Here is a 248740-nt window from a genome sequence, read left to right as displayed (position 1 = left end):
CTGTTTGAACCTCAGCTTCTGGCTCTGTAATTTGACCATCAGAACAGCACCTACCCCACATAGTAAGGATTAAATAAAATGATGCACATTAAATGCATAACACAGTGCCTACCCCATACTGATCGTTTAATGCATGCCACCCAGTTGTATTTGACGAGCTTGTCTAGCTAGTTGACAGTTAAAAAGGAAGAACAAATATAGAATGTCATTATGACAGACCCATTTGTTAATGTGACACCATGAATACTTTTTTCTCTGCTAAACTGCAGACTTCCTAGTGGGGCTGGCGTTAGACATTGCTACCACTGATTGAACTTTTGTTAAATGCCATGCACTAAGTAAACCCTTATATATAATTACTTCATTTAATCTCCACAATAACCCAGTGAAGTAGATTTAATTGTCCTCCATTTATAAACAAGGAAACCAAGGCTCAGAGAAATGAAGGGACCTGTCTCACTTCTAATGAGTGGCTCAGCTGTTTTTCCATTTTCTGGTGTATTAAGTAGGGAAAAACATTGCAGGCCGATTTCATAAATAGCATGAGTATACCAGGCTGTCAGATGTTTGTACTAGAAAACTGGAAATCTGGATACTTTACTACTGCCTCCATCTGCTTCGAATTATTGCCTATTATCCAGTCTTCCTAAAATATTCTCCATCTAAATCAAGTCCTGAGCATTGAACTTGTGAACCTGGCACATGCAGAGACAATATGCCTGTCTCAGTCAACACCAAAATATCAAGTATCTCTCATTGCTGTTGTATCTGATGCAGCAGTCACCCTAGGTCTTCTGAACTTGAAACCTTTGCAGAGTATTTCAGAGGTGGCCCAAAAACCAGGATTAGGGCCAAGAAGAGTCACTGTCCTATGAGAAAATTAGTGCCCAAGACCAGAGGCCCTGGTGAAGCAGGTGGGAGTTACATAGCAGAATCAAGCTAGGACAATGGAAGAATGGAGGTTCATTTGTCCATTCAAAAAATACTTGTTAGGGAATGTGCTACCTAGTACACAGATCATAAATTCTATTGATCCACACCCCAGCTAGTTAGGAACAGTCACTATGTGCTGGGTTTTGCTCTTGTAAGCTGGGCATACAGCTCTGAACAAGGTCCCTCAGAGGAGGGACCTCAGTCTAAACAGTCCAATAGAAACATAACGCAACCTATACATGCAATTTAAAATTTTCCTGGTAGACACATTAAAGAAATAAAAAGCAGATGAAATATATTTTAGTAAAATATTTAATCTACTACATCAAAAAATTGTCATTTTATCATATGATCAATATAAAAATCATGAATGAGAGAGTTTACATTTTTTTCTCCCAAACCAAGTCTTTGAAATCTGGTGTACATTTTGTGCTTATAGCTCATCGCAGTTTAGACTAACCGTGTTTTGAATGCTCAGTAGCCACGTGTGGCCGGTGGCTACCTTGTTGGGTATCAGAGATCTAGATGATATCCTAGGGGCTCGAGGCTAATTCCATGGAATAAGAGTGTTGCAGAGATGCATCCTTTACAGGAAGGCTGCTTCACCTTGTAAGGGCTTAAAGAAGCTGCTCCAGGTTGAATCCCCACTCTCTGGTATCCCTCTTCCCCATCTTGGCAGAGTGGGGCCAGGCAGATATCAGATGTGCCTGATGGAGTCCTGTATCGTGTTCCAGAGCCTTCTGGAGGCAGGAAGCCAGGTTCCTATTGCTTCTCCACTGGAGTTAAGCCCCCACCTACTGGAGTTAACCTTAGTGTGCCCATTTTTTTTTTTCATTCAGTCAGTCGGTACTTGTTTACTGAGCACCAACTAAGTGCCAGCATCTGTGCTGAGCACCGGGAATACACACCAGTGAACGTAGTTATCTCACAGTCTTGTTTTGATAACCAAGTAACCCACAAATGAATAAATCATGAAAATGGACAAATGAAAGGGCACAGACACTGCACAGGGACACTTCACTTTTTGGAGGTCAGAGACGGTCTCCCTAAGGAAGTAGAATTCACTGAGCCAAGGAGGAGTGGTCCACGTGCAAAAGCAGCATGAGGGGTGCAGGGAAGAGCTCGACGAGGGCCAGTGTGGATGGTGTACAACACGGCGTTAGGGCAGCAGCCTGGAGTTGGGTGTAAGACCGCTGGCTTCAGAGTCATACAGACCTGGTCCAACCCAGCTGGGTGTGGTAAAGGAGGCCTGTGTCCTCCTTTAGAGGGATGTGGTAAAGACGAAAGAGAATGACATACGAAAACTCTTGGTGCAGCAGATACTCCAATTCATTATTAAATCATTGACTTCTGTTACTATTTATTGAAAGTTCGTCTGCACCATATCAAGAAGGTGGCCAAGTTTTGTTTGTTTCCTTGTCTTGGGGACTTTGGAGTTGAAGACAGGGCGAATGCCTGGGATTGTGGGCTCGATCCCCAGTAGGGGGTGTGCAGGAGGGGGCTGATTGATGTTTCTCATCAATGTTTGTGCATATCTCTCTCCATCTTCCTTCTTCTCTCTCTTGAGAGAGAGAGAGAGAGAAGGAAAGAAAGAAAAAGATTTGACTTTTAAAAATAAATCTTTTATTTTGGAATAATTTTAGATTTACAGAAAAGTTAAAAACCTAATACAGAGCAGCCCTGGCCAGTTTGGCTCAGCAGTTAGAGTGTCGGCCTGTGGGCCAGAGAGACCTGGGTTTGGTTCCCGCTAAGGGCATGTACCTTGGTTGCAGTTTGTCCCCGGCCCTGGTTGGGTCATGTGAGTGGCAGCCACTCGATGTGTCCCTTTCACATCGATGTTTCTCTCTCTCTCTCTTCCTCTCTCTCTCTCCCACTCTATCTGAACAACAACAAAAAAACCTAGTACAGAGAGTTCCTTCTCCCAGCTTCTCCTAATAAGCACTTTATATAGCCATGATACTTTTGTCAAAATTAAGAAATTACTATCCATACATTATAATTCATGAACATACACACCCTTTAGATGTCACCAGTTTTCCCACCAGTGTCCATTTTTCTGTGCCAGGATCCAATCCAGAATACCACATTGCATTTGGTCATCATGTCTCCTTAATCTTCTCCAATCTGAACAGTTTTCCAGGCTTTCCTTTTTCATGACCTCCATTCACTAGGGAAGCTATTTCCTGAAGCACAAGGGCATTTTGCTTATCCAAAGTGACTTTCCCATCTATGACACTGGCCCACCTAATTGGCCACAGAGATTCCAGCAAATAGGGCAACTTGTTGAGCTCTCAAAATAAACATGATGTAAGAGCCTTTGTTCATGGCATCCAGACAACAGTTCATTCTCAGTGGCTTGCCTTTACCTCTTGGTCACTAAGTTTATTTTCTGGTATTAAAAAAAGAGAGAGAGAGAGACATCAGTGTGAGACATTGATTGGTTGATTGGTTGCCTCCCACACTCACCTTGACCAGGGCTGGGATGGAACCTGCAAGCCAGGTATGTGCCCTTGACTGGGAATCAAACCTGAGACCCTTCAGTATGCGGGCTGACACTCTAACCACTGAGCAACACTGGCCAGGGCAATATCTTGAACTCATTAGGTCATAATCACTGCATTTCTAAAATGGGATTGCTGTGACTTCTGGTCAAGATGGTGGCGTAGGTAAACACAGTATCGCGTCCTCCCACAACCACATCAAAGTTACAACTAAACTACAGAACAACCATCCTTCAGAACCACCTGAAATCATGCTGAATGGAAGGCCTACAACTACGGAATTAAAGCAGCAGCCACACCGAGACTGGTAGGAGGGCGGAGGCAGACGGGGGCTGGTCCCACACCCACGTGTGGCGGATAAAAATCAGGAGGACACCTCGGCTGGGGGGTCCTTCCTGAGGACTGAGGGGTCCCCCTCCCACACCAGGCACCCCGCTCAGGGTTCCAGTGCCAGGAAGAGAATCCCCATAACTTCTGGCTGTAAAACCAGCGGGAACTGAGGCTCAGGGAAGCTGAGGCGGCTGGAGCCCCAGGCAGCTCCTTAAAGGGCCCACACTCGGACTCATTGGACTCTCTCCCTCTGGGCTTGGAGGGGAGGCAGCTCGAGGGGCGCCAGAGACATACAGGGAAGAACTGAGCTGTTTGGCATTGGAGCGAGGGCTGGAGAGGGGACTTTCTCCGGGACAAATGTACTGTCAGAGGCCTTTGTTCCTTTGGTGAGCCCTTCCCTGGGGCGGCAGACAGCCACCATATCTGGGACTCCAGCAACCTGGCTCACACTGGTAGCCCCGCCCTGGTGATTCCCTGAGGCCCCGCCCCACCCAACTTTCAGGCCCACCCAAGCTGTTGCTAGTTGGTTAACCATAGGATTGGCCTGTCTTAGATCCTGCTTCAGGTTTTCCTAAATTCTTTCAAACAAGCAGCATCTGGTCTCAGATAGCCCCATACCTCTCATTAAGTAATACACAGAAACAAACACAGAGAGGCAGCCAAAATGAGGAGACAAAGAAACAGGTCCCAAATGAAAGAACAGAACAAAACTCCAGGAAAAGAACTAAACGAAATGAAGATAAGCAACCTAACAGATGCTGAGTTCAAAATACTGCTTATAAGGAAGCTCAATGAACTTAGTGAGGGGCTCAAGAACATTAAAAAGGACCAGTCAGAAATGATGGCTGCACAGTCAGAAATGAAGGAGGCACTAACTGAAATAAAGAATAATTTACACAGATTCAATAGTAGAGCAGGTAAAGCCAAAAAGCAAACCATCGATTTGGAATATAAGGAAGCAAAAAACACTCAATCAGAACAGCAAAAAGAAAAAAGAATCCAAAAAAATGAGGACAGTGTAAGGAGCCTCTGGGACAACTTCAAGCGTGCCAACATTCGCATCTTGGGGGTGCCAGAAGGAGAAGAGAGAGAACAAGAAGTTGAAAACCTATTTGAAACAATAATGGCAGAAAACTTCCCTAACTTGGTGAAGGAAACAGACATACAGGTCCAGGAAGCACAGAGAGTCCCAAACAAGATGAACCTCAAGAGGCCCACACCAAGACACATCATCAAAATGCAAAAGATTCAAGACAAAGAGAGAATCTTAAAAGCAGCAAGAGAAAAGCAGTTAGTTATCTACAAGGGAATTCCCATAAGGCTGTCAGCTGATTTCTCAAAAGAAACTTTGCAGGCCAGAAGGGAGTGGCAAGAAATATTCAGAATGATAAAAAGCAAGAACCTACAACCAAGATTATTCTATCCTGCAAAGCTGTCATTTAGAATCGATGACCATATAAAGAGTTTCCCAGACAAGAAAAAGTTAAAGGAGTCCATCACCACCAAACCGTTATTATATGAAATGTTGAAGGGTGTTTTTGAAGAAAAAGATAAAATATATGAACAAACAAAATGGCAATGAATACATATCTATCGACAATGGAATCTACAAACAAAGTGAACAGGCAGAACAGAAACATTTTCATAGATACAGAGAACATTTTGTTGGTTGCCAGATGGGAGGGGGGTTGGGGGAATGGGTGAAAAAGGTGAAGGGATTAAGAAGAACAAGTTGGTTGCTAGACTGCCAAACCTCAAAGAGAAGGGGTTTGGGGGGTGGGAAGAGATAAACCAAAGAACTTATATGCATAACCAATGGACACAGACAATAGTGTGGGAAAAGGTAGGAGGGGGGTGGGAGTGGGGAGGAGGGAGTCAATGGGGAAAAAATGAGGAACATCTGTAGTGCATTCAACAATAAAGATAAAAAATAAATCAATAAATAAAATGGGATTGCTTTCCAGGTTGACCACACTCCTGCCTTCCACCCAGCACCAGCAGTGGGGAGCGCAGGAAAGGAGTGTGAGCAGAGTGAGAGTGAGACCAGTCCTATTCGTACAAGATACATCCTTCCCTGTTCTCTGTGGCTTAGGCAGATGAGAACGCCCTGTTATCACATTGACTGCAGATAAGAAAGTACATCAGTGGGAAGAGGACATTGGCATTGCTGAGCAATGTCCCAGAAGTCATTGGGGAAGACAGACATGGCCACTGCTGCCTAATGGGGTGAGGTGACTGCCCTGGTGGCCAGCTGGGGAAAGGAGTGCAGAGGACATAAAGGATGTCTGCTGCCCTCTCGCACATCACCCTGGCCAGAGTGGCACTGTGCAGCTCAAGTCCAAGTGTCTGCACTGGACTGTTGGTAGCTCAGAGTCTTAAACTCACCCTGCTTTCATTGTGAATGAGAGGCACTAAAATCAGCATGCCAACACCATTTTGGCAGTCCAATTTCATACAAATAGGTGAAAGAAATACCACACCACCTAGTTAGAGTGAGTTGCTTGCCAGGCTGTTTCCCCAGAACCAGAGCTAGCCTCAAGGCATCAGGATAATTCCATAGATGTGAGTCCTTGAGCTTCTCAGGGCATCTGGTCCACCCCACATAAGTGAGAGAGGGATGGAGGTAAGGTAGAGAGTTGAAGAACTTTCCAAAGAAAAGAAATAGAGAATGAGGCCCACAGGGAATGGACTTGATCTGGGACTGGGTCACTCTGCCTAGATGGCACTTCTAACTCTAGCCAGTAGCAACAACTGGAGTGAGATTTATATAATTTCAAGGTAGAAATTTCTGGCTAACAGGATCCACATAGGGCCTTGTCTGGGCTTGGGGCACCCAACTAAGATGGCATTGTTGGCTTTGGAGGGGCACTTGGAACATTCCGGGCTATACCAATTCAAAGAGCAGTACTCTTTAAAGCACAGGGTCTGGGCAGGGGACCGCTTACCTAGGTCAAATGACAGTACTACCACTAGCCACTGGATATAATTCACTAAGACTTAACAGTAGCAGCAAGAAAGTGGGTTCAATGCTGAACCAACAAACCTTCTATCCATCCATTCATTCATTCACCCAGCCACCAAAAAAATGTCTAGTGAGCACCCACACTGTGCCAGTATTGTGTTAGGTTCAGGAGAAACAGAAGTGGGCCTTCTCAACCATTATCTACCCCACGCTAGTTCTGCAGAATAAAAAAAAGAGGGGGAAAAAGAAAAAGGAAAACAATTAGATACAGATGACAAACCTCTCATACAGCTGTTCAGTTAACAACTTTTCTCAATTATGGCTGTTGAAAGTCTAGTCACTATGATTATATACAATTTACCCCAAAACTTTGTAGCTTAAAACAATGACAATATTTCCTTTGCTCATGAGTCTATTTGGGCGGGGTTCAAAAGGTTTAGCTTGTCTCTGTCCTGCTTGGTGCCAGGTGGGGTGGCTTGAAGCCTGGGGACTGGAATCATCTGAAGCTTTCCTCATTGACGTGTCTGGCTATTGGTAGTGTCAGCTGAGACCTTAGCTCAGGCTGTCAGCTGGTGTACTCCACATGGTCTCTTCATGCGTCCTGGGTTTCCTCCCAACATGGTGGCTGAGTTCCAAGGGTAAGCATTGCAAAGGAGGGTGAGCTAAGTGGAAGCTGTATCCTCTTCATGGCCTAGCCCTGGAAGTCACGTAGCATTACTTCTGTCCAATTGGCCAGAACAGTCACAGTTCCCAGCCAGACTCAAGGGGAGGGAACATGGGTCCCAACTCTCAGTGAGAAGTATGTTGGTTACATTGTTTTGTTTTATTTATTTTTGGTTAATCCTCACTTGAGAATATTTTTCCATTGGTTTTTAGAGTGGAAGGGAGGGAGGGAGAGAGAGACACACACATTAATGTGAGAGAGACACATTAATTGGTTGCCTTCTGCAGGACCCCAACCATGGTGGGGGATCGAACATGCAACCCAGGTACATGCCCTTGACCGGCAATTGAACGTGAGACCCTTCGGTCCACAGGCTGACACGAACCACTGAGCCAAACCAGCGAGGGCTATTGTATTTTTTTAAAATTGATTTTAGAGAGAGAGAGAGAGACAGACAGAGACAGAGATACATCAATTGGGTTGCCTCCTGTATGGGCCCTGACCCCTGACTAGGGATTGGACCCAAAACCCTTTGATATACAGAAAGATGCTTTAACCACGGAGCACATCGGCCAGGGTGAGTGTTGGTTACATGTAAGAAGAACTGTGGGATGGGTTATATAGATTGGTGTGATCAACTTTGTTAAAACAAATCTGCCACAAAGGATTAACTGCTCAATTTTTTCCTTTTTTTGAGTGCAATGCCTTTCGATATATAGTAAAAATATATTAAGTGATATTTTGATATTACAGTTTCAGATGAAGACACTCCCCCAATTTACTCTGTGTTTCTAGTTATAAATTATGATGTGGAACAAATTTGAATTGTGTACTGTGTTTGGAGAATCCATGTTTTTACTCTGTATAGCATTTCACATCTCTTCAGTCCATTGTGCATGCACTCTTTTCCAACATTTCAAAGTGTTCTGATTAAAGTTTAGTCTTTAATTTTCCTTCAAGGTGTGTGTGTGTGTGTGTGTGTGTGTGTGTGAGTGTAACTTTATTTTTATGTTGGTTTAAGTGAAGCTATAAAAACATTTTAAAAACTAGTAAAGAGCCCTGGTTTGGTTTTGCTCAGCGGTTAGCGCGTCAGCCCACAGACCAGAGAGTCCCGGGTTCGGTTCCTGCTAAGGGCATGTGCCTTGGTTTGTCCCCAGCCCCAGTTGGGGTCGTATGGGTGGCAGCCATTTGATGTGTCTCTCTCACATTGATGTTTCTCTCTCTCTTCCTCCCTCTCTCCCTCCTGCTCTATCTGAAGATAAATGCAAAAATGTCCTCCGGTGAGGATTAAAAAAAAAAACTGGTAAAGAAAAAGGTGCAGGAATATAACATTACCGTTTTAAAAAAATTTTTTTCTGTATTAATTTTTTTAGAGATAGAGTAACAGAGAGGGAGAGATAGAAACATCAATGAAGGAGAACATTGATTGGCTGCCTCCCGCATGCCCCCCACTGGGGATCAGGCCCACAGCCTGGGCATGTGCTCTGACCGGGAATTGAACCAGTGACCTCTTGGTGCATGGTTCAATGCTCAGCCACTGAGTCACACCAGCCGAGCATAACATCACCTTTAAAGCATGACTAGCTAGCATCTTTCCTCCACCAACCCCCACCTAATAATATTAAATCTTGTCTTCCTGGCCAGTAAAATAAGTCCTTATACCTTATTTTATGTAAAAGCCATATTCTCAAGTTAAAAGTATTTATTACTTATATAATTTTTTGTTTGCATTATTCCATTGATATATTTTTCTGTTAAAAGTGTTTAGGTGTCTTGGGTTGGAATTGAACACATATTTTTTTCCCCATTAAAATGAGGCAGAATTTTCAGGAATGAATTAAAGTCACCAGCTGGGAGATAGATGTATTTTCATCATCTCCCCAAGTGCTTGTAGATTGCATCCTAGTCCTCTGTGTCTGTCACTTTTTCAATTTGCATCACCCATTGGTCTTCCAATTTGTCAACTCCATTATCAGCCCCTTACCTGTCTGATATATTATAGATGTGTTAGTATGGGAAGACTCAGGGAAGTCCTGAGGATGAAAATCTACCTCTGTAAACAGAGGGCAGGGAAAGACTGAAGAAAGAAGCAGGCCACTTCAGTCTGATAATTAATAGAGCTTATTTATTTATTTATGATTTTTAAATGTTTTTTATATTGATTATTTAGAGAGATTCAGAAGGGAGAGATAGAAACCTTGATGTGAGAGAAACATTGATCAGCTACCTCCTGTATGCCCCCCACTGGGGATCGAGCCCTTAAATGGGGCACATGCCCTGACCAGGAATCAAACTGGGGCCTCTCAGTCTGTAGGACGATGCTCAATCCACTGAGCCACACCAGCGGGGCTTGAGTGAGCTTCTTAAGATATTTGTGACATGGTGTTTAATAGAAATGTTTTGCTTTGATCCACAAAATGTTCTGGATATAGCCCTGCTTCTGTCCTGGAACATTCTTCCTCCTTGTTCTTTCCTCCTTTACTATCTTTCTGTTGATGGTGGTGGTGGTGGTGTGTGTGTGTGTGTGTGTGTGCGGGGGGGGGGGGGGTGTAGGGGGTACAAAGTCTGGAAGAAACACTTCTATTCGTTTTACAAGTATAGCAGTTCCCTTGTCACTCCTCCCTCCTGGTCTCTTCTAACTGAAGATAAGGAGGGGGAGTCAGTATCTTTGCTTCCTTCTGCTCTTTTCTGACAACTGTACCTTCAATACTACTCAGCACTCTGGTCCCTTCTCCCTGAATATCAAGGGCAGTCTCAAGGCCAGGTCCTCCTTTGTCTTCTCTCTTGGCCCAAGTTTCCTCCTTTACACTTCCAAGCACTTGGACTGTACTTCTCTAATGGTATTTATTATTTTCTTCGTTGAAGCTAAAACCAAATTATTGAAACTGGTACTGTTTACAAAATGTGTTGTACATAGGTGCTCAAACTGGTATCTCCTCCTATAATTATTAATAATGTCTTATCGCCTATATAAGATTCAGCTCCTTAATGAGAGGCTCTGAATCTGATGTCTCTGATTCATCTCTGTAACCCACTCGGCCTGGAATTGAGCACTGCACAAAACTAACGCTACACCTGCGGGTAACGAGCAACATTTCAAAGGGTACTGCAATGGGATGTGAGAAATTTCAGAACCTGGGTGAGAACCAGAATCTTGCAGAGAAGGCCCTAAATCCATCCGCACCTAAAACAGGCCAAGTCCGGATTGATTCACAGGGACGCAGGTGGAGCGCTGGCCCGCATGTGCTGCGATGAGGTCTGCGCACTCGTCATTACACTCCTCCCCCTCCCCTTGATCCGGAAAGGCAGGAGGGAATGTGCCTCGCGCGGCGATCTGGGATAGCTGCGCACGCGCAGCTTCCGGCTCCGTGTCTCGGGAATTATTTGACGCCGCCACTTAGGACTCGCAGAAGTCACTGATCAGGCGTGCCGCGCACGCGCGGTGGTCCACTCGGCTCGGGGAGTTATTTGACGCTGCCGCCTCTGGCAGTCGGAAGTTGCCTGAGCAAAGCCCAGCCGGCCGGCCTGACCGGCCTTCCTCGTCCCCAGGCGCCCTCGGAGAGTCGCTGACTGGTGGACAGACCGACAGTCGGGGCAGCAAAAACGCCGGCCCTATGGCGCAGGTGGCGTGAGGCGGGAGGCCAAGTGCGGCCGGCGGTGGCGGCGCCCGCCCTAGCGATGCCGGCCCCGCCCGTCGCCTCAGGTAACCGAGTGGCCCTCCCCGTCGCTACCGGACCCTCCCCTTTCCTCCCCTCCGGGCGGTCCCAGGACGCCCCCCCCCCCCTTTTTCTCGGTCCTGGGTGCTTCAAGGGCCCGGCCTTCGGAAGCACATCGCCGCATGTTTTCCGGGGACCGACGGGGTCCGGGAGAACTTGGCGCTGGCGTCGGCGGCGTCTGACGGATCTGTTCAAACCCGGTCCGGTCCTCGGGAGCTGCCCGCCGCGCGGAGCTCTCTCCGGCCACCTGGGGAGGGGGCGGGTCTGGAGCGGAGCTGGCAACTCCCGCGAAGAACCTGGTCCTGCGAGGTTGGTCGAGTTGCTTCCTCCCGGTGGGGACGGTGCTGCCCATTGCACAGTGACACCCGGAGGGGGAAGAGTTAACACGGAGACTAAACAACTAACCCTTGTTAAGCGCTTCCTTACGCCAGGCGTGGTGCCCGGCCTTGACGTTCACTGCACCCAACTTCACGACAACCCTGTAAGGTAGAGTTCTGACCCCCGTTTTACCGAGGAGGGAACTAGGGCCCTGAAGGGTTGGGTGACTGACTTGCTCAAGGTCACTTAGCTGGTAATTTGAACCCCAGCAGTCTGACTCCAGATTCAAGTTCTTAAAATGAGGTCAGCGTCTCTCCAACTTTGCTGCAGGTGAAAGTCACCTGGGGGAGCTTTTCAAGATTCCTGATGCCCAGGTAGCACACCCAGAGCAATTAAACCAGAATTTGGGGGGGGGTGAAGCCGGACATCAGTTTTTTGTTTTTGTTTTTAAGATCTCCATATGATTTCAGTGTGCAGCGAAGTTTGGAAACTGCTAGGTTAACTTTGCATCTGGACGTTTCCGTGTTTCTCTCTTGAAGTGTCTAGGAGAATCATCCGGGAGTTTGTTAAAAATGCAGTTCCACCTGCAGAGGTCTTTTCATTAGGCCCATTGACTACTACTTTTTAAAAGTTTTTTTGGGGGATGGGAATTAACTTTTTCTGCAGGATTTCTGAGTTAGGTGGACTTTTTAAAGTGTATACATGTCATGCAAAGCTGTTAGTTTGCAGTTTTTCTGAATGTACAGTACTCATAGGTATAGTGTCTCTAACCTTTGGGTCCTCTTTGCATATGCTGTTCCTCTGCCTAAACTGCCCTCCACGCTTTCTCCCCACTCAACCCAAATGCACACATTTCTGCTCTTATACACGTGCATGTATCTTTTTCTTCTGGTCTCTGGCTGTATAACTCCTGACATTCCCAATATTCAAGATGCCTCTGTGACCCCAGCCATCTTGGGTCTTTCCTGTCTGCTCCTTAGCATCATCATAATGGAATTTACCAGCTATTTTTCTGTGTTGTTTCTATCTCTTCTAGATTATGAGCAGCTTGAACTATGTATTTTTCATCTTTGAATTCTTCCCAGTGTTTTGATGTAGAGACTCACGTAGGTTTTACTGAATAGAATGCTTGAGTCCCTTTTATGTTTGTAAACTTCATGCTTCAAATAGCTTCTTTTCTATTTCCATTTTTGCAAAAGGTATTTGATCGTTCTTAGCTTATATAGTTTTGTTCTTTTTGTTTGGAAATACTCTAGGTTATTAATTTATCCATCTAGAAACGAATAAACATATTGAGTTCTTACCACTGGCAAGGCATTATGCAGGACTAACTCCGTGCAATCAACATTGGTTGACTTTGTTTGATTTTTTTCAGAGAGAGAGGAAGACATCGATCCATATTCCACCCTTTTATGCATGTATTGGTTGACTCTGTGTGTACCCTGACCAGGGATCAAACCCCAGATCTTGTCACACCGAGACGACGCTCCAACCAGCTGAGCTACCTGGCCAGGGCAGCACTGGTTGATTTTTTATATCTGACTTTATTCCAATCAGATACAATCACTTCTTAATGGAAACCTGTTATTATCAAAATCCTTAAGCTTTTATATATGTTCCACACCTCATTGTCTGAAATAATGTTTAATTGTCATCCATTAAATATTATTGCCTTGTTCATACTTGGTAAATATTAGTAGATGGAATTGCTATAGTTCATCATATTCACCAGGAAAGATGATATAAGAAATACTTGATGAAGAGTAAAATTTTGATGTCAGAGGAATTGACAAACTTAGTATATATTTAGTGCATACTGCCTGAAGTGCTATTGTCCAATATATTTAAAAGTTTTAAAGGAAGGCAGGGCAATAATTCAGATTGTATGTGTTCTCGACTGGTCTTAAAACCATGTAAGTTTTATAAAAGTGAGTGAATATGTGCGTGAAGGTCATTATGAAGAGGTTTTTAGGCAAAGTTTTTTTTTTTTTTTTTTTATCCTCACCTGAGGACATTTTTCCACTTTTTGTTCAGATAGAGTGGGAGGGAGAGAAAGGAAGAGAAAGAGAGAGAGAAACATTGACGTGAAAGGGACACATCAAGTGGCTGCCACTTGCACGACCAACCAGGGCCGGGGATAAACCGCAGCTGAGGTATGCGCCCTTAGCGGGAACCGAACCCGGGTCTCTCCAGACCGCAGGCCAGTGCTCTAACTGCTGAGCCAAACTGACCAGGGTGGCAAAGATTTTTTTTTTTGTAGCAGTTAAATATGGCAGAGTATGTGACAGAATAAATATAGGCATTTCATATAATGGCATTCTTTGCAGCATAAGGATTGTTACAAAAAAAATTTTTTTTGGTTCAGTTTTGTACTGTCTCTCGATTTTTAGGCTAAGGCTAATGTAGAAACTGATGGGACAATTCATGTTAAATTCAAATACTCAAGAAACCTGCCCTTGTTTCTCTGATCAGATATGGACAGAGTATCCAGTTTTGGCCTCAGCACATGGAAGAAACTCAATCTTTAAGCCTGAGGTTTAAGTCTCTAGTTAATCTCCATAGTAAAGGTAAAATTTTCACATGCTCAGTCAAAGACCAAAAATGACTCTAATCATGATAGCCTGAGACCTAGAAAGGCATTCTGTTTAACTTGAGATTCTTGTCAATGTTAGCAGGTGTGTTCCCTGGATTGTGAAAAGACCTTTCAGGTAGAACACATGATTTCCTTTGGTGTAAGATAATTCAAGTTGTAGAATTAAGGTACATGGAATTTAATTGTAAGTTTTTATAGGTAAAGAAAGTAGGTAACTTCCCCAAGACTTACATGGTTGGCTTCTAGCACATCTGGGACTAGAAATCAGGCCACTTTTTTCTGGGCGCATTGTCCCCTTCCACATCCATTCCTCCCATGTAAGAAGATGTCTTGGTTGTTGTTTTGTATGTGTGTGTTGGGGATGGGGAAAGTGTACAGAGTAGTCTACTATGTTTGAGATATTCAATTACATGTAAAGCAAGTGCTTGGTGTGTGCCATGTGTACTTTGCTATATAAACTTGGATACCAAGGTAAATAAGACACAGCCCCTGCCTTCAAAGTGTCTATGGTCAAGGTTGTAATGAAAGTAAAAGTATAGTATCTGTCAGCCCTAAAATAGAACTTTCTACAGGAACTGTTCTATGTTTGTGTTGTCCAATATGGTAACCACTAGCCACTAGCTACATGTGACTATTGAGCACTTGAAATGTGACTAGTGTAACTAAGGAACTGAATTTCTAATTTAATTTAAATTTAAGTAGTTACATGTGGATATGGCTACTGTATTGGACAGAGTAGGTCTGAGGCATAAAAGATGAGAACTGTGGTGGTGCTATTGAGGGGAAGGCAGGGTATTCATATATATATATGAAAATTTTTTTTTTTGATAGACTAGCAAAAACTACCTGTTCCCACAATAGGGAGGAATATACACAGAACCTGTCTGTCTATCTTGTAATTCAGGTGTTTGGTAGGATCCCTAACAATTAGAATCTGGTGTGTAGGTGAATACATTCCTTTTTACTAAACTTGATTGATATTTGCCTTGTAAGGTCAATAGGACTACAACAGAAATATGAACTATGGTCTTTTTGTCTTTATAGTCATAAAGTTATATGGATGACCTTGAGTGTACTTGTGTGCCTTAATGTCCAGCAAGGTTCATTTATTTACTCAGTGTTTTAGAACTCTGTACTCTATATTTCTTTCTTTTTTTGGTTAATTCTCACCTGGGGATATTTTTCCATTGATTTTTTTAGAGAGAGTGGGGAGGAGGGAGGGAGTGGGAGAGAGAAAGAAACAGCTACCAGTTGCCTCCCACATGCACCCTGGATGGGGCCAGAGAATCAAACCCGAGACCTTTCTGTCTGCAGGCCAGCACTCTAACCACGGAGCCACACTGGCCAGGCTGTACCCTGTGTTCTAAGAGAAATGAGTCATGCCTGATAATATGTACCTTGTATTTGTACATCTTAAAGTATGTTGAGTTATGTTGCTTTATTTTATCCTTCTCCCAAGTCATTTTAGCTAGGTACTACAGGTATTCTCCGTTTTACAGATGAGAAAACTGACAAAGGAATACCAAATAACTTTCGTCCAGGGTCATATGGTGAGGTATGGAGACAGAAAAAAGAAAAGAGCATTGGGTTCTGAGGCAAGTTTCTTGTCCCAGCTCTGCTGTTATTTGATGTGACCTGAGTAAGTCATTAAACTTACTTTGTTTCCTCACCTAGTGGCTAGTTATAATCTGTTTTACTTAGCTTTCTAGGCTTGTTTTGGAATAACATGAAGTAACATATGAAAACTCTTTGGAAATGATCAATTATACAAAGCTACATTGTTATTAAGCAAGATTTTTAGTAGTTTTTCTGTTATATGTTGCTACCTTCATACCTTGTTACATCAGTTACCATGTTGAAGACTACTGTAGTATGGTGTCATCATGGATTTTGGTTGCCTTCCTCACTATGAAACCTTCTAGTTGTTGTATCTACAGGACACAGTGGTACCTACTTTCTAAGACAGTACCTGACATGTAGCAGGTGTTTAATAAGTTTGTTTAATGAAATAATTGATGTCTAGATTTACTTTACAAAGTTTTAAAAAATTGTTTTCTGTAATTAGACTTGAAGCTCCTTGGGAACAAGGATGATATTTCTTCATTGTAACATTCCCTGTGCTTGGTGTATAGAAGGCATATAATAAATATTGGTTGAGTCAATTGATCTAATTAATGTCAGGCTGTGGTCTTAGTGTGTCTACCACTGTATTGATCATTTTGGTAATTTGTCAATTAGGCCAAACCTTCATGTTACTCTGTGGATGTACCTACAAGCCAAAGACTGTTACCCAGCACACAGTCACCTTATAATAGAAACCTCCAGAGAGATTACCTAGAAAATGGGTGCATGTAGAGTTGGGAAGGAAATTAAGTGATCTGTAACGGAATACTGCCATCTTCCCCTTCCTCCTGTCATACTTACTTTGGAGCACTGAAGATAGTGACTTCTCTGCTAGCAACTCAGGTCGTCAGCTGACAGCCTATCTGGGGAGGAGCCTCACAGGATCTTTAACATAGCAGTCAAAGCCCTTAATCATCTGACTTCAGTTATGTCTTCATATCTCACTGCAGTGTCCAACCCTCCCCATCTTTGTCCCCATCCTTCCTGCCCTCCCCCTCCTCGTTATATTAGCCACACTGGAGTTTGCTTTTCTGCTTGTCATTCAGCCTTTCTTGGATACTTCCATCAAATTTTTTTAATAGGAATTCAGTTCTTGTTTTATAATTTCTGTGATAAAGTTAAATGTCCTCTCATTCTCTGCTCCCAGTTTTTACTAAATTAATTACAAGTCTAGTATCCACCTTCTATATATAGCTTTCTTTTCTGTCACTCTGGTTTTTAGTTTCTGGTACTGTTTCTTGCTACTTGAAGTAATTTATTTTTATTTATTTTTCTTTTTTCATCTACCTGTCTCTTCTTACTCTCACTCTTATCCAGTCAATTTTATTTCTCTATTAAAATTGTAATATTCATTCAGTACCCAATTTATTTGCCCCATAAGCTATAGTCTTCCCTGATCTTATCTTGTTTTCCACCTCAGCCCTTCTGTCAGTCAAAAGTAATCATTTGTCTTCTGAATTTCCACAATATCTTGTCTATAGCTTTTTTTTTTTTCTTTTTTATCCTCACCCGAGGATATTTTTCCATTTTTTGTACAGATAGAGTGGGAGGGAGAGAGAGGAAGGGAGAGAGAGAGAGAAACATCGACGTGAAGGGACACATCGAGTGGCTGCCACCGCATGACCAACCAGGGCCGGGGACAAACTGCAACCGAAGTATGTGCCCTTAGCGGGAACCGAACCCAGGTCTCTCCGGACCGCAGGCCGACGCTCTAACCGCTGAGCCAAACTGGCCAGGGCTTGTCTATAGCTTTTTAAAAAAGGTGTCATTTAGCACTTATACTGTTAACTCATTTGAAACAGGAACCAAGTCCTACTAATCTCCTTCCTGATCTTGACAAATGCATTGTATATAGTAGATGGTTAATAACTATTTATCAAAATCAACTTAGTGGTTCCTGCTAGTGTTCATATGTATAGTAGGATTCTGACATGATGATCTATTAATAAAAACTTACTACATCACCCTGGCCAGTTTGGCTCAGCAGTTAGTTGGCCTGTGGACCGAAGGGTTTTGAGTTTGATTCCCAGTCAAGGGCACATACTTGGGTTGCAGGTTCAATCCCCAGCCCCAGTTGGGGTTGTGTGGAAGGCAACCAATCAATGTTTCTCTTTTTCTTTCTCCCTCTCCCTCCCTTCCACGCTTTCTAAAAATCAACGAAAAAATATCCTGAGTGATGATTAAATAAAACACACACACACACATAAACTTACTACATCAAATTGTACCAATGTCAACATTCAGAATTACTTGCATTTTTCTGTGCTCTTTCTAATCATTAGTCATGTGTATATGTTTATCTAGTTTTAATTATGATACATGTTTTTATCCCTTCATGGACTAGTTACCACTTATTGATTGCTTACTATGAACTAGGACATATTCCAAACATCTTATTACATGTATTGATTTTCTGATCACCACAACAACATGGAAATAGACTATTATCCCCATTTTATAGATGAGGATGCTTAGACACAGAGTTAGAATGATGTTTGCAAGGTTTCCCAGCTTGTAGGCGGTAGAACTGAGATTTGAATTTAAGAAGTCTAGTTCTAGAGCCGTGGCTCTTAACCAGTCCTCTTACCTGTTTTCATGCTTCTTGTCTCTGTGTTTAATGGCTACATTATAATATATATAGTTTTTATGCTCTAATTATGAAGTTATTCCATTTTTGGTGGACAGTTAATTATACCAACTTCCCCATTTTGTGTATATAATACTACAGTGAATGTCTTGTGTATTTTTCTATTGAGTTGTTTTATGAGGAGAAATTAAGTGGTACTACTGGGTGAAGACGTCTGATGTGCTATGTCTCCTGCTATGTACTGGTAAAACATCCATGCTATCCTTGGGTGAGTGGTTAGTAGAAAAATGGCATGAGCCTGAGGTGCCTTACATTTGTGCCAGTTTATTGATAGGATAGAGATATATACCCCATGCAAGTGGATTGGGCAATCAAAGTCCCAGCATTGTTCTGCTATGGTGCTATCCTGAGAGGTTGATGTGGATATGAATATCCTTGCCCAGGAGGACCTAGGCCAGTGGTTCTCAACCTTTCTAATGCCGCGACCCTTTAATACAGTTCCTCATGTTGTATGTGGGCGTATCTGCATGTGGGCAGACTTGCCTGAAGATGGATAGAGGAGCGGTGTCTCGGTTCCTAAGACCATCGGAAATATGTGTTTTCCGATGGTCTTAGGCGACCCCTGTGAAAGGATTGTTGGACCCCCAAAGGGGTCGTGACCCCCAGGTTGAGAATCGCTGACCTAGGCTGTGCAGTAGTTCTGATTCCTGAAAGTAATGATGTTCTTTGAGATCTCTGGGTTTGTTGCTTTGGACAATTATGGAATAACTTCATAATCATTTATGTGTTTAAGAGTAGGCTGGTCACTGATAAAACTGAGCCTAAGAGAATTTCACCTTACCAAATCTGTCACCCTACATTGTGCCCTTATCTTTTTTTCCCCCCTAACATGAACAAAAAATAAAAGTTATAGGATCTCCTTAGTTGGGTTATAAAGCCCAGCCCTGGAGCAGAGGTGGGTTGGAGTGACTTCCGGGGTAGCAATAGTTCATCCATAGTGTACCTCACAAGAATTGTGCTAATTCAGTTACCAAAAGTAGCATGCGATTTTATCTTTGATCAAAGGTATAAATTGATCTACAGATGAATTCTTTTTAGCCCACATTGTTGTTGTTTTTTAACTTGAATTATTTGCCAACATTTAAATAGGAGACTTCACAGAAATGTCCAAATTGTCTGTGTCTCTGGAAAATTGGATTATCTGCCAACACATTCCTTCAAGGTAATAGTTGGCTGTAGCTGAATAGTGGCTGTGCCCTTTAAAGAGAGACTGTATTCTGCCCTGGCCAGTTTGGCTCAGCGGTTAGAGTGTCGGCCTGCGGTCCGGAGAGATCCGGGTTCGGTTCCCGCTAAGGGCACGTACTTTGGTTGCAGTTTGTCCCCGGCCCTGGTTGGTCGGGCGGGTGGCAGCCACTCAATGTGTCCCTTTCACGTCGATGTTTCTCACTCTCTCTCCCTTCCTCCCTCTCCCTCCCACTCTATCTGTACAAAAAATGGAAAAATATCCTCGGGTGAGGATAAAAAAAAAAAGAGAGAGAGACTGTATTCTCTAATTTGCCACCCTACACAATTACGTGTTTGGTTCCTGGATGAGGGGAGGGGGGTCAACCTCAGATCTAATGTTTAGCAGTGACCACTTTATTATCTTGAAATTAATAGATAACATATAACCCACTAACACATAGCATTAAAAAAAAAAAATCAATGAAAATCTTTAACAAATGAAAAATACAAATTACTATCCTTTCAATAAAATTAGTATTTCAACAAAAATGCTCAGGTACAAGAGGACATAATGAAATAGATGCTTATATCTACTAATAAGTTGAGAATAATAATATGGCACTTTTTCTTTATATTTAACATTTTGAAATAAGGGCTAAATAAGTATGTATGTAGTTCTTGTGGTTGTGTTCCTGACAGCAGTGTGTGGTATTAGCAACTCAGATGCTATAAGTGACATAGCCTTCATTGATGTGATTTTTCTGAAATGGTGAACAGTTCTTGGTGATAAAGTTCTAAACATAATATTCAGTCTCTTTTCAGTTTATATGATTGATTACAGTAAACTCTTGATTTTGCGAATTTTGATTTAATGGACTTCGGATTTAACAGACAAAATTTCCAGTCCATATATCATATGTGAGAATTAATAGCCTGTTAATTTTTAAATGCTTTTAACCAAGATTTGCTTATAATTAAATTAACAGGTTATGTATTTGTTATTTATTCACCGTTATTTTTAACAAATTTTAGAGAATAGGTCATATGTTGGAAAAAACACTAGTAATTTCGCCGACATAAATATTACATATCTACAACTATAGTCTACACATCTAAATCCAAGAGTCACTGCTCATAAACAGTATTCCACGAATGATTAGTACATTGTGTGTGGTAATTGGTTCTGTTGTTTCGTGGCTTGACTTTCTACATTTTTTGTTTGTTGTTAATCCTCACCAGAGGATATTTTTCCCATTGATTTTTAGAGTAGAAGGGAGGGAGGAAGGGAAGGAGAAAGAGAGAGAAACATTGATGTGAGAGAGAGACATGGATTTGTTGCCTCCCTAACACACCCTGACTATAGCCTGGGATCAAACCTGCAACCCAGGTACATGCCCTTGACCAGGAATCAAACCTGTGACCCTTCAGTTCAAGGGCAGATGCTCTAACCACTGAGCCAAACCAGCCAGGGCTCTGTAGCAGTTTTAACACCTGTGGTGGATATTCTGAGGTGCACTAAGGCACATCACAGACACATGCATTTGTTTACTCTCAGTGACTGGTAAATGCGTGCATTTATTAGTATATATTTAAAATTACTGTAATACGTATAGAAAACTTTACTGTGAAATTAAACTTTTCATTCATAATTACACAAACGTGTCTACAGCAGTAAAAACAGGTAAACTAGTCATTTTTTTAAACATATGCATTTGGGAAACCTACTTTATTTTATAACACTTGCAGCTTTAATGGACCACTTTGACCATATTAGTCCATTATATCGAGGTTTTACTATACTGCATTACTGGAAAATTCAGTGGATATTTAAAAAGCACAAGACATTTTGTATTTATGTGAAACTGGAATTAGATTTTTAGGCTTAGACAAGAACAGAATGATTTTCTGACAGACATATAAAAGTCATGAAATATAGTGTTATTGTTGATTGTTGCAGGACTGTCTCCCTGCATTGCAGGATGTCTAGATTTCCTGACTCTGCCCATACACACCAATAACACGTCCTAGTTGTTGTGTTAACCAACAGTGCAAACCAAAAGTGCGATTACTGTTTCCAAAATACCCCCTCGGGCAGTTTTTGTTATTGTTGTTGAAACCCATTGCCTTAAGCTCTTGAATGTGTCTTGTTGGCAGTACCTCCTGATTAGAATTGAGTTTTTATCACTTGTTTTGCTAGTTTAATAGGCACAAATGATAACCTTAGTTGCTTTACTTTATGTTTCTTTGCTTTCCTCATTTGTTTCCAGTGTTTATTTTCTCTTCATTGTTTTAATTTGCCTGTAATTCTCGTGCATATCTTTGTCTTAGTTTTTTTGTCTTGTGTACATTTTGTGAAAATTTAGCATCTGTTTTTTTCTATTCATTTTAATATTTTAGTTCAACTTTTTAATTGTATCCTTAACTATACCTTTCTACTTTACAAGTTTTTTGAAAACATTTATTTAAATTTCTTATATTTAAAGACTTTAAAAAGCTTTAAAGAAAAATTTAAAAGCTATTAAACTTGTTTTGATTGTTTTTTTCCTTGGCGTTTTAAAAAAAAATGATACTCCTGTCTTTACTTCAGAATTGGGAAAGGTAATAGATTTTTCTTAAAAGGCAGATTCCCAGGCTCCAACCCAGATCTACAGAATTGAGGTTTCCAGGTTGGGGGCCTTGGAATATGCATTTTATACTAGAACTTTCTGCGTGGAGTTTAAGAACTAGGTTGTCTTTTCTTTTTCCTCCTTAAAACATTTTTTTCTTTCAATAATGTATTATTTGGAATGGATGCTAAATATTAATTAGTCATTCCTTAAATATTTGACCTTTTCTTTTTTACTAATAGCTTAAAGCAAATGGACATTTTTTTCAATTTTTATTTGTATATAGCAAAATTTTGGACATACTTCAGTGGAATAAAGGGAACACCGTCTAACATGTTCCCTTTTCCCATGGGTAAACCTTGACATTCTGAAACATTTATTCAGTACCCACTGTGTGCCAGAGACTATTCAGAGATTCAGAAAGTGAGGTTTCCACTCAAAAAGGGTTGAAACACTTGTGAAGATATCTTTACACAGCTAACAAATAAGCTAATGTGAAGCTTGATGTGGACAGGTTCTTATAGGCACTCAGAGCTGGGGAGGAGAAGTTGTATGAGGAGTCAAGAAAAGTTTTACCAAGAGAGGACATTTGAGCTGTGCTTTAAAGGATGAGTACTTAAGGTGGCTCAAAGTGGGGAATGGCAGTTCACTCAGTGGGAGTAGTGTGAGCAGTGATACAGAGTATGAAAAAGCTTGTTAGGTTTGAAGAATTACCTGTAATTCTGTGTGTCCATAGCTTGGGGTGGGGAGTGGTAGTAGATGAGTCTGGGAAAGTAGACTAAGCAGTTTTAACTAGAATTCCAGCAATGTTTTGTTTTACTTTTTAATTGGGTAAAATCATCTTAAATTTTATATAGAAGAATAAATGCCTGAGAACAGCCAATAAAGTTTAAAAAAAAAGAATAATGAAGGTGCAGAGGGCTTCCTTTACAGATATTAAGAAATTTTCTATCCCTGGCTGGTTTTGCTCAGTGGTTAGAGTTTCGGCCCACAGACCCTTGGGTCTAAGGCTCAATTGCTGGTCAAGGGATGTTTGTTTGTTTCTCTCTCCCCCTCCCCTCCGTCCCTTCTACTCTCTTTCCCTTCCCTCCCACTCTCTCTCTAAAAATCAATGGAAAAAATATCCTTGGGAGAGGATTAACAACAAAAAATTTTTCTAAAGCCACTGAATTTAAATCATTATGGTATTGGCATAGGAATAGTCAAATGGTTGAACAGAGCAGAGTCAGAAACAGATTACTGTATAAATGAGAATTTAATATGACACAACTGGTATTTCAGTTAATTGGGAAAGGATATATTTTTAATAGATGATGCTGGCACAGCTATCTAGAAGAAAATAAAATTGGATCCTTTCTACATTTCTTATAGAAGTAAATTCCAGATGAATATAAAACTTAAATATGAAGATTTAAACAATTATCTTGCATGGAAATCTAGTAGGTTACATATACACTTCAGGATTATGTTTTCAAACTTTTGGACCTTGACCCATATAGAAAGTATATTTTACATTGTGACCCAGAATATATGCATATATAAAAAAATGAAGCAAGTTTCACAGAACATTACTCACTTTTACTGTGTGTGATATCTTTATTGTATATCTGGCTCCATATAATTAAAAACTAAAGTATTACCCATTACATTTATTTCATGACCCACAATTTGAAAAATGCTCATAAAGGAAATGGGAGGGAGAAATCAACTAAGTCAGACTCAAAACTAAAAGCTATAAAATAAAGGTAAACATTTGGCTAAACAATAAAATTTCACTTCATGCCTATCAAATTGGCAAATCAGTCAGTCTGATTCCTGGCAGGAGGTTGGTGGTGAGAGGAGGAAAGGGCTCCCATTCATTTGTGATGTAAATGAGAAGCAGTTGGCAAGATTTGTTAACTTTAAAAATACATATATACTTTGATCCAACAGTTTCACTCTTGGGAACTTGTTCCATAGAAATTAAAAGGGCACTGCTTAAGATATATTAAGAAGCATGTTTATTACATCAGTATTGCCTGGTGATAAAAAAGGGGGGCAGGGGTAGCGGAAATGAAGTAAATGTACATTATTAGGAATCTGGTTGAATAAATTATGCCATGTCCGTGTCAGGAATGTTACACAGCCATTAAAAATAATCTTATTAATTGGAAGGATATTCGTGAAGTACTGTTGAATGGAAAAAAGCAATATATAGAAAAGTACACAATCCCTAGAGATGCATAGATATAAATTATTTTAGTAAGATTGAGTTAGGGTGGAGCAAAATACAAGAGGATATACTAGTTTATTAAGATGGATTATCTGTCCAGGAAAGTGAATTAAGCCAAACAAAAATGAAAAGGTTAAAAACTGCCTATATAGAATGTGTGTGTGTGTGTGTGTGTGTAAATTTTAAAAAGGCAAGGGAAAAAATGTGTGGTGTGGAAATAAGTTATTATCTGATGAGGATGGCTCCCTGTCATAATCAGAGCTTCCATTTTTGAGAGTGCTTATTTTAGGAAGTAGGGAGAGGCACCAGGATATTTTGGGGGGAATCCTTTATAAATTCTGAAGAAACAGTCAATGTTAATAGTTGCACCCATCCTTCCTCAAATTGTAGATACTTTGTTCAGTGCTGGTGCATCCCTCCTGCCTTCCCATTTCAGGGCCTCTTAGTCCAGAGGAAGACGACATTAGACCTCATAGGGTCACTGAATGGTGCCTGGGCCCAAAGTCCATCAGACTCCAAAAGAAGTTGAGAAGATTGAATAAAATTGTAGGAGGAGACACAGGGTGGGGAAGGGAAGGTGGTGGGTTCCTCTGTATGTATGGAAAGGAGAAAGAAAGGTAGTTTGGGACCAGTTTGTGAATGACTGACTTTCATGCTAAGGAGTTTGATCTTCCTTCTTTAGGCCCATGATTCTCAAAAACCATATCCTCTTGAAAAACACTGATACTTGTTGAGCTGGAATGAAGTTTTCTAAGGTAAAATTAAACAATGCTAGTCTCTTCCAGTTTGAAGAAAAAATAGCTTAAGTGATAGAACTTATTTTCTTTTTTGTTTTTAAGCGATAGAACTTTTTAAAGATTAAGAGTACCCATGTATTTGTTTACACTGCTGGCTGGTCAAACATTTCAGAGAAAGTAGAAAGTGGAAGTTAGCAGAAATGAATTGGAAAGGGCTAACTATCCTTGATTCTCTTCATGAATTTCAGGCATATATGATTGCAATATTTACATTGTATTTATACAAATATGTTTTCTGTGGCTAAAATTTCTCATTTGTATGATAGACTTCATTTTATGGAGAATATATAGCCTCGGGATAAGGGAGGAGCAGTACATATGATGGAGAATGTATACAGTAGAGAGGGACAGTACATGCTATGGTTACGAGTATGGTCCCTGGAACCCAACACATGTGGTTCAAAACCCAGCTCTACCACATTATAGCTCTGAAGCTTCAGGTAAGAAGCAAACCTCTCCAGGTCTCTGTTTTTTCATCTGTGAAGTAGAGGTAATATTACTTAATATTCATAGAGTTGTTTTGATGATTATATGAGTAGCATGTAGTAAATGCTCAGTAAATGGGAGCTCTTTTCTGAAGGACACTGTGACTTCTAGGTGTTCCATTACTGGAAGTTGTGTGTCACTGCTGCAGGGTAAGACATTGGTGGGAAATTGCAGGAGTATTTTTCCATTGAAAGAGCTGGGTCTTTCAAGTAAACTCTTTCTTTTGTCTCCCTTTTTGACTTGAGGTACTCCATTCTTCCATCTTTTTCTATCCTGAACATAGAGTGAGGGGGATCCCCTAAATGCTATAAGTGTACCCGATTTGATTATTTTATCCCCTTGCATAATTAGCCGTTTGGTCTCAGGGCTCTTTTGGGGAGGTGCTCAGACAGCTAGCTGCTGCTCAGGGTTTGCCCTTCTACCTGATCTCACCATGAGGCTTGTTTTAGGACATTTCTCAAAACATTTAGATGTGGTTTTTTTTTCTCAGTCTTCTTGAGGCAGTGTTTGCGGCTTCTTTATCTTGCCACATAGGGTAAATTCATTTGCAACAGTATAATTTGACATGTGATTCTGTTTTGTCTTTTCAGGTGCCATTTGGATAGTCCTTTAGCGGCACGATGTACTCTGAGTGGAGGTCCCTGCATTTGGTGATTCAGAATGATCAGGGTCACACCAGCGTTCTGCACAGCTATCCAGAGAGCGTTGGGCGAGAGGTGGCAAATGCAGTGGTCCATCCTCTTGGGCAGGCCTTAGTTACTCCTTCAGTGGCTGGTAGTGAGAGTTTGTTAAAAACTGACAAAGAAGTAAGTTTCTTTATTATTCTATGTGAAAATATAAGTTTATTAATGAAGTATTTATTTAACATCTTTTTAATGAATTTCTGCCCAGTGCCATGTGAATTCTTGATTTTGACCTTATTTGGGTTGCCGGATGGAGGCTCAGAGTTTGTGGCATTATAAGGAATAGGTTGCATCATTGTGCTGCTGGGACTTCCTACTAGCCAGACTCAATTCTCCACTTAAGCTGTGTGCCCAAGACAGAGACTTGAGTGTCAGGCCTTTTCTTTAAACTCCAGGGTCAGTCTTCAGATTTACATTCAGAGGTATGTTTAGAAGGTCTTCGTGACTGGCTGAGAAGCATTTTTCTCTCTTCAGAGTACCCTAGCAGAGACTTACCCTGAGGACCAGCACTTGTCACGGTGCATTCTCCTTTTGGCATATTTGTAATTCCTTGTTGCTTTGACCTGGGAAGAGACGGCACATGAGTAGATAGAAGTCCTCTGGTACATCCCTTGTTTGTTCTCCTTTCCCACCCTCAAAAGGATATGAAAGAATAGTCCTTGAATCTAGTGTCCTCTAGAACTATACAGGTAAACTATATACAGTTAAACTATCATGTGAAGATATCATCAAAGATATCTTCTTTGTCTTTCATCTGTTAAATAGGGACTTGCAACCTCTTTTAAACGTTTTTCTCTTACCCTGGCTGGTGTGCAAAGTGGTTAGAGCATCGGCCTGCGCATCGAAGGGTCACGGGTTTACTTCCTGGTCGAGGGCATGTACCTGAGTTGTGGGTTTGCTCCCCGGTCCAGATAGGGAGTATGAGGGAGGTGACCAATCAATTTGTCTAACATTGATGTTTCTCTCCCTTCCACTTTCTCTCAGTGGAAAAAAATATCCTTGGGTGAGGATTAACAACAACAACAAAAAACACACAAAACAAACAAAAATTCTTTCTCTTATGCAACTGAATCCTACCGCTGCCCCATTTGTCACACCTTCATTGTGCTAACGTATTTAATATTAATTGCCATTTTTTTTTATCTTTACCCGAGGATATGTTTATTGATTTTAGAGAGGGAGGGGCGAGAGAGATGTGAGAGAGAAACATTGATCAGTTGCCTCTCATATGTGCCCCTGTGGGGGACCAAACCCGTAGTCTAGGTGTGTGCCTTGACTGGAAATCCAACCCACAACCTTTTGGTGTACAGGATGATGCTCCAGTGAACTGAGCTACCCAGCCGGAGCTATTGCTCTTTTATGTATTACATTACATTATATTGTTATATTGCTGTTGTGTATTTTCTACACTTAGACTTTGTAGTTTTATTTATTTATTTATTTGCCTTTATAGGTTTTGAGCGTAAAAATTTTAATACACATATTTATCTTGGTTCAACTTTAGTTTTACACTGCAGAGGTCTTTTTGAATCTAGAATTTCTGTCTAACAACTTAGCTGCACTTTTTAGCTTTGTGATGTTTAATTATAGTCAGCATGTAATGTTTTTCTCTTTTTTCCTATGTTAAAATCTTGGCATGCCAGCCCTGGCCAGTTTGGCTCAGCGGTTAGAGCGTTGGCCTGCGGTCCGGAGAGACCGGGGTTCGGTTCCCGCTAAGGGCACGTACCTCGGTTGCAGTTTGTCCCCGGCCCTGGTTGGTCATGTGGGTGGTAGCCACTTGATGTGTCCCTTTCACATCGATGTTTCTCTCTCTCTCTCTCTCTCTTTCTCTCTCTCCCTCCCACTCTATCTGTACAAAAAAAAAAAAAAAAAGAATCTTGGCATGCCATTGGACACCTTTTTCCAAAATGATCTTGGTACATTAATCTAGTGTTAGCCTGTCATCTAGTGTTTCTACCAGTTATATATCCAGCCATTCTAACTTCCTCTTGGCCATAGGTCTACATCTGGTTCACAGGACATCCTGCACCCTCACCAAATTTCTTGCTAAAGCCTAGATTTCCCTTTGTCAAAGAAGGCTGTTAATGGCTTGGTGAGAATAGCTACAGATTTCTAGTTGGAAGACCAGGGTTCAAGTTCTCCAACATTTCTAAACCAGTGACTTGGGCCATATTGCTTGATCTTGCTAACTAAGCTTCAGTTTTCTTATCTCTACAATGAGGATAGTTTATACCCTTTCACACAGTTATTTTGATGGTTAGACGATATTTATGACAATGCTTCATAAACTGCCAGGATTATGCATTTATCAGCTAGCTGCCTTCATAGTAACCCTGTTTATGAAGGAATGAAACTTGTCTGGCATGACTTGTTCTTTTTGAGCAGGTTGGTTCCCAGTGATCATGCGTCCCTTTTATAAGTGCTTACTGATCACCTGCTTAGTAATTTGTCCCAGTTTTGCCTGGAATTCACTTAAACTTTCCATTCTACAGTATCTGGATTATAGTTTCATCCTCTTTTTGCAAATTGGACTGTTTTCTCTTTCTCATCATACCTTTTTCTTTATGGCTGCAAACAATGGTTCAGCAGTCTCTTAGGCAAGTTCTTTAGTCTCTAGGATGTGATTCAGATGGGCCAGGAGGCTGGAATTCATTTAGTGCAGCTAAGTGCCTTGTTAAAATCTTACCCAGCTTCAGTCCCTTCTCACTTGTGTTTGTTCTTACCTTTTCATTTTGAGAATTATTTTCTTTGGCGGAGAAAATAGTCACAAGATAAGAGTTGATTGAAGAGTTCATTTTCCTTCCTGTTGTTAACATTGCATAATCTGGAAATGAAATATGATTGAATTTGTGTACATGATTTTCTATGACACATGTACCCTTATGTAATTAAGTGGAGAACAGTATCAAAAATTTTCTAGTTGTCTGCCTCCGATCTTTGTGGAAAATCAAGATGTCCTGTATTTACTTTTTATTTCACAGAGCAAACAATAATAATGTTTAAAAGGTAAATGCCAATATAGGCTTAATATTTAGAAATAAGTAATTTACTTCTTAAATCTTTTGCTTAGGAAATGTCTAAGTATGTCTTATACATGGGAAGTGCATTCTCTAGAATAAATCTGATATATATGTTGAGATGAATATATTGTCAATTGAGAAGTTTATTTGGCGATAAAAGAGGTTAACATTTAAATCAGTCTACTGAGACATAGATAGGGATGTGTGATAATTCTATATGTATATTTTCTTTTGTTTAGGTAAAATGGACCATGGAAGTAATTTGCTATGGACTGACCCTTCCATTGGATGGAGAAACTGTAAAATATTGTGTTGATGTATATACAGACTGGATTATGGCTTTAGTGTTGCCGAAAGATTCTATTCCATTGCCAGTTATTAAAGAGCCTAATCTGTATGTTCAAAGTATACTAAAACACCTGCAAAATCTTTTTGTACCAAGGTAAGCTTATCTATCTGACCTGTTTTCAAGGTCATAGTAAAATATTTATAAATGCTACTTTTTATATTATAGGAGCTGATTTTATTGTTAGTTCTTTGAACAGTTAACTTTTATTACTTGTTCAATTAAAGAGTACAGTGGAAATTCAGTTCTCGAACTTAAATTGTTCCAGAAAGCTGTTAGTAAACCAAAGCATTTTTTTTCTGTTAGAAATAAGTAAATTGAAATAATTCGTTCCAGACCCCCAAATGATTTCCTTTTAACCTTTCTTATATACAGTACATGTCTAATGTACTGTTTAATCTATAAATAAACACTTTAAAAACAAAAAGGAGGTTGCAGTTTGTCCCCGGCCCTGGTTGGTCGTGCGGGTGGCAGCCACTCGATGTGTCCCTTCACATCGATGTTTCTCTCTCTCTCTCCCTTCCTCTCCCTCCCACTCTATCTGTACAAAAAATGGAAAAATATCCTCGGGTGAGGATTAAAAAAAAACAAAACAAAAAGGACATGAAATGTAAATGTAACAAAAAGAAAATGAAATGTACAGTAATAAGTGGAATTTTAATGATAATAGTGTTTCTAATAATAATAAACAAAAACAAAAAACACAAAAATGTTCACAGCACAAGTTCCTGAGGTGTTAACCGTAGTAAACTGACTCATACTCAAGCATTCTCTCCTTTGCTTGTTGCCTGAGAGATGCATGACTGATCATACAGGTATCAGCATGAAAGGGCTGTCTAGTTGAGAAGCAAATTGTTCGAAATGGGAGATGTTCCAAAACTGAGGTTTGGCTATATTAATATGAATGTTAGGAGAGATGGGCTTATATAATGTTTAAGTGTGTGCCCATTTTAAAGACTTTTGGCTTTTCTTCTAAATCTAATACCTATTAGATATTAAAATATTATGACCTCTTTCTCTTCCACTCAAAAAGACATACTTTAGCCTTTCATAATTTTTGTTTCCACTTAAGCTAAAAGCAACTAAGCCTTCTACCTTAAAATGAATCTTTCCTAAGAGAGAATGAAGACATCAAAGTAAGCAGACTTGGCATTATTATGGGCAAATTTATAGTAGGTAGGCCAAAAGATTATCTTGACAGTTAATGATTTTTCCCCCCATTTCTGAGGTAAGACCTTAAATACTGTAATGTAGGATATGTGCCTTGTACTTAAATTTTTTATTCCGATTTTAAAAAATTATGTCATTGTAAAGAATTTGGGGAATTTATAAATTAATGGAGAAGAAGGCATTAGTTCTTTAAGGATTTGTGGGGATTTCTGTAAGAAAAATATATTTTTTAGCTTTTTTTTTTTTTCTCTGAAAGAAGCAAAGGGGCCTTGGCTCTTTTTGGAAAAGTTATGGTTAGAGCTTTTGGTCTATCAGTTGGTGAGGGACTTTGAACCATTGAAAAACCAGCTCTGTATATGTTAACTTTTTAAATTTAGAAGGAACATTACTTTGGAAAATCTGAATTAAGGAGGAAAAATCTCCATTAAGAACTCTGTTGTCTAGGATTAGGTGTAAACTCCTTACCTTGTGTGATAGCCTGTTGTAATCTGGCCCTTAGCCAGATTAGCTTTTACCAAATTAGTATGAGCCCTGCTCTTTGATCTGACTCATAAATTAAACATTCCTTAAAGATCTTCCCCATCCTCACCTACTCTTTTATCTTTCTATTCCTCTTCTCCCTCTCCTAGCTGTCCTCATCTCACTTTTGTTGGTTTATCTTAAATCCTGCCTTGTAAAGAGAAACCTTACCTGACTATCAAGGCCCCCAGTGACCAAACCTTCTGTGAACCTGTATGGTACTTCCTGTGTCACTCTTATATCTCCCCACTGTTTTACTGCTTATGTTTTAAAATGTGTATGTTTCATTTCCCCATCTAACCAATTTGAAGGCAGGAATTGGGTTGTATATATTTTAGGCTTCCACAGTGTCTGCTGCAATATTGGTATAACCTTAAGTGTGAATTAAATGCTGGTTACTTGTATTTATTGATTTTAAGTGGAAATAATAATAGGAAATGGTTGGGAATAATTTGCATATTTTTTTGTGGCAAAACAAGTTCTTCTCAAAAGGTATAATCATTTTAATGCTTTCTTGTCATCCGATTTAGGAGACCAATTTGCTGACCTTTTCCATTGTGCATTGGACAGTCTCACAAGTTGTATTGTTACTGTTTCTTTCCTCTTTGTACCCTTACCACCTCTCAGTGCTCAATCTGTATTGATAAAAAAGTCAGTGTCATTTGAGTTAATTAGGCTTTTGCTTTTCTCTCTTGAGAATCATTACTACCTTACAAATGGTTCATTTTACAATTTGTAATTAGCTTGTTTTCTAAAAAGTATGTGAATGCATACTTCTGAAAGGGTACTGAACTGAGGCTTAGAGTTCTTTTGGCCAATAATGTTTTAGGGAACTGAATAGTTTCAGTACTAAGTATTATAGGTTACAATCTCATCTCCCATTACTGGAAATTAAAATTTTTTGATTCAGATAGTTCAGAAAATTATCAAATTTACTGAATTAATTGTTTATTTTAAAAGTAACACTCAGGCCCTGGCCAGTTTGGCTCAGCGGTTAGAGCGTCGGCCTGCGGTCCGGAGAGACCCGGGTTCGGTTCCCGCTAAGGGCACGTACTTCAGTTGCAGTTTGTCCCCGGCCCTGGTTGGTCGCGCGGGTGGCAGCCACTCGATGTGTCCCTTCACATCGATGTTTCTCTCTCTCTCTCCCGTCCTCTCTCTCCTTCCCACTCTATTTGTACAAAAAATGGAAAAATATCCTCGGGTGAGGATAAAAAAAAAAAAAAAGATAAAAAGTAACACTCAGCCCTAGCCAGTTTGGCTCAGTGGTTTGAGCATTGGGCCATGGACCAGAGAGACCCGGGTTCAGTTCCCGCTAAGGGCACGTACCTCAGTTGCACTTTGTCCCCAGCCCCGATTGGGGTTGTGTGGATAGCAACCAGTCGATGTGTGTCTCTCACATTGATGTTTCTCTCTCTTCCTCCCTCTCTCCCTCCTGCTCTATCTGAAGATAAATGCAAAAAATTTTTGTCCTCGGGTGAGGATAAAAAAAAAAGTGACACTCAAAATAGAGGAAACTGTCTTTACCTCTTTGTAAGAGATTAAGTCAGAATAGATGTAACCTTTCTTACTCTTTGATTTTTCTCCTCTTTTTTTTGCATAATCGGGAAAAAAGTGAACCATCTTTTAAAAATGATTAGGGTTTTGCTATATTGCTTAATATACTGGACTTTAAAAAGCATGATATTTTTTTTTTAAAATAAGAATGCTTTTTTAAAAAATATATATTTTTTAGAGTGAGAGGAAGGGAGAGAGAGATAGAAACATCGATGTGAGAGAGAAACGTCACTCGACTGCCTCCTACATGCTACTGGGGATCAAGCCCGCAACCCAGGCATGTGCCCCAGCCTGGAATTGAATCGGTACCTCTCAGTCCATGGGATGATGCTCAGTCCACTGAGCCACACCAGCAAGGCAAAACATGATATTTTTATAAAACAGTGATTGGCAAAGTTATTTGTAAAGCTCCAGATAGTAAATATTTTAGGCTTTGTGGGTCATATGGTATCTGTTGCAGTTACTCAACTCTGCTGGTGTAGAGAAAGCAGCCACAGACAATATATAAATGAATGAGCATTGCTGTGTTCCAGTAAAACTTTATTTGCAAAATCTGTTGTCAGGCTAGGTTTGATCCATGGGCCATAGTTCACTAGTCCCCATTCTAGAATAGTTTTTCTGAAGAGCACAAGCTACTGTTGAAAATATCTGGGGGAAAGGAAAAATCTCTGATGTTTAGACTTTTTATTTATTATTTATTATTATTTTTCTTATCCTCACCCAAGGACATTTTTCCATTTTTGTTCAGGCAGAGTGGGAGGGAGAGAGAGGAAGAGAGAGAGAATCATCGATGTGAAAGGGACACATCGAGTGGCTGCCTCCCACATGACCCCAACCAGGGCTGGGGATGAACCGCAACCAAGGTACTTGGCCGAAATCGAACCCACGACTCATTGTTCTGCGGGCTGATGCTCTAACTACTGAGCAAAACCGGCCAGGGCAGGACTTTTTATTTTTTTAGTAAAGATTACTTTGTTTCTCTTAGCTTTTGAAACTGGGACACTACTCCTGAATTTACACTTGAGTGAGGCTACCGTACCTAAGTCAGATGTTTCCTTTCCTGCCACTGGGCACATACCTGGAAATAGTGTAGGCCTAGGCTACCATTTGAGAGGCATATAGTGTTACTGCTAGCTTGGAAGAGGGTCAGCTCCAGCACCACTAGTGGTGTTTTTATTTCTTATTTTGGGTTTTCTCTTAAATGGCTAGATAAGGTTTTGGGCTGTTATATGATTTCTTATTCTTCTTCAAGTAGCCAGAGCCACAGACACGAACTTGAGCCCTCATGGCTTCACATGGATTGGATTCACCTCCAAGTGAACATGGGACATCTCCCAGCTCTTGAGGGCTCTTGACTTTTCCTAGGTGAATGTCTCATCATTTTGCTTTATGTCTGACTTCTTTTGGGAAAACTTAGTGGTGTCATTTGTTTCCAACTTGAGGGTAAGTGTCTGGTTTTCTGGGTCATGGCTTAGAATCTGAGAATGTCTATTCTAAGGTTGGGGTAAGAATTCCAGGGGTACTTGCTTAAATTTCTGGATTTCTTGAGGAGGTTCTGAGATTCCCTACTCTGATTCAGACATGTTTTTGTTCTTTCTGACATGTCATAATATATAGAAACTTGACTTCAAGATTTATTTTAATAATATTAGTTACTTGTCTTGGGTTTCATGTAGGAGGTTTGGAGGCCAACTCACCATTTGCTCAAGCAGGGATTTCCTACTATTCTTGAAATTCTCAGATGGTCTACTTTGGAGAGTGGGGATATGGCTTGGGACTTGGACTTCCATCTTCTTTCCTATTCATCCTCAGTCCTAATACTTTGACTTATTTTATTCCCTTGGAAAAAAATGGACCTGTGCATTAAAGAGAGTTATAAAACTGTTCTTCCAGGATATTTGAGAAACTTCGGAGCCCCCATTTGGGTTAAGGTGCCTTTTTTATTAGAATAGCAGTAGCAGGTGCTCATCTCTAAGGCAATTGCCTGCATACCTCATGAGTTCTAGGGACCTGTTAGGATAGTCCATTGGGTCTGTAGGCTCTCTGCTAGCAGACATTAGTTTCAAAGAGACTGCGAGCACTATGAAATCCCATGCAGAATTCTTGTGAATGTGCATTTAAAAATTTTAAAAAAGAATGTGAAGGCCTTTCTGCTTCAGCGTGTGCAGCAGGAGTGGATGTGGGTAGTCACTCACTCATTTAACAGGAACCTATCCACATACCTTTTGTTATGTGCCGGGCATATTGTAGACAGAAAATCCAGAGGTGAAGCTTACATTTCTAGTATTCCCCTCTCACACCAGGAGCTTTCAAGCTCTCATAGGAGTGGTAGATTGAGATCCCAGTGTTCTGAACTATATGACAGGGAAGAAGTAACTTTGAACTGAAGAGGTTATGCCTAGTCCTTAGGTCTGCTGATGCTCTTAAGGGAGTGTTATTGGACCACTGCTTGCTGCGTCCGTAAGTTGCCTGTCCTTAAGCTGTTGCTTAAGTCTTATCAGTGATATCTGTCTATCTTCTTCAGACAGGAACAGGGCTCCAGTCAAATCCGACTATGCTTACAGGTCCTGAGAGCCATTCAGAAACTGGCCCGGGAGTCATCCATCATGGCCCGAGAAACCTGGGAAGTCTTATTGTTGTTTCTTCTGCAGATTAATGACATACTTCTAGCCCCTCCAACTGTTCAAGGTTTGTTTATTTTATTTTTCCTAATTTATTTCTGGGATTCAAAAAGTTTACTTTTAAATTCAATGAGTAGTAGACTCAGTGGGGATTTAAATTTTGGCATGATAATTGACAAACTGAGGTTAATAGTTCTTAGAATGGAAACCCTAAAAGGCATGATAAGAAGTTATTTTACCTTCAGTGATGGTAGGAAAATTAATGCATTTTTGATAATGATAGGAACAGTAGCTTGTTTAGTATATTAGGATAGAGCCTGTATAAGAACAAAAAACTAATTAAATTAGAGTGTATATGTAATGTACCTAGTTATAAAGTAGTTATCAAAGTAGATTCTGAAAACTTGATAGCTACAGAAGATATTTTCTTCAGCAGATGAAACCTACACAGTCATAAAGTATTATATTTGGAAGTATGACAGTATTCTATTTGTTACCTAGCCATTAAAAAGCCTCCAATTTTATAAGACTTTAGCATGTATCTTAGAAGTCCTGCTTTGTATGTTATAGCAAGGTATATGCACATTGTAATTGACATTCTAGATCCAAGTTCCCTGTTACTTATTCATCTGTGGGGTCTCTTTACTAATATACATGTGAGTGTGCTTGTGCTCTCACACAGATGCAGTGTCTAGGAAAATACCTAAAAGGCATAATGGAATGTTTGTGTTGAAAGGGACCCAGTAGTAGGGATACCTTGTCTAGTATTGTCGATAGCTGACCAGTCATTGATTCATTGTCTCTTGGCTATACGTTCCCTAGGCCTGGGATTTCAGCAACACAATGCAGTCAGTGTATCCCCTTCTGGGGCTTGTTATTGTTGAAACGTTGTTTTTGCTCATTTGAAATACACATCTTTATAACTTTTGCTTCCAGTCTCAAATTTGCCTTCTGGAACTCTGCAGAGTCCAGACTACTACTCTTTTCCCTAGTTCCAGGACTCAGCAGAGTAATAGCTCTGTTTTCATGGTTGAGGCTTTTCCTGCCCAACAGTAGTCCTTTTGCTTCCTACTTTGTCTCCCTGGCCCTGGAAGGGTGGCTTTCAAATACCTGAAGCAATTTATAACTAAGTTTGGAGGTAGAAAGACATGATTCCTTTACTTACTGGCTGTGTGAATTTGGGCAGGTTATTTAAATTTCCTGAGCCTACAGTTTCTCATCTTCAAATTGGATTAATTGATAATTGCCTATCGTGTAGAATTAAGGTGAGGATTATGGGAGGTCATGTGTATCAACTAGTTGGCACAGAAACTGACTCCAGAAGTCACTCATCATAGGCACTCATCCTTTCTTCTCTCCCTTCTGTGCTCCTGTCCCACTTGTTAGAAGATTAAGATCTTTGATTAAGAACTGAGCAGAGTGACTTGAAAACTTTCAAAGTGATGATTGGTTGATGTATTCAAGATTTTCTTCATAGAAGTTCCTCTTATTCTTAGTATTAAATGATTGTTTGAAAGTCAAAACTTAACATTGCAATTATTTTAATTTTTTGACTAGTCTTCCCAAATCAGTGAATTGAATATTCTGTTTTAAAAATAAGTATACAAAAGATACTTTTTCTTTTTATTTGTAAGGTGGCATTGCTGAGAATCTAGCAGAGAAGTTGATTGGTGTTCTCTTTGAGGTTTGGTTACTAGCTTGTACTCGGTGCTTCCCAACACCTCCTTATTGGAAAACAGCCAAGGAGATGGTGGCTAACTGGAGGCACCACCCGGCAGTGGTGGAGCAGTGGAGCAAGGTCATCTGTGCACTCACTTCAAGGTAGTTATTGTCATTGACTTGCCTTCCTTCATCCATCTTGCCTAATTCTGTCTTTTTGGGATTTGTGAAATACATTGTAAAAAGCCTATATCTTGTGTCTGTTATTATGTTACCTAAGATACAAAATTGAGCCATTTAAAAAAAATAGATGTAGTATTTTGGCTAATGCCTTTCTAAAACTTTTCAGATTAAGCAAGTAACTTAGAGAAGCAGATAAACTCTGTACCCCAACTCCCCCCACAAAAAATCCCTCTTTGGTCCATGGGCCAGTGCTCTAACTGCTGAGCCAAACCGGCCAGGGCAAGGTAGTTTTTTTGGTTAATCCTCACCTGAGGATATTTTTTCCAGTGATTTTTAGAGAGAGTGAAAGGGAGAGAGGGAGGGGGGAGGAAGAAAGGGAGGGGGGGAGAGAGAGAGAAAGACAGACAGACAGCGATGTGAGAGAGACACGTGGATTGGTTGCCTCCCACATGCACCCCAATTGGGGCTGGGGATCTAGTCTGCAATCCAGGTATGTGCCCTTGACCAGGAATCTAACCTGCGAACCTTTGGTGCATGGGCTGACAGTTTCTTATAGTAATAATTTTACCTTTTTACCATTTATATATAATGTCATCTTTCAACCCTACATTTAAAAAATTTTTAGTATTTTTCACTTAAAAAAAAATTTTTTTTTTATCCTCACCCGAGGACACTTTTGCATTTATCTTCAGATAGAGCAGGAGAGCGAGAGGGAGGAAGAGAGAGAAACATGGATGTGAGAGAGACACATCGACTGGTTGCCACCCACACGACCCCAAGTGGGGTTGGGGACAGACTACAACCGAGGTACGTGCCCTTAGCAGGAACTGAACCCAGATCTCTGGTTCGTGGGCTGATGCTCTAACCGTTGAGCCAAACTGGCCAGGGCTAAAAAATTCTTTTAAATTACAGTTGACATTGACTATCATATTAGCTTCTGGTATACCGCATAGCGGTTAGACATTTATGTAACTTATGAAGTGATTCCCTGATAATTATAGTACCCACCTGGTAGCATACATAGTTGTTAAAATATTATTGACCATATTTCCTGTGCTGTATTTTACATTCCCATATTCAGCCCTGCATGTTTTATTTTTATTTATTTATTTTAATTGACTTTTAGAGAGAGAAAAAGGGAGAGGGAGAGAGAGAGAGATAGAAACAGCAGTGAGAGAACATGGATTGGCCGCCTCCTGCATGCCCCCCACTGGGGATTTAGTCCACAATCTGGGCATGTGCCCTGATCAGAAATTGAACCAGCAACCTTTGGGTGTATGCTCAACCACTGAACCACACCAGCCAGGTAGCCCTACGTGTTTTTGTTTATTTTGGTATGTGCCCCTAGCGGGAACCAGCCAACCCTACCAGTGTAAAACTGGCCTGTGTTTTAATGTATAACTCTAGAAGATGAGGATTCTTTTTTTAAAACTGAGTCACAGTTCCATTGCATCTAAAAAAAGTCTTTAAAATTCTTTAATACTAGTTAGCCATTAGTTCAAATGTCCCTTAATGTTTCAGTATCTTTTTTTTTTTTTTTTACAGTCGATTCCATTGAATCAGAAAACAAACAAGGTTTAGATGTTGCATTTAGTTGACATGTTTCTTAAGCCTCTTTTAAATTATAGTTTCTGCTCTCTAATTTTTATTTCTTTGCAGTTTTTTTGTTTTTTGGTTGAAGAAACTGGGCTGTTTGTTTTATAGTGTTTCACATTCTGGATTTTTCTGATTATGTTCCACCTGTGTTAAATGTTCCTTTGTCCCCTATATTTCCTGTCAGCTGGTAGTTAGGTCTAGACATTCAGATTTGATTGGAGGAGTGGAAGGTAGAGGGGGGAACAAATAATTTGTGGGTAGTACTATGTATCAGAAGGTAGACTGGTCTTTTTCTGAATTAATAAAATGTTTCTATCTGTATCATTGTTTAAACTAAACAATGAAGGTTTGGAATATTCTGTTGATTCTGGTATATTTTGGTGAATGTCAGTATTATGAATATTTTTAAATACTTTTATCTTGATTGTAAAAGTAATATGCTTATAATAAAAAATTTGGAAGGTGTATGGGGAAATATTCATCACTTACAGGCAACCAGTGTTAATATTTGAATATATTTTTTCCCATTTAGTTCTCTTTTTATTTTATTTTTTTTATAAAAATGCATTTTTATTGGTTTTTTTAGAGAGAGGGGAAGGAAGAGAAAGATAGAAACATCAATGTGAGAGAGAAGCATTGATCTCCTGCATGCCCCCTACTGGGGATCGAGCCTGCAACCTGGGCATGTGTCCTGACCAGGAATCAAATGAACCTGTCAGTCCATGGGACGATGCTCAATCCACTGAGCCATACTGGCTGTTTTTTTTTTAAGTTCATGTTGTTTCTAGTGTTTTTACTTAAAAAATATTGTTGATCTGAATACTTTATTCATTGTCTCTATATGTGTATTCTGGTTATTTTATTAATATCTAATCTCTAGATGTGTAATAATTGAGTCAAAGTGCTTTGAAAAGTTTTTAATGCATTTGGAATATTACTATTAAATTAAATAATTGGCCCTGGGCAGTTTGGCCTCAGCGGTTAGAGTGTCGGCCCGTGGACCAGTGAATCACGGGTTCAGTTCTAGTCAATTGCATATAACTTGGTAGTGTTTCGATGTGTTTCTCTCACATCAGTGTTTCTCTCTCTCTCCCTTTCTCTCTCTCCCTTCCTCCCACTGTATCTGAACAAAAATGTAAAAATATCCTTGGGTGAGGATTTAAAAAAAAAAAAAAAGTAATTGAATTGTTGAATTATTTTTAATGTATACTATGAATTCTAAACTTTGTGTAAAGCTATGTAGCAGTTACTATGAATAAATTATGGCTTTGTTGTGTTGAAGGAGTTTGCATTGAGATAAATCTTATAAATAATTTAAATAAATTATTACTTATATGAGTAATTAGATAATTATATAAATATAATTGCATTGTGTGATTATAATTTTATTATTTATCATTTATAATTATTTTTAGATAAATTTAAAAATAATTCATAATTTTATAAGTTAGTAATATAGTTTAAAATATATATTATACATTATATAGTTTTTATATAGTTATAAATATATAAAGCTATTTGTAAGATAAAATATGAAATTTATATGTAATATTTAATTTATATTATAATGTTATAAACTTTAATAATTAAAGATTATATAACATAAAATATAAGTAAAATAATATAACTATTATAAATAATTTATAAAAAACAAATATTTTTAATATTTTATAAAACTAGAAATCTTCCAATTTGTTTCATAAACAAGGTTTTTTATTTTATTCATTTCAGTGAGATATAATACTTTTCATCTATTTTCTCTTGTATTTCTCTTGTATATTAATGCTTGAATGTTTTGTTCATTCTGTTAAGAAATGAACTTACTGGTGTGCATTTTTTATTTTCTAGATTGCTACGTTTTACATATGGTCCTTCATTTCCTCCATTTAAAGTTCCCGATGAAGATGCCAATCTGATTCCTCCTGAAATGGATAACGAGTGTGTTGCACAGACATGGTTTCGCTTTTTACATATGTTAAGGTACTGTTATTTTAGTTTTTCATGCTCTTTACCCGGTGTCTTAGGACAGGAACCATACTGTAACTCTTTAATGGATTTCAGTGTGGCAGGTGGAGCTAAAGTGGACAGCACACACATCTGCATCATGTGCCTTTTGCTCTCCCTATTCCCGCAGGGTCAGGCTCTCAGCTGCTCTTTTTGTATACGCTCTAGGAGCTTATCCGCTGTGGTAGATAAGCATTTTGTTCTTTTGCCTGTTGCTGCAGCCTGGATGATATCTCTCCCAGCACTTAGTCACATTCTGTGGGGATTGGAGACTACCTTGTTCTCCTCAGTGACCAGCACTGACTGGTCAGTCTGGGTCAATCTGGCTCTCAGGACCTCTCCTCTGGTAGCTTTGTTGTTTAAAATTTTGTTGAGAAATACTGTAAACTTTCACAGAGGGGCAAATTGCTGCTTCCTGCTATTTCTTTAGTAATTCTATTCAATTCAGCTTCATTGCTTTCTACCTTTCTCTCTACTGGCCCTATCCTTCTGCTCTGTGGAACTTTTGTTCTGTTGTGTACTGTCTTGATTCTCAAACGTGTTCTTTTCATATCTTCTCTTTCTGGTTTGACTAGCCTCATTTTTGTATTTGTGGACTAGTGATTCTAAATTACTCTGTATGACCTTTGTGTAAATTAAGGATGTTAGCCATTTCTATCTTTTTTTCCCCAATTTGTGTTTTTTATCTCTCTGATTTCAGTTTATATTTTAATCTATTTTTTCTGTAAATTTGTGTTTCTTTTAAGATTAGAAAGTTTTTTTGTGTTCTGATTTTCATTGGAATGCCTCTAGTACATGAAATATTAAGTTGGATGTTGGTTGATATTAAGTAGTTATTTTTTATGTTCTTGGTTTCCTAAGCAATAAAAAAAATAAACTTTAAAAAAATGTTAAATTTAAAACTATAAATAAAATCAGGAATTGAACTGAATTTTATTCAAATCATATTTTGGGATTTATTTTAAGCAATTAAAATTTTTTTCTTTTTTACCTGTTGATGTGATATATTAATTTATTTCAATAGAAAATCATCCTTTAATCTTGAGGGAAAAGTTATGGTTGGTTATGGAATGCTAATCTTTTAATGTTTTTTTTTTCCAAGTCGTCTTTAGTTCTATTTTTTGACGAATTTATGTTTTGGTAACTTAAAAAAAAAAAAATAGGAAACTTTATATTTTTTTATATGCTCTGTTATGTGGAACTTTTTAAGAATTTGAAATGAATCACCAGTAAAACTCTAATTTTGGAATCTTTTTTTATAGGTAGTTCTTGGATCATCTTTTCCCATTTCTTCACTATTTTTTTTTTTGTATATGCCCCTATCGGGAACCGAACCCGGGACTCTGGTCCTCAGGCCGACGCTCCAACTCCTGAGCCAAACCGGCCAGGGCCCATTTCTTCACTATTAATTTTTTCAGGCTTTATTTTCAGCTGAAAGATTTTATTATTTTAGTCAGGATTCTTTCATATTTAAAGAATAGGAACCTACTTATATAAATGCAGGTGAAAAAGAGGGGTATTGTCTGATGATAGAAAGGTTTCATTGGGCTCTAAGAAGTAGTGAATGTTCAGTACTCAAGATGGGGACAGATCAAGGCAACCTTGAGACAAGGTGCTCTATCATCTGTATCTTTTTGCTTTTGTGCATATATACACTGTTCTTTTTCTCTGGCAGGCTTCCCGAGTCCCTGCATCTTCCTGCCTTTGAGGTACATGCAGCCCCATGATAACTGCCCAGTGGTATAAATACTGTGTGACCTTCCGGATCTAGCCATTTCAGTTCACTGGGGCTTTTCCTTTGCTCAGATTCTCAAAGGGATAGATTGGATTAAATTATTGTTTTTTTAAGTTAGGCTACCTCAGGTGTAGGTCTCTAGCAGACATCTGGATAGATACCTTTTGGACAGTTTTACTCTGTTGGTTAAATGATCTGTGGCTGAGTGGGAGGCAGGCCCATGAGGGGTTATTCAGAAAAGGCTACCATGGTCATTGACAAATTTCCTGGGAAGAGGGCTGAATATGATGGGGAGATAGGCACCAACATTTGTCTAGTGTGGTAATGCTTTATCTTTTTCCAGGGGAAAAATGTTTCCCTTGATTAGAACACTACTGTTCTGAAATGCTTGTCCTTGGACTTGTTTGTGCATGGCCACCTACCTGCCCTTTAGGCCCTACCTGGAGGTTCTGTTTCAGTAAATCTAGGTCAAATCCGGATTTTTAACAGGCTCTCCACATGTGTCAGATATACAGGGCATTGGGAGCTGTAGGAATTCAGTTTCTGTGTTCTGATCTATAGCCTTTCTTACCCATTCTCATTTCAAATTTTATTTTTGAAAAAACCTGTTCTCTAATATTTGTGTGCCAGTAAAATGTAGAGAAGCTAGTATAAGCTTTCTAGCACTGCTACTAGATTTGTCTCCTCTACCCCATATGATGAATTACAGTTCTGTGGATACAATCTATGAACACTAGAAACCCATATATATGCTCCCTTGTTCCCACTAGCATTCAAGAGTCTGAGTGGATGGAAAAGAGATTGCAAAGGGCAGAGCTACTAAAAACCACTGATTTGTATTTCTCAGCCTAGTTTTTTTGGCCTGGTAGCTAGTGGAAATTCGTTCCAGCTGCTGTCTGTAGGTTTATTAACAGTGTCACTGAGTTGGAGAGGCCATTTAATGGATAGCTAAGCAGACCATTTTGAGTAGAAATCTAAATCTATTTTTTAGTGGAAATACTTAAAATTATTTATACATAAAATATAACTCAAGCCCAAATATATTGTTTTGAAATGTATGGCTTTAGTACATACAAATGAACACAAACACTAATCTCAATTTTAAAATAGTTTTTAAAAAACTGAATATGTTAATATTAAAGTAAATTTTTTTCTTGGCGTTCTTGTTGATTTATTTACAATTTTCTATTGCTTAATCCAAAACATATTAGAAAAATATCCATGTGTACTCATAAAATATTAAAAATTCCTAGTCTTATTTTGATTCTCATTCTTTGTATAAGCAGAGTAAGTTTATGTAAACATACTGCAGATCTTCTGTAAAAAAAGTGCTGATGTTTGAGTCCCTAGCCTATTAAATGCAGATTAGTCTCCTCTCTGAATTAAATAGGCACACAAACAGCCTTGTTCTTAAAATAGATTGCATGCAGTTTATTGCTAAAGAAACTTTTAGATGTATAATTAATTCTTCTCTCTCTTTTGATAGTAATCCCGTGGATTTGAGTAACCCAGCCATTATAAGCTCTACTCCCAAATTTCAGGAACAGTTTTTGAACGTGAGCGGAATGCCACAAGAATTGAATCAGTATCCCTGCCTTAAACATCTGCCTCAGATATTTTTTCGTGCCATGCGTGGAATCAGCTGTCTGGTGGATGCATTCTTAGGTGAATTTTGTGTATGTTGCTGAATGTTGAAAGAGATACATGTGGATAACTCTAGAGTTCTAGTTTTAGAAACTGTTATGAAAGCCCAAAGAAAAAGAGGAACAAATTTGATTACAAATAAAAAACTAGGAAAAATTATTTACAACAAATGTAATAGCTAGAGGGTTTTGGTCTTTATATAAATAGACCAAACAATGCTAAGAAAAAAAATAAGACCTGGTAGATAAATAGGCAGAAGATATGAATAAAAGATTTGCAAGAAAAGGGCAGTGTTTATTCTCACTAGGAATTCAAGAAAATAGATTCAAATGCATTGTTTCATTCTTATGTCTATCATTAGAAGACAAATTACACCTTTTGTGAACTATTTTAAACTGTTTTTCACATTTAAAAATAGGAAAAGTCTTTTTTTTTTAACCTGTTGAAAGGCAGTGATATGTAATACATATAATTTCTAAAGCATTTATTATGTGTATTTGTTAATATATTACATAGATAACAGATACAGGGTGGGCTAAAGTGGGTTTACAGTTGTAATACAAATAAATAATACAATAACTGATAAACAGTAATACAAGAATAAACTTCATGTTCTGTGTGCTCAGAGCTGTAAACCTAATTTTTGCTCACCCTTGTATTAGTTCAAATTAAGCTTGCCACATAACAACCAAATATACCAGTGGTTGAAACAAGATAGTTTAGTTACGTGTGTTAAGCCCAGGACAAAACAGTACAGGGCTGCTAGAACAGTTCCACCATTGTCAGGGATTCAAAGCTCTTGTATCTTGTGGCTCTCCGTCCTTTGTGCATGTTCTTATGTGCCATGATGGTTGCATGAGTTCCAGCTATCCTGTTCAGGAATTACGAAGGAAAGAGAGTCCACACTTGATTGGCACTTTTAAGGAGATTCCCTGGAATGTCCGCTCAACATCACCCACTTTTCTCTGGTCAGAACATGGCCACATCTAGCTGTAAGGGAGGCATGAAAATGTAGTTCTTTATTCTGGATAGCCATGTCCAGCTAAAATTTGTGTTCTGTAGCTCAGGAAGAGAGGGTGAATGGATATTGGGAGGCTGCTAGCTGTCTGCCATAGTCTGTACCAAGCATTCACTGGTGTTGCTTAAAGAAGATTTTCTGACCACATGTTTTGAACTATGAAGAATAACTCCATTTGTCTTTTTTTAAAGGCATAGCTAGACCCCGATCAGACAGTGCTCCTCCAACACCCGTGAATAGACTAAGTATGCCTCAAAGCACTGCTGTCAGTACCACCCCACCACATAACCGAAGGCATCGGGCTGTTACTGTGAATAAGGCGACCATGAAGACAAGCACAGTACGTTTTCATCACCATTATTATGCTGCATAATGTTGACTTTTTAATCTGCCATCTTTTTAAAAAAGTTCTATTTTCTCAAACTTTTCATGAGTGTGGATGTATTCTTGTGTCCTAATAGGTTAATACTGCTCATGCCTCGAAAGTTCAGCACCAGACATCTTCCACTTCTCCTCTGTCAAGCCCAAATCAGACTAGTTCAGAACCCCGGCCACTGCCTGCCCCGCAGAGACCAAAGGTTAACAGCATCTTGAATCTCTTTGGATCGTGGTTATTTGATGCAGCATTTGTTCACTGTAAACTTCATAATGGGATAAACAGAGACAGCAGCATGACTGGTAAATATTGCTCAAGAAATATGTTATCATTTTTTTCTTTCCTTTTTTTTCCTTTTTAATCTTTCCTACCTGCAAGATTAATATGTATCTTTAAAAGCTCTCTGTCTCTGATGAAGCAATGTCTTGTTTTTAACCCCTTCCAGCTGAAGTAGCAGAATTTTGGAAGTTTTGCTACCTGTCTTTTATATGTTTGTTTTATGAGGTTTGGCTTTTGTCTGGTTTTATTAGACACACTTCAGGTTAGCATTTTTGTTGTTGTTGAATCAAATTCCTTTCAGTAGGTGACCTGGAAGTTCCCTTCATGTCAGCCAGGATAATAATATTGATATCAAGATAAAAGAATTTGATTAGAAATTTATTCACAAGAAGTATTTTCTTAGATTATGACAGCCATTTACTCATTAGTACATATAAATATCAGAAAACTTCTGCTTCACAAAAGACTAACCTCTCAGGTTTTATTGTAGAGAACTTTATTTCAAGGGTACACTTTCAAAAATACCATTTGTTCTGAAACTAAATAAGATGTGGACAATTAAGAACTCAACTTTAATATCTATTTAGATTTTATTATAGAAATGAAACTCCATATAAATAAAATCTGATTTGTTTTTTCATCTTACCATTTTATTTGGAAGTAATTGCATAGGGTGCAGGATGGGAATGTAGGGTAGTGCAGAATGTACTGAGGGAGGACTATTTATGACATCTTATAGAGTTAAATAATAATAATGGCTATCATTTATTGAGCTGAATTACTCTGTGCCAGGCGCTGTGCTATATGCATTAATGAGTGTATTGGTTGTTTGGTAAGAAAATACTTTTCCACTGGGGTTGGAAATAGCTTGATGTAAAAGCAGACCTAATTGCATTGGTTTATGCATCTCTAGGGAGAATGTTAATTCCAAAGATAAAACTAATGGCCACAAGGGTCTCTGCTTTCTTTCAGAAATGCATTCTTATCTATTATGTATCATCTTAGCACTAAGGTCTATGTCTGGTTAGCATTATACACATATAATTATTTTGGGTATTCTTACAGATCTTTTACATAATTTAGAAAAGTTGTGACTATAAAGACATTTTCAGGAATATAATTTGAGATTGCATGGTTGAGTTTAGAGATTACTTTATTTTGTTCAAATTCAGACACTTTATATTCTACCATACTCATATTATCTTTTATTTACAAGTTTGAAAGTAGTGCTTACTTATGAATAAGTAAATGTACTTCTGATGACTAAAGGAAAACTTAAAAACCATTTCTGTCTTATATTTTCTTATGTTCATGTGCTTTATATTTTTTGTTTTCTGAATCATGTTTATTTGTATTTTCTAGAATGAGTCAGTCATATTTTTGTTTTTATTAAGATGCAGTTCTTACAGTGTAATTTTTGGGTATCAAGCTGTTGACACTAAAATCCTTGAATCCAGAGTGGTTCAACCTGCTGCCTCCTTGGTGGGTTTGCTTAAAGGAACTTACAGATCTTCCTTCTCTCTAGAGATTTTGTAACAGCTTTGCTCACCCTCTTGTGCCAAAAAATAGAAGTCAGAATTCAAATCATATGTGGGCAACAAATTCTTACTTTCCACTCTTAATATTTTCTTTGGTGGGGAAAGGATAGAAACTTCTCTTCCCTGCTTTGTGTTCAGAGATGAGAAAGGCTGTTACATTACCCAGGAGATATAGGAGGTACCCAGATAATTATGGGCTAGAGTGCTGTTGGGTGCCACTCTTGAGGTCTTGGGGATGGTGGGAGGTTTGGGAATACTAACACTGTTAGTCTGTTTTCTAAGTACTGGCTGTCATCAAGGAATTCTGCCATGCAGTTCACCTTAAAAATGTTTGCTTCTATGAACTGGTTAGCTTTAGATTTACTTGACAGTACACTGTGCTTTGTAAAAGTAACATTGAGCTGGGAAGGGTTAATGAACTAAAATTTTAATGCACGTTATGGGCAGTTCAAAACCTCAATTCTTTTGTAGTTATGTAATTTCCTTTGTTCATTTCTTTTGCATGATACAAAAATTATATTTTTGGATCTGAATGCACAATTTCCTGTTTTTGAACTATCTTGTGGTATCATAAAGCTTTTAATCTAACTTTTAAAAAGCTGAAAAGCTTCTTAACTTACTGTAAAATTTCACCATCTTTAAAGTATTTTATAATTACTACTGTCCTTTGATTTGTTTCCATTTATTTCTATTATCTTGCAGCATCTTTTATCCAAATTCTTCTTTCTTATAAATCTTGTAAGTAGGAACCAGAAGCTTCTCCTTAATTGCAGTCATGTTTTTATTTTTTTCATAATTCCATTAAAAATTGATTGTCATTGTCTCTTGTAGTTTTTGCACTTGGGAAGAAAATTACTTTTCTGTGTTTTGAATGGGGAAGATTGTTGGCAAAAGCAAATTAATCTGCCTGAATCAGTCCCATTATTTCTGTACACTAGTCTGGTCATGTCATGAATTCCAGGATTTTGCACTAACTGTGTTTTGGCTTTTTTTTTTTTTTTTTTAAGCTTTAAGCTTACTTTTATACAGATTTAATGTTTGATTTGTATGCATTCTGCATGTAGTGTTTTTTAAATGTAGTATTGCTGGATAGCTTATTCAGGACTAAAAATGGCTCATGGGAAGTTGCATAAAGATTTATACTTGACTCTGCATTCTATTAAATCTATTACAAAATAATTTAAACATTTCATGTAGAGTGATAAAAGATTTCAGAGTGATTTTCAATACACTGTGGAATCTTTGTTAAAAATGAAAGCAACTTTCGAAGGGCTTCTGTTTCAGTGACAACAAATGACCGTGATAATCTTTTCTTAGCAATCCAATTTTCTGATTTATCAACCTCAAGTTAGCTGCTGTCTGTGGTTGTTAAAATTCATTATCATTTTGCTTGGTTGGGAGATTCTTTGGTGTGTGTTTTGGAGTTGGGTGGGTGGTGGGGAATGCTCTCTCTTCATCCCTACCCATTACTTATCCTTACTTTGCCCTCTCCCTAAAGTATACAAACTGGCATGGGATTACCCATTGAATAATGATGTTTGTCTGGGGTAATGTGGAAATTGCAGTAGCTATTTTTCTTAATGTTTAAGCATCATTCTGTAGGGGAAGTTAAAAACAGAATAAATAATAGAAAAGTCAAATTCTGTGTTATATATCTGTATATGACTACAGATATATGCAAATATACTCTGCTGATCGAAAATTCAGTTGGAAAATACTTCTTGTAGATTTGTTAAACTGACCATACCACTGTAAATTACTTGTTATCCATTTTCCAAGAAGATTTCAGAGAGCCCTTAAAAAAAAAAAAATTAAGACATAGTTGCTAAATGAAAGAATTACTGGATTCTATTCAAGTAGCCATTTAATGACACCAACATTTGATCTTTGTGTCCAGGGTCCCATGAGCCTATTTGCATATTGACAAATAAAATAACACCCTCCTTTTCTCTCCCCAGCCATTACAACACAAGCTAACATGGAATTTCGACGGAAAGGGTCACAAATGTCCACAGACACCATGGTTTCCAATCCTATGTTTGATGCAAGTGAATTTCCTGATAACTATGAAGCAGGAAGAGCTGAGGCTTGTGGGACACTGTGTAGGATTTTTTGTAGCAAGAAGACTGGAGAAGAGATTCTACCAGCTTATTTATCCAGGTCTTAGATTTTTTTTTTTGTTTATTTTTCCATTTATATAGTTTGGGTAGTGCAACTATTGTAGCATGGCTTGGTAGGCTAAATTGATAAGTAAATGTTGGTTTGAAATATTTGTAAATGTCAGTAAGTAATTGATTTTTGCTAGAATTCTTCCATTTTACTTGTCTTACTAGATTTGATAAAGATCCTTAAGACACTTTTTATTTCAGAACTATGATTTATTCTATTTTATTTGACTTCTTAATTATGGAGCGATCTGGAAAGACTAGATTAACTTTTAAATTAATTTTTAGCACAGTATTAAATGTTAACTGTAAATCCTACCTCTAAAGAGCTTATTTTCTTGGGTGAGCAAAGCTATGTACAAAAGTTACAATGATCGCCCTGGCCGGTTTGGCTCAGCGGTTGGAGCGTTGGCCTGTGGACCAAAGAGTCCTGGATTCGGTTCCCGCTAGGGGCACGTACCAAAAATAAGAAGTTACAATGATCTAGTAGTAATAGGAAGTTGGTAGAGAAGCACAGATAATGTGTTATGGGCATTCAGAGGAAGAAACAGCATACACTTACCCTCGGGGTTCAGGAAAGAGTTACAGAGAATTAAATGATTGTGCTGGACTTAGAAAGGAAGGGTGGTATTAGTAAGCTGGGTAGGGTCATCTTATCCAAATTTATGACTTCAACCAATCTTTGTGAATGGCTCTGCCATCCATTCAGTTAATTGCTTATGCCAGAAACTAGGAGTCATTTTAGACTCCACTTCTTTTTGTATTTATCTTTAATTGGTCAACCAGCTCCTACCTTTCTGCTACTTAACCCTCTTTCTAATCTCTCCACTTTGTCCCTACCATGGCACTTAAAGGGCTTTCACTTTTTTTCCAAAATTAACTTGTAATGGCCTCCTATTTTGTTGCCCTGCTCAACTAATCATGTACACAGCTGCTGAACTCATGTTAATTTCAACAAGCACATTCAAGTGTCTGTGTACCTGCCACATTCTCAGGAGAAAGGATTAAACTGACTATCAGAGGAACAAAGTACAGAAGCATACAGATATGAAACGAGTACATTTAGGGAACCAATCAGGAGTATCTTAATAGGCTATTGGTTTTAAGTAACAGAAAACCCTCTTAATATGACTTAAGCAAAAGGGAAATCAATTATGAGAAACTAGTGCTATTTAATAAATTCTAAGGTCAGGATTTGCAGCAGGGCTTCATGAAAAGCAGGTACCAGCATCTAGAAAGTGTTCAAGAACCAGACAGGTTTTCCTCCTTTCTGGTTTTTCTGTCTTCATGGCCTTCAAGAACTGCTTTACTGCTCTTTGCAGATCATTTTCTTACATTGTAGTATTCTCTGAGTTATGGCCTACTTCTACATGGCTAGCAGGGCCAATTAGCATCTCTGAGTCCTAATTTCTTGAGAAAGATAATCTGATTAATTAGATTCTGGTCTAGTCAGCTATAAGGGTGGTTCACATGAAATGCTGGCACCCCTTGTGTGTAGAGGGGTTCATTTCTTAGGAGAGAGAATATTGGTTGGAGAGATACCACAAATGGTATCAATAGCAGTAAGGAAGAAAGCTATGACCATGAGCTTTCTGTCTGATGGATGGTAGTATGACCAACCAAAAAAGCAAATTTGTGAGAGGGCAATGATGAGCTTACTTTTGAACCTGCTGACTTGAGGTGCCTTTGCGATATTTATCAACAAATATTTATGCCAGTCACTGCACAGGGAGTACTGGAGTATATCAATAGACATGTCTTGCCCTCAGGTATCCAATATGCTTTTGGCTAATAGATCTGGAGCTCAGGTGAGAGGTATGGGGTAGAGACTAATTTGATTATATTCGGTGGTTTAAGTAGTGTTTAAAACCAGGCTAGTGGAAGATACAGCTTAGAGAACTGAGGAACACCATTATGAGGAGGGGCAGGTGGAGTAAGAGGATTTATTAAAGGAAATGGCCACAGAGATCAGAAGAATTAAGGAGAGAAGAAGGGAGTAATCAGGTTTGAGTGCTTTAAAACAGCAGAGTAAGTTAAGACTTAGACATGTCTTCTGGTTTTAGCAGTGTGAGAAGCCTTTGGTTATTTGCTAACATGGTTTTAGTTTAGTTTTAGGGAGAAAAGATGGATTGGAATGTGTTGAGCAGTGACCAGGAGGTAGGGAAGTTGTTTCAGAAGAGTTTTGCAAAGCAGAAAAAAGTACCTTATAGTAGTAAAAGAGTGTATCACTATAGTTGCTCTTGAATGAATGATGGAAGATTGAATGCTTAGTTAATTGCAGGTTAGAGGAGCGGGTTAAAAGTAAGGTATGCTCAAGGGGTATTATGCAGAATGACCTTCATACCATGATGAATGCAGGTTTGAATGAGTTTATTTCTTTCTTTGTCTTCTCAAAAATTATGGGTCACAGGAAAAAACACATTTTTTTTTTTAGGATTTGTGCAGTGCTGCAAAATTTTACTGACATGGAGTTCAATACAGTAATTCCTCCAGTTTATTGATCATTACTGCAGCCATTTGCTTTGTTTTGATTGCTTCATTTGTAGGCACCTATAAATTTGAGTCACAAGGCTTAAAACTTCAAGAAGGTATAATAAATATGAATCTTTTTTTTTTTATTAGGAAAGATAATTTAGTTCTTAGTGTATTGGATTCTGAATTGTTCTAACTTTAGGAATACCTTTTAAAGGTTAGAAGTAATGAAGAGTGGAAATAGACTTTCAGATGAGTATGTAGAAAATATTAATAATTATGGAAACAATTGACCAGCAGTTTATTTAAAATTTTTTTCTTGCTTTCCTAGATTTTACATGCTTTTAATTCAAGGTTTGCAGATAAATGATTATGTGTGCCATCCTGTCTTGGCCAGCGTTATTCTAAACTCCCCTCCTTTGTTCTGCTGTGACTTGAAAGGGATTGATGTTGTGGTTCCTTACTTTATTTCAGCTCTTGAAACCATTTTGCCTGACAGGTAAGTTGTCATTCTATATTAGCACATCATTTGTTGGGTTTGGCCTAGTCTGTTTTGGTGGCTTCTTCCCAGTTTCCTAGTTTATCCTGTCCTGTTGTCTTCATAGACCAAGGGGACTTAGGCCACATTAAATGAGTGGATTATCCAGACCCACCGCATCCCTGAGCTCCTTCAGTTCTGATTTGTCCATGGTGTGTTAAATCTTTTTTGGCCTGGTTTGGAGGGGTAAGAGCAACCCAGCCTAGAGGTCTTATATTTTGTAGAATAGGCCTTACATGTAAAATCAGTCAGTCAATCAGATTCTAGTTTAATTCCATGACAGCAGTTTAACACACACACACTCACACTCACACACACACACACATACACACTCTCTTTCTCTCTCTCTTTCTCCAGAATATAAACTCAGTGGAAAGTGGTTACTGCATTCTTTATGAAACCAAACCTAGTGCTTGTATTGTGAGAAATTGGTATAATGTATATTTGGCAATAGCTAAAAATACACTTTAGTTTGTAAATACTACTAATAGCTATTTTTTTTGGCAGAGAACTCTCCAAATTCAAAAGCTATGTAAATCCAACAGAATTAAGAAGATCTTCCATTAATATCCTGCTTTCTTTGTTGCCCCTCCCTCACCACTTTGGCACAGTCAAATCTGAGGTAATGTTTTATTTTTATTAAAGTTTTTTATATTATATGTTTGGTGTGCCAATTCAAATCCAACTGCCTTTTTAAAATGGAACAGGAGCTTTTAAAAACATTTTTTAAAGTATTTCAAGTGAAATATCAAAGTTGATTTGTTGTGGAAATTTCTTGTTGGTCAGCCATCATGCCTCACCTGCCATTTCAAGTGGTGACAGGCTAGTGACATCTGATAGCATACTGTATGTTGTTGGGTTAGTGACAGACTTAGCACAGTGGCTAATATTGAAAGCCTTGCTTGTTAGACTAATCCACTTGTTCTTTGTCCACTGTATCAGTTCCTACATGGGCATAGTATGCCACGGCAATCAATGTTAAATATTATTTGTTTCTTCCATAGGTGGTTCTGGAAGGAAAGTTTAGTAATGATGACAGCTCTTATGATAAACCAATAACTTTTTTGTCCCTGAAGTTGAGACTTGTGAATATACTAATAGGTGCCTTGCAAACGGAAACGGACCCCAACAACACTCAAATGATATTAGGTTTGTGTTCATACATTTTGTTGTAAGTAGAAAACCAGGTATTTTTGACCCCACGCATGCTGAGGAGGCAGGGTTGGAAGGCTAATTCTAATATAGCTCTACTTATTCTGAATCAAAAGCAGAGTTTGTTTGCTTTTATATGTGAAAAAATTTAAAGGAGTGAGATGAGGTGAGGAGAGCATTACAGTTGTTTTGGTCATTTTTGCTTAGTTTTATCTGTGTTCTTTGCTTTTCTTTCCCTCTTGTTCTTCCTCTCTCCTTTTCTCTCTACACTCTTCTTTTCCCTTCCCCTTTCTTGTCTTTCCTTTCCTTATTTTTGCCTCTTCCTCTTGCCCATTATCTACATATGAAAATCTTTTGAGGTGGGGTAATTCTGAAAGTCATATCAGAACTCTTCCTAGAGGAAACTGAGGAGTAGCTGTTGCTGTGCTTTCTCCCTTTCTCCTTACTGTTTCCTACTGGTCTCCTAATCATACTGATTATCTCTTAAATGGCTCCTCATCATTATGACCTCTGCCATATTTTCAGCCCTCATTACTCTCAAATTGATTACTGCAGTTCTCTCTTACTGTACTTTCTGGCATTCATATATACAAAGCCAAGGGCATAGTCCTAGGTACAGGTACTCTTGGGGGGTGTGGAATAATAAAGAAAGTGAATAGTGTGGATTTTATCCTTGAGCAAGTCTCATTGCAGAGATTGGACTACCCTCACAAAGTAGTCAAACAACAGTACAAGGCTGTGCTGATCGCATGTCATGTTGAGTGTCTTTAGTGTTGAGAGAAGAAACCAAGAGAGTAAGGAAGACCTCATAGCAGGAAGTAGAGGTTAAATTGGATCTTGTACGGCAGAATTTGAATAGGCAGAAATGAGGTTAGAATTTCATTCCAAGGGAGGAAACGACAGCAAAAGAATTGATGATGGGAGTAGTTGTTGCGGTGGCTGCTCAGGAAGGGTAGTACGTTATGCAGTGAGAAGGTGGAATAAATAGGGAAGAGTAAGTTCTTTCATTTTGGAAAGGAGCTGAGGGAACAGAGGTTAAATCCTGATGTTAAAGAGCTTCCAGATTGTAGTGTTTTAAGTTATTCAAATAACATAGTACTTGAAATCAGATAAGTTCTGTGGTTGATAAGAGTATTTAGTTTTGCTTTACCCTTGTTCTAAAGCAGTTCCTTATGTATTCCAAGGAAGAATCAGTTGGCACTCTTTCCATAGACTGGCAAAGTTGTGTCTGTCCTGTTTTTATCCCTTGTGGACAAGAGTACTCTCCCACTGGCATGAGAAAGCATTGTGCTAGGCTCACCATCTTGTTTCTGTCCTAGCCTTTCTAGAGCTGGGTGTTTCTTGATAATAAATACATTATATTTTGAAGGCAGCTTGCCTTCAGCATATGCAGCCATGGGCAAGTCCTGAAACTGGTATGTTAACGGTTGGTCTTTCATACCAATTGAAAGGTATCTGATAATGGTCATGTTTTTATATAGAGAAAAGTTTGACCTTCAAATTTACTCTAGAAAAATGTGGTTTTAAAACTTTAGGGGCAAATCTGAATTTAAAGAGTATCTTTTTTCTGACCAATCAGCAGATTTATTGGTAATTTTATAGAAATTTCAGGAATACTCTGCTAAAATTATATCTCTGCTAGTAATTGAGTTATTTTGGCCATTTTAGTATTTTTGTCATGTATTTACATAAAATGCATTTTCTTGCGTTTTCAGGAGCAATGTTAAATATTGTTCAAGATTCAGCACTTTTAGAAGCCATTGGTTGCCAAATGGAGATGGTAAGAAATATACCGCATGTAATCTGTCAGAGAATAATACCTTCTGGTTTTATGTAAATTTTACTCCAAAATGTCTGTCCTTGTGATTTTTAAAGGCATTTGTAAATTCAGCTTATTTTTTTTTTTTTTTTTTTTTTTATCCTCATCCTCACCTGAGGATATTTTTCCATTTTTTGTACAGATAGAATGGGAGGGAGAGAGAGGAAGGGAGAGAGAGAGAGAAACATCGACGTGAAGGGACACATCGAGTGGCTGCCACCCACACAACCAACCAGGGCCGGGGACAAACTGCAACCGAAGTACGTGCCCTTAGCGGAACCAAACCCGGGTCTCTCCGGACCGCAGGCTGACGCTCTAACCACTGAGCCAAATTGGCCAGGGCTAAATTCAGCTTATTGATGCAGAAAATTCTATTTTGAAATATCAGACATTTTGAGTCTTCTTACCTTTCAAAGTACCTATACATCAGGTTTCTGAGAGATACTGCATGAGAGAAATTCTAGCATAATAGTCTTTATTCCTGGACAGTGTCTACCTAAAGCTCTTATTTTTATTTATTTATTTATTTATTTTTTGCTGTGCTGGTGAACTGGCTTGAATAATCTAGGGGGAAAAAACCCTACTCCATAATTTCTTCCATCCCTAGTAGATATAGTGCTGGCTGTTAGCAAGCATCTGGTTGACTCTTTTTCATCTCATCAACTCTTCTGGGGCTCTCTAGATCAAGGTTTGAAGGTCCCCCAGAGCACTAATGCTTCTAACTCAAAAAAGCTTCCCAGAGACTCCCAGTGCCCCCCACCCCCTGCTTCTGTGTCCAGGATATGTGATCTCTGTACCTGGAGTAGCGACAGGGGAGTGGATAAATTAATGGAGTGTACTGGTGGATGTAGGATGGGTAATCATATTATTAAGGAAATTATATTTATGTCCCAGTAGGTGGCTAATAATTATCAGCTGATCTGGATATAATGAATTGTGTTTATATGGGGAAAAAAATGGGGGACATCTTTAAAAGATATCTTTGTTAGCTCCTATACATATAGGAGTTCATCTTTGTACTAACCATAGTATATTTGTTTGTGTTTTATGATATAACTACATTTGAGAGTTCCTGTTTGTGTTTTTTTTTTTTTTTAAGATTGTATTCCTGTTCTGAAGTTTTGCTTGGGAGGCATTAGGGTATATCTTTAAGGACCCAGAGTTGTTAGCTAGTGAAGATGGAAAAGGTCCTTGGCTAGCTTTTTGTAAACAGCAGCAAAGAAGACCCCAGAATGGGCACCTGTAATCATCAGGCCCTTCATAACCTTTCAGTAGATACTGTCTATGCAAAGACACTACAGCAATTTTAATCCCTTGTCAGATTTTATCTGTGTATCAGTTTGTGCTATTTAGTTGGCACATTTCATTTTATCATCATGGCTTTTAATGATTGACCTCTGTTTATGCTAGTAAACTATGGATGTAGCCCTCAAATATTTGATTCATTTTTATTTGACTAGGGTGGTGGAGAAAATAACATGAAGAGTCATAGTCGCACTAATAGTGGTATTAGTTCAGCAAGTGGTGGAAGCACAGAGCCCACAACTCCCGATAGCGAAAGACCTGCTCAAGCTCTTCTAAGAGATTATGGTAAGCCATGTTTGGTGTGGTTTTTTTTGAAATCCAAAATTTATAAAATAACTTTTAATGCCTGGATATACAAAACAAATTAGCAAAGCATTTTTTAACACAATTTTAATGATCACGATTTTTTAAATGTATTTATAGTAGAGAGGCTATTAGTGTAAAAGATTTAAGAAAATGAAAATAAACCTTAATAAATTTAACTCTGACTTTTAGTAGTTAGATTCTGGGTAATTTTAGATTTTAGAAATTATTATAATGAGTGGTCAGAAAACATTTCTGGATTCTGTACTAGGTGTTAGTAATACAGAGTCAAATAGGATGTGGGCTCTGCCTCACAGTCTAATGGCAGAGTTGGCCAGTAGTACATCAATTATTGCAGTATGGTAAGGATGAGTGGTGGAAAATTCATGAGATGGAAACCCAGAGGAGAATCTCTGTCTTTGTGCTTAAAACCTATATACCTTACTACATATCTGGTTAGATTTTTCTAACCAGTCACAAATTTTAAGTAGGACTAAACATTTGCCAGAACATTCTATTCAATGATGTCCTTTACCCTGGACAATTACTTTATGGTTCTCTGAATTTGGGGGTGCCTTTGTTTTTTTATACACAAATAACAGTGTATTTAATCTGTAAGTGTTAATCTAACTAGATTGGAATGAAATTTAGATCCTTAAATTTTTTAATCATAAGTATCCTTGAGCGTGTCAGGACATAAAGTCATTGTGTAGATAGTCAACACATTTAAATATTACATTTATAAAGAAGTTATTTAAATTGTTGTCTTATTCATTATCTTCATGAGTTTAAGTATACTATAGGTGAAACTTTTTTTTTTTTCATGCTCTCTAAAACACTTATAAAAAGAAATGTTGTATTGTATGTGTTCTAATATAAGTGTTTGAAGTGGTTATTGTTTGCTTCAGCATTTGAACTGGTGTTAGTGAGGTCTGCTTGTAATGTCATAAAATATTTTTTACTAAAAAACCCAAATTTGTGTTAGTGTCGCATGAATGTCTCTCTTTAATGATCATTCCTTTTTCTGTTGTCACTGCCCTCTTTCTGATAGGATCGACAGGTATAATGTCTCTAAAGCTTCCTTTATAAATTTAATTTAATTTGTCCTTATTTATTATCAGCTAAGTAGTTGTTACTTTTAAATATTGAATTGGAGGCCAAATAAAAACACAATGACTTGGTTATTTAATTTTTTTAGAAGTATTAAAATAGTCTTGAAGAGTTCAATTTTAAAATGTGTTTTTAAAAGCAATGCATGTGACTTGATGGTTTAACCTCTGAAAATAATTTCAACAGATGCTTTAGGATAATTCTCAGCATCTGAGGAGATTCTGAGATTTGAATTCTTCCCTTCCAAGGGGATAATTGATAGCCTTTCATTGTTTTTGTTTTTTCAATGTAACTACTAGTTAATTTAGAAATTTAAATTTTTACATTGTTATAAGAATGATACTGAAATTGCCAAGTCTCAGTGGATGTCTGTATGAAACTACCGAGCTGGGAGCTAGAAGCTGCTCTGGTCCTGTGTTTGTGCCCTGTGCACTGTTGTTCAGTCAGGCTTGATGCTCAGGCCAATGGGGCGGGGAGCATAGCGCTGTGTGGGTGCCCATCGTGCTCACTGTGGCTGCTGTGGTCTGTGCCTGGTGGAATGCTGTGCTTCTCGTTACTAATGCTTAGTTGTTTTCCCTCCCTGTGGGATGTGGCATTGGGGTTATATCCTAGCTCTTAATACAGATTCAGCTGCTGGGCTACTGATTCGCAGCATTCATCTCGTCACCCAAAGACTCAACTCCCAGTGGCGACCAGACATGAGCATATCACTGGCAGCTCTAGAGCTCCTCTCTGGCCTGGCAAAGGTGAGAAGGACAGTCTTTTAATTTTAGCCCAGCAGCTTTGGACCATGGCTCTGTTTTCTGTATCTCCTGACCTCTTGGTGTGGGCATCGCAAGTTGGTTTATGCTCAAACATAGTTTATATTCAAAGTGTGCAAAAATGAGTATCCAAGTTAGATAGTACAAAATGCACTTCACTTTTTTTGACTTTGTATTTTTTAATAATGTTTTAAATTTTTCGGCATGGCATTTTGTGCCATTATAGGATCATCTAATTTTAATAAATACTGTTTTGGTAATGGAAGAGTGATTATTCTAAAATATGCCATTTGGGACTGATTCTTCCATCTTCCATTATCAGAGATAGGTGAAAATTGGCTATACTTTTAAAATACTTTCACCGCTGTTATTCAGTTTCGTGGAACCTTAAAGCTGGGTGGCTATTTGCACTTCTTTTAAGTATTTTCTTTTTTTATTGAAGGAAATGTACATAACACAAAATTAACCATTTTAAAGTGAAGAATTCAGTGACTGCTAGTACATTTTTAATGTTGTGCAACCACCACCTCTATCTAGTCCCCAAACATTTCCATCACTCCAAAAAGAAAATCCATACCCAGTAAGCAGTTGCTTTTTGGTCTCCCCTCCCTGCAGTCCCTGACGACCACCAGTCTGCATTCTCTCTCTGTGGATATACCTATTCTGGATACTTCGTATAAATTAAATCATATGATGGGATCTTTTGTGCCTGGCTTTTTTTACTTAACATGATTTTGAGGTTCATTTATGTGATAGAATATGTCAGAATTTTATTTTCTTTATGGCTGAATAATATTCCATTGTATTTATATACACCAGTGTGTCTGCACATTCATCTGTTGGCGCACATTTGAGCTATTATGAATAGTGTTGCTATGAAAATGCGTGTTTATTCATTTGTTTGAATACCAATTTTCAGTTCTGTTGGGTATATACCTAGTAGTTGAATTTCTGGGTTATATGGTATTTCTATATTTAACTTTTTGAGGCGCTGCCAAACTTTTTTCCACAGTGACTGAATTACTTTACATTCCCACCAGTGATGTACAGGGGTTTCAGTTTCTCCTCACTAATCATCTAAGTGTTTTCTTATATGTGAAATGGGCAAGGTTATCTTGCATATAATAATACCTGGTGTTGTGAGGATCAAATGAAATAAAAGAAAATATGTAAAACACTTTGTGAACAAAAAGATGACATACATACATAAGGTTATATTGTCTGAGATGATAAAGTTCAAGCCCTCGTTTTATAGATGTGGGGACAGGTGAGCAGAGGCTGTGATTTACTTAAGTCCTGAGAGACAAAATGGGTTAGAAAACCTAAGATGTTCTTATCACCATTTAGAACTTACCTCAAAGATTCTCAGGGATAGATGTAATGGCCATAGTGTTGTAAGGAGCACTTACTGATGCAGAAAGTAAGAATAGCCATTCATGATACTCACAAGACTGCACTGTCTTGAGGGCAAGGTTCAGACACTCTCAGTAGTAAGGAATAATTAGCCCTAGGTGGAGTGCTGCCCCGGACCTCTCTAACAAATCATAAAGGGCAACACTACCTGACTTGAACACTTATTATAAAGCTGTAGTAATCAAAACAGTCTGGTATTGGAATAGGGTTGGACAAATTGGTCACTGAAATAGTATAGGGAGTCTAGAAATAGAAGTACATATACATGAACATCTGATTTTTAACAAAGGTTCGATGGTAGTTCAAAGAATGGTGTTGGAACAATCAGACATTCATCTATAAAAAAGAACTTTGGTTCATACCTTTCACTATACACAAAAATTAACTCAAAATGGATTGTAGTTCTAAATGTAAAACCTAAACTGTAAAACTTCTAGAATGTGAGGAAAATCTTTGTTGTTTATAGGAAAATTTGGGTTATACAAAGATTTTTTACACTTTTCCCCATGGAAGAACAAACTATTAAATTTGACTTCACCAAAATTATAAAGTACAGTTTCTTAAAAAAAATAACACTGTTAGGAGAATGAGATAACAAGACACAGATTGGGAGAAGATCTTTACAAAATATATCCAATGAAGGACTTATACTCAGATTATATAAAGAACTCTCAAAACTCAGTAGTAGCCTTTGCTTTTGGTGGTGCACAGTAGCAATATGGTGGTGCAACCTTCCAAGAAGAGTTTGTCATTGATGGCATTTTCAGTTAAACTGAATGAGTTCTCACTCAGGCTTGCTGAAGATGGTTACCCTGGAGTTGAGATCTAACTTATATCAATCAGGACAGAAATCATTACTTTGGCCTCCAGGATACAGAATGTTCTTGGTGAGAAGGACCAGATCTAGGGATTGACTGATGTAGTTTAAAAGTTTGACTTTCTTGAGGGCTTTGTTGTAGAACTCTATGCTGAAAAAGTGGCCACAAGGGGTCTGTGTGACAGTGCCCCGACAGTCTGCATTACAAAGGAGGGCTTTCTGTGTGGAGAGCCTGTTGTGGGGTGCTGCAGTTCATCATGGAGAGTGGGGTCAAAGGCTACAAGGTCATGGTGTCAGGAAAACTCCAAAGACAGTGGCTGGATCCATGAAATTTGTGGATGGTCTGATTACAGAGGAGACCCTGTATCAATACCACCATGTGCCATGTGCTGCTCAGATAGTGTGTGCTGGGCATCAAAGTGAAGATCATATTGTCCTGGGACCCAAGTGATAAAATTGATCCTAAGAAGCCCCTGTCTGACCACATGAGCACTGTGGACCCTAAAGATGAGTTACTATCCACTATCTATCTCAGGACATAAGGTTAGGAAGCCAGAGCTGCCTGCCATGCTCTGGCCAGTCCCCACTACATAACAAGTTCTTGGCAGCTAGATCTGGAGAGTCTGGTTGTTGCTTTGTAAAGACCTTTAATAAAAATTTTTTAAAAAGACAAAACTGTAATAACAACAAAACCCTCATTAATACAACAAACAGCCCAATTAGAAAATGGGAGAAAGATTTGAGCAGACACTTTACCAAAGAAAATACAAAGATGACAAATAAGCACATGAGAAGATGCTTGATATCACTAGTTACTAGGGAAATGCAGTTAAAACACTATAAGTTACCACTCCATACCTATTAGGATGGCTAAAATGGAAAAGACTAACCATACCAAATGTTGGTGAGAATGTGAAGGAACTGGAACTCCCATACACTGTTGAAGGAATATTAAATGTAGCAACCATTCTAGAAACAGCTTAGCAATTTCTTAAAAAGTTAAACATAATGTCTGTCATGACCCAGTCACTCCACTACTAGGAGATAAGAGAACATATATCCATACGAAGACTTGCACATGAATGTTCATAGCAGCTTTGTTGGTAATACTCAGAATCTGGAAACAACCCAAATGTCAATTAGTGGTGACTGGATAAATTGTGTTATAGCCATACAGTGGAATACTGAGTAGCAACCTAGGGAGGAGGGGAAGGGAGTGGGGACAAACTACATGAGATTTTGGGGGGATATATTTGCCGTCTTTATTGTAGTGATAGTTCACAGGTGTCTATGCTAAAATTGATCAAATTGTAAACTTGATCAAATATGTATAGTTTACTATATGTTAATTATACTGCTGGGCAGCTGCACAGAACTTTGTAGCCTATAGAGCATCACTGTGGGGTTGGGTTAGAGGGCTTAAAAAATGTGCACACGTTCCATTGCCAACTATTTTGATCTCTGGCAATGAGATTTTCTATATAATATTTTACAAGCAAGATTTCCTTTGGTGTGTCACATTCTCAGAAAGACCAGGCCTCAGTGCAGATGCTTTGAAATTGGTATAATGGTTCCTGGCTAACTGTGTTCCCCATACAAATATGCTCAGGTGAAGGTGATGGTTGATTCAGGAGACCGGAAGCGAGCCATCAGTTCTGTGTGCAGCTACATTGTGTACCAGTGTAGTCGACCAGCTCCTCATCACTCCCGCGATCTGCACTCCATGATAGTGGCAGCTTTTCAGTGTCTCTGTGTTTGGCTGACAGAGCATCCTGATATGCTTGATGAAAAGGTTAGTTTATTATTATCTTCAAACAGTAAATAGCAACAAAATATATATTTGGAAAATGTCTTTTAAAAGAGGATATCTGAATTTAAGTACTATATTGCATACTTTAAACTTAATGTACTTTTTATATTTAAATAGAACATTTGTCCTTTTGAGCACAACTCAGAAACTTTCATGCTTATATTTGGTTGCAGATTAACCCATAGAGAAGTTCTATTGAAAGATGAGGGCTTATCCTGGCCGGTTTGGCTCAGCGGTTAGAGCGTTGGTCCACAGACCAGAGAGTTCTGGGTTCAGTTTCCACTAAGGGCACATACCTTGGTTGCAGTTTGTCCTCGGCCCTGGTTGGGGTCGTGTGGATGGCAGCCACTTGATGTGTCTCTCTCACATCGATGTTTTCTCTCTCTTCCTTCCTCTCTCCCTCCTGCTCTATCTGAAGATGAATGCAAAAGAAAAAGGAAAAAAAAAAGGGGGCTTGACTTACTTATCTGAACTGTCAAGAATCTTCTTCTTTCTTGAAAGGTTGATAGCTTTTACATTGTCAGAAGGCACTTTGGTAATCCATTACCAAACCAAGAAGGGCAGTTGATAGCCAGACTGCCAACCTAGAGCAAGGCTGGTCCATAAAGGTTACTTGTATCTAAAAATTTTACTTCACACATTTCCCTGCTTTTATGGAGGCACAGATATCTAGGCTGCTTTCTCTGCCATTGTTCCATGTAATACTTTTCTTATGGGGAGGCAGACATTTATAGTGACTTCACAGTGTAAATAAAAGAAGAGATACCAAGCTTATTGGATATTTATTTAGGGCTTTATACAGTTTTAAAAATAATTCTGTTGATTAAATCTTATTCATTTTCATTATGGCTTCTAAAGTTATGATACCAGAAATTGCTTAAAACTTGATAAGCTTCCCTTTGGATAATCTAACATATTTTAAACCATTCAGGTTTAATAGATTACTGTTACATCTCTCTCATTTGGACTTTCATGATGTATACTCTGGTAATTTTATAAGAACTATGATTAGTCGAATTGAATTTATCATTATTTATTATCTAACTCTCTGAATACTCAAATTTCTTTTTTTTTTCTTTAAATATATTTTTATTGATTTTTTATTTTTTTTATTTTTAGAGAGGAAGGGAGAGAGAGAGAGAAAAACATCGATGTGAGAGAGAAACATCAATCGGCTACCTCCCGCATGTCCCCTACTGGGGTTCGAGCCTGAAACCAGGATATGTGCCCTGACTTGGAATCTAAGTGGGACTTCTAAGTCCATGGGACAGCGCTCAATCCATTGAGCCACACTGGTTAGGCTCAAATTTATTTCTTTAAAGAGAAATTGGAGGGAAGTTTATTATATTATTATGAAGTTAATAAATACCTATTAAAGAAAATGAGAAACTAAAGCCCCATCATCAGAACACAACCACTGTTAACATTTGATGTGCTTCCTTGTCTTATAAAATAGGTTTATTATAGAAACTGATTTGCCTTTCCTGCTTCTAGGACTGTCTTAAGGAAGTACTGGAGATTGTGGAACTGGGTATTTCAGGAAGTAAGTCCAAGAGCAGTGAGCAAGAGGTCAAGTACAAAGGAGATAAGGAGCCAAACCCTGCGTCTATGAGGGTAAAGGATGCTGCTGAAGCCACCCTAACATGGTATGAAAGTGATTGCATAGGGAATGTGTCTAGAAATTAGTTGAGGTTGGCTTTGATCCTTGTTTATCTCCTCCCCAGTTTTTCAGCATTAAGTGATGCAACCCCTTTAGGATACTTTTTCTACAGGAATAAACTGGAAAAGAAAATGTATTGTGTTTTTGGATGAAGAGAAACCAGGAACTTCGGCCTGAGAGATTGGGTCCTTGTTTTTCTGTTGGTTGACGTTAACTCAAGTCATACGATGTTAGAGTTGGAAAGGGTTTTGGAGAGCCTTATTCCACCTCCTGACTTGATGGCTGTGTCCAGAGATGGGATCTGTCTGGGTCACACTATCAGGTTTCTTGCTTTATAGCTCAGTGGTCTGTATTCTCTGCTACACCATTTATATTATATATTAAAGGTTCATTCAGCCAGGATTTAGGAATTCCCTCTTATAAACTGGTAATAGGATCACAAAGATAAATCAGATTCACCATCCTCAAAGAGCTTCTTGTCCACTATGGAAGATAAGATATAAACACAAGTAGCTGTGATATTAGATGGAAAAATAAATGCTCCAAGATAAGGAGGTACAATTAAAATGCTGGGGAGTTGGAAGAAGGAAATAAATACTTCTAGATAAGGGGAAATCGAAGTAAGATTTGTAGGGAAAATGACATTGGACCTGACTTTTAGAGGATGAGTGAAGTTTGAGCTGTAAGCCAGACTCGAGGTTGGTTAAGCCAGCAAGAGAAGATTCCTGTTCAAGTATTTTGCTACTGAGGGAATGGAGGCAGGTTGTTAAAAAGTAGCAGAAAGAATTGAGAGAGTTTGTGTTTGGCTGGTAAGTGATAAGATTAGAAGGAGGTAAAGAAGGCAGTTTAGGCACATTTATGGACTGCAAGGAAGTGGAGAAGATTAGGTAGAATCAGTACTGATGGAAAGGTGGTGCTTATCACAGGATAAATGTGGATGAAGACCCAGAAAAGTATAAACGCAGGAAGGAAGAATGTCAAGTCAGCCTGGGTTGGATCATCTTGGTCTTAGTAAAGTGGTGGATAAGACTGCTTGCCCTGGCCAGTTTGGCTCAGTGGTTAGTCAAACAGTGGACCAGAGTGTCCTGGGTTCAATTTCCACTAAGGGTATGTACCTTGGTTGCAGTTTGTCCCTGGCCTCGGTTGGGGTTGTGTGGTGGCAACCAATTGATGTCTCTCTCACATCAATGTTTCTCTCTCTCTCTTCCTCCTTCTCTCCCTCCTGCTCTATCTGAAGATAAATGCAAAAAAAAAAAAAAAAAAAGACTGCTTGATCAGCCATTACCAAAATCTCAGAATCTTTTATGAGTTCAGTAGTCTGTTGATAACTTTGGATATATGCAATAAAGTTGGCTTTATTTCTGTTCCTCATGGCCTTAGGTCATTTAGTGGTTTTAGAAGTGTGTTGGCTTTAGGTTAGTCCTGCTCACTATGCTAATGCTGGCTCTCAGTGACTTTGTGGAGGTTTGGCTAATAGCTAGAAAATAAGAAAAAAATGTGAATGAGTACTAGACATAATAAAAGCTCAGAGAGAAGACCACAGTTCAGATTGCCAGCTTGGATTTTTTCCCTTTGATGTACTAATATAAATAGATTTAAAAGCATTATAAAAGAAGAGAACCTTGGGATGCTTCCCCCCGCAATCTAGCTAGTAATATAGGCAACTCATCTGTCTTGTCTCTGCTGGCAACTTTACCAACAGTATCTCCAGTTTACAGTCTTGAAGGGTGCCTTAAATAGTACTATCATCATGAAATGTGTGTAAAACCAATTTCTCTGTTCCTTTACAATCACAGCTTTATGTCAGTATCACTGCTGTTTTCCAGTTATGCAGACACAGAACTTTAGCTTTTTTTTTCTTATTTATCTGTCACTTCCCATATTAAACTAGTGACTGAGTCCAATAGACTTTACTTTTGAAAGTATTTCCTCCATCTCCTCTGACCTCAGATAGCATCCTGGTCAAGACCCTTCTTCCTTCTTGCCTGATTTTCTTATTTTCGGTCTCTTACCTTTCCCATTCATCTGGCATTCTATTTCTGAACTTACTATCCTTAGGCACTATTTTTATTCTGCTGCTTGAGTGATTGAAAACTGAATAGATCTGTGTTTCTTGCCATGTTCTGTAAACTCTGGTCTGGTTTTCAAGGACCTCCTTATTCTCTTCCCACTTGAACTGCATGATCTTTCCCAGCCCATCTGTTCTTCCATAGCTGGGCCTGCCAAGCTACTTGTGGCTGTGAACTGCCCACACTCATGCCTGTCTGTATACCACCCCTGGGTTTCAGGACTTCCCTCTTTAAGCCACATCTTCCATTGTTCATTGTTCATTGTTCACATCAAATCTAGCTACCTCCATGGGACCTTTTTGGGTTGTTTTGCTTCTGCATAATGACTCTTTTCTGTACCTGTATGCTCATTCAGTCTGACCCTACCATATAGCATGGAATTCTGTATTCTCATGATCATATCTGGTTATGTTTGATACATGCCAATGGTCTTCCCAACCTGGTTAGAGACCATGTTTTTACACCCCTCATATTTCTGAGCACACAGAAGACAGTTATGGAATGCAGATTGCCTGGTTGGGTTTTTCCCCTTGGTGTACTAATATAAATAGGAATTAAGACTCTTGGAAGTCATCTCAGCAGCCCCTCTGCATAAGTCACTGTAAGACATTCTTAAGTTATTTAGCCTTTAATTTTGGGTTATCTGATTCCCAAGTTTACCTATTTCATTTTAATTTTTAAAAACCTGATGTTTACATTGAGCTGAAATCTTTCACTTTAACTCCTACTCATTGGTTCTGATTCAAACTTTTCCCCAAACAATAGTGATGTCTAAAGACAATGCTCATTCTCTGATTCATTTCTGCCAGTACTTTCAGCTATTTTTCATGTGACAGAGAACCAATACCTTTATCATCCAGGTAATTTCTCCTCTCAGTGGTGTAGGTTTGACTGTGTACCTCTTAAAATCATTTACTGAGTATAATATGCTAGATGTGGATTGATGACCTTTAGACTCCATAAAATATATTTTCAATTAAATGTACTTGGAGACTGCATTAGATTTTTGATAACCTACTGATTTGCATTGATTCAACAAAATCTTTGAGTCTTTTTTCACACATTAACCTTTAATCTATTTTTCTGTACTTATTTGTTTTGGGTATTTTGATGTGATGTACAGAACTTTACATTTAAACCTGAAATTTTTTTTCATGGAAGGTTTACTTTACTATTATTATTTAGTCTTCTAAGATTCTTTTGGATCCCAACTTTTACTCTGATATATCAACTCTGCAGTTCAACTTTTGGTTAACTACAGATTTAATGAGCCTACCCTGTGTGTCCTAATTAAAGACTGATAAAAATGAACTGAGGTAAACTCACAAAGCACATCATAGGAGATTTCCCTTTAGATTCACAGAGATTTTAAAATCTTGTCTGCAGGTTTATCATGTGATACACTATCAAATACTCACATGTCTTGATTTTAAGATATTTCTCTGCCTTTCCAATCTAGTCACCATCAAGAAAGGAAAATGTTGTTAGGCTGGTGAGATTTGATCTTAGTGACCTAGACCCTAGTGAGCAATCTATTTGATAATGTCTTAGAATCTTGCAAGCTCACACAGTTCATAGTTTTGTGACAGCCATCTTTGTCCCATTTTAGAAAACCAAAGCCACATGTTCCCATTACTGGCATGTCACCTGTTTTTCACAGATCCTTAGGCTTGATCCATCATGAAATTCTCCTAGTCCTTGAAATTTTTAGATTGTCCTACTCTTAGGAGGAGGAAAAATATCTATTGAGCAGTGTTGCCTCTCATTATCAGAGATGTTTGAGTTCAAGCATTAGAATTAAACAGAAAGAGAGAGGCCATTCAAGCTGAGGATTGAGATGATAAAAGTGGTGTTGGAGAATACTAGTTTTCCAAATGAGTTGCATGTGAAAGGTCAGATGATATTAGGACCACAAGATAAAATCTTAAGTTTTCATTACAAAATACATTCTCTATGCTTCAGTTTCTTCATTATAAAATGGGAATGATAGTGGTATCTGGCTCATAAGGTTGCTATGGTAACTAAATAAAATAATATGTATGAAGTGCTTAAATCAGTACCTGGCACATGGTAAGTGCTTTAAATGTTATTATTTGTTGCATGTATGCAGAAATCTCTATGAATATAAAACATTTCTGAATGTTCAGGCTTGATCAGTTGAATTTCATTTTCCATATCAGTTTTTTATGTATTCTCATTTGAAAATTACAGCAGTTTTGCAAAGTGCAACTATTAATGCATCAAGTTCCTCATCTGAAAAATGAGGACAGTATTTACTCTGGTATTTTAATGATCTCTTATCTCTTCTGAGCCTGGGTTTCCTCATCTGAAAAATTGAAGGGGTTTGATTTATCCTTTTCTAGCTCTAGAATGCTTTAGTTGGCATAATTTTGAAAGCTGGAACACAAAAAAAGTTGAATGTATCTTTAAGAGCTTCATGATTTGGAAGTATGGTTAATTAGGTTCCCTAGGTAGCAAACTATAAGAGAAAAATTTGCTTGCAAGAAGTTTACTGGAAAGTGCTCCCAACCCCTATGAGGGAGTGAAGGAAGCAAGATTGAGTAGAGGGAAGAACTAAACTGTGATGCAGTTGCAACAGAGATCTAGAGCTGAGTTGGCCCTTCAGAGTTCTCTGAAGTTGGGGCAAGGGGGCTGGAACTTTATACCCCTGCATCAGCCATTCATTGGGTGATCTTAGGTGAGGTGGTTCTCGTTGGCCAAGGTCACCTCTTGGAGAGGGACTCGGCTGAAAGCTGTGGCCATCATCTCCCTGAATGTGGGGGAATGAATCTTTCAGTCTTGGAGGGGGAAATCTGGACAGGACACCAAGGCATCCACCACAGGGAGTAAATCTGACCTGCAAAGTGGAAACATGGTTGAATCACTTAAAATCAAAAGTGTAGAGGTAAACTTAAGATTTTGCTTTGGGAATTAACTGTTATCTTTTGTATTCTCCATAGTATCATGCAGTTGCTTGGCGCATTTCCTTCACCCAGTGGTCCTGCCTCTCCTTGTAGTCTGGTGAATGAGACCACTTTGATTAAATACTCCAGGCTGCCAACCATAAACAAGCATAGCTTCCGGTACTTTGTCTTGGATAACAGTGTCATCCTGGCAATGCTGGAGCAGCCTCTTGGAAATGAACAGAGTAAGTTTCAGCACTTTGGGCTTTCTCCACTGCTCAGTCATCATATTCATCAGTACTAGCAAGCTGTTTCCTTCAGGGGAGGAAAGACTGCAAATTCTAAGTAATTGTGCATTTGTCAAAAAGGTGTCTAGCTGTGGGATAATAGCAAATAAAACCAAGGTTCAGAAAACGGAATATACATATTATATAGAATCTTTCAGAAGCTTTTAATGTGTATCTGAAATATCAGTAAAGAGCTTTATAGTTTTATAAAATGTTTTGGACTATTTTCTGTTGTTGAGTATGGCTAAAAATCATTATTACTTTTCCTTTCTTCTTGAACTTTGGATCCTGCCCCTCACTCCACAGTGTTCTGTTTCAGTTACTGGTGTCATCCAAACAGGTGGAAATTTGAGGAGTCATCTTTGCTTGCCTATTTCTTTCTGTTATTCCCTTATTTAATTGATTTCCAAGTTTCCACCTCCCCAGATACTCTTTTCTTTTTTCTGTACCTCTCCCAATACAGTCAAATGCAGGGCCTTATTATTTCTAACCTAGATTATTGCTGTGGTTTCCTACCTGGTCTGTACTTCCTCCTTCCAATTCCAAAATTTGTTACCCTTATCTCCACCCTGCTTTCTCCTACCGTTGTATTTATCCTCAGATACAGATCCAACCATGCCAGTACCCTTCTGAAAACCTTTCAATGACTTTCTGTTGACACAGCATTCACTGTTTTCTTCTTTTTCCTCCCCCAAATATAAACCATCTCAAAGTGCATGATTACCACTGTAACCGAGACCACTGAAAATACATTTTTTTTCTGATAATTGGAATCAGCTGGTATATAAAGGAAGCCTGTTCTCAGAGAGACTCTTGTTGCTGGAAAGGTGAAGGAAAGTGAAGGTTACAGAATTTTGTGGGTGTACTGGGACCCAGGGAATCACCTAGTGTACCTGGGTCCAATTCCCTTAACTAGGGCTCTAAGAAGTCATGTGACTTGTCTAGGGTTACTTCAGAAGTCTGTGGTATGACTAAGAGTAGGATCCAATGTTTCTGAACCTCATCCTGTCCCTTTCTGTTACCATAGCCTCACAGTAATAGGGTTTTCTCAGTAATTAAAGACTTGTCTTCTTACCTTAGCAAAGGTTGAACACGGTCTTAAGAGTTCTATGAAAATTTTGTTGAGAATATATAAGTAGGATCTCATAAATCCATAAAAATGAAAGTGAAACATTCCCTGAAGTTCAGGGATAAATGAATATCATCACAGGTTTCCATTGTGTTGTGGTAAGATACAATAACTTTAGTATGAAATAGATGGAGCCTTTAATCATTACCCAACTCCAGAAGTACTGGTCCCAAGTCTTCCTGCAGGCACCTTTTCCTTTTCTATCCCAGACCTAGTGCTTGCTTGACTCTTTTCTCTGTCTTGTGCCCATTGTTATGATGCCTCTTGCCTCCTACTCCCAAGTGACTTGCTGAGGAGTCTGTAAAATCCCAGTATTACATCTGGGTTTCCTGGCCTTTTCCAGACTTTTTAGGACTCCTACTCTCATTCCAAGCATTTATATTTCATCAGAAGTCTACCAAAAATATAAAACAATTAGGATTTACAGATTTACAAGGATACTTTAATAGTTCATTATAATTGTTAATAGAGGAAATAAGAGAGAATTTTGAACAACTTTGACTCCCACACTGGAGACTAAGAAAGGAAATAAGAAGGATCTGGGTCACTTAGAAAGTCCATCCTGAGTTCTTTACCCTGTTTTCCTGCCCCTGAACTTCCACTGGGATGGAGTAGTACCTGTGTTTGGTAGACAGTGGTACACAAAGGCATGGGTAAATGTACAACGCTGCAGACGACCAGTCTGTCGTCCTGCACTTGGGTCATTTCCAACATTAGAAGTTAAAAGTACTGGCCAGGACTGTTTCCCAAAAATGTATATGTGTACCATTGGAGGAATGTAAGATGAAGTGTGTTGTTGACAGACATTTTATGTATTTTTAAATGTGTTAAAAAATACATAATTAGCACACCAAAATTATGGTTTTCCATTTAAAGTAGAGATGTACAATTTCCTTTTAAAATAAATTTAAGTTAAGAAAAGAAAGAAAATGGTTCATATAAAATAAGATTGCCTAGATGTGGCAGAAACCACCAGAGGTTGTACACAAAGGGTGTAAGTTTGGGAAACACTGTGCGAGGGCTTTATTAGAAGCTCTGCAGTTGATAACAGGTCTATTTTAAATGGATGTCTGAAATAAAAACTTTTACACCATTTTATTCTAGATGATTTTTTCCCTTCTGTCACTGTGCTGGTCCGGGGAATGTCTGGAAGACTTGCTTGGGCACAACAGCTTTGCCTTTTACCCAGAGGAGCAAAAGCAAATCAGAAGGTATCCATCAGAAGTTACAGGGAAGTGACTAGGACTGAGTGTGTGGATATGTGTGTATACACATGTGCGTGCGATCATTTAAATGTTTAAAAAGTTCCAACAAAAGCCACAGAAAATAATACATATTTTTTACCCTAACCCAGGGTCACAGTCAGGGACTTCACATCAGAATCATCTTAGGCCTAGAATTCTAGATTCACTAATTACTCTTTAAAGACATCTTCAAGGCAGGTGTATTTTCAAAAATCTTTCCAGGTGATTCTGACATCCACTTATGATTAAGAACTGTTCTAAACAACTGCCCCATTTTGTGGGGGGCAATGTTAAATAAATAGAATAAAACTCAGATGCACACCATATATGAAAAGAGTTTGGCTAGACCTTTGATCTCTCTGGCAACAGGACTTATTTCAAATGATTTATTTCTATATAATTGGTTATATGCTCTGTAATTTTCTTAATGTGCTCTATAAGGAAATCTTATTTTGGCGTGGCACAGTTTATTTTCTTTATAACATTTGTAAATAAAATTTGCTCATGGAAAAAGTTGGAAAATTCAGATAATGAAGAAATTTTAAATCACCTGTGGCCCCACTCTTTTAGAAGTATATAGCCACTGTTACTATTTTAGTGGATGTTCTTCCCGTTGTTTTTTCCTTTCTGTACACAGTAACTCTTAAATAGAATTTGAGTCATATTTTTGTTGTTGTTCAGAGAGAGTGGGAGGGAGAGAGAGGAAGAGAGAGAGAGAGAAACATTGACGTGAAAGGTACACATCCAGTGGCCGCCACCCGCACGACCCATCCAGGGCAGGGGACAAACTGCAACCAAGGTACATGCCCTTAGCGGGAACCAAACCCGGGTCTCCCTGGACCGCAGGCCGACGCTCTAACCTCTGATCCAAACCGACCAGGGCTTGAGTCATTTTTTATACTGTTCTTTTTACTTATCATATTGTAAGTTTTTACTTATGTTACTAAAAATTCTTTAAAACATGACAATAAAATTTCACCAGCATTTAAGAGAGACACAATTAGAATATGTATCTAAAACCATTTACTATCTTAGATGTCTCTCTGTTGGGTGAGATGCGTTTATCTCTCTGGGAGGAGCACGTGCTGCATCATGAGGATCACATTCTGTCAGTGCTATAAGCCACTGAGCATTCAAGACTGTGAAGGAAGGAGATTAGGAAAAGAACTGAAATTTGTTGATGGTTTAGTATGTGCCATATACATTTTTATTTAATTTTTACAGCATCCTTTTTAGATGTGGAAACAGAAGTCTCACAACTTATATATATGTTAAAGCAGGAATTTAAAGCCATGAAGACTACATTTGGTGCCCATACTCTCCATATTAAGCCATATTAAGATTCTAATTGAGCTTCCTGTCTAGAGATGCCCATTTATGGAATGATTTTAGAGTCTTTAGGGAAGAAGAAAGTTTAAACCTTAAGCACTGAAATGCCTTACCCATTGGCTTTCCACTGAATATGAGAGATGCAGGCCTGGGGAGTAGAGGTCCACAACCCACTTATCAGTCACAAAATCTATAATAATTTGATGAACAATCTTACAAATATATAATAGAGTGTACTGGTACACAGGCTGTTTACTGTTAACATTAGTACTTGCAGTCTGGCCGGTGTGGCTCAGTGGTTGAGCGTCAACCCATGCACCAAGAGGTCACTGGTTTGATTCCTGGTCAGGACACATGCCCAGGCTGTGGGCCTGATCCCCAGTGGGGGGCATGCAGGAGGCAGCCAATTAATATTCTCTCTCATCAATGTTTCTCTCTCTCTCTCCCTTTCATTCACTTCCTCTCTCTCTAAAATCAATAAAGAAAAAGAAATTTTAAAAAAATTAGTATTTGCAGATTCTTACTGAGTTCCTAGAGTAACAACTTAGGTATCTAAGAGACCAGGGAAATATGTCATTACTGATGGCACAAAATGTAATAAACATAATGTTATTTGTTTTATTTTAACAGCTTTTTGTACCCGAACCTCGTCCAGTTCCTAAAAATGATGTTGGATTTAAATATACTGTGAAACATCGACCATTTCCTGAAGAGGTGGATAAGATTCCTTTTGTGAAAGCAGATTTGAGCATTCCAGATTTGCATGAAATAGTCACTGAAGAAGTAAGATAAATTGTTGTCAGCTGTTGTTAAGGGAATGACTATAAACATTCTTAAACAACTTCCACAATTAAGACACCGCCTTTTTTCAATGTTATTGGAGGTGATTCATAAGATGACTTGGATCTCTGTCATCCAGTAGGTTAAATAGTAAGACAAGATTATGGTTGATTGAAGGGAACTGGATGTCTCTTAGAGGTCACTGGGTTGCCCGGTCTATGGTAGGTTTCAATAGTGTGGTGACAAGATCAGATTCCAGGGGAGGACATTTGGAGAAAGACCAATTCAGAGACTGTTGTGACAATCCGGGCAAGAGAAAGGAAGGACTACCTCACTGATAATAGATGTTAAGATATTGGAATGTATTGTAGAGGTAGATTCAAGCTGTCTTGGATTGAAGAGGGAAGGAAAAGAACCAGAGAACTTTAGATTTTGAGCTGGAGTTATAATTGAAGATATTGGTGCCATTTATAGAAATCTGGACATTAGGAAGAAGACAGGTTTGGGAAGATGGGAAAAATTATTTTGTTTTATTTTATTTCTTTATAATTTTGTATTAATTTATTTTTGTTGGTTTTAGATTAATTTAGATAATTAATTGGTGCCTTAGGTCAAAGGAGAAGAATTTTAAAAAGTGGAGAATAGAGGTATGTCAGGGCATGAGAGAATAAAGGGCAGAGATGGAAGCTGCCTACCTTACCGAGTGCTGGGGAGATAAGGGAGAAGGAGCACTAAGAAGAGGCCCCAGGATTTTGGCATTAAATTGTAGCTGCCCTTTGAAAATATGTTGAAATGAGTGGTAAAGTAAGGTACAGAGTATAAGAAGCTGGGGAGTGAATGTTTAATGACAGGTAATGATTATAAACTATCCCGTTAGCAGTAAAGGGAAGGGTACAGAGTGGATAAAGCATGAAGAAATAGCCTAGCTCAGGAAATGCAAGGCTAGTATTTTTCTTTTTAATTCAAGGATGAGAGGAATATGAACATGTTTAGAAGTTGAAAGGCAGGAATCAGTGGAGAAGGTCTGTGTTGCTAACACTGTAAGATGGGCCAGGGAAATGATGAATAGAATAAGGCCCTGGCGGCAGTAGGAACAAGAGTGTATGTGATTGTGTCTAGAAAAAGGATACTTCTGGTAAGACAGGAAAAAAGGGGAGAGTACATAAAGTTTCAGAGACATTTAGAAGTGGAAAGGAGGAAAATTTAAGGAGCTTATATAAATTTTAATCTTAGTTCTTAGCAGTGTAATAGGGAATCAGAGATGGCTCTTAAAATTTCCAGGCTTTCCAGCTAAGGTTAAGTAGCATTGTTTGTAATGAAGTTACTTCTGTGCTTTCTTCAAAAGTCCTTGGGATCTGGAGGCATAAGTAAAAAATTTGGTATGAAGATTAACAGGTGAGAATATGGAAAAATAAGGAACAACACAGCCATTTATATGCTTAGGAAAGGATATTAATATGCTGTATTTGGGGGTTTAGGTTTGGGAAGTAAAAGTCAGAATAATGCTAATGGCTTGGAAAAATAGGGGGATGCCTCATAGTGATAAAAAGTGAAGGTGTGGGAGAACTACAGGAAGGGGGCTTATGATTGGAGAAGGGAATTTCAGAATTGCAGCTCTTCAAAGTACAGCACACCTGAGATACAGAAGTATGCTTATGGATGTTCAAAAGTTACAAGGGTTGAGCAGATTGTAGAAATCCAGGTTGGGGCAAAAGTTTACAGTTGTGAGTATGTGAAAGCAGTTTATTCTTGTATTATTATTTATTTATTGTATTATTTTCCATACAAACAACTATAAACCTACTTTTGTCTCACCCTATATAAACCAGGTTGTTAGAAGGATCGTTGCTCACCAAAGAGGATGGAATTTTAGATTAGGATTGATTGAAGGGAAGCAGAGGGATCAGGAGGAGGCTCAGAATAATTAATGGAGTAATCTGTATGGATAAAGACTTCAAAACATGAGGGGTTCACTGCAAGATGGACAGTGGTCTGGAAGAGGGATGAGAGCAACAACTCTGCCCCCTTTCTTGAAGGAAAGCAGAAACAGAATGGTTTTATTTACAAGGTGGAGATGGAGGAGCAATTCTTGAGGCTATATGGGAGTTTCTTTGGAATTTGGTTTAACCTTGAAACATGTTTGCTTGGTTGCATACACTGTATTGAATTGAAACTCAGTGTTGATCCCTGAAAATGATCTTCATGTACTTTGTTGCTTTTGCTTTATTTTCATTTTAAAATTAAGAATGATCCTATTTCTTTTATAATAGTTAAAAAAGATTAAATATTTGACTTATTTCAGTTAGAGGAGAAACATGAAAAATTAAGGAATGGCATGGCCCAGCAGATTGCTTATGAAATACACCTTGAACAACAAAGTGAGGAAGAATTGAAAAAGAGAAGTTTTCCTGATCCAATTACGGAATGCAAGCCCCCGCCTCCTGCCCAGGAATTCCAAACAGCCCGTCTTTTCCTTTCACACTTCGGATTTTTGTCCTTAGAAGCTTTGAAGGTAACTTTCCTAAACTCTTATGAGTAAATATATTAATAAATTAACATTCAGCTGATGATAGCTAAAATATTTTTATGAGAATAGAAGGAATTTTTAAAAGATTCTGGTTAAATCTTACATTGCATGCAAGTAAGTGCAATTCTGTGATGCTGTAGATTACTATATGAGTTCAAGGCAGTTTGTCCCATGAGTGCTTTCAGAGTTCTGTATGAGGGGACTGCTTTGATATTACATCCAGCTCTGAATTTTCCAGGGTAATGTAGGGTTCATGTCACACATATAAATGACATCCACAGATAATTAAAAGAAGAATCTTAAACATCTTTCCCTAGTAAAATTTATTACTGAAAGGATAGATTACAATTGATGCTGCTTTTTCATACCACGTTTTAAAAGGAACAAGTATTTGTGAGCCAAGCACTTCTTATGTTGTGCATTTTCTAAGATCAGACTGTCTAGGTTTATGTCCTGGCAGCACTACTTGTCACCTGTGTGGTCTTGGGAAAATTCCCGACTTTTCTGAGTCTTAGTTCCTCATCTGCCAAATGGGGATGACAGAAGTGTCCATCTCGTTGTGGTCATGTTAAGATGCTTCATGTAGTACTTAGCACAAAGTAAGCCAGCCTGTAAGGTAAGTATCGCCATTATTCTTAACTCTGGTGTCCTTAAAACAATTGTATAAAGGAACTGATGCTGTCCTGTTTCACAGATGTGGAAACAGAGGCTTATAATGTGAAATAGTTTGCCTGTGGTGGATTTGGGGTTTGTACCAAGGCCTGTTTGTTTTGAAAAGTACTCTTTGTACCAAGAAGTTGCTTATTGCACAACTTGTCCCCTGCCCTTACTCCCTATCAGCTACTTGGTTAAAGGCCATTTAACTTTTTTGGAAAGCAGAAGGGAACTTGGTGTGATTTTGGATTTCAGCATAAAGGTGGAAAATATTTTATGTTGGTGGTGGGGAGTATGCACATAAAAACTTTTAAAATGCAGAAGGAAAGAGAAGAGAGGAAATGATGAGAAATACAGTGGCAAATACGGAAGGCAAAGAAGAAAGATACAACCTACAAATGAATAGCGATACTCCTAATGAAGGAAATTGAACAGTCGAAGCAGTAATACAAATATATTAGGAGAAAATTATTACATCCTCTGGTCTGAAGGGAGACAAGAAGAGTCCCATGCACCAAAAGGTTGCTGGTTCAATTCTTGGTTGGGGCATATGTCCACCTTGCAGCTTGATCCCCCAGTAGGGGGTATGCAAGAAGCAGCCGATAGATGTTTCTCCTTCCCGCTTCCTTCCTCTCTCTAAAAAATCAATAGAAACACTTTGAAAAAGTAAAAAAGAATAATTTGATTGTATTAGATTAGTCATTAAAACAGTAAGTTAATATTTATTAAAACAATATTCATTCTGATTTAAAAATACAAACAAAAAAATTAAACAGAACTAGTAATGTAGATCTCTGTCAGTGGTAGCCCATGAGAAACTGGAAGTACCCTTTGTTAAAATCAGAGGCAAAGGGATCAACCTGGACCGCTCTTTAACACTGAGAATTTTAGTGAAATTTTAAAATAATAGGAAGTTATAAAAAAAAAATGTGCAGAAAAGTTCCCCCAATAGTGACATCTTACATAACAGTAGTTACAATATCAAAACCAGGAAAGCCAATGAAATGCTAAACTAATAAGGGGTAAAAATTATTGAAAGAAGACAGTTCATAGGTAACATGACTTTTAATTAGACAACCATAAGATGATAAAATGTTTAAATGAGAGTTAAATCACCACATTAAAAAAGTATAAAAATTAATAACTATAGCTATAGTATTCAGTTAAAAAATACAGTGCAGAAACACTCCATTTGCCCTGGCTGGTTTGGCTAGAGCGTTGGCCCGCAGACCAGAGAGTACCTGGTTCAGTTCCTGCTAAGGGCTTGTACCTTGGTTGCAGTTTCTCCCCAGCCTTAGTTGGGGTCGTGTGGGTGGCAACCACTTGATGTATCTCTCTCATTTTCATGTTTCTTTCTCTCTCGCTCTATCTCAAGATAAATGCAAAAATGTCCTCGGGTGAAGATAAAAAAAACAACATTCCATTTATAGCTGTTGATATTGACAAAAGTTACCTTAACAAACTGTACAGGATCTAGAGGAAAAACTTTAAAAAGTGGAAAGATATAAAATACAGTGATATCTCGGTTCTCGAACATAATTCGTTCCAGGAGGACGGTCGAGAACCAAATTGTTCGAGAACCGAAGCAATGAAACCCAATAGGAAATAATGGAAACTGGATTAATTCGTTCCAAGCCCCAGAAAATGCCTATTTACTGGCCTAATTTGTATATAATATGTAGAAAAACATAAGTCTCAACAAGAAATAAAAGTGTACAGTATGTCTAAGGGTTAAATTCAGTGTAAAGCGTGACTCTCTCCACAAAGCGTGACTCTCTCCACAAAGCGTGACTCTCTCCACAAAGCGTGACTCTCTCTCTGCACTCACACTGATGACGCAAGCAAGGCGCGCTGGGCCGAATGAACGCCATTCGGCTCAACTCGGCTCATCTCGGAAGTTCGAGTTCCAAATATTTGTTCGGATTCCAAGACAAAAGTTTCTCGAATCTCCTGGTCGAATACCGATTTGGTCGAAAGTCAAGGCGTTCGAGAACCGAGGTATCACTGTATATGCATGTTATGTTCCTGGATTAGAAGATCATCCGGGAGAACAAACTAATGGAATAATTTACTTAAAATGAATTTGGAGGTTTTCTCCTACAAGGTGTATTACAGTATGCTACAACTCTACAATTTCTTATTTATGAACTCAAAGTAAAAACAGAGCCTTGGCTGGTTGCTCAGTGGTTAGAGCATTGACCTGCAGACCAGAGAGTCCTGGGTTTGGTTCCTGCTAAGGGCACATACCTCGGTTGCAGTTTGTCCCCACCCCAGCTGGGATCGTGTGGGTGGCAACCGGTCAATGTGTCTCTCTCTCGCATCGATGTTTCTCTCTCTCTCTTACCCCCTCTCTCCCTCATGCTCTATCTGAAGATAAATACAAAGAAAAAAAAATGTCCTCAGATGAGGATTAAAAAAAAGTAAAAACAGAGAACCAGAAGGTTTTTTTGTACATTTGTAGCAAATTCATTTAGTGGCAAAATCTGACCTGAATTGACACAAGCCTGTTTGTAGTCTTTACTTATTTCACTTAGTGTGAATACTTTTCTGTCTGGTTGCAGAAATATTAATGTCTTTGGTTATAGGGTGCTACCCCAACCCTTGCTAGAAATGTTATGTAATAGACTAGATGACAACCAGGCTCATAATTCTTGCTAATGTGGAATAGAGTAATACTCATCATCTCTGGGGGATGCTTTCCTGAAAAATACCATGGATGGCGAAATACCATGCCTACCATTATTGGGCAAGATCAAGATTCAAAGAAGACAAGAAATTAGGGGGGAAAACAAAGCAAAACATACATTTAAAATTTTATAGACTTTATTTTTTTAAATGCTTTTAGGTTTGCCAAACAATTGAACAGAAAGTAGAGAACTCCCACATTATAATTGCCTCCCCCCCCCCCAATCCCCCCAGTTTCTTTTAACATCTTGTATTGGTTTGGTACATTTGTTTCAATTGATGAACAAATATTCATGGGTTATTAACTGAAGTTCATAGTTTACATTAGAGTTCACTCTGTGTTGTACATTCTGTGGGTTTTGACAAATGTATGTTAATGTGTGTCTACCACTACTGTATTATACAGAATAGGTTCACTGCCCTAAAAATCTGTAGTCTGCCTATTCATTCCTCCCTTCTTGCCTCCCTCAACCCCTGGCAACCATTGATCTTACTGCCACCACAGTTTTGCCTTTTCCAAAATGTCATGTACTTAAAATCATACAGTATGTGGCATTTTCAGATTGGCTTTTTTCTTTAATGTTTTTTGTTGTTGTTGTTTGTTGTTTTTTTTTAGAGAGGAAGGGAGAGAGATACAGAAACATCTGTGTGAGAGAGGAAATATCATTTGGCTGCCTCCTGCATGCCTCCTACTGGGGATTGAGCCCACAACCTCGGCATGTGCCCTGACCAGGAATCAAACCAGGACCTCTTAGGCCGTGGCACGACGCTCAATCCACTGAGCCACACTGGCTGAGCAAGATTGGCTTTTTTTATTCAGCAATATGCATTTAAGATTTCTCCAGCACTGGCAGGGTAGCTCAGTCAGTTAGTTAGAGCATCGTCCTGATAGGCCAAGGTTGCATGTTCAATCTCCAGCCAGGGCATATACAAGAATGAACCAGTGAATGCATAAATAAGTGGAACAACAAATCGATGCCTCTCTTTCTCTAAAAAATTAATCAGTAAGTAAAAGCTAAAAAAAAAAAGATTTCTTCATGTCTTTCTATGACTTGATAGCTCTTTTTTTAAATCACTGAATAATATTCCATTGTATGGATATATTACAGTATATTCATTCACTTACAGCTTTGATTTTCAGTGTATTTTTAATCTCATGGTACATATAAACTAATTACTAAAATTCTGCAGCATACCAAAAAATATATTTTTTGCCTTTCTGACAAAAAAAATAGGTATAATTTTGATTAATTTACACTGGACATTTATTGTTGTGTGGGTTGTTGTCATTTTTTTATTTGACAATCTAAGGGAAAAGAGGGCAGTACCCCTGACTGAGTATTGCATATTTCAAATTTTTTTGTGGCACACCAGTTGAAAATTTCTGACAGAAAGACATCTTGGTTGCTTCCAAGTTTGGGCAATTATAAGTAAAGCTGCTATAAACATTTGTGTTTGTTAGACATAAGTTTTTAGTTCATTTGGATAAATAAATACCAAGGTGTGCAATTGCTGTTGTAAGACTGTGTTTAGCTTTATAAGAAACTGCCAACTATCTTTCAAAGTGGCTGTACCATTTTGCATTTCCACTAGCATTGAATGAGAAAAAAGTGTATTAAAATTTTTTTCTAGAAAGCATGATATAGACAAAATAGAGTCAGAAATTAAATCTCAATAGTCTTTAACAAAAAAAGGCAAATAATAAAACTAGAAGTTTTATTCTTTTCTTTCCTGGTAGGAACCTGCAAATAGTCGTCTACCTCCTCACCTTATTGCACTTGATTCCGCAATACCTGGATTTTTTGATGACATTGGGTATCTGGATCTCTTGCCATGTCGTCCTTTTGACACAGTTTTTATTTTCTATATGAAACCAGGTCAGAAAACAAACCAGGAGGTAAGATTTCTGCATTTGGGGGTAATTTTTATGCTTATAAATATAAAAGGTTTTACATGGCTTATATTTATCCATAGTAGGAGATGAGTTATAGTTAATGCTTAGAGACTTGTGAACCATTTCAGAAACTCAATTAATGAAAACTATGATGCTTGGAGTCCTGAGCCTTGACTCTCAATGAATTTAGAGTGGAGCTATAACATGTCTTTCTTTCTCTTAAGGAATTTATAAGAGTAAAGAAACTAAAATACAGGTTAGTCACAAAAAACTAAAGCTAGGCCTGATTGCTTAAGAAAAGTAAAACAACACAACAGATATTTACTGAACATCTTCCCTGTGGCTCAGCGTACCAGGGTAGAGATGTGACTAACAGTCTTTCCTCTTAAAGAGCTCATCTTCCAGGTAATTTCACAAGCAAATAATTTCAGTTGAGGTTTACATAATATGCGGTGGGGAAAATAACACTTGAAATAGAGGATATAAACAGAAGACTAAGTAAAATACAGGTGTATACGTGTGACAAAGTGACTAAGAGGATGAAAAAAACTGTAAGATAGATGAGAGTGGAAAACAGCAAATGGCAGGGGATTTGAGGTGTCTGTCTATTGGAAATGAATAGTAGAAACATGGAATAGGTAGGTGGTAGGAAAGGGTCAGAAGAAGATTTATAACATACAGTATGCAGATGTGTAGGACACTGACTATATGATCTTGGAATTTTACTGTAATCATTGTAAGACCATTAACTAATCAAGTTGAGCACACCTTAAGAAATCTACCAAAGCCACAAAGTGTTTATGCTAGAAGGCACTAATTTCAAATTATTGGTGACCTACTAGAAAAGGAGATTGATTTATGAGAAAGTTATTCTCATTTTATGTAATTGAGTCTATAGGTATTAAGTGTCTGCTATCAGTTAGTTGTCAGGGTTATAGGCATGAACAAGTTTTACAAGGTTTCTGTTCTCCTAGAACTACTGTTTAGAGGGAAAGACATATGATTAAATAAACAGTCATAGCAAAGTATGCTATTAGGAGCATGTTTTAGGCACCATAACAGGAAAACCTAGCCTGGTTTTAAGAAGCTATGCCCAGCTGGTGTGGTTCAGTGGTTGAGCATCAACCCATGCACCAAGAGGTTCGATTCCTGGTCAGGGCACATGTCCAGGTCTTAGGCGGTCCCCAGTGGGGGTGTGCAGGAGGCAGCCAATAGATGTTCTCTCTCATCGATGTTTCTATCTCTCTCTCCTTCTCCCTTCCTCTCTCTCTCAAATTAATAAAGAAAAATAAATTTTTTTAAAAAAGAAGCTATCCTTGGAGGAAAAGACAGTTAAGCTGGTGTTTGATGTATGCATTGACAGTAGATAAAAAGTAGAAGCAGGTTGTCACTAATAAATAACTAATAATAACATGTGTAAAGGCTCTGAAGGTAAGACGGAATTCTGTCTTCATAAAATTCATTAAAAGTTCAATATGCTTGGCTATTGGGAGAATGTAGACTGGTAGTAGCCAGGGATGAGACTGGCAGACTCAAGTTTTTTGGAGAAACTTCAGTAGAATTGGATTAATTGCAGTGGTTGGGGTTATTTCTGTTTTGAAGGAAGTGTAATGCATGGCTTGTATGAGAATAATAGGGCCATTTTTCTCCTACTTGTAAAAGAAGACACAAACCCTTAAGGTAATTCTTAAACCATTTTAGTTTGCTTAGCTGTCTAGGTACTGAGAGTGACTGGGAAACAATGAAGATTCTCTGAGGCCTCTCTAATAGTGGTGAGACCTGTCTTCCTAGCCATAGGGTAGGTTTAGATTAATTTCCAGCTGCCAGCCAGTGCCCTTTAAGTTGAATTTGACTCACTTACTGCATCTTGAGTATACTTTTAGAAATTGTTTATTTAATAGTTTTACTTATGAATACACATTTTAATTGGGAGAAAGCTTTAACTGATGTCAAATCAGTTTCCTGGCACTTATGAAAATATATGAAGGGATGGGGTAAACTAAATAGGTACACTTCTGAAGAGAAGTGTTTAAGAGATGACATGTTTGACAGATGAGGGCCTGGCAGTGGAGCCCAGTTGAGAAGTAATAGATGTAATACTCCATCTTTTGATTTTATCAGGCCTTCTGATGATCTTGACCATAGTTTAGCATTGTATGAACTACATCAGTGATATGTAGACTGACCGCATCAGTTTTTGGGTGGAAGACCTATTAAAATAGTGATTTCAGTATCCTACCCATCTGATTCTGATGTAGATGGTCTGGAATGGGCTAAGAGAATCTTAGGTTTAAGAAATTCCCCAGATGATGTTGGTACATCACTCCCCTCCCCCATTCAATTTGTAGAGGATGTCATATTTTCCTTCCTTTAGCATAGGGTTTTCAGCAGCATCACTGTTGCTATTTTGGGCCAGATAATTCTTTGTTAAGGGAGGTATCTTGTAAATCGGACATTTAGCAGCATCTTTGGCCTCTACTCACTAGATACCGATAGCTCCCCACCAGTTGAAATAACAAATAAATGTCTCCAGACATTGCCAAGTGGCCCCTGGAGGGCAAACTCATCCCCATGAGTACTACTGTTTTAGAACAAGGGGCTTTTGTTTGGGGACCAGTAGAAAGGCCAGGTATTAAATTTGGTACTTGGTAAAGAGGACAGAACCTTCTGGTTCTTCATTTTATTCTGGAATGACCGCGTTCTCTCCTTTGGACTAAGAGAAGGATGTTTTTATGCTCATTTATTATACTTAGTCTTTATTGAATTGTTAACAAATTTAATAGCATTTGTCAAGATTTGTAATTAACTAATCACATACTTAGGTAATGTTTCTCACTATCCAAACAGTAACCTCTGTGAAGGCAGGGACATATTTTTTTATTTACTTCTAGTAAACATGTCTAGTTCAATAATTGTTTTGCTAGGGAGGGAACTAAGGGCTTTACTTGCAATATATCCCTTAATCTTCACAATCATCATTATTTTCCCCACTGTATAGATGAAGAAACTGAAACAGTGAGGGTAAGAAAGTTGCCCAAGGCCCAGCAAGGATTTGAACTCAAATCTGACTCGAAGCATGCATTTGTAACTACAGCGACATATTACCAGGTTTATTCTGAGCTAAGACTTGATATGTCAGACACTTAAAAACTAACCAATTTTTATTAAGGTTTATTTTGATATGCTCTTATTTCCTTTATTATAGCTGATGATTGGTATGTATTTCAGATTTTAAAGAATGTGGAGTCTTCCAGAAATGTTCAGCCACATTTCCTAGAATTTTTGCTGTCCCTTGGCTGGTCAGTAGATGTGGGCAGACATCCTGGTTGGACTGGGCATGTTTCTACCAGTTGGTCTATTAACAGTTGTAATGATGGTGAAGGACCTGAACAAGGTAAAACTCATGGTCATTTGGTTTTTTTTTTTGTTCTGTTTTGTTACTTATGAATCCTTCCCACTCCCTTTACTATGAGTTTGTAGTCTAATTTTTTAATTTTATTTATTCTTTATCCTCACCCAAGGACATTTTTGCATTTATCTTCAGATAGAGCAGGAGGGAGAGAGGGAGGAAGAGAGAGAGAAATATTGATGTGAGAGAGACACATTGACTGGTTGCCACCCACACAACCCCAACGGGGCCAGGGACAAACTGCAACCGAGGTACGTGCCCTTGGCGGGAACCAAACCCGGGTCTCTCTGGTTCGCGGGCCAATACTCTAACCGCTGAGCAAAACCAGACAGGGCTGTAGTCTAATTATTTTTTATTTATATATATATATGCACACACATATATGTGTGTGTGTGTGTGTGTGTGTGTGTGTGTGTATATATATATATAAATGTATTTTGAGAGAGGGAGGAAGGGAGAGAGAGAGAGAGAGAGAGAAACATCAATGTGAGAGAGAGGTATCGATCAGCTGCCTTCTACACACCCTCTACTGGGGATTGAGCTTGCATTCCAGGCACATGCCCTGACCAGGAATTGAGCCAGGACCTCTCAGTCCATGGGATGATGCTCAATCCACTGAGCCACAGCAGGGCTGTAGTCTTATTTTTAAAAATTAACAAACAGAGCTATATAAAGAAAAGTCTCCTTCCCCTAATCTTCACAGGAGGTCACTTAATAATAGTTTGTATATTTTCCAGACCTTTTTTGTGTATATGGGGGAAAAATAATTTTAATTAAATATATAAATGTTATATATAAATATAAAGTTTATTAATATAAAATTGATGGCTTAATTATCACAAGGGTAATAATTCCCTTTACAGTGTGAATAAACACATTCCACTTTATATAACAGTAGTATAATACATTTAGGTTACCAATAGCAAACAGTACAGCTTCCTAACAACTGTATTTTGTCTAATAAATGCAGTTTTCTATTAACAAGTGTGTTTTGTAGACTTTGTGGCTATCATCAAAGATTACATTCTTGGGGTATTATATAAAAACCTTTGTAGTAGACAACTGAGTGTCTCAGAGATTCAGGCCTATCTCTACAAATCCTCCTGAGGAACTGTAATAAGGATAACAAGTACCAGAGCAAGTTTAAATTTAAACTTAAGACCTTTGCCCCACCTGGCTAATGCTCTTTGTTCTAAGGGCTCCTGCAGTCACTGGAAAGTTAATGTTATCTCTTTGCAGTGGGTAATGTTTGTTGTCCAATGCCTTGTATTATTAAGAGTTCTTCAACACGATTATACTTTCTCAGAGTTTCCCATTAAATACCACTGTGAGCCCAGCCAGTGTGGCTCAGTGGTTGAGCATTGACCCATGCACCAAGAGATCACTGGTTCAATTCTCGGTCAGTGTACATGCCTAGGTTGTGGGCCCAGTCCCCAGTGGGGGCATGCAGAAGGCAGCCAGTTGATGTTTCTGTCCCTCCTTCTCCCTTCCTCTCTCTCTAAAATCAATAAAGAAAAAATATTTAAAAAATAATAATAATAAACACCCTGACTTGTGACCTGCAATTTTTTTCTAATTTCAACCAAATTTGAATCAAATTAGTATAATTTTAATGTCCACATATCTATCTATCTATCTATCTGTCTATCTATCATCTATATTGAGTATATATATATATTTATTTAAATATATTTTTATTGATTTTTTTAGAGAGAGAGGAAGGGAAAGAAAGATAGAAACATCGATGTGAGGGAGAGAGAGAGACATCGATTGGCTGCCTCCTACACACTCCCTACTGGGGTTCGAGCCTGAAACCTGGGCATGTGCCATGACCAGGAATCGAACTGGGACCTCTCATTCCATGGGATGATGCTTAGTCCATGGGACAGTCCTCAGTCCACTGAGCCATACCTACCGGGCGACTTGAGTATATTTATAGAATTCAGTTCCCATAAGTAGAATTGATAAAGAGTATGCACATTTTTCAATTTGATAAATATATCAGTTGGATGCTTATGGTTACAAGTAACAGAAAACCTGACCCACACTGACCTGGATTTTAATCGTTATCTGTTGTTGTCTCATGTAACTGAAAGCTGCAGAGATTAATGTACATTTTTTGTTGTCACTTGATCAGCACTCTTTTTCTATTTCTCTTCAATTTTCTTTTAGCTCAGCCCTCCAAGTGTTGGCTTTGTCCCCAGTCTGGTTTATTTCATAGTACAAAAAGGCAGTTCAAGACTTTACATTCACATACCACACTAGCCTGAAGAGGAGAGATTAGCTGGGTCTCAGAACTTCTTACTCCCAAATCCTGAGATACTCAGTGATTGGACCACTTCAATCTGTTGCTATGGCAGGAGAGATGAAATGACCCTGATAAAGAGCTATAGACAAGGTAGATCTGGTGTGAAGAGACAATCTTACCCACAGTTCACACCTGCTACACACAGAGTAGGAGAGGGTGGAGTGGGCATTGGGTTATAACCGTAGGATCTACTACAATAGGTATAAAATGCCTTCCCAGCACCTAAACCAGGAGTCAGCAAACTATAGTCCATGCCTGTTTTTGTAGATAAAGTTTTATAGGAATTTTAAATAACTTAACAAAACACTTAATTATGTATTGTTTGTGATATAGTAGCAGACTTAAGTAGTCATGGGAGAGAATACATGGTCTACAATTACTCTCTGATCCTTTACAGAAATAGTTTACCAACTTCTGATCTAAATTTCCTATTTGTCACAGCCTCCCCAATGTTAGGTACCTTTCAATTGGTTGGGTGATAACTTTTCTATTTTAAATATGATTGAGTTCTAGTATCTTTTAACATGTTTTTATTTCTTTTCTGAGAACTACTTGTTCGTTTTTTCTTTCCAACTTTTGTCAGGTTGTAGGTCTTTTATGTATTACTACTGGTAGGACATTGTGTTCATTTTAATTGAGAACTATACTAACTCTGAGGAATGTTGCTTTTGTTAATTCAGTCTTGCTGGCTTAGAGCAGATACTATTACTAAAACTGCCTATACATTTTGTATAATATCACTGACCACTGGGGAAATGGGAACAGAAACAGAGTTGAGGAGTGGCAGAGAGAGACCAGGGACAGAAATGCCTTGAAAGCAAAAGTATACACATGCAGACACTTGCCCCAACTCCCTCCAGAGGGACTCTGGTGGTCTTGTTTCTTTTGATCATTACCTCTTCCAAAAAGACTGTGCTTTAATCTGCCTCATACAGGTGTACCAAAAGCCCTGCTAATCAGAAGTGGTCTGATTTAGAGAAGTTTCAGAGGCTGTGAAATTAAGATTTTATGATTTAAAGTTAGCATAAAGACATTTAATGAATATAATTTATTCTCCTTATACACTAACTGGTTCTTGTTGGAAATGTACCTTCTATTTATTGTCACTTTATTAATCAGTTAAAATTTCACAAAGCAGGATAATATTGGTTATTTCCACCTTTTGGAGCAGTAACATAGTATTTCTTCTTCCTAGATGAAGTGATTTCCTCCGAAGATGTTGGGGCTAGTATTTTCAATGGACAGAAGAAGGTGCTATATTATGCTGATGCCCTTACAGAAATAGCTTTTGTGGTTCCTTCTCCTGTGGAGTCCTTAAGTAAGAGCATTTTTTGTATGGTGCTGTTTTAAAATCTATTTTTGTATTCACTGGTTTGTACAGTATTACTGCATTGGGAGAGATTCTGAAGTCATCTAAGGCATTCTGCTTCAAAGGCATAGCTTTTAGATTATGCAAAGATATAGGATGTTAGCTTCTCTTAAATTTCTTAAGAAAAGTAGTTAAAGACAAGAAGACTGCTGACCAGAGGGATAATTATACTCTTTAATAAGTCAAGGAGACACACTTCAACTCATATTTTGTCTTTCTTTAATCTAATTGTAATCAATACATAGAAACCTTGTTTTTCAGTTTATTCATTTCACTAATTATGAGTGAGCTCCCCCACCTACTTCCCTATTTCCTGTGTGAGGCTTTATGTGGGACCCCAGAGAATTGGAATTGGAAGGCTCTCCTGACAGCCTCTGGCTGATCTAACACCGAGCAGGAGAAACTTCAGCAGCCTAGAAAAGATGGTGATCAAGTCTATTCTTCGTAAGAATCAAGAGTGATTATTACTTCTCAGTCAGAACTCAGTCTTTTTTTTCCTAAAACCTTTGCTTCTTGCAAATTAAGCCCATTTCTTTGTGTCTGACTACACAGTAGGTGGAAAACTTGACCACCTTCTTCATTGAGACCATCTGTAGAATGGGATGCCACACACCATATTTTCACTGTCTCGTCTCCAGGCTAATGACTTATTGTGTCCTACCTTGGCAGTCTCCTAACCTTTGTACTTGGGCCCTTGATTTCCCACTCTAGACCCCTTTCTGTCTCATACTGTGGGGCCAGTTGTGTCCCTGGCAGTAGTGGCCTTCCATGGTCTAGGTCAGTGTCTTAGCAGCTATTTGCCTTTGTGTCAAGGCTGTGATCTATTACTTAATTCCAGAAGCCGGGCCATCCCATCTTTCCTCTGTGGACTGAGTCCCTGCCTGGTATCTCTGGCTCTGCCTATTTGCACCAACCCAGTTCTCCCACAGCTAGATCCATGTCTTTGTAGTTCCCACAGTTGAGTCTTCACCTCCTGTCATGAAATATCCCCTGTGCTAACTGTGCCCCTGCTCCAAATCAGCCTCCTCCTGTTTCTTGAGAGTTGTCTTTCTTGGTTTTTATTTTTTATAGTTCTCTGTGTGTTTGTCTCCAACCAGATCACTCCTTAATCACAGATACTAGGTCCTCTGTAGCTTTAGGATGCCCCAGTGCTACTTGGCACCATGCTACATGATTGACTATAAAATCAGAATTATTCAGAGAATAATAGACTTTTATTATATTCTACATTTGAAAAGTCAAATATTTTTTAGTCTTACTTTGGTTATCCTGTAGGGCAGGAGCCAGCAAACTGCATACAGTACACAGGCCAAATTCAGAATGCTAAGAGTAGTTTTTACATTTTTAAAGGGTTGTAATTAAAATACAAAGAATATGTGATAGAGGTCTATATAGCCAGCAAAGCCTAAAATATTTATTACTTGATCCTTTACAGAAAGTTTGCCAACCCATGCTGGAGAAGTATTGCTTTGCCGAAGTGACTTAGGTTAAACTATTAGCCTAATTAGTTTATATACTTTTGCTTCAAACAAGTAGTAGGTATTATAATTATTTTTTCCCCCTTTATCTCATAGCTGATTCATTGGAAAGTAACATCTCAGACCAAGATAGTGATTCAAACATGGATCTTATGCCAGGAATTCTGAAACAGCCATCCCTGACACTTGAGCTTTTCCCTAACCACACAGACAATCTTAATTCCTCACAGAGGGTAAGTCACTTTGCCGTTAGATCTCCAAAAAGTTGTAGTGGGGGTAATTATAGAATCATGCCTGAAAAGCTTTACCTTTAACCCAGAGAGTAATTCTAGCTTACTGATTCTTTATTGTCAGTTTTTTAAAGCAAATTTTCACGATTTTCTTTTTTTCAGCTTACAACAAATAGTTCATTCTAAGATGGCCTTTATTGTTTTCCTTGATTTACCATTCTAGTACTGTGCTTGGTTCTCTCGCCCATTTCTTCTCAAGCCTAGGTTTTTATTTGGTCCCAGAAATATCCCCTAAAGCTACAGCAGTGGTTCTATATTTCATATCTTTAATCATGCAACATTCAACTTAAACAGGTCTGGCTATATACAGATGATGGCAATTTAGAGAACAGCCTAGTGCAGGAATGAATACACTGAGTGAGGCACACAGCAGCTACTACAGGAAAAGAACATTTTGCTTTTATACTTTTTTCTGACCATAGCAGTGGATGTATGTCTTTATTTTTATTTTCTCCTCATGTTACCTCTTAAACCTTCTTGGAAAGTTACTAAATAAGTGATAGCAAGAGTACAGAATGAGTTCAGAAGTATAAGAAGGTTGATTTAAAACGATACAAAAGACAAAAGAAGTGTAAACTTGACTGAAGCCATTCTTCCATTTTAAGGATTTTAATTTGACTCCTTCTACAGTGAAAGTTATTTTTAACATAAGTATATGGAAGAGGTTTTCACTCTTAAAATTTATTTAGGCCAAGAAAAGTTAAGTTATATAGGGCTCTCTGAAAAAGACTGATTTTGAAAGTCAGGAGTTGCTATATTTAAAAAGGTTTCACAGAACACAGTTGGGAGATGAACACGTCTGTGTTGGATGGTAATGCAGGATTTTAGACAGATCTAATAGTGATTGGCTGCTCTTGTACTCATTTTCTGAATGTCAGCATAGTTATTCCTTAAAATCCAAAAAATGACAACTTAAAGCACATTGTTTTTATTTATCACATACTTTGCAGATAACTAACAAACTAAAAAAAAGAAAAATCACTATCTCAAAAGATACACAAAAGGCCATTTAGCAAAGTTGCAGGAAAAAAGATGACCCCCAATGATTCTTGTCCTTCTATAATGTCATCCCCTTGCATGTGGGTGGAACTTGTGAATATAATGAGTGAGATAGGCTGTGATTATGTTATGTTTTATGGCAAAGGGGTTTTATGGATGTGATTCAAGTTACTTTGAGTTAATTAAAGGGGGGATAATCCAGGTAGGCCTGACCTAATCACAGGAGCTTTTTAAACCTAGGGCTGGAAGTCCTAGGAATGTAGGAAGTCAGAGATAAAGCTGATTAGGAGCCATGATGCTAAGAAAATAGTGTCTGACTGTGGCTGGATATCTGTCACTAGTTTGGGGGAAATCTCTTAGTCAGTCATGTTCTATGACTCAGAAGCCAGAATTTTGGGAAATTGCCATGGTCTCTGGTTATCTGGTAAAGACATGTATATTGTTTGTGTTTGCAAGCATTGTTGTTTTTATTTTTAAATTATTTTGTTTATTAATTACTATTTTTTTATCCTTACTGGAGGATACTTTTATTGATTTTTTTTGGAGGGAGAGGAAGAGAGAAAGAAACATCAATGTGAGAGAGAAACATTGTACACATCCCAGCTGGGGATGGAACCCACAACCTTTTGATGTACGGGATGATGCTCTCACCAACTGAGCCAGCCTGCCAGGGCAAGCATTCTTTTTAAAATTCAACTTTAGTGTGGGATTTTCCCTTCTGTACACATAACTTTGTTTAGGGCTTTAGCACAAACTTAGATCTGATGCATGTTCTGAAAGTGATGGGGCTCAGAGTGCCATTTGCTAAAGGGAGTCCTGCTAGCCTTTCAAAGGAACTTAGAGCTGATTGGGTGGGCAGGGAAGCCAGAGCAAACTGTGCATGATAGTGAAGACCTAAGCAACATTATTTCCTTTCTACTGACAAGAAAAAGGAATTTTGGAGGGCTTCCATTGAAGTTGGTCTGAGAACTAGGAATAGCTTACTGATGGGATATTGAAGAGAGAAGGATCTCTAGACAAATCAGTGATGTTACCATGATGAGGAAGGCATACCGTTTTCTGGCCATGTAGATGAGCTCGAATCCTTCTAATTGCTCATTAAGACATTGCCTGCAAAGTTTAATTTTAGTAATGATAGTTATTATTGTTCAATTATGAGTTGTCAATTATAATATACCCTTTTTTTCTTTGAAGGTGTTAGGACTTCATTTCCTTGTTCTAGGTTGAGATTTGATAAAAAGAAGAGCCAACGAAGAGCTTGTTTGCAAATGTCTTCTACATTTTCCCTGAACTTATTTCCCATGACCTGAGATGTATGTCAGTGGGCAGCTTGACTGTATGGTTATAGTTTTATTAAGCCAGTTCTCTTCCTTCTCTTCTTGTGCTTTCTCTGCCTCCTATAGCTCAGTCCCAGTTCCAGAATGAAGAAACTGCCTCAGGGCCGCCCTGTGCCTCCCCTTGGACCTGAGACAAGAGTTTCTGTAGTCTGGGTGGAACGCTATGATGATATAGGTACTATATTATAAGGACTTTGTCTATAAATAAAATTATAATAGAATGACAGTGACTTTCTAAATGTCTAAAGGGAATGGCAGTAAAAGTGTGATATGTCAACGAAGAGCTGGAACTGTAGTTCAGCAGGCCTGGGATGGCATCCCAGCTCCACCACTCATTTCCTTAAGCCTTAGATCATTCATCTGTTCACTGGAGACACTCATGGCATTTAGTTCACATTTGTGAAGATTTGATGAGATATAAAGACTTTAGCTGTGTTTGGTATGGTATGACAGTTAATAGTTGGTCCTACTCACCCCAGGACTTGGGGAAAGGGGAGCACTTCCCAGGAACCCTACTGTCTAGTTTTAGTGTAAAGATTAATTTTTTCTTAAGAATTCTGCTATGGATAAGTTCTTTATAACTTTTATATAAGCAATATAAGAACTTGAGAAGTGCATATTTAGCTTAGAATCTCATCCGGCTCAGAATTTGAAAACCCTTTCCAAGCACTCTAAGACTAAGATCATGTTCTCTAAAAACTCTGCTTTAGATGAACTTTGCAAAAATATGTCTTCAGGGAGAATTTATTTATTTGTAAGGAATAATTAGGATTATATATTGTAGGATAGAATAGTCCAAATATTTATTGCCTGCTTGTATAAAGGGATTCAGAAATCAGATTTCCTATTATTTGTTTGGGAAATAGGAGGGAGATATTAACTGTAATGCTATTATTTTCTTCCAGAAAACTTTCCCCTCTCAGACCTGATGACAGAAATCAGTACTGGTGTGGAAACTACTGCAAATAGTAGCACTTCTCTGAGGTACACTCTTATTTGCTTGAAATTTATCAGCATATCTTTAAGCATAGAGAATGTTTTTCTAGAATATGTTGATTTCACTTTAATCAAGAAAAACTTATGAAACAAAAGGGATGAAAGCAATAATAACCAATTGGGGAAATCAAAGAAGTTTGTAGATAAATGCAAAAGATGATCAAATTAGCAGGATTTATTTATTTATTTATTTATATTTTTAAACACTAGTGTTAGCATTTTATTTTATTTTTTCTTTTTTTCTTTTTTGATTATTTAGAGAGAAAGGTAGAGAGAGAGAGAGAGAGAACATCAGTTGGCCGCCTTCTGCATGCTCTCCACTGGGGATCAGGCCCACAACTTGGGCATATGCCCTGACCAGGAATAAACTGGCGACCTCTTGGTGCATGGGTCAATGCTCAGCCAGTGAGCCATACCGGCTGGGCAGCAGGATATTTTTTTTAATGTTTTTATTGATTTTTTTATATATATATAGAGAGAGAAACATTGATGTGAGAGAGAAACATCCATCGGCTGCCTCCTATACACTCCCTACTGGGGATTGAGCCCCCAATCCGGGTATATACCCTGACTAGGAATTGAACCAGAACCTATCAATCCATGGGATGGTGCTCAATCCATTGAGCCTCACTGGCCGGGCAGGATTTTTAAATGGATAAGTAATTGCTTTTTTACATTTATCTACAGGTAAAAGGCAAATGGAGATGTGAAGGCAATTAAGTATTAATGAAGACTGTGATAGGGTAGCAGTATTAAATAAAATAATGGAGTTAAATTGGTCAAAACATTCTGGATAGATAGCAGTTAAAATACACTTATCGCATGAGGTATTTAATGGAAAAATATTTCAAACTTTATTAAAATGTTATTATTTCTATTTTAGCTGCCCATGCCCAAAAGGGATAAGAAGAAAATATGATTGCAAGAATATTCAGTGTATCTGTATAGGCGTTATAGTTTCAAGGCTTTTTGCTTACCTGTTTTTGTTTTAAACAAATACTTTAAAATAATTCCAAGGGTACGGTTACCATCTTCTCATAGGGTTATTTCTCATCATCACACATTCAGTAAATGAAGGAGCTAAAAATCTAAATACAAATGCTAACCGCATTTCCTACATCTCACAGAGCTACCCTAGATATCAGGCTAAACTTGATATTTTACCTTTGAGTAAATTCCTTCTGTGTACATGATCTGGTTTGTATTGCATGTAAGATGGATTTATCTAACGTTGTTAGATTATTGTTGTAGAAATGAAGTCAATAAAGGTAATTTATTTTAACATTATCATATCTTTAAATTTCTAGAAGAGGGTAAGTCATTATTGAAACTGTTTTTTATGCCAAAGTATTTTAAAACAATTTAGATGTATACTAATGTTCTGAGTACATCAGTATGCATCTGTAAAAATTAAGAACACTTTTTAAGTAGATAAAGATAACATTTTCATAATAATAAAGTTAGTAACAATTCCTTAATTTCATCTAGTAATCAGTTTATACTCAATTTTCTCTATTTTCCCTAAAACATCCTTTAAAGCTAGTTTGTTTAAACCAGAATCTACTCTAGGACCTTGCATCTGATATTGATTCCTTCATTCTCTTTTAATTCAAAACAGTCCTGTGTTGTTGTTTTTTCTTCATGACACCCGACTTGCTGAAGAGACTTGGAATAGTTTTCACGAGATGGACTTTTTGAGAACTAGTTTGAAAGAGAACATTTAAGTGTTTTATACTGTTTTGTTGTTGTTGTTATTTTAATCTTTTTATGTCAAAAGTTCTAAAATGATTAGACAGTTTATATTTAATTAGTAGATTAGCAAAGTTTAGAATTTGTCTTGAGTCTAGAATTACTAGTATTGGATTGATTTTTATTTAATGTCTTGAAAAGTTGACTCAGCTGTTGCTTTGGCCTAACTTACTTTACCTGTATAGAAAGAAAGCTCATTGTGTTGCAAAGCAAACAAACAAAAAAACAACCCTGACATGTAACATGACAGAGTCACACAGGTACCTCTATGCATTGGCATGTCCCTGACACATGATGTGTATGTAACTCAGTCTGCCAAAGGTATGATTGCTGACCTTAGCATGCTATCTGTTCAGAGGCTTTAATGGCTTTGGCTCTGCCAAGATGAGCCATTTATCACTTCTGCTGAGGAGGCCTTCCCAACCTCCTCCCCCAACCCCTGAAAAAGCCCATATCAGGGGTTCCCAAAGAAGTTCCACTTTTGCTTTGAGATGCCAGTACTGACTGTAGTGGAATTTCCTGTGCTTGGATCAGCTCCACTTTTGTAGCCTACAAGAAGGAGGAACTAAATGAAAATCCCATAGTTGGTTGCTAGATTTGTAGCTCCCCCATAGATTTCTCTGGCGTTTTCTTCTACCCCATATCCCCAGTGGTTTTCTAAGCACATTTTAGTGTCTTTTTTGTCAGCTTAAAAAACCCAACCCCAGTGATGAGTATTTAGGGTCAGTTATTGGTGGGAGGCTTCATCAGGGGCTCCCAGGAAGAGACCTCAGCAGACTGACCCCTTGGCTCTTGTGAAACACTGCCTGGCAATAAGCCCACTGGGTATTCTTATATCCTACATGAGGGATAGTCAGCCCTTGACTATCTGGGATAAAAAGAGTTTTCTTTTCTTAAGATCTACCACTCTTGAAAAAGAAGTTCCTGTCATCTTTATTCACCCTTTAAACACTGGATTATTCCGGATAAAAATTCAAGGAGCCACTGGGAAATTTAACATGGTTATCCCTCTTGTGGATGGGATGATCGTCAGCAGGCGAGCACTCGGTAAGCTCTTCATGTGTGGCTAAGGGTTATCATTTCTTTCTCTTTTATTCTTTAACATTTTTATGAGCCAAAAAGAAGTAGAAATAAGGAAATGGTGATATTACTAAATAGGGCTCACATGTAGAAAAATACTGTGGTCTTGTTCAAAAGGAAGCATGTTTTGTTCTGTTTTGAACTGTGCTTAATCTAGTAAGTATGAGTAGAACTATTAATTCACAAACTTCCAGTATTAGAAAATGAAGATAGCTGTTTGTAATCCAGGGCAGGAACTGGGTCATCAGACAAGGTTTTGATTCTGTTTTTCCTTGTCATTATGTGTTTCTTCTGACAGTTACTATCTTAGTGGAGCTCTGTTCATCTCTCTGGAGACGGGTAGAGTTTTGTAAATGGAATGATACAGTTTGAGTTTGTAGAGGATAGTTCACTTCAGTACTGAGAGCTCACCCAGCTGATTGGTTATTCACATTGTTTTAAAACCCTCTGTTTTCAAGGTTTTCTGGTGAGGCAGACTGTAATTAATATTTGTAGAAGAAAGAGGCTGGAGAGTGACTCCTACAGTCCACCACATGTACGCCGGAAACAGAAAATCACCGACATTGTCAACAAGTACCGGAACAAGCAGTTGGAGCCAGAGTTTTATACTTCACTTTTCCAGGAGGTTGGACTCAAGAACATTAGTTCTTAGACTCTTGGGCTGTCTAGGACTCTTCAACTCGTTGGGGGCTAGAATATCAAAGCAAAACAATTTGATAGGCGATCACTGTAAAAATAAAAACAAATCACTCCCCAAGAGCTTACTGTTCAATCACCAGAATAGAAGAAACACATTTAAACCCATTTGATAGAAGACTTCCAGCTTTCTAGTGAAATGGGCTCCCAGACACAATCATATTCCTGCTGGTAAAGATGATATATACATTTTAGCCATAAACTTTCTTTTAAAAGTGACAGTTTTACTTATATCTGAGCCTTTTGAGGAGAAAGGCTTTTATGCATCTTAGTTAAACACATGCATTGGTAGTATCAAATTTGCAAATTAGAAGTTGAAGATAGTTTTATATTTCATTTTTTAGGAGGTTGGTTCAAAATTAAAATCTGTCTCAATCTTCAGGACCTTTAAAGACTCAAGTTGATAGTGTGGAGGAGAAGGAAAGAAATCTCAGCTTCCTGCTCACTCGTGGGTCCATTTGTTATCCAACTGTCATCCAGCTGTCCAGCTGACAGAAAAGGACATGTTTTTTGCTCAGATATGAAATCTGACATTAAAATCGTTCATATTTTCTCTCCACATTTCATAAAGTTACTATTCTCTTCACTGCACAGACCTGTCTGAAGGCCTGTTTCTGGACGGTCCAGGAACAGATCTAAAACGGAGGCATGGCCCTGTCCTTTAATGGGGGTACAGATGGAATTTGTGGAGTTAAAAGTTGTAAGACAGTGATACCTCTGCTCTCTCCAGTATTGTCTAGCTTGGTGACAACGACAGGCTAAATATTTGTAATTCCTTGGTTAAATAGTAAGAAATGTAAATTCACAAGGGTTGAAAATTACTTGGTTTCATCCGTTGTCTCTCATTTCAGGACCAAGCAGGAGACTGCAGTAGTTTATGAAGGATTCTAATTTGGGGTTCAGGAAATAGCCTCTCACTGCTACTAATTCAGGTCTGTTCTAAAGAAATACTGGATTTCATCACTATTGATAAACATTAGTGACCACCTCTTTGGGTGGCTGCTGTTAAAAATGGCCGTCGTCATATTTTCTGGACTTTGCCAGCTGAAGGCACAACAAATCCCAGCCCGGGTTTTGGAAATACTTCTGTTACCTCGCTGCTACTTTTCTGCCAGGGATAAATGTTTTGAGGTGGCCAGACCCAGAACATCGTTACAAGGATTCCTGTTACAGAACTAGAGTAGACATTGCTCATTTCTCCTTATGTGCTTTCTTCTTTATTAAGATCATTTTATGCTAAGAAAATAAGTGACATTTAAAGTCCAAAGAGGAGTGATCACAATTGTATAAGGGGTAATTTCATACTTGAACTCTGATGTCAGTAGATTCTGTAGGTCAGGGCTACAGTGGTCTGTTTGGTTTGATGTTTTGGTAGTTTAATTAGAGGTAGGGGATAGTGTGTAGGGCCTAATTCCCTGTGCAGATATTTCTGTTCCAAAAGTATGTATTTTGTCATGCAAGAAATATGGGCATAGTGGCTCTTGATTTTAAGTTTGCCGTACCTTTTTCTTCATGTTTGTTTTAAGCTCAGGTAAATGTAACCTCCACTTTCTATGACTCCAGTTTCCATTCTGGGTATAATGTTATTCAATAATTGCTTTTCTTTGTAATCTGGGCAATAAATTAATGTTTCCAGATGGTAGTATCGAGGAGGAGTATGAATCATAAAGTTCAGGAAGTTCTACCCTAAAAATGTTTTAGTAGCTGAGCATATATAAGGTGAGGTTTAACAACTTTCATGGAAGTTTCATATTGGCAGTTCAAGGGGAAAATAGGCCCTTGTAACATTCCAGAGGTTAAAAATAGCTGATGTGGGTGTACTTCCTCAGTGTGACTTTTCAGATAAAACTTTTACCTTTTGGTTTAGTTTTGCTGTCAGCAGAATGTACTGTAGTGTGCATGTTGAGAGAAGGCTTCCTGATCCTTCAGTTTGCTCTCATTTCTGGCAGCTCCTTGTAATTCATATGGCTTTGGTAAGTGAACAACTGTGTTAAATGAAATTTGTGACCTGAAGGACCTAGGGAAAGAGGGATGTGATCAGTTCAGGACTGCAGCCTCCAAAGGCATAAAGCCCCGTATGTAAGGCGCAAACGAGTTACGTAGACCTCATCAGGTACTGGTTCCTTCTGCTCACTATAACATCTACTTTAAAAAGGAAGTATGGTAAGAATCCTTGACCTTTCATTGGTATTGTGGGTTTGAGTTCATGGTCACTAAGTTCAACCAACTGCCTTTGTTAAAAGTCACTTTGAGTAGAATAATGGCAGAGGAGCATATTTAGTCCCTAGTAACAATTTTTAGGAGTCCACTTGATAAGTTTGCTAGCATGTGTTCATAACCTTTGGATGGAAGCCAGGACTTTCTGGATCTGTGGTTTAAACAGTTTAGTTGCTGTATGTGACAAATGCACCGGGAGGTAGATGAGCATGGCATTCAATGACAAGGAACACGTTTCCCAAGGGACAGAGGCAGGTAGTCCCTCATACTTCTAGCTCGGCTTGGCTTGGTGGGTGAAGTCTTTTCTTTTCCTCTCTTGTTGGGAGCACTGAGAATAGTGACAGGGCTTTTGCCTTTTTTACCCTTTACTTGTTCAGTCAACTCTCCCTTTTGTCCAGGGCTTCCTCCTAAGCGTCCCCCACCCCATTTCCCACCCCCCTCCTGCCCACTGGCCATTGGACAGGAATAGTTACGTGGTAGGTTGACACCACACACATCCACGCTGCCCTCCATTTTCTCTACTACAGGGCATCCCGTTCTCCTCTGGACTCAGAAATACAAAAACCTAATCTTTGGCCAGTAATGTCTCAAGGTCTTCACAAATGGTTACTTCTGCATACACTGAGCAACTACTTGTCAGGTTCTGCAGGCTGATAGTTAGAGTCAGAGTCTTCAAGAGTATTTATTTCTACTGGCAGATGGAACTTGACCTGAAGGGGAAGTCAGCCCTGCTCAGACATGTTTTATGAAGTAGATGGTAAAAAGTGTATTAGAGGTCATCTGACACTCCTGCTGCAGTAGTTCTCCCTTCAGCATTTAAAAATCCATTCAGGTTATATCTTCCTAACAGATTGATTTATATGTTTACATGAAATGATGTTGCATTAGATGGTCTGTTTTAAGGATTTCCACACAGCCTCTTTTCCCAAGATGGAGAGATTGGAGGTAATCCTCCCGCTCAACGTGGAAGCAAACTGGGTTCTCGGTAGCTAAACAAGCCATGTACTTACTGTATAGTGTTTTTCTCAGAGTATCAACTCATGTTCTTCAGATGTTTTTTTTTTAACGGTGAGGGAAAAGGTATAATTTGGGATTCCACAGTGCCTTGCATATAGTAGGCGCCCAATAAATATTTGTTGAAGCAAACAAAGCTTCCCAAGTCCTTGTCTCTTGCAGTGACCAAGAACATCTTTCTCCTCCGAAGGGCTTGGCAGTTGTGGCTAAAAGATAAGCAGTATCATTATTTGCTTGAAATCATATATACAATTTGTATGAATTTCGGTATGTTGCCAATACATGATCTTTTTCTTATTGTATTTTCTGTAAATATTTCTGGCACTGAACTGTAAAGTAAAGGCAAAATGTAAATATGAAGGTGTCCCCATGTCCCCTGGCCTCCTGTGTTTTCTCTTCGTTGGTTAGGGAAGAAGGCCCAGAGGCTTGTTTGTATTTATGCTGATCCTTTGTTCAGAAGAAACCCATGGAATATTGAATGTAATACATTTAGTCAATTAAATTTTAAGGAGATTCTTATGTACTAATGTTGTGTGTGCTTTTGGTCCCATACAGGGTTTGACTCCTGTATGGGTGTTCCTAGTTGACTCTTTCCAGGGCCTCTGCTCTGGCTGCCCTTCATAATTTAGATCTGTGGGTTTGCCCCTAGTTCTGTAGTCTCTGGTGGCCAGGGAAGCTTCTCCCTGGGCTGACTGCACAGTGGTCCTGTTTGGAATCTGACAAGAAAACGTGTCCAAGCTTTTCCCACCTGTGCTGTTTTGCTTTCTGACTTTAGGCCCTTCAGGACCCAGTGCCAAGAAATTGCCCCCAACCCAGATCACCTAGCTTCTGGTCTTGGCCTCTGGGCCTTGAGTGGCACAGCCCACTGTGCTTCTTAGACACACATTCTAATACTATCTGCCTAGACTTCCTCTTCTGGGGACTCTGGTCATCCCACTGCCGGGCTAAGACTCCCTCCAAACACACTGGCACTCCAAGCCCCAGCTCTCCCCTCCCCTTCCCTCCCCTCCCCTCCTGTACTGTAGCTGGCCCCACTTGCCCTTCTCCCCAAGCTGGTGGCTTCCTAGAGGGGGGGTCCTTCCATCCCACATCTCCCTCTAGGTCTACCACCCACTTTGTACAGCTGGTCCCCAGCCTGGAACTGGCTCTGTCCAACTTTCCAACATGTGCTTCATGAAATGTCGCAAAATTAAGTCTGCATCAGACTGGTTGCTCATTAATGTGTTGAGTCCCGAGCTTCACCCCTGGAGGTTCTGACTTCGAACAGGGTGAGCATGGAAATCAGCATGTTTCCTAAGTACCTTCAACAACCCCCACACACACACCTGTGCTGGCAGTGATTGAGACAGGTGATCCAAGGACTCTTGGAGAAGACCATGCTTCTGCCTCCCTCCACATGCAGCAGCCACTCCTGTTGACCTCCCCACACCTGCCAGGCTCCAGCTGTGGGGCTGTCAGGCCCTGGGAAGTCCAGAACCACCTCCTGCACATGGTACTACTTCATGAATGAATGAGTGAATAAGAATGAGGTGGGAGGATATAAGAATGGCATTTGGGAGTATTCTGCCCACTTGGGAGATAAAGGAACAAGGTTAAAATCTTACGAGCCCCTCACTGAAAACCCTAATAAGGAGAGGTGCCAAAGCTTCCAGATTAAATAAGAATCATTTGCAGAGGGCCTCCTGTGTATTAGAAAGTTTTCAAATGGCAGCCCAGTGACCCACTCTGGCCCACCAGACTTGTTTTGTTTGACCAACAGTATTTTAATGTTTGATTCAGTATTTTTAAATTAGGAGATTTCACATAAGAATTCCTGTGTTCTGGCTGCCTTGGAAGTCAGGTGAGCTAGCTGGCAGTACTGGACCTGTGTTCCCCACATGTCAGTTTGGCTGGAGCTGTTGTGTCAAGCTGCCTGCTTTAGGGGCACTGCGCTCCATCCCGTCAACACAGTCCTTATCACTCCCACAAAGTGTAAATGTGGGCGAGTGGAGCCGGGGACCCGGCTGGCTCCTGGAGCAATCTGTGACCTCAAATATATGAACACCCCACTGGGGGCACTGCTTATCCCAGCACTTTTTTTCTTCTTTTTTAAAAAATATGTTTTAATTGATTTCTCAGAGAGGGAAGAATCGATGTGAGAGAGAAATATCGATCTGCCTTCTGCATGCCCCCTACTAGGGATCAAGCCTGCAACCTGGGCATGTACCCTGACTGGGAATCGAACCGGGACTTCTCAGTCCATGGGCTGATGCTCAGTCCATTGAGCAACACCAGCCGGGCCCAGCACTTATTTCTCTAACATTTAGCAGCTTGGTGAGGTAAGAATTACTCCCATCCCATGAGAGGATCTGGGAGGTGGCACACAAACCCAATAGCAACTTAGCAGGGATTCAAACCCAGGCCTGCCTGCCTGAAAGCTTGGACTTGATTCTCACTGCCCAGCTCCTGATCATTCATCCAGAACAGCTCTCCCTTCGCCTGAAGGGCACTGTGACTTCCTTGTTACGTCACCAGCTCGGTCACAATTGGTTTGAGAGCAGAGCCTGGCCCAGCCCATCAGATCCCTTAGGGCTAGCCCTGCCAGCCCGGCTCAGGCTGGCCTGGCTCAGCCACACAGGCACCATGAAGTACCCTCTGGTGCCACTGGTGAACGACCTCACGTTTTCTTTCCTGGCATTCTGGCTCGGTCTGCCTGTGGCCTTGCTGCTGTCCTTGTTGATCGTCTGGTTTCGCTTCTTACTTAGCCAAGGTGAGCCGCACCAGCCAGGCCCAAATCCTGGAGTTGGGTGGGGGGTCTTGAAACCACTGCAGCGTGAGGGGCTTCCTTTGGGCATTTTCACTGCTTGCTCAGAGCTGACAAGTGGTCACCTGAAAGAGAAAAGGACTAACTTGGTAGTTTAGAGTTAATAAGAGTCCCAGAGTGAATCCCCGCGTTTGATTGGGGAGCAATATGTATATGTGCGTGTCTGTGTCCACTCGGGGAAAGTGGGGGCCCCTATCTGTGAATGTAGCCAGAGCACAAGGCTCAGTGAGCAGAGCATGGCTGGATTTCAGTCCCTGTCACCCCATCAGCTCAGTGCTTCTGTGCAGTACACTCTACACAGTGGGGCATGGCAGCCTTAGGCATTTGTCAGCCAGTGACCACTCACCCTTTTCTTCCCGGACTATACATCAGGGAGGATCTGGGACATGGTCACTGAAGTGGGCTGACATTTGTCTTGAGCTCAGCATGCTGGGGTGGAGCTGGCCATTGGGAAGCTGGGGACCGGTGGACAGGGATGCAGCTTGGCCACGTGGCAGGAATGACACTGTTCATCAGGTGTTCTGGGTCCCTTCCTGGGGAGCTTGACCTCCCACCTCCTACTCCTCAGCCCCATGAACTTTGGCCAACTGGGCAGGCAGGGAGGGTACTGAGTGTGCTGCCACCTCTGGTGAGATGGCATTGAGACGCGTGAGCCGCTCACCCCCATGATTTCAAGTATGGGGGCTGGTCATGGTGTAATTATTGGGAGTTCCTGGCAAGAGCTTTTAGAAAGCCTTTGTTTAAAGTATGGTCTCCTCATTCCCAGGGTGGACCTCAGCCCTTCCTGAGGGGCACATCTCGGGCATCAGGCGGTGGCTGGTGGACATTGGAGCGAATGTCTGTGTAGTGGCTCTAACAGCCATTCGTCTGGAGTCTGGGGGACATGGGCCCAGATTTCAGCCTTGCCCCTTAGCAGTTCATCATAATAGCTAAGCCTTTTGACCACTCTGTACTAGGACTCGTGCTCAATGCTTGATGTGTATTGTTTCATTTAACCCTCAGAGTAACCCTGTGAAGTGATCCTTACTATACAGCTGAGGAAACTGACACTTGGAGAGGAGCGGCAACCTGCCCAAGGTCACATATCTGTAGAGTCCTTAAAAGTGCCAAGGGTCTGGTGTCAAATCCAGGCTCTGGCACCTACCAGCTGTGTGACTTGGGACAAGCCCTCCTCGAGCCTTAGTTTCCTTACCTACAAAATGCAGGTAGTAACAGCCCGCCCTTTTGGGGAGCTGTACATCAAGGCAGGGCACACAGCACGTGAACACACAGGGCACACAGTAGGTGCTTGCAGGCTGAGAAGTAAGCTAGTCAGTGTCGGTTCTGTCGAGAGAGGAGTGGCTCTGGAAGGAGAAGGGACACCTTCCCTGAGGCTCATCTCCAGCACTTCCCTCTCCTCGGAGCTCTGCTCTGAAGCCATCCGCAACCTGCCCTGCCCCGCCCCTTCCCACACGCTCTCCCAAGGGGCTGTTGACCACTGCCATCTCACGTGGCACCAAGAGGTAAGTCCTTGTGTTAATTTTTTGATGGACGGAAACAATCCTTAAAGTGAGTGAGCAGCCCTCCTTCAGGGTCCCTGTCTTCTTGGAATTCTCAGTATTATTGCGTCTGTTCTGTCCCTGTGCCGGGAACTGGCCCAGATCCAGCGACTGGGCCTGCCAGGGTTTGGGGTGCTGGGACTTGCGACACCCTAGCCTGTGGTTTTCTCTCCGCTGTGGATCTCGTTATTGGAGCCAGGTTGGCATGGAGTTCATTGAAAAGCAGACAAGAGTAGCTCTGATTTCCTCTCCCCACCCCTGCCTGGCCTGGCTCTACCGGGCAGTTTCAGGGCCCAGGATGCAGAGGGTTGAACACCATGCCACGTGGCCAGCATGGCCAAGGAGGACGCAGTTTCCCGTCGAGGGGGGAGCAAGGGGCCGAGAAGGAAGCTTCCTGGTGAGACGGGGGCAAAAAAAGATTATGGGTCAGCCGAGCCCCAGGGAAGTTGGCCACGGGGACAGTATTAAACCTCTGCCATGACATAGGCAGAAAGGACAAAGCCAGACGTGCCTGTCAAGGGGAAGACGCTCTGCCAAGGACATTTCCTTTGTGATTTGAAAGGAATGTGTAGAAAGAAGGGAAACCTCCAAAGAAATGGATTTCAGGCTGAAACAGAAGTGGACACCATAGGTTATGCCTGTTGAGGGTCCTGACGGCTCCTCATGCTAGTCCTGGGAGCGAGTTAATTTTGAAGCCACCTTTGAAGTCTCTGGCCTCAAACAGGTGTACCCAATGGAATGCACGGGACTGGGGCAGGAGGCGCGTCTGGGCCCAGCACGGCCCCTTTCTGGCTGTGAGCCGGATATCGCCTTCCCAAGCCTTCCTCATTGTAGACTATGAAGAACATTGGTAATTGCCTCAAGAAGTTGTTAAGAGGATTAAATTGAGAAAATGCATATAAAACATGAGCACGTAGTATGTGTTGAGAAGACAATCGCCATGTCTGGGGAGGAATAGTCGCTTCAAACCATTGTGCTGATTTTTAACTGACAACTCCCAACATTGCTGAATGCCCGTTTTACGTGTCTGACTTCAGTTAACCCTCATTATAGAAGAGGCTATGGTTATGCCCATTTTTGCTCTTGGTCTGCAATCTGAGGGCCTCCTTCAGCCTCTTTTATTTCTCTGCAGCCAGGGGAATAAGAGCTATGTAGTCAGAAAAACAATCTCTGCTGCCCCCTCTCCTTTCTCCCCTTGCCTCCCCAGGTAAGCCATGTTAGCAAGCTCATGAACCTGTTTAATGACACCTGTAGGTTTTCAAAAAAAAAAAAAAAAATGGAGGAGGGACTGCTCTTTGTTTTCCTATTTAAAAAGGGACCCTACCATTTACATTTCTCTGCAGCTGGCTTGTAACATCATAGACATCCTGCAAGCAGAAAGGCACACGCCCAATATAGTTGTAATAGCTTCATGATATGCCATTGAGGGGGACCCAGGTCTCTATAGATGTGATTGTGCCATGCTTCAGTCAACCAGAACTCTCATGATGGACATGCATGCACGTGGTTTCTAGGGGTTTTGTTGTATGTGCGGGTTTTACCACAAAACTGATTCAATGGAAAGCATTGTACATATATACTCAGATGTTTATTCATGAATGGACTGGTGGGAAAATGGATGGTTGGGTTTGTGTCTCCTTCGCACCTGCTCCTGGACCGCGCCCAGTACAGGTAGGTCGTTTGTTCACCTCTAGGGTCCTTCTCTGTTAAGGTGGATATGGCCACGCTGGGGGCTACAGAACAACCTTTTTGTTTTGTTTTGTTTGTTTCTTTCCTCACCTGAGGATATTTTTCTATTTATTATCAGATAGAGTGGGAGGGAGGGAGAGAGAGAGAGACAGAGAGAAACATGGATGTGATAGAGCTACGTCGACTGGTTGCCTCCTGCACGACTCTGACCAGGGCCGGGGACGAACAGCAACCAAGGTACGTGCCCTTGACTGGAACTGAACCCGCGACTCATTGGTCCTCAGGCCGACACTCTACCGCTGAGCCAAACCGGCCAGGGTCAGAATGATCTTTCTGATCCCTGGTCACCATTTGAGGCCCCAAAGTCTTCCTGAGGGCTCAGTGTTGGCCCATATGCCATGATTCTGCCTCAGACAAGGCAGCAGGGGCCGCCTCCCTTTGGATCAGGGAGAGGAAACAGGATGTGACCATGTCTTATACCTCCACAGATTCAGAGGAAAATGACTCAGATTTGTGCTTTGACTGGGAGCTCTGGAGCAAAGGCCCAGCTGAGTTTCAATGTGAAAAGACACACCACAGTCAAGAGGAGGAGATGCCCGGCCTGTGAGCCTGTTCTGCCAGGTGAGGCCCTTTTAGGGAGGTAGGGTTGGAGGGAAGGGGAGCCTCAGAGCCTGCCCACAGCCTTGGGGGGCTGCCATGTGGAGAGCTGACTCCCTCCATCATTGGAGAGCCTGCCACCTCTGCTGCGTCAGAGAACCTTCTGCCTCCTTGTGTTGGACACCTGCTCTTGCCATGTTGGAGGATCAGCCACCTCTGTCGTGAAGAACTTCTTTACAAAGTTCCCCCTATCCTTTACTTCTCAGCCTCCCCTCCCCTAGGGACTTTGCCCTGGCTGTTCCCTCTGCCTGGAACCCTTCTCCCCTTGACATCCGCTTGACATACTCCCTCACCTCTGCGGTTTTGCTCAAATTCACTTTTTCAGCAGGAACCCCCGACGACCTTCTTTATCATTGGTGTCTCTCTCCAGCTTCCTGACCCTCCCTGCTCTGTCTACCTTTTTCTTTTGCCACAGTGGGGGCTAAATAGATATTTGTAAGAGGAATGAAATCATCATCATTATCATCATCAAAGCTGATACTCATTGGGTGCTTAAAGATACCAGGGCCCAACCTGGCTGGTTTGGCTCAGCGGTTAGAGCATCAGCTCGCAGACCAGAGAGTCCCAGGTTCGGTTCCCACCATGGGCACGTACCTCAGTTGCAGTTTGTCCCCGGCCCCGGTTGGGGTCGTGTGAGTGGCAGCCAGTCGATGTGTCTCTCTCACATCAATGTTTCTCTCTCTCTTCCCCTTTCTCCTCCTCTATCTCAAGATAAATGCAAAAATGTCCTCAGGTGAGGCTAAAAAAAAAGATACCACAGCCTGTGCTGAGCATTTTTCTCTCACTAGCTCATTCATGAAGGCCTACAAAGAGGGTCATTTTTCTTATCTCCAGTTTACAAATGAGAATGCAGGGTGGCAGTAAGTCATGTGCCGAGTACCGGAGCAGCAGCCATTGCACACCTGGGAGGCTGCGTCCACTCCGATGGGACCAAGTGCCGTGTCCGAGCCAGGCACCCCCAGATGTGTGTCTCTTGCTCTAATCTTCCTTCTGTGCTTGACACCTCTTCATGGCTGGAATTGGATATTTTTTATTCCCTTTGCTAAACCCAGCAAAGCAAAACACAAGGCATGATCTGTAGACGTCCCTCCGTCTCCATGAACAACACTGCCGTCGACAGGTCTAGCTTCGCAAGCCACACCTGGGAGTCAGCCTCAGGCCTGCCTTTTCCTCCAGCCCCCATCCAGTCCCGCCCCATCCTCGGTCTCTCACGCATCCACTTCTCTCTGTCCCCGCGGCCACGGCAGCCTGTCCGCCTCCAAAGTCTTCCCCTGCAACCTGCCAATAACCCCCGCATACACACACACTGCCCTCTGTGGTCACAGCTCGAGCCCCTGCCTGTCCAGGTGGAGCAAGGAGGTGGGGCTCAGAGGCAGGGACCCTCACGTACCCTCAGTGACAGTGACTTTTACCCACTCATCTGTGGATGGGCACTTGGGCTGCCTCCAAATCTTGGCTCTTGTAAAACGCACTGCAATGAACACGGGTGCATGTATTCTTTTGCATTAGTGTCTCAGGTTTCTTCAGACATATTCCCAGGAGAGGAATCACTGGGTTGTAAGGCAGTTCCATTTTTAATTTTTTGCAGTAACTCCATACTGCCTTCCACAGTGGAGAAGGTTACCGTGATTTTTAACCTTTCCTCAGAAACACATGGATGTATGCACGCAGAGTTGTGTGTACTTGGCGTGACTTGTGTGGGCCCATGAGATCCCATGTTCAGAACAGCCATGATTAGTTTAATGCTCAGGTGTTGCTGTCTTGAAATTTTTGTTAATTTTTAAGAAGGGGCCCACGTGCTCATTTTTAGTGGGCCCCACAAATGATGTCGCCTGTCCTGTTGGTGTAAAGTTAGTGGGGTAAGAAAAGGAGACGCTCAAACTTTGCTCAGGGACCCTGCCCCATTTGTACAGAGCCCATCCCCCTTCTGTCATGTATCTGTCCCTCTCTTTAATCTCATTCCATTGTCGTCCCTAGACCCAACCTGCCATTCGTTCCCAGCTTGGTTTTCCTGGAGTCAGCTGAGCGGTGGCGATGGCCGAAGTGGATGGGAGAGACTCGTTGGGTAGGGAAGAGGACTTTGGCGACTGGTGTTTTTCTGGGATGACCACCTCGTCCCCTCCACTGATGGATACGCCAGAGCCTCTGAAGGACCCCCTAGACCTCTGGGGAGAAGCCCAAGTCAGTGAAGATGGAATAAGCAGTCACAGGAGGGAAGCTAGCCAAATGAATTGAGAGGAGGTCCTAGGGCAGGGCTGGGCCAGAGCGTGTGGGTCCATACTGAAGAAAACGGGGGGTTCCTGAGCTTGGGAACCCGCTAACAGACATGCTGGACCCGACCAAGTCCATTCATTCAACAAGCCGTGGGTCCTGGCCCAGCCCTGGCACGGACCTGAGCCATCCTGACCCCATCAGACAAGCCCTGACCCTCCTCCATCTGTTCAGAGGACTGGGGGATCTTGCTCTGAACCTCCATGATCTCATTTCAGACTCCTTGATAAGACTTCAGGTAGATTGTAATAACATTGACTTTATAAATATCTACAGAGTGTCTACCAGATATATGCCTAGTTATTTAAGAATAGCTCACATTTCATGAGTGCTCACTGTGTCCCAGGCACTTGTCTGTGTTTTATACACATTGTTTTTAACCCTCACAAGAATTTCATCAGGGTCCTTAGTTATCCTTGTTTTACAGATGGGGAAACCAAGGCACAGCGTAGTCAAATAACTCACTGAATTCCAATGGTGGAGTGGGATTTGAACCTAAGCCCTGTGACTCCAGAGCCCGGCCCTGACCCACTGGGCCGATTGTTTTCCAGGTTGGAGTGCTGGGGGGAGACCTGGGGGAGATACTTTGAAGAAATCGCAATTTGGCCTTGTACCCCCACTGGCTACCCAGAGGCAGCAGGGTTGATGGGCTGTAGAGGGGACAGCCCTCCTGACTATCACCAGGTGTCACCTTTGTCCCCTCTTTCTCACTGCACATCCCACCAGCTGCCATAAGGCTGTTAAACTGTCCACAGGAGAGAATGGAGCCTGAATTATTAACTGGTCTTCCAGACTTTGGTCTCCCCTGCTCTGCCGTCTCTGCCCCGTTAGTCTGAACAGTCCGTCCAGAGCACAAACCGGGACAGGGCATCTTCTCGTTGAACGCCCTCTCTGGCTCCCTACGTCTCTGGGCTCAAGTCCGAGTTCCTTGTGAGAACCACCCTTTGGGACCTGAGCCCAGCTAGCTGCAGTAAACACCCTCGAACTTCTATCTTTGTACACACGTGTGCTTCTATGTAGGGGCTAAATTCTGAGAGGAGAAATGGTTGGATCTAAGATCTGTGCACTGACAGTTTGCAGGTACTGCAAAGTTGTCTTACCGAAAGGTGGCACCGAGAGTGTGCATAAAAGTGCCTATTTCTCCTGGCCTTTGACCCACTGTACACCCCATTCACACACACACACACACACACACACCCCTTCTCGACACATGCTTTGTTCTGGCAGATGAGCTTTTGTCCACGGCGTGTTTGCTGGGAGCTTGCCTGGCATTCAGTAAACACTTGTGATAACAAACCTCTGCTGTGGCTGAAGCTTAGCCCTGGCTTTGTCTGGCACCCCCTCCAACCACCCTGCTCCATGTTGGCCACTGCCCCCCAGTGCTGTCGAGGGCTGTCGGCCATTGTTCAGCTCCATGCTGACCTAGAAAAGCCAGGACGGTCACCGTACCCTCAGTCCCCAGCCACTTCGGGGGGGCACGGACCCTGTGGGACAGCTGGCACGGCCAGGCACTGTAGGGGGTCGTCTGGTCACACTCCTGGGAGCACCCACGGCAGAAGGCAGAGGAGACAGCTCCTCGGGGCCCCTGGCAGGTAAGCGGCTCTGAGTGGTAGTTGGTGGGGGCGGTGGGGAGATGCCCTCCTGCTGTGAGTCAGGGGCCGAGACCCTGGGCCTCTGAGAGTGTGGATGGGGGCCACCTTCCTGGCATTTTGCCCTGTTAGGCAGGTGTGTGTGTGTGTGTGTGTGTGTGTGTTTGGTAAACACACCTGGTGACCTAGTGATAGGCTCCCCGAGAGACATCATCCCCACTTCAGCAGCCCCGCGAGCACCTGCCCCCATGCTGGGTGCTTCATCCTGATCTCCACGGCCTCGGGAGGTGGGTCATGGTTCCATTTTCAGATGAGGGAACGTAAGGTCTTGGAGATTAAGTAACTTGCCCCAAGTCAGCCTGAAAGTGGCCTATTTTTCTGACTCTTAAAGAGATGTGTTTCTAAGATCCACAAAATACCCCGGGCTCTTCCTGAATGGGAACCTTGCGGCTTGAGGTTGTACTGTTGATGTTTTCAGAAAACTGGAATAAACGCAGAACAATGGTGTACACGTCTCCCCAGCCCCAGGAGCTCAGGGAGGACAGTCAGCAGGTGAGGTGGGGGCACTGCTGGGCTGTCCGAGATGCAGGGTCCATTTGATAGTTTCTGGAGCCCTTGCCAGGACACATCTCTCAGGCCCGCCCATTTTCCACCCCTGGACCCCTCACCCTCCTGCCACCACCCCTTCAAGTCTCAATGTCACCATCAGCAACATGGGACCAATCTCCTCTGTATTTTTTCCTGTGGCTGTCACACAAAAGTATCCCAAACTGGGCTGCCTAGAACAGCAGAAAGGTAGTGTGTGCAGGTCTAGCAGCTAGTGCAGAATCAGGTGCGGGCAGGGCCAGGCTCGCTCTGACCCCGGAGGGGAGGAAACCTTCCTCGTCTCCTCCAGCTGCTGGCAGCCACCCCCACAGGCCTTCTCCTGTGTGTCACGTTGTCTTCCTCTGTGCACGTCTGGGCCCCAGGCCCTTTTCATGAAGACCAGTCACTGGATCGGGGCCCACCCCGAGGACCGCATTGCACCTTGATTCCCTGTGTTGAGACCCTATCTCCATAGGTCACATTCTGAGGTCCTGGGGGATAGGACGTCCACATGTAATCCTGGCAGGTCACAGTCCAACCCCTAACACCTTCTTTGTGAGGGCTGAGTGTGGGACCACAGTCACACTCTGACACAGTGCCTAGCCCAAAGCAAACAGCTGAGCAACCCGGGAATATGGTGCTTGGTATGCATCGTGTGCTGGGCACAGTTTGGGTGCTTGGCATGTATCATCCTACTGAATCCTCACAGCTACCCCTGCAGGCAGGTAAGGTTTGCACTGAGATGATGAGGAAGCTGGGACTCAGAGAGGTTAAGGCACTTGCCTGAAGTCACACAGCCTAAGTGGCAGAGTTGAGGCTGAACCCTAGGCCTACAAGAGTCCACTACATCACACAGGGCAGGAGAGCACTATCAGGAGTGGGAGCTGCCAGGGGTGAAAAGGCAGGGAGGAAACGCTGAGCACGTAGCACGTGACCCTGGGGAGCTTCCTGGGTCTGAGGGGCATGGAATGCTCTTGACGCTAGAGAGTGGGTGTTGGCAGGCTGCCAAGGTTCAGGGCCGCCAGGTCTGAGTCACTCCACTGACCTAACCGGCCCGGCCGATACTCCAGGGCTGGGACCCGGCCAGCCGGGGCTGAGGAATGTTGCCCGGCGCATGGACACACTTCACTGTCAGTGCACACGGCCCTCTGGGAAGCCAAGAGCTGGCCTTACAGAGCTTGGAAGAGCAGTTCATTCAAGATTCAGGCTGCTCTTTCTCTTGCTTTCTTTCCAGGGGTTCCCTACACCTGAGGGAAGTACTGCTAGGTTTTGTGTTCTGGACTGAAGTTCATCTACTCAGGTACTAACACAATGACGCACTCAAGCATCTATGTCTTCAGTCGCTCATTCACTTATCTTCCCATTTACCTAATGGCTCACGGGTTCATTCACTCACTCACTCATTCACTCACTTAATTACTCATGCTCACACATTCATGTACACAGCCATTCACTCTTCTACCTATCCATCATCCATCCATCCATCCATCCTTCATCTATCCATCATCCATCCATCATCCATCCATCTATCATCCATCCATCATCCATCCATCCATCCATCCATCCATCCATCCATCATCTATCCATCTATCATCCATCCATTCATCATCCATCATCCATCCATCCATTCCTCCATCCATCCATCCACCCATCATCCATCCATCCATCCTTCATCTATCCATCATCCATCCATCATCCATCCATCCATCCACCCATCATCCATCCATCCTCCACCCATCCATCCAGCCTTTACTAAGCACCTACCATGTTTTCCACACACAGCTGCTCATGCCTCCCAAAGTATTTTTCACCCACTTTTACTGCTACTTCAACTTGCATATTGGGAGGGAGGGCCTCTGTACCAACAGGACCCCCAGATCCTTGGCCTTCTGGTGGTGTGGTTTCAGAGTGTCCTCAGGAAAAGGTGTGGGAGAAGTGGACAGTAGTCATCGGCACCCAGTCTGCACACAACAACCAGTGACAGTTGCCTGAGACTCAGGGCTCTCAAGGGCCCTTTGTCCTGTGGACCCCATATTTCTGGGCACTGTGGCTCTAGTAGGGTGATTTCGTTTCAGGGCTTCATTTTTTGCTTCCCCCTGGACAGAGCAAACCATAGTGACCCGTGGACTTGGGCCTCTCCCCGAGGAGCACCCTGGGGCTTCTCTTCTTAGCGCAAAGGCAACAATGCTGCCTGGGGCGGGGGGAGGGCCCACTGACACCCAGAGCCTTAGTCAGAGCAGGGTGGGCCAGGGCAATCCGGGGGGTGGGGTGGGGAATCATGGCATTCTGTCCTATCCAGAGTAAGGGGAGGGCCTCTGCCCATAACAGATATGGGGGTAGGACACAAGCCAGGGAAGCCAGGAGGGATGTCTCCATCCCTTCTCCTTCATGTTCCAGGCTAACCGTCAGCTCCCAGGGAGGCTCTTCTGGACCCCCGCATCTGGCCACTTCCGATCCCTCCTCCCTTAGTGTCCTTTCTTCCCCCACCTACTCCCTGACCTTTTCTACCCTCCACACACACCTGCTTGCTTGCTTTCCTGTCTCCTGGCATGTGTCACCATCCTGTTTCAAAGAGGAGGAGACCGAGGCTCAGAGAAGGCGGGAGACCTGCTCACAGGCACGGAGGGCGTGGCCAAGCCAGTGAAGACCCCTGGGTCAGGGATGCTTCTTTCCATCCCCGTGAGCCAGCTACTTTATTGATGCAGTTTCACTTACAGTTGAATGGCTGTAGCTCATAAGGATGGCAAGACGAATTATATTTCATGGCTGTTTTTTAAAGGTGCCATTTCCATTTGACCTTCACAGGGCAGGCAGGTGGGTCGGGCTCAGGGGTGTGTGTGGGTGGGTGGCCCTGGCTGAGCCAGCCCCGCCTAGGAGGAGGCTGGATGGATGTGTCCTGGTGGGGGTGTCTGGGAACTGGGTGTGCAGCCTTCCTCCCGCTCACACTGCTGCCTGAGTCAGCCCTACGGCGGCGGCAGCAGCTCAGAGGTTCTCCTGTGAGCTTCAAGGGTGCCAGCTCATGGCAGAGCCTGCCCTTCTCCCCACCGCCCAGATGGAGAGGCTGGCCCCGGTGTCCCTGGCCTCGCCGTGTCCCCGGATCCCACGGGCCCGCATCGCCAGGCGGCCGGGGCGCTGTGCCCGGCACTGGACTGACCTGGGTTGCAGGTACAGGGCTCACGGGAGATGGGGGAGGTTTGGCCCACTGGTGTCTCAGGGCCAAGGCTGAGGATTGAGGGGACCAAGCTGAAGACCTACTGTGTGCCGGGGCTGAATGTCACCTCCGCTCTGAGAGGTCCAGTCAGTGGCTCAAGTGGTGGAGGTGTGTGTGTCAAACCTTGGTCCCTGGTGCCCCACACCCAGACCCTTCCTGGGACACAACACTGGCCTGGGCGCCTGCTGCTGGCCTCCTGCGGGGTTTGTGGATCCTGAGACATGGGAGTGACCCTCCCTCTGTGCTGTTTCCCCTTCTTCCGGATGTAGAGTTTCAGGCACTGCCGGGATTATCTGGGTTTCGGGATTCAGGACCGTAAGCTCTGGAATCTCGGCTGGATCGATGTGGCTGTGTGGTCACCTGGGTTCACAACTGTGTCTTTCCTCCTTCCTGCTCAGGGGCCTCTGACAGCCAGATCAGAACTTTTGAAAAGTTATCTTTCCCCATGTTTGACTACAGCATATTGCAGTATGATTCCTAGAGAAGTTCAAACAGTGCCGGTGTATGCCTGTGCCCAGAATTTACACCTGCTGACGTTTGGCATATACCCGGGGAGAACTTTTTGACGTACATCAGCCTGTACATGTATCGTTCTACACCAGGCGGATCGGGCTGGCTAATGGACATTTAGACCGGTTCCCATACTTAACTTCTGAGCAATACTTCAGTGAACATCTTTGGGGATTTGTGTGGGTAGAACTCATTCCTCGAAGGGCAATTTCGGTTTAAAAGGAACCATTTCCTTAAAAGGAACCATTAGAATCTTGATAGATCCTGCCCAATCGCCCTCCAGAAATGTTCGCGGCCACCGCAGGGAAGCCCCTGGGCCCTGCTCATTTCCACCCAGGACCTGAAGACTGATGCTGGCCTGTATGTGCGAGCGGATTCAGGGAGTATGAGATGTTGGTCCTACAACACCTGAGCCCACAGAACGCCCAGATGCTGGGATGACGGCTGGGCTCGGGGAAGAGGCCGGGAGCTCAGGGAGATTGTCTCATTCATGCAGCATGTTCACTGGGCTCCTATGCTTGGGGGCTGTGTCCCGTCCTAGGCAAAAATTACTCAGGATGCGTGATGTTTATGGAGAACAGGTCTTAATAAGCCAAAGACATGTCCACCTGCCTATCTTTGTATCTACCCATTCATCCATCCATCAACCCACCCACCTATCTGTCATGGCTGTTCCCCTGACTTCCCCCTACCCTCTCTTAATTTCTTGGTTCCCTGTGATCCAAGGCCATTAATATTGAATTCATTATTCACTGACTGTGCTCAATACTTGCTGGATGAACAAACACATTTTGTTGCATTCCCTTTGCTACTCCAAACAAAAACAAAACAAAATAACACTCTCACTCCTAGAATAGTCGGTTTTCAAACTTCAGAGATCTGAGAGCTTACTCTTTTATTTGAATTCAATCTTTAGTATGTTTTGAATATTGAAAAACTAGTGAAGGCATCACACATGTCAAATGTGTTATATTCCAATAATTTTTCTGTCCATCAAAATTATATAGATCTCATGATCCACAAATGCTTTCAGTTGAACTTACAAAATGACTTTACAATAGTATCATTGTTCTTTATTTTGTTTACTGGAAAGAGATTCCACTGCCAAAAAAAAAAAAATGTGAAACCACTTCCCTGAGACAGAGCTGGTTTGTCTGTTCCAGGCCAGTCCTCAAAGTCACTGGGTCAGTTCTACCCTCTGAGTGCACTCGTCTCGCCGGCCACTCAGTTGTGAGTCATTTATTTGTTCAACACCCTAAGCTCCCAGACGTCAGACTGCATCTGCCTTGTTCACTCATGCACCTCCAGCACTCAGGGCACTGTGGGTGCTCACGCAGTACGTGCTCAATGAATGCAAGGTTCACTGCCTCCACATGGAGCCCCGTGAGGGACATGGGGGCATGAGGATGAATAAGGTGCTCCCCGCCCTTGGGATGTCCTCGGGCTGGTCCCCTGCTGTTTGGTCCACTGAATGATGAGGAAGGTCTGAGGAGGGGGACTAGAGTCCGTCTTGTCAGCAAACAGAACTTCCTACAAAATGAATGGGACACAGAGTTGGCTCTCCATGCAGTGTTGCCCTTGGGAGGAGTGTTAATGACCCAACCTTAGCAAGATGACTCTGTAGGGATTCCCTCCAACCTCACTCCTAAATCAAAATATATTTTCTGTTAATTTACAATTGCTACAAAGTGCAAAAAATAGCAAGTGAAATCCACTCCCCCTGCCACCGCCAACCCTCGAGAATAGTGTGAACAGTTTCAGTGTAACTCCTATAAGATTTTATGCTTCATAAATATATATATATGTATGTGGAAAACATATATGAAATAATTCACGTGTATAACACTTACATACCTGTAGCATTTTGTACTTGACCTTTTCCACATGATAATATCTTTTCGTGGAAATACAGAGATGTCCGTTGTTCTCTTCAAAGGCTGCGTGTTGTTTCGTCTTAGGCTGAGTGTACTTTTAACTAGCCTCCTGTGACGGACTTCTGGTTGCCTCCTTTTCTTTGGGAGCAAGTTGCTATTTGTATAAACTATACTGCACTGTCTGGGGTAGGTGTCCTTGTGATAAATTTCCAGAACATGAATCATCGAGTCCATAGGTATATATTTTAAAAGCTTTGACATGTATCACCAAACGGCTTCCCAGGAAGATTGTGTCCAAACGCAGACTCACTCAGTGGGTACCAGCTTTGGTTCATTTATATTCTTGACATTCTTGACAGGACAGTTTGGCTCCTGTCAGGCTTTGCGAGTTGAGCCTTGTTTTAACTCCCCTTTTCTTCCGTTATTGGTGTGGTTGGACGTCTTTTCACACGCTGAGTGTCTGAGAGATCAGAGGCAGGAACCCCCACTGGAGATTAGTGCGTCAGCCCCTTCCCCTTAATAATAGGTTGAGCGACTTGGCCGATGGCACACAGGTGGTTTGTGAAGTAAATCACTTTACATATTTTGCTCAGGGGCAGCCATGAGGTCTCTGCCATGACAGCTCATGTCAAGCTATCTCTGCAGAGAGCATGTACCTTTAAACCCCTGAACTCACACCCCTGTATACGATCTCAAGCCCGGAATGGATCACCCGCACACCGTCTTCATGTATCAGTGGGAGAGGACCGAGTGCATCTCAGCCCAGCTTCACCACTTAGCAGCTGTGGGACTCTGGGGGAGCTCCCGAACCTCTCTGAGCCTCGGTTTCCTTTCCTGCAGGGTGGTTGCAAGTGGCAGCTCCCACCTCACGGAGGGTAAAAGGACACGGGTGCGTGTTAGCACACGGGAGTCGTGGGGAGTGCGCGGCGCGTGCCAGGCAGTGGGGTCCAAGGGGGAGCTGTGGGAGCTGACCCCGACAGCTCAGGTTTGTTCTCATGCGATCGAGCGAGCCCAGGCCTCCTGCTGCCTGGGAGTGACAGGAAGGTCTGCGTTTGAGCCCCCAGTCCTCCCCTTACACACCTCTCTGAGCCTGTCCCTGTGTTTGCAGATTAAGTGTCTTTCTAGTTCTTTTTACTTTAAATTATTATGTGTTTATTTTTAAATATTTTTTTGAATTGATTTTTTAGAGAGACAGGAAAGGAGAGGGAGAAAGAGATAGAAACATCGATGTGAGAGAGAGGCCTCCGGCATGCCCCCCACTGGGGATCGAGCCCAAAACTGGGCCATGTGCCCTGACCAGGAATTGAACCGGCGACCTCCTGGTCCATGAAACGATGCTCAATCCTCTGAGCCACACAGGCCGGAGTAATTATATTTTATTTCTCATTTACAGTTGACGTCCAATATTGTATTAGATTCAGGGGTACGACACTGTCATTCTAATCGTAGTCACGGTCAGTTCTTCCGGGATCCACCACGGAACCGCCACCTGGGTGCTCCAGTCCTGGGACTGGCTGCATCTCCGTGGAAAAAGCCCTTGCAGGCAAATTCTCTCCCCAGCAGGAGGCATCTGACTGGCTCCTTGCACACCCGAAAGGGCAGGTCCCTTCTGACAGGGCTGCCTGTTTCCTCCCTCGTCTCATGGCGGAGCCGAGGGAGAAGGCTCTAATTACATGGAAGGTTGGGCTGCTCCCTTCACAGCTCTGGGATTCTCTACCCCTGCAAACTGCTCCCCCTGTCCCCCCACCCCCCACCCCCTGCCCCGGGATTGCTGACTCCTGGCTGGCCAGCAGATGCTCATAGAATGTGAGCATTTCATTTCCTTGACACTTGCCAACCCTGGGGGTTAGCAATCCAATGTTTGCCCATCTGATGGCTGAAAATATTTTATTGTTTTAAATGGCATTTCCCTAATGACTTGTGAGGTTCAACAGCTTTTCACGTTGAGTATTTTTTTCTTCTTAATCCTCACCTGAGGATATTTTTCTATTTATCTTCAGATAGAGTGGGAGAGAGGGAGAGAGAGAGAAACATCGACATGAGAGGAACACATTGACTGCCTCCTGCACAACCCCGACCAGGGCTGGGGACAAACCACAACCAAGGTACGTGCCCTTGACCAGAATCAAACCTGTGACTCATCGGTACACGGGCCGATGCTCTAACCACTGAGTCAAACTTGTCAGGAGTATGCTGAGTATTTTTGTATTTTATCTTCTGTAACTATTGATTCATACTTGCTGTTTACTTTGCTATTGGTGTAGGGGTGGGGGGCAGCAGTATTTTTTCCTTATTGATTTCTAGGAACTCTTTATATAGACTAGATAGTAACAGTTTATCACTTGTTGCAAATATTTTCTCTCAGCTCATCACTGGTCTTATTAACTCGTCTGTGGTGTTTTTGTTGTACAGAAGTTTAAAATTTTTATGTAATCAAACCTCAAGCATTTTCTGTTATAGCTTCTGGGTTTTATTTAGCTTGGGGAGATGTTCCCCTCCACCCCTCATTTTTTCTGGACTTTGTTCTCATCAAACCCTAATGCAGGCTCCTAGCCACTGGGGGAAATTCCTTTGTACTTACCACAGTAATAACCTGCTCCCCTGCCTGTAGGCTTTGCATATCTCATTCCCTCCCTGATGTTCCTTTAAAACTGAGTTCCAGTGTCACCTCCTCCAGGAAGCCTCTGCTCAACCCCACCCCACTCTGGTTACTGTTCCGTCCCTTTTTCGGCTGTTTGTCCCAGCTTAGGTGCTTGGCAGGCTGCTCATTTGTTGGAACATAGTGTTGCTTGTAAGTATTTGTTAGGGCTCTTACTGTGAGCCAAATGTTTTGCATGTATTGCATCTCCCCAACCTTGTATGTATTATTATCAACATCACTCCCATCTTGTAGGGTTGGGGAGGGAAGACTGGGACACTTTCCCATGGTCACACATCGAGAGGATAACCCCAGACACAGACAGTCTGACGCCAGGGCCTGGTCCCTTGGCCACTGTCTTAAATGTCTCATACTGCTGCCCTAACAAACTGCCGAAAATGTAGTGTCTTAAACAGTACAGATTTAGCATCTTGGAGTTCTGTAGGTCAGAAGTCCAGAATGAGCCTTCGTGGGCTGACACCAGGTGCCGGCAGGGTGCTTTCTGGAGGATCTAGGGAGGCAGCCACTGTCCGGCGCCTAGAGGCGGCCTGCCTTCCTGAGACTGGTTCCCTCCCATGTTCCAAGCCAGCAGTGGCCGGCGGAGCCCTCTGCTGCCTCCTCCCTGGTTTTCCCTCTTCCGCCTCTGTCCTCCCCATTTAAGGACACTTATGATTGCACTGGGCCCACCCAGATGGTCCAGGGCGACCTCCCGTCTCTAGGTCAGCTGATCAGAACCATAATCCTCTGCACCTTAATGTGTAATATGTAACATAACATATTCATAAATTCCAGGGGTTAGGACCTGAGCACCTTTGGGGGGTTGGTGGGAGGGTGGGGAGTAGTCAGCCTCCACAACCCTTCCATATGCTTCTCCGGTCCTCAGCCTCCTGCCTGTACCCCCAGGGTTCATCCTGCCTCACCCCTCAGAGGCTGTGGGTTGGACGGGTACCTCAGAATCACCCAGAGGCTGGTGTAAACCCAGACTGCTGTGCCCACTCCTGGAGTTTCTCATTCAGTACTTCTCAGGCAAGGACTGAGCATTTGCAGACTAGATTCACATATCCAAGTTTTCTAGTAACTGAATCAAGCACCCCGTTTTGAATTTAAATTGGTTAGAATAACATAAAATTAAAAAATTCAGTTCCTCAGACATACCACATTTCAAGCGCTCAGTAGCCACACGTGACCAGTGGCAACTGTATCAGCCAAAATGGTCCCATACAGTGCCCAGCATATAGAATAATCTGGTTGAGGGACTCAGGCAGGGACAAGCTAATATCTATGACGTTGTTTAAAGAAAGGGTCAGGGCAAGTCTCAACCCCCGGGGAAGTTTCAGAACCTCCCTGGCAAGCCCTGCGCCCTGCAGGGACGGGCTGGCACGTTTGAAGGGGCCACCACCACTCAGCTTCAGCCAGCTGTTGTCTCGTAGGGACAAGGGTCCCAGGATAACATCTCTTTTGAATTTTTTTTTTTTTTTTTTTTGAGAATGTTGGAACTAGAGGATTTTAAAGTGTGAGACCTCCTCATGTTTATTTATTTACTTATTTATTTATTTTCCATCCTCACCTGAGGACATTTTTTTTTCTATTTTCAAACAGAGTAGGAGAGAGGGAGCGAGAGAAACATCGATGTGAGAGGGACACATCGACTGGTTGCTTCCCGCACAACCCCGACCAGGGTCAGGGACAAACCGTAACCGAGGTACATGCCCTTGACTGGAATCGAACCCGCGACTCACTGGTCCGTGGGCCGATGCTCTAACCATTGAGCCAAAGCAGCCAGGGCTCATGTTCGAATAATGGCAAGCTATTTGAAATGTGCTCAAATTCAGTGAGGTGGCCCCTCTGCCACGTCAGATGGAGGTCGGATGATCCTGATCTCCCGGCTGGGAACATTTGTCGTCTCAGAGGTCACGCGCAGTACCTCGGTCTCCTCCAGTCATCTCAGAAATGCGGGCTGCCCCTCCCCGAGTGCCACGTGAGAATCTCGATGCAACCTGTCCATTCCCACCCCCTCCTGCAAACGCCTGTGCAATTCTCTGAACCCGGCCCCAGACAGACGCTCCCAAACGTGCTTCCAGCCCTGGCTGTGCAGCGCGATCGCTGGGCAGCTTCAAGCCACGCCGACGCCCGGCTCCCGGCTCCCGGTGCCGGCTCCCGGCTCCCGGCTCCGGCTCCCGGCGCCCGGCTCCCGGCGCCCGGCTCCCAGCTCCCGGCTCCCGGCTCCCGGCTCCCGGCTCCCGGCTCCCGGCTCCCGGCTCCCGGCGCCCGGCGCCCGGCTCCGGCTCCCAGCGCCCGGCTCCCGGCTCCCGGCTCCCGGCTCCCGGCTCCAGGCTCCAGGCTCCAGGCTCCCGGCGCCCGGCGCCCGGCGCCCGGCTCCCGGCTCCCGGCTCCCGGCTCCCGGCTCCCGGCTCCCGGCTCCGGCTCCCGGCGCCCGGCTCCCAGCACCCGGCTCCCAGCGCCCGGCTCCCGGCTCCCGGCTCCGGCGCCCGGCTCCAGGCTCCCGCTGCCAGTGCCTGTGCTGCGGCTGGTCTGGGCGTTGCCGGGCGCTGGGACTTTGAAAAGCAGCTGGGTGATTCAAATGCACGGTCAGAGTTGAGAGTCACTGGCCCATGGGCCTGGTCGCCACACCCAGAGTACAGCTCCTTGGCTGGTAGGTCTGGCATGTCTCTGGCTTCGCCCACCTGGACCAGCGGCAGGGATCCTCCACACCTGTGCCTTCCTCTGTCTCCTGGCTCAGCCTCAGATCTGATTCAGGAAGCTGAAGGACGGAGATTATATTTCAAAATGCTTATATCCTTGTGGTCTACAACACAAAATAGTCATGCTTGAAGGTTCTGTGACCCAGAGATCATCCCTGGTGGGACTGTGTGGGGAAAGGTGGCGAGCATCACTGAACAATTCGGAGAACGAGCCCTCTGCCTGAATGAGCCGGTCCTGCTGTCCTTGCCTTCCAGGGATTTTAGGAACTCGGTGCAGATGACACCGAAAAATGTAAACACAGAATTTGCTTTTTGTAATAGCTCATTCCTGCCCATCCCCACCCCATCTCCACAGGGATTGCTTCATCGGTGGCAGGGTTGCTGGGCACTGGTGTTCAGGTTGTACATTGCATAATATGCTGTTACATCCAAAGGTGCACTGTCCACATCACGGTCATGTACTAAGTTTCATGAGAGTGTCTGTGGGTGTGGAGAATCCAGACTTCCTGGCAAGTCCTAAGCAGCAGAGGGGAGTCCCTCCTTCATAAGCCCACGTTGGCACACATGACCATGTACACGTTCATGGGAGAGTAAGGACCTCCACATTCCCTTGCACACCCATGAGCACATGGCTGTGCCCTGAGGTTGCCTTTCCACCTTTGTTCTCAGAGGATTCTCATGCATCACTTGACTCAGAACCTGACGTGTCGTTTCATCCGGAGGTTGGGGATAGGGTGGGACATGGAGTGTGCACCCAGCATCTGGGAATGTGTGTGAGTGGGAGGAGAGGGCCCACTGCTCCTCTGGCTGAGCTGTTTGGGTTGTGCAGTAATACACCGTCCCTGTCAGCTACTGCTGTGTAACAAATGATCCCAAGCTCAACAGCAATCATTTATAAAAGCAGCGTGCATCATTCATGCCCTGCGTCTGATGGTCAGCGGGGGGTTCGCTGAGCTGACCTCGGCTCTGCTGGTGGCTCCATGTCAAGCTGTGGGTCTAGCTGAACTAGCTCTGTCTGCTTTGGGCTCTGGTCTGTGCTGTGTGTGTTCCTCCTGGGATCCAGGCTGCAGCCATCCAGGCATAGCTCTTCCCATGGTGCTGGGAGGTGCAAAAGGGCCAAGCCCTGCCACACAGGCACATGCCATGCCTTGGCCTGGCTCATGCTGCTAACATTCCATTGGCCAAAGCACATCAGCTGCCCAAAGCCCAAGTCAATGGATGTGGGAGGGGAGCAGCAGCCTCTGCCTCTAGTGGGAGGAAAGGCAAAGTCACATGGCAAAGGCCTTCATAGGGAAGGATCAAGAATTGAGAACAGTACTTTGATGCATCCCACGCTAACATACTGAGAGGCAGCATAAGCTGTACACTGAGAACGCTTTGTTGCGAAGACATTTTCAATCACTGTAAAATATAAAACTAGGACCCCAAATAACTCTGGTTCCCACCAAAAGCCTCCTTCTGCAGCCCAGGGACCAAACAGTGGAAAGGCTGAGGTCTCTTTTTTTTTCCTTCTTGCACCTTTGCCTAGGACCCCTCTGAAGTCAGGGAGGGTCCTAACGGCATGACCAGGTTCCTTTCGGCATTCAGCATTCCATGGTCCTTGTGTCACACTGAACCGGAGGCTGGTGTCAGCACCGCCTCACATCGCCTCTGACACAACCCAGCACCTGGAGCACTGGCTGGTGGTGTTGATTTCCTGAGGGTTTGGAGAGGAGACAAAAGACAGGGGCACATGGCACACCATGCCGCCGTTCCGCCCGTGGTGACCATCACTGACAGTCAACTCGTCCCCTCCTGTCCCTCCTTTCTCTTCACCCCCAGCTCCTCACCTGCCCCCGTGCTCCCCCATCAGCCAAGGAAAGCGTGGCAGTTCCCCAAAAGTGACCACCTGCCCCTCCTCCAGCATGCCCCACTGGGGAGTTACCCTGATCATCTTGCCCCAATAGATGATTCTCCAACAATTATCCCGAGATGGGGTGAGGGGGATCCTCAGGAGGCAGAGCAGCCTGTGGCCCATGGGACAGGGAGAGGGAGCTGAGCTGGTAAGAGGCAGAGCTGGGGCTGAGTTCAGGCTGGTGGCTGTTCCTCCCCAGTCACATGCTGCATCCAACCAGGAGGGAAACAAGTCACAGTTGGGGTTGGGGGTTGGGGGGCAGTTGCATGAGAAGCTTACTGCATAGTGGTTGAGAACATGGGCCATCAAGAGAAACTTCCTGGGTTCAAAGTTCAGTCCAGGTAACCTCAAACAATTAATTTCTGTGTGCCTCTGTTTTCTCATCTGTAATTGAAAAAAGTAATAGGAACTTGTGAGCATTGCATGGGATCATCCATATAAAGCAGTGTTTTCAACCAGGGCCGTTTGGTCCCCCAGGGGACATTCGGCCATGTCTGGAGACATTTGGGATTGTCACAACTAGGAGGGATGCTTTTGTCGTCCAGTGGGTGGAAGCCAGGGGTGCTGCTAAGCACCCTACAACGCACAGGACAGCCCCTTGGGACAACACATGCTCTGACCTGAAATGTCACTCGTGCCCGGGTGAGGACCCTGGGGCCATGTTCAGAGCAGCACCTTGCACGGCGTCAATGATAAGGTGTTACCACGTTCAGTGCCAGCCTGTGTTGGCGTCACTCTCTCGCCATGGCCACATGGCCTGTGCTTATGACTAGAGCCTCTCCTCGTAGCCTCTAACGTTCATGATGAGGAGAGTCATGATCATCATTATTATTATAGCAGTTCCTATTTCTTGTGCACCTGATATAGGCTGGATGTTTTGCCAGGCGTCTAATTTACATTTCTTATGACCCACACAGTGAGCCCCCGCCCTGATCCCCACTCTGCAGAGGAGATGGAGGCTTAGGGACGCAGAGGGAACTCAGCCTCTGTTTAACTCGGGAAGGCCACGCCCACGGCCATGCCCACGGCCACGCCCACAGCCATGCCCTTTCCTGTGACCCGTCAGTATCCTCAGAGCTAGGGGGCGACAGCAAGGGCAGGCGCTCTGGGAGGACTGGGGCCGTCCTAGAGCCCAGCCGCCACTTAGAGGGCAAGTTGGCCAGGCTGAGCGGAGGAGGCCGGGCCACGCCTCCGCCGGCTCGTCCCGCCCGCTGTGCCGCATTCCTGGGCCCTGGGTCACGGGCCTGGGTTTCTCCCCCGCCTTCCAGCTGCTGCTTTCGCCCCACGATCCTCTGATTCCTGGGGTCTGCTGGGATCCCACAGACGTCAGGATCGTCTTCCAGAGCTCCTATCCCTACCCGTTTCTTCATTTGACTGTTACGGAACTGAAGTTCAGAGAAAGAAAGGGACATGTCCAGTCACACAGAGTGAATAGGACGCTTGCCAGGAGCCAGGGCCGGCGGGGCCACTGCCGCCGCCTGAGGTCACCTGGAGGGAGAATGAGCATGTGTGCGCGTGTGTGAGTGTGTGTGTGTGTGTGTGTGTGTGTGTGTGTGTAGAAAGGCTTTGCATTCTGGAAAGCTCTGAGCAGCCATCTGGCTTGGTGATGTATGTCAACCACTGGCTGGGCTCAGTCCCCTCTGGCCACTTCCTGCAGGACAGGAGCTGGAGGCTGCTCACTGGCTGGGCAAGTCTCTTGTCCTGTCTGAATACCAGGTGGGCAGCACCCGGAAGCCATGTATGGGTATCGAGCTAACATTTCTGGAGCATTTCCTGTTTCAGCAACTTTGAGTAGTAGCTTTCAACAACTGGCTGCTGTTGTTGAAAATAACTATTTGCTGATGGAATGAAGTACCTCTTTTTTTTTCTAATTGATTTCTTTTAGAGAGAGAGGAAAGGAGAGGGGAGAAGAAAGGGGAGAGAGGGAGAGAGAGATCGATGTGAGAGAGAAGCATCTATTGGTTGCATTCCGTTCTCGCCCTAACCAGGAATCGAACCAGCAATCCTTCAGTGCATGGGACAACGCTCAGCCAACTGAGCCACACCGACCAGGGCAGGAATGAAGTAACTCTTAGACCACACTGCCCCAGGTGGTCTCCAGGTAAAGATGAGGAAACTGAGGCTGGCCAGGGTCACGGCTCCCCAAGGTTACGTCACTAATAAATGACAGACCTAGGATTCAAAGTCAGGAGCCAAAGTTCTTAACTTCTGAACGTATGCATCTGGTTATCTCGGGCTTAGTGGGCATGTCGTAGCACTAAGTAAATGCCTAAAAACAAAGTTACAACCGGAGACAGTTCGCCGCGCTGTGCCTTTAAGATGGGTGCGCTTTTCCGCACACGCAATACATCAATGGAACGTTAAAAACAAGTGGGCTCTGTCTGTGAAGCTCGGAACAGACTCTGGATGTGCTGAGGCCCCTTCTCTGGCTAAACGGGGGCTTGTCGCCGTCCTGCAAAATGTGGTCCTGGAACAATAAAACCACGGTTGGGGTTTTATTTTTTATTTCCGTTCTTTCCTGCGCCCTGTCTGATCTCCTCAAAAAATTCACCCAATGCAATGATTGCTCTCCTCTCGCTGCTTAGCTCTCAAAGCGGTGACGCAGTTAATAACTTGTGTTTTCGTTTACTCACTGCGGGTTTTCAAATAGTCCAGATAAACACACAGATGCTGGTAATTTCCAAGCGAGTGACAAAGCCACTGAGGAAGCCGAGCTGTGCACCAGCATGGGGTAACGACAGATTCACAGGCAGCCTCCTGACTAGCAGTTTTCCCAAAAAGCATAAATAGAGCAGAACAGCCAACTTGGTAATTAGCTGGGAATCGGTCTCCAGTTAAGCGTCTGCTCGTCGAAAACGGCCGAGCGGGTGCCCGGGGAGAGGCCGTGTGCCCTGCCTCTTCCTCCGAGCCCCGGCAGCCCTGAGATTTCCTTGCATGATCACATCTGAGTGTGCTTTGGGATGGAAGCGTTTATAATTTGCAGTCAAGCTCAGTATGTGGGCAGGACAGTTGGGGAGAAGGCACAAGCCAGGGTCTGTGGGCAAGGTGCTGGCAGGACAGCCACGTGCCAAATGAACATGGGGCCCTTGTTCAAAAATTATCAAGAATATCAACACGATGCTAGCAGAGCACTAACCCAAGCATGAGGCCCTAAGCAACACTGCACAAGTCATGCATCTATGATGCTGGCCTGAGCGCTGATCCCACCTCCAGAAGTTGGGGGAACCTCTATGGATGGGGTCTCAAGTTGTGGGTAAAATACAGCCTCAGGGACTTCAGGGCATAGAATCCCATAAGACGGAGGCCAGGCAGGCAGCAGGAGCAAAATTAACTCCCTGTCCTGGGCTGCAGGAACAAAAACAAACTAGATCCAATCGAACAATCATTTTCGAAAGACAATTTGGCAAGAAATACTTTGCTCCAGAAATTCTGCTTCTAGCACCCTGTCTTCTACGGTTACCTCTGTGCAGAGGGACAGGCCATAAATACAATGATGCTTCTCGCAGGCTTGCTTATAATACTGACAAATGGAGACACCCAAGCACCTGTCAAAGGGGGTGGATTAAGAGTCATGCTGTACACCCAGAGGAGGATATTTCAGCAAAATGCACTGTGTGGGGGACACTCTTGTGAGTCAACTGCTCAATGGTATTCTCTAGGGCTCAGTTTAAAAAAATTTTTTTACTCTTAAGAGCATTTAATATACAATATTAAAATCAGAATCCGCCAGGCCAGTGTGGGTCAGTGGACTGAGCATCGTCCCATGGACTCAGGTCCCTGTTTGATTCAGGTCAGGGCACATGCCCGGGTTGCAGGCTCGATTCCCACTGGGGGGCATGCAGGAGGCAGCCAATCAACGTTTTTCTCTCATCGATGTTTCTATCTCTCTCTCTCCCTTCCTCTCTCTTTATATCCTGAAGGAGCAATGAAGTATAAACAACACTGCACCCTGTTATCAGGCATCTGACGGCCGTTCACTCGAGATTCTGCGGTTTTAAGTTTTTTCTTTTATTGCTGATCTAAGCCTGCCTGGACCCCACTGTGTGACCACCAGCTCCTGGAGGAGAGTTGGTGGCCCAGGTCCAGAGCAAGCTGTATCTGTATCCCAGAATCCCCACCAGAGTCCGGAGAGTTTCCTTCCTCGGAACAGTTCCTGTGGCTGGAGGAAAGTGCACAATGGTTTCTTTGTTTTACTTCTGAATAACAGCTCTATTGACACGTCATTGATGTACTCATAACTGACCCAGTTCAAGCGTACAGTCGAATGGTTTTTAGTATATTTACAGAGTGGTGCAACCCTCGTCACAATCGATCTTAGAACACTTTCGTCACTGGTCACCCCCGAAGACACGCCGTGCCCCGTAACAGGCACTCACACAATGGTTCTTAATCCAAACGGACTGGAACCTGTTTCTGTGACTGGGCTGGGCTGGGGTCACGTCTGCTCTGGGGGTAAGGGGAAAGATGTTGGGAAGGCGGGCTCCATGTCCACCCACTCCACTGCCCCGGGGCATTGTGATCCCCCCCCCCCCACGACACTGATGCCCTCCGGCAGGTGCCTGGTTCTGAGTGAGACACGCTTTCCCGTCTCACCAAGTCTCATTTTAAGACGGTCTCCAGGGCAACACCACGGGCCAGATCTCTGGTAAAAGGGACGCAGTGGTCAGGATTGGGGAAGCCCAGTCTTAGCAGAGAGGACAAAGTGTGCAAAGACGCAGAGGTCTGAGAAGGACGGGAGGACTTTCAGACTCGTAGCTGAAAAGCCAGTTCACACGGGAAACGGGAAACGCGTTCCATGCATCTCTCACCTCTAGTGATTCCTGCTTATATTCTTCGCTTTACTGTTAAGTGCATAAAGGTTCCTAACTGTCAGAGGTTCTTCGTGGATTTGCCCCTCCCCCTTCATCTGGAAGTGACAGCGATATGTTTGTCCTTTTTGTTAGTGTTGACCCAATATTTGATCCATATATTTTTACTTTTAATTTTTGCTCTGTTGACTTGTGTTTTTTCTCCAGCTTTATTGACATATAATTGACATAGAACACTTATGTAAATTTGTGTACAGTGTAATTATTGATACCCTTCTATATTGTGAGATGATGACCACAAAAAGGTTAGTTAACACATCCATCACCTCACATGACTCTGTGTGTGTGTGTGTGTGTGTGTGTGTGTGTGTGTGTGTGTGTGTGGTGAGAACCTCTCAGATCTACTCTCTTAGCAACTTTCAACTGAAAAGGCAGTATTTTAACCATAGTCACCATGCTGTACATCAGGTGCCCGAAATTATTCATTGTCTAAATGGAAGTTTGCATTCTTTGGCCAACATCTCATTTCCTCTCCCCCCCACCCCCGCATCCACTATTTTACTCTGTTTCTGTGAGTCTGGCTTTTTTAGGGTCCACACATAAGTGAGATCACACAGTATTTGTCTTGCTCTGTCTGACTTATTTCACTCAGCATAATGCCTTGAAGGTCCATCCATACTGTCACAAACGGCAGAGTTTCCTTCTTTTTGTGGCTGAAAACATTCTAGTGTATATCTTTTACACCACGTTTTCTTCATCTGTTCACCCACGATGGGCATTTGGGTTGTTTCTGAGTCTTGGCGATTGTGAATAAGGCTGCAGTGAGCACAGGGGAGCAGACATGTCTTCAGAAGAGCGACTGTAATTCTTTTGGATATATATACACCCAGAAGTGGGATTGCTGGATCACACGGTAGTCCCATTTTTTTCACTTTTTGAGGAACTTTCATATCATTTTCCACAGTAGCTGTAACTTTTACACTCCCACCAACAGCGCACAAGGGTTCCCTTTACCCCACATCCTTGCCAACACTCGATATTTCTTGTCTTTTTGATAATAGCCATTCTAACAGGTGTGAGGTGACATCTCATTGCGGTTTTAGTTTGCATTTCCCTGCTGATTAGGGTAGGCGTGTTTTCTTTTTTTTAAGCAGAAATGAATACCTTTTTTCTTTTTATTGAATGTATTGGGGTGACAGAGGTTAATAAAATTATATAGGCCTCAGGTGTATCATTCTATAAAACATCAGCTATACATTGTATTGTGCGTTCACCGCCCCAAGTCAGGTCTCCTATGAATGACTTTTTAAAAAGCCAAACTGAGTCTTTTTTTTAACGGGGCAGTTCCAGTCATCTCTGCTTGTTGTTTTCTTTGCTTTTTGTCTGTTTCCAGATGGAATACGGGATTTGTTTCATAATCCTGCCTGGGATCATTACAGAACTCAAGTATCTGTAGACTTTGCAGAACATACTTTTTTCCTATTTGAAGAAAGTAGGCATCGATGTCCTCTCTCTGATGACATGAGGCGGTTTGTGATCTGTTTTGCTGATGTGTCTCCGTGTCTCTGGGGATCCCAATCCGCCATTTCTCAGGAAGTCTGGGCAGCAGCACGGAAATGTTATCCCCAAGCTCATTCGAAGCCCCAGAATAGCCTTTATCTGGGCCAAGAGACTAACACTGTCTATTCCGGCATGATTTGCACAAAGCGGAATCGAACAGACTGCAGAAGAGGAGCTGAGGGCATTCGGGGCTAAACCACATGGCTGAACCAGGAGAGGCTGGAGCTGGGACCTGGAAAACCCGCTGTGATTGTTCCCTCCCTCGCCACGCTGCGGAGGGTCCCCTCTCTGCTTCTCTTAGGGGATGGCTGCTGGGACCCCGCCATTTCCACATGGCTTCCCTGGGCACGTACCTGACACTGACCCCCTCAATCTCAAACCTTGAGAGAGTCTGACTGGCTCGTGTGATGGCTGGTACTTCTGTGATCTCTACTGTGGTCTGCTCGGATCTGGCCGAGGAAAGCAGGGGACGAGGGGGTCACATGTTGTAAACAGAGCAACCAGGGCTACGGAATTCAGATTCACAAACAAGGTGTGTGTGGGAAGAGATCGCTGACATTTGGGGTAAAAATTCAGTGAGATGAGTCAGGGGCTGCAGTGTAATTTCCTCACGCGTCCTGGTGTTGAATTTCCTCTATCAGTGTTGACTTGACCACATGTAGGTCTGAGATTATTCGATTTGCCCCAGAAAGTAGAAAAGGCAGAGCCGTCTGGCCCTTTCTCCGTCCTCTGCAGCATCCTTTGTTGCCACGTGATTCTGGGAGGGCGAAGGGTAACCTGGACAATTTGCTGCGACTCGTCCCGTGTCTGTCACTCCTGAGAAGCCTGCTGGGGACGCCCACCCCGCTCCCAGAGGCCCCAGGCAGGTTTCTGGACAACCACGAAGCCTCAGGGCACTCAGAACTCTGCCTGACTTTTCTCCTCCCTCCCGCTTGCTGCAGCTCTGGCCCCGCGTCAGGCCCCACGAATCAGCTCCCGCAGAAGAAGCCCCTCCGGTCCTGCCCCGCTGAGTGCTCCCACTCCCGGCTGTCCTCGGAGGAGAGCTTGTCCATGGATGGCTTTTGGATGGAGGTGGAGCGGATCCAACAGAGGGATGAGCTGAGGGAAGAGGATGGCAGCGGGGGCGAAGGCCGGCCACCCGAGGGTGAGGAGCCTGGCGGGGGCTGCTGGGCGGAAGGGAGGCGCTCGGTGCAGGGGGCACGAGGGCGAGGTCCAGGCTCGAATCAGAACACGGAGGGGCTGTATCTCTGGGACTGTGGCGGCATCTTCTTCACGGGTCTCCCGGCTCCACCCGTGTTCCCTGCTGTCATAATTAGATTATGTCCCTCCTGAGATTAGGTCATTCACACATGTCTAAGTGCCTCTTCCTTGCCAGGCACTGTTCTAGGCACCGGGGACACCACAGTGAACACGAAACAGTGCCCCCCGTGGGGCTGACATTCCAGTGGAATTCTAAGTCCTCTGTCAGCGTCCCCAGCGTCTCCCCACCTCTCTCAGAGTGTCCGTCATCTATTCCTGCATGACGAACCCTGCAAACTTAGCGGCGTAAAGCAGCTGTTGTTGTTATTATTATTATCACTGCTGTTCTCACAGTTTCACAGGGCTCAGCTGGGCAGTTCTAACGCCAGGACGCTCATGCAATTACAGTTAGATGGTGGCCAGGGCTGGGGTCCTCTCAAAGGACTTCTCATTCCTGTGTCTGCTAGTGGGTGTGACGGTCAGCGGGGCCTCATCTGCGACGGTCACCTGGAGTGCTCACTCTTTGCTTCTGTGTGTGGCATGGGCGTCCTCACAGCAAAGCAACTGGGTTCCCAGAACAGGAGCAGAGAGACAGAGAGAACCGGGCAGAAGCCAGCGGGCCGTTTATGACGGGGCTTTGGGCGACAGGCGGCCTTACTTCTGCTACATCCTGTCTCCCTGTGTCCAGCCCATATTCCAGGGGCAGGGAGTCAGACCCCACTTCTCGGTGGGCTGAGTGTCAAAGATTTTGGGGACATGTCACAGCGTAGGAGGCTTTACAAAACCGGCCCCAGACCCCTCTGCCTCATGTTCTCCCATCCTCTTCCCATCTCTCGGCTTCTGCCACGCCGCTCGGGCCTCCCACTTCTGCCTCAGAGCCTCCGCCCGCGCTGTTCCCTCTGCCTGGAGCACCCTTCCCCGGGGATCTGCCCGGCCTGTTCTTTCCGATCAGGACGGGCTCAAATGTCACCTCCGCGGAAATCTTGACTTCCCTAAGTAAAACAGCACCCGGCCCCTCCCTCTCGCCCTTTGCCCCACTTTATCCCTTCCCAGAGCACTTGTCCCCCTGACAGGACAAAGTGCATTTCTCTGGGCGCTTGTCCCCCAGCAGAAGGTCAGCTCGGCGCGGTTAGGGCGTTGTCCGCCCCTGCTGTGCCCTCGGGGCCCAGAGCAGAGCCCAGTGCATTCTGGTACCCTGTCGTACCTGTTCAGTGCGCGCGGGAATGAGAAGGATCGGCACAGAGACCTTGGTCTGGAGTGTAACTCAGCTGTGCGAGCCCGTGGTACGCGACACGTGTGGTCGTGTGGGAGGCTCCCATCTCCTCGGGGCCTGATCCGTGATACAGAGGTGGTTTTCGGAGATGCCCGCCACTGCAGGTCACCTGCCTGGCCTCGGGTTACGGCCAGCAATCTAATTCAAACAAAACAGAGGGAATGGGGCCAGGGTGGAACAAGATTCCTGCTGAGGCAATGGACTGAAGACAGGAGCTCTTAGACCCACAGCAGCGGGAGCCTCTGGGTGGCGCAGAGCCAAGCTGTTAATATGGTCGTCGTTTTCCATGAACTCCTGCGTGTGGCAGGTGATGGTGGGTGCTTCACCTATGGTTGGGATAGTGTTTTCTTTCATTGTTTATTTGTTTGTTTTTGTTAATCCTCACTCGAAGATGTTTTTCCACCGATTTTTTAGATAGAGTGGAAGGGAGGCAGGGAGGGAGACAGAGAGAGAAACATTGATGTGAGAGAGACACATAGATGGGTTGCCTCCTGCACAGCCTTGACCAGGGCCGGGGATCGAACCTGCAACCCAGGTACATGCCCTTGACCAGAATCGAACCTGAGACCCTTCAGTCTGCATGATAAGGTTTCCTTTTAAAATAGATTTAAGTGAGTCCTGGCCGGTTTTGCTCAGGGGTTAGAGCATCAGGCCACAGACCAAAGAGTAGCGGGTTCGATTCCAGTCAAGGGCACGTACCTTGGTTGCGGCTCGGTCCCGGCTCTGGTTGGGGTCGTGCGGGAGGCAGCCAGTCAATGTGTCTCTCTCGCATCAATGGTTCTCTCTATATATATCTCTTCCTCCTACTCTGTCTGAAAATAAATAAAAAAAAATCCTCAGGTGAGAATAAAAAAATTTTTTTTAATAAATAAATTAAATTAGATAGATTTAAGTGAAAATGTACGTGATGATTAGGAAAAATTGTTTAGTAAATAATTGTACCAGACGACTTAGATACAGATACAAATGATAGGGGTGGCAGGTGTGCATTTCAGGTAGCGGGAGGAAAACCGGTCCTGGTGTCCCAGCAGAACCAGAACCAGTGCCTTCCCAGCTGCACACATTAGGGGAGGACCCACAGAGCTGTGGCTGCCCCGGCGCCAGCGTTCGTTTGGCTCCCACGCGCAGCGGGAAACACTGGATGAAAACTTCTGTGTCTGGCTCATCTGCACAACTCAGGCTGCCGTCAAAGCAGCTGTGATACTTGAACCACCAGCACCTGGTTGACTAATTGGTTAAACTGGGCACAGCTAAATACACGCCACCAATCAGCTCACACGTGGGTGCAGCTTCCTCCCCGAGTTCTCATCTGTTCTCCCCATAATAAGGGAACTTACCGGTGTTTCCCACGTGTGACCTGAAGACTCTGTTGTATGAGAGTGATGTGGGCGGGGAGGCGGGGGTTCACGTCCAGGTTCCCAGATCCTGAGCCTGAACCCCTGGGGCAGGACCTCTGGAGATGGGACCCAGGAACCTGCAGTCTCCACATGTCCCCACAACTTGCACAACTTTGCTGTAGGACCACGACAGCTTCCTTACAAAGCTCATTCAGGGGATTATTGCAACACAAATCAGATCTCGAATAGGGTGAGACTTTGCAAAGGGAAAATCCAATGGCTGGTCCACGCTCTCCGCGGCTGGGCCCACGTGACCCTGTGGGGGTCTCTGTCAGATTTGGGAGGGGGATAAGTTCACTGCCAAATTCCAGAGTCAGGACATCCAGGAGCCCTTCCCCAGCCTGCTGTTCCCAAGAGGATGTGATTCCATAGGCTTAAATCCAGAGACTGGTTAATACCCCCAAATTCTCAGATATTTTGTTAGATCTCCTCCCCATGGAAGAGTGTGGTTGGTGTTAGTGGGTCTCATGATCAGATATGTGGATGTTTTGTGCATCCATGTGAGTGTGTGTTTCTGCATGTGGCTTTGGTTAGTGTGTGTGGCTGTGTGTGTTCATCTGGGTGGTCTCCCTCTGTTGGCAGAAGGAGAAACTGAGTCCCAGTGGCTGCAGGACGCAGGCCTGTCGGACCTCCTCGGTGGCCTGGGTTTGGACAGTCATCACCGGGAGCTCCTGTCCACCCTCACACAGACCCAGGTGGCTGCAGTGTGCCGCCGGCTGGACATCTACACCCGCTCAGCCCGAAGGCGCCACAAGGCACCTGTCAGAGATGTCAGGGACATCTTTGGGGGCCTCAGTTCAGGGGTAAGTCAGTGGCAGAAGGGTGGCTGAGGCCCTGTGTGCCTGGGCCCATTGTTATCCACCACATTCTAAGTGAAACAGTGATTCCCTTGCATGCCACTGTGTCCCCATGAGGTCTGTCTGCTGTGTACGCCAGTGTGCATCTGCCTGTTGCCACTGCGTGTCCTTGGGTGGGCCTGAGAGCTTAGGTTCTCGCTATGAATAACTATTATCAGTACAATTATAATACTTTTTATTGCAGTTTGTATAACCTGCTGACACTTGTAACCTGACAGGTTACAGGCATTTGATTCTTTCTTGGAATATTCTGAAGTGGCATAACACGTGCTTAGTACGCTGGGCATCGAAGGCAGACAGACCTGGGCCCCGTGCCCACTCCCCTCTCAGCAGCTTCAGCTGCTCCGTCCGTGAAGACGGGGTCATGAATGACTTGTGTTTCCCAAAGTTGAGAAATAGAACTAACTGGAAATTGTCTATAATTTGCTTAGGAAATATCTTCAGAGAATGGGGATTCCGGTCTGAAATGGACCCAGCTCGGTTCCAGGACTCCTGAGGCTCTTCCAGGTAAGTGGCCTTCATCTTCCGGGGCCTGGCACCACCCAGGCCGCACACCGGCTGCTCTGAGCACTGCTCTCTGCCTGCTGGTTCCCTGCCTTCCCACTGGGGGGCAGCACGAGGAAGTCCCAAGGGACAAGGTGGGACCTGAGTGGGGTTTCCCATCAGACCTGTGGACCTTAGCCTGGAAAAGCACTTCCTGGGGCAATGGGCCTTAGCTGGGAAACTACTTCCTGGGGCAATGGGCCTTAGCTGGGAAACTACTTCCTGGGGCATTGGGCCCTAGCTGGGAAACTACTTCCTGGGGCATTGGGCCTTAGCTGGGAAACTACTTCCTGGGGCAATGGGCCTTAGCTGGGAAACTACTTCCTGGGGCAATGGGCCTTAGCTGGGAAACTACTTCCTGGGGCAATGGGCCTTAGCTAGGAAACTACTTTCTGGGGCAATGGAACTGATTCCTAATGGTATTGATTTGATCCTGAGGTTTATTTATTTATTTATTTAGTCAATTCTCATCTGAGGATATTTTTTTCCACTGAGTGTTAGAGAGAGTGGAGGGGAGCTAGGGAAGGGGAGGAGAGAGAGAAACAGGAATGTAGGAGAGACACATGGATTGATTGCCTCTTGCACCTGTCCCCACCAGGGCCTGGGGCTGAACCTGCAATCCAGGCATGTGCCCTCAGCTGGGAATCAAACCCGCGACCCTTTGGGCCAACGCTCTAACCACTTAGCCACACCAGCCAGGGCATGATCCTGGGGTTTGGAGCCTGAGAAATCCTTCCTGGGGCAAAGGGCCTGAGTCCTCAGCTTAAGAACTTGCTTCCTGGAGTCATGATCTCAGCCCCCTAATCTTAGGCAATTGTCACTGAGTGTACTTGGCCTGAGCAAGGGCACGAGCCTGAGAAATTGGTCCCTGGGGCTCGGGGCAGGAGGAGACAGGGAGGGGGCAGGTCCTGAAGCCTCTCTGTTTTGTCTCCCTGGCAGCAGCCGAGCCCGAGGGGCCGCAGGCCCAGGCTGGGAGGGAGGAACCCTTCGACATGGACTCCGCCTATTCCGAGCAAGCGGTACTGCTGCTGCAGAGGGGCCGGCAGCCCCCAGGAGGCACCTGTGCCTGGAGCAGGCGGTCCCTGCCGGTGAGCGCTGCCCCAGGGCTGGCGGCCAGCCCCCATGGCCACTGCTCTCTACTCGGAGATCTGCAGTTGCCTCTACTCCGCTGTTCAAGTGCTTTCACCCACTCAAGTAGAATTTTTCTATTTATTTGGAAATAATTTTAGTCACAAGAAGTTACAGAAATAGTAGAGTTTCCATTAGTTCCTCCCATGGATAGTATCTTAAGTGACCATTAAAGTTTTAATGTGACTTAAAGTTTTTAAAGAATGACCTCCTATTTCTAAAGCATCAGAGATAATTAATGTTCAACATTATCTTGTACCCTTGGTGATTTGATTTCCCCTTACACTATTAATTACTAACGCTGAAGATACCATATACTGATCTTTTGCCATAGACTAGGCATTATAGCAAGTACTATACATACATGATTTAATTGTACTCTGTCATATTGGTGGTAATTGTGTGAATACTTAAAAGTGGTGATAGTTATAATAATTGAGGACTCACTATGCATCAGGCACTGTGCATTGTAGACTTTATCAAGTTTAAGCTCCCCCCAGAATCCTGCGAGGTGGATACTGTTAATAGCCTCATTTTACAGGTAAGAAAATGGACACACAGAAAGCTAAAATGATGTAGCTTTCAGAATTTGGGCCCAGAAAGTTGGACCCCATGGCCCATACGGCAAGCACTAGGCTGTATGATAGCCACGACATTACCTACAGCCCCAGCACGCTCTTCCCTTCTCAGAGCATTCGAGTGGGCACTGGGCGCGGTCTGGCCAGGTCCTCCAGGCAAATACTGAACACATCTGCCCCTCTCTCTTGCTGCTTTCCGTCTTTTCACTGATGGCGGCAGGAATGCCTGGGTCAGCCTGCAGATCCCCAGTCTTGCCCCTAGATGGCGAGGCTGAGCATCATTTATTTTTCGATTAATATTCTAGCATTATTCAGGGTGAGGAAGAGGGGCATTGGGGAGTAGGGGGAGTGGTACCCCCAAGGACAGGGACAGATGGGGTGGGGGAGAGCAACAAAGGACCAGAACAGAAGCAATAAGAGTCCCATGGGGGCAACCCCTCCTCCAGGCCTCAGATTGGAATGCAGGCAGGAGAAACGGCTGCCCTTTACTGTGTGCTTGGCACCTTCATGCCCCTTAGCCCATTTCACCCTCACAGAAGCTGTGAGGTGAGCACTATGTTATGATTACAAACGGGGAACTGGAGGCTCAGAGTGTGGCCCGGTCAGTCAGAGGTGGAGCTTGGACTTGAACCTGGGATGGCATCCAGACCCCAGCTCTCAACCACTTCACTCCCCCCCCCCTAACTCCTGGGGGTGGGACGGGTGAAGGAGTTGGGGGGGACCTCAACATACTTACCCAACACATGGCTCCATCGTCTCTGCTTCCCTCCCTAGAAGTTTAGGGTCCCCAAAGGCAGGCTTGGCCTGACGAGGATTCGAGACCTGTCCTTGCAGGACATGAAGAAGGTCCCCGCTCTGGCCCTCATCGAGCTGACTGCGCTCTGCGACGTCCTGGGCCTGGACCTGAAGAGGAGCAAGGCGGGGAAGCAGAAGGCCACAGGTCAGCGCCCAGCACTGCAGGAGCCCGGTGGCCCGCGCCCTGGCTTCCTCGCTAAGGCGGCTGCATGGGGAGCCTTCCACCAAAACACTTGCTGCTCTATTTCCTTCTGCTGTGTGTCTTTTTCTTCTTCCTGCCTATGAAAACAATTCCTGCTCATTGTAGGAAATTTGGGAAATAGAATGAAATCCAAAAAGGAAAAATACAACTCAGATATAAGCATTATTCACTGTTAGGGTATCATCTTCCCTCCCCCATGTGCAGATACCCTTTTGTCACTTAGTATTATAGAATTATGGACATTTCCGAGTTATCATGTCATTCAGCTATTGCCACAATAATTCTACATAGCAAGCAACCCCAAAACGCATGACTTACATAAACAATTATTGACTCTTGCTCACATGTTTGTGGGTGGATTGGGGGTTCTTGGCTGATGGAGGCTGGGCTGGGGCTGCTTCACCTGTCTCTCATTCTCTAAATCACGTCCTCACGACAGTGGCAGAAGCACGAGTGGGGAACCCTGACACACGATGCTTTCGGGCCTCTGCCCACATCAGGTTCTACTGACCAGAGCTATCTCCTGGCTGGCTGGCGGGAAGCGGGGAGGCATTTCCCTTCTTTAATGGGAAGAGTTGCAAATTCACACGGCAGATGGTATGGATTAGAGGAGGGGTAATGAACTTGGAACAATATTATCATTTACTATAGCTCTTAAACATTTTTTGAAAACATGATTTTAAAATATTTTTAAATTTTTTTGTTAATTCTCACCCAAGGATATTTTTTCATTGATTTTTTTAGATAGAGTGGAAGGAAGGGAGGAAAGGGGGGCGAGGAGAGAGAGAGAGAGAGAGAGAGAGAGAGAGAGAGAGAGAGAGAGAGAGAGAGATTAGTTGCCTCATGCACAACCCCAACTGGAGCCAGGGATCAAATCTGCAACCCAGGTACATTCCGTGCCCCTGACCAGGAATCAAACCCAAGACCCTTTGGTCCTCGGGCCAATGCTCTAACAGTTGAGCCAAACTGGCCAGGGCAAAACCATCATTTTTAATCAGGGCACTATTTTTCTCCTTGTAGAGATACCCTGATTTATTTAACCATGTCCCTATTGGTGGACACATATGTCTGTTTTTCCTATTATAAAACACTACCACTATTGCTGCACATACGACTTTGAATCCATCAGAGATTGTTTTAGAATATACTGATGAAGTTCTTGGTATATATTACCCTTCAATAGTGTGTGAGGTTGTTCATCTCACTGCATCATTGTCAGCATTATGCATCATGATTTTTTTATTTTTCATCCTCACCCAAGGACATTTTTGCATTTATCTTCAGATAGAGGGGGAGGGAGAAAGGGAGGAAGAGAGAGAAAAAGAGAGACACATCGAGTGGTTGCCACTCACACGACCCCAACCAGGGCTGGGGACAAATCGCAACCGAGGCACGTGCCCTTAGCAGGAACTGAACCCGGGACTCTGGTCCATGGGCCGACGCTCTAACCGCTGAGCCAAACCGGCCAGGGCTGTGTGTCTGTTTCTTTAAAGACAGAGAATGGTGGATGAGACAGACCAGGAGTAGGAGTTGAGTAGAGAAAGGGGTTTGTCTGCAGGTGAGGGAGAAGGAAGGACCCTGCAGAGGAGCTTTGAAAAGAGGCGTTGATCCGGGAAGACAGCAAGGCCGGATGGCTGAGAAGACCTGGGATGTGCATTTCTTGGGAACAACGTGGCGCATCCTTGCAGAACACAACCCTGCACCCCAGACCACTGTTACATTCGGTACCCAGCGCTCCCCCGGGGCAGCAGCTCATTTTCTTTCAAGGCCTCTTTGTCCAGCTGAGACTTCTGCTCTGTGACACAACTGATTTTCGGTTACTGCTGAGGCCTGTGTTCTGCCTGAGTGCAGTCTGAGCTCAGCACTCTCCAGGGAGCTCTGTCCTCGCGCAGGGAAAGCAGTCTGACTCTAGTCGCCCAGGAGATGTTGCAGGTGGTCGTTCCAGGGAGTGACATGCCCTCTGCTCTTTGGACTTCCCACAGAAACTCGCCTTTTTGGCATGCCTCTGGAAGGGCTGCTGGAAGCTGACCGCAGAGCCCTCCCCAGCACCCAGGTGCCACTGGTGCTTCAGGCTGTGAGTTATCCCCAGATGGGCTCCCTTCGCGGGCGAGGCTGGCTCTGGGCGCCACTGACGGCTGGCCTGGGAGCGGGGTGTGGACTTCAGAATCAGGGGACATGGGTCTAAATTCTGACTCTGGCACATGCTAGCTGGGAGACTTGGGGGAAAATTTGGAACCTCTCTGAGCCTGCCTTCAGTATTGTGAAGTGAGGTTAGCAGAACAGCATTGTCTTAGTAAAGACTGAAAGAGAGAAATGCGTACTTCTGAAAATAGCTCTCAGAACAATGCCTGGCTCAGGGAAGAGGCCAAGAAAGCTCTCCTCCTAGCTCTCTCTTCTGCTTTGTCTTCCTGGAAGACACACAGCCCAGTTTGAATCCCACTTTGCAGTGCCCGCTGGTTTACACGTTGGGTTCTTGTTCTCATAGCTGCTGTCCTGTTTGGAAAAGAGAGGGCTGGACACAGAAGGCATTCTCAGGGTGCCTGGATCCCAGGCCAGGGTCAAGGTAAAGTTCTGGCTCCCCTGCCTCCCCGAGGTGGCATCTGCCAGCATCCTCACGGTGCGTTCATCCGGGAGAGAATCCATTCACGCCGGTCACTGTCTTCGGTCTCTGACTGGGCAGTGGAATCTGGAGGGTTTGAAAGGAGGGAGGCGGCACAGCATAGCCTAGGGGTCAGGCTGTCCACATTTGTTGAGTGACTTACACGCGCCTTGTGAGGTGAGTGCTACCGTTGTCCCCACTTGGCAGATGAGGAAACTGAGGCCCAGAGAAGTGGTGGGGCCAGTTTTCCTGGAGCCTTGAGCCAACTTCTCATCAGTGCTCCCCTTCCTTCAGGGGCTGGAACAAAAGCTGGAGAGAGACTTCTACTCCGGCCTGTTTGTCTGGGACGACGTCCACCACAATGATGCGTCCGATTTGCTCAAAAGGTTTATCCGGGAGCTGCCAGAGCCTCTGCTGACTGCTGAGTACCTCCCGGCCTTCGCCGTGGTGCCCAGTGAGTGTCCCCGGCCCTTCACACTTGTTTGGGAGAAGAGTGTCTGATGGCCTGGGCTGGACAGGGAGAGTGGTGGGAAACGGGATGACATGGTCCCTGTGATTTCAAGCTGATGGGAAAGAAAGTGCGTGTGTGTGCATATGTGTACATGTGCATGTGTATGTTTATGATGTGCATGTAGACTGTGTGCATGTGTGGTGTATGTGTATGTGCATGAGTGTGTGTGTGCAGTGTGAGGAGGAGAGGAGATAAGGTTTTGCACCCCACAGTCCTTATTAGTCCTCACTCAGACCAGTTTTCTTCCCTTTATAACGCCCACGGGGTCCAGGTTGTCAGGTTCCTCTAAGGTGTGCCAAGTGTGCCTCTTGTGTGCATGTCTCTCTGGGTCTGCAGATCGGCAGGTACTGCCCAGATGCCTCTTGATATTCTGCGTATTCATGTCCCGCCTGGACCTCTTTACAATCCAGAGAGTGCAAACAGTCACTTCTGTTTTTCTTGAAAGAAGAAAGTCGCTCCCCTTTGCGACCTTGAGGGAAGATCAGGTGCGCACTTTCTCCCTCTCTCTGATTCTCCAAAGAGCTTCGGGGCTCAGGCAGCCTGATTTCCACCCCCATGCAAGGGGCAGGGCCTGAGAGATCCCCTCCAGCCTTGCCTCTCACATAGGTCAGATCAGACCAGATCAGGGGCCACCACGGCCTCACAACCCTGGCAACCCACTTGTAACAAACGCCACTCAGGCCTTGCTCGGTCCCGTCCCCTCCTGGGCCCCTCCATCCCCACCATCTGGCTTTGCTGTGCCCACTTCCCTCTGTCCTTGCTGCTCTCTCTGCCGCCCCTCCCATCACTCGGCTGCTGCTTCTTGTCCTTCCGATGTCAGCTCAGCCCCTCAGAGAGACCCCGACCTGCACCACTGATCTCAACACTCCTGTTTTCTTCTGATCTGATTGGTGTCTGAAGATACTTGGTTATTTCTTTGCTTGTTTAGTGTCTGTCTTGTCCCATGAAACATAAGCTCCACGAACCTGCGACCTGTTTGTTTCCTTCACTGCTATGTCCCAGGTCCCTGGACGGGAGCTTAGCACCTAATAGGCACTTGATGGTCATTGTTGAGTGAATGAATGAGTGATTGAATGAGTGCCACACAGGATCTGAGGGACGAAGCCCTGGATGCTCAGCCTCTGTCCCCTACACGACTGTCCTCCGGGCTCCAGCTCTCTCAGCTGATGAGTCTGGTCTGCTCTGGTGAACTTCTCTGAATTCTGTACCTACCACCTCCTCTTCTCCTGGGAGAGCCGGACCCCAGGCGTGGGCAGCTTTCCCTTTGCAACCCTCACCACACAAAGGGTCTCATTAAACCAGTCAAGCTATCCATCTCTTGTAAGGGTTCTTGCTGGCCCATTGCTTTTCTGACTCAGATCTACCTCTTCGACCGCATGTCTGGTGTGTGTATGTGTACGTGTGTGTGTGTGTGCATGCACACGTGTGTGTTACTTTTTATTCACACTTATAGCGAGTGAGCCTCATGACCGCCCAGGAAACAGTTCCAGGCCTTATAAAAAGGGCATCCTGGCTGACCCTGGCGTTGCAGTTCTGGAATGGGCCTCCAGACGAAGGGCCAGAGCATGTCTGAGCCGCCCTGAGAGACCTGAGACGAGTCTGCCCTCTTCCCTCAGACATTCCGGACCTGAGGCAGCGGCTGCAGGCCCTTCACCTGCTCATCCTGATCCTCCCAGAACCCAACAGGAATGCCTTGAAGGTGAAAGTTACTTCCGGCTGCCTCCACACTGTCATCTCAGCCCACAGCCACTAATGGCTCCATCCATCCATCCATCCATCCATCCATCCATCCATCATCCATCCATCATCCATCCATCCATCCATCCATCCATCCATCATCCATCCATCTATCATCCATCCATCCATCCATCATCCATCCATCTATCATCCATCCATCATCCATCCATCCATCCATCCATCCATCCATCATCCATCCATCATCCATCCATCTATCATCCATCCATCCATTATCCATCCATCCATCCATCATCCATCCATCTATCATCCATCCATCCATCCATCATCCATCCATCATCCATCCATCCATCCATCATTCATCCATCTATCATCCATCCATCTATCATCCATCCATCCATTATCCATCCATCCATCCATCATCCATCCATCTATCATCCATCCATCCATCCATCATCCATCCATCTATCATCCATCCATCATCCATCCATCCATCCATCCATCCATCCATCCATCATCCATCCATCATCCATCCATCTATCATCCATCCATCCATTATCCATCCATCCATCCATCATCCATCCATCTATCATCCATCCATCCATCCATCATCCATCCATCTATCATCCATCCATCATCCATCCATCCATCCATCCATCCATCCATCCATCATCCATCCATCATCCATCCATCTATCATCCATCCATCCATTATCCATCCATCCATCCATCATCCATCCATCTATCATCCATCCATCCATCCATCATCCATCCATCATCCATCCATCCATCCATCATTCATCCATCTATCATCCATCCATCATCCATCCATCCATCCATCCATCCATCCATCCATCCATCCATCATCCATCCATCTATCATCCATCCATCCATTATCCATCCATCCATCCATCATCCATCCATCCATCATCCATCCATCCATTCCTCCATTCATTCATTCAATAGCTCTGTCAGGGGCTGGGAGGCCAACAGTGACAACCAACAGTGATGGCCACGTCTTTCCTGAGGCTTTTTCCCTAAAGAGAACAGATGAGGCCTGAAAGGACATGACAGTTACTAGAGTGTGTACTGCCCAACATCATTGTCAGATCTATCAGGGAGAAGGCTCTGTGTCCAAATAATATGGCTGCACACTGAGTTAGTGAAATAAAGTTAGGCTCATCCCTTCCTACAGGACTTCTCAGAGCCTTGAATGCTGAGGCTTTGTGTATCTCCAGGTGAGATGAGAGTGTGTAGCAGTTTCCTGAGTCAGTTGTCCAGGGACCCCCTTTGTTATGGAAAGCATAGCATGGCACTGGGGTTCTGTGGGGCACCCGCTTGGGAAATGCTCTCTTAGGGAACTCCCACTGTGTATTATGGCAGTGGGTGCTCAGAACTGGGAGCTGGGGCTGGGTACAGCCCTGGCTTAGCTCCCAGCATCCTCCTGGCTGTCCTTGGGTCAAATCCAGATGTACCCACTAGGGCGAGGCTGAAGAGGCCCCGGGGCCACTGGAACCCTTGCCTGCCTTGGACACAGGAGGCCCCGAGGGAGTGATCTTCACTCCTTGTGCCTCAGCTTTGTTGAAGAGGCAGCCTCTTTGAACTTCTGTCTGCTTTTCAGTAAACTGAAGATAGTAATAGCATCTGTGTGATTGTTTGGGGGAATACAGGAGTGAATACACAAGGAATCATAGAGTAGAAGATGTGGTACTTAGCAACTGCTCAATATATGCTCACCCGTCCTCCCTCCCTCCCTCCCTCCCTCCCTTCTTCCCACCTTCCCTCCCTCCCTCCCTCTCTCCCTTCCTTCCTTCCTTTCTTTTATCCATCTTTTCTTCCTTTCATCCATCCTCATCCACAACCCATCCATCCATCCATCCATCCATCCATCCATCCATCCATCTCTCCATCCTTCTATCCCTTCCTCCTTACTGGCTATGTGGCCTTGGCACATTCTCCAAGCCACAATTTCCTTCTCTGTGTAATGGGTACAAATGGTAGAACCTACTTTATAGAATTGTGAAAATTAAATGAGATGATAAATGTGTGTAAGGTGCTAACTAAGGGGCCAGGAGCACAAGGAATACTTAGTAAATGGCAGCTATTACCACCTTCCCCCTCCCTTCCCACTGTCTCTGCTTCCCTGTTCTTTCCCTTATATTTGGGGTGGATTCAGACTCCCCAGATCCAGAAAAAGGAGCTGTCTTAGGCTCACCAGGAAAAGACCCACTTCCCAGAGCTATGGCTTTCTCCTACCTGAAAGTTGGAGTCGCTCCCGGATGTCTCATTAGCCTCTGAGGGGGCAGGGAAGGGGAAACGTCTTGGTCATATTTTGCAGAGCAGGAAACAGATACAGAGAAGTCATGGGGTGGGCTAATGGCAAAGCTGGAGCTGAAACCCCTACTCCAGCCCCTGGCTCCTTCCAGGGTATCACGGGGAAGGTGGGGGTACAACAGGGTGTCATGGGAAGGTGGGGGTACAACAGGGTGTCACGGGGAAGGTGAGGGTACCACAGGGTGTCACGGGGAAGGTGGGGGTACCACAGGGTGTCACGGGGAAGGTGGGGGTACCACAGGGTGTCACGGGGAAGGTGGGGGTACAACAGGGTGTCACGGGGAAGGTGGGGGTGCAGCAGGGTGTCACGGGGAAGGTGGGGGTGCAGCAGGGTGTCATGGGAAGGTGGGGGTACAACAGGGTATTACAAGGAAGGTGGGGGTGCCACAGGGTATCACAGGGAAGGTGGGGGTACAGCAGGGTGTCACGGGGAAGGTGGGGGTGCAGCAGGGTGTCACGGGGAAGATGGGGTACAGCAGGGTGTCATGGGAAGGTGGGGGTGCAGCAGGGTGTCATGGGAAGGTGGGGTGCAGCAGGGTGTCACGGGAAGGTGGGGTGCAGCAGGGTGTCATGGGAAGGTGGGGTGCAGCAGGGTGTCACGGGAAGGTGGGGTGCAGCAGGGTGTCATGGGAAGGTGGGGTGCAGCAGGGTGTCACGGGAAGGTGGGGTGCCAGGCGCTAAGATCTGAGGAAGGCCCTGTGCTCCTTCCCAGGCGCTCCTGGAGTTCCTCAGGAAGGTGGTGGCCCGGGAGCAGAACAACAAGATGACGCTGTGGAATGTTTCCACAGTAATGGCCCCTAATCTCTTCCTGCACCGAGGGCAGCCCCCCAAACTCCCCAAGGGCAAGGAGAAGCAGCTGGCAGAGGGGGCAGCCGAGGTGGTGCAGATGATGGTGCACTACCAGGATCTGCTCTGGGTGGTGAGTGCTCTGGGAGACGGTGATGGAGGGAAGGTTGCCCGTCTGGAAGGCGGGCACGGGGCCCCTTTTCTCCTCGGGGTACAGCGGCCCTGCTGCCCCTGCCATCCGTGATTCTGGGCACTGTTCTTTCTAATCCTTAGCTGTGTCTCTTCTGGGACCCTTGTTGGCTCCTATGTATGGTCAGTATCTTCTTTTTCCCTGGACTTAGTGTCCAAAAGGTGTTCACACCTCTCAGCCAGCCCACTGCCATCTGGTCTACCCCAGGTTAAGGGTGTTCCCTGACATCCCACAAATAATTCCTTCACTACAAAACTTTAATGATGTTGAAAAAGCTGCCCTTACCTACCCCCACACCCCCACCACCACAGGCTTAGGGACACAGGAACTGCCTAAGACAGAGGCTGAGCCCGATAACTAATACACCCCTGCCCCCATGAGCTTTGCCCTGAGTAACAATCCAAAGCAAGGGCAAGGGGCAAGAGTAGGGAGAGACCCTCAGTGGTGTGGGCAGCAAGGCCTGCTGACAGTTGAGGATGGAGCAGAAACACTAACACCTGAGACTCCCGTGGGTACAAGGTAGCACTGCCCAGCACTGCTGCTCAGGCCGCTTCACTCAGGAATGTGTAGCCTCTTCCTTCCATCTGTCCCTTCATCCTTCCACTTGGTCACCACCCATCTACCTGCATACTCGCTCACCCACCCACCAACCCATCCATCTATCCACCCATCCACTCACTCACTCACTCACTCACTCACCCACCAACCCATCCATCCATCCATCCATCCATCCATCCATCCATCCATCCATCCATCCACCCACCAACCCATCCATCTATCCACCCACCCAACCATCCATCCACCCACCCAAACATCCATCCATCCATCCATCCATCCACCCACCCACCTACCCACCAATTGATCTATCTATCCATCCACTTCCTTTTTTTCTCTTCCTCCTTTCCTTTCTTCCTTTCTTTGTTCCATCCTTCCCGCCATCCATGAAGTCATTAAGATAGCTTTTTACTCCAGAAACTAGAAAGCAAAGCTCTCTGACTCTTCCCAGTTTCTCCCACGTCACGCCCAGACACTCCTTTGTGTTCTAAACACGCCAACTGCCATATGGTTCTGCACACTCATCCTACACGTCACACCTCTGAGATTTACTTATGCAGTTCACTCTGCCTGGAATTCACTTACTTTTTTATTTTATTTTATTTTTTTCCCATTTTGTTGTTGTTGTTGTTGTTCAGATAGAGTCTCTCTGGACTGCCGGCCGACGCGCTAACCGCTGAGCCAAACTGGCCAGGGCCACTTACTTTTTTAGAAAGAGTGGAAGCCTGGTACCCTCTGCTTCTTTTTTATTTTTTACTTTATTTATTTATTTTCCTTTTTATTGAATTTATTGGGGTGATACTGGTTAACAATATTATACAGGTTTCAGGTGCACAATTCCACAACACATCATCTGTACTGTGTTCACCACCCCAAGTCAAGTCTCCTTCCATCACCATTTATCCCTCTATACCCTCTTCTACCTCCCCACCCCTCCCCTCGGCAATCACCACACTGTTATCTGTGGCCATGAATTTTTTCTTTTTTTGCTCAATCCCTCCACCCTCCCAAACCCTCTAACCCACCCCACCCCCAACAGCTGTCAGTCTGCTCTCTACCTATGAATCTGTCTCTGTTTTGCTTGTTAGTTCATTTTGTTCATTAGATTCCACATATGAGTAAAGCCATGTGGTACTTGTCTTTCTCAGACTGGCTTATTTTACTTAGCATAATGCTCTCCAGGTCCATCCATGCTGTTACAAAGGGTGAGATTTCCATCTTTTTTATGGCTGAGTAGTATCCCATTGTGTAAATGCACCACAGCTTTTTTATCCATTCATCTACTAATTTGCTTCCAAATCTTGGCTATTATAAATAATGTTGCAATGAACATAGGGGTGCATATATTCTTTCAAATTAATGTTTTGGATTTCTTCTTATAAATTCCCAGAAGTGGAATCACTGGGTCATAAGGCAGTTCCATTTTTAATTTTTTGACATAATTCCATATAGCTGCACCAATCTGCATTCCCACCAATAGTACACAAGGATTCTCTTTTCTCCTCATCCTTGCCAACACTTGTTGTTTATTGATTCATTGATGGTAGCCATCCTGACAGGTGTGAGGTGATATCTCATTATGGTTTTAATTTGCATCTCTCTGATGATTAGTAACACTAAACATTTTTTCATATGTCTATGTCCATCTGTTTGTCCTTTGGAGAAGTGTCTATTTAGGTCCTTTACCCATTTTTCAATTGGGTTGTTTATTTTTTTGGTGTTGGCCCTCTGCTTATTGTTCAAGACCAGCCCTCCGCCCGCAGGTCTGTGCCACGCCCCTAGGACTGCCTTCTGGGTGCTCTGTCGGCTCTCTCAGGCCATGTGGCTACTAAAACGCATTTGACTGTAACACTTTTTATTGAAGGGAGTTTTAAAAATTTTAGAAATGCCTACATGCCTTCTTGTAAAAGCGTCAGGCAACATAGGTGTAGACACAGAGAATTGAAGAATTCCTCGTCATTCTTCGGCCATTGTATCATCGTGTTCAGGTGTCACACAGTCAGTAAGCAGAGTGGCCAGAATGGAACTGGGTCTGGCAGACCCCAGAGTACATGCTCCTTGTTACCAGGGTCCATGGAGCCGGGTTTCTCCTGACTCCCTCCCTCTGCGGGCTTCTGATTGGAGAGAATGGTGTGGGTTGATCTGGGGGGGTCTCTGTCGGAAGTTGCCAATGCAGGGCTGGCTGGGGGTTCTCCAAGCGTTAGCCCACTCCAGGTATGTTTGGGGCACAACCCTGCCTGAATGTGCCACTGAGCAGCCATGCCTCAACATGCCACAACAGGTGGAGGACCCTCCAGCCTCTGCCTGGGAGTTCCTTGTCCACGAAACCTGAGGGTGGGCTCTCTGAGTCCCCTGCTCCATGGCCCTCTGTAGGGGCTAACTGGCCCCTCTCTTCCTGCCAAACTAGTGCTTCAGCCCCAAGTTCAACAAATATGTATTGACAAGTCCCATGTTGGGTGCTGGGACAAGGAAGAGCCACAGTGACTCTGGGGGACTCTGCCTCTCACCCGGGCAGCCCCGTGCCTCTGCTAAGACTTGATTCTTTCTGGCCAGGTCTCCTCTTTCTTGGTCGCCCAGATACGAAAACTGAACGACAGCAGTGGCCGGCGCCCCCAGCTCTGCGACACGGGCCTCAGGACCTGGCTGCGAAGGATACACGCAGACAGGGACAAGGCGGGGGATGGCCCCGAGCCGGTGAGTGCCCACCCACATCCTACCCCCAGGCGGATGGAGGAAGAGGCGCGGGAGGGCACCTAGCACCTCCGCATCCTCCAGGTACTCGCTACCCATTGGTCAGGGACGCGCTGCCGATTGCAGTCACCAGGGGGCGCGCCGGCCCCACCACAGTGAGCGAGGAGCAGGTGTTTCAGAAACAAGGGAGATGGCTGGGCTGAGGACGGGGGAAACTGGCGCAGTGCGGGGTCTTCATTTTTACGCATTCCCTTATGTGCGTGACCGAGGGCTGGGAGAGTGGGGGTTGTTTTGTGGGGTGTGGGGTGATTGGGACCAGGAAGGGGTAATAGAAGGGAAGGGCCTTCCAAGAACGTTGAATGTTTCTGGGAGGAGTCCTGAACAAGGTTCCTTGTTAGAGTCCCAAACAGAGCAATTGACCAGTATCTCGTTGTGCGTGGGTGATGGGAATTTATATAAAACTATGTGCATGTGTTCGTAGGTGCATTTCATGCACTTCTGCTGTGTGCACCCGAATGAACGCATGTGCATGCATGTTTCTATGCCTGTGTTTGTGCATGCACACTGAGGGGGCATTACGCATGTATGACATGCATGATCAAGTATGATCTGTGCACAAGCAGCTTATGTGTATGTGTGCATCTTTTATTTTTTAGCGTATTTGTGTAAGTGCACATGTATGCATATTTATGTGCACACATTTGAATTCCAGGCATGCATGTGTGTGCCCATGCATATGCAGCTATCTCTCTCTGCAGACTCCCAAAGTGGCGAAGATCCAGGTGACCTGGCTTATCAAAGACACCCTGGAGGTGCCCCTGACCCCCAGCACCACAGTGGCTCATGTCCTCAGGCAGTTCACAGTGCACCTCAGCCCTGGTTTACAGGGTCAAGAGGGCAATGAGGACAAGGACATCCTCCTCCCACGGTAAGGGGTACCTCCTCAAGACAGCAGCCTCTTTCCTGCGGGAAGCAGGTCCAAGGAGGGGTCAGCACCTCAGAGCTGATGGTCATCAAGTCCAGAGTCCCACAGGCTGTTGGCCTTTCCCTTTCTGGGATGGTCAGAACTGGGTTCTCCAACCTTCTTAGAGAGCTTCTTGGCTTCAAATAATAATAATGATAATAGCATTCTCTTATTCAGTTTAACAGGTATATAATGAATGCCTGCTATAGACCAGGTCTCATATGGAATGCTAGAATCACAATGAAAAGAACAGATTGGGGCCCTGGACTTACAAACTTATAGCCCTGTGGAAGAGACAGACATGAGTCAAATAGCCAAAAGTCAATATCAAGTTACAAACTGTATTCAGTTTTATAAGAAATATAAGGAACAATGTGAATGTAAAACAAGGCACCTGGTGTAGTCTGGGGAATGAGGTAAGACTTCTAGGCACAGACTACTGCATGTGCAAAGGTCCTGAGGCAGTGTGGCCAAAATGCTGAAAGGGGATCAGAGGGGCTGATATGTAACTGTCATTCCAGGATGCAAAGAACAACTTGAGCTCTCAGATACCTTTTTTTTTTTTTTTTATCCTCACCGGAGGACATTTTTGCATTTATCTTCAGATAGAGTGGGAGGGAGAGAGAGAGAGAGAAACATCGACGTGAAAGGGACACATTGAATGGTTGCCACCCGCATGACCCAACTAGGGCGCCAGGGACAAACTGCAACTGAGGTACGTGCCCTTAGCAGGAACCGAACCCGGGTCTCTCTGGACTGCAGGCCAATGCTCTAACCACTGAGCCAAACCGGCTGGGGCTCAGGTACCTTTTTAATGGAGTTGGCAGGAAAGACTCTTGGATGGTCATCCATTAGCAAGTGTCTAGTCCAGTTCCTCCTTGTACAGATAGGAATACTAAGGCCCAGAGAGGGGAAGGATCTTGCCCAGGTCCACAAGGCAAATTGGGAACAGATTGTGGAATTGAATTCATATGTCAATTATATACTTATAACTATAATTATCACACATAATCATACAATATCCACAATTCATTTTGACTCAATTTGCCCCTCACAGCAGGCTCCTGTACCCACATGTCATCCCCCGTCCTGCCACTCCCATAGCTTCCATTCTGATGCCCAGCAGGTAGGGACCTTGCCTTGTGGTGGGGGACTCATGACTGGCTCTCCCCGAGTGCCACCCACCACCTCTTCCATGTCTCCAGGCACTGGGATTTTTTGTGGCTCCGGCTTTCTCAGGAGGGTCCTTATGTCTCATCTCCCAGCTGGGACCACAGCCTAGTGAGGACAGCCCCTTCCAGGCTGGGGTCTGTAAGCAGTCATTGCTCCGGTAGCCTTGTTGGTGATTTTCTCCTCTCTGTCTTGCAGCAGCAGGTTGAGGAACTCAGCCGACATTGTCCTCTATGAAGTTGGAGGGAATATCGGTAAGTTCCTGGTGGGGGGTGGGTCTGAGCCCAGCTCCCTGGAGCTCTCTGACCTGGAGGGCTCACTGGGTTCCTCGGGGGGGGGGGGGAGTCCACCTTAGGCTGAGCCTTCCCCTCAGGCCTCTGTCTCCCATGAAATCAGGGGGAACCTGGCTGTGAGGGTAAAGGTCAGCCTTGGCCGAGCTCAGGATTCCATCTTGGAGTCTGGAGTATGGCCTGGAGTGGCCTCAGACATGGAGAGGGCAGAATTTTTGCTTAGCATGATGGTTGTCAGTACCACCCGTGAAAGTGAGGCCTCTGGGCCACCCTAGCGGAAGTGGACCTGCTCCGGGCCCATGGCCAGGGATTCTGCAAACACATGTCTGAGAGGCTTTGTGGGAACCGAGGATGGACAGCTGTCCTCGCTGCAATCTCTAGAATGGCGCGTCTCAAACTTTAGCCGTGCATCAGAATCACCTGGAGGCTAAGACACAGGTGGCTTGGCCCTGAGACTGCATTTCTAACAAGTTCCCAGGAGCTTCTGAGGCTGCTGGTGCAGGTACCGCCTGCTGAGAGCCACTGGCCAGGGAGCGGAGGCTAAGACAAGCTTTGGGAGTAGTAATGCATTGAGAGGATGCTCTTTGGAAGAGTCTTGCAAGGGCGAGGAGGAGAAGGCGTGAAGTCTAGCCTTGGCCACAAGGGGGTCTGGAGCGCAAGTGTATCAGCGAGGTTCCCCTTAGAGGCAGGGAGGATAGTCTTCCTACCTTTGTATCAGTCAGTCATTGGCTGTGGGCTGCCCTGAGGGCGGGGCCATAACCCCCCACCCCCTCCACCCCCACTCTTCCCCACCCTACCCACCACCCTGGGATGTGACATGAGCGGAGGTCAATTTTCCTGAGCTAGAGGTAGGTGTGAGATACAGCAGCCAAGGGGGGCAGGGGGTAGGGAGTGGGGGGAATGGAGGCGGGGCGCTAGCCAGGTGAGGGGCTCTGGGCAGGCCAGCAGCATCTTCCACAAACTCCACCCTCAACCTCCTTGTCCCCTGCTTCCCATAGGTGAACATTGCCTGGACCCAGATGCCTACCTCTTAGATCTGTACCGTGCCAATCCCTATGGCGAGTGGGTCATTAAACAGAGCCCCACCTAAGCCCTGGACTGTAAGGAGCAGCCCTGGGTGCCACACGCCCGCCCCTGTGTGGGGGTAGCCCGCGTGGGAGCACAGCTGCTTAAGGGGAAGGTCTAGCTCTTCCTCCTGTCTTCTCTATGATGCCCCTCAGGGCCTGGAAGGACTCTGGCTGGGCTGCTCCTCCCAGCAGAACCCTCATCCCTTGCCCTCCCCACCCCCCCACCCCCACCCCCCACCCCCGCCATGTATGACCACACCGCTTGAGGGAAGGATTTTTGTCTGTGATTTCCAGCCTCGAGGAGAATCAAACATGCCGCACCTCTGTCCAGAGGCAGTTATTTTTTTTTTCCAGGAAAAAACATACTTTCAAGTAGCCTTACAGTGAATAGTGAGCCAGCGTTGGAGACAAGCCAGGAGAGCTCTGTGGCCTTGGGCCAACCCCTTGCCCTCTCTGAGCCCCCTTGAAAGTTGAAGGGGGTTGGGCCTCAGGAGGCCCCAGAGTTGGGGGAACTAATACTATGGCCATGAACAACCCCCAGAGAACTGGAAAGAGGAAAAACCTCCCTTCACAGCTCCAAAGTGTTTTCAATGTTGCTTTGTACAATATTGTCATTTTGTAATAATATTTAAATGCTGTTTGAACATTAAAGGCACAAGTTAAATGTCACTTTTAGTTTGATCAGGTTTTTTGTCCACAGCCCAGCTCTCAGTGGGAGTTGTTCTTGCAGTGAGTTAACATGGGTCTTGGGGATGACGTGGTCTGGCCACACCTTGAACCTGCAGGCACCTGGAGGGGCTGGAGAGAGAATTCAAAAAGGGGAGGGATGGAGTCATGACAACAGTTACTGAAGTGGGGGGTCACTGCAGGGACAGCTTCTCTGAGATCCTGTCTCCACCCCTCTCATCTCTTCGGGTCCCAGGTCTCCCCCTCCTTCCCCTCGGGGCAAGTGAAGCCTCCTTCATTCATTCGTTCAACAGTGGATTTATTAAGCCCTTAATGTATGCCAAGAGCTTCACAAGCTTAGTTTTCACAATAGTCCAGTGTCTCTGCTGTTTCCCCAGAAGAAGAGATAACGATGAAAGTGCAAAGAGTGATTCCCAGGAAATACAAGGGTGGGGAGGTGAGATCGGGAAGGGGAGGCGGCCCGTAGGAGTTTGCATCCTCCAGGGAGTCACCGCTGTGGGCACCCAGAGCTTCATTTTGCGGGAGAACTCTGAGAAACAGTGTAGAAGATATTTATCAGCGTTACTCCCACCCAAAGGGCAAGGGAGCTGGGGTATCTATTCATCAACTCCTGTGAGCCGTTGGTTGAGGGCCCCTCCCAAGGAGGGCAGGCATGTGTCCCCTGGCACTGCCGGAGAAGGCCCTCGGGCAAAGAGATACAGAGGCTGGCCGTCAGGAGTTGGCTGCTGTACACTGAAATGGTAAGTGCTGAAGGGGTCTTGGTGGTGCATTGATAGAACCTGCTTGTAAGGTGATGACAATGGTGGTGGTGATGCTGATGCTGATGGTGATGATGATGATGATATATGGTGATATTGATGACAGTGATGAGGATGGTGACCATGGTGATGCTGATGATGCCAAGAGCTTTACAAATTTAAACCTCACAATAATCCAGTATCTTGGTTTGGGTGATGACGTGATGGTGGCAGCAAACAGTCACTAAGCACTTACCACGTGCCAGGTACTTTACATATATTAAGTCCTTTATTTTATTTTATTTATTTATTTTTATCCTCACCAGAGGACATTTTTCCATTTTTTGTTCAGACAGAGTGGGAGGGAGGGAGAGGAAGAGAGAGAGAGAGAGAAACATCAATATGAAAGGGACACATCGAGTGGCTGCCACCCGCACGACCAACCAGGGCCGGGGACAAACTGCAACCGAGGTACATGCCCTTAGCGGGAACCGAACCCGGGTCTCTCTAGACCGCAGGTCGACGTTCCAACCGCTGAGCCAAACCGGCCAGGGCTGTATTGAGGCCTTTAATCCGCACAACCTTGAGACACGTTATCATTACCACCTACCAGGGGAGGAAAACAGGCTCAGAAAGTGAATATCACTTGGCCACATGGCTAATTGGTGACAGGATTCAGTTCCCAGGCGGGTTAGTCTGGTGTCAACATCAAAGTTCTCAAACTGTTTGCCTTACATATCCACACTTAACATCATTTTGGTGATCGTCAGTCTCCCTCTCTCTCTCCCCACCTCCCACAATGCAAACACCCTCAGACCAGAAAAAAGGCATTTCCCTTAATCAAGAAAACCTAGTAAGGAGGGATTGACGTTAATCCTGGAACTGCCTGGAAGAGCATTTGGGACTTCTGGCAGGTGAAGAGCCCTGGAGTAGCCCCAGGAGCCCCATCCAGAGCTCAGACAGAATGAAGCACTAGTTTGGTTAAGTACTAGCCCCCATCCTACGAGGTAGGCGTTACCATGATTCCTTTTTACTTGTGGAGGAACTGGAGTCCAGAGTGGTTAAACCATGTGTGTGAAGTCAGAGAGCGGGAAGGTTGGATGCTTGATTCCAAATCCAGTGCTCTCTCAGCCACTCCAGGAAAGCCTGGAGCAGGAGCAGGACCCGGAAGGTGCTGGTGAGAAAGGATGGTCAAGGATGGAAGGAGGGAGATTGGGTAGATCATTCAAGTGGGGAAAATCCTGTGGGGAACCACAGGATTCAGCCGGAGTTACTGCTCCTGTTCCCCAATTCCTTCCTACTCACTACAATCCACCTACAAGTTCTGGAGGACCTCCCTCCAAAATATGTTGCAATCTCCCCTCTTCTCCTTTGCTTCTACTACCATCCTAATCTAAGCCACTATCATCTTGATGTCTTTGATGATGGTGATAGTGATCACGATGGTTGTGGTGGTGGTGGTGGTGATGGTGATAGTGATTATGATGGTTGTGGTGATGGTTGTATGATGGTGACAATGGTGATAGTGATCATGATGGTTGTGGTGGTGGTGATGGTGACAATGGTGATAGTGATCATAATGGTTGTGATGGTAGCAGTGATGGTGACAATGGTGATAGTGATCATGATGGTTGTGGTGGTGGTGGTGATGGTGACAATGGTGATAGTGATCATGATGGTTGTGATGGTATCAGTGATGGTGACAATGGTGATAGTGATCATGATGGTTGTGGTGGTGATGGTGGTGACAATGGTGATAGTGATCATGATGGTGCTGGTGATGGTGGTGATGGTGCAAAGTTTCAATGTCTTCAATGTCTTTTTGTATTCCTCTCTCCCTTCTTGCCCTCCTATCTGTCCTCTGTATAATGGCCCTTTAAAAACAAAAATTCAGCTCTGGCCGGTTGCTAAGTGGTTAGAGCATTGACCCACGGACAGAAAGTCCCGGGTTTGGTTCCTGCTAAGGGCATGTACCTCAGTTGCAATTTGTCCCCAGCCCCGGTTGGGGTCATGTGGATGACAACCACTCGATGTTTCTCTCTCACGTCGATGTTTCTCTCTCTCCCTCCCACTCTATCTGAAGATAAATGCAAAAATGTCCCTGGGTGAGGATAAAAAAAAAATTATAAATAACAATAAAAATCAAAATTCAATCCTACAGAAAACCTTCCAGAGGGATCCCATACAACTTAAAATAGTGTCCCAGCTCCTTACCCTGACCTATGAGGCCCATTTAATGTCTGATACCATTTCACTCACACTACCTCTCACTTTGCAGAGCTTGTCTCACAAACCTTTCAATTTCTCAGACACACCAAGCTCATTTCTACTTCTGAAATCTTGCACCTGCTGGTCTCTCTGCCTAGAACACTCTTCCCCCAGCTACTCCCACGGCCAGCTCCTTTCACCCCCAGGTCTCAGCTCAGATGGCCCTTCCCTCAAAAGGCCTTCTCTGACCATCCCATTGGAAGTCGTGTTCTCCTCTCTCTCTGTAATTAATTTAATTTCTTATAATTACCCGAAATTATCTTATTTAATTAGTTTTTTTTTATCACCTGTCTCTCCAACTAGAAGGTAGACCCCTAAGACAGAGACCTTGCAAGTTTTTGCTCACATTCGTGGATATGGCAGCACATAGTATGTGCTCAATAAAAATCCGTCGGATGAGTGAATGAATTAACGAATCCCTCTCTGCCCCTCCGTTTCCTCCAGAAACTGTTGCCCTCACGACCTGACTTGGTTTGATGTGTGAAAATGAGGAAATGCTCCTGAAGCACCCATAGCAGGTGCTCATTCAATGTTGTCATTATTATTATTAACAAGAGCCAGGCAACCTAAAATGGTGACTAATGATATGATCTGCCCCACGGTTCCCAGCACCTGTGCTGGTCCCCTTGCACACCTCACTGCGTTGCTTACAGGGCTGGCATGCCAAGGAGCTGTGTGGTTGGAGGGACAATCCTTTAACCTTGGCAGGGGGAGGGGCAGGTGCCCTGGTGGGCGCCGGGAGCCCAGGCCTGGCTGTGCTAACTTTGCACTCAGAGAGGGTCGTCAGCTATCAGCGAAGGACCCAGTTTAATCACATGTCAGTGTCCCCATTCATCTTCATGCTATCTGAAGGCTCATCTTTTTCCACCCTGTGGCATCATGGTGATTGATGATTCTGCCCCAGTGCCCCTGCTGGGTTATCACAGCTCACAGTGGGTGCCCAGCTTCTCCGGGCTCTTTGCAGTCTAGGGCCTGCTGGGACTGAGATCATGTTTCTTTTAAGAAGTCCTGTTAAGGATTAAATTGTGCCCCTCCCCCAGATTCACATGTTGGAGCCCTAACTCCCAAGGTTACCGTATTTGGAAATGGGCTTTTCAAAAGGTCATTAAGGTTAAAGGAGTCATAAGGGTGAGGCCCTAATCCCATAGGACCGGTGACCTTATAAGAAGACGATGAGACACCAGGGTGCTCTCTTCCCATGCACACAGAAGAGCGGCCATGTGAGGACACGGTGAGAAGGCGGCTATCTGCACACCAGGAAGACAGTCCTCAGCAGAACCCGAAACTCATGGCACCTTGATCTCGGATTTCTAGCCCCAGAACTTTGAGAAAATAAATGTCTGTTGTCTAAGCCCTGAGCAGACTGTGACAAGCCCTTGCTGTCTCCAGCTTCTGCGAGGGAGGAGGGTGGGGTTTGGAAAGGAGCCTCTGGTGGGAATGTTTCCTTGAGCAAAAGGCAGAAATGACCCCTGCACAGAGGAAGTACCTCACTTGGCATCCACACAGGCTGAGCCCAAGAAGGGCTTGGGCAGAGAGACCCAGGTGCTTGCAAGAGGAAACCATCAGTGAGGACAGGACAGTGGGTGCCTAGGAATGTGGGTGGGGCCGATGTGGGTGTAGCATCTGCTACGGAAGACCTCTGAGGAGGTGACACTTGAACTAACATCAAAATGATGAGAAGGGGCCAGCCATTGAAAGAGCTGGGAGAGGAGGTCTGTGGATACAGGGAACAGACCTCAGCCACGGCCATTGCTGCTGGAGCAGCGTGTGCCCGGGTGGAGGCGGTCTGGGCAGCCTGGGCTAAGGGATGGGTCAGGACCCCTCCCAGAGCTTGTCCATCCTGCCCTTTCCACCACCTTCATCCACCTTCTCCCCATCCTTTGTCCCCACCTAGGGCGGAGTCAGTGATTGGCGGATCAGGAGACGGTGGGCGGGGCCTTGGGGGAGTCCAATCGCAGGAGACCTTATCCACTCATTGACCACTGAGAGAATTAGGTGGAGAGATGCTGCCGCCTGGGGGATGTGAGAGGCAAGACAAGTAGAAATTCTGCCCTCACTTTCCCAGTGCCCGGAAAAAGGTAAGAGCCTCCCTGGTGACTCAGTGATGCTCTCGGGCCACATGTGCCATGCCTCCTTGTGATCCTAGGTGACGCACCCCCAGCAATCCCAGGGAGCCTCACTCTAGCCTACTGGCCAGATCAGGCGGGCAGTTGGCAGTGAGGTGACCCAGTAAGGCGGACTGGAGTCCAGTCTGAGGGGTGTCCTGTCTGGGGTGCCCACCAAGGACTTGGGGAGACAGCCCTGAACACTTCTCAGAGGTATGCACTCTGAGGGGAGGGGAAGAAGAACATTTGAAAGCCCACTCCCACCAGGTATTGGCTGAGGGCTGTCTTGAAAGTGTTAATGACCCCACCTCCCCAGCCTGTGTGTGCTGGGGCTGCCCCATGTTCTTGGAACTCGATGGAGCAGAGTGAACTTGTAAAGCACAGTGTTACCTCACTTATCCGTAGTACAGTTCTCCAGAGTTCAAGTCCTCAGTAACCCCTGCAAACCTAGGAGGCCGATGGAGGGTACCACTTTCCCCCTTTGAATATTAACCCTTTCCCAGTTCCCAGCTCCCCAAATCATGCATCACTTGCAGCAAGGTGTGGTAGGTACCTCCAGGAGGCTTCCTTGGGGGAAGGGGGTGTGTTCCATATTCACCAATGCAACCCGCCCCTAGTCCCAAGAGCAGAGCAAGCCCCTTCCCATTTACCCCACACCTGGCTCCTGGTTCCTTCCTCCCTTTTAGCCCCAAATTTTCTGAACTGGCTCTGTCCTCTCTGGCCTCAGAGCCTTTGCTCATGCTGTTTCTCTTCTGAGAATGCACCCAATTTCTGCCTATTGACAGTTTTCCACATGCAATCAACAAAAATGTCTGTTGAGAGCCAGGCACTAGGGACGGAGCATTAAATCAACACGGACCTCCCTGTCAGAGTTTAGTCTTGGGAAGAAAGAAAGACTTGAAAATAACTCATCTCACACATTGCTCTATAATTACAATTGTGAGTAAGACAAAGGAGAGGAGCCACACAGGGAGAAGGTAGGGGACGGGGAGGAGTCTGGAGTTTCCCCGGAGGCTCTGCGCAGTGATGATCAAGCTGAACCTGCATGATGAACAGCTGAGAGGTGGAAGGGCATTCGGGCAGAAGGAACAGCATGTGTTCGGCCCTGAGCAGAGGAGACACTGAAAGGCTGGTGTGGAAATGGGCAGTGGGTAGACTGGGCAGGGACTGGAAGTGGATCCTAAGAGATTTGGGAAGACTGGAAGGGTTTAAATCTACCAAACCACCCAGCTTGGAATTCTGAGACTGCCCCAGGTTTGCCTTTGGCAACCCCAAGTAGGACCCCCAAATGCCCCTGCCTAAGACTGCCCTGGTGGGCTGCTCTGGGCTCTGGCTGGGGCCGCTCCCTGCTCCAGGCCCTCCAAAGCCTCTCCTACATTCTTTGAGGCCTTCACTGAAGTCCCTCCTCTGAGAAGCCTTCTAACCTTGAAATCAGAAGAGAGTCAGACAGACTGACAAACTTCAAAGGAGGGGGGAGGGAAGGAGGGATGAGATAAACCAAAGAACTTCTATGCATGTATGCGGAACCCATGGATATAGACAACAATGCTTGCGGGGGTAGGGTGGGTGGCAGGATAGGGAGGAGGGTGTCGGGGAGAGAAACATCCATAACAAAAAGAAATAAATACATTTTTTTTTAAAGAGAGAAATCGGAAGAGAGCTCCGCCTCCCACGTCCCTCCCAGCAGTTTCCTCATTGGCATCTGAGGGGCACAGGGATGAAGGTGAACATCCCTCAGGCTGCCGCCGGGGGCAGAGCAGCCCAGGCTCTGGCTGGGGGTGAGGGTCGGAGGGTGCTGCCTGGTACCTGGCTGTGGACAGGTGACTCTCCCCTGCCATGTCCGAGGGGCCATTCTCCCTGCCCATCTCTCTCACCTGAGACCACAGAACACGTGTAATTGGGGCATTGAGGGATCTGAAAGAACTCCACTCACAGATGCAGAGGTCCCAGGTCTTGGTTATCAGGCCTGGAAGGGGAACTAGAGAGTGTCGCTGCTGCGCTTTGCAAGTCCCTAGAAGCAATGCTGGGGTGGAGGGAAGGAAAATGACTCCCGGCAAACCCTTCCTGCTGCCCCCTGTCCCGGGGATGAGGGAGGGCGGAGGCTGCTGAGATGCCCTCTGTTGAGAACCTCACCCCCACACCACCACTTTGCATTCTGGGGGAAGGGAATGGGAGCCACTTGTCATTGTCCCTGAATACTGGCTGGCAGGAGGCCCAGGGAGGGGCCTCCCCAATAGGAAATCTGCAGCTGTCTGTCTTTAAGGTAAAATTACCGTAATTACTCCAATTACCAAATCCATCAAAAGCTTTGGACGGAGGAGGCCGGTGAACAATCGGATCTGAGAAGCGTGACTCATGCGGGAGGGGGCACAGAGCGTAGGAGGGGGCCGCGACTGATGTTAGACTGGGCTCTGATTGGGGTGGGGGAGGGGAAATGCAGAGAAATCATGATTAGCTGAGACCCCACTTTGCTCCCTCAGTGAGATTTTTCTCCTGGATTGAAAAGAAAAAAACCTCTGGCTTTTCATTCCCAGAACTCCAAACTCGATGGCTAACTGACTTGGACCCCCTTTACCTCCTCCAAGAATCCAAAGTAAGAAAACCAAGAATAAGGGCCGGCATCTCCTCGTCTCTTGCTCTGCGCCAGGCCCTAGCAGAGAGCTTTTCAAGCTTCATCCCTTCCAGCCCCAAGAAGCAGGTTCAGTCCCCTTTTATAGACGTGGGTCTTTCCTCCTGGCCTGGGTGCTCCAGAGACCCACCCTGGGCACGACTTGCCTCTGCATCCCTCACTCAGCTCTGCTCCAGAAACCTGTGCTTGGTGCACACGCAAGAGACATTTGGTAAAGGAAACAAATTTGGTGGGTTACAGCAAAAATTGCCCCCCTCTTCACCCCTGTGCCTTTTCTATCCAACCTGCAGCCTGGACACTGGTACATGGGGCTCCTGATGGGACTCACCCCGCGTGGAACACTGTTGTGACCACCAGGCCCACCCCACTGAGACAGATGGTGACCCTCATCACCTATAGGAATGATTTCAATGCTGTGCAGTTATGTATACTTTACCCCAATTAAAAATATCCACATAACATAAAATTTAACATTTTAACCATTTTTAGGCAGCACAGTTCAGTGGCATTAAGTACATTTACATTGTTGTCTGACGATTGCCACCATCCATTACCAGAACTTTTTTGTCTTCTCAAATAAAAACTCTACTCATTAGGCAACAACTCCCCATTCCTTCCCTCCCCACCCCCTATGGTAACCACCATGCTACTGTCTGTCTCTATGAATGTGTTCACTCTAGACACTTCATAGAAGTGGAATCATACAGAATATTTCCTTCTGTGACTGGCTGATTTCATTAAGTATAATGTTTTCATGATTTAAAATATTGGAGCACGTGTCAGAATTTCCTTTCTGCTGAAGGCTGAAAAATATTCCATTGTGTGGATATACCACATTGCCGGTCCCTTCTTCCAGAGTGTACATCCACTTGTTTCCGCCGTTTGGATGTCGTGAAAACTGCAGTGAGCACAGGGGCACACGTTTCTGTTCGGATTTCTGTTTTCAAGGCTTTTGGGTTTAGACCCAGAAGTGGAATTGCTGAATCATGTGGTTAGTCAATGTTTGATTTTTCTTAAGAAACCACCATAGTGCCCTAGCTGGTTTTGCTCAGCAGTTAGAGCATCGGCCTGCGGTTCGGAGAGACCCGGGTTCGGTTCCCGTTCAGGACATGTACCTCGGTTGCAGTTTGTCCCCGGTCCTGGTTGGATCATGCGGGTGGCAACCACTCGATGTGTCCCTTTCACATTGATGTTTCTCTCTCTCTCTTCCTCTCTCTCCCTCCCACTCTATCTGAACAAAGAATGAAAAAATGTCCTCTGGTGAGGATAAAAAAGTAAAAATAAATAAATAAAAAAAGAAACCACCATAGTGTTTTCTACATTTTACTACAATAAAAAAATGCCCCCCCAAAAAACCCACGCAAAACTGTGTTAATGGTTACATGGTTTCTCCCATACTCTGAATAAAACGAACATTCCAAAATGGGTACCATGGCCTCTGGCACTCTCTGGTACCCCGCCAGCCTACTCACATACCTTTGAAGAGCATGGCTATCATTCAGTCAGTCAGTCAGTCAGTCAGTCAGTCAATAAATACAGGGTGGGGCAAAAGTAGGTTTCCTTTACCTCAAAGGGTTAAAAATAAGGTTCAGGTTAGCTTGCCGTTAGGAGTAAATGAGTTAATGCCTGCAAAGTGCTCAGATTGGAGCCTGGCACAGAGTGCGTATGCAAGTAAATGGTAACCATGGTAACCTAAAAACAAGACTTTTGCTCAGTAAATGGGGCAAGAGAGAAATCCACACAGAGGGCACACATGGGGCTGGGGGTGGAGCAGAGAAGCAGACACTGTGAACTTGGCTTCCTGAGGTCAGTAGCTCTCTCTTCGCTCAGGGGAGGAGCCCCCATGGTAGGTCAGTGTCCTCTGGGCTCGGGGACAAGCCCCCTGCCACTTAGTCCCTGCTCCACCCGGCCCAGGTTTTCTTCATCCATTCAATGAACACACACCCTGGGCCACCACCAGCACAACAAAAGACATGAATCCATTTACTGAGTGCCTCTCATGGGGAGACACTGCTCAGCGCTCGACGTTTTAGGTTGAACCGGGTAAAAGCCAATGGCGGCCAGCTGTCAGCCACAGAACATTAGGTTCAACCTGAGGCACGATGGCGTTCGTCCTTACGACAAGTCTGTAGAGGAGAAATGATTATTTTACTTTTTGTGGCTGAGAAGACAGATGTTCAGGAAGGTGAAGGGACCAGCCTAAGGTGACCCAGCTGTAAGTGGCTGGATTTGAACCGAGGTCTGACTCTGAAACCCTTATGTTACACATTCCTGCACTTAAAGTCATTCTAGTGGGGAGATGAACACACTAAATGTGTCTCTCTGGGTCTCTCCTCCAACTCCTGAGCATCTCCTGAGTCCCCAGACAGGCTTTCTGCAGCTCTTCATACTCTGGATATGAGAATCTTGGCCTTCCAAAGATGCCAAGGTCCTGCTACCCCACCCGTGGCTGCCCTGCACAGGGAGCGCCTGACCTGCTTCTCCCTGAGCCTGGGGGCCTGCTGGGTGGGCGGTGCGGGCTGGGCCCCTGGTCAGGGCTGTATCTGTGCTTCATTGCTGCCCCAGGAGCTGGCCTCATTCTGCCCATCTTGTTCTCACTCTAGGCCAGCCCCTTACCAGCCTATTCCTCCTAAAAGCTTCCCTCTGAGTTCAGGTTTGTCTTTAATTCTCAGCTCATTAGCAGATCAAAGAGGATGGAGATGACCTTCATCCCAGAGTCCCTCAGGCAGCCCCCTCCTCACTCACAACAAGGTGCCCCACTTCCTTGGTAGGAGGCAAGAGACTCCCCCTTGGATGCTCTTTGTTGAGCCAGAGAGGGGCTGGGACCTGGCCCCAGTATCGCCCATCCATGACTGGGCCAGAGATAGCTGGTGGGGGCTGCGGTTGACACGCTGGGAAGCAGCAGCAGCCCCCTCCTCCAGAGCCTGAGCAGGACAAGGACAGTTAATTCCTCTGGTGTTATCAGCTGGGCACAGGCGCCGGTTGCATAGCAACCCAGATTGTTCTCTGTCTCCAGTGCTCAAAAAAAAAAAAAAAATCAGCATTTTCTCCAACTCCACATCAGTAGGATAGAAATGGGGTGGAGTGGGGGACCAAGGGGCAGCCCAGACTCCCTGCCCCCCAGTGTGGCTAATTTGCAAGAAGCCTCCACCACGCCCCTTGGCAGGGCCCTCACTCTTCAGTCCTGCGCCTCCCTCTTGTCTCCTACGTGTCAGGCTGGGGGTGGGAGTTCACCAAACACCCTCTAGCTGCAGCGTGGAGCTGGGTCAGGTGCTACGTCTGGGTTTGTACAGGGGAATGCTAGTGTGAACTGGGGGCTCCCCAGCCAATCTTGGCAATGGAATTGATTTACTCATTCATTAAGAAATATTTATTGAGTACCTACTGGATGCCATAACCCTAAACTCCCCAGACTTGGTGGGTTAAAGATGGCTGCAAATTCTTTGCTGTTCTTCCCATGGAGAGGTATAGTTTATTTTCCTTTTTTTTTTTTTTTTTGGTTAATCCTCATCTGAGGCCATTTTTCCATTGAGCTTTTAGAGTGGAAGGGAGGGAGGGGGAGAGAGAGAGAGGAAAAAAACATTGATGTGAGAGAGACACTTCAATTGGTTGCCTCCTGTACCACACCGACCAGGGCTGAGATCGAACCTGTAACCCAGGTACATGCCCTTGACCAGGAATCAAATTCACAACCCTTTGGTCCACAGGCCGATGCTCTAACCACTGAGCCAAACTGACCAGGGCTATTTCCCTTCCTTTTGAATCCAGGCTGACACTGTGGCCTGTTTGACCAGTAGAATGTGACAATAGTGACACTGTGTAACTCTGAGGCTGGGTCCTAAGAGATCAGCAGCTTCTGCCTTAGCCACTTGGAATGCTTCTTCTTGGAACCCAACCTCCATGATGTGAGGAAGTCCAAGCAGCCATGTGGAAGGCCCTCCTGAAGTCTGTGTCATTTGCAAGCCACGTGAGAAAGCGATATGATGCCATGTAAGCAGAACGCTGACCAAATCCTTGACCCATGGAACCAGGAGCGAATAAAATTTTCATTTTAAGATAGTAATTTTTGGAATAACTTGTTATGCAATAATAACTAAGATGCCAGGAGAGCTTACTTTTTCATTCATAGACTCTCGGATATTAACAAACATGGTTTAGGTACCCAATCTATGCTAGGCCCTGTGCTAAGCTCCAAAGCAAAATGCCACTCACGAGAGCTGAAGTCTAAAATGCTGAGGGGCTGGAGGTTGTGGGAGGTAGCACAGAGGCAGAATGGAGCCAAGAACTCCGACACAGAAGGAGATAATGAAATACAAGCAATTTGCTACTAAAGGGGTCCAAAACGCAGGTGGGAAAGGCAACCCCAGTTTCTGGTCAGGTAGTTTGAATTCAAGTACCAACTCTGCTTATTTAGAAATGGCTGCCTGGACCACAGTGGGAAAGAGTCTAGGCAAAGTCTGAGCTCCAGGGTATAGAGCTGTAATTGATTAGTGATTTCTGAGGCAAAGAGGATCTTTGTCATAACACGTGCCCTTTGAGCACACACTGTCTATTGGCCTCCGTGACTAACTCTCCTGGGCTGCTTGGATGTGGAGTGAGGCGGGCTTCTCGGGGCTGGAGCAGAGAGAACCCTGGGGGGGCATTCATACTCTGAGCCGTGTATAAACCAGCAGGGCAGCTTCAGAGGGTTTGTCTTTGGTTTTGTTTTATTTTGTTTTCTTCAGGCCTCCTAGTCAATTCAGTTCAAAATTCCATTGCCTCATCCTATGGGCTGGGGTCAGACTTTCTTGACTCGCGGCACATCAAAACCGCCTGGTGGCTCTTTATTATTGTTTTTTAATCCCGATCACGGGCAGCTGGCGTGGAATGAGGCAAAGGCGTGGTGTGTAGAGGGCATGGGATGGGATGGGAGGAGATGAGGCCAGAGAACTGGGTTCTCAAAGTGTGGTCCATGGACCAGCAGCATCAGCAACCTGGGAACCTGTAAGAAATGGGAATTCTCGGGCCTTTCCTCAAACCTACCAGGTCAGAAACACTGCGGGAGGGGCTCAAGCCAGTGTTTTAGGAGCACTGGGCTGGGGGAGCAGAGGGAGAGAGCCATGAGGGTCCGATGTGTGCCGTGGAGGTATGTCAGGGTGGTGGCGGTTACCGCCTCTAAGGCCTTCCTCCTTCATGGGGGCGATTTTTCAATCCCTTTGGGCAGCGCCTCATTCTAATATCTGTCCTTGTCTCTCTCCCCCACTCAAGGACACTTTTGCCATGTATTACAGCATCAGCCACAATGACATAATCATGGATAATTGTGGGCAATTCCCTTATTCACGTGCCTGCATCCTGTACAAGTGTCACATCAAACTGCTCCTACAGTTTAGTCCCCAAGCCCTGATTTCTGAGAGAAACGGCCAACTTCATGTGTGTGGTGACTGGAGAGGGTGCAGGGCTGAGCATGGATGAGTTTGCTGATGGGACCTGTACGGAGAAGGAATCCCCTGGAAGCAGCCCCCAGCCCCTTCACCTCAGTCTTTGTCCGACTAAGTCATTCTCATTCTTGGCCTTCCTGGGTTGCCACTTCTTCCACGAAGCCCTCCCTGCTCACCACTCCCCACCCCTACCCTCATCTGGATTTTGTCCCCCATCACCATGAGCCTACAGCCCCCTCCACCTTCCCCATTATAGCATCTCTGCTGCTGTACTCTTGTTTAACTGACTTTTTCTCTACCATGAGGGTGGACTTTGTGCATCTCACTCAGTGTGACATCCCCAGTGTCACCACCATTCTAGCAGCTGGTCATTCCAGTATTGTGCCAGTGGGCTAGAGGGCGTTGTGTCATCTAATCTTGATGATGGCCCTACGAGATGTGCACTACTGTTGTTGTTTTTCTTTTTCTTTATTGATTTGAGAGAGAGAGGGAAGGAGAGAGAGACATTGATGAGAGAGAACATCGATTGGCTGCCTCCTGCATGCCCCACGGGGGATTGGGCCCACAATCTGGGCATGTTCCCTGACCAGGAACTGGTGACCTTTTGGTGCATAGGTTGATGCTCAACCACGGAGTCACACCTACTAGGCCGAACTACTGTTTTTATCCCTGTTTTACAGATGAGAAAACTGAGGCAAGGAAGTAAAATACACTTTCCAAAGCCACAGGCAGCCTGTCTCCAACAGATAAACACATTTTGTTTTTGTTAGTGTTGTTAGTATTTTGTTATTGTTCTAGGGAGGGAGGGAGGGGAAAAGTCAGAATTGTCCCTGAGCATCTTCATCACTCCTGGAGTCTGCAGCCCCCTCTGACCACTGGCCTGAAGTCCTGGCTACACTCCCTTCACTCTGAGGGACGCCGAGGAAGAACCCGGCGGAGCTGAGTCTTGTCCCAGACCAGGGACCGCTACGTTTTGGGGACAGAGAGCAGAGTCTCTCCCTAGACCAGACCATGGTCCAGGGATCTCAAGGGAACTGTCCCTGGAGGGCCCTGGGCTGGCAGTGCTGAATGACAGCACCTTTCAGCCCCTCCTCAGTCAGAGCAGCGGCCATTAGGGCTGCAAATTAGCATCGTAATTGCCTTCTAACTATTCGTGGCTGGAAAGAGACCAAGCTGGCCCGCCTCTCCCCCTCCTTCTCCCTGCTCAGCAAGCAGCATTGGCCTCCCTCCCCCACCAGGAACACCCCTGCCCACCTCCCAGGAAGACTGTTCACTCGAGCCTCAGTTTCTCCACCGCCTAAGAGAGGGTGATGATCCAAACCTCAAAGGCTTATTGTGATGCATGTAAAATGCCTGGCACAGGTCCTGGTACACGGTGAGCTCTGTTGTGCTGTATTGTTGTGTTATTGTTGTTGTGTTTGGAGACTCGGGGAAAGCAAGGATATACAAGTCAGCAGCATGAGCAGGGCTAGCGCTCAAGTCCTCTTCACTCTTGAAAGAGAAGGAAATGAACAGGGTAATACAGAGACTAATAGGAGGGGTGGTAATTCCACTTCCAATAGGATGGTCGGGGAGGGGGGATTCTTGAAGGAGGGGATGTTTACGCTGAGATAAAAAGAGCCAGTCATGCAAAGAGTAGGTCAACAGTGTTCCAGGTAGACGGAACAGCAGGTGCAAAAACCTGAGGACAGGAAAGTGACTGGCTTGTCCGGGAACAGAAAGGAGGAGCTGGATGTGCGAGGTGCACTAAGGGACACCGTGGTTCGGGATGGGCTGGGGCACTGGCAGGGACGGATCGCACAGGGTCATACGGGCCATGATGAGGAGTCAGGGTTTTTAAAAACATTCAACCCAAGTGCCCAGATAGGGCACTGTATGTCCCGAAATAGTCAAAGTTGGGCCCAGGCGGGAAGGGCCCTGGGGCCTTTTGGGGGCCCCTTCTCAGATCGCGGTCCCTTAGCTCCCCCTCTCCGCTCCCCAGTTCTCCAAGTGCGGGCGGGAGGGCACGCTCCTGCGTCCGCACGGTCGGCGCCCCGCGCCTTCCTGCCGTTGTCACATCGCGGTGCCCTCATTTTCTCCGCAAGGGGCAATTGTCCGCTCGGCCCTGCGCCCGCCAGCAAATGCAAAGCAGGGCTGTTCCCCGGCTGCTGACTGCGGCGGAGAGCGAAGGACGCGGGCCGTCCGCTCCGCTACCTGCGTTCGCAGCCGCGGCGGGGCGAGCGGGCGTCCCTACCGCGCGCCCAGGCGCTGTCCCCAAACCCTCCTGGACCCGACGCCTGGCTCCGGACCCTCCCTCGCGCAGCCCCGCTCCGCGCAGGCGCAGAGCGCGCGGCGGCCGCGGAGGACCCGGGACCGGGGACGGGGACCCGGGCGGTCCGTCTCCCGCACCAGCGGAGCTCCCGGCTCTCTGTCCTCGCTGCTCCCAGGCTCCCCGCGAGCGCCGCGTGCTGGGATGCCAGTGGTCGCGGGCCGCGAGCCGGCCCAGCCCCTTGTCCTGCGCAGGGCGGTGGGTGGGACGGGAGTTTTAAGGTGACTTCTGCTCAGTCCTGCGCCGAACGCCAGGATGTGGGGTCTCCTGACTCCCCGCCCAGTGCTCGCCCGCTCCGCCCGTTCCTTTATCCAGTGTGGACACCCATATTCAAGTCTGAGGAGGTTCCCAGGGCTCCCAAACTCAGCCTGTGAAACCCGAAGGCCTCCTGGAGGAGGAGCGTCCACAGAGCCGGGAGCCAGGCTGGGTGAGGTTAGGTCTTGGAGGGCCTTGGATTCCTGCAAAGGACCTGGGACCACCTGAGGGCATTAGGGATCCGCAGGGACACAGAGGGTGGAGGTGGGTAAAGGGTCTTGATCACATTTATGTTCTAGAAAGGTCCCTCTGGCTGAAGGTGAGGAGGTGAGACTGGAGGCCAGGGGAACCAGGCAGGGGGCCGCTGCTACTGTGTAACGGGTGGTGGTGGTGGTGGCGGCGCAGGTGGCGGCGGGGGGTGGCACTGTGACATGGGAGGGGTGGATTGGGGGACAGAGAGAAGACTTGAAGAACTATTTAGGAAGTAAAATCTACAGGGGAGGAGGGAGGAGGAGTTGAGGACTCCCCAGGATTGTGGCTTTGGTGACTAGCCTGAGAAGCAAAGAAGACACAGGCTTTGCTGGAGTCAGCAGAACCCTCCCCATTGCTCCCCATGCCCTTCCCCTGCCCCCTGTTTCTTCGCAGTGACCGGTGGAAGCTGTCTGTGAACTTGTCCATCGGTTTTTTTGCCCATCTCCCTGGCTAGACTGTGAGCTTGAAGACAAAGGCTTCGTCCTCTTTTCTGCTGTATCGCAGGTCTTAGAGCAGCACTGGTTGATATTTGTCGAATGAATATATGAGCGAGGCAGTGTAGGGACCAGGCCTTAGAGGGTTTTCACTGCCTCGGGGCCGAACACTCAATGACAGTTTCTTCTACAAATGCATGAATGAACGGGTGGTTTCTTCAAAACCTAGCAGGTAAAATCTAGGGTCGGAATGTGAGAAGTGGTGCCATGAGATACTATGGGGTTAATAGATGAATAACAGCTGGTGTTAACTGAGCACCTCCTTCACCCCACGGCTGTGCCACCTGCTGCGATGAGTTACCTCGTTTAGCCTTCTCATCAGCCCTATGAAGTTAGCATTGTTGGTGGCCCCATTACGGGCTTAGGAAAGGTGGAATAATGTACCCAAATTTACAAAGCTGGTGAGTGGCAGGGCTGGGATCTGAACCGAAGAAGTTGGCTGCAGAGGGTACCCTATTACAGAACAGTAGGTGGGAAGGGTCAAAGTCATTCTCACAGCCACATGCAAGGCTCCTCCAGCTAACAGGACCCCTTCCCGAGGGATCAGGGCCCCCGTGTTGCCCCCAGAAAGTCAGCACCAGTCCGAGTGAGAGAAAACACCGGCACCAATCAAGTCAGCCAGCCTCGGTCTCCACTGGGACCATCGCTCCACTTCAAGTGCGCTACAGCATTTACTCTTCCCAGCTAACTGTGTGAAATCCCCATTGTTATCAGTATCCCTATTTTCCAGAATGAGAAAGGGAGGCATGGCGTGAGGTTAGGCAGCTTATCGAAGGCCACACAGCTATCATGTAGGAGAGCTCCTAGCCAAAGCCAGGCAGGCTGCCCTGGCTGGTTTGGCTCAGCGGTTAGAGCGTCGGCCTGCCGTCCTGAGAGACCTGGGTTCAGTTCCCGCTAAGGGCGCGTACCTCGGTTACAGTTTGTCCTCGGCCCTGGTCGGTTGTGTGGGTGGCAACCACTCGATGTGTCCCTTCACATCGATGTTTCTCTCTCTCTGTTCCTCTCTCTCTCTCCCACTCTACCTGAACAAAAAATGGAAAAATGTCCTCGGGTGAGGATAAAAAAACAAACAAACAAACAAAAAACCAGGCAGGCTGACTCCGGATTCCACATTCTATGCTTCCTCTGAGCTGATCACAGCGGGAGACTGGGTGGGGCCTGGCCAGCCCAGCCACCCATTCTTAGTGCCAGGTGATGGCTGCCAGGTGTGGCTGGGGCAGCATTTGCTCTGTGGCCCTCCTGCCTCTGCTCAGTGGTGGGGCAGCCCCTGGGAGCATCATAAACCCAGCCGAGGCTGAACCAAGATAGCAATCGCATCCTCCATCTTCTGTCATTGGACATCCTGTATTCAATCACCCACATATTCATTTATTTTAATCGTTCTCTTCTTGACTGTGATAAAGTCATTTTTATAGCACCAAGAACGTGCATTTCATCTGAATTAAGTGTGCTGGAGTTGATCAGTTTTGTTGGAAAATAGGCTGATAAAGAAAGACATATTTCAATGATCCCCTTGCTTTTAACTGATTGTTCCCCAGCACGTGATTCTAGGAGTCTCATTCAGGGAGTGTGTGTATGTGACAATCTGCATACCCACATGTGGAATTCTGGATGCTAAGGAAAGCTTGGATTCCTCCAGAGTGAGGGGTGGCTATCAGGAATGTGATTGTGTATGTATGTGCAAACCCATGTGTGTACATGCATTTTTTTGCCCTGTTACGGATGTGCATGTGTGGTATAGGCTCTGTGTGTGTTTTGTGTATGTCTTTGCATATATGTGCACAGTCATGTATGTGTGTGCCTTTTTGATGATAGGAAGTGGGACCCCTGGATAATGGGGGAAACTCCCCCAACACCTTACCTGCTCTAACAGCAAGAGGACTGGCCTTCTGTAGGAAGGACCACCCACTGGGTGGCCCAGGAAGTTCTCTGTCACAGCCTGGGGTCAGCTGCTTCTTTGCCTCAGAATTATCCTGCATGATCAGGAGGAAACTGTGGCAACCTCAGTTTATTGTCTGAAGGGATAGTGCAGCCCTGTCCCCAGATTGTCCAGGATTCTAGTGTCTAGATGAGATGATATCCTCTAGGCCACTCACTGCTTCTCTTGCCTCCACCAGTGGGGGAGGGATGTCCATCATGCAGGAGGCCAGCAGTTTTCGCCTGGCTCTGCTAAGACCTTAGGAAAGTCATTTCACCTCTCTGAGCCTCTGTTCTCTTATGAAATAGAAAACTTCACCAGACTGTTGAGAATTACATAAAACTAAATCATGTGCAAACTGAGAAAATGCACTCTGATTGGGCACCTCTTGAGGGCCTGGGCCATGTCTTCTTACCTTTGTTACTAGTGCTTTGTAGGGAACCCAATGAAAGGCAAGCTTGTAGTTGATGTTTCCTGAAGACATGGATGAATGAAAAATAGTGTCTGAAACACAGTGGGTGCACAATGAAAGTCTGATTTACTTTTCATGTACTCTAAGGCTAAATTTCTCAATTGTGTTCCACAGAGCACTACTGCTCCTTAAGGATCAATAGGGGGGAAATCATGGTGAATGACTACTCTTCAGTTAAATACTTTTGAAATATGGAAGCCCTTAGAGCTTTCCAATATTAGTTAATTAATTCAGGACACTTTTATTGAGCATCTACTATATGTCTGGTATGGTTCTGGGTGTTTGGGATAGATAGAGCTTTGTTTAATTCAATATTTTCCAATATTTTCCGTATCTCCCCTTTTTTTCTGAATGAAAATGTAATCCTGCCTCATTTCTTATTACCTGTCCTGAAAGATCTCCCAGAAGGGCTATGGAATATAGTAACTAAAATAACCAGCTCTAAAGGCATACTACCTGGGTTCTCAGTCACCTCTACCACTTACCAGCCACGTGACCCTGGGTAAGCCTCAATTTCTTCAAGTGTAAAATGTTGATAATAGCAAGGATTAAATGAGATAATACTACATCTCCAATGTTCAGTAGTATGCCTGTTATGTAGTAAGTATTCCTTCAAATAATATTTATCACTATAGATGTCCTCAAAATCTACAAAATAATGGCCAAGTCCCCTACATAGTTTCTAATGCCCTACTCACCTCCCCAGAGTAATCTGAAATAATTCTCCTTCTTACTACCTGGTCATTCAGAACCTCTTACCAATCTTCATGGCTCCTAAACAGCCCCCAGTTGGTTTATGCATGTGCTAATGTGCTGCTGCTTCCTAAAATATTCTTCTCGGTGATACCCACTTAGAAGACACAGCTGCCAGACCATCTCTGCATTTCCTCCTCCACTAAATTAATACGCAGTGCCTGACCCTCCAGTCCCAAGGCTCCACCAGCTGGTTACAGTTGCATGAGTTACTCAGGAAAAGCCAGTAGAATTATCCAATCAGCAGAATCACGATAAACAATTGTTGTTTTAATCCTCACCTGAGGGTATTTTCCTATTTATCCTCAGATAGAGTGGAAGAAAGGGAGACTGGGGGAGAGAGAAAAAAACATTGGCATGAGAGAGACACATCGACTGGTTGTCTCCTGCACAACCCCGACTAGGGCCAGGGACAAACCGCATCTGAGGTATGTGCCCTGGACCAAAATCGAATCCGTGACTCATTGGTCCACAGGCCAACACTGTAAACCTCTGAGGCAAACCGGCCAGGGCAACAATTGTTGTTTTATGACTCTCAGTTTTGGATGTGGTTTATTTTGCAGCAATGCACAACTAATGCAAACTTTTTGAAGCCAGCAACAACTGGCTTCCATTCATCTTCATCTTGACCATTGTCATGCAGAGTTCATAGGCTCTCCCTAGAGACACTGATGAAGCCAGGAGACAGTGAATGCCCTGAATTATCCCCACTCCCAATGATAGCTGGGATAAGTGAGGGACTTCCCTTAAATCATCAGTGTAAGGGCCCTAGTAAGAATGGGAATTATCTGGAAGTGTACCTACCAACAGGACAATAACAGGTGCTGAGCTGTCCGTGGTGCTGAATCTCTTGTTCTAGGGAAACCGGTACAGTTGGCTCTCCTTTATCGCGGTTAATCAGTTCCAGACTCTACCGCAATAAGTGAATTTCTGCGAAGTAGGATTCTTTATTTATACACAGTCTCCCTCGCCACTTCACGCATATCTGAAAAGCCGCAATAGAATCAAGCTGTGAAAGTCGAAGCGCGAAGTAGCAAGGGGCGACTGTACCCTTTTCTGTACCTGGTTCCAGCTCCAGCTGCCCCAGGTTCACCCTTCTTAACCCTTACCCTAGGGTCTATTCAAATAAAATTAAAGTAGAACGTTTGTCTTCACCCTCCCTTCTCTCTTCCACCCTCCCTCTCAGGAACCATCTGACCATTATAATAAAAATCCAGCTTTATGTAAATACCCTATCCTCCAAGTAATAAATGCCATTAGCTGATCCTGTCTGAGCAACTGCAGGCTTTAAACATCCATTTGAAGATCTTTGAAAGCCCTCTCGAGGCTCTTGCTCATAATTCACTAAGTGGGAGTTGGTAATAACTGTGTTAAATGGCCAGGCCCAGGAATTCACAGGAGGTGTGTCTATTTGTGTGTTGTTATTGGTTGTGGTGGGATGTGCACTGAGAAAAGAATGCCCTTCCTTCCATGCTGATCGGTTACTTATTTTTAAGAGTCCCACTGGGAGCTCACAGTCCTTTGATGAGCTACTAATGAAAGAGCCAGATCTGACAATTAATTTCCACAGAGTTATTATTTATTGTTTTGGCAACAATTCTCTGAAAAGCCTTAATACTCACGTTGGCTTCCCAATGGTTGAGGGAGCCATGAGTTGAGGGGAGAAATGGATTCTGCTTGTTTATCCATTAGTCATGTATTGAGCACCTACTGTGTGCCAGGCACTGCATTAGATCAAGATATGTCCCCTGCATTTAGGGATCCTTCAGTCTGGGGTGTGTGTGTGTGAGAGAGAGAGAGAGACAGAGAGAGAGAGAGAGAGAGAGAGAGAGAGAGAGAGAGAGAGGCAAGTGTATAATAGGAGGTTACAATGCAGTGTGATACATACTATGAAGGGGGCAATGTAGGGGGCTACAGGAGCATGGGGGCACATAACCCAGATTTAAGGAGTCAGGGAAAGCTGCCAGGAAGAAGAGTCCATAATGATCACCTAGTGGCAAGATAATAATAAAACAGGAAAAGAAATGCTCTAGGGGAAAAAAAAAACCCATCAACATGTCCAAAGACTCTGAGAAGAGAATGTGTATCCAGAAAGTTTTGGCGAGAAGGTGGAATACTAAGAATTCTGTCACTGCTGGTGGGAATGTAAACTGGTACATTTTAGGAAACAGCTGGGCATTATCAGCAAAGTGGGAGACAAGCAAGCCCTGTGACCCAGCAATTTAATTTTTTTCTAGAGACACTGTATACAACATATGGAGACATACACTCAATGATCATACCAGCATGATTTGTAATAGCCAATAAGTAGAAACAACCCAAATACCCATCAGCTGTAAAAGGATTAATAGTGGTGTAATTATACAACAGGATGTTACACAGCAGTGAAGATGAATGAACTACAGCTATACAAGGCAACATGGGTAAATCTTTCTTATATTGACACCAAAGAATACATATAACGTGAGTCCATTTATACTAAATTAAAAGTAGGCAAAACTAAAACATTGTTTAAGTATGCATACAAAGGTGGTAAAGTTATAAAAGAAGACAAGGAAATGATTGACTATAGCACATAGAATCACGATTTATTCTAGGGAGAGGATTCAGGCATGATTCAAAGGATCACATGGGGAGTTTCAAGCAATGTTCTATTTCTTAATTTGAGTGGGTCACACAGGTGTTTACTTTAGAATTATTATGTAACTGTGTGCACTTATGCCATAAAACTTTCTAGATGTGATATATTTTATGATTTTTGTTAAAAGGGCAATTACTGTGGTTACATTCATGGGAAGCCTTGTCATGCTGATGGGGAAAGGCTGGAGGTTCTCTCAGAAACTGGAACCAGCATCCTGCTTTGTTGCATGTGTGTGTGTGGCCCATAGACCCCTCACAATGAGGGTATCAGGGCTTCCTGGAACCTGAAGTCTTTGAGAGTCCCCTTAAATCATTTCCATGGATTATAGCAGGGCTTAGTCTCCAGAGAATCCCAGGAGGGCTTGGGTGTAAGTTTACAGTTTTGAAAGGAGCCAGGTGATGCTCTGGAAGAACCTGAGAATATGTAAGACATTGCTTTGCCTTTTCACCTGTACGTTTCCAGGCTGGGCTAGGACCTGTAGGTGAAATCTGACCATGAAATTCAACTTCAAGGGCCTGTGTCTCTCCCGCATGGGCTCTGAGGTGGGTGCACTAGAATGGACATCACAGGGGGATCTGGTGTAGTTCTGGGTGACTCTGAATCCTTGAGGTAAACTGACCTTAATGTAGGATGGAGGAAGGAGATGGGTGTCCCAAGGTTGTCAGAGCTGGAAGGGATCTAAGTGATCCCTTAAGTCTGGCCCTTAATACTTTTTGACTCTTGATTAAGTCTAAAGTCAACTTTACAATTATTCACTTATATGAATAAATACATTCTTTTGGAACAAATCATATGCGATGGAAGTAAATAAAGTAGTATAGCTTTCTCAACCCCCTTATAATCTCTAGAGAATCTTATTATCTTATTATAGAAGGGCTTAGTCTCCAGAGAATCCCAGGAGGGCTTGGGTGTAATGTTGATCTCTGTGGGATCAACATTAATAACCTTATATACTTTCTTCCACATGTCATGCCAAGCTTATATGCATATATACAAACATAATCTGGGGCTTTCTTCCTTTTATTTTTCAAAAATGGATCATATTCTATCATTATTCTGTAACTTAACATTTTATATTGTAATATATTATGGACATCATTCAAGATCAGCTCTTCCAGATCTAATAGGATTTTTTCACAACTGTGGAATATTCTTCCATTTATAAAAAGCATAATTTACTCAATCAGGCTCATGTTGATAGACATTTAAGTAATTTTCTGTTTTTGCCACTAACAATAATGTTCAATAAGTGTCCATTGCTTATATCCATATGTCTTGATACATTTTTTTCTATATAATAGATTCTCAAAGTCAAATTGCTGAGTAAAAAATGTGCTTTTAATTTTAATAAATTATGATAGATTACTTTATCTAAATGTAGTCATTCACACTTTTATCAACAATATAGGGGAATTTTTATTTGCCCACCCCCTTTCCAGTGATGGCTGTTATCAATTCACAGGGTTTTCTCCTCTTAATATAATAAGCAAATGAGCAAAAGAAGAAAAAAAATAAAAATAAAAACAGAGAAACACTACCAAAAAAAACCCTTACTGTTATTTTTACTTGCATTTACTTGGCCATTCTTTCAGTTGATATCTTCTCAAATGTTTGTTCATCGTTTGTATTTTCTTCTCCAAGAAATGCTTGTTCATATCACTTATCCATCTTTGTATTTGGTGGTTGATCCTTTTATTACTGATTTGCAGAGGATCTGTGCATATTAAGAGTACTAATCCGCTGTCTATCACATGATCCTTCATTTGTAAAGATAGAGAAGGGGTAACACAGAGGAAAAGTGAGTTGCCTGAGGACACTAGCATGCACCTGTCAGAACTGGACAAGTCACACCTCTAGATTCCCTGCACAGGTTGCATCCCTGGCTCACTCCATAGCTTAGATCCTGTGGTACAAATTTCTTGGAATTTCTAGAACACATTTTCTCAGAGTATTATCTTCCTTCATCAGAATTATCTGTTGCTTCATTAAAATTCAGTTTTGGGGGCTAGCCCCCAAACCTATTGAATCAGAATCTCTAGAAGATCCAAGGAATCTGCTAAGGGAATTTGAAAAATATTTTTCTTGTCTTTGCTAAAGTTAGAGAGCCATCAGCCTAAAAGCTCAAAGTTCTTACATGAGCACCAACGTTGCTCTCTGGGAAGATGGGGTGAAGAAGTCAATGGGAAAATGGTATATTATAGTAACTCTCCCCTTCCCCCACAACACACACACACACACACACACACACACACACACACACACACACACACCATCAGGAGTTGGAGAGAGAGACTTAAAGGCTGAAACATCAAAACAGAGCTATCACCAGAGAGCAGTCAACCTCATGCTGCCCTTAAGCCAAAAGCAAGCTTTTGTGGCAATAGGGGTGAATCTAATATATCACTTTCTTGCTGGTATAAAGGTGTAAATGTCAATTTCTCCCCGTTTTTGAGAAGATTTGACAAAGCACTTAGAGCAGCACCCATTTTAATCAACAAAGCAGCCTGAAAGATCACACTATGGCAAGTGTGCCATATCCTATCTGAGCTGTGGGTATTTGAAATTTTCACTTTTAATTAAAATTGGCATTTCTGAAGCTCCGGTTGGAACTGGCCATTTTGCTAGGGAATTGCAGGCAGTGAGGCAAATAATCTGAGAGAGGGGTTTAAATGAGCAAAGAGGAAGCCTTGTGTGTGAACAAGATGCTCTTGTTTAAATAATGAAGCGGAGAAAAGATAATGTAAAAATGCCTTTATGTTTAGCTAGGTTTCCTCAGAGACACACATGATCATAGCTGAGCTGTCCGAGGTGCTGACAGCTGGGTGAGAGGATTTCTCGCCAGAGGTAAATGCCTGGTCTGTACTTCTCAGTCCGTCAGGTTCGGTCTCTTTGCCCAGTTTCTTTCCAGTCAATGATAAACACGCTGCCAGGTGTTATACCACAATATCATTCAATCCTTCAACCTGCAGAAGTTACCAATCACCTACTATGTATAGTGGAAGGTGCTCTAAATAATGGGAAAAAAATGTCAACCCAGAATCATTGAATCCTGCTCTGTAAATAATGCAGTGAACCTCTAAGTTGATGTTATTCCGATATTTAAGGATTTTGTGAACCAGTAAAGTTTAGAAACAATCAAGAACATTGCCAGGTACTGAAGACATTTAATAACATCAACTATCACCTATAAAAGACAGAAACTTTTATAACTGAAAAAGTAAAAAGGACATAATTTCAGAATAAAAACTTATTTGAAATGGCTTCATAAAAACTTCAGCCCTCTCCAGTTTTCTCAGTGGTTAGAGCATCGGCCTGCAGACCAAAGGGTCATGGGTTCGATTTCTGGTCAAGAGCACGTGCCTGGGTTGTGGGTTCGATCCCCAGCCCCAGTTGTGTGGGAGGCAACCAATCAATGTGTCTCTCTCATGTCAATGTTTCTCTCTCTTTCTCCCTCCTTCCCTTCCACTCTCTCTAGAAGTCAATGAAAACACATTTCCTCGGGTGAGGATTAACAAAAACAAAACAAAAAACCCTCACTTCATTGTTTTTATTTTTCACATTTGACTAAGAACTACAGAAAATTTCATCGTGCACTGGCATCAGTTTCAAAACTGGCACTTGGGAGTAAATGAGCCATCACCCAGGCCCCCAGGAAGTAAATAGAACCTCTCTACAGACATCCTGAGCAGAGGTCATCTAACTTCTGGTGCACCTATGACCTCCAGGGTCAGCCTGTTGGACAGTCTTATTATAAAGTTCTTCCTTCTCCATAGTTACAGCATCTTAAATGTGGATGGGACAAGTATTTATGGGAGTGGGTGGAAGGGGGTGGAATTAACACTTGTTGGAAACCCATCATGTGTCAGACTATGACTAATACTGTACTTTATTTCACAGAATCTGATTTTCACACTCATTTTGTGGGGTGGGCATCATGAGCATCCCCCTTTGGAAATTTGAGATGTGTTACATGTAAACAATTTAATTTATAATAAAATAACTTTTAAAGGTCAATTTAGAGGGGAAACAGATAGTCAAGAAATGGTGCAAAAATAATTGGTTATAAAAACTCTATTTCAACCTTCACATCAGAGCAGCCATCAAAGAAATTCCAAATGACTAAATACTTAAATATAAAGAATGCAAACATATAAAGTATTTTCAAAACAGAAAACATGAAGTTGAGACGTTATCAAATCTCAGGAGGAAAATAGACTTTCAAAGCAATTGGGGAAAAAGGAAAGATGAACTATTTTAATATCCTGGATAGAAGAGTTCTATCACACTTTTAAATCTCATTTTGCATAAGTTGATAATTTGTAACAGTGGGTTTTGAGGACTGAAAAGTGAAAACCATAGATTAATTCTGCAGAAAAGTAGTTGGCTAGTATCCTTATAGGAAAGACATTCTCTATTTTGTTCTGGGTGAAAATTGATCAAACTGGAAATATGTTTGAGATTATTACACTTTATTGTGTATTAGTTATACCTTGATTTTTAAAAAAAGCATAAGAAAGTAAAATCCAATCTAAATGTAATACCCCTGTGTTGGACAAGGGATACCAAGTCCCGATGGCAGTAAAGCCTCTTGAGACCATTGTGTTTTGTGTAAATTCAGGCCAGACAATATTGACTTTGTGCCAGTTCATGTGAAAATGATTTGGAGGTTCTAGATGACCACAAACTCAAGAATGTCAACCATGTAATTCAGCCAATATCAAAAGAATGCATGATCCAAGGTTTTAGTGGTAAAGGTATAGTGCTCCCCCCACCAAACAAGGAAAGTAATTGACACCTAGCTAAGGGACAATTACCTCTCAGACTGGCTAATTTTTGAATACATTAATGAAACTGACTTATTGTCTTACATGGAAAATTCTAAAAAAGAAGGCAATCCACCCTGGGCTTTGGAGTAACACTGGCCTGGGTTTGAATCCCAAACCTACCAAGGACATGTTGAATAATCTTAGGAAAACAATGTCACTTCTCTGAGATCAGTCTCCTCTTCTGTAAAATGGGAATACTAATAGTACCAGCACTGAATGGCAGTTGTACGAATTAAATGAGGTATTGTATGTAATCCACTTGGTGTAGTGCCCAACATAATAACCCTCTCAGTGTTAGTTATTATTAGTGATATTACTAACCAGGGAGGGACCTCCTTGTATGTCATCTCCATGGGATTCCTGAAGAACTTTTTTTTTTTTTTTTTTAGTGGTCCATGCTCCTAGCGGGAACCAAACCCGGGACTCTCTGGTCCGCAGCCCAATGCTCAACCGCTGAGCCAAACTGGCCAGGCTGAAGAACTTACTTTTTAAGGAGCTGGGGGAGTTGTGCAATCATTTGCCAAGAGAACCAAGTTGCCTAGCAGGTCCCCCACCTCTGCCACTGGCCTAGAGACACCCCAGAGCACATGTGGTCTCATTTCTCTGCATGAGCTGCTGAAATCAATGTCCAAGGCAATGAGCAAGGCAGGGGAGGGGGCAGTGTGGGATCAAGAAGATGAAGAAATCGAGAAGCTGGCACGGCAGCCACAGAAGCTCATTGACTCCCTCTCCCCAAGGGCCCACTCGGCCAGCTGGGGAGCTTGTCATTAACTCTCTTTATTGTCTACATTTTCTGCCTCACTGGCTCATCTGAGAAGGCAAATGGAACTGGCTGTAAGTCACTCCTTGCATGGACATTGCTTCATTGACTTCTGGAACTGGGAGGAGCTGGAATCGTGGAAAACACTGACTGCCCAGGAGGCATTCACATGTGTGAGATGGGAGAGTGGGTATGCACATAACTTGGGGCTTGTCCAGGGAACTCATCCTAAATTGATCATGGTAGTTGCCACCCAACCATGCCTTTTTCTGAGCCCAGAGTCTCCAACCACTGCCATTTGGAGGGTCAGCCTTGTCCTTTCTGGCCACATATAGCTCACCCTTTGCACTTAAAATTATGTAGCATTATTCTACCAGGGGAGGGACAGTGTGGCGTGGACGTTGCATGTAGACACTGAAGTGTTGCTTACTAGCTATGAGACATTAGACTTTCTGAGCCTCAGTCTCCTTGTCTGTAAAATGGGGATGATTACATCTGCCTTGAAGTGCTGAGTGAAAATTAATAGTATTATTCTCCATATGGAGCATTTATCAAACACCAAGTGCTTGAACACTAATGATCTCAATCCAACCTTCAGAACAATTCAACAAGGTATGTACTCTTATCTCCATTCTGAGGATAAGAAAACAGACGCAGAGAGAAAAGGCCTGCAATGCGCTGTCCTAGGTGCTGACTCATTTTTCTTTCCTGTTCAGCTGGGGAAGGAAACTATATGCAAATGAAGATGTGTAACGCCACACAATAACCAGCAAGCTTTGAAGTTGGGGTATTCCCCGAGCTGTTTTGTGCCTTTGATGTGGCCAGGGCTGCCACAGTGAGTGCCCTCAGGAAGATACCCTGAGATACTGACCTGGACCAGAGATGCCAGCCTGGATGCTCTATTTCCCACAGCCATTGACTTCAGATTTCAGGGCACAGGAAGCTGATAACTTATCTGGGTGCCCCAGGGACTGCTATTGGCACAGTGATGGCTCCACTGGGACCATGAACGTGGAGCCCAAGCAGGATACACAGGCCAGAGATAAGGCCAAGAACAGATTCCCTTTGGCGCTCAGGTGCTGTTCATCAGAAATCGACAGCCCCACAGCCCTGGCCGGTGACAGGCACAGGGTGATAACAATGCCATGTGATCAGCAGCCTTGGAGGACAGGCTGTCACTGGCTTCCAGAGATAAGGGAATAATGAGCAACACCGCCACTGAGGGAGGGGCCTGCATAGAGCCTCCAGGACAAAGCAGCAGGGACTGAAGCTGGTCTCTGACCCCTACACCTCACCAGAATGCTCTCCTCCCAGCAGGCCCCCAGAGTTCCTTCCTGTCACCCCAGGGTCCCTGGACCCCATTATGCACCCACTCTCTGACCCTTGTTCTCTGGATTTAATCATGTTATCTCTAGAGCAGATATTAACGGATGATAACATATAAGACGTTTCCTTTCCACCTGCCTGCCCACGGAGGCTGCTGAGGAAGTGGAGTTGAGAGGGGGAAACAGAGCTTCCTCCACATGGTTTATCCAAGCTATGAACTCATCAACCATCCTCTCCGCAACCAGACCCCACAAGTCAACCTCAGAGGCCAACCTAGGACTCGAGGAATCAGGAGGGTGGGCATGAAGGGGCTACTAGCAACATTTTCTGGTAGTTTTCCATCTCACACCCTATGGAGCAAAACTGCTAACCCCACACTTGGTCCCTAGTTTGGGGATAGGTTCTGCTCTCCCTGGCTCAGCTGCACCCTTCCCCCATGGCTGCCATGAGCTGGGGAGTCAGGATGTCTGGGTTCTAGTCCTTTCCCTTGCCCGGCTTTGATGAGTGATCACAGGGAGCATAAGCGAGTCACTTCACTATCTGGCCTCAGTTTCCCCACCTGTAAATTGGGTTACTAATGTGTGACTAGCAGATCTGCCAGGTGGTATGAAGGTCTAGTTTGATACATATATGTGTGTGTATATAGAGGATCTGAGATTCACCTTTCACAAAACAGGCTCACAGAGCAGAGCTGGGTCTCAGCTTGAGTGCCAGCCCTGCCGGACTCCCCAGGGATAAGGTCACCCTCCTCCTGTTTCCCTTTTATATTCTTTCTGCTCTTCTGCCAAGCCTATGTTGTGACTTCTCATCGGTCCAGCCTCCGGGCTTACCTCTGTGATGCCATCCTGCCTCATTTTCTTCCATTTCTGTCACTCGACTGGTTCTTGCTTCTGCCCTTTTGCTGATTGCTCATGTTGGTCCACAAACCTCATTCTACCTCTTCATTTGTGGTCAGTAGGGGTATGTGTGCAAAGAATTATTTATCCAGCCAATATTCTACTACTGTCAGAAATTACTTTGATGTTGCTGTGAATGACCATCCAACATCCTGACTCACAGTGTTTGACCCTCAGAACTGCAGTGGCTTCTACTCCCTTTCTCCTTCAGTTGTACCCATGGATATATTCTAACTTTGTCACCCATGGCCTTTCCGTCTTTGAAATATCAAACTTTCTGATGATGGCCTCCTGTGTTCTTGGTTCTCTAATTCCACTCTGCCTTCTCTTTAATGTCACCAGGACATGTACTAACTGGCTACTTCATCTCCTACCAACTTCCCTGACCCTGCTTGCTCCATTTCCTTTCTTCCTGGTCAAGACCCCTTGATTCATCATATCGAGCACCTCCCTGCCAATAGCTCACTTGTCCTTCTGCTGCCCTCATTTAGTCACTCACTCATTCATTTATTAATCCAATACCTTGTTATTGAGCATCTACTACATACCAGGCAGAGTGCTGTGTTCTAGAGAGACTATGGTAAGCAAGACCTACGCTAGTCTTGCTAGAGCCGCAAACATTAATCCAATCCCATTCACTCTTGGCTCTTATATTTGGCATGCTGAGTGTTCCTACAAATGTCTGGCCTCCAACATTCTCTGGACCCTGATTGTTCCTTCTCCCATTCCCCAGTGTGTATTTCAAACATCACCTCATTCTTAAGCTTCCACTGCAAAAGCTTTCCTGAATCTCGTTGGCCTAATGATCTTGCTTTCTACATCTCTGCAGAAACAGGCCACTAGGTCTTCTGAACAGCAAGGTTACACTGTATGCGGCATTAGTGCAGAGGAGACCATCCCCCACAACACGTGGGCTCTAGTCTTGCCTCTGATACTGTCTTATAGGGCAATCTCAGATGAGTCTCAGTCTTCCCATCTTTTAAATGGGTGCTGCATTGGATTGGATTGGTGGTTCAAAATATTTTAGTGTCCAGATGCTTTTGGACATTGTATTGGAGCCCGGCTGCTGTGGCTCAGTGGTTGAGTGTTGACCCATGCACCAAGAGGTTGCCGGCTTGATTCTCAGTCAGGGCACATGCCGAGGTGGTGGGCCAAATCCCCAGTGTAGGGCATGCAGGAGGCAGACAATTGATGTTCTCTCTCATCAATGTTTCTATCTCTCTCTCCCTCTTTCTTTCTCTAAAAAAAGCAATAAAGAAAAAAAATTTTTTTTAATTGTATTGGAGCTAAGGACTCTCCCCAGAGCAGAACACCTGCACATCCATTCCATCGTCAATGTCAGGGAATCCAAGAAGTCCTTGTACTCCCTGAAGCCCAGTTAAGAGCCCACTTACTAGATAAACTCTTATGTTCCTTCAACCCATACACCAACCTTGTCCCACATCAAGGTAAGTGGCAGAGTTCAAGGGCTCAATTGCAGGAACAGAGGTACAGATGGAGACAGGGCAGGTATTGTTCATTCTCTCCAGTGGGCATAGTAGCATAAAAAAATCTCTCTCTCTCTCTCTCTTGTTTTTATCACTTCCTAAGAGTGCTGAATTAGAAAATGTGGGGATGTACTCTATTTTTGGGTTAAAAAAATGACCCCAGCCCTGGCCGGTTTGGCTCAGCTGTTAGAGCGTCGGCCTGCGGTCCAGAGAGACCCGGGTTTAGTTCCCACTAAGGGCGCGCACCTCAGTTGCAGTTTGTCCCCGGCCCTGGTTGGTCGTGTGGGTGGCAGCCACTCGATGTGTCCATTTCACGTCAATGTTTCTCTCTCTCTCTCTCTTCCTCTCTCCCTCCCACTCTATCTGAACAAAAAAAATAGAAAAATGTCCTCGGGTAAGGAAAAAAAAAATGACCCCAAACTTTGCAGCTTAAAACAACAATAATGCCCTGGCCGGTTCGGCTCAGCAGTTAGAATGTCAACCCGTGGACCAGAGAGTCCTAGGTTCGGTTCCTGCTAAGGGCACGCACCTCAGTTGTGGCTTGTCCCCGGCCCCAGTTGGGGTTGTGTGGGTGGCAGCCACTCGATGTGTTTCTCTCACATCGATGTTTCTCTCTCTCTCTCTTCCTCCCTCTCTCCCTCCCACTCTATTTGAAGATCAATGCGGAAAAAAAAAAAATGTCCTCAGGTGAGGATAAAAAAACAATAATAAAAAATAAAAAAAACCAACAATAACTATTTCTTATCTCTTATGGTTCCTGTGAGTTAAGAATTCAGGGTTGGCTTAGCTGGGAGGTTCTGGTTTGGGTCTCTTATAAGGTTGCAGTCAAGGTGTCAGCTGTCATCTGAGGCTTGATCGAGGATCCACTCACCTGGAGAGCACACTGGTCTTGGCTGTTAGTGAGAGGCCCCGATCCCTCCCCACACGGGCCTCTCCCTAGGGCTGCCTGAGTGTCCTTCAAACATGGCAGCTGGCTTCTGCCACAACCAGTGATCCAAGAGAGAACGAGGTGGAAGTTGCTGGTCTCTTCCGACCTAGCCTTGGGGGTCACATATTGTCACTTTGATAGTATCCCACTGGTGATACAGGTCAAGGGGGACACCACCGTGCTTGGTCATAAACTGGGAGTTTCTCAGTCAATCTGCCTATGTTTTGGGGGGACATCTGTTAGTCTTTAGCTGTTCATTTCCCATTTGCATCCCAGCTCCATGAGGCCAGCTAGCAAAGCATATTGCTCTTTTATTCCAAATGCACGGTGTTGTCACCATGTCAGGGTAATAACAACAGCCAGCCCCTATGGAGCAGTTATTATGTGTTGGGCATGTCCTAACCACTTTACATATATTAACCCATTTAGCTATTACAAAACCCCAAAATTATCATGGCTCGTCCCCATTTTACAGATGAGAAAACCAAGGCATGCAAAAGCCAAACAGCTTCCCCAAGGCCACGCAGCTAGCAAGTGCCAAAGCAAGGGTTTGAACCGAGGCAATCTAGGGGGTAGTGCTCTTAACCTGTGCACCTGAGCACCAACAGAAGGCATCGTAGGGGGCATGGGGTGTGGAACTTCTCAAGTTCTTCTGGTAGCATTTAGAGGGGTCAGCGGCTGAGCACTGGGGAGCACCCATATCCAGGGCAGTGGCCAAGAGAGAGTTTGGGGAGGAGGTGGGAAGGGGCAAGCTAAGAGGCAGGAGAAGGAGCAGGAGATGGGTGTATGCTTACATCAGATGTGGGAGGGCAGGACTGGGCCAGAAGCTGCAGAGGCCGCCAAGTGGTTGAGGAGCATGAGGATGACATTAGAGGCCCTGGATGAAGCCATTTGGGAGATGTTGAGTGGGTCCCAGAATCCAGCATGTTGGGGAGATGATGGGAAATGAGGCAGCTGGTGGGGACCACTCTCAGGAGAGGTTGGCTGTCAGTGGAGGAGGAGAAGGCATGGGGAGTATAGGGAGAAAGAGAGAAGGGCCATCTCGGTACAACATGAGGGGTCCGGGACAGATCCCAGCCTGCCCCCCGCCCCTTCTGCCCAGGCCAAATCGAGCAAAATCTGCCTTGCCAAGCCTTATTCTCCATCCTAGAAGGAAACCCCACAGCAGGGAGTGCCAAGTGCAGCCTGAAGACACAAATATTTGCTTGGCTTCTACCCTTCTTGTTCAAACAAGGCATTGGCTGTGGGGCTGGAGGCTGGCTGACGTGGCAAGGAAGTGAGAAGCCAGCGAGGGTGGCGAGTGTGAAGGGGGAGCAATTGCTCTGGGGCCACTAAGGAATCCCACAGGCTCCGAGCTACTGCAATCCAACAGCTCATCAAGGCAGCCCAAAGCACCCCAGCTCCTGCAGCAGACATCTGTTCAAACAAAGCCAACCTTTCCCTCGCATCCAGTACCCCCATGCCCGCCCTGCTGTTTGGCTGGGGCTGCGTCAGTCCGGTTGGACTGTGTGTTACAGAGAGGCTGTGAGATGGTGTGTCATTTCAGCAGGGGGTGTTGTTATGTTATGGCCATGGCCATGGCCATGTGCTTCTCTGGGGCCACGCCCTGTGTGGGTTTCTTTTTACCAGTAAGAGTCCATGTGCGCTGCGGTGGTCTGTGTGTGTGTGTGTGTGTTTCTGTCTTGCTGTGCAACTGTATTGTGTGGTGTGTGACTATGTCACCACTGGACTCTAAAGTATCCTTTTCCATGCTGTGACAATTTGTGTGCTTCTGTTTTATTGTGAGATGGTGTGTTTCTGGGTGCGATTTGGTGGTACCGTGAAACATCTCCTTTGGGTGTGTGTTTGTGGGCACACACACTGTAAAATTGTCACAGAGTCCGTACATAGCTATAATGTCACCCGGTCACATACAAAGGTACTTGAATAATGGTATGAAGGTGTGTGACTCTGTGAATTGGATAGTATGCTACATAGTAGCTGGGCGAGGGGAGGAGCCTGGAGAGAAGCAAGGTGCTCAGACAGTGGCAGCCAAGCCCAAGGAGGCAGGTGGTTGGGCGGGGGCCGGGGCAGGGCCTGGAGAGTCCGGAACTGACCAGCAAACCCCTGTGGCCACCAGGGTGTAGTGGATTAGACCAGCAGCTTCCACACACCTCTGACTCAGCGGGGCTATGTGTCTGAATGCAGCTTCCCAGGTTCATAGCCAAGGGTTCTGCTTTACTAGGGCTGAGGCAGGACCATGATGTCTACATTTTTAACAAGAATCCTGAATAGTCAGGGGACCGCACTTTAAGAAACACGGGATTCCAGGCACCCTAGGAAAGATGCTGAAGAGACGAAGCGCAGTAAGAATCCAGAGGTGAAGCTGGAGCGCAAAGGAAGAAAAAGGGAGAAAGGGGAGGAAAGATGGAGAGGGATGTAACAGGTGTGGTCAGTGCCCTGCCCATACCTCCCAAGCACTGACCCACTGACTCCCAGCCTCCGAGGTGGAGGGTTACGCCACCTTCCCCGGCGGTTCTCGGTCCCCACAGCACCATCTCCGCCTCCCCCACTGATCAACACATGGTGAACCGGCTTCCTCTCTGGTCTTTGAGGTGACTGATCAATGTGATTGATCCTTAGCAGTCTCCACCTCCAACATGTTGTTTTTTGAAGCTACAGTCTGTGGCCCCAGGCCTGGCAGCCAGCAGTTCCACTCAGACACCTTCCAGGGTCACCCTCTCGGTGCCTGCCTGGGGAGGCAGCAGCAGGCCTGGGCCGGATCTGCTGCAACCTCGGCCAGCTCCATCTGGATGGAGTTCCTCCGCCCACCCTGTTTGGAAGTGGGGTCTGCGCTGCCAGACGCCGCTGCTCCTCGGCAAACCGGGCCTGTCTCCCTGGGCAACCCCACCATCTGCCTTGGCAGCTTCGTGTAGGAATGTTCTGCGTGGAAAAGTCCCCTCCATGATGGGACTCAGCGGCCCAAAGGTCAGCTCCTGGCAGGGAGACTGTTTGGCTTTGTTCTGGGGTCACTTCAGTGACAGTCTGAGAAACGCCGGCCCATCTCACTATCCACCCCACCATCCCAGCCTCCGGCCCAGGGCTGAAAAGGCAGGAGAGGAGCCGTTTCTGGGTCTGATCTGTGGGTCCACGGGTCTTCACTAGAACAGCAACTATGCCACCCTGACGAGCTGATGGCTGTCCAGGCACCATGGTGAGACAAGTTCCGAAGCTGTGTCCGAGCTCAGAAGAAGGTTGCAGGGTAGCTCAGTGCGGGCTTAGAATTGGGGTGGGGAACGGGGCGGGCTGTTGGTGCCCCACACTCCCTCGGCCACCTCCGAGCTCTTCTCCAGCCTCAGTGGACAGATCCGGGGCCTGCTGGCAGCTTCCATCCAAAGTGCCTACTTCCCTCTTCTCATCCTGAAGGCTTTTCCTGGCGCCATGTGACCTAGAAGTTCTGGGGGCGACAGTGGGGGGCAGCCCTCAACCTATGACCGGAAGTCGGTGGATCAATACTCTAGGCTCCTCTTCCCTCGGCAGGACAATTCTGAGGCTCATGCCGCACGACTCCTCAGAGGAAAGAGTCCCAGTTGCCCACAGGTGGCATCTCACTCATTAGCCCACCTTCCTCCACTGGCTTTCTCCTTCCTCACCCGCTTCCTGGGCACCCCGCAAATAAACCACTTGCACCCAAGTCCTTGCTTTGTGGGGAACCTCAACTAAGTCCCGAGTGATGGCAAATGTGTCCAGCCGCAATCTGCAATGGGGACTGTGCCAACTCAGTGACAACTTCGCCAGCACCAGGAGCTGCAAGGAGGGGACAGAGGCAATGGGTCAGGGCCACAGCCTTGAAAAGGCCCCTCTGTTGGGGCTGGCGGACGCCTAAATAAGTAACAGCAGCCCTGTCCTAGGAGATATGAAACAGGGGAGCATGGAGAAGGAAGCATTAGCCTCTGCACAGAGGCCACGAAAGGTTTCTGGGAAAGGTATTGTGTGAGCTGAGCTCGGGGACAGACACTGTTCCTTGTCCTCCAGGTCCACAATGTACTGTCAGCTCTTCCTCCAGGAGCACTGTCCTCACCTCCTCTTTCTCCACGGGGTCACACCCCCAGCAATGGCTGTCGTAGCACCTGAACCTCTCCTTTACAACACTCCACGCACACGGCTCCCCCACGAGATCACGAGCTCCATGAAAGCAGGGACTACGCCTGGCTTTGCTGGCGTGTCCATCCCCAGCATGGAGGTCACTTCCTCCTCCTTCCCCCGCCATCGCCCTAGGTCCAGCTTCATCGCCTCACCTGGATGACTGCACCTGGCTCCTCATTGGTCTTCCTTCCCCTTCCAAGCTGTGCACACCTGCGGATATCAGCCCTGCTTTCCCAGCAACTGACAGCTCTAGCCCATCCAAGGGGCCAACTTGGACCCAGATGGGAAGGACTGGGAAACCTCACTCCCATCCATTGGACCGGAATGTAGAGGTGGGGATTACTTTTATTGTCTTAATTGTTCACGGGCCCCGGGTAAGTCCTGGATATCTACATCACCCACCGAGCCACAACCTTGCCCGGGAGTGCCCCCGTATGCAAGTTGCTAAACGGAGGCAGAGTCCCCTCCTTTTAATCGTGCAGTAATCCTAGCTTGCTTCTCCTCCAGGAAGCCTCTCTAACCCATCCCCTTGGGGCAACTTAGATACCCTGTGTCCTCTGTGCTTCCCTCTAGCATAGCCTCCACCATGCAGCAGATTTCACTCATTCACCCACTATCGACTGAGCCCCTACCATGTGAGAGGCACCATCCTAGGACCTGGGATACACCAGCGCACAACATAGAAAACATCACGCCCTCGTGGCACTTCATCTTCTGGGGGAGACTGATGATAAACAGATAAATAATTCAGCATGTATTAGATCGGGGGTCATTGCCATGGAGAAAGAGAAATCCAAGACAAGCAGCAGGAAGTACGGGTGCCCGTGGTAGAGGTGGCCCTTAAGGAAAGACTGAAGGAGGGGAGGGACGAGCCACGTGGATCCTGGAGCAGAGGGTTCCAGGTGGAAGGGACAGCCATGCAGATGCCTGAGGCAGAAGAGAACTGGAGTGACGAGTGGCAGCCGTCACTCCGAGTGAGATGGGAGCCACTGGTTGTGGGCAGGGAGGCCAGGATGCGGCTTCAGTTGTTGCAGCCTCTCTCTGGCTTCCATGTTGAATGCAGACTGCAGGAGGGACAAGGGATGAAGCAGGCAGCCCTGGAAGGAGGCTCTTGAAACAACCCATGTAAGAGGCTGGTGATCTGGACAGGGGTGGGGTAACATGGAGTGACCTACCTCTAGGTCGCAGATTCCTTGAGTAGGAATGCTGACTTCCCCAATATGCCCTCTAGGACCTTACTGGGTCTGGATCCCTGCCCACAGGCCCAACTAGCCCCGCCCTCCCAGGGCCTCCTCTTTCCCTAGGGGCTGCCTCCTTTGACCCTGGCCCTGCCCCACCCCATAGGTGGGGTCATGGCTCGGCCACTCCTCCCAGGCACTCCTTGCTGTCATCCTCTCCCAGGGTGGACTCCTAGGGCCCAAGCCCATTCCATCAGGCCCCTCTGGGCTGAGGTGTCTGGATGTACCCCAGGCCAGCTCCCTAATCCCAGCCCCTCCTCTTCAGAGTCCAAGTGGCTTGACCCTCCCTCATGTACCAAAGACCCTGCTTCCCTCTCCAGGTCTGTCCTGTGCTCCAGCCACTGAAATGCCTGCAGTTTCCCAAGTTCACTTTATTATAACACCCTCCCCCCAACCCTCTTCACCTGGACCACTCCTTCTGTCCCCTCAGGGCTCAACACAGGTGTCACCTTTTCCAGGAGCCCTTCCGAGAGTACCCTTGTGCTAGGACATCTCTTTCCTCCATTCTTTTCCTCCATGTCTCTGGGGGATGACCTCTCCCACCCATTACTCTACATCTAAGCTGCCCAGATCTATGACCTTGCTCCAGAACAGTCAATGGCTCCTTGTTGCCTGATGTTTGGAATACAATATGACCTCATCACGCCAACAGCTCTATCTTCTGGACTTGCTTTCTCCACACCCTAGTTCCCTCCACACTTGACATTCCTTTTCCTGAACCTTGCCCTGAACTTTTCCAGGAGAGTGGACAAGAAGTGGCCCAACATGCCCAAGTGACACCTCAGCTTGTGTCCTGTACAGAGAAGTGTGGGCTGGATGACCAGACACTGGGGCCTGAGAACCAAGACACATGCATGGGAGTGAGATGAGGTTCAAGATCCCAACTTTTGGTGCAGGAAGGACTCCATTAGCTCCAGCATTGGCCGGGTAAACTCACCCCTGTATCCTACAGGCCCAGGTGAAAGCAATGATAATGACGATGGTGGTGATGATGATGATGGTGGAGATGATGATATTCAAAGATGTACCATGTGGCTTGAAATTTGCAAAATACTATCAGCTAATTATATCTATAGCTCACGCCTACTACCTTCAATAGTAGGCACACAATTGTATTATTCAGGCCTCTTTAGATTGTAAGTAACAATTTTTAGATTGTAAGAACTTTTTTTTTCTCTAACGTGATATTTAAAAAGCCTCACAGAGATACTGATGTCTAGGCCTGGGTCAGTCTCTCTCCCTGGGGTCTGCAGGGTTGGTCCCACCCATACCATATGTATTAAGGAGGATCATTATGCAATGAGGAGGAAGCAGTTTTCTTCAAGGGAAAGGATTCTGGGTACAAAAAGCTCAAGTCCACAAGAGTTCGGTTGCCTCCCTCTGCCCCGTTTTCCAGAGCAGGAAAGTGGTTGCTCAGAGAAGGCAGATGCCTTGAACAAAGTCACACAGCCAGCAGGTGGAAAAGCCAGGACAAAGTCCAAGGTCCTAACACTCTGAGCCTAGGACACCTTTCCCTTCACTAGGGCTGCTTCTCGAAGGCCAAAGCAAAGCATCACTTACCTGTCTTCGGGAGAGCCCCCAGGACAGAGGCAACGCTGCCCAGGACCACAAGGTCTTTCTTTCAAAGCAGACAGAAGTGGCCTCTGCTCTGCCATGGTCCCTCCCCAACCGGCCTGTGCACGGATTCAGAGGAGACAGTGGAGGCAGGATGAGCAGACACTCCCCTCTCAGCCGCAGCCAGCCCAGGCCCAGGTGGGAGCTGTCCTGCATCCCCCTCCCGGAGACAGCAGGAGTCCAAACAGACAATTAATTACTGCCTGGCGGGCGTTGGCTCCCCTTCCCCTCTGCTCAGCCAAGTGTGTAATGGAAAGGGGACCAAAACAGACCCCTCAGCCCAGAGGGACCCAGGCCCACTCAACAGAGATGAACTCCAGGGGAGCCAGGAGAGGGGGCAGAAACACAGAGATGAGTTTATTAAAACAATGAGCTTCTCCTCATCCCTCCCCTGTCTCTGACTCTTGGCTGCAGGCATGCACAGTCTTCTCAGACCCCTGCACAGAAGTGGTCATTTCCTGGCAGCCTGAGTATAGGAATATGGGTGACATTAATCTTTGATGATATTAATGGCAGTGTCCTACACACTTTACAAGCATTATCTCTTTAAATCCTCAAGTCAGTCCCTTGATGTACTTTTTTATTTTTTAATTTTATTATCCTCATCCAAGGACATTTTTGCATTTATCTTCAGTAGAGCAAGAGGGAGAGAAGGGGGAAGAGAGAGAGAGAAACATCGATGTGAGAGACACACATCAACTGGTTGCTACCCACACAACCCCAACCAGGGCCGGGGACAAGCCCAAGACTCTCTGGTCCGCAGGCTGACACTCTAACCACTGAGCCAAACCGGCCAGGGCCCTTGATGTACTTTTACCCGTTTTACAGATGAGAAAGGTGGAGGCTCAGAGAGGTGACGTGGGCCCTCGGGATGGTGTAATGCAGTGGGTGGACTCAGACAGACCCACTATGGCCCTTAATACTCTTGCCCTGGGCAAGGTACTTAGCTTCTCTGTGCCTCAGTTTCCTCACCTGCAAAGTGGTGGTGATCGCCATACCTCATCAAGTTGCTGAAACAGTGTTTGAGGTGAAGCGCTCAATAAAAGGTAGCTCTGTGGCTTTAGAGGGTAGGCGCTGTTACAGCCTGTCTCCAGTGACTTTAAATATTGTCTTTGCCATTTTGGCTCAGCAGATAGAGCACTGGCCCTCAGACTGAAGAGTTGCAGGTTCAATCCTCGGCCCCAATGGGAGGTAACCAATCAATGTGTTTCTCTCTCATATCCATGTTTCTCTCTCTCTCTCCCTCCCTCCCACTCTATCGAAAAAATCAATAGAAAAATATCTTCAGGTGAGGATTAAAAAATATGTATATATTAAATGCACTATTTTTAAATGGATTATAATGCCTGGCTGGTGTGGCTCAGTGGTCAAGCATCGACCCATGTACCAAAAAGTCATCGGTTCCAGTCCCGGTCAGGGCACATGCCCAGGTTGTGGGCCCGATCCCCAGTGGGGGGCATGCAGGAGGCGGCCAAATGATATTCTCTCTCATCAATGTTTCTATTTCTCTCTCCTTCTCCCTTCCTTTCTCTCCAAAATCAATAAAGAAAAAAGTGGATTATATGTACATACATCATATGTACATACTATTTTCACTTCACGCACATATAACAAGGAGCATTTCATTCACAAAATGTCAGGCACACTTGGAATCTTCTCATTCTGCCTCCATATCCCTCGAGTCTACACCTCACTTGGGCATCATTTTCTGTTTTTTTGTATTAAGAACATAAAGAGAATTGAATTTTTGCTTTTTCTTGGATGAGCCATGTACATTCTGATGATTACTTTGTTCTTATAAAAACTCAGATACCCTCGCTAGAGATTCTTAGAAATTCCCCAACCTTGTTGACAAATCTTTGCCCTAAAATGGGGAAATTGATTCTCCCAGACATCCCAGCAGGCAGACTGGTGACTTCTGTGCACCCCATCCAGACCAGTGGCATACAAAAGTCAAGTCACACACAACAGAAGGAAGTCAGGGATTACCCTCTCCTCCACTCATGGCTTTCTGGGGTACCTTATCTCCCCTGCAGCCTCTGAGCCCAAGTACTGGGGAAGGGGCTTGGATTAATTCATTTCTGCAACCTCCACACCCTGCATGGGGTCCAACACAGAGCTGGGGATTGGTAAGGCTGAATAAAGAAATGAATGAATGGATGGATGAATGGATGGCATATCTAAGCTGTAGATGATAAAGAGTGGAGGAGAGCCCTGGCCAGTATGGCTCAGCAGTAAGAGCATCGCTTGCGGACTGGAGAGTCCCAGGTTCAATTCCAACCAAGGGCATGTACCTAGGTTGCAGTTCGTCCCCGGCACTGGTTGGGGCTGTGTGGGTGGCAACTAATCAATGTGTCTCTCTCACATCGATGTTTCTCTTTCTCTCTCTTCCTCCTTCTTTCCCTCCAGCTCTATCTGAAGATTAATGTAAAAATATCCTCGGGTGAGGATCAAAAAAACAACAATAAAACAAAACAAAAAAAAAAGAGTGAAGAAGAAATAATTGAGGGCTGTCTATTCCAAGCTCCTTTAAAATGCTTAATAATCTCTATATTCTTTGTGAAAGATCTCCAAAGACAAATTAAGTGAAACAAACAAACAAATGCATTCTATAAGGTGTAGAATGTGCTACCTTTTCTGTAAAAAAATGGAAGAGACAGCGTGAATATATACATGTATTTGTTACACATTTGTCCTTGTGTAGGCAAACGGAAGGCTACTTAACAGAGCAGTAAGGGTACTTCGGGGAGAATCAGAAGTTGGGTGTATGGAGTTAGAGAAAGATTTTTCACTCTATACATTTTATATATTTTTAAAATTTCGGAACCATAGGAAATAAAAAGTAAATCAAGAAAAAGAAAACAAAAAGACGTAGAAAATTTCTGCTCCAAGAAAATGCTGAATAAGAAGTCGCCCCCTACTTGATGCCAGGGGAGGGACAGGAATGGCTGGTGAGTACCTAGTCACAGCTCATCTTCTCAAGGACTTAACTAAGGGCTTGATGATCTCCTCGCCCATTGATCTCAGACCAGAAAGCATTAGGTTAATCCCTGGAAGCCCAGCGCTTTCTGCAATTGTTTCTCTGAACTCCGTGTCTTTGTCAGAGCCGCTGCACCCTCCCCGATGGACGGCAGAGAGAGTCGATGGTGTCTACTGGGACTAGAGGTGGCGGCAGAGAAGTCTGCCTGCCTTCCAGTGCGTGTTCTGAACCACAGAGCTGAGAGTCCATGGGATTGGGCTGGGGAGCAGCTCACTTCGTGTAGCAGGAACAGAGTTCCAGTTGAACTGCTGGAGGGGAGGCTGCTGAGGCTGGCTGGAGTCGGGACACACAGGGCCTTATAGGTTGTGAGCTGGGGAGCAGAGGAGTTTGGACTTCACCATGAGGGCAGCTGGATGATTGAGAAGGCCAGACTTGGCTTATAACTCTGCCAGGTAAGCATCATGCCCAGAAATACAGCCTTCAGTGTCTGGGGATGCCAGTGCATAGACCTGGAGAGCCCCCGCTGCCCTGGGTGACAGGGTCTCTTCTGAGCGCCACCTGCCTCTCACAGGCCCCCTTGGGGTCCAGTGCCAGAGAGGAGGAGTGGAGGGATTGGGTTTTCAATGCAGTTGTTCAGACCCTTTTCATCTTGAATGAGGAGCAGGCTGGGGCTTCTCAGCCAATCACCAAGCCCACCCTAATGAGCCATAATGACTCCTGATTGCTCCTTTGTGTCACTGGGCTGGCTCTCGGTGCCACTTTCATCTGAGGCTGTAGGGAGGGGGAGATGGGGGCCTGCTGACTAATGTGCACCACTGGTTTCCTACTTTAAGATAAACACATCTGGGAGGCTGAGCCTCCCCTCCCACGCTCAGAGATCCAGTGCCAGGCATAGATGAGTGGGGGTGGGGCGAAGGTGAATAGAACCGATTCCCACAGTGGACAGCACTTTGCGGTTTGCAAGGCATATCTCTGACGATGGGGCAGAATCACATCCCTATTTGACTGAGTAGCTGAAGCCAAGGAAGGGTTAGTGCACAATCACACATAGTAGATAACGGAACCAAGTAAGGTTTCATTCATTCAGTCAGTCAACAAACATTTAGTAAACATCTACTATGTGTCAGGCACTGTGCTAAGTGTTACATATAAACCCAGAGCTTTTCCAGTTGGGACAACAATAAGCATAGCTAGCTTTTATTATTATTATTATTTTTTTTGGTACATGCCCCTAGCGGGAACTGAACCCAGGACTCTCTGGTCCGCAGGCTAATGACGCTCCAACCACTGAGCCAAACTGGCCAGGGCCATAGCTAGCTTTTATTGAGTGTTTACTATGTGCCAGGTGCTTCACTACCTACTTTTTGTGTCATGTCTCATTAACCCACTACCAACACTGGGAAGAAAGTGAAACAGGTGCTCAGATGAGGCAGGGAGTTTCTCTCTGTCGCCATCCTGAAGGGTGGCATATGCCAAAGATAGCTTACAAATGGGGCATTTGGAGAGAACAGGAACCAGTGGCTGAGGAGATGAAGAGAGGGTCCAAAGGGGAGGGGTGACCTCAAGATGAATGACCACGTGGAGATCTCTAGGAGATCTGATCAAAGAATTCACATCCCATCCTGAGTCTGATGAGCTGATTAGAACACACACACACACACACACACACACACACACCACATGGATTTTGTTGTATTGAAATACCCTACTTGAAGACAAAGTAAAAGCCTTCTGCACATATTCCTTTGCACTCCACATGTACCCTGTGCACTGCCCAGTTTAGTCATGAATGTCTCAACCCTTCCTCCTACTGCTGAGACATGGTTTTAGGACATTTTGATCCCCATTTAATGGATGAGGCTGAAAGACCCCGAGTCACCTGCCGTGGTCACTCACCCAGGAGTGGCAGAGTAGACTCCAGAGCTGAAACCTGAACCAACCTCAGGCTGTCCCTGGAGCTAATGATCATGAGGCCAACCCTGGTGCCCTGGTACCTGGCAGTCAGTGGGTGGAACAGCCTGAGCCCCTCACTGTAAAACAGAAAGCCCCTCCCCCTCCTCTCCTCCTCCCCACGGCCCAGCTCTGCTCAGAGCTATTAACCAGGTCATGCTGGCTTGTCCCAGTCCAATAGTTCCCTTAATTGCCTTTTTATACCACGTCGTACAACTGTTCATTATGCTGTCATATTTCCCCTCGAAGGCAACAGTGGGGGAGCAGAACCGAGGATGGGGACCCGTCCAGGTGGCAGGGGCTATGTGCAGGGCACCAATGTGTGAAGCTTATTTTCTACTTGGTCAGAATGAATTAAACGCATGCTTCTCACACTTGAGTAATACATGAGCCTTTTTCAAAGGGGAAAAAATAAATCACAGCCCCCTCCCAACATTTGACAAATTATCTTTATTACAATTTCACTAAAATATGTACAAATATAAAGCTAGGGATGAACCCTTTTCCTTTTAGCTCCATACAACTGGAAAAGCTAAGACAATGTACCAATTGCAATACAGAGGAAGCTACGAAATCAGAAATTTCAAAATAACACGATTAATTTAATGTGATGGATGATGTGCTGCTAAAATTAAATCGCCACTTGCTTCAGCATTTAGCCTCCCTCTGTTCTTTTGTCATGAGGCTCATGACAATTAAAGCAGTGTTTGGTCTCTCGGGAGACCTAGAATCTGCTGGTAGATTTTTTAGATATAAAATAAAGCAATTCTGGGTGAGAGCTCACACGCCCCAGGTTAGGAAACAATCCATTCCCAGGAACCCTTGTGAGCCATGCAGGGCTGCGGGCAGAGCCTTCAGGCTGGAATGCCCAGGACCTGGAGTTCAGCCCTCCGAAGCCAGTCCTCACCAAGACTTCAGTGAAATCCACAAGCCCTTCTGGCATCTGCTGTGTACTTGCCCTGTGCCACCCCACCTCCCTGTCCCAGAGGAATTGCCCATGTGGTCAGCAGGAAGATGAGGGTCGCCTGAGTGGACATACAGAGTGGTCAGTGCAGCGAGAATGCTCGAGAACAGACACGGAGATCTGTTTGGCCAGTGGGAGTCAGCTCTGATTGCGGTCTCTCCCTGGAGCCCAAGGCCAAGCCCTTCCTGCAGACTCACCTAGTGAGGTTATAAGGGCAGCTCTGATCCTGGGTTTGCATCCTGGATTTGCCACTATTTAGCTGCAAGACCGTGGGCAAATAATTAACCTTTCTGGACTCCAGTGTCCTTATCTCTGAAGGGACATGAAACCAACCCAAGCTCACAGGATGCTGGAAAGCAAAAATGAGAGAACACATATAAACACTGATCCTTGTTAAATGTTAACATTGACCTCTCACCTGAATCCAGCTCTCAGCAGAATTGGAAGAGGAAAAAAAGCTCTAGATTGGGCTCTGAGGCTAAAGGCCGTGGAGCCGTCATGGGTGGGCTATAGAGGATTTGAAACCGTGTAACACTTTGTGTGTGTTTCTGGAGACAGGATCTTCAGCCTCATCAGATATCCAAAGGGGTTGTGACCTAGAAGAATCTTTGGCCCCTGAGTTAGTGCTGGTCAGGACTGGCAAAGGCTCTCAGTGTCTTAGCTCGAGTGCCACAGCAAAACACCACAGAAACAGGTCCTAAATGAAAGAACAGAACAAAACCCCAGGAAAAGAACTAAGTGAAATGGAGATAAGCAACCTAAGAGATGCTGAGTTCAAAATACTGCTTATAAGGATGCTCAATGAACTCAGTGAGGGCCTCAAGAGCACAAAAAAGGACCAGTCAGAAATGATGGATGCACAGTCAGAAATGAAGGAGGCACTAACTGAAATAAAGAATAATTTACACAGATTCAATAGGAGCGTATGTAAATCCAAGAAGCAAACCATTGATTTGGAATATAAGGAAGCAAAAAACGCCCAATCAGAACAGCAAAAACAAAAAAGAATCCCAAAAAATGAGGATAGTGTAAGGAGCCTCTGGGACAACTTCAAGCGTGCCAACATTCACATCTTGGGGGTGCCAGAAGGAGAAGAGAGAGAACAAGAAATTTAAAACCTGTTTGAAACAATAATGGCAGAAAACTTTCCTAACTTGGTGAAGGAAACAGACATACATGTCCAGGAAGCACAGAGAGTCCCAAACAAGATGAACCCCAAGAGGCCCACACCAAGACACATCATCATCAAAATGCAAAAGGTTCAAGACAAAGAGAGAATCATAAAAAAAGCAAGAGAAAAGCAGTTAGTTACCTACAAGGGAGTTCCCATAAGACTGTCAGCTGATTTCTCAAAAGAAACTTTGCAGGCCAGAAGGGAGTGGCAAGAAATATTCAGAGTGATGAAACGCAAGAACCTACAACCAAGATTACTCTATCCTGCAAAGCTGTCATTTAGAATCGATGGCCATATAAAGAGTTTCCCAGACAAGAAAAAGTTAAAGGAATTCATCACCACCAAACCGTTATTATATGAAATAATGAAGGGTCTTTTTGAAGAAAAAGATAAAATATATGAACAATCAAAATGGCAATGAATACATATCTATCAACAACGGAATCTACAAACAAAATTAACAGGCAGAACAGAAACATTCTTGTAAATACAGAGAACATTTTGTTGGTTGCCAGATGGGAGGGGGGTTGGGGGAATGGGTGAAAAAGGTGAAGGGATTAAGAAGTACAAATTCATTGCTAGACTGACAAACCTCAAAGGGAAAGGGGTTGGAGGATGGGAAGAAATAAACAAAAGAACTTATATGCATAACCAATGGACACAGACAATAGTGTGAGAAAAGGTGGGAGAGGGGCGGGAGTGGGGAGGAGGGGGTCAATGGGGGAAAAATGAGGAACATCTGTAATACATTCAACAATAAAGATTAAAAAATAAATAAATAAAAACACCACAGACTAGGTCACTTACACAATAGGTATTTATTTTCCGACAATTTTGGAGGCTGGAGGTCTGAGATCAAGGTCTGGCAGGTCAGTTTCCTCCTGGCCTGCAGGTGGCCGTCTTCTTACTGTGCCTTCACAGGGAGGAGAGAGCAAGTGAGCTCTCTCCTGGAATCTCTTCTTATAAAGACACTAATCCTAGCAAATCAGGGCCCCACCTGGATGACCTCATTTAACCTTAACCACTTCCTGAGAGGTCCTCTCTCCAAATACAGTCACACTGGGGATTAAGGCTTCATCACAATGAGTTCGGAGGTGGGGCACAATTGGCCATAGCACTCAGGGAGGCCGGCCAGGCTGTCCTGGATCTGTGTGAGAGCAGGTGTTGATCAGCAAACGCTAACCCTTTTTTTTACATAATTTTTTTCTTTTTTATTGATTTCAGAGAGAGAAGAGGGGAGAGGGAGAGAGAGATAGAAACATGGATGAGAGAGAACATCGATTGGCTGCCTCCTGCATGTGCCCCATTGGGGATCAGGCCCACAACCTGGGTATGTGCCCTGATCGGGAATCGAACCAGCGGCCTCTTGGTGCATGGGTCAATGCTTAACCATTGAACCACACTGGCCAGGCCTAACCCTTGATCTTTCTAGCAAGGATCACCCCCAGCTTCCCTGGCCCAAATAATCCGACACCTTCACCCCCATCACTGTCCCTCTAACCATCCCCTTTCCCCTCCCTGCTTGTGTCCACCCAATAACACCTCTCCATGTCCAGTGCTGCAGTCCCTGCCAGTGACCTCCTAAGATGACAACGAACTAATTTAAGGATTGTACACATTTACGAAGACAACCCTGAGTGCTTCAACAGTGCTTGGCACACTGAGAGTCCTCAATAAAGGTTAGCTCTGCACCAGTGGGTTGGAGGGTCCAGGAGGTCAGACCCACAGCTCCTTTGCACTCCTGGAGTCCAGGGTCCTCGTCACAGGGCCTCCCCAATGCGTCACTCCCAGCTGTTATAACTGGTGACCCACAGATTCCTGGGAGTGCAGAGTGGTCCTGCAAGGAGTCCCTGAATCTGGGTGTGCACCCCAAGCCCACTCTGAACAAAAATCACATCTCACATGGATATATATGACTGCCTTTCAACTATGTAGAAGGTGATGTGACCATAAACAGAAAATCCATTTGGAAGGGCTACAGAACTTGGAATTCAGAGCTGGATTTTGGCTACTGTGCATGTGTGTTTCCTCAACCAATTACACTAGAAGTTCATGGAGCGGGGGCCATGGTTATGTGATTATCAATTTTATTCAACCCCACAAATGTTTCTTGAGAGTTTACTATGTGCTGGGGGCCCAGTGGGGAAGGAAGTCACCACACTCCCTGCTTCCCAGAATAACAGGAATTGTGTTCTCAGAAAAGGGCACAAACCATTGATGTAACCCACCGAGTCTGGTCCAGGGCTCCAGCTTTTCCTAGTTTCAAAGGTTTCTGAGGACCAGGCCTGGGTCCCCATGTCCCCTGCTCCTTTGGCCTTTCCTGGAGCCATGTGCACAGAAGGGTTGGCACTAGAGGCTCAGAAGTCATGAAATCCAGCTTCCCTTGCTCGGAGGCAGGACTCACCTGGACATGATCTCTGATAGGACATCCAGCCTCTACCGTCTCCAGAGACAGGCTGCCCACTACCTCATCAAGGTAAACTGCTATTACTAACAAAGTCATTATTGCATTTGACCATGTTTCACCTTGAGCCAGCAGAGGCAGTACCCACACCCTCCATGGTCCCACCTGATCTGTCCCACCAAAGGCAGGAGAACCAGGGCTTTTGTTCTGGGCCTGGGCTGCCCACTCGGAGCCCTTAGCCTCGCTGCCCCCCTTCTCCCTTCTGCCTATGGGCAGAGGATCAAGAAACTGGGTTCTGGTTTCAGGCAAGGTGGGCATGGCTTTCTCCAGCTGCAAGGAAACCTCACCAATGTCTCAGCCTGAAGGGCAGGGGGCGGGGGAGTGTGGTAACTGAGAGAGCCATTGCCTGTCCCCTCAGCAGGAAAAGGCTCAGGGACAGAACTTGCTTTGGAAAAGGAAGGGAGGGGGTCTGTCTGTGATCATTCAGCCCCGAAATGATGCTCATGATGTTGGCTTTCCAGGCCATTAATTCAAGGGCTCCATGCCCCACCCCCATGTTGCTGCCTGTTCTGGGAGATAAGCTCAGTTCTATTTAACCCTATTTATTCCCCCAAAGTGGCCTCCATCTCCATTAATCAGGCATTTAACCCCTTGGGTACTGAAAACATCAAAAATAGAGACTGATCTCGTGTGGGGAGAGGGGTGTGCATTTCACCTGGGCCCAGGCTGCAGGACTGATCCAGAATGCAGTCCTTGCTTCATGGGGCTTGGCAGGAGACCCAGGAGCCCCTCACCCACTGCCTCTCAGGCAGCCTGGCCTCCCACCCCCACCCCAAAACAGCTGGACCTTGTCTGGCCCTCGGATGAGAGCAGCTCCGGCTCCCTCACCACACATCCACCCAGCCTGCATTTTCTTTGTCACAGATCTGGGTTCTGGCATTGGCCAAGAGGAAGGCTGTGGCAGCTCTGTCTCTTTTGTGCCCTACTGGCTGGCGCCTCTGCTTGGCATGTCCTGCTCTGTCTCCCTGCTGCCCTCTCCCAGTGTGTTCCTTTTATGTCTCCTTTGCCCCTTCCTTCCCTTTGTTCTCTCCTCTTTCCCCTTCAGTGATCATATAGGAGTATTCTTGCATGTGTGGGTGCCTGACTATTGGTCTCAGTGTGAATCGTGTGTGTGTGTGTGAGTGTGTGTTCCCATGTCTGGGTGTCTGTCACTGTGTGTACAACTCTCCAGGTCTAAGCTCGTCCTTGCACTGCTGTGTATCTGAGCCTGTTAGCCAGTGAGTCTGCCTATGGGAATGGACCTATGGGTGCCTCTTCTGGTTTCTTTGTGTGGCAGGTAGTCTCAGTACAAATCTGGCGTGTATCTGTCTGTGTGCTGGCCCATCCTTGACCTGTGTGTGCTGCTCGGTCAATCTGTGTAAATCTGCCCATGTGCTTGAATCTGTGTGTTGGCTTCGTTTCTCTGTGCACCTGTCAATTGGCTTGTCATTCTCCATGTGTGAGTGTATATGTTGTTTGTTGTGTTTCAACTCAGGGGGCCAAGCTGCTGCAAATTCTTCTCATGAGGGTGCCCCTAGAGAAGCTATTAGGAGAATTTGGAGGTTGATGGCTTCACTAGAGCACAGCCCAGCTCATTACCAGCTAGGTAGGTCGTCCAGTTTGTCTCCTGGGGCTGCCTGCCAGGTCCGCTGCCCTCTGCCCTACTCCCTTCCCTTCAGGTCAGCGCAGGACTAGAGGGGTGAGGACAGGGAGGTGGGGCAAAGACAGAAGAAGATACATTTCAACTCACTCTGACTCTCAGACCAATCACAGGCTTTTTCTTGCACACTGACTTTTCCCCAAACAATGAGAAATAGCAACTGGGTATAGCAGTAATGACAACAATAATAAAATAATTGCTACCACATATCAGGCACTTAGCACGTGCTGAGCATATTATATGCAATAGCTCATAAAATCCTCTCACTATGAGGTTGTTATTATTTCCCCATTTTACTGGCAAGAAATGGAAGCTAAGAGGAGCTGAGTAAGTATTCCAATGTCACAGAGCTAGTACATGAAGAAGCAGGATTTTCCAACAAGAGATGGGCTGCCTGGGAGCTTGCCACCCAGGAAAGAAGGAAAACAGAGGCTTTCCTCCCCCAACGGCTGGCATCTAATTACAGCCCGAAGAACTGCAGGCTGATTGCGAATTTCATCTTTTTTGACAGCAAAGTGGCCAGACACTGAACAAGCAGGGAGAAGAGATGGAAGAACAGGATGAGATCGTGGAAGGGACGGCACAGGAAAGGCATCAGGAGTCATGGGTCCCAGCCTGGCTCTACCTTGGACTCTCTGTGACCTTGAACAGGACATCTCACCGCCAACCCTGAGTTTGCTTATCTGTACGCGGAGGATGAAAGAAAGGCTTGCTAGGAGGTTTGGGGGATGGTTTAAGCATCACAGAAAGGATGAGTGGACTGAATGCTCTTTGAGGTGCACCCCAGACCCAAGAATTGGGCTGGAGAGCACAGATAAGACCATGGTTGGGTCATCTTGGTGATTCCCACAACAGCTACCTGTGTAGTAGGGCTGTGAGGTTTGCTGAATGAATGAATGAATAAATGATGAACTTCTCAGTACTGAAACAACTTCCACAGTCCACCTTGGGTCCTACAGCAGTGACCATCATAAGGGAGAAGGCAAGAAAGGGTAAATACTTTGGACCCACATAAAATCCACGAATTGGCAACGACCAACTGATACATGTATGTCATTGATTCACTTGTCAGAGAAGCTCTCCACAGCCATCTTCAGGCCGGAGCATATATGGGGGGCACTTGGGAACCCTAGCCTCTGCCCAGATCATCTGGTGGGGGCCTAAAGGATTTCACTAGGAACAGAAGTGGAGGGAATGAAAATGAGGAGGTGAAGATGTTTGTCTATAGGAAACTGGGGCAAAGGCTCTTTATTCCCAGAATCTGGGAATTGGGGTGGAAAGGGCCTTTGTATGAGGGCAAATCTCTGCGATGGGAGATCAGTGCTATTCCAAAGTCCCCTTGGAGGAGAGAATCTCTGTGGTGGGAGGAAGGATCTCTGTCCTGTCTTTGTACTGAGTCCTGCCATGATTCTGAAGGTCTGTGTTTAGGAAAGGTCTTTATGGAGAGCTTTTCTTGTCCTAGTGGGGGTGGGAGGGTCTTCATAATAGAGGGAGGTTCTGTCTTGGTTTCCTCCAGGCAGGCTCTTGGGGGGAATTTAAGGGGTATACTGGGAATTTTTAGGAACATCTCTGTCCAATTTGGGGGAGGTTTCCTAACTGGAGAGGAGATTCTGGGAGACTCTGAGGAAGAGGGGAGTGGGAGGGGACATGGGGGGGGGGTTGTCCTGGCAGCGATGGTCAAAGCCCTCAGGCCGCCCTACTTGTGCGTTGATGTGAGCTAATTTAGAAATACTGCAGGGGAGGAGGAGACCGGGATTCTCCCAGAGTCAGGGCCTCAGGAACCGACAGACTGAGCGGTCCTTTTTCTTCCCTCATTCTCTCCACACCCCTCGCCGCCCCCAGTCACAGCCGCTAGTCCTCCTCCACCTGGGCTGGGACAGTAGGATCGCAGACGGCGCTGTTCACTGCTTAGGAGGGGTCTGGAGGGAGCCCAGCTGCGAGCACATACCGGGACCCATCCTGAGCAGCAGACCCGCGCCGGAGGCACAGCCACGAAAGGAAGCAAACACGCAGGCAATCCATTCGGAAACATGTGCACACGAAACCCAGCACACAAGCTCTGCGCACATACACGTTCAAATGCGAACAAAACTACATTTACAGAATAAACGCGGTTATCAAATCTCACGCTCGGAATCCACTCAGATCCAGTCCGTATCGATATCTGATACAGTATCGGCCTTTGTCTCTTACTCTTGCACTCGCAACATACACCCGGCTCAACAGAAACAGTGTAGTTTTCACGGCCTGGCGGCTGGCGTGCCCGCAGAGCCCCGGCGCACCACGCGCCTCCGCGCGCCTGGGCCCGCTGCGAGCGCGTCTTTCCTTCGCACTGGACACCGGCTGTGCCCCTCTACGCGTGGGCATTCGCAAACCGGCCAGCAGCCTGTGGAGCAATGCCCTCATCAAATCCCGCTTCCTTCCAGACCCCCCAAACGAAAAGAAAGCAAACAGCTAACCTTTCGCCTCCATTCTGCCCACATTTGGAGAGCGGTTGGTGGCGAGCGACCTGAAGATTTTCTTCCATCGCAGCATCCTGGACGGGCGGAGACAGTCCCAGTGACTGAGGCCAGGTTAAACATTCTTGAGAGCGGTCCACCGCAGACATTTCTGCCTTCAAGGGGGTCCTGCGGCCAGGTTTAAGTGCCAGTGATGGGTGCCAGGGAGGCAGATCGGCTCCCAGACAGCCCGCGCAGGTGGAGACAGGTTAACTGTCCTGCTGCCTTTCAGGTATCTAGTCACGTCCTTGGTCAGAGAATCTGGGGCCGACAGGCTCCTGGACTCTGGAACTGGTTGTTGGGACCCCGGGACCGCGAAAATCTGCACGCCCCGGCCCCCTCCCTCCCTCCCTGCGGCGGCGAGGTGGGAAGGGCCAGGATCCGAGCTTAGCACCTCCCCCAGAAATGCAGCACTCCAGCCCCCACCCCGCCCTCCGCACCCTTCCTTGGCGCGCTCCCTCCCGCTGTCTTCCGTAGACGCCCTTTTGCCCCCATCTCAAGTCTCCAGAGTTCCTCAGCACCCCCTTTCTCTTCCCCTTGCCCCCTCCTCACCCCCCCCCCCCCGTCCCTGGTGTTTCCCCCTCCCCGTCCCCGCTCCCCATCACCGCCTGATTCCTAGGGGCGGGAGCGCATTGGGCTGCGCTCGGGTGGGGGCGTCGCGCCAGCTTCGCGTAGCTGCTCTGACGCCGCCGCCGCCGCCGCCGCAGCCAGCCCGCGCCCCGCGGCAGCTCCGCAGTGCACTCGGCGCCGCCGCTCCGCCAGCCCCGCAGCCCACCTGCCCGCCCACTGGGTCGGCCCTGAGCGAGCCTCAAACGCCAACCGAGAGGGTCATGAGCCACAGCGTCCCCGGGCGCCGCGGGGAAAACAAGCGAAGATAGCGGCCTCGCGTTCCCCTGGCCCTCGCCGCCTTGCCGCGCGTCCCCCGCGTCCCCAGCCCCTTCTGTCCTTTCCTTGGGCCCCGCCGCCGCCATGGCCACCCTACTCCGCAGCAAGCTGTCCAACGTGGCCACGTCCGTGTCCAACAAGTCCCAGGCCAAGGTGAGCGGTATGTTCGCTAGGATGGGTTTTCAGGCGGCCACAGACGAGGAGGCGGTGGGATTCGCGCACTGCGATGACCTAGACTACGAGCACCGTCAGGGTCTGCAGATGGACATCTTGAAAACTGAGGGCGAGCCCTGCGGGGACGAGGGAGCCGAACCACCCGTCGAGGGAGACATCCATTACCAGCGCGGCGACGGCGCGCCCCTGCCGCCCTCGGGCTCCAAGGACCAGGCCGTGGGGGCTGGTGGCGAGTTCGGGGGTCACGACAAGCCGAAGATCACGGCGTGGGAGGCGGGCTGGAACGTGACCAACGCTATACAGGTGAGCGCGGGATTCCCAGCTCTGCTTCCTCCCCACCCCCCCAGTCAACCTCTGAGTACCAGGCTCTACCCCCCCGCAGAGTCCCCAGGCGACCTGGGCCGAAAGAACCCCTCTAGTACCCGGGGTCTCCCCATCCCCATCCCTCCCAGCCCACTGCGGGAATCTACGCCCCCAGGCGGTGTCTCCTACCCTGTTCTGCACCAAGTCCCGCGGCCCCAGCCGCAGGACAGCTAGACTGAGGTTCGGTCAGAAACGCCTGCCCTGAGACCCAGCAAAAGGGAGGGAAACAGGAGGAGGGGTGCAGGGAGAAAGAAAATCAGGATCGGAAGAAACGGTATGGCCTGGGACTCCGGAATGGATTCACAGCTGCTTTTTCGTGAGGAAAGGAGAGGGAAAATTCGCTGAGCTGGGAGTCTCCTCCCCAAACACACACGCATATACACGCGCACAGGTATATAGGCGGGCACACATGCCTACAGCCATCCTCGCCCAGGAACAACTGCCAGGTACAGGTGCACACGACATGCGTCTATACGTAGACCACACGACTATCCTCAAACACACCTTCCTCATCCCTACACCTCCAATACGCAGAAGCACATACCCGTACATACCAAGCACACACATAAACCCATTGGAAAATAACACACGTGCATACATGCGCAGATTCATGCGGACTGTAGCCAGCCTGCTCTCTCAGGTACAACCCTGTTGGGGACATACAGGTATACACAAGCAAACGCAGACACGTGTGGTCACACAAGCACATATGGTCCGTGAAACCTCAGCTTTACCTGTGCAGTTTCTTTTTCCCGTCCAAAATCCCGGCTACAACGCAGAGACCAGCTCCTCAGCGTGTGACCCTGGCGAAACGGCATCTAAATGCTCTGAACAGCCAGCCACCCCTTCACCCTTACTCTCAACACCCCTCCCCCTCCCCCTCTCCACCAGGCGGCGCCAGTCTCCTCCGGCCAGAGCGGGTTTGAAGTCAGCACCTCGGCCCCGGGAGCTGACGGGAGGCGGACAGGCGCGGTTCTCCAGGCAGAAGGGGCCTAAGACATAGGCGCACCCGGGCCCTGTGCTTGCCTTCCCCCACGGCGTCCCAGAAGGGCACTGTCGTTGGGACGCAGAACGTGGTTTTCTTGGGAGCGGGAGGCCGAGGCGGGGTTGCTTGGGGACCCGTGCTCTGCGGGGCTTCGTGGGGCTCTGCGCGCGAAGTGGCCGGTCCCGAGGTCCTCCCTCTCCAGGACCGGCGAGATGGCCAGGCGGAACCCGGGACGGGGGTGGAGGGCCCGCTCCCGCATCCGTTGCCCCCTGTGCCTTCACCGGGGGCGTCTTTGAAGGCCTCGTTCCGTAGGCCTGGAAGGAGGCCATGGCCGGAGGCTGGAGGCCCGCAGGCCTCGGGAACCCTGGATTTCGTTAACTTTTCCTCCCCATAGGAATTCTAAACCTCTCCTTCACCGCTCTACTAGCCGGATCCCTCTGCTTCTAGTTATACATTCCCACTTGATCTAGCCTTTCACACAGCGCGCATCCGGCTTGCCTTTACCCTTCCCATTTAATCCCCTTCTTAGGGCGGGGTCTCTCCAACTCAACTCCTGCATTGCTCCAAGACTCCCTAACTCCGACCCTCCCTCCCCTACCCCGCGCCCTAGCCTCAGTTCCTCCTGCGTTCGCAAAAAGCCTCGCGTTCCCTACGTTCTTGCCTCCCAGTGGCTTGCCCCACACTCTACTCTACCCCTCCTCCTCCCCACCCTACATCTTCTCCCTCCCACTGCCACCTTCAACGTTTCCTTCTTCAGGCTGGCCTTCAGACACCCGCATTTCGCTCATTAGGTTTCCTGGACCCTCTAATAGCCCCACCTTAAATCCTGTGCCCCCTCTTCCTAGTGGCTGAGGCCCAGCTCTCTACCTTTCTCAGAGTCCTTTCTGGCCACGCTCCCTCCAGCACCTTCTCACCTCCCACATCCCCACTTCTGGTTCTGTCTCCAGGAAGCACCCTCACAAATCTCCACATTCTCCTCTCATTTGACTACACTCAGCTCACTCCATTCCTCCCCGCCATTAGCACAGCTGTCCTTCTCTATTCCGTCCTTACACACCTCCCTCTCCATCTCTGACTCAGCATGCAGGCTCCCCATTAAGCCGCCTTGCACCCCTAATTCAGCCTACCTTTCTGCTCCCAGCCGGTTAGGCCCAGAGCTCCCTCTCCTTAGCGCCCCCTACGGGCTATAGCCTTAAACCACGCCTCAGGCCCCCTCTTCCAAGGCCGCACCAGCTCAGCGCCGGGTCTGGTTGCCTCTTCACTCCCCAGGGCATGTTCGTGTTGGGCCTGCCCTACGCCATCCTTCACGGCGGCTACCTGGGGTTGTTCCTCATCATCTTCGCCGCCGTGGTGTGCTGCTACACCGGCAAGATCCTCATCGCATGCCTGTACGAGGAGAACGAGGACGGCGAGGTGGTGCGCGTGCGGGACTCGTACGTGGCCATCGCCAACGCGTGCTGCGCTCCGCGCTTCCCCACGTTGGGCGGCCGCGTGGTGAACGTGGCGCAGATCATCGAGCTAGTGATGACTTGTATCCTGTATGTGGTGGTGAGCGGCAACCTCATGTACAACAGCTTCCCGGGGCTGCCCGTGTCACAGAAGTCCTGGTCCATCATCGCCACGGCGGTGCTGCTGCCCTGCGCCTTCCTTAAGAACCTCAAGGCCGTATCCAAGTTCAGCTTGCTGTGCACTTTGGCCCACTTCGTCATCAACATCTTGGTCATCGCCTACTGTCTATCGCGGGCGCGCGACTGGGCCTGGGAGAAGGTCAAGTTCTATATCGATGTCAAGAAGTTCCCCATCTCCATTGGCATCATCGTGTTCAGCTACACGTCGCAGATCTTCCTGCCTTCGCTGGAGGGCAACATGCAACAGCCCAGCGAGTTCCACTGCATGATGAACTGGACGCACATCGCCGCCTGCGTGCTCAAGGGCCTCTTCGCGCTTGTCGCCTACCTCACCTGGGCCGACGAGACCAAGGAGGTCATCACGGATAACCTGCCCGGTTCCATCCGCGCTGTGGTCAACCTCTTCCTGGTGGCCAAGGCGCTGTTGTCCTACCCGCTGCCCTTCTTCGCTGCTGTGGAGGTGCTGGAGAAGTCGCTCTTCCAGGAAGGAAGCCGCGCCTTCTTCCCCGCCTGCTACGGGGGCGATGGCCGCCTCAAATCCTGGGGGCTGACGCTGCGCTGCGCGCTGGTTGTCTTCACGCTGCTCATGGCCATCTATGTGCCACACTTCGCGCTGCTCATGGGTCTCACCGGCAGCCTCACGGGCGCCGGCCTCTGCTTCCTGCTGCCCAGCCTTTTCCACCTGCGCCTGCTCTGGCGCAAGCTGTTGTGGCACCAAGTCTTCTTCGACGTCGCCATCTTCGTCATCGGCGGCATCTGCAGCGTGTCTGGCTTCGTGCACTCGCTCGAGGGCCTCATCGAGGCCTACCGAACCAACTCGGAAGACTAGGGAGAGAGGACGAGCTCCTGCGCTCCTCCCCGCCCCCTATCACCCCACCCCACCCAACCCCGTGCGCCCTGCCGCCTCGCTTGGGAAGCCAAGCTTTAAACATCTCTGGTTCCTAGTTTCTGATTATTGGGAATGGGGGTGGGAGGGGATAGGGATCCACAATCCATCGCGTCAGCGTTTCTGTTGTCTTTTCCATAACACCCTGGTTTGGGGCAGGCTGGGGCGCATTTGTGGGCGGGCTTATCTGTCCTTCCATTAGGGGCTCCGACACCTTGGCTCCTGTCACCGAGGAGGGAGGGAGAGGGGGCGCAGCTCGCAGGTGCACCAACTTGACCATAAGGGGACATTTCACAGCCATCCAGTGCTCGGAATCTGCAGCGTCCAGCCATTTTCAGCAAGAGCGTTTTCCATTCTGGAGACATTTCAACCCTGCAGCGGGAAAGGCTGGCCAGGAAATCTGTTTCGGGTGGGCGATTTCCATCCGTGAAGCTGGAGGCGAGAAGCCCCGGCAGGGTTGGCTTCCCTTGCGGGTTTTCAGGAATCCAAACTCATCTTGTGGAACTGTTCTACTGTGTGTGTGATGTGCTTGTGGTGAATAAGATGAAATGTATATCAGAAAAAAAAAAATCTATCTCTAATTTAGAGTGCGGTGCATAATTATATCCGCAAATAAAGAAGAAACAATGGTGCCCGCGGCCTCCTGTCAGTTCTGCGTTTTACACCCACGGGGATCCCAGCTCTGGATGGGTGGCGGGGAACCGGCTCTGGCCAGCCTGGTTAAGCAGGTGGGCGTGATGAAACAACTGTAGTTAAAGGGTCCTGGGAGAGCCCCAAGGAAGGAGAAAGATGTTTGGTCCAACCAAGGGAAGGGGAGGCTCTGCAGGTGCTCCGAAGTCTCCACGCCTCAACCGCCTTTGGAATCCCTCTCCAGGGTTGGATCCGTCTGAGAATTTGGTGGTCACTCTCAACCTACGATCCAAAAAAAAAAAAAAAAGTTTTATTTGTGGACAAAGCCCTCCATGTTTGTTCAATGAATATTTATAGACAGCCCAGCATAGCTGGGACTGTGCTAGGTTCCAGGAGGAACAAACTCAGCCTTGCCCTCTTAGAGTTTACAGTCTAGTAGAGAGGCAGACAATAAACAAGGACAGGCAGAAATTCACAACATGACTGCCCGGTCTGGAAGGCAGCTCTCACCCTAGGGGACAACCCACACTCTCAAGTCTAAGTTGAGGTTTACACAGCCACATGAAGAGATCTGGCTGTTTAGAATCAACAGCCCTGAGCCATTTGGGCTCCAGTCTCCCCTTTTCTTGCACAGACAGTTTGACCACGTGTTTGCTTGAATTATCCAGTCCTTGTCTGTGCAGATCCTATTCCGGGGACAGCGCTCACACTGGGGTGGTTGGAAAGGGTCATGATTAGACTTTCCAGATGGGATCTGAAACTCAGGGACGCTGGGCAGTCTCCCCCATCACCCCCCCCCCACACACACACACACACACATACACACACACTACTAGAGAAGCCACGCTGGAGATTCTTGGTCTCCACCACCAGGGCAGGGACCTGTTTGGAACGATTTCTCCAGGTGCTGTCGGTATGGAGAGAACCGGGAGAATGCCTAAGCCACAGTGTCCATTTCTCCCTCCAGGCCGCCACCCGCGGGGATGTGCTTCGGTGTATGAGAGAGAGCACGCCTCTATAAAGACTGCGTGTGGGATGCGGGGAAGGCTGTGTTTGTATTTCGTGAGAGCGTTGATGAATGTCTGTGCGTGCATATGTGTACCGAGCATCGTGAGAGCGTGCCTGTGAGTGATGATTTCGCGTCACCTTGGTTTTGCATCCACGGAAGGGGGTGGGAGGGGATGGGGGGTCTTATCTCCAGACTCCTCGGCTGGCAGCTCCCGGTTCTGACGATTTCAACGGGCCATTTGAGATGACTGCCGCCATCCCCTAACCCCCTTTTGTCACAGTTGTCGCGCATTCAGGATTCGGAGCTCGCTAGAGGATACTACGCCCCCTAGGCCCTCTATTATATCCCAGGCCCGGAGAGCTGACTGTTTCTCCCCCTGCCCCCCTCCCACTGCTCCTCAGCGGGTCCTGGACCCGGTGCGCTCTGAGTCCGAGCGTGGAGTGCAGCCTTCAGGGGAAGCCCAGACTTGTGCAGTGGAAGGGAAGGTGGGAACGTCACGCTGCACCAGCTCTGTCCTTCCCGTCTTTAGAAGGACAAATGAGACACCGGCAGACTCCCGACAGCGGCTGCCACATCCGCGGACTCGCCTGGCTCCGCTCCACCTCATCCTGGCTCCCGGCTTTGTGCTCAGCTTGCAGGAGCCCGAGCGTCCCCCCGCCCCCACACTCGGGCCCCGAGGGTAGTAGGGGCGGGAGAGCCAGCCTCCCAGCGCCCCAAGGGAAGCCCCGCACCCGGGTCTGTAGGACACCCATCCCCAAACTCGCTTTCAAGCTGCGGGGAGAAATAGGGAGTAGATGAAGTTCATCTCCGCATATCCTCACCACAACAAAGTGCGTGGGCAGAAGTTGAAAGAAAGAACTCCAACGCTCTCCCCAGTCCGCAGTGAGCTCCAGATAAGCCAGATTCACCAGTATATGTCCTTCTCAAACACTGAGCATGCGGGATCAGCAACAGTGACATTCAGATGGAGCCGGGCCTGCCGCGGGGCTGTATTAAGCAATACCAAGCATAGGGCCAAAGGAAATATTAGCAATCCTGTCTTTATTTCAAATTTTATTATTTTGTTTATCGTATTATTTTGAAAATCATAGTTCACTTTGGTTTCTTATTTTTTTGGAGAATATTGCACAAAGTGGTGGTATCTAAGTTTTTGCACCCCCTTGAATTTTGCGCTCTAAGCAAATGCCTCTCTTGCCTCGCGCCTATCCCACCCCTGGGTGTGAGGTAAGGCTTGGGAGGTGAGCTCTACTCCCTACAGGTTTGGATTGAGTTATTTTCAAGGGTCTGGCTCCAACGAAGTCCACAATGATGCCGTGGGTGCCTCTTCTGCTAGTTCCGGGGCCCAGAAGGGCCAAGTGAGGAGGGGGCCTCTGGCCAGGGACACCCAGCAGGATGGACCAGCAGTGCTGAGAGCCGAACAGTATCGTGGTGAGGTGGGGGATGGGCATGGAAGGAGGTCTACACTTCTAGCAGCTCCCAGCAACCCTGTGGGGCTGGGATGAAGGCAGAGGGAAGAGACTGAGGATTCTGCAGAGGGAATGATAGACTGGGGAAGAGAGAGCACAATGAAAGGAATTATTTGTATCGCCCAGTACCTAGCACAGGTTCTGGCAAGCACATAGGATTTATCAAATACGTAATGAGTACTCACTAAGGGCTAAGAACTGCTCTCCGCTCGGGGTACAGCAGTGAAAAAGACAGACAGGGACTCTGTTGATCTTGACTGAACTCTGTTTTCCCAATTCCAGATAAATCTAAGGGCTGGAGGTCATGTGCAAGGGGAAGGAACTTCAAAATTTCTAAGCTGTTGGAGTCCTTGTGAAACTCTTGACGGACAGGGCTGCTGATCTCCCAGACCCTGTTACCTATTTGTCTGTTGAAGGCTTTTGTCATTTTAGCTGGGGTCTCAGCTGGAGCAAAGACCTTATGCTGAGGACTGCATGGAGGACATAGCACTAACTTACCTAAAATATTCTCACCAACCAAGGCTCTTACTCACCTGCCATAAAGGGAACCTGCCCCATGGCAAGCACCTTATGGGACCTGCTTTAACTCCCAGCAAAGGAAGACCAAGGTGACACTTGAGCTGGTCCTGGACAAATGAGTAGGATTCTAGAGGTATATCACAGGCTGTGTCAAGAATATGTACAAAGGCTCTGGCCGGGTAGCTCAGCTGGTAGAGCATCGGCCAGATATGCCAAGGTTGTGAGTTTGATCCCTGGTCAGGGCACATACAAGAAGCAACCAATGAGTGTATAAGTAAGTGGAACAACAAATCAAGCTTTCTCTCTCTTTCCCTCCTCTCTCTAAAATCAGTAAGATTTAAAAAATATGCAAAGACACAGGCAACTAAAAGGCCACAGCATTCCTCGTGTCTGATAATACTAGCAGAATCTGGAGACCCTGTGCTGCATTCCTTGCCTCCAGCCCAAATCTACTGCTTGTCTCCTTGGCTGCATGGCTGTCCCTTCCTTTTCCCAGGTAGTTGACCCAAGGAGCCCTGAGCTAAGCCAAGCACAAGGCCTTGATCCACCGTGATGAGTCACAGTTCAGGAGCTCACCCAGTATGATGTCTATTTCCAGCACATCCTCCTGGTCAAGCTTTGGCTGACTGTGTGGCACATGGTTTCCTTGGAACAGTTTTCTGATGGCTTTATAGTCTTGGGTCCTGCCATGCAGACCCCCTCAGGAACAAAGCATATGCATCATCTGATTACATAAAAGTGTGTGTGTGCTAGTCAGAGACCCACATGTGAGTGTTTTAAACAGAAAAGAAGTTGTATTTTCTTCTCACTTAAAAATCAGAGCTGGTAATCAGCTGATGTAGCTCAGTAGTTGAGCGTTGATCCATGCACCAAGAGGTCGCCAGTTCGATTCCTGGTCAGGGCACATGCCCAGGTGGTGGACCAAATCCTCAGTGGGGGACATGCAGGAGGCAGCCAATTGATGTTCTCTCACCGATGTTTCTCTCTCTCCCTGTCCCTTCCTCTCTCTCCAACATCAATAAAGAAAAAAAAAATCAGAGCTGGTAAAAGGACCAGACCCATGCTTCTCAAACTTTAATATGCACATGAACCACCTGGGGATCTTGTAAAAATACAGATTTGTGATTCACTGGGTCTCAACAGGGGCTGAGGATTCTGCATTTCTACCAAGTTTCCAGGTGATGCTGAGACTGCTGGGCTGCAGCCACATTTGAAGTTACAAGGCCCGGGAACACTGATTCTCAAACTTTGCTTTCTATGATAAAGCTTCCTATGCCCAGGCCTCACCCCATTCCATGAAGCCAGATTCTCTGTCCTTCAGAGGATAATCTATAGGAATTTACATATCTTCAGGCATTGACGCACAACTGGAAAGTTCAAAATTTTAATCCTCAGGCTAGTTCAAGTCACATAAAATCTATTTCTTATGCTTCAGCCATTTGGTCTGAACCAGTGTTGTCAGCTTGACCATAAAGACTCCATTTTATGTCAGCTTAGCTGTACTGACTTCATCTTTTCTTCACTCATTCCTCAGTGGGTGCTCCCCAGCCTGGACAAACTTCCAGAAATGCTTTAGCTTTAGTTGTGAGGGAGGAACTTTTACCTGCTGATCATTCTGTAACTTGGGACACTTCAGCAGTCATTGGACTGAGTTTTCTTGAAAGTGTTGTTAAATCTGTAAGGCTTTCTAATGGGACCAGCAGTACCCATGCCCTGATCACTCTTCACAGTAAAGGGCATTCCAAGAGTCGGAACTGAGTCCCTTTGTCCATAGTGACTCTGTCAGCCTTTGTCACAGGCATGCCTTTAGCCACTGTGAGGAGGTGCACCCAGAGGCTAAAGCGTACCAATAAGAATCTGAGTAAACGACCACATATTTCCCCCAAGTGGCAGGATAATTTGCCTTCTTTTTCTTGGTTACAGCTCTCTGCCTCTCCTTTCCGGGGAGAACTCCCTTGTCCATTGTTCTCAGTGGCTCTTGCTTTGCCCTCTGAGAAGTTATTTCTTATTCAGTATCCTCCTCAGTATCTTGGAGAGTATCTCCTCCTTGGGGTTGCACAACTTCCATAAGCAGCTTCCTCCTGGTCAGGTTTTGGATCTTACAGTTATATTAGGGGTCAAATACTTACAGAATTTTGGAGTTCAGGCTTGTGTTTTCTTGGCAATACAATTCCCTCAAAACTCTGCAGGTGTTATGGATTGAATTGTGCCTCTCAAAAGGATATGTTTGAAGTCCTAACCCCTGGTATCTGTAAACGGGACCTTGTTTGGAAATAAGGTTGTTGCAGATGTACAGATGTAATTAGTTAAGGTGAGGTCATACTGAAGTAGGGTAGGTCCTTTGTCCAATATGACTGTTGACCTTATAAGAAGAGGAAAAGAGATACAGAGAGAGAGACACACACACAGGGAGAATGCCACGTGACAATGAAAGCAGAGGGTGGAGTGATGGGTCTACAAGCCAAGGATTGCCAGTGACATAAGAAGTTAAGAGAAAGGCACGGAACAGATTCTCTAGAGCAGGAGTTCTCAACCTGTGGGTCGCTACCCCTTTGCGGGTCCAATGATCCTTTCACAGGGGTCGCCTAAGACCATCGGAAAACACATATTTCCGATGGTCTTAGGAACACAGACACCGCTCCTCTATCCATCTCCAGGCAGGTCCGCCCATATGCAGATACGCCCACATACAACATGAGGAACTGTATATTAAAGGGTCAAAGCATTAGGAAGATTGAGAACCACTGGAGCCTTTAGAGACAGCATGTCTTGCTGACATCTTGATTTTGAACTTTTAACATCGAGGACTACGGAAGAATAAATTTCTGTTGTTTTCAGCCATTTCAGTTTGTGGTACTTTGTTATGGCAGCCCTAGGAAATGAGTACAGTAAGCTTATGATCTATTTCCTTCTAGTCATTTCCACAGGCAAATAATCACAGCCATAGATTTTGTCTAGTGCTGCAATGTGCAACAGAGTAGCCACCAGATACATATGGTTATTTAGATGTAAATGTAAATAAAATAAAATAAAAATTCAGTTCCTCAGTTGCATTACTCACATTTCAAGTGCTCACTGGCCACATGTGGTTAGTGGCTACTGCATTAGACATCACGGATTGTAGAACATTTCCATTAAGACAGAAAGCACCACTTGGACAGCATTGAGCATAATGTATCAGCCAATTTTCTGCAGCAATAATGCTGTATAGCAATCCCAGAATTTCAGTCGATTATAAGAATAAACACTTTTCTTTTCTTTTTTTTTAATCCTCACCCGAGGACATTTTTCCATTTTTTGTACAGATAGAGTGGGAGGGAGAGAGAGGAAGAGAGAGAAACATCGATATGAAAGGAACACATCGAGTGGCTGCCACCCGCACGACTGACCAGAGCCGGGGACAAACTGCAACCGAGGTACATGCCCTTAGCAGGAACCGAACCCGGGTCTCTCAGGACCGCAGGCTGATGCCTCAGCCGCTGAGCCAAACCGTCCAGGGCTAAGAATAAACACTTTTCATGTTCATGGGTCCAGGGGATGGCTCAGCTTTGGGTTGCAGGTCAGCTTCACTTGGCTCCAGGCTGCAGTTTGAGTTCGAGTCGGCTCCATTTGTCTCTCCTCCTCTTTAGACCCCAGACATGCTCTTCTCATGACTAATAGCAGGAGTGCAGGAGGGCGTCTAAACTACTGTGCTTGGATTACTTTAGGTTAACAGTCCATTGACTAAAAGCAACTCACATGGCCAAGCCCAATATCAATGTCTACAGTGAGAGGCCCTACAAAAGTCACACGGCTGATGGCATGGACATATAATCCTATTATAAGGGAGCAAAAAACTGGGAATACTAACCCAATCTACCTCACCCATGCATGTGCTTATTTTTTGTTGTTGTTAATCTTCACCCAAGGATATTTTTTCCATTTATTTATTTATTTATTTTTTTTAGAGAGAGGGCCTGGGAGGGAGTGAAGGGGAGAGAGACAGAGAAACAAACATCCATGTGAAAGAGACAGGTTGATTGGTTGCCTCCCAAATGTGCCTGGAACTGGAATCAAACCCAAGACCCCTCGGTCCATGGGCTGACACTCTAACTACTGAGCCACTCCCACCTGGGCTAGAGTGCTTATTTTTATCTGAAAAGGTTATATATTCACCTAGTTAAAAATCAAAAGTGTATCAAAAAGCATGCAGTGAAAAGGTTTTTCACACCTGACTCACCCACCTCATCCCCTGTTTATAGGTAAGTCCTTTCATTAATTTCTTGTCTACTTGCATGAAAATACAAGCAAAACATATGTATTTGTCTCCCTTTTCTTTCTTAAAAGGGGTTTATTATACACTGTACTGCCTTCATTTATTTCTTTAAAAAATGTATCTTGGTGATTTTTCCATATTAGTATACATAGATATAGTTTTTAAACTTACATTCACTTATATTTACTGGCGTCTGTGTTCTATTTGTCCCTGCTCTCTTAGCTTAATGATGGATACCTTCAGATATATGAAACAATGGGCTGTGTTGGAAGGCAACACTTTTTTTTTTTTATCCTCGCCCGAGGACATTTTTCCATTTTTTGTTCAGATAGAGTGGGAGGGAGAGAGAGGAAGAGAAACATCGACATGAAAGGGACACATCGAGTGCCTGCCACCCGCAGGACCAACCAGGGCCAGGGACAAACTGCAACCGAGGCATGCGCCCTTAGCAGGAAGGGAACCCAGGTCTCTCTGGACCGCAGGCCAATGCTCTAACCGCTGAGCAAAACCGGCCAGGGTGGAAGGCAACACTTTTAATCTGATTTTGTTACTAGGCTAGTTCCAAATCTGGCCTAGAGGTTCTTTTTTTTTTTTATCCTCACCCGAGGACATTTTTCCATTTTTTGTTCAGGTAGAGTGGGGGGGAGAGAGAGGAACAGAGAGAGAGAGAAACATCGATGTGAAAGGGACACATCGAGTGGCTGCCACCCGCACAACCGACCAGGGCCGGGGACAAACTGCAACCAAGGTACGCGCCCTTAGCGGGAACCGAACCCGGGTCTCTCAGGACCGCATGGCCTAGAGGTTCTTGAGAAAGTTTTAGGGTCTCATTTCTCGTTAAGGATGTTTATTCACAGCCAATTAAAAAAATTAATGAACTTGCTTTTCTCTCTCAAAGTTAAGTGTTCCAGAGCTGGGAGGGTAGAGTCAAGGTGCTCTCTTGTTATCTCCCTATCTAGTGGAAAGGGGAAATGGGGTGGGGGAGAGTGTGCCCAATCTTTTTAGAGCCAAAACACCCACCCCCATTGGCCAGAACTCATGATCACCCCAAGCGAAATGACCACGAGGGGAAGTTATACCACTAAAAGGGAGAAAGAGAATATACATATTGAGAAAAAGTTAGTACTGTCTTAGTGCTTTCGGTCTCCAGTTAGCACAGTCTTTGGGAGTTAATAAAAACATAAACCTACTTTAAAACTTCATATTTATTATAAAATCTAACATACATGCATAAAAGTTCACAAATTATGAAACGGACAGCTTGGTGAATTTTTCACAGCGTGAACATGCCTGCATAGCGAAATCGAAGTGAGTAACCACGAATTTGTTTCCGCGTCTGAGAAGTTGAGGGCGACGTAACCATGTGGAGGCGGAGCCAAGGGCGTGGCTCGGCGATCAGGCGGAGTCCCCTGGAGCTTAATCCAGTCCTTGATGCCAGAAGGGGGCGGGGCCTGATGGCGCTACGCACTGGGGCGCGGCTAGAGCGAAGGGGCGTGGCCAGGTCGGATGTTGGAAGCAGGTTAAGCTACGGCAGAACTAAATGGCCAAAATGGACCGGGCCTAGCGAAGGTAGCCTGGGCCCCGGGGGGCGAGTCAGGGGAAGAGAGTCGCGAGGCTCAGCGATGAGATGAGGTTTGGAAGCTCTTTAGGACCCGAGCCGCACGGCCTTACGCACAGGGGCGGGGCTTTGCGCCGTCAGGGCGCGCGCTGCAAGATGGCGGCGGCCGGTACGGCTGGGCTGGCGGGGAACGTGTTCCCGTTCCGTGACGCCCGCGCCACCCCAGATCCAGTGCTGGAGGCCGGCCCGGTGGCACACGGTCCACAGCCGGTGCCCCTGGTGCTGGACAATGGGTCCTTTCAGGTCCGCGCCGGCTGGGCATGCCCCGGGCCGGACGCGGGCCCGGAGCCGTTCCTCCAGTTCCGCGCCGTGTGCGCTCGCGGGCGTGGCGGGGCTCGGGGCGGGGCGGGTCCGCAAGTGGGCAACGCCTTGGGCAGCCTGGAGCCGCTGCGCTGGATGCTGCGCTCGCCCTTCGACCGCAACGTGCCCGTGAACCTGGAGCTGCAGGAGCTGCTGTTTGACTACAGCTTCCAGCACTTGGGAGTCTCCTCACAGGTGAAGGGCGGGATGGAGTTTGGTTGGGCTCGAGGGGGAGGGGTGAGGTCGTGTCTCCGCCCACTCTGCCCTCGGAAAAATAATAGTTACTCCAGTATCGCTCCTTATTATGTAGCCATTCGTTCAGTCGCTCGGTCAGATTAGTACTAAGCTCCTAACATGTGTAAGGTAAGCCCTGTGCTGGGCTCTTGGGTTGCGGCAGTGACCAGAACAATCCCCTTTTCTCTCGGACCAGACATTCCGGCGTATTGCTCGTTTGTGAATAAGTTCATTTATTATTAACTGATACGTATTGAGCATTTACTCTGTGTCAGGCACCTTTTTAAGCGTTTGGAATACACTCGTGAATGTAACACAAAACCTGTGCTTATGGAACTAGTATGGAAAGACAAATAATAAGTAGAATTTAGTAGTAGGTCCTATGACGTGATAGAAGGAGAGGAAAGGGTTATATATTTTTTCAATAAGATGGTAAGGATGCCACTCAGGAAAAAGGTGGTGATGTTTGAGCAAAGACTTAAAGGAAGTCATTGAGGGAGCACGCTATGTGAATATCTGAGGGAATCTATTGCTGACAGAGGAAACAGCCAGTGAAAAGGCCCTGGGGCAGAAGTAGGTCCTAATCCTAATTTCAGGGAAGCCAGAGTGGGTGGGGATGGGGGGCAGTAGTAAGTGGAAGAGGAAGTCAGAGAGGTAAGGAGGGGGCAAATTACACACCTCCTAGGCGTTTACTGGGTGAAATGAGAAGCAGTGGTGTTGAGCAGAGGAGGGGCATGACCTATGCTCCAAAAGGATCACTGTAGTTGCTATATGGAGGACGGACTGGCGTGGGTCATAGGGTAGAAACAGGGACCAGTTAGGAGGCTGTTGCAGTAACCCAGGTGAGAGATGATAGTGATTTAGATGAGGGAGGTGTCAGGAAAGGGGTGATGTGGTAAGAGGTAATTGGATTCGGGAGATATTTTGAAGATAAAGCCAACGGATTTGATGATAGTTTGGAAAGGGCTTGACTTAATAACCTTAAATTGACCCTACGTTTGTATTTTCCAAAACAACTTCCAATAGAAATGGGATAAATGTTTTGCATTTACTTCTGATCAGGTTTTTGATTGGAGACCAAAAGCAAATTCAGCCCTTGCAATAAGGTTTTTGGTTTCTTTAATGCTTTAAGAAACCCATAATGGTTGTATCACTCATCTGTTTTCTCTTTTCTTTCAAAGTAGGGCTGTGTTGATCATCCCATCGTTTTGACAGAAGCTGTGTGTAACCCCCTGTATTCACGACAAATGATGTCTGAGCTCCTTTTTGAGTGCTACCGGGTTCCGAAGGTTGCCTACGGAATAGATAGCCTGTTTAGCCTCTACCACAATAAGCCAAAGAACTTGATTTCCTGTGGGCTCATCATTTCATCTGGATACCAGTGTACTCATATTTTACCCATCTTAGAAGGGAGGTGAGTTGTACTTGCAGCATTTGAGTACTCTTTTGAGAAGCATTCAGGAAACATTTATTGGGTGCCTGCCTTAAAGATGGAGTTGAAAGAACTAGTACTGGACCATGAACGGCCTCTGGGCTCAGCTGACCTATCTCATTTTGTGACAATGGGTAGGTCACTTGACCTTCCATTTCTTGTGACCTCCTGGAGGGAGTTGGGATGAATGGTCTCTGAGGTCCAAAACCACAATTCTAGAAGTTTATAATTCTTATTTATGGTGAGATAGCTAACACAGTACCTGCAGGTACTTCTTATTAAGATAGTATTATTTTGATTTAAAACCCCATAATCACCATAGTTTAGACGTTTTTCAGGTACAGTGCCTGGCACATAATAGATGCTCACTAAAATGTTTTTGAATTGAAAAAAAGGTGAGGATAGTTTCTGTCATGTTTAAAATCTGTTCTCATTTTATAGTTGGGCTTCTGTTGTCTAATAAGAGACTAGGCCAGCATCATACTCTCCTGAGATTTCTCACTGAGTAAAGAGAGTGTATAAGAAAAAAAGCCCTGGCTTTGGAGTTGAATGACTGATTTGTAGCCCTGCAAAGGATGAGGTACCTAACCTCTTCACTTGGTTTCCTAACATGTAAAGTTGGGAAAAACTGATTGCTCAGCGTTACCCTGAGGAGGAAGTGTGACAATGCCGATGATGGCACTCTGTAAATTATAAAGCAGTCTGAACAATTAAGTCAAAACAAATTCTGTGGAATATATTGAGCCATATAGTGGGCATTTCTCTTGAAGTTGTTATAAAAATTTATGAAGAAAAAAGTAATTCTTAGACATTACCAAACACTCCTGCACAGAGTTGTGTACATTATTAAAACAATATGCAGAAATTAAAAATAATACTGTATTTCTACCTTGTATTAAGAGAAAATTTATTTTACCTGATGGCTAAGAAATGATCAGATTGGAGCATATCTTATTCTATGCTGGCATCTGCTGGTGAGGTGTGACATAACAGTGACATTTCAATACACAGTGACTTCCTAGTCCTACTACTCTTTCTCACATTAAGAAAATAAAGTTACTCTGGTTCTCTTTCCCTTTATTTCAGGTGAAAGTGACCTGGTATTCTTAAGGGATTACAATCAGCCAGTGTACATGTGGTTTCTTAATGTGTTTGTGTCAGTAGAAGTGGAGTGTCTAAGGAAGGGGTTTTCAAAGTCTGGCCTACACTAGAGTTACCTGGGAAGCTTATTAAAAATGCAGATTCCCAGACCACCCTAGAGCAAATGAGCCCTTGGAATTGGTGCATTTAATATTTGTCCCAGCTAATTCTAGGATAATTATTTCCAGGACCACAGTTTGAGAAATACATGGCAAGTCACATAAGGGGCTGACTTCAGAACACATGTTTTACCCATTGAACCTGGTTTTCTTCTGAAACTCTTGCCAAAAGTTAGATGGCCACATGTCTGTCTGGGTGTGCACTAGGAAGTCTGCATTAAGAGGTTGGACCAAGAGAACTTGAAAATTCCTTCCGACTGTAAGGCTTTATGTTCTCCCAGCTGGTCAGTTTCTTCCTCCTTCATCTATATTAGATTGTCCTTTCTCCCCAAAGGTGCTCCATATTCTCTTTCACGTTGCCAACAATCAAGTGTTGTTTTCCATTTCTTGATTGTAGGTTAGACGCTAAAAATTGCAAACGCATTAATCTGGGAGGAAGCCAAGCAGCTGGCTACCTCCAGCGTCTCCTACAGCTGAAGTATCCTGGCCACCTGGCAGCTATCACGCTCAGTCGCATGGAGGAGATCCTGCATGAGCACAGCTACATCGCTGAGGATTACGTAGAAGGTAATAAAGAGGTTGTTGCTTGCAGCTTTTGGTTGTGTCTACCTTTGGTGTTGGGGTGTTCCTTAAATTGTTCCCAGGGTGCCTTTTTTTTTTAAAAAAAAATTTTCTTTATTGATTTTTTTTTTTTTTTTTTTTGAGAGGGAGAGAGATAGAAACATCAATGAGAGAGAAACATCGACTGGCCGCCTCCTGCATGCCCCCAACTGGGGATCAGGCCCACAACCTGGGCATGTGCCCTGACTGGGAATCAAACCAGTGACCTCTTGGTGCATGGGTCAATCAGTGCTCAGCCACTGAGCCACACCGGCCGGGCCCAGGCTGCCTTTTTTGCTCACTTTTTTACTCATTACTTTTTAGCATCTCCCTCCCCTTTTGGTAGTTACTTTCATAAATTATTTAGTTAATTGATAACTTACATATGTAGGTTATTTGCAAAATTGTTTTGGCTATTCGAGTTCCTTTACCTTTCCATGTAAATGTTAGGATCAACTTGTCCATCCTACATAAATATGGACTTTTTTGTCCATGTCTACAAAAAAGTTATGTTGGGATTTTGATTGAGAGTACATTAAATCTATGGATAAGATTGGATATAAAACAACATTCCAAATATAAGTTCAGATATAATATTAAGTTCATTGGGGAGAATTGACCTTTTTATTATGTTGAATTAGTTGATAAACATACTATGTCTTTGCATTTATCTAGGTCCTTTTTTTCTTTACTGATTTTTAGAAAGAGAAGGGAGAGGGATAGAGAAATAGAAACATGGTTGAAAGAGAACATCGATTAGCTACCTTCTGCATGCCCCCAACTGGGGTTTGGGCCCACATCCTGGGTATGTGCCCTGACCGGGAATTGAACTGGTGACCTCTTGGTGCATGGGTCAGTGCTCAACCACTGAGCCACACCGGCTGGGCTATCTAGGTCTTTATTGATTTCTTTCATCAGCATTTTGTAGTTTTCAGGATGTAGACCCTGTACATATTTTATTCAATTTATGCCTAAGTATTTATTTTTTGTTTTTATTTATCTTTCAGTTTCTAGTTGCTTGTTGCTTATGTGTAGAAATGCAATTAATTTTTCTGTGTTGACCTTGTATACTGTGACCTTGCTAAACTTAGTTCTAGTTTTTTATAGATTCCTTGGGAATTTCTGTATGTAGGCTTGTCATCTGTGAATAGTTTTATTTCTTCCTTTCCAGTTTTTTTTGCCTTTTATTTATTTTTTCTTTTCTTATTTCACTGGATAGGACTTCCAGTGCAATGTTGGATAGGAGTGGTGAGAATGGGCATCCTTGTCTTGTTCCCAATTCCTTATCTTGGGGTAGGAAAGGGAAGCATTTAGTCTTTCCCTATTAAGTACATAATGTTAGCTCTACGTTTTTGTTTTTATTTTAATTCTCACCTAAGGATATGTTTTTTATTGATTTCAGATAGGGGAAAGGAGAGAGAGAAAGAGAGAAACATTGATTGGTTGCTTCCCACACACGCCTCGAATGGGGATCGAACCTGCAACCTATGTATGTGCCCTGACTGGGAATCAAACCTGCAACCTTTGGTGTACGGGACAACACTAATCAACTGAACCCCCTGACCAAGGCAGCTCTAGAATTTTTGCAGATGCCTTTTATGAAGTTAAGGAAGTTTCCTTCTGTTCCTGGTTTTGCTGAGTATTTTTATTATGAATGGATTTTGAATTTTTTGAAACACTTTTTCTACAACAATTAGTATGATCCTATGGTGTTTCTGCTTTGGAATATTCAGTATAATGATTGCTTTTCATTATAGATATTAAACTAGCTTTGATTTGGGGTGGGGGATAAACCCACTTGTTCATGTAAAATATATTTTTTGTATATTGCTGGATTTAGTTTGGTAATACTTTGTCGGTTTTTTATGTTCATGAGGGATATTGATCTGTGGTTTTTACTGCCTTTGTCTGGTTTTGGTATCAGGGTGATGCTGACCTCTTAAAATGAGCTGGAAAGTGTTCTTTCTGGAACAGACTGTATAAATAATTGATATTATTTTCTTTAAACATTTGATAAAATTCTCCTGTGGAACAATTTGAGCTTAGGGATTTCTTTTTCTTTTTTTTTTTCGTCACCCAAGGACATTCTTGAATTTATCATTAGATAGAGCGGGTGGAAGAGAGGGAGGAAGAGAGACAGAGAAACATTGATGTGAGAGAGACATCTCACATCGACTGGTTGCCACCCACACAACCCCAACCAGGGCCGAGGACAAATTGCAACCAAAGTACATGCTCTTAGCGGGAACCAAACCTGGGACTCTGGTCCACAGGCCAACGCTCTAACCACTGAGCGAACTGGCCAGGGCTTAGGGATTTCTTTTTCTGAAAGCTTTTAAGTATGAATTCAATTTCTTTAATAGACATAGGATTATTCAAGTAATCTCATTCATTTCTTCTTTCTATTATTTTCTTCTACTTGCTTTAGGTTTATTTTCCTCTTTTTCTTTAGTTTTTTTCAGGTAGAAGCTAATATTATTATGAAACTATTCTTCTATTTTTAAATATATATATACATTTTTATTGATTTCAGAGAGAGGAAGGGAGAGGGAGAGAGAGAAACATCAGAAATGAGGAAGACATCTATTGGCTGCCTCCTGCACCCCCCTACTGGGGATCGAGCCAGAAACCTGGGCATGTGCCCAGACTGGGAATTGAACCGGGGGACCTCCCAGTGCATAGAAGGATGCTGAACCCCTGAGCCACACTTAATGTAAGCAGTAAATTTCCCCCAGCAGTGCTTTGTCTATATCCCACAGATTTTGATATGTTATATTTTCATTTTTATTTATTTCAACCATTGTTTTATTTTATTTTTTATTGAATTTATTGGGGTGACATTGGTTAATTAAATTATATAGATTTCAGGTTCTATAGTACATCATCTGTATATTATATTGTGTGTTCACCACCCCAAGTCAGTCTTCATTCCATCACTATTTATTCCCTCTTTACCCTCTTCTACCTTCCCCCACCCATCTTTCCCTCTGGTAATCACCGTACTGTTGTCTGTGTCTATAAGGTTTTTTTTTGTTTTGTGGTGGTGGTGGTGGTTTTTTTTTTTTTGCTTAATTCCTTTACCTTTTTCATCCAGTGCCCAAACCCTCCTCCCCTCTGACAGCTCATAATCTGTTCTCTGTATCTATGAGCCTGTTTCTATTTTGTTTGATAGTTTTTATTTATTAGATTTTACATATGAGTGAAATCATATGGTACTTGACTTTCTCTGACCAGCTTATTTCACTCAGCATAATGCTCTCCAGGTCCATCCATGCTGTTGCAAAGGGAAAGATTTCCTTTTGTTTTTTTTTTTTGTTTTTACGGCTGAGTATTCCATTGTGTAAGTGTAACACAGTTTTTTTATCCACTCATCTACTGATGGACATTTGAGCTGCTTCCAAATCTTGGCTATTGTACATAATGCTGCTATGAACATAGGGGTGCATATATTCTCTCGAATTAGTGTTTTGGGTTTCTTCGGATAAATTCCCAGAAGTGGGATTGCTAGGTCATAAGGCAGTTTCATTTTTTATTTTTTGAGGTAACTCCATACTGCTTTTCAGAGGAGCTGCACCAGTCTGCATTCCCACCAACAGTGCGTGAGGGTTCCCTTTGCTCTGCATCCTTGCCAGCACTTGTTGTTTGTTGATTTATTGATGGTAGCCATTCTGGCAAATGTGTGGTCATATTTCATTGTGGTTTTAATTTGCATTTATCTGATAATTAATGATATTGAGCATCTTTTCATGTTTATTGGCCATCTGAATATTTTCTTTGGAGAAGTGTCTAGTCAGGTCCTTTGTTTATTTTTTTAATTGGGTTGTGGCTTTTTTTTTGGTGTGGAGTTTTATAAGTTCTTTATAAATTTTGTATATTAACCCCTTATCAGATGTGTCATTGACAATATGTTCTCCCAGTCAGTGGGTTGTTTTCTCATTTTGTTGATGGTTTCCTTTGTTGTGCAAACACTTTTCAGTTTGATGTAGTCCCATTTATTTATTTTTTTCTTTTGTTTCCCTTGCCCGAGATGATATATCAGAAAAAATATTGAGAAATAAGTTCAAATATTTTCTAATTTCCCCTCAATACTTTGTCTTTTAGCCTTCGAATCTTTTTTTTCTCACCCAAGGGTATTTTTCCATTGATTTTCAGAGAGTGTTGGGGTGTTGGGGGGCAGGGTTGGAGAGAGAGAGAAACATCGATGTGAGAGAGACACATCAATTGGTTGCCTCCCACAGGAGGGCCAGGGATCGAACCGCAACTGATAGCCTTTGATTCTTTAGAAATGTGTTGTTTCATATCCAAGTTTTTGGATATTTTTCTGTTATCTTTCTGTGGTTTATTTTGTTTAATAAGATCAAAGAGCCCTGGCCAGTTTGGCTCAGCGTTGGAGTGTTGGCCTGCGGACCAGTGAGTCATGGGTTTGCTTCCACTCAAGGGCAGTTCGTCTCAGGCCCTGGTTGGTTCATGCAGGCAACTGGTCGATGTGGCTCTCTCACGTCAATGTTTCTCTCTCCCTCTCTCGCTCTCCCTCCCACTCTATCTGATGATAAATGGAAAAATATCTTCCACTGATTAAAAAAAAAAAGAAAAGAAAAATGATCAAAGAACTTTCTTTGTCTACTTCCAGTTAAACTTGTGAAGGTCTAATTTGTTGAATGTTGCATATACGCATACGCGTGAAGGGTTAATATGTATCCACTGTTGGTGGTAGAGTATTCAGTAATGTCATTTAGGCTCTGTTGACTGATGGTCTGTTCAGTTCTTCTCTGTCCCTGTGCATTTTCTATCTACTAGCACTGTTGATTATTAAGAGAAGAATATTGAAGTCTTTTGGTATAATTGTGGATTTTCCTATTTCTCCTTTCAGTTTTGTAAGTTTTTGCTTTCAAGTATCTAAAACTCTTTTGTTAGGTACCTATTTAGGAATCTTATGTCTTCTTGGCAAATTAACCTTTATCATTACATAATGTCCCTTTTTATATCCTTGGCAATTTATTTTTGCTTTGAAGTTTACTTGGACTTTAATGTAGCCACTCCCAGTTTCTTTTGATTAGTGCTTGCATGGTATGTCTTTCCATCTTTTACTTTTACTCTTCCTATATCATTATATTCAAAGAGAATTTCTTAATAGTTGGGTATTTTTAAAATCTGTTCTCTCAGTCTCTTTTAATTGGTATAAGATAATTTTTTAAAATTAATTAATTTATTTTTGTTACAGATGTTTCTCCTTTTTTCCCTACTGATTTCCCCCTCCCCTTTCCTCCTCGCCCTGTGCCCAGCTTTGTTGTCCATGTCCATTGTTCATGCATACATGCATATAAGTACTGTGGTTAATCTCTCCCCTCCCACCCCCTCTTCTGGGGATTGTCAGTCTGTACCCCACTTCCACGTCTCTGGGACTACCCCATTCCTCAAACTGTTATGTTCCTTATATTCCACAAATAAGTGAGATCACATGATACATGTCTTTTTCTGTTTGGCTTGTTTTGCTTAGGATAATACTTTCCAGGTCCCTCCATGTCGTCTCAAAGGATGAGAGATCTTTATTACAGCTGCATAGTACTCCATTGTGTATATGTACCACAGCTTCTTTATCCATTCATCAACTGATGGACATTTGGGCTGCTTCCAGATCTTAGCTATTGTAAATAGTGCTGCTACGAACATGGGGGTACATATATTCTTTCTGATTGGTGTTTCGAGCTTCTTAGGGTATATTCCTAGAAGTGGGATCACTGGGTCAAATGGAAGTTCAATTTTTAATTTTTTGAGGTAACACCATATTGTTTTCCACAGTGGCTTCACCAGTCTGCATTGTACCCACCAGCAGTGTACTAGAGTCCCCTTTTCTTCACACCCTCACCAACACTTGTTGTTTGATGATTTGTTGATGGCGGCCATTCTGACAGGTGTGAAGTGATACCTCATTGTTGTTTTAGTTTGTATCTCTCTGATGGTTAGTGATGTTGAGCATTTCTTCATATGTCTCTTAGCCATTTGTATGTCCTGTTTGGAGAGGTGTCCATTTAGTTCCTCTGCCCATTTTTTAATTGGGTTCTTTGTCTTCCTTTTGTTGAGTTATATGAGCACTGTATATATTTTGGAAATTAACCCCTTTTCTGATGATCGTTGGCAGTTATGCTCTCCAGTAGAGTGGGTTGCCTTTCCATTTTGGTGCTTGTTTCTTTTGCTGTGCAGAAGCTTTTGAGTTTGATGTAGTCCCATGTGTTCATTTTCTCCTTTGTTTCTGTTGCCTTAGGTGATGTATCAGTGAAAATTCTGCTGTGTATGATGTCTGAAATTTTGTTGCCTACATTTTCTTGTAGGGTTTTTATGGATTCATGAGTCACATTTAAGTCTTTTATCTATTTTGAGTTTACTCTTGTGTATGGTATAAGTTGATGGTCTAGTTTATTTGCATGTAGCTGTCCAGTTATCCCAACAACATTTATTAAAGAGGCTGTCTTTACTCCACTGTATGCTCTTGCCACCTTTGTCAAATATTAATTGAACATATTGTCTTGGGTCCATTTCTGGGTTCTCTATTCTGTTCCATTGGTCTATCTGCCTGTTCTTGTGCCAGTACCAGGCTGTTTTGATTACAGTCGCTTTGTAGTATAACCTGAAATCTGGTAACATGATCCCTCCAACTTTGTTCTTCTTTTTCAAGATTGCTGTGGCTATTTGGGGTCTTTTGGTTCCATATGAACTTTTGAAGTATTTGTTCTAGTTCTGTGAAGTATGTCGTTGGTATTTTGATGGGGATTGCATTCATTCTATAGATTGCTTTGAGTAATATGGACATTTTAATGATGTTAATTCTTCCAATCCATGAACAAGGTATGTGCTTCCACTTTTTTATATCTTCCTCTATTTCTTTTTTCAATGACTTGTAGTTTTCTGCGAATAGGTCCTTTATTTCTTTGGTTAAGTTTATTCCTAGGTATCTTAATTTTTTTTGCTGTGATGGTAAATGGGATTGTGTTTTTAGTTTCTCTTTCTGTGATTTCATCATTGGTGTATAAGAATGCCATCGATTTCTTTCTTTTTTTTTTCCCTCACCCAAGGACATTTTTCCACTTTTTTTTCAGATAGAGTGGGAGGGAGAGAGAGAGAGAAACATCGATGTGAAAGGGACACATCAAGTGGCTGCCACCCACACGACCCAACCAGGGCCAGGGACAAACTGCAACTGGGGTACATGCCTTTTGCGGGAACCAAACCTGGGTCTCTCTGGACCGAAGGCTGACGCTCTAACTGCTGAGCCAAACCGGCCTGGGCTGCCGTCGATTTCTTGATGTTAATTTTGTATCCTGCTACTTTGCCAAATTCATTTATTAAGTCTAGTAAATTTTTGATGGAGTCTTTGGGGTTTTTTACGTATAGTATCATGTCATCTGCGAATAATGACAGTTTTACTTCCTCCTTTTCAGTTTGAATTCCTTTTAGTTTTTCTTCCTGTCTGATAGCTGTGGCTAAGACTGCCAGTACTATGTTAAATAAGAGTGGCGAAAGTGGGCATCCTTGTCTTGTTCCTGTTCTTAAGGGAATGCTTTTAGTTTTTGCCCATTGAGTATGATGTTAGTTGTAGGTCTTTCGTAGATGGCCTTTATTATGTCGAGATATGATATCTCTATTCCCAGATTGCTGAGCGTTTTTATCAGAAATGGGTGCTGGATTTTGTCGAATGCTTTTTCAGCGTCTATTGATATGATCATGTGATTTTTATCTTTCGTTTTGTTTATGTGGTGTATCACATTTATTGATTTGCGAATATTGTACCAGCCTTGCATCCCTGGGATGAATCCCACTTGGTCATGGTGAATAATTTTTTTGATGCATTGCTGGATTCGATTTGCTAGTATTTTGTTGAGGATTTTGGCATCTGTGTTCATCAGGGATATTGGCCTGTAGTTTTCTTTCTTTGTAGTGTTTTTTTTCTGGTTTTGGAATTAGAATTATGCTGGCCTCATAAAATGAGTTTGGAAGTCTTTCTTCTTGAATTTTTTGAAAATTTTATCTGTTGTGTTTTTTACTGTATCTTTCTATAGTTTTTTTAGTGGTTGCTCTAGAGATTACAGTAAACACACTTTACACAGTCTATTTAGAGTCACGTTTTTAACCATTTCAAATGGAATGTGGAAATGCTAGAGGCTCCTTTATCTTCCTCCTCTGTGCTGGAGTTGTCGTAGGTAATCATCCACGACATTGGCAACTCATGAGACAGCATATGGTTTTACTTTTTTTTTTCTTTATTGATTTTAGAGAGAGAGAGAGAGGAAGGGAGAGGGAGAGAGATATAGAAACATCAATGAGAGAGAACATCAATTGGCAGCCTCCTGCATGCCCCCCACTGGGGATTTGGCCTACAACCTGGGCATGTGTCCTGACTGGGAATCGAACCAGTGACCTCTTGGTGCATGGGTCGACGCTCTACCACTGAGCCACACTGGCCTGGCTGGTTTTACTTTTAATTGTTAAACATTATAAACTCGAGGTTAGTCTGTTACATTTACCCAGATTTTCCTCAATTCTATTGCTTTGTCTTCATTCCTGAAGTTCCAGTTTGCCTTCTGGTGTCATTTCTGTCTGAAGACCTTTATGTAGCAATTATTTTAGAAGAGGTCTGTTGGCATTATGTCCAGGTTTTACAGCTACATTTTGTTGATGGGGTGGTTCAGAGATTGGGAGGTGTGTGCTTTCTTCATCTTACCCAGACCTGGAACCCTGGTATTGACTTTCTAATTTCTGTGCCAGTAGCATTGTCGTTTCATAACTTTCAAAGTTATGTCTTTAAAGAATTGCAGAAATGGCGGTGCCCTGACTATTATGAAAACAATGTGCACAAGATGCAGCTCCCGTTCTCCAGCAAGCTCCTTGGCAGCACTCTAACCGCGGAGGAGAAGCAGGAAAGGCGGCAGCAGCAGCTGCGGCGGCTGCAGGAGCTCAATGCCCGTCGGCGGGAGGAGAAGCTGCAGCTAGATCAGGAGCGGCTGGAGAGACTGCTCTACGTGCAGGTAACAGCAGGTCCCGGACAGGCCCCAGGCCTTGCTCAGGTGGTCCCAGAAAATGCTTCTCCTCTATATTCTTCCTTACCTGTAAAATGCATCAACCAAGTCACCTTGGGGTCAAGAAGGAGTCTAGGATCATCAGTATGGAGGATGGTATAGCAGCAGGTATTTTTGAAAGAGCTGTGGGCTCTGGCTTGATTGATTTATGTCAGCCTTATAATCTCCTTTATTTTATTTTTTAACTTTTTAAGTGTAGCACACACACTGCAATGTGCACAAATGTGAAGTGAGCAGTTCATGCATTTTCACAACCTGAAACACACCATGTATCTGCTCTCCAGATCCAGAAATAGAGTGTTGCCAGCATGATAGCAGTCTCTCTCTGGCTACCCTTAGTAACCTTCCCACCTTTCCCCACCGAAAAGATTACATTTTTTATGTCTGTCACCAGAGGTTAGTTTGCCTGTCAGGTTGTGCTGAAACCGTAATGCGATGGCAGCCTAGAGACAGCTGGGGAGCAGGACAGCTGTGGGAACCTGGGGGGAGGTGTGGTTTTTCGGTGGGGCAGGCTGGGGAGCTCTGGGAGCCCTCTCCTGCTGCAGTTCTTCTCTGTTTGGCTTCTGAGCGACTTCTCTTCCCTTCCTGTTTGTGATTTACCGATGGCTTTGAGAATGAGTTGTGACTGCTCTGGTTTCAGGAACTTCTAGAGGATGGCCAGATGGATCAGTTTCACAAAGCTCTGATGGAGCTGAACATGGACTCCCCGGAAGAGCTGCAGTCCTACATACACAAGCTCAGTTCGGCCGTGGAGCAAGCTAAGCAGAAAATCCTTCAGTCAGAAGTCACCCTCGAGGTGGATGTGGTGGACAGCAAGCCCGAGGTACTGAGTGCCTTGTGGGGGGTTGGTCACGTAGAGAGAACAGCCCTTCCTGGGGTGGGAGGAATGTCTTGAGAAGGCTGACGTGAAAGGGGCTGTGGCCAGACTGGAGGGAAAGAGCTGGGGTAGTGGGTGATGTCCATAGGTACACGGTGGGGCGGTGATAGCACTGACCTGTACCAACTGAAGTCCTCATCTGAGCAGTTTCACCCCATAGACCTCTGGCCCCCAGGGAGGGGAAGTGTGCGTAGAGTAGGAAGAAGTTTCACACACCAATCATCTGGTGCTGTCTTAAACCTGAACCTGCTCTTGTGAGGGTCCTTTGGCAGTTGTAGATTCCCTTTACTTTCTTTGTTGCTTTAACTATATTGTGGTTGATCTTTCACTTACCTCCTTTCCATCTTGATGTTCTCTAAGGACAGGTGTCATGCTTCAACATAGTGAATTTTTTACAGCAGCTAGTAGACATGCACAGTTAAGTATTTTTGGGTTCATTTAAGATCAGCTTTTTGTTAGTTACTAAAAACAGGCTTAAATAAACTCTTTGATCCTCTCTGTCTCTCCTCTTTGTTTCCCTGCCAGTGGACTATTAATAAGTGTTGATGTGGCCAAGAGGGCAAGGGGCAGGGCTGAGATAGGGCCCTGAGTAATCCAAACCCTTGCTGTGGGCCCTGCGTGGTGAAGGGGTGCCTGCAGGGTACACCACAGCTGGAAGTCACTGGTTGGCTCTCCTGTCTTTAGAACGGGAAAAAAGTGTTAGTAAGTGTACTTGTTCCTGAATCTGTCATCTCTAGAGTTCTAAAACAAAGGAACTTGTTCTTTGCTTTGTCATACTTATGGGGCTGGATTAACCAGTCTAGCTTATTGTTGTTTTTTTTTGTTGTTGTTGTTGTTTTTTAAACCAAATTTCTTTAAATCTAAAACCTGTACTTAGAAAGAAACAGTTCTGTAGAAAAATCTGTTTGATGCTGAGTGTAGTGTGGTGCTTACTAGTGACTTCAGAGCTCCGTGGCTCAGCATGAAGCTGGCTTTTGCAGTGACCAGCTTGTAGCTGGAGGCTCACTCTCAATTCTTGCTCTCACCTCCCAGTCCCCACCTCTCTGATGGGCTGTAGACTGCACGAGGACAGCCTCTGGTCATGAGCGTGCATGTTTGATGGAGCAGATCCTGAGACAGGTGTCCTAGATACAGCCTATGGCCCACTGAGATCTCAGGTAGAAGGGACCTTTCTACTATCTGACTTGTGCACAGCTTCCCAGATCAGCTTTGGTAGAACCAACATGCATGTTCTAGTTTGCTTCTTCCAGTTTGAGCCCTTGTTTACTGAAATCCAGAACCAAGTTGTCTTTGTTATTTACTCATCCATGTTTAGTGGTTTTTTTTTTTAACTCTTTTTTTTTTTTTTTACATATCCTCAGATGAGGATTTTTTTTATTTTTTATTTTTTTTTATTTTTTATCCTCACCCAAGGATATTTTTCCATTTTTTGTACAGATAGAGTGGGAGGGAGAGAGAGGAAGGGAGAAAGAGAGAGAAACATCGACGTGAAGGGACGCATCGAGTGGCTGCCACCCGCACGACCAGCCAGGGCCGGGGACAAACTGCAACCGAAGTACGTGCCCTTAGCGGGAACTGAACCCGGGTCTCTCCAGACCGCAGACGGACGCTCTAACCGCTGAGCCAAACCGGCCAGGGCTTTTTTTTAACTCTTTACCCAAGGATATTTTTCCATTGATTTCTAGATAGAGTGGGAGGGTGGGAGGAAGAGAGAGAGAAACATCAGTGTGAGAGAGACGTATCAGTTGATTGCCTCCCACACAACCCCGACCAGGGCCAGGGTTCGAACCCATGATCCTTTGGTCTACAGGCCGATGCTCTAACCACTGAGCCAAACCAGCCAGGGCCGTATTTATTTTTTATCACGCTTAATGTGGCACCAGGACATCATTACACCAGAGTAGTGCACTAAGCCACTGGCAGGTGAGGAATTGCAGATTTAAAAAGAAAAACTTTGAAGATGTGATTCCTGAGCAGTTGGGGAACTGATTTTTCCTTTCTTTGTTCATTTTTCTGCATTTGTTAACACGCATAATTCAACCACTTTTTCATTCATTCAGCAGACACGTGTTAGGTTCCTACTTTGTTCTGTGCTCAGGGGGTATGTATTCAAATCTCTCTGGGCTTAAGGAGATTGTGAAATGTCAAGACTTCAAACGATTTCTCTATATACAACAAATTTGATTAATTGATCTGTCCCCAGAGCTTTAATGCTCAGTGAGCGTTTATTAAGGGTGATTGGTAGTGACTAGAGTTCTTTACAGTGATCTTCCTGCGATAAATTTAAACATGATTGTGGCTGGCCAGTTCTGCCGTTCAGAAAATATTTGTAGTATTTTCTAATTGATTTAGAATGGAGAGAATAGATTTATATGGACCAAAGTTCATATTGAAGTCGCCATTCAAGCAATAATGGCTGAATTAGATTAATACAGCTCAATTTTTTAATTTAGTGTTTTCTAAAATTCATTTTTTTCTCCAAACCAATCCATTCCAGTCCTTGCTATTCTGCAAGTATTTTGAGGAGGATGTTGTAAAGGAGTAGGCTCTGTTAGCATTGCTAAAGGAATATTTAAACCAGGAGGTGCTCACGTCGACAGTTTTAGACCGTCATTGGAAAACACAATGGGCCCAATATAGGAAGTTCCCTTGCTCAACCCGCCAAGATCAGGGCTGGCCTCTGCTGGTTCTTGTGCTGTTCAGGCAGCCATGCTGTATTCTTCTGATGAGCTTTGGCAAACTGTTGTTCTGTTCAGTTCCCAAAGAGCAGTCATATTTCAGTTTCTGAACACCACCAGCCATGATAGAGAAATCTGTTCTTTTTTGGATGCCCGTGTTCTTCATTTAAAATTAGCGGTTCTCAACCTGTGGGTTGCGACCCCTTTGGGGGTCGAACAACCCTTTCACAGGGGTTGCCTAAGACATAACAGTAGCAAAATTACAGTTGTGAAGTAGCAACGAAAATAATTTTATGGTTGGGGGTCAGCACAACATGAGGAACTGTATTAAAGGGTCGCGGCATAGGAAGGTTGAGAACCACTGGTTTAAATTATTAGCTTTGTTCCTCTCTGTGAATCATATGAATTGGGATAAGTAAAATATCTGTTTACCATTTTTAGTGAAGCTAAGAAGTTATTTTTTAAGGTGACATGCTTTTGAATATATCTAGATGAAGATGGTTGATGATATTTTTGTTGTAGCTAAAAAAGCCTTTTAAAACCCAAACATTTTATAATCTTCTCTATTCCAGGGAAATGGGAGAGTATATCCCAGGTGTCCACCACTCAGAGCTAGGTGTGATATACCAGGGACTGGGGTGTAGGGGTGATTAAGATACAGTTCTTACCCTTCTTGGTGCCTCAAAAAAAATAGTCTGTAGAACCATACTTAGCAGACTGCAATAAAGCTTGTCAGGTGTGGTAGGTGTGTGTGGAAATGAATACAGATGGAGTTCTAAGAAAAGATTGGGATATTTAAGCTGGGTCCCGGAATATTATTTGATTTCCATAAGTAGCCAACGAGGAGGGAAGGATATTCAGATGGAAAGAACCACATAGGCAGGGAGCGTGGCACATTTGGCACGTAGGGGGTGGGAGATAAAGTGAGGTGGGGCAGCAGGGTTAGGCTATAAATGTTTTCACCCATCAACCTGGATATTACAGTAAAACCTTGATGTAACGGACTAATTTGGGCAAGGGGGTATCTGTTAAAGCCCAAAGTCCATTATATAATAAAGTAGGTTTTCTGAATGTGTATGTTAAAAAATTGACAAATTAGTTTACCTGTTTTTACTTACATAGACACATTTGTGTAATTAAAATTACGTATGTGTGAAAAATTTAATTTCACAGGAAAGTTTTCTAAATGTATTACTGTCATTTTAAATTCATACTGAATAGGTCTAGTAAATGCATGCATTCACCAGTCATCAAGAGTAGACAAATGCACACAGCTGGGTGTGGCTTAGCACACATGGGACCATCGGGCCTGTGGCATGCTTAAAACTGCTGCAGAAGTCACCCTTGGACAACAGAACCAATTACCATGCTCTATGCGGTGTGATCACGTGGTAATCATTTGCCGAACACTGCTCACGAGTGGTGACTCTTGGATTTAAATGTGTAGACTAAAGTTGTAGATATGTAATATTCATTTATGTCAGTGAAATTTCTATAGTGTTGTTTTTTTCCCCCAACATATGGCCTATTCACTAAAATTTGTTAAAAATAGTGAATTGCCCTGGCCGGTTTTGCTTAGCGATTAGAGCATCAGCCCTTGGACCAATGAGTCGCGGGTTTGGTTCTGGTCAAGGGTATGTACCTCAGTTGCAGTTAATCCCCAGCCCTGGTCAGGTCATGCGGGAGGCACTAGTTGATGTGTCCCTCTTACATCAATGTTTCTCTTTCTCTCCTTCTCCCTCTCTCCCACTCTGTGATGATAAACAAAAAAATATTCTCTGGTGATAATTTAAAAAAATAACAACAGTGAATTAATAACAAAAAACCTGTTAATTTAATTATAAGCAAATCTTAGTTTAAAACATTTTAAAATTAATAGGGCGTTAATTTTCACATATGATATATGGACTGCAAATCTTGTCCATTAAATTCAAATTCCATTAATTTGAGGTCCACAAAATCAAGCGTTTACTGTATCCCTCGTACAGACAAAGCCTTCAAAGTATGTTGAGCAAGGAAGTAATCTGATGAGACTTTATTTTAGGAAAATAACTGGTGGCAGTTAGGATGATGGGTTTAGGGAGAGGCAAGGCTGGAGGTGGGAAGGAGGGATAAAAATGTGTTGTTGTTGTTGACCTGAAATTTGTCTTGGGGGTAGAGGGTAGAGGAGGAGACACTTCAGATGCAGGATCCAAAGATCTTGGTGCCATTTAGGGGCGGAGGTGACAGGAGTGGCAGTGGCATGATACTAGAACATGCGACATGTGCCAGACCCAGTGCTGAGCATTTCTGCCACTGTCACCTGGATTACTTTCACTCTCCAGTAAGTGCTGTCATCACTCCCATTTTGTAAATGAGGAAAGTGAGACAGGGGAGTGAAGAAATGTGCCCGAATTATACAGCTAGAGGTAGTGCAGCTGCGGTTCAGACAGCTGTCCGAGTCCAGGTTCATTCCGTCACACGGAGGCATCACTGGAGGCAGTGGTTGGAAGATAGTGCATTCGACCAGTGCATTCGACCAGCCTAGGGAGAAAGCGGGCTGGGTTTCCAGTATCTTATTTTTCAAGGTTTTTTTTGTTTTCTTTAATCCTTGCCCGAGGATATTGTTCCATTTCTTTTCAGACAGAGTGGAAAGGAGGGAGAGGGAGGGAGGGAGGGAGGGAGAGAGAGAGAGAGAGAGAGAGATCGATTGGTTGCCTCCTGCATGACCCTGACCAGGGTCCGGGGTGAACAGCAACCAAGGTACGTGCCCTTGACTGGAATTGAACCCAGGACTCATTGGTCAGCAGGCTGATGCTCTAACCATTGAGCAAACCAGCAGGGCTTATTTTTTGTGTTTTTATGCAATACCATGATTTACAGAATTTCAGCTTAAGGCCAAAGACTTTGGAACTAAGGAGTTCTGTTTTAGACCAAATTTCCACCACTTACTAGTGTCATGTGGTCTTGCTTGGGCAAGTTATTAAACCTCCTGAGCCTCCGTTGCCTCACTCAGAAGTGTAGGAATATCTGCAGCGAGGACCGTGCAGGTGGCAGGTGGCCCTGAGTCAGAGTCCGTCTTTGCAGAGGTGCTCTCATCCTATTCACCAAGAGGAGGTCCTAGAGCTTTCCTCCTTAAACTACCAATTTCTGAGCAGTCCCTCCCATCCTGTTCTCTAGTCTCAGGTGAAGAAACATTCCCTGTCCTTTCCAGGGTTTACCGACCCCTTAGATATGGTAGAATCAGCCCTGGCCGGCTTGGCTCAGCGGTTAGAGCCAATGATTAGTGGGTTTGATTCTGGTCAAGGGCACAGGCCTTGGTTGCGGTTTGTCCCCAGCCCTTGTTGGTGTCACGTGGGAGGCAACCAGTCAATGTGTCTCTATCATATCAGTGCCCCCCCCACACACACACACTATCTGAAGATAAATAGAAAAATACCCTCGGGTGAGGATTAAAATACATATGGTGGAATCATCTATGTTGGTCAGGATTTAGAAGACATTGTCACCATCTATGAACCACATATGCCCTATGACTTTTTGGGGATGGGGTATGTACTGGAGGAGGGGTGAGGCATTGCCTTTTTTAAGAGTGAGTTTGAATGCGTATGGATAGGTTCTAGAGGAGTATATCTAAGTGTTCTGAATTATGTCGGTAATGCCCCATAGGTTTTGAGAGTAAGAAGGGACTCAGGACACATGCTTAATGCAGGCTCTCTCAGGCATGCTCAGCTGACGGCATTGGGTCTGCTCGAACCCTCCCAAGATACCATCTTGTAAGACAGCCCTTCCTACAATAGCCGTCACTGGTAGAGCATTCTTCATGGAATGCAGCGGACTATTACTTTCTGTGACTCTCCCTTTTGAGTCCAGAAGGTAAAACTCATCTGCCTTTCTCGTGGCAGCACCACAGATGGCTGAAGTTGTCACCCAGAACCACCCCCCACTCCCACCAGCTTCTTTGTCCAGGTCAAAATAAAATGCGTTCCAAATCTTCCATGGGAGTGAACGGTGCCAGCATGTCAGGCCCCACCCAGGTCCCTTGTTGTTGAAGAGGAAAACCTGTGCCGGACTCCACGGGCAGGAAGCTTTTTGCTGCCCTGCGAGCTCTCAGTCACATCGCCAGCTAATGGACCTGCCGTTAAGGGACTAATTGTTAAGCCCATCAGTATTGGCATGTATGTCTATTAATTATGAAGAGATTTATTTAATGTTGCTGGTAGTCTAAGCCACTTCGTAAGACACCAGCTATCACACCCTCCCCGAGTTCTGGATGTGGTGGTGTGACTACCGCAGGCAGCGGGGCTCCCATTGTGCCCCAGTGTGGCATAGGTGGGCCCCATCAAGAGGCTTCAGCGGAAGGTGGCAGTTGAGGCTTGTGTAAGTAGGAAAGGTAGGGACAAGAGCAAAGCCCGTTCCTGGCTTTTCAGTCTTTTAACCCTTGTGCTCATGTGTGTGCTTTTTTGTTGTAGATAGTGTAGAAAATTTTTCATAGTTTCTGTGAACTTTAGGCCTTTGGGGGATTCCAGTTCTTTTCTGTGACAGTGAACTAATAGAACTAAGTCTTGCTGAAGTTACAGGATGTGTTCTGTTATGTTTATTCCATTCTTAGACCCCTGACCTGGAGCCGCTGGAGCCAGCTCTGGAAGACGTGGAAAACATCAATGACTTTGAGCCCTTGTTTTCAGAGGAAACGCCCGAAGTGGAGAAGCCTGTCGCCACTGTCCAGGTTGGACCCTTGCACCCTCTACTGTGCTCATGCTTTTAAACTGTGACATAAAACACCGGGCTACTCTAATCTGCTTCTTGAGGGATATTAAAAAAATAAATCCCAGTTGTATTTTCTAGAAAGGAGGGTACTGATACTTAAAACACCCAAAGTCAGGGTTTTTTTCCCTCCAGTTATCAGTTGGGGTTCCAGCACCAAGATCCATGAATCTGTGAGTAGTAGTCTGATGGAAACATTTGGGCAAGTATTGGAGACTTCAGACCTGAAGACTAGCTTTAGTGGTTTAATTAAAATTTAAGGCAATGTCATTGTGCTTAATCCTCATTTGGGACTATTTTTATGTCATTATAATGGCAACCAGAGAGAATGACCTGAATCTGAGACACACCTGGGAGAAAGTTTTCTCTGCTGTGCAGGGACCAGGGTGCTAGCAAGGCCCTGGGCCGGAGACCTGGTCTGCCACTCTTCACGAAGTCTCTTTCCCTGCTATTCGGGGACCATTTCCTGATGCAGATTTGTAGAAAGAAAACTGAATGATCAAATCAGGAGAGCTGGGGAGGAGTTACTCTGGCATGAATGAAGGGCAGAAGCTGTATTGGAAGAAACTGTGCACTTTGAGGAAATGGGCATCTGGGGTGTTTGTCATATGGCCTAAACATATCTCCTAAACCTTGGGTCTGCGAAGCCCGTGTTTAACCTGGCAGCGTATCATCAACTGTTTGTTGGGACAGAAAGAATTCGAGCTCCAGAAATTATCTTCCAGCCATCTCTCCTAGGCGAAGAGCAGGCGGGAATAGCAGAGACCCTTCAATACATTCTGCACAGGTGAGACTGAAGCTTCTTTTCCTCCTTTTGTCCCAAACCACTTCCTTGGCTTCGAGCGGTAGATTTGATGGTCATGCGTTGGGAATCTTTCACTCTCTCCTTCTCATTGACTTGCTGTGCTCAGATAGTATTCACCTCACCAGGCCTGGTACATAGCCGGGACTTTGTAAGTTCTTTTCTGAACATAGAAATGCTGAGAAAAGAATTTTCTTGATTTGAGGAGCTTTGAGAATTTAAGTTTGAGCAACACGATAATGTATGTGCACTGGCTATTGTGTAAACCTTCACATTGTTGAAGACAAGTGATTGCAAATCACCCCAGAAAAGTACAGAACTTATAAGAGCATGCTTTCCCTCTCCTGTTTACACAGGCCTTTCTCTGCAGTGAGTTTTCATAATCCAAGTTGAACAAGTAAGGAGCATAGCTTTTAGTCCTGTGGCTACTGTTGGTTGAACAGGATGGAAGCTTACACCCAGCAAGGAAGAGAAGCTATTGCAGCCGCTTTGAGTGGCTGTCTGACAATGGGTGGCAAAGTGGTCAAACATGTGTAAGATAAAACTGTTATTTAAAAAAAAAAAGAGCCCTGGCTGGTTTGGTTCAGCGGTTGGAGCATCGTCTGTGGACCAGAGAGTCCCAAGTTTGGTTCCCACTAGGGGCACGTACCAAAAAAAAAAAAGAGAGGGAGAGATGGACCCTCAAAAGGGAGGCAGGACTACTATTTTTTTTTTATCCTCACCCGAGGACATTTTTTGTTCAGATAGAGTAGGAGGGAGAGAGGAAGAGAGAGAGAGAAACATCGATGTGAAAGGGACACATCAAGTGGCTGCCACCCGCAAGACCAACCAGGGCCGGGGACAAACTGCACCCGAGGTACATGCCCTTAGTGGGAACCAAACCCGGGTCTCTGGACCGCAGGCCGACGCTCCAACTGCTGAGCCAAACAGGCCAGGGTGGGAGGCAGGACTTCTTGGGGTGATGGAAATGTTCTTTGGTGATGATGGTTGCTGGGGTATATGAATTTGTCAGACTTAATCAAAATGTGTATAAATCAAACCTCAGTAAAACCAGTTTTTAAAAAACACGTAGAAAGGCACAACACTTTTAATCATGCAGAGGAAATGAATTGACCCATCAGAGTAAGGTTTTGACAAGATATTTGGCATTCTGGAAAGACACAAATGAAAATGGAAGTTTAAAAAAAGTTTTTGTGCAGATGTTTTCTGTTCTGTACTGAGAGCTTACATTCCACATCTACATTCTCTCTGATGTTCAAGTTGGAGGAACTAGACCAGAGGAGTCGTTTCTCTCCTAGGTACCCAAAGGACGTTCAGGACATGCTGGTTCAGAACGTTTTCCTCACTGGCGGGAACGTGATGTACCCTGGGCTGAAAGGTAGAATCGAGAAGGAGCTGTTGGCGATGAGACCCTTCCAGTCGTCTTTTCAGGTAACGATGGATCACGTAGCCAGCTGTTTTAAAAACAGCATTAATTATTTGTGTTCTGATTACGGAAGTAATAAGTAAAGTGTAAATGAGAAAAATTACTTTATAATTTCATCATCTAGTGATATCCACTGTTAACATTTTCGTGGCTTTCCTTCTGGTCATTCTTTAATCTATGTTTAATTTTTAAAGCAGGATGAGAACCCTATTTTATATATTTCTTTTTTTTTTTTTTAATTGAAAAGGGAAGACATGCATATAATAAAATGCAGAGGATACAAAAGAATGTACATGGAGAATAAGTCATTCTCTTCACCCCACTCTGATAATAAATGATGGAAACTGGGCATTGGCAGCATCCTCTCTGCTCTTGTTTCTCCTGAGGTTCGTTTGCCACCATGGCCAGAGCTGCCTCACATCAGCCTCTGCTCCCCTCTGCTCGCAGGGAGGGGATCAGGGCCAGGGAGACCTTCCTCCAGGTCGAGTGCCAGCTCTGCTTCCCACTCCACCTGGTAGCTTGTGGTCGACATCACTGGAGCAGGAGGGGGAGCAACTGGTCCCTCTCGGACCCAGAGTGGCAGGTCTTGTGTTCATGAGATAGCTGGCAACGCTTGTTCTGTGAGGTCCAGTCAGCCGGGGTTTGCCCGCTGTGTCTCTTGGAGAGTCAGGGCATTTCAGCCCAGCTCTGTGTGGAGGGTGCAGAGGTAGAATTCACTGGGGCCCTCCTGTGTGCAGACTTCTGGGGATAAAAGGTACGGGGCTACCGCTGGGCCTGCTAAGCGTTCACTCCTTGGGTCCTGATGGGAGATGCCTTCTGGTGAACGTTCCCTTTGTTTCAGGTCCAGCTTGCCTCCAACCCCGTGCTGGACGCCTGGTATGGTGCTCGTGACTGGGCATTGGACCACCTCGATGACGATGACGTCTGGATCACCAGAAAAGAGTATGAAGAGAAGGGAGGAGAATACCTCAAGGAGCACTGTGCTTCCAACGTCTATGTCCCCATCCACCTGCCAAAGCAGGCTTCACGGTCCTCAGAAGCCCAGGCGTCAGGCAAAGGCTCGGGGGCCAGTGCAGGTGGTGCTGGCGAGCAGACATGACAGAGGGGCCCCTCGTGGATCCTGGGCCATGTGGGCAGTGTGACAGGACAGTGACTGCCATGTGTGTCTGGCCTGAGTCTGCTGGTGACATTGGGCTGCAAGATGGATTTCTCCTGGGGAGAACAGTTAAGGGACACTGGGAGTTACCCTTTAAAACTTACCCTTCATATGGGGGCTTCTGCACTGAAGAAACTCAGTGACCTTCTGGTGTCTTTTTGAACCAAGGTGAGCTGTGGCAACTGCTTCCATCGCAGTAAATGAAGACAGAGTGAAGGACAGAGATGTCCTTGTTTCTCACTGCATTTTAAAGCCTTTTTGTTTTTTTCTTTAAAAAATTGTTTAAAATTTATATTGTCAGTGTAGACATTTTTCTACATTAATTCAGAAACTGTGTGACTGCCCACCAGGTGGAGGTCTGTGACATACGTATTAAAAGGTGACGTTTATGGAATAAGAACAGTTCCCCTCAAAACCTCAGGGGCTGCAGATATTTCCCTCTTCCTATTATTTCTTCTTACAAATGAGGAAAAAGGGCCCAAAGAGGGTAACCCAGCCATCCGCTGTCGGTCTGTAGGGGCCTGCTTGGTACCCACTTCTGAATAGGCAGAAACGGTCCAATTCTTGTGCAAACTTTCTTTGCTAGAAACTTCCACCATATGAGACCTTCCTGCTAATTTTGTCCTGTGTGTTTGTTGGCTGCTTGACGTTTCTGGCCTTTCTGAAGAAAGAAGTGGACTGGAGAAGGTTACTCCTGTGGCCTTTTCAGTTTTGCCTCATTCCCTGTACCTTTGCAGCTTCCTCTTAAGTGGACACATGACCTCTCTCTTCTACAGAGATTGCTTGGTGAGAGTTTCGACTCTCAAACACCCAGTAACAGCTCAGAGCCCCTGAGATGCTAGTGCCCTGTCACAGGATCCGTACATTTCACTCCCACGGAGCCTCTAGCTCTGATGCCTCTGCTCGGCTCCCCCAGAACTGTTTGCTCAGACAGTTTACCAACAGCGAGCACCTGGATGTCCACTCTCGGGTGAGAAGCTGAAGGCCAGGACAGGCAGTGGGAACTGTTAGAAGGCTCGGGCCCAGGGTCTCCAAGGGCATTGCCAGCGAGCCACTGGCTGTCCATGCTTGGGCCCACGGACTGATGAGATGGCGAGAAGTAGGAGCTACTAAGAAAGGCTAGAAGCAAAGGAGGAGGCAGAGCAGCCTCCAGGTGAGAGATTTTCATACCACATTTCTGGGAAGAGGAGCCATGTTAACTGCTCTTAGGCCTGGAGTCTTTTCCCGTAGACAACAGTTTAAACAGCCCGAACAGCAGGGTGAGGTCGAGAGGGCCATGGAGCTCAAGCCCTGATGGGGAAGGGCGCTGGCTGGGCAGGTAAGCCAGGACGCGTCACAGTCAAGCAGATGTTAACTTTGCCCTGCTCAGGGTTCCTGCAGACTCAGGGAGCTGGGCAGGGTGTTAGGGCTGCTCTGAAGGTTGGGTGGCCAGCCAGGGTGATTAGGTCTCCTCTCTCTGGCTGGGCCACGGGAGAG

The 248740-nt window shown here is 44.9% G+C and overlaps 5 protein-coding genes and 1 pseudogene across 13 annotated transcripts; all 6 read left to right on the top strand.

Moving 5' to 3' along the window:
* The first annotated feature begins 11040 nt into the window (after window positions 1-11040).
* RALGAPB (Ral GTPase activating protein non-catalytic subunit beta) lies at window positions 11041-100900 on the top strand. Of its 9 annotated transcripts, none has more exons than XM_036245799.1 (31): window positions 11041-11093; window positions 26143-26358; window positions 29495-29697; window positions 35369-35532; window positions 37100-37286; window positions 40752-40883; window positions 44129-44307; window positions 45496-45644; window positions 45766-45982; window positions 49456-49657; window positions 52466-52633; window positions 53180-53294; window positions 53677-53821; window positions 55540-55604; window positions 57104-57233; window positions 58986-59107; window positions 62962-63144; window positions 64657-64808; window positions 69852-70039; window positions 72315-72421; window positions 74414-74566; window positions 76866-77075; window positions 82168-82326; window positions 85552-85717; window positions 89236-89358; window positions 90984-91120; window positions 93580-93688; window positions 94419-94497; window positions 97157-97305; window positions 97797-97963; window positions 98886-100898. In XM_036245799.1, exons 2-31 carry the CDS (start codon window positions 26173-26175, stop codon window positions 98913-98915), a joined length of 4476 nt encoding a protein of 1491 aa, XP_036101692.1. In that variant the 5' UTR covers window positions 11041-11093; window positions 26143-26172; the 3' UTR covers window positions 98916-100898. The 9 variants fall into 9 exon arrangements, with proteins under 9 accessions (XP_036101692.1, XP_036101688.1, XP_036101693.1 ...); XM_036245795.1 differs by having other exon boundaries at window positions 58974-59107; window positions 98886-100897; XM_036245797.1 differs by lacking the exon at window positions 11041-11093 and adding an exon at window positions 15637-15656 and having other exon boundaries at window positions 58974-59107; window positions 98886-100897.
* On the top strand, window positions 61146-62539 carry LOC118619104 (annotated as a pseudogene).
* Window positions 100901-103610: 2710 nt separating the features above from the next.
* On the top strand, window positions 103611-110514 carry ADIG (adipogenin). Its single transcript, XM_036245805.1, has 3 exons — window positions 103611-104014; window positions 107784-107916; window positions 109930-110514. Exons 1-2 carry the CDS (start codon window positions 103888-103890, stop codon window positions 107900-107902), a joined length of 246 nt encoding a protein of 81 aa, XP_036101698.1. The 5' UTR covers window positions 103611-103887; the 3' UTR covers window positions 107903-107916; window positions 109930-110514.
* A 4902-nt stretch (window positions 110515-115416) lies between these two features.
* ARHGAP40 (Rho GTPase activating protein 40) lies at window positions 115417-154641 on the top strand. The gene is made up of 15 exons (XM_036245385.1): window positions 115417-115562; window positions 132536-132738; window positions 136086-136306; window positions 136792-136867; window positions 137843-137991; window positions 139384-139549; window positions 141589-141680; window positions 142092-142169; window positions 142500-142659; window positions 144333-144415; window positions 147457-147663; window positions 150829-150969; window positions 151725-151894; window positions 153299-153354; window positions 154389-154641. The coding sequence occupies exons 1-15, from the start codon at window positions 115417-115419 to the stop codon at window positions 154478-154480; spliced, it is 2040 nt and encodes a 679-aa protein (XP_036101278.1). The 3' UTR covers window positions 154481-154641.
* Window positions 154642-209007: 54366 nt separating this feature from the next.
* SLC32A1 (solute carrier family 32 member 1) lies at window positions 209008-213816 on the top strand. The gene is made up of 2 exons (XM_036245062.1): window positions 209008-209627; window positions 211942-213816. Exons 1-2 carry the CDS (start codon window positions 209235-209237, stop codon window positions 213127-213129), a joined length of 1581 nt encoding a protein of 526 aa, XP_036100955.1. The 5' UTR covers window positions 209008-209234; the 3' UTR covers window positions 213130-213816.
* Window positions 213817-222764: 8948 nt separating this feature from the next.
* On the top strand, window positions 222765-247556 carry ACTR5 (actin related protein 5). The gene is made up of 9 exons (XM_036245988.1): window positions 222765-223178; window positions 224402-224631; window positions 226306-226475; window positions 235311-235528; window positions 236220-236402; window positions 243726-243842; window positions 244528-244667; window positions 245981-246113; window positions 246950-247556. The coding sequence occupies exons 1-9, from the start codon at window positions 222780-222782 to the stop codon at window positions 247205-247207; spliced, it is 1848 nt and encodes a 615-aa protein (XP_036101881.1). The 5' UTR covers window positions 222765-222779; the 3' UTR covers window positions 247208-247556.
* Window positions 247557-248740: the final 1184 nt, after the last annotated feature.

This window comes from Molossus molossus, unplaced genomic scaffold (genome assembly GCF_014108415.1).
Source record: "Molossus molossus isolate mMolMol1 unplaced genomic scaffold, mMolMol1.p scaffold_m16_p_6, whole genome shotgun sequence".
Classification (NCBI taxonomy): Eukaryota; Metazoa; Chordata; class Mammalia; order Chiroptera; family Molossidae; genus Molossus; species Molossus molossus.
Note: the sequence above shows the minus strand (reverse complement) of the source record. Positions and strands in the feature narration are given on the sequence as shown.

Excerpts from the sequence above, each read along its gene's own strand:
- RALGAPB (XM_036245795.1), top strand. The coding sequence starts at position 26,173 with ATGTACTCTGAGTGGAGGTCCCTGCATTTGGTGATTCAGAATGATCAG. Across the intron at positions 52,634-53,179 it reads GAAACCATTTTGCCTGACAG|AGAACTCTCCAAATTCAAAA; the intron begins GTAAGTTGTCAT and ends TTTTTTTGGCAG. Across the intron at positions 64,809-69,851 it reads GCTGAAGCCACCCTAACATG|TATCATGCAGTTGCTTGGCG; the intron begins GTATGAAAGTGA and ends TATTCTCCATAG.
- ADIG (XM_036245805.1), top strand. The coding sequence starts at position 103,888 with ATGAAGTACCCTCTGGTGCCACTGGTGAACGACCTCACGTTTTCTTTC. Across the intron at positions 104,015-107,783 it reads TCGCTTCTTACTTAGCCAAG|ATTCAGAGGAAAATGACTCA; the intron begins GTGAGCCGCACC and ends ATACCTCCACAG.
- ARHGAP40 (XM_036245385.1), top strand. The coding sequence starts at position 115,417 with ATGGCAGAGCCTGCCCTTCTCCCCACCGCCCAGATGGAGAGGCTGGCC. Across the intron at positions 115,563-132,535 it reads TGGACTGACCTGGGTTGCAG|CTCTGGCCCCGCGTCAGGCC; the intron begins GTACAGGGCTCA and ends CGCTTGCTGCAG. Across the intron at positions 153,355-154,388 it reads TGAAGTTGGAGGGAATATCG|GTGAACATTGCCTGGACCCA; the intron begins GTAAGTTCCTGG and ends TGCTTCCCATAG.
- SLC32A1 (XM_036245062.1), top strand. The coding sequence starts at position 209,235 with ATGGCCACCCTACTCCGCAGCAAGCTGTCCAACGTGGCCACGTCCGTG. Across the intron at positions 209,628-211,941 it reads ACGTGACCAACGCTATACAG|GGCATGTTCGTGTTGGGCCT; the intron begins GTGAGCGCGGGA and ends TTCACTCCCCAG.
- ACTR5 (XM_036245988.1), top strand. The coding sequence starts at position 222,780 with ATGGCGGCGGCCGGTACGGCTGGGCTGGCGGGGAACGTGTTCCCGTTC. Across the intron at positions 224,632-226,305 it reads TTACCCATCTTAGAAGGGAG|GTTAGACGCTAAAAATTGCA; the intron begins GTGAGTTGTACT and ends TCTTGATTGTAG. Across the intron at positions 236,403-243,725 it reads TGGTGGACAGCAAGCCCGAG|ACCCCTGACCTGGAGCCGCT; the intron begins GTACTGAGTGCC and ends TTCCATTCTTAG.